This window comes from Phascolarctos cinereus, unplaced genomic scaffold (assembly GCF_003287225.1).
Source record: "Phascolarctos cinereus isolate Bilbo 61053 unplaced genomic scaffold, phaCin_HiC Scaffold_1;HRSCAF=81, whole genome shotgun sequence".
Classification (NCBI taxonomy): domain Eukaryota; kingdom Metazoa; phylum Chordata; class Mammalia; order Diprotodontia; family Phascolarctidae; genus Phascolarctos; species Phascolarctos cinereus.
The window spans coordinates 89,134,986-89,423,343 of NW_027555514.1; the positions used below are offsets into that span (position 1 = coordinate 89,134,986).

A 288,358-nucleotide genomic window follows, 5' to 3' on the forward strand; every position below is an offset into this window, starting at 1 on the left:
CAGTTACATAGGCAATCTAATACCTCTTCTCTCCCACACTTTCCTTCACAGCCTCCCAAACAATGCGCTAGCTGTGACAATGCATGTATCAACCTCATCATCTATGTGTATATCCCTGGAAAGTGAACTTAATCACAGTATTCAATATATCTTCTCTGGGTATTTTCTGGGGAACTGAGTGTTCACTCTAACAAAATGTCCAACCAAATGTTGATGCTCTTTCAACTTTCTGATGGAAATCTTTCCAAAGCATCTTAACTCCTTTTTCATATGTATAGGAATATTAATTTTTAATGTTTCAAGTATAATTTAAGCTGCTCTCATGAGTTAGGCTTATCACTAAATCATTTATAGATGCTTATCAATGGATTAAATCTTAATGACACCAAAAGGCTACATGGAGCCTGACTACTTATTTTCCTGTCATTTGCCACTTTCTCATGAACGCAAAGTACAAAATATGCACTATGTAACCTCCTCATACAAACCTATTAAACTCAGGAAGCTTAACTTGCCAGCCTTTGAGAGATGTAATTGCTGAATTAGAAAGGCTCAAGTAGCCTTTTCCTAAGTTGTTTTCTTGCCCACAATAGAGGCATCATCTTTCTTGTCTGTCTCAGTGACCTTTTATTTTTACAACTCTCAAGACAACTAATTATGTTGGCATCAAAATGCCCATCAACATCCTAGTCAGTTTCCAATCGCTCCCTAATCAGTTGAATTAAATCCATAAGAAAACATGGCCATTTCCTAGACTTAATTTAAGCCTTCATAACCAGCTTGTATTTTCACAATTGCAGGCATCTTCAACTGTTGTTTAATTTCCAAATTTGGATAGTTGAAGATATAGTGGGTAATCAAGGCTTTACCACAGCTCTTACCCTTTAACAGGACAGTAGCAAAAGCATCATTAATTCAGATCCACAAAACATACCTGTATTTGATAAAGCAACCTTATTACAGTCCCCTCTGCTAGTTAAGAACTCAAATTTCACCTATAATATGAATATAATGGTTTACACTTTCTTTTGAAAACCTGCTTCAAACTATATTTTCACAGAAAGACAATCCTCAAGGAAGACTTAACTAAGATCTTTCTTAAACCAAATAATGAGTACTCCACTATAGAAATTAATGAATTGCTAATACTTGTCCCCCACTTAGATGTATTAGTCCAAGCTATATGTAGCATATTACATGCTAGGGACAGCAATATGCAAAACTATGAAGTAGGCAGAGCTTAAGTCTAAGTAAATATTAGGAAAAGAGAAACAACCCCTGTCAATTGTTTCTTCTTTGCTTTGATATGTAAAAACCACCTCTAGCTATAACATTTCAGAAAGGCTGAAAAACTATTTATATTGCAGGTAACAAAGAGTAAGAGGACCCTGCTATTTTTTTCCCTGGGGAGTCAAGGGTCCAAAATTGGCTCATATAACTGAGTAAAGATATTTATTTAAGAGGTGATTAAGCTTAAATGTCTTTAATCACTCTTAAAACAATTCTCAAGTTCAGCCATTTTAAAGTGTCAAGGAATTCATCCCCCAAAATTTTTTTTCTTAAGCTCCAGTCATGAAACTTAAAAGGCTAGGAAATCCTAAATGTAAATAACATTCTTCACTCACTATGCAAACAGTATTTCCAGCTATGTTTAACAAAATTCCTGACAGACTTTACAAAGGCCATATTGTTTTGAACATAACTAATTTTTAATATTTATTTCAAATATGTTAGCTGCTTTAGATCTAGGCATGTCACAGGACAATTCTGGAGACTGGAACATTTAAAGTAGCTATCAATACACACACCTATAATGGGTTAGGATCTAGTACTTAGGGTAGGAAGGAACCTTAGAGATCATCTAAAATATTCCTCTCTTTACAAGGAAGAACAAATAAGTTTGAATTCAGTCAAAGGGCCCCACTTGAGGACCTAGAGAGCCACATGTGGCCTCAAAGCTGCAGGTTCCCCATCCCTGTATTCCTATTAGGATCCACTTTATCGTTGCCTTTAAAAAAAGGATTTTACTTTAAATTAAAAATAAAAACTGCAGTGAATTTATAGTGACCAAGCTTGGTTTCAAAGAAGAGATATAAGAAGAAAGCTCCTTTTCTCCTTTGATGAAGCAAATGATCATGGTTATGGAATACTGAATATAATGTCAGACTTATTTGATGTATTGTTTAGTTTTGCAGACTTTTTTTCTTTCTTCCTTTTCTCATGTTAGTCTTCCTTTCCTCATGTTATTTTAAAGTATGGCTCTTTGGGAGAGGGAAGAGGAAAGAATAAAATGGGAAATACAGGTGATATAAAAAAAAGTATCAAAAATTAGGATTGAAAGGTGTTTCAAACATTTAAAAATAAAGTTGAGAGAATGAGACTTGAAATTTCATTTCAATATTTAACTTTGAATTTTCACAATAAACCAAGTGGAGTTCATTGAATTGGTGTCCAAGTTCTCCTGAGAACTAGCTCTTCTCTATCACCTCCAGGATAATTAGAAAGTATACAGGGGCAGCTAGGTGGCACAGTGGATAGAGCTCTGAAGTCAGGAAGACCTGAGTTCAAATCTGGCCTCAGACCGAACACTTCACACTTACTAGCTGTTTGTGATCCTGGGCAAGTCACTAAACCCCAATTGCCTAAAAAGAAAAAAGTATACAGGCAGCAATTATTCTTGTAACTCATTCTGTTGCCCAGAGGAAAAAATATTTCATTATCAGAAATTTATCATTTTGGATATGGTCATTATTTTGAGACCTTAGATTATCACAAAATATATTCACAGAATATATTAGAATATATTCAATTTTATTTCCTTCAGAAAGAAAAAAAAATATTACCTTCAGATATTAGCATGACCACCAGGAAATATAGCATCTACCCTAAACCTCAATCTAGCTCTGAAATAACTCATAAAAACTCTGTAAAATTAAAAAAAAACACTTCAAATGTTCGACTGCCAAGAATTTTACATGTGTCATGAAAGCCTCTAGTGACAGACTCTTCTAATATAATTTTCAGACACATTTGAAAGAGGAAAATCAAATTCCCTCCTGATTACTACAAGACCACAAAGAAATACTTCCATCTGTCATATTTTCTAAATGTAGTCTCAAAATAACAGGGAAAAAGTACTATGAATGCATTGTCCCTATTGTCATGTTTTCACAGCACAGACATGCTTAAGAGATTAGGGAAGGATTCAAACAATGTTGTGTCTGTTGCTGTCACTGACCTTTTGACTTTTGACAAACCTTTTCATGTTGCATGTTTTCTGTGCCCAACATCTCAGGCAGCTTGCAGCACAGCACAATACATGAAACTGTCTGCAGGAATATACACAACAAAGGGACAAAAACAGACATAAGAGAAAAAAGTTACCCAGAAGCTGTACCATTCTGCCACAAGGCAGCAGCTGTCCGTCTGTCTGACTTTCTTACTCAGTCACCTATCCACATGTTCATCTCTGCCTCCACATTGAAAGAAACTTTAGGAATTTTAACCCATAAATTCTATGTCCAGACATTGATGTTCTAATTAAAGTTATTAGCAATAGTCATTGTCTTGTCACTCCTATAGCCCACCTGCCCTGCTTTCCTGATTGAACTAACATGCTAAATTCAAAATGCCTCAGAAAAAAATGGAAGATCAGTGTCAATGCTTGTGGACATTTTGTGAAAATCATCCCTTTTCTTTGCAAAAGCAACAATAAGCAGAGACAACATTCCTAGATTAGACATATCAAATACAGAGCATGCAGACAGCAATGCAGTAGGGGAACCAAATTAAAATGTAATGAGGAAGTATTTAACAAAATAAACAAAAATACAATGGAACATAGATAATGTGGTTTTCTAACTCAATATGCACACAGAAGGATCTGTGTATGGTTTAGTAGACTTTCTTTTTGAGTTTGACACTATTGTTCTAGCCAGTATAAATGAATAATCATTGTCAAATTATTGAAATCAAGTCCTAAAAACTGTACCTTAGAATAGCAAATAGAGAATAGCAGACTTATTTTCAAGTCAGCTCTTTCCCTGCCTTTCTCTGTATCTTAGTGTCCAACTTTCCATCTTTCTAGAGTAAGCAAGACTTCCTCTTCCTCCTTGCAAGGGTTAGAAGGCGTAATCTAGAAGGGTAGGTAAGTGAAATAATGGTCGGTGAAACAGGTAGTTGAATAATGAGGAGGAAGATACAGTTCTAGATGATTCAGGTCTTCTGCTCTCCTTATACTTTAATGACTTCACCACCACATACTGCTACTAGGGGACAGAGATGGACAATGTCTGCACAAACTCCTGGATGGTACAGATCATATCTGTTCACACTGTCCTATAGAATGCCTATCCAGGGTCAGAGTACACCAAATCAATCAAGCCAATAGGTTTATTTGCATTTTTAGAGGCTGGCTGGCTGGCTGGCTGGCTGGATGGATGGATGGATGGATGAGCATTTGTTAAATGCTTACTCTGTACTGGGCATGGTGCTAAGCACTTTTGGTGGTCTGATATGCTAGAAATTTTCTCAGTATACTTTATGAATTTAGTTTGACACTGCATTTAAAAAGAACAGTGAGCCAAAAAAAAAAAGGGAGGTAAGTAGCCCTGGGATTATTTTCCTTGTTTTACAGATGAGGAAACTAGATGATAAATGGATGGGTAGATAGCTAGATAGCTAGATAGAGCTATACAGATAGATTGATTGATAAGCATTTAAGTCCTTACTAAGCATCAGTCAAACTAAGGCTCAGAGAGGGGAAGTGACTTGACCATAGTCACAAAACCCCAAGCATAGTATGGCATAGGGAGATCACTGACCTTAGGGTCAGAAGAATGGGGTTCAGGTTCCAGCTGTGTCACTTACTTTGTGACTTTGGGCAAGTGTTTGAATCTCAGTTTCCTCATCTACGATATGAGACACATGCAACCTACCTCACAGGGTCAATGTAAGACAGTCATTCTGGAAACCATGAAATATAATAGAAATCAATTAATTCTATTATACCATGTGCCTTTTAAAGAGATAATCTTTTCAAATTATTCTTTTAGAGTTCTAAATTCTTCCCCCCCCCCCACCCCACCAAAATAAATCCATGCTTTAGAGAATCTTTCCTTCTGCCCTAAAGAAATGAAGAGCCTGAAAACAACACTATCGTTACTTGGCTCTCTGCATCCCTTTTTACTAATGAGTACCATTCTACAAACCCATCTGATGGTACTTGTGATGCTGAAGGTCTGGAAGGATAAGGAAATAAACAAAAAGATCTGGGCTTAATTTCAAGCTCCACTGGAAAATAGTCTGTGAAAGGGATATATATTTAATAGAGTGAGAAGGATGGAGCTACTAAGAAGCTATTAAAACCAAAGGGATGGGTACTTTAAATAAGCCACATGTGTAAGACACTAAAAGAATAATGTGAAATGAAGGAAAATAGTTAGTTGGGTTCACTGTGGACTATTTTAATTTCTGTATAGAGCTTAGTCCCAATCAGCACTAACTTAGCTGATGCTTTTTACTCCTCAAGGGGCTTTTACTCCTGGGTGCTTATCAATGAGTCAATTGCCCACAATGGTTACTTTGGTTTCTCTTTTCCAACCAATGAATTAGGGTGAAAAAGACATGAAGCCAAATATTTATTAATGCTTACCTTGTATAGATACAACCTCAGCTTGGGAATTTTCTACTTTATACATATTACCAACCCCCCTTCTCCCCCCCCAAACTCTTTCCATGTTCTCTGTTTTTTAAAGTCAGTCCTTTCTCTTAATCTCCATAATAATAGTAGGAGTAGGAGCAGCTGCAGCAGCAGCAGCTGACATTTATATGTTAAGGTTTGCAAAATGTTTTACATATACTGTCTCATTTGACCCTCATAACAACCCTGTGAAGCAGGTACTATTATTAACTTTATTTTAGGATGAGGAAACTGGGGCTGAGATAGGTTAAGTGAGTTCCCATGGGTCACACAGCTACTATTAAGTGCCTGAGGCAGGATTCAAACTGAGGTTTTCCTGAGTCCAAGTCCACCACGAGCAACTATGCCACCTAGCTCCTTCCACGGAATATCACTACAACTGTGTGGATTCTTTTTGGTTACATATACTACAACAGCAATCAACTATACAAAATACCATAGAAAACATGCAAGAAACCAGGATTCTTGCTGTATGAGCTTACAATCAATGTAATTTCTGCTAACTTTATTGCTCCCTTCTTAGCTCTGCCACTTTTCCATTTCTGAAACAACTGTCTTTTTATCCTCTTTTTCCCCAAGAATACACCTTTATGTTTTATCCCTCTAATAGAACGCCTACTCTTTCCCTAAAAAGATCTAGGGTCTGCTTAGCTTTTAAAATGTTATTTTGTTTTTATATGACCTAAATTCCCCCATTTTCCTCTCTTTAACCTCCATCCCAAAGATCTATACCACATGACAAAAGAATTTATTTAAAAGGGAAAAAAAGAGGAAGAAGAGGAAAAACAATCAGCAAAACCAATCAATATGTCCAAAAAAATCTGAAAATACACAGCTTGCTTTTAAGCCTTAACTCAAGTCCCATGTCCTCTATAAAAAAAAAAAATCAGTGGCAGGACCATAGTTATTCAGTCAATAAGTATTTGTTAAGCACCTGCTGTGTGCCAGGAACTACATTAGGTGCTGAGTTCACAAAGACAAAAAAATGAAACGTTTCTTGCCTTCAATGAGCCTATATTCATTAAGGGCTTTCTTTCTATTAAGGGAAACAATATGTACATAAATAAGTGGATACAAAATAAATACAAAGTAACTTTGAGAGGAAAGACACCAAGAGCTAGTAACAGTACAGATAAACAGAGAAGTCAGGACTGGGAGAGCCAGTGAATTAATGACAAGTTAGATTATCTCACAGGATTGTAGAATTGGAGGTGGAAGGCCCTTAAATGTTACTTTCCCCTTTTATAAAAAGGGAAACAGGCCTAGAGACTGACTTGCTCCAGGTCACACAGGCATAAGCCGAAGAGGAAGTCAGTTGATTCCAATTTCAATCCCCTTTCCAAAACATCTATATTGAACGATGGCAAGTAAGTGAAATACTGAAATGAATAACTTATAGAAGGTCACTCAAGAAGTCTGTGGTAGCCAGAACTTTATTGTGGCCATTTCCCCCACTGCCTAGCCCAAAGGTCAGAAGCCTGGCACTGAAGTATATAGATCACTTGAGTATACCCCACCAGTTACAATAGGGATTGTATCCTTTTGTGCTGGGGCTATGAGTCAGGGTAGAAGTAAAGACAGAATAAGAAGGCAGTGAGAGAAATGATTATTAATAACAAATGATTTGGGGAGATCCAGAGTTTCCCCCTTTTCTAAAATCCTTATTTTAAAAGTTCAGCCTCTTGAAGGACATTGATGATAATGAAATTAGACCCACCCTGGGGCCACCACTGTTTGCTGTTCAGGTTTGTGGAGCATACATTCTTTGAATAGATAACCCAAAGCTGGGGGTGGTCCAAGTATAGAGATAGTTTCTCTGTCCAAGTGTGATATGATGTCACTCTCAGCTCCTCATTTTAATATAGCTCACCTCTTATTGTGTTAACCAATCAGAATTGATTGCCACTCCTCTTCCAAAAGAACATATAAGCTCTGAGTCTGTCTCCATAATTGTCTTTGGTCTAAGAGAGACAGCCAAATGACCATCCTTTTATTAATAATGTGCTGGGTTTATTAATAAAATGATTAAATTATCCAGAAACTATATCTCTCAAACTTTTTAATCATCACAGCAGGCAGTCCAGACAGAGCCCAGAAAAAACTGGCAAGTAAAAAGTTAGGGCCAGTAACTTAAAAATTTTAAAAGATGGGTCTGGAATGCTGACAGTCAGAATAAAGCTGGAATCAAAAGCTAGTTAAGGAATTAGAACAGCAGATACAAGGAAATGGGGCAGGGTGGGGGGGGAAGATTGGAAACTACAGTAGTTCCTATCTTAATGATCTCTTACATCTGTATCAGACTTTAATAGCTTTCAGTGCATTTCTAAGTGTATCATCTCCATTGAGTCTCACTACCATTCGGCAAGGTAGATTGAAACAGGTACTTAACTTTCCATTCACAGATGAAAATACTTTTAGAAAGAGGAAATGTCTTAGGTCACCCAGCTAGCAAGACTTGAACCCATGTCTTCTGACTTAAAAACCAGCAATCTAGCTACTACATCTTCCTAAGTCAGGAAACTTCTTATATTTCTTTTGAGTTCAGTCCCAGATCTATAGGGCAGGAGTCCACAAGACATGGTAAGAAATGGAAAGTAGATTAACCTGGCTTTAGTGAATAGGGTGGGGTCAGAGAAATGATAATGTTCATTTGTCTCACCAGTGCTGGTTAGAGAACAAATTTTAAACTGGCCTAAGATCTTTGTATTTTAATTCTTGACCACATGCACTACAGAACGAAAGCACATACAGTGTGCAGAGCCCTTTATCAAGGAGAGAGAGAGAGAGAGAGAGAGAGAGAGAGAGAGAGAGAGAGAGAGAGAGAGCACACTCATCTCTTTCTTAAATTCCATTCCCATCTCGCTACCAATCTGTTAAATTTCACTATCTGGTTGTTTCTTAAGCATCTCAAATTCAACATACAAAAAAAATGAAAACTCTATCTTTTCATTTAAGTCTGCTCTTCCTCTTCACTTCTCCATGTTTGTAGAAGGCACCATGATTCTTCTTGTTACCCAAGCTCCTCGCCTAGAAGTCATCCTTGACCCTTCACTCTCCTTTGACTCCCATAACCAATCAGTTAACAAGTATTTGTTGATTCGACCTTCTCAACATCATCTCTTTACTTATACCATTACCATCTTATTCCAAGTCTTCCTCACTTCTCCTTTGGACTATTTCAATAGATCTTTAATTGATCTCCCTGAATCCAGCCTCCTCCTCTTCAATCCATGCCATCTGAAATTATCTTATTGCACAGTTCTGACCACATCACTCTCCTGCTCAAAAAGTGTTGGTGGCTCCCGACATTGCCTTTAAGATAAAACAGAAACTCCTCTGTTTGTCATTGTCCACCTTCATCTTAACAGACTGATTATATATTATTCCCCTCATACACACTACGCCCCAACCAGACTGCCCTTTTTGCTGTCTCCTGTACATGACACTCTATCTCCTATCCTTCATGCCTCTTCACAGGCCATGCTTACTCTTTCTTCTTTAGAACTCTTAGCTCCCTTCAAGGCTTAGCTCCAGTGGCCACCATCTTCAAAAGATCTTTCATGATTCATCCCATTCTTAGTGACTCCCCCCAACTACTTTGTATTTATTTTGCACATACTGTATATTTATATATAATAATTTCTATTATTAACATAGCACTAAAGTCTTACAAAATGTTTTACATATATGTTCTCATTTGATTGAGCCTCACAACAAACCTACAAAGTAGCTGCTGTTATTATCCCAATATTATATAGATGAGACAATTGAGGCTGACAGCGACTGACTTTGCCCACCAGGATCACACAGTTAGTCAGTGTCTGACTAGATTCAAACTCAGGTCTTCCTGATTCTATGCCCAGCATTCTAGCTGCTAACATCCTGTTCCCCATCCCCATCCCCATAGAAGGTAAGCTTCTTGATGGCAGGAACAATATCACTTTTAATTTGTGTCCCGATAGCATAGGACAATGCTTGGCATGTAGTAGGTACTTAATAGATGTTAATGGATTGAGATTAGTCAAAAATATTCCATTTATTTTGAAACCATATTTTGGCTAAGAAGCTGTATTAAATTGGAAAAGTACCACGGACACATTCCATTTACAGAGTCACAACATTTTGCAAGTCAAACCAGCAGTGGTCTCTTGCCTAGCTCCTGATTGAAAAAAAAAAAAAGTAAACTGCTGTCCCAAGCATTTTTTCTGCTCAGCCTTCTACATGGAAATAATTGATAAGATGTCAAGGTTTTCCTTGAAAACATTCATCTTTTCCATGTGCTTAATAGTAAGATATTCTCAGCTTACTCATCCAAAATCCCACAGCAAAGCAATTATTTATTTTAACATTTGCATTTAAACCCAATGATATTAAAATCCGTCAAGCTGGGATCAGTAAGTAACACCAGAGAGTGGGGGGGGGGGGCGGTAGAAGGGAGGAGTAATACAATCTCCAACAGGCTCTTTATAGCAATCCATCCTCCAAATAATCAGACAATACTTCGACCAAGACAAATTATAGCCAGCTTTACTGTATTTACCATTTGGATATGACTATAGCATCCATAATGGGGGAAAAAAAATCAGTATTTGGCTTTCAATCAAAGATGACCTCAACCTCAAGCTATACTTGGCCAAAAGTTCTCTCTGCACCAGTGATGCCTTGTCCATTTCATTAAGTCCTGTGTCCTCTGGGTTTTTTAAGAAATCACAAATGGGAGATTTTAGACAATGTTATTTATGATATGTACATCAGTGTCTTGCAGCATGGGAAAGCAACACTTATGCCTCCCTCTTCTCCCCACCTCCGAAAAAAATTTTTATTTTGCACATACTTTACAGCTACTTCCTGAATAAGCCCAGAGAGGTTGAAAGCTCTTTATATTCAAGGGAATACTCTCTGGGTGAACTTTAATTAGTGGTGAAATATAATCCCAGATAAGTCAAAGAGGACAACAATTCATTCTTGTAGGACTCAAATCAATATCCTGGGAGCTCCCAACGAGCCAGTAATTCCTATTTATTGTTTAATTGCATCTATTTCATTTTAACCATGGAAAGGATTTCAGAGGAAGGGGAGGCAGTGATGGCTGCTGCTGTTCAGAAGACAGTTTGGAAATGATTTGGCTGGGTGCATTACTGTGTCAAGTAATTGTACTCTCCGCTCCAGCTCTGGTGGGAGTCCCTCCATGACCCATAATGGAGCCTGTGGTGTGCACATTGTGTTAGCAGCAGGCATTAATTATTCCCCTTTAAACTGTGTACCACCATCAATATCTTTTTTCTTTTTTTTCTCTTCCTATCATACATAGCCACACCATGGAGCAGAAAGCAAAAACGATGCATTCAAGCTCATCGCAGTACTGTTTTCCACAGGCTACTCTGAGCGCTTCCAAGACTAGTAACAATATAGAACAACCTAAAGAAGAGACGTCATGGGTCCAACACATAGCTAGACTTGGGGGAGAAGGCTGTCATCTGCCTTTTTATAGAGGCAGCTAAGTGGTACAGGAGATAGAGAACCAGCTTGGAGTCAAGAAGATCTGAGTTCAAATCATACCTCAGACACTTACTAGCTGTGTGACCCTAAGCAAGTTACTTAACTTCTGTTTGCCTCAACTGCAAAATGGGGACAATAAGTTGTCAGGATCAAATGAGATAACATTTATAAAGCACTTAGCACAGTGCCTAACACAGAATAGGCACCAAATGTTTATTCCCTTCCCTTCCTCCCATCTGTTTAATCACTTATGTCCTACTCCTTCCTACTTACATCATAATCTACAGCTTAAGTGCTTTAACAAGAAATTCAGATTTCATTCACTCAATACCCATTCATTTGGACTTTGGGGTTGTTAATGTACAATTATTAGGTAAAGATTTGGTCAGTCCATAAATTGTACAAATGTTACAAGGAATACATTCAAACCTACCTAGTAGAACAAAGTGTTTACATCGGCCCAACCAAGTATTTATTTCAGTAGATCTGTAAGCTCATAGGCTTGGGTACTCCCTCTATAGGTGCTGATTGCATGCTGTATGAGTTTTTAAAATGTCTTTCCACAAATTCTCCATGGGGAATCCAATTAGAATGTTAGAGGTCTTTCTGTGGTTGTCTTACTATAACCACGTACACTAACGTTGTTTGTCTGTGATCTCTCGATCTTGCTATATGTCCATAGTGGTGTCTTTCACATCACTTCTCTTGGATAAGTCATCACACGTTGTTGCCTACTTATCACCAACCAACCATCTCACTAGCGATCTTTCTACTACTGTCATTTGAGTTACCAATAATCACATCTGAGACACTGATGTTCTATTATTCACAGCTACATAGCATCACCATGAGAATATCGATGTTAAAAATTAGAGCTTCTGTGCCAGCAAGTATCTCGAGATCATTGAAAGGATTACAATCAACCAGAATTCATTATAAATCATTCTAAATTATTCATTAAAGCAGGTCCAGGACCTGTTTTAATGAATAACACAGTGACCAAACCTTTGTTAAGCTTAATCAGGGCTTCTACATGTCTTTGAAAGTGTTTTTATGAAAGTATTCTATAATTAAGACCTGTTACAAATTCAGACCAACTTTTCTACAATTCTGTTTCTAGAACTTTCTATATGTAATTGTGCTTCGTATTTTTGTTGTATTTACTAACAAATTAATTTCCTCATGATCTCAAATGCAGCTAAAAAGCCTTCTCCAGCTTATTATCTACTGAATGAAATCCCAATTCCATAGCCCAAATTGGAAATGAGTCTTGAAGGCCAAGACCAGCAGTTTGTATTTTATTCAGTAGGCACATAGGTAGCAGTGCACAGAACCTAGATTCAGGGAGATTTGCGTTCAAATTTGGCCTGGGACACTTAGTAGCTATGTTACCTTGAACAAGTCACTTAACCTCTATTTGTCTTAACTTTAAATGGAGATAATAAGAGCACCTACCTCCCAGAGACATTATGAAGATCAAATGAGATAATCTGTAAAGTGTTTAATATAGCACTTGGCACATAGTAGCCACTTAATAAATGTTTGTTTCCTTCCCAGGCAAGAGTGAGCAACTAAAATTTTTCAGTCTAGAGGTAACATGATCTTGGCAGCACATAAGGAAGTATACTTAGGTGGTGGTATAAAAGGTGGATTAGAAAGAAGGTAAAATAGAATCAGGAGGTCCTCTTGGGAGACTAATACAATAGTCCAGGGAAGAAGAGGAAAAGGCCTAATCTAACATGTTTGCAAGGTAATCATAAAGGTGGGGAAGGGATTGAAACCAACAGCTATTGTAGAGGTAGAAGCAATAGGACCTGATGGGGAGGAGGAGGAAAATTACAAAAATGACACTGAGGTGAGGGTCCTGAGTGACTCGAAGAATAGTGACGCCATAAACATAAACAAAAAGGCTAGGAAGAGGGATGAATGAAGAGTTCCGTTTTGGATACACTGAGTTTGGGTGCTTGATAGGCAGCTGGGTCTTGATAGTGTGGGGTCACAAAGAGTCGGACACAACTAATCAACTCAACAACAACCACAATAAAAATCTGACTCACAGCAAGGCAACTAGATGGTGCAATGAATAGAGTGCTAGGCCTAAAGTCAGGAAGACTCATTTTCCTGAGTTCAAATATGGTCTCAGATACTTATTAGCTGTGTGACCCTGGGCAAGTCACTTAACCCTATTTGCCTCAATCTGCTCATCTATAAAATAAGCTAGAGAAAGAAAAATGCCAAGAAAACCCAAATGGGGTCACATAGTTGGACATAACTGAATAATAACAACATTTAACTCACAGTTGTAAACATGGGGCTCTAGGGGAAGGTTGGGGTAGAAATGTATATTTGAGAACCTTTTATATATAGGTAGTCAGTTCAAGCCTAAGAAGTGGATAATATCATCAAGTGAGAGAATAGAAAAAGAGAAGAAAACAAACCTTAACAGATACCCATGTTTTCCTAGGATCAAAGCTGGACGAGACCTCAATGAGCCTCTTAAGTCCAAATGCCACATTTCACAGAAGAGGAAACTCAGGTCAGAGAAGTTTAATGATTTGCCTCAAGTCACTTAGACAGTAGATTGAAGATCTAGCATTTGAACTCTAATCTTGTGATTCTAAATTCATTTCTCTTTCCACTGAACTGTGCTACGGTGTTTAGTCAATTCAAGTCAGCAAGCACTTAATAAGTACTTATTATGCATAAAGCACTGCACGAGGCACTGAGAATACAAAAAAGAAATAGCCTCTGTTCTTAATGAGCTTACATTCCACTGAGATGATAAGATATGTATTCAGAAAAATAAATACAAAATAATTCAGAGAGAGAGCATTAGCAGCTTTGGGAAGCAGGAAAAGTCTAATGCCTCCCAGATGTTCAATAAGCCTCTCCTCCAGTATGACCTACACTGGGGTAGTAGAGAAGATTGAAAAGAAGCACGGTGGTATAGTGACTAGAGCATTGGACTCGGAGCCAGGGAGACCTGGCTACTAATCCCGTCTCAGATACTTACCAGCTATATAACTCTGAGCATGGACAGTTCAATTCATTAAATGAGGTGCTGGCCTCAATGACCTCTTAGGCCTCATTAGCCCTAAATCTCTGCAATTCAGGACTTAATCCTGTCAATCTGACAATCTACCAAGACTTCTGTCTCCAAAAGCTTTTGATGGGTGCTCCCAGCAGCTACTCTCTGCTGAAGTCCTAAGCTGCTCTCATCTCCAGCTCCCAATAGATGCTTATGTCAGGGCTGGGTTTTGGCCACAGTGGTTCCCATTTGCAGCAAGCTCCTGGTGACTCCTTCCAGATAGTTTCCTGTCTTTCTACTCATATAGCTGTTTCTCTTGCAAATGGACAGCTCAACATAACTCTCAGCACCCCAACTAGAGGACAGCTCATGGACCTTTCCCTGCCTAGCTATAGGAAAGGGTAGCTCCTGCTACAAAACTCTAAAATTCTAAGTCTATGGCTCTATGAAGGTACCTGAGGGGAGTGAAAAATACTGATGACAAACTGACCTATCTTTATTTTTCACTAGAACTCATTCTACACTATAAACCTTTATGTTCATAGATGGTGCAGGCTTTTATCTTTGTACAGTGCTTTGCACGTAGTAGTTGCTCAATAAATGTATGTTGAATGAATCAATTGATGGCACACTAGAGCTTATGGATTTGAATCTCAACTCTGACATTTACTATGCCTGGGACCTTGGGCAAGTAATTTGAACTTTCTGGACTTCTCTTTTTTTCAAAGAAAGAGGTTGAACTAGTTGGCCTCTACGGTCCTTTCTAGTTATAGATTTAGGATCCCATAATTCACCAGCTGTGTGGCCCTGGGCAATTCAGCCCTGTTTGCCTCAGTTGCCTCATCTGTAGAATGAGCTAGAGATAGAAATGGCAAACCACTCCACTATTTCTGCCAAGAAAACCCTAAATGGCATCACAAAGAGAAATGGCTGAATAATAATCAATGGTATGCTTGCAAAGACAATGAAAGACCCACATATTACCAAAATATGTCTCTCCCTCGCCTGTCATGGAGATTACAACTGTGCCAAGGAAAATACTCCTGTGGTACCTAGAAAGTCCCCATAAAAAAGCAAACAATTTCTTCCTCCTTACAGATGTCAAATTGGTATTCCTAGGTGGAGGTCTGACCATGTGAAAAAAAATTCAAAAGTAAATTTCCCTAAGCATAGTAAATCTTGCTCTATCTATCTCATAAAGAAGTCTTTCCCTTTCAAATTTTGACTTCCCAAAGATATCAATCACATTCATTGGTTACACCGTTAAAAATACAGGGCCTTTGCTTTAAAAAACTGAAGAAGCTCTCTATTGCCTCTAGGTCAAATACAAAGTTATCTGTTTGATGTTTAAAACCTTTCACACACAAGCTAAAGCCTACCTCTATGGGCATATTATACATTACTCCCCTTCATTCACTTTATATTCCAGATAAAATGGCTTACTTGCTCACCCCTTCATACAACATTGCTCACAAACAGTATTCCATCTCTCTTCTTTGAAACTTTTCATACAGTATACTTTCATACCTAGAATGTACTCTCTCTCTCTCTTCATATCTACATCCTAGAATTTCTAGCCTTCTTCAATGCTTAGCTCAAGTGCTATTTCCTGATTTCTTGATCCCTCAAGTGGTTTGCGCGCGCGCACACACACACACACACACACACACACACACACACACACACACTTTGTATTTACTCTGTGTATATGTCATGTGTATGTGTATATATGGAATAAACATGCAAAATAAATATATGAAATAAATTAAATAAATGTAATCTAGTTAAGTACTATGTGCCTGGCACATAGGAGGAGCTATATAAATCCTTCTACCCTTCCTTTCTTTCCTCCAAATTGGGGCATTAGGAAAAGCATTATGTAGAAGGTGGTACTTGAGCTATATCTTGAAGGAAGTTAAAAATTCTGAGTCAAGAAATGAGAAAGGCATGCACTTCACACATGAGGGATGGCAAGTATAAAGTCACAGAGACAGGAGACTGAGCACCATGCATGAGGACCAGAAAGAAGTTCAGTTTGACTGGACTATAGAGTGCAGAAGATCTTGGCCAAGTCACTTAACTTCCCTAGGCCTGTTTTCTCCTTTGTTAGCTCATAAGTCACATCATTCTGCTTAACTATGGTTGTTTCTCATGGTTCTATCTTGTTAACCTCATCAGTTTCCAAAGATTTAACTATCATTTCTATGCAGATATCTCACAGATCTATATGTCTATCCCCAATCCTTTCCTCCAAGATCTAATCCTGAATCACTAAATGCCTATTGGACATATCAAACTGGATATCTCAGAAGTATCTTAAACTCAACCTTACTACAACTGAACTCATTATCTCTCCCCCAAACCCTCCCCTCTTCCAAATATCCCAATTTCTGTCAGGGGTACCACTATGTTTCCAGTGTCTCAGGTTCATAATATTAGCATTATCCTAGACTCCTCAGTCTTCTTCAAAACACAAAGCAAATCGGCTGCCAAATCTTTTGTTTCTACCTTCATGTCTCTCACAACTGATCCCTTCTGTCTACTTGTACAGCTTCCATCTTAGTTCAGGCCTGACCACCTCTTGCCTAGTTTATTGCAAAGACCTCCTAATAGATTTCCTTGCTTCTTGCTTCTCTGCATTCCTATCCATTCTATATACTAGTGTCAAATTAATTTTTCTAAAACACAGATCTGTCTATGAGATTCCTCTACTCAGTCAATTCCAGTGGCTTACTATTGCCTTTAGCACCAAATACAAATTCAACTATTTAGCTTTTAAAGCTTTATACAACCTGGCCCCAACCAATCATTCTAGCCTCATTGGATTTTCCCACCACTACCCTCTACCCTGCCTCCTGTAATCCATCCCGACTAACCTTTGTATTCCTCACACACAACACTTTTCTTACTATCTGTGTGACTTTTCACCAGCCATCCCCCAGGCCTAAAATTCAAACCTTACTTACCTCTACTTCATAGTCCCTTTCTTCCCTTAATGCTAGAAGGATAAGTCACATTATCTGACAAGGAAATGCATTTCATAATAAATACTTTCTTTCTCTTATCTGTACAAATGCATTTTAAATATAAATAATTAGAATCAAATATTATAATTTGACTTTGAATTTTTTCATCCTATCTTCAGTTGACGCAGCCTAGTCTTCAAGGTATTATTAAATTCTAGTTCTTCTAGTAAAGACTAAGCATCATCCTCTACATTAGAGATGTCAAATTCTTGGCCCAAAAATTCCCCAGTGTGATCTGAACCAGATTAAAATGTAATTGGTAAATGTGTAACACAAGAAATAAAAATATAGTACAACATAGATAATGTTAATTTGTGGTTTTCTAATGAAATACAGAGGAGTAGTAATGAAGTGGCCTGTACTTATGCCTGCAGTTAGAGACCAAAACCTTTCTAGCAATGGGCTTGACATTTGAGACCCTTATCCTATGCTAGGGAAGGTAACTGTCTTATGTTCTGTCTCACTCCCTTATAACATTAACAAAGGGACATGAGGAAATGTAAAGAAGGAGTCAATTACATGTATTTATGAGAAATAAAATTAGACCTCCAATCAAATGCAATCTTTAACAAAATCTTTTTTAAAAGGCATAATTATAATGGGTGCCAATCAGACCAGCTGAAGTAAAAGATGGGGTGGAGACAGGACCACCATTTCCTTCTGTCTGTCAGCACTCCATGTACCAAAACCAATGCCCAGGAGGAAAAAAAACTATCAGATGCCTCCCTGCTCAGATATCACTTCTAAACTGATTTCTCTTTCTGTTTAGAGGTCACCACTCATGATCTCCTGTAGAAGCTTGGACTCCTAGTGGAGAGGTGGAGAGCTCCCCTACACACACACACACATACACACACACACACACACACACACACACACACACACACACTCGCACCTCCCTCTTCCCCTCTTCCTCAAAAGATCCTCAAAACTAGCTGTCCAAGGAGAAACCTCACCTTCCAATGTTGCATTCTAGTGAGCTTTCTTCTACCTTCTTCCCAAGCTGGAAAGAAATACATGTTGCAAGGATATATATGTGTGCATGTGTGTGAGCATATACATATATACACATATATGCATATAAATACATACATACACATATATGTGGGTATATATAATTATATATACTTCATATTTGTGCTGTATATATTTTTGTATGGATTTGTCTCCTCCATTAGAACGTAAGCTTGTTGAGAGTAGAAATTGTTTCCCTTTTTTTCCTTTGTATCCCCAATATCTAGCAGTGGCTGGCACACAGTAAGCATTTTATAAATACTTATTGATTAAGTAATAGATGACCTTTTAGGTCCCTTCTAGCTCTAGAGCTGTATTTCTCTGATGTTTGACTGGCAGCATATTAGGATAGAGGGGATAGACCATTAATTCATTTCATCAGTATATAAAAGATGAGTGGGATGAGGGAACACAGGAGGGAGAAAGGAAATGAGAAGTGCTAAAAGTCAGCTTGAATGACTTCACAAAGATGCTTAATAGATATTGCCTGACTTCCTGCTTCCTTGACTCACTGACTGACTGACTGACTGACTGACTGATTTTGTTGGTTTCAAACTCCTTGGAAAGTCTTGTTAAGAAATGTTATTAAACTGGGAAAGAAAAGAAGAAGTTTAAGCCAGGCAGAGGACCTTGCCCACTCCCACCCAACCCCCGAGTAAACCAAGGATAAGAGAGATTCATTGGGAAAGCGACAGCATTTAAAGACGTAAAGTACAGACCAGGTAGAGAAGAGCAAGTTGATAGATGATGAATAAAAGTAAAATATAGGAATGAATGTAATTTCAGTGGAACAGGAAATTTTATGGGGAGTTATTGCCCAGAACCAAAGATTCAGAAGCAGTAAGGGAAAAGAAATCACACACCCCAATAAACCTGCAAGAGAGCAGTTTATTATTTTAAGGAGTTTGAGTTAAAGAACAACATCTTCAGTAGCTGGTTGGATGAGTGTTCCCTCCCAGTCTAGGTTGCCTCAGGAGCACCAACTAGGTTGTAAGTTCCTCAAGGGCAAAGTCTTTGTCTCCATTATGACAATGTGCAGCCACCTCCCCATACCTAGTACAGAGCTCTGCATACAGTGGGCATTGGACAAATGTCCCAGACTGATAGATTGACAAACTAGTTGATACCTGATTGCCAAACTGACTCCCTGCCTGCCAGCCAGTCTCATTCAATTCAATAAATATTAATTAAGTGCCTGCAATATGCAAGGCACTGTGCTAAGCAATACAAAGATAACAAATAATGTAGGTGCTGTCCCACAAAGGTTACAGTCTAATAGGTGGTATAGTAGATAGAGTGTTAGATTGAAAGTCAGGAAGGCCTAAGGTTAAATCCTGCCTCAGACACTTACTAGCTATGTGACTCTGAGTGTATCACCTAGCCTCTCTATGCCTCTGTATCCTCATCTGTGAAATGGGGATAACAATAGCACCTTCCTCAAGGCTTGTTGTCAGCCTCAAACAAGATAACACAGGTAAAGCATTTTTCATATTTTAAAGCTATAGGTAAATGAAAGGCATTATTATTATTAGGGAGGATTACACTTATACATAAATAACTATACTATCAATTAAAATATTATGGGACAATCTATGTTATCTCTTTGATCCCTGGTTTCCTCTTTGTAAAATTAAGGGGGTGGGTTAAAGTTCCTCAACGTTTATGATCCCATTATATTTTTCTAGACTGGACCTATGATTTCACAAGAACAGGGAACTTTCAGTGAGGAAGCTCCCTGTCTCAATGCAAACCAATAAGTGTTTTCAAATTCCAATCTTAGAGAGTTGCCTGGGACAAGGAGAGGTACAGAACTTGCCTAAAGTGGTACAGCTAATGAGCTGGGATTCAAAGCTAGGGCCTTCCTGACTACAAATGCAAGACTCTTTTCACTATATCCTGCTATCTCTGAAATGTAAAGTTCCAAAGTATTGCAACAGACTTGAGGAAGGAAAATTCCATCCTGGCTCTGGTGCTTGCTATCTATTTGACCTTGGGCAAGCCATTTCTCTTCTCTTGTCCTCTTTTTTTCCTTTTTATAAAATAAGGCAGACTCAGTGGTCTCAAGGGTCCCTTAGAGCACATTTGTTCATACACAGTCAGCAGTCCAGAACCACATTAAATTGTAACTGAGAAATATCTAACAAAATAAATAAAAATACAGCAAGACATAAATAATATCATGTTTTAAAACTTAGTCAATCTGCAGTAAGCAGGAATCTTTATGCACAAATTAATGGCTCCAGATTGTATTTGAGATTGACGCCACTGCCTTACAGCATTATGATCCTCTGAGCTCACCTCCAGCTAGTGGTGTTACAGAAGGTTTCACAGCCTAGGTAGCACCAAGTTAGATTTAAAACAGCCATCTCTTCATTTCCTACGCAACTATACTCCTTCAGATTTCTTCATCTGCCCCCAGGAATCTCATCATCCTGCAAGATCACTTCAGCCTTGGTACTCATGCCTCATAAATGCCCTCAGTTACTGGGATTCCTTAGTGGAAAATTCCTCCTAAAACCTCCATTTAAGGAGGGCACCTGGAAAGCCATGTCTTCACTTCTGTCCCAGTTTCAGACCTTTGGACTTTTTCATCATGGCCCTCATCTGGGTACCCTTCCCTTCTCCCCTCCCTCCTTTCAGTTTCTTTTTATGTGTTGCTTCCCCCACATTAGACTGTAGGCTCCTTGAGGGCAAGGACTGTCTTCCTTTATATATTGAATCCCTGGAACTTTAGCATAGTGCCTAGCACAAATGTTATTGACTGATTGACTCTGTTGAGATGATGGTTGAAGGATGGGATGATGAATCTATTCTTGGCATGGGAAAGAGTATGAGCAAAGGCACAGACATGGGGGAAAAAGAAGAGAGGAATGGGGAAGGGTAAATGGACTCATTTGGCTGCAATGTTGAACAGCTGAAAGGAAATATGGTGAGCTAAGACTCAAAAAGCAGAGTGGAATCAGATTATGGGGAGGGATCTTAAATGTCAGACTTTATACAGTAGGTGATAGGGAATCACTGAAGGTCTCACAGCAAAAGAGTTTGATCACACTATAAAAATAAAACAAAAACACTAGGAAGCAAACTCCAAATCTAAGGAAGGAATAAGTTTTAATTCTAGGGCAAATTTTCTAAAATAATCATAATCAACAGGTCTGCTGGTTCCTCAGACCTGGAGATAGAGACAGCAATGTCAAGAAATGAAATTTGCAGGGATGTCAGTTAGAAAGTTATTATCGTAGTTCAGGTCAGTGGTAATGAGGGTCTGAACTAGAGTGGTGAGACTGGGAGTGGAAGGATGAGATGGTAGTGAGATACTTTAGAAGACTCAACAGGATTTGGTCATTGATTATATGAGGGGGTGATCAAGAAAGGGGAAAAAATTAAAACTGGCAAAATCAAAAATAACTTAAAAGCTTTAAGGGTATATGGCTGATAGTACGGTGATACCAATAGAAATGGAAAAGTTAGAAAGAGGGAGACTTTTGAGGGGAAGAAATTAGTTTAGAACATGTTAAGTCTGAGATGTCAGCTTGAAGTGGAGGTGGAGATATTTAGTAGGCAGCTGGAAATGTGAGAGTGGAGCTTTGCAGAGAAGTTGGAGCCATAGATAAAGACTTGGGAGTCATCCTAATGGAGGGGATAAGTAAAACCATGAGAGTGCATGAGCTCATCAGGCAAGATGTGTACAGACAAGAGGATCAAAGACAACATTTATTTTAATTTTCTGATACTCTAAATACCAAGAATTTGACATTAAGTGAGTATTCTATTTTTAAAATATTTTTAAACAGAAAATCAAATACAAAACTATAGATCAGCAGTATCTTTCTCTTTCCCTGAATACAAGGCATCACAAAAGTTACAGGACACTTTTAAGCTTTTAACTCAACAGCTTAAAATTGCCTTCAGATTTTTGGGACACTCTGTACTTGGTGAAGTGGAGGGGAGATTTCAAAATACAAATTGTGAGGTGTCCTGCTTGTCCACTAAGAAACATCTTTTAGGGTACAGCAGGACGAAGAACCAGCAGAGTAAAAGACAGGCAATGAGGTCTTAAATAGAAATAGGAGCCCCTAATCCCTGTAGTAAAATCCCTGTGGGATGCATATGGACTTCATTTTAAAATGCAATATTATCTGTATTAAGGTTACCTATGTTAGGGGCAGCAAGGTGGCACAAGGGACAGAGGGCTGGGCCTGGAGTCAGGAAGACCTAAGTTGGAGAAGACCTAAATCTGGCCTCAGATACTTAATTAGCTGCATGAGCCTGGACAAGTCACTTATCTTCTATTCGCCTCAGTTTCCTCATCAGTAAAATAGAGATAATAATAGCACCCACCTCCCAGGGTTATTTCAAGGGTCAAATAGGATAATATTTATGAAATGCTTACTTAACACAATGCCTGGCACACATAATCAGCTCTATATGAGTGTCATTACTACTATTATCATGTTTTACTTTACTTTTATTTATTTTGTTAAATACTTCACAATTACATTTTAATCTGGCTTGGGCCAAACTGGAATGTTGGGAGCTGCACACAGCCCATCATGTGTTTGACACCTCTGTACTCTGTACAGGATATCAGAAAGCAGACACTGGTTGATAGCTGCTGCCAGGTGATGAAGAGGGGTCAAGGAGGATAAGAAATGAAAAAAAGACCAATGGATTTGGTGACAGAATGGTCATTAACGATCTGGGAAAGATATGGTAGGGAGAGAAACCAAATTTTCACAAGTTCCTGCATGAAAAGGTGATGAGGAAGTCATGGCAGCAAGTATAGGCAGGTCTTTCTAGAAATGTGATAGCCAAGGAGGAAAGAGGGATCAGTGGAATATGTTTACTATATATAAAATATATTGTATATTTGTCAGACCTGAGTATGTATGTGTGTGTATATATATGTATACATATACATATGTGTATGTGAGCATGTGTATATATGTATATATAGAATAGGCATTCTGTTCCATTGTTTTGTAATGAAGAAACTGAAGCTGGAGGATCAGAAAGGTTAAGCGACTTACCTATGGTCACACAGCTAATGAGTAGTATCTGAGGTGGGATTTGAACTCCAGCTTCCCCTTCACCAAGTCCAGAACTCTATCCACTACATCACCATGCCTCTCTCCATTCCCTTCTATCATCCCAATGTAGGTCACACTTGAAAGAAAGAAGGACTATCCTCATCATCGGTTGAACATCTGAGGCCAGGATAGAGATAACTGGTCATTCATTACACTCCTCCTGAGATAGAATACATTATTCGACCAGGAGCCCCGGAGGGATTGAAAAGCCAAAGGAAAAAAAATCATGGGCAGGGAACTTGGACGGCCATAGTCAGAAATATATGGAATTGGCCCACAGCTCCCTGATAGGTAAAAAGCATTACCACTGTAATTCATCAATTTTTAAACTGATTTGTATCTATGGGGATTGCCCATGTGGTTATTCTCTGGACCTGAGGAAGCCTGGAGAACCAAGTGTTACATATGCAGATCACACTCACACACGTGCACACACACACACACACACACACACACACACACACACACACACACACTTTCTATTTTAACCAAATGGCCTCATCATGTGTGCTTCTCCTAGAAGCCTGACCCTGCTGAGCGTCTCCACGCTGATGAATAGCTGTAACACATCACCACTACAGTGGCATTCTGATTATGAGTTGCTGTGATCGATGGCATACTCACATCACTCCCATTATGAGTTCCTGACAATCAATCATGGGAGAGACAGGTGGACAATAAAGGAATGTTATACATCAACCCCAGAATGCCCACTACTGGGACTGGGTGAAAATTTGTTAACCCAACGGAGTTGAGTTGGCCACAGAACAACGGGCTTTGAGAAGTGAAGGAAGCTTAGAGGTCGTCTAATATACCTTCTTCATTTTACAGATTAAGAAACTGAGGCCCAGAAAAATGAAGTATCAAGTCACATGGTACACAGAGCATACACACTGCAGATTTCTATGCCTGTGAGAGGTTTAGAACTATCCCTGTTGATAAGAGCTGGCAGTCTCCTACATGGTGTAAGTTCAGAATGCCAAGAATTCCCCCCTACTCGAAATATATCTCCCCTACTTCAGGACTGCCATTATCTTCTAAACTTGTCAATCAGTCAATACTTATCAGGTACTTAATGAGCACAGGCTACTTTGCAATAAGGAATAGTATAAGACATAGTACCTACCCTTAAAAGGACCCTACTTAACATAAACACAAAAAAATTTATTAAAAGTGAAATATGCAATATAAAACAAAATAATTATAAATGACCTGTACAACCAAGACAATGTTACCTTATAGCATGAAAATATAAGATTATCTCTATACACTTAAATTAAGCTGATTTTTCTGGATTGGGGCAGTGAGTAGGTAGTGGAAATGCACCAGAGTGGCATGAGCTGAAGTGGCTGGTTGTCCTGTCAGCACCTGGGATAAGCTCAGCTCCCCAGGCTTGTCAGGAAGGGGCCTTGTGGTTTGTCCGAGGGAGCTTCATTTGCTTCCCTCCACAGCTGGAGCTCCTGGAGGGGTGCAGGGGGAGAGAAAGGAAAACTCCCAATGAACCTTCTGGCCAGTCTGGACTACGCATGACCCCACTAGGCTTCCTGCTGGCCCTCCTCGTGCTCTGTGAGTGCTGTGCCCAAATGAAAAGGCCAAAAGGCCTATGGTGAGGGCAGGAGTGGCTTGTCAATGGCACACATCCACTCCAAGGTGCCTCTTTCCCTCCAACCCCCAAATGCCAGGGAATGGGACCAAGTACAGAGTGTAGACATAATCATAATAACAGCAGCCAGCACTGACATGGGCACTTTAAGGTTTAAATGTTATCTCCTGCAATCCTCAGACAACCTGGAAGTAGATGCTATCATTACCCCCATTTTATCAGTGAGAAAACTGAGGAGGAAAAAGTAAGTGTCAGAGGCAGAATCTAAACCTATCTTCCTATTTCCAAGTCCTGCAGGCTCTACACTGGCCCCCTTAGACCAGATATCTCAAGCATTGTTTTGGAAATCCCAGAAATAGTACATTTGGGTTTGGAAACATTTTTTTCATTCTCTGATGTTTGGGTAGGGAGGGGCTAGAAGCAAGAGGTATAATCTGCAAGGAGGCAGGTAAATGGCATAGTGGATAGAGTGCTGGGCCTGGAATTGAAAAGACCTGAGTTTAAATCCAGCCTCAGACACTTACCAGCTGGGTGAGCCTGGGCAAGTCACTTAACCCTGTTTGCCTCAGTTCCTCATCTGTAAAATGGGCTGGAGAAGGAAATGGCCAACCATTAGAGTATCTTTGCCAAGAAACCCCCAAATGGGGTCACGAAGAGTCAGACATGACTGAAAAAGGACTAGACAACAAATAAGGAGATATTGAGAGGCAGCCTGGCTTGGGCTGACCCCTGACATGCTAGCTGCATCACCGCAGACAAGTTGCTTCAATTCTCAGTGCCCTAGGCCCACATTCTCCAAAATATTGTCACAGTGTGCCAATATCAGAAAAAAAAATTATTTACAAGTTACACGAATGTACTACTGTATCAAATCAAATGAATTCATATTCATATTTAATACTCATTAAATCAAATGAGAGCATTGTTGCAAAGTGCCTAGCACATTGTAGGTACTACATAAATCCTTATTTCCTTTCCCTACCAATGTTATATTATGAAACATACATAAAAATGGATGTTAAAAAGGTGATAAAGGTAAAATAAACACTTTTATATATTTTTGTTGATGATAAAATCCTTTTTGTTCTCATTAAAACATTAATTTTTAATCTCAAATATTTATATTAGTAGCATATTCTGTATGCTGATAAATTAACTGCTTTTGATGTCCTATATTTGAGTCTTAGAATTTCTAATATGTACCACACTTACCTACTAAAAATTCTGGGTGCTTTACTAAATTCTTAGTAACTCACAAAATAAGTCACTATTTATTCAAATTTAATTCATTAGTATTATGGCTGTAACTACAATAATCATAAATTTTAAAATTTCCCTGTGTAAAGAAGGTGCAGGCAACTAGATGGCACAGGGTATAGAGCACTGAGCCTGGAATTAGGAAGGTCTGAGCCTCAGACACTTACTAGATGCATGATGCTGGGCAACTTAGCCCTGTTAGGCACAGTTTTCTCATCTATAAAAGGAGCTGGAGAAGGAAATGTCCAACCCCTCCAGTATCTTTGCCAAGAAAACCCCGAATGGGGTCACAAAGTGTTATATACACTTTGACTAAACAAACAAAGAAGATGTAGATGGCTGGTTGCCATTGAAGTGAGAATGCACGCTAGCTCAACATACTGTGTAGGACAGTGTCTTCTGTTATGTAATTTTATCCTAAAGGCTAGATAGTTTATGAATAGACTGGAATATTTTAATTTTGTACTTTTTTTAGATTTACATGGTATTAAATTGTCATAAACTATAGCGCAAAAAATCAAGGGGTAATACAATTTTAATATGAAAATATTGTTATAAGTTAGTATCAACAATTGGAGTGTAAGTTCCACTTGATTTAATTTTCTTACACTATAATCTTGAGATATATTGTATATATAGTGTATAAATACTTTAGTGTTAAGACACATCAAAAATTATTATTGAAATTATCTGATTCACGAAAATTAATAACATCATTCAGGGCTTTCTATCAAGGGCCTTTTTTCATGCAAAACATGACAAAACTATTCCAATCTATGATAAAGTTTTTATGCAGTTTTATTCTTTGACACCATTGCAAAAACGACAATATTTTCAGTTTTTCTTGGAATGTGTATTATTGGGGACTGACAGCAGACTGCTCAGTGTGTTCTAACTTCTGGATATCAGCCATTGAATGGTGTTGAAAATTCTATCTGAAAATGAAACTATGGATATCTGTGCCATGTTGAAGGCAGTAAAGCAGCTAGAAGGACTGGCCTGATATAAATTGTTTTCCTGGAACATCTGACAAATAGTGTTGTGAATAGCCAGGAGGATGAAGGGCTAGGGAGGGGGATGCAGTGAGGCAAAGGAAATTTACTTATTAATTGTCTGGAGTCTGCCACTCTGCATAGAATTGTAACATAAATGGGTTGACAAGTGAACTCTAATAGCAATCCAAATTTAGACAAGTCATCTTGGCTCTATACAGTTGAGTGTTTTAAATCACAATGCTTCTTAGTGAAAGATAAATACTATAAAATAATTATTCTTAATCTTCATCAATAAATCAGTAGACTTCAAGTGAACCAATGAATTTTGGATTACATTTCTAATCAAATTTTTGCATGTAGATGGGGTTCCTGCAAAAAAATATTCAACCAGGGCCCACACACCATAGGGGTGGCCTTGGCAGGGACCATTCCATTTTTTTGTCTTTGTAGCCCCAATGCCTGGCACAGTGCCTTGCACATAGTAAGTGATTAATAAATGCTTGTTAATCATGGTAGTGTTGCTAGTGGTGGAAACCAATTAGCATATGTGCGGCTCGGTGGTATAGTGGATAGAGTACTGAAACTGGAATCAGGAAATTTTAAATTTTGCATTCAAATTTGACCTCAGATACTTATTGATATATGACTTTGGGCTAGTCACTTAACCTGTCTGCTTCCATTTTCCCTTCAACAAAATGAGAATAAATATTAGCATCTTCACAGAATTGTTGTGAAGATGAGATCATTGTGAAACTCTTTGCAAGCCTTAAAGAGTTATATAAAAGCTATCATTATCATTATTATTATGTTTAAATTAATTTAGGGCTTGTTGCAGGATTTCTTATATCTAGCCGTTTGGGAAAATAGCTCTCCATCTCACAGGGCTTTTTCCTACAAGCCCTTTTATTTATTTAAAGTTCTAGATCTTTAGATCTAGAGAAGGAGAAAAGGGGCAGCAATGAGGAGACCTGGAACAGGGATGAATGCCAAAGGATACACAGTGCCAGGACATATCTTAGTCAATGAGAGTATTTGATTAATCAATTTCCCCAATTCTCCTAAGATGCTAGTTAATAAATATTTACTGCATGTGCTTGAATTGTTTTCTATTTCATATGTGTGTATATCTTAAAGCCTCAATTAGATTTCAGACCTCTTGATGAATCACCAGTTCAGAGCTCAGAGGGAACTTAGAAGTAATCTTTTCCAACCCCTTCATTTTAAAGATGAGAAAAAACTGAGACCGGGAGAGGTTGTGACTTGCCCAAGGTCACACAGGTTAACAATTAACTGAGCTATGTTTGAACCCGGGTCCTCTACCTCTGAATCCAATGCTTGTTTCACTGTAACACATGCCTCTGATGGAGAGTCATATTATCTATATCATTGCTGGATATTGAAATATATGATTTATTAAGGGATGATCCACATTTATTTGTATGTCTCAGGGCCTAATTTATATTCCCATGTCCAACCAACAGAAAGATAGCTTGGTCCAGAAGTGGCATAGATTAGAAAAAATCACATACTCTAAAAGGAACTATAAAGTAAATGGGGGAAAAGTTAGTGTAATGGAAAGAGCTCTGAACTTGGAGTCATAAAACCAAGGGTATACTCCAGGCTCTGTCACTAACTAGCTATTAGTAAGACATGACCGAACCACTTTGTCACAAACACTGCCCATATTTTCTCACCGATTCTACTACAGACAGAGAAGAATTTCTTGAGGACTTTTGTTCTACTTTCTCTACCAATTCTGTTAAAGGCACTCCTTTCTTTAAAACTCTATGTTCAAGTTCATTCACCAAGCCTCTTAAAAGCCAATGCTCTTTACTTATATGGAAGTAAATTTCTACAACAGGCAATAGAACCTTTAGCAGGGTGAAGCACATTGAATAAACAAATTATTTTGCTTGAGAGAGAGAAGTATTTAATGAAAAAGTATGGTGGATGACCGGAGTTGAAGTAAGGAAGACCTGAGTGTGAATCCTGACTCAGACACTTACTAGCTTCATGATCCTGGGCAAGTCATTTAACTTCTTAGCCTCAGTTTCCTTGTGTGCAAAATGGAGGCAATATAGCACAAACCTCACAGAGTTGCTGTGAGGATCAAAAGATTAAATTCTTTGCTAAACTTGGTTATCATCATCATCATCGTTGTCAATGAGTTAGTCATGGTGGTGGTAGTGGTGGAAATCAGTTGGAATATAGGCATCTAGGTAGTATAGTAGCAAGCATATGGAATCTGGATAGAATTCCTAGCTCAGTAACAAATATACAAATCCATCAAAATATGATTTCTATAAACTGAGACTATAATTGCTAACAGTAGCCCTGAATATTCAAGACTTTTGAACATTCCTGAAAAAGGATGGAAATGAACTTCCACTTAACACTTATTATGAGTCTAGTGGGACTTTCCTCGAAGCCACCAGAGAAGAGAAGAGGAGTCTTGCTATTCTCTGTCCATCTGCCTTCCAAAAAGGGTACCAAGGAAATGGATGAGGAAAAAGAGCATAAAATAATGGAAACCTGTTTCTTCTTTCCCTTCCCACTTAGGATCATTTATTTAGAGCCAGAAGGAAACTTATTTAACTATCATCTCCTTTTTAAAGAGTGGGAAGTTGAGACCCAGAAAATTGCCTGGGTGGCCTGCCCGAGATCACACAGGTAGTAAGTAACAGAGGTGCGGTTTGAGACCATTTGGATGACTTTGAATCCATCAATTTTTCCACTGTGCCACAGGTCATGCACAATTATTGTTCTTTCAAGAGGCCATGCCTTCTCTTCAGTAAGGTTTGGCAGTAATAACATACCTTCTCTAGTCTAAAATTTAAGCCAAATTTTAGGCTTAGTAGAGGTTAGTTAGTTAGAACACACCCCTACCCCTGCTCCTTTTTTTTTTTTAAAGAGAAAAATCAGTTTTAAAAGAAAGAGGGCCAGACCTGTTAACAATGGAAAGTAGCTTCCTTAATCCAGACGATTTATTTGAGCCCATTTTTCTGAGATCTACTGCTCTAACTGGAGTTCAGTGGGGAAAGGATATATTATAATGCTGCCCCTAATCCCTACTCTAAATAGCTAGAAAGTAACTCAGTTCAGTTCACAACTATGACATTGCCAAGGGTCGATAAGTTACATTTACAATAAAATGAACTAGATAATAAGCAATATATTTAGCTCAAACATTATGATTCTTAGATTCCGGTCAAGCTATCTCTAAAAGAATACAAAATAGATCGTGCCCATCTTTCTTCCGATCATACTTTCTCCTGAACATTTCAGGTCTATCAATTATATTCATGGAATCTTGTCTTCCTGTTTCCTACTAGTTCATTTCTAGGATTCATTCCCTTGTTTAGTTGGTTTAGTTCCATTTGATGGAATTAGATAAATGTATATCTACACCAAGATGTGGCCTCACATTATGTATTCTAACTCATTAATATAATTAGTGAAAAGGAAGCGCTGGGTGGTTAAGTAGTATGAATGAGCTTCTAATGTGAATGAGTTTAGATTTTGAACAGAGGCTTTGTTTCCTTGTCCTTCTGAGCATGCCAGGCTAGATGTCATCAAACTTTATGGGTGCTTAATCAATTTTATTAGCCATGGAATTTGATTGATCTTGTTAGACCTGACAAGAAATCAATTGTTAAAAAATATATGTACTTTCCCGGAATGGGCTTGGCACCTTGGAGAAAAAGAACAATCTAACAAACATGGGAGAAGTGCCAAAGAACAGCCTATTTACAATAACACAAACTCATACAACCATGGGAAAAGGTAGAAACCTGGCCATAAAGTGAATTGTTAAGAAATGAGGCAATGGTAGTAGGAGAGAGGTCAAGAGTTAGAAGCAAAACAGCCTGTAAAACTCCAGGGTCACCTCCAAGCTATGATGACAGGTCAGAGAAAATGTCAGCCTAAAATTAATATGGATATTCAATATTTAAAAGCAGTTCAAATGGCTTCTTTTGCATCATCAAAAGAGTCAGGTGATATGGTAAAAATCATGATGGTTGCTATTTATATAAATTTTTACATACATCATCTCATAGGGCTCAATAACTTTCTAAAATATGTACTACAATAATAACACAAGTATTATTATCTCTGTTTTGTAGAGAAGGTATTATCTATATTTATATATACATATTATATTTATATACCTATTTTATAGATAAGAATACTAAGACTTATTTTGACATCCTTTCCTCACACACTTTTCTCAACTCTTTGAAAGTCTGTCTTCTGGCCAAATTGTTCAACTGAGACTTTTTTCTCCAAAGTTGTCAATGATCTCATAAACATCAAATTTAATGATATTTTCTTGGTCCTAATTCCTACCTGACTTCTCTGTAGCATCTGACCCCACTGACCCTATCTCTTCCTAGATACTCTTTCCTCAAAAAGTTTTCATGACATTGCTCTGTCCTGGTTCTTTTCCTATATTCGTGATGGCTCCTTCCTAGCCTCCTTTGAAGTAGCAGGTCATGCCCACTAACCAGAAATGTTCCCCAAGGCTCTTTCTTGGGCCTTATTCTCTTCTCTCTCTTGGTAACCCCATCAGCTCACATCAGTTTAATTATCATCTGTATGCTTATGACTCTGAGATCTATATATTTAGCCCTTGTCTCTCTCCTTCTCTCCCTATACATATAGAGGATATGCACAGGTTCTATAGGATGTCCATTTAATTGAATGTCACAATTTGAGCAATAGGCATTCTTCTTTCACTTGTTTTTTCCCTTTATGGATAGTTAGGACAAACTTTCTGGAGTGGTTACAGATCTCTTCCAGTGGGCTCTGCAAACATTTACAAACAGGAGTACCTAGAGAGCATTGCCATCATAGGGAATCCTCCTTCAACTTGGACTATGAACTGAATGTTCTCCCTTTCAATAGCCAATGCTTTTGGTGAGTACATTTTGCTATAGATATAAATATAGATATTTCTAGGATAGACTGCTCAAATGGACAATGAGTTGGAACTAAAATGAAAGAGGAGGGAAAAGGGTTGGATTGCCTTCAGGCAACTAAAGTTCCTTTAATGATCCCAAACATCTCCTGGAAACAAAGGCCTAGCCATTAATACTAATATTCTACCAATGTTGTAGGTCTGTAATTCTTGGAAGAACACTATAGACTCTAAGAACTTTAAAATGAGAATCACATGGAGGTTACTGGAGAGGTACGTGGTAGGTGTGAGCAGGATGCAACATATGATAAGTGTGCAACCTTGAAGAAGACCTGGAGTGAAGAATGTCATCTGGGAAATACATGAGTGAAATGGATACATCGATCACATATTGAGAGAGAGGTCTAATAAATGGCCAGCCCTCATGCTCTATTCAAATCTTTGAAATGTCAGAAGAAGACAAGGAAGCTCCCCCAGAAAAACCCATTCTACAGGCTTTGTATGGCAAACTTATAGGAGGATATAGGCCAAGAGCCACAGAAGATGAACAGACATAGGTAAGATGGGATCTTAGTATCTGGAAAGGAAGATCCAAATAACTGAGCTCATAGATCTTTGTGAATATCTAAGCTGTACTGTACCACCTACATTGTTGAGGTGTGGTAGGGAAATAACTCTGTCAACTTTAAAGTGCTCTATAAACATGTTGACCAATTAATGGAGTTATTGTTATTATTAGTTAAACTCCTTCACTGAAATAAGCCCTCCCCTACCTGAGCAGATATGACCCCACTGGTGGATGGGATACTCTTTATGAGGGTGATAGCATGGGGAAGAAAATAGACTGATGGGAGCATAAAGATGGTATAGCATGTGCCCAACAGAGTAGAAAGATTCAGGCAAGCATAGTATCATAGCAAACAGGACAGCTCCCTCATATGACACACATATGAAAGCCAACTCAGAGCTAGAGATTAAGACAATGATAAATGAGAAAGCTTTTGGGGCCAAGCACACTCAAAGCTGTCAGCAAGATACATTCTGTTTAATTAGCAAAGTGTGACAAAACGCCTGTTCAAATTCCTGTATTTGACAGGAAGAAGGGGGAGGAACTCTGCAGCAGCACAATAAAATGGATGTGATAATGATTAAGATGCCTGCTGATGAAAGAGTCTGTAGATCACAATGCCAACTCATCTTCCATCAAACCAAAATGAAAACAAACATATACACAATCCCAACCAATAAAATAAATGGCCATCTTATTGAGCCTGACATGTTGGCTTCAAACCTTCTAGTGGACAGATGAACCAGATGCACTTTCTAGGGCTAGGACAGAGTAATATATCCTGCTCCTCATCTATATCTCAAATACAAAAGAGTACTGGATTTAAAGGCAAAGGTCCTGGGTCCATCCTATTCTGATACTACCCATAAGTCCTTGTGTAAGTCCTTGGCACACTACTAATCATCTCTGGATCTCCATTTTCTCATCCGCAAATTCAGAGAAATAAATTAGATATATTTTGAGGTCTTTACCAGCTATAAATCTATGATGGCAATGCAATTCTTAAATACTATCCTTAGAATTTGGTATATAAGGAGTAAGCAGACCTCATTATCGGGGAACCTGATTCTAACTATAAGGCAAAGCTATGGCATGGCATTCCTCCTACCTGTCAGTCTACTCCCTTTCAATCTTTTTCTAATTCATCAAATATATCATATCTCCTAACTACAAGAGAACCCCAAAGTTCTATCCTCATTTATGCCTCAATATCTATATCCTCATCTCTATCCCACTATCCTGAGCTCTATTTTCTTCTCTCATTCAGTGGTCCTATCAATTACCATGGGTTCAATTATTATCTCTGCCAATTATTTCCAGATCTAAATATGCAGCACTAGTCTTCATCTATAATTACTTTACTGAGCATTTGAAGCTGGATATCCCTGTGTCATCTCAAACTCAACATATACAAAACAGAACTCATTATCTTACACCCCAAAAACAATCCTCACCTCTTCCAAACTTTATTATTTCTATCAATAGCATCTCTATTCTTCCTTTCACATAAGTTTGCAAATTTGGCATTATCCCCTACTCCTCTCCTCACTCCCATTCACACCACATATCTAATCAATTGCCACATCTTATTACTTTTACCTACATAACATCTCCTGCACTATCTCCTCTCTCCATTCACACAGCCACCACCTTAGTTCACGACCTTATCCCCTCTCACCTAAATTACTGCAACAGCTTCTTAATTGGTCTCCCTACTTCAAATCTCTCTCTACTCCAATTCAGTGTCCATAAACCTGCAGTGATTTTCTTAAAGGCAAGTCTGACCATATCAGTTCTAACAATTCCTACTTTAGGATCAAATATAAATTCTATTTGGCTTTTAAAGCCCTTCAAAACCTAGCCCCAACCTACCTCTCTATTCTTGTCATACATTACATCCCTTCCTATATCCTGCAATTCAGTCAGAATGACCTTATTGTTCCTCCTACATGACACACTATCTCTTTTCTTTACATTTTTTTTTGGCAATTGGGGTTAAGTGACTTGCCCAGGGTCACACAGCTAGTAAGTGTTAAGTGTTTGGTCCAAGGCCGGATTTGAACTCAGGTCCTCCTGACTTCAGGGCTGGTGCTCTATCCACTGCGCCACCCAGCTGCCCCAACACGCTATCTCTGTCTCCATACCTTTGCAATGGCTCATCCACCTCTACAGAAGGCACTCTATTTTCATTTCTACCCCTAAAAATCCTGTGTGACCCTGGGCAAGTCACTTAACCCCAATTGCCTTGCCAAACAAAAAAAAAATTCCTGGTTGTCCTCAAAATTCAGGTTATGTATCACCTTCTAAAAGAAATCTTCCCTGATCCTTCTGGCTTTTAATGGCCCTGCCTCCCAAATTGCCTTCTATTTATTGTACATACATTTTGCATGTAGTTACATACATACATATATATATATATATATATGTGTATATATATATGTATGTATGTATATATATATATATATATATATATATATGTATGTATGTGTCTCCCCAGTAGAATGTAAGCTCTTTGGGGGCAGGAAGGGTTGCATTTTTGTTGTAAAATCTCCGTTTGCCCACCACAAGGTTGCAAGATATTAGGACATTTCTAAGGGATGCAGACACTTCCCATTCACACTGTCCCGCAACACTATTTTTATCCAGGTGAAATCACATTAAAATTACCATCAAGAATAGCCTTCAAAGGAAAAAAATTCAAAAAAGGGCAGTCTGAGGGGCTTTCTATGTGAAAAGGGAAAAGATGAGCCCTTTCATGTTACCGTAGTTAATGTAAGAGTTGAATGCTTATATACAAGCCTTGCCTCTTTTTAACACTGAGCTGATGAGTCGTCTCTTTCTCTGCATACTCTCTTCCCATCCCTGCCAACAAGCAACCCCTAGGGCCATTTCCAATTTCCCATACTCTAGGGACAGCTCTTCACAGGCTGCCAGATAATGTGTATGCTTGACCAGAATTGTTGATTATGACTGTGACAACTGTTTTCACCCACAGTGCTGGCCCCCCCAAAAGCTGCAGGAGCCTATCTGAATCCCTTGGTCTTCGAATCTCTAAATCAGCTGGGATGGCCAACATGACAAACTTGAGTTTCTCTCTGCCTGTTTCAACGATACTGATTTGCCTTTAACATACTGCACAGTATATTTCATTTTTCAGGTGATATATTCTGCCCTAACAATATTTTTCACAGAATGGTGATGTATTTCAGTCAGGGGGTGGTAACTGATTTAGTATATTAGTGCTTGGATCTAAATCAGTTGCAATGTGTCTCTGTGAGGAGGTGATATGTCAGATTCAATAGGTCCTATATATGGTTCAGTGGGTGATGTATTTGAGCCAAGTTGATGAATCTAGTTTAACAGGTGATCTATTTCTATTTCCAGTGAGTAATTATGTTTTAATGGGTGATATATCCTTTTCTGGATGAGTTGTATTAAATCCCCAATAACTGTGTATTTATTTCCCTGCATTATGTATGCACTTGGCCATTAATATACATTTCGACATTTAATGCACCCACTTTAACATGCCATATATAACTCCAGCTCTTTCTGAAGTTTGAGACTGAATGGCACCTCATAAAATGCCACTTCATTAGGAATCAACAGGAAGAACTCAACCAGAACAATTTTTATTGATAAAGGTTGAACAGAGAAATATCAAGTTCACTTATCACTTCTTACATGGGAGACAATGAAATCTTCATTGGAAAATTCTGTATGTCAGGAGGGCACTTAATCTTGTCAGTGATAACAGCAGTGGGGAAATATATGGTCTGATGTGAATCATCACCACAGGAGGTCATCCTCACCAAATATGCTGTGCCAGCAGTTTCTACAGCAGCTTCATTGACTTTATGTCAAAAATAGATTGGAAGGTTTCATTCCACTGGGGGCTTCTTCTGACCGGTCAAGTTGTACTTCACTGCCCCATTTCCAGGCTCCCTACTGGGGAATTGAGCCTCAGAACAGTTTGTCCCACCTCCAAAATGTCAGTGGGGGACTGTCAGCCACAAAATTTCCAGTGGCAGGGAGGAGTGCTTTGCCAGGAAGTTCCCAGAGCAAGCCATGGACCATTTCACCCCTAATTAAGTGTCCTTTGAATATAGATCTAATGGAGGGGGAAAGATCTGTCACCTGCACAGACTCAATCACTTTGCTAAGATGGTGTCATCCCAAGGGGATACAAAGGGAGATGATTCCAGGAGAATCATGAGGACCAGAACATCCACGCACATTCTGTAACTGGTTCCAGCTCACCTACCACATAGTTGAGAGGAGCCTTTTTCCATTGGCTCTGGAGCTAAAAATCCATGGCTTCAAAGGGACTGAGTCAGCACTGACAGTGGCTCTGTTGTCTTCATGTCTGAAAAAGTGTAGTACCTCCTTTGCCAACACCTTCTGGTGACAGGGAAAGGGCTGCAAATTCTTTCCCTGTGAAGCCATATGGCTTTCAAGAAAGTGTCCTGGGTCCATGGCCTTTTCATTTGTTCTTTTTCCGTTCCAGGTACAAATGGAGAAAGCAGAGAAGTCTGAGTGCAGGCAACAGAGTTTTCAATCTGAGCTGGGAGCTTGAGCCATTGAGATCCATGAGATCAGGAATCTAAAACCAGGTGTTACAACTCTCCCAGCATTGATGCCCTCAAGAGTATGTGTCTGGGACTACAATCCAGCAGAAGCCAGCCACAATGCTGCCTTGGGATCTTAATTGAGTGGAACCAATGTTATGGAGAAATTGAGCTAAATGTTGAGCCTAATCCCCGTACAAGCCAAGGTGGATATCCCCAGGGTGTTGGGGGAGGGGTGGGAAATGTATTTTTTCTTACTATATCTGTGAAGTAAATATTCCTTTGTAAAAGTCAATTAATGTTAAATGATTAAATGGAAGTGAGGTGTTAAACATCGGCCCCTTAAAAAGGATAATACAACCTGTGGGGGCTCAAACTAATGGCAGAGAAAAGAGGTACCCTTAGTACCCTCAGGTGAACCTTGAGGGAAGATGTAATGGCCCTGGCCCTGAGAGAAAGGGGCCAGAATCAGCCATGTTACATAAATGACTTTGCACAGGATGGCAGTCACAGACTGAGATCTAGAAGGGAGCTTAGCAGTCAACTCCAACCTCCTCATTTTACAAGTGAGGAACTGAGGCCAGGAGAAGTCAAGGGACTGGCCCAGGATCACATAGTTGCTAAGTATTTCAGACTATGACTAAGATGGCAAATTTGGGTCTTCACTATGGTTCAGTTTTCCATTTCCTCTACTGACAGGCACTCAGTATTTGCTCTCATTCTGCCCCAGGTCCTTGGGTTGTGAAAAAAGCAAGTTGAAAAACTCATTCAAGATAAAATGCCAATTATGATTCGGGAGTATTTGTTTTTTAAAAGAGGATAAGGTAGAAAGATATGATCTTCTAATGGTAAGACTTTAAGATTTTAGATAAGGGAGATTTTTGACCAAGGTAGAGTTCTATTAAAAGCTCCTCAAATCCTACCACAAAGACACCTTTGCTAAATCCCAGCACTGGCTTATGCTGCAATTAGGACCTGGAGAAGCTCCTTTCTCACCATTCTCTCCAACAGCCCAAGTTGCTATGCCTAGAAGTTCATGCCAATGGCTTTAATAAATTCAGAAGCAGCTGGGTGGCATGTTTTCTATTGAGTATTGGACCCAGAGATAGGAAAATCTGAATTCAAATCCAACCTCAGAAACCTTCTAGCTGGGTAATCCCAGGCAAGTCACTTCACTTCTGTCTCAGCTTCCTCATCTATAAAATGGGGATAATGATAGCACCTAATTCCCTGGGTTGTTGTTATGAGAATCAAATGAGACATTTGTAAAACACTTTGAAAGCATTAAAGCACTATAGAAATTATAGTTATTATTAGTAGTAGTGGTAGTAGTAGCATTACTGAATCCCACCTCCAAGTTGTAACAAAATAAGAATTGTTGTTATTGGTCATCCTTCATTTTCAAAGAAGACCAATGATATCCTGGGTGATGTCTTGACTCACGTATGAAATGCATTTAAGTGAGGCAGAGCTGGACAAAGTAGTCAGCCTCACTCTCTTTTCTAGAGTCCACTGGCAGGACAAAAGTCCAGGTGACTAGCAATGGCCCAGGAGGCAGTGCATGACCTTGGCATTGTTAACGTCTGACCAAGCTCTGAGCAATCCATGGCTCCTGCTTCAGACGCGTTCTTAACCTTTGGAACAAATTGTTCTCATCTATCAATTCTTCCAGGGGAAGACTTCACATGCTTTGGATAGACATCCCCCTGATTCACCAATGGGTTTGAAGCCTATCAGTTACCCTTAACCTGGGTTAGCAGCCTGCTGAAATGGCTTACCAGGGTGTGGCCACTGAACAAAATAGGAAAGTGCTTCCTAAATTCTGTTTCTAGGAAGAAAGTGATGCAGCTGGTACAATTCTATCCCCTTCTCTACTTCCTCTCCCCCCTCAACATTCTCAAAAAATTTCTGTGAAGCTGCTATGGCCTATAACTATGGAGAAGACAGAGAGACTCAGAAAAAGTGGTGATTTTCCATTTTGTTGAGCACCTAAAATTATAAAATCATAGGCTCTAGAACTGTAAAGAACTTTATAGGTAATTTAAGCTAACTCTCTCATTTTACAAATGAGAAAACTAAAACCCAGAAGGTCAAGAGACTTTTCCAACGATGGTCACAAAGGTAAGAGGCAGCAGAGCCAGGATTCAAAGGTATATACTCTGCAGTTCAGAAATTGTACTAATATTATCTCTTAGTTAATTAATATATAAAATTTTATGCTTTCTAGAAATATAGGCATATATCTGTATTGCTTCAATAGATCTCAGAATCCAAGTGATATGCATATTCCCTCCCTCAGTGCAGTTTACAATCCATCCATTCCTTTGTATCTTGGGTAACTTTTGTCCTAATACTTCTGTAAATCCTTCATAGCAATTCTATTCAACATTCTCAAGGCCCTCCAAAGGTCAAGGGTTCTTATCCTGGGATACAGAGGTAGATTTGAAAGGAGCTGTAAATTTGGATGGGAAAAAAATGCTTTCTTATTTTCACTAACCCCTAATTGAAATTTAGCATTTCCTTCAATTATTTAAAAACATTATTCTGAGAAGGGGTTTCATAGGATTCATTAGGCAGACAAAGGGGTCCATGATCAGGAAGAAAACAAAAGGTGAAGACCCCTGCTCTAAGTCCATGTGATAGCACCTTGATCCATGACTGGTCTGCTTCCACTTTTTGATTACTTGTATCCTTGATGATATATGCTATTGCCAATTCTGTTTTCATACATGTAAATTGTCATCGCTTCTGTGGCATACAACTTAAACGGTATTTGTTAAATACTTACTACATCCCAGGCACTCTGCTAGGTGCTGGGAGCATGAATACAAAAAATAAAACAGTCCCTGCTCTCAAGAAGCTTACAAATGGGGTGGTTGGTATAGCATGATCACAGATAAATACAAGATTTTACATAATTAAGTTATTTCAGGAAAGGGAGGGGCTTCACAATTGTGGGGAAGAAGAAAGGAGTGGTATGAGAACTGAACCTTGAGCATCCCAGCTATATCATCTCCTCTGGTATACTCCTCCAACTCCCATTGTCAAGTTAGATTCTCCAGGGGGTGCTGACTACTTCTTTTTTCAGGGATCTAGGTATAACCTTGAGTGGCTGTATTTTTAGGGTCTGAACCCCTTTCAGTGTACTCCCCATTAACAATCAATCAGGCAGACTTAAATTTTTAGAAAAAGCATTAACTAAGACAATATAGTAAGAACAGTTGATACAAAGCATTTCCCGGACTTCAGCTTCCGGAAGCCAAGATGGTGGAGTAAAAAGGTAGTCACTCTCACCCTCCCCTATCAACCTATGAAAACCCTGAAAATATCACCCCAGAAAAAAACCCTGGAACACCTGAACTAGAAGAAAGATGGGAGAGTAGCAGTGCAGCAGCCCAGCAAAGGTCTCCCAGTGCCTCAGCAAAAATAAGGGAAGCAGCACTACAAACCCCAGGCGATAAGACCCTGCAGCATTCATCTGAAAGGAGCTGAAGAAAGCAACCTAGAGTCTTCCTAAAGTCCCAGCCTTGCTGATTCCACCCAACACCAGGTAAGCTGTCAGAACTCCAACTGTCAACCAGGAGAGATCCTGAAGCCCAGGTGGTACAGCAGGCAAACACCAACACCTGGACCTCCAAGTGCCTCAGTGAGGGCAGGAGGAACCAGTGGAAACCAGCTCAGAAAATCACCAGGTGTCTCAGCACTCTACCACAAAGGAATCTCCCAGTGCATTAGCAGAAATGAGGAGCATTGCAAGGGCCCCAGGCAGATAAACCCTGCAGCACCCATCTAAAAGGAGCTGAAGAAAGCTAAAGGAAAGGAAAAGCAGGCAACCTAGAATTGCCTGAAAGTTCCAGCCTTGCTGATTCCAGCCCAACATGAGGTAAGCTGCCAAAACCCTACAGCCTCCAATTGCCAACATAAGAGGCCCCAGCACAACAAAGACCTAGCACAAGAAGCTTGGGTCAGTGCCCTCTGTTCCCCAGCAGGAGAGCTCAATCTCTTTAAAGGCCAGGGAATAAAAAACCATGAGTAAAAGAAACATACCATAGATTCATATTATGAGAAGAGTGAAGATCAAGACAGAAATTCTGAAGAGGACAACATTGTCAACAAACCCACATCTGCAGCATCAAAAGGGAATATGAACTGGTCTGAAGCCCAAAAAGCCTTCTTAGAAGAGCTCAAGAAGGATTTTAAAAGTCTAATGAGAGAGGTAGAAGAGTCCTTAAAAAATACAATTGGCCAATTGGAAAAAAAGTACACTGAAGAAAACAAGTCCCTAAAAAACACAATTGGCAAACTGGAAAAAAAGTACACTGAAGAAAACAAATCCCTTAAAAATACAATTGGCCAATTGAAGAAGGAAGTACAAAAACTAACAGAAGAAAACAATCTGTTGGACAAATGGAAACTAATGATCTATGAGAGAGCAAGAATCAGTCAAACAGAAACCAAAAAATGAAAAAAATGGATGAAAACATAAAATACCTCATCGGTAAAACAACCAACCTGGAAAATCGATCCAGGAGAGACAATTTAAAAATCATTGGACTACCTGAAAATCATGATAAAAAAAGAGCCTGGACAGTATCTTTCAGGAAATCATAAAGGAAAACTGCCCTGAAGTCCTAGAACCAGAAGGTAAAATAACCATAGAAAGAATACAGCCCTCACCACCTGAAAGAGATCCCAAATTGACAATGCCAAGGAATATAATAGCAAAATTCCAAAATTACCAGATGAAAGAGAAGGTGCTGCAAGCAGCCAGAAAGAAACAATTTAAATATCATGGAACCACAGTCAGGATTACACAGGACCTTGCAGCTTCTACATTAAAAGCACTGCAGGGCATGGAACATGATATTCCTTAAGGCAAAGGAGCTTGGATTGCAGCCAAGGATCAACTACCCTGCAAAAATGAGCATGATTCTTCAAGGGAGGAGATGGATATTCAATGAAATAGGAGACTTCCAAACCTTCCTCATAAAAAGACCAGAGCTCAACAAAAAATTTGATCTTCGAGTACAAGATTCAAAAAAGACATAAAAAGGTAAATGGGACAGAAAGATTAATAAGGGCAGACTGTTTACATTCCTACAAGGGGAGATGACACTTGCAACTCTTGAGAACTGTATTGTTATTACACCATGTTAAAGGAGTATACATAAAGGGGGTGGATATTAGTTGACTTTGATGTAATGATAAAAAAAAATCTAATCAAGTGGGTTAAATGGATCCAAGTAAGTGGATTAGTCTGATCTTAGAAAATGTACTGAGAAAGGAGGAGGCAGACAAGGGTAAATTACATTACAGGAAAAGACAGAAAATCCTAGTACAGCAGAGGGAAAGAAGAGGGAGAGGGGTGAGCATTGTTTGAACCTTACTCTCATCAGATTTGGCTCAAGAAGGGAATAACATAATCAGTTAGGTATGGAAATCTAACTTGCCCTATGGGCAGTAGGAGGGAAAAGGGGAAAGAAAAGGGAGGGGGATGGAAGGGAGGGAAGAAGCAGGGGAAAGGGGAAGAGGGAGGGGATAATAGAAGGGAGGAGAGACTGAAGGAGGGTGGTCAAAAGCAAAGTACTGGTGAGGGGGGAAGGGAGAGAGGAGAAGGAAAAGCATAAGCAGGGGGGAAAATGATGGAGAAAAAGACACAGATAGTAATCATAACTGTGAAAGTTGAATCACTATTTTTTTCTCGGTTGTTGAGTTTTGTTTCCTCTTTCTGATGGTTCCTTCTATTGGTTTTAATTTTTACTTACAACTTCACTAACGTGAAAATATGTTTAATAGGAATGTAAATGTATAGCCTACATCAGATTGTGCACCATCTTGGGGAGGGTGGTCGGCGGGAGGAAGGGGTAGAAAAATTTTGAACTCAAAAGCATGTGGAAGTTTATTGTTGATAAATCAAAGTAAATTAATAAAATATGCAAAAAAAAAGTATTTCCTCAAATTCTAGGGTGTACTCTCCCACAAAGACACACAGAATCTGTGCAGGGTAAGGAAAGAGTGAGGCAAAAAGGGTAACTCACAACTCTTCCTCTGAAAGTCTTTTTCTCCCTTTGTAGAGTCCTCACAAAGCCTCCCCTGACACATTTAGGTGTAGTTCTCTGTTGGGTTCTAAGAGTCAGTGCTTTTACACTTTTCTCTACCATAAAGTGGTCAGACCCTCTGAAGTAAGCTTTCCTCAGATGAACAAAGATGTTCATCCTTGTCTTACCACTCTCAATGCAAATGTTTCCCACTGCTTTGAGTTATTACTGCTCTAGTGGCTATTGCCACCACCAGCTCTGACCAGCAGTGAGTCTTCTAGTAGGACCTCTGGATCACCCCAACATACAAGGTCACCTAGAACTGTTCATCTCAGAACACATATTCACCTAAGATCAGGAAAAGGACAAACACAAAGAAACAGACACAGTCAGAAATAGGTGAAATACAGAACAGGTTTCTTTACCCATTACCTAGCTCTTGGAGACAACTCAAAATAGTCCTTGCTCCTCACAGCCCAAGGGAAAGAGAATAACAAAGGGGCAGGCTGCCCTTTTTGCCACTGAATTCCAGCTCAGATAACCCTTCTTTTTTCAGTTCTTCCATCTCAGCAACCAATTCATCATCAGCCAATGCAAACCCTTGTGTAATCATGGCCACAAGTAATCTCACCCCCAACTTCCACTTTGCTTAGACTGGAACCAGATTGGAAATACTTGTGAATACTCAAAAGAATGACCCCCATAGGCTGTTCCATGGACATATGGAAGAGCTCATCCAAAGACCTAAAAATGGAAGAAGAAATGCTTTATATAGAGATTACTAAATAGACCATTTTGGCTGGAGTATAGGATCTGTGAAAAGGAATCATATATAATCACCCTGGAAAGGTAGGCTGAAACAAAACTGTAAAAGGCTTCAATTTCCCAAAAAGAATAGTAGCCAATGAAGCTTCTTAATCAGTAAAATTACAAGGTCAGAATTGCACTTTAGGAAAATCATTTTGGAAGTTGTGTGTAGGATGAAATGGAGAGCAGAGTCTAGATTCAGAGACACCAATTAAGAGGGCATTTCAATAGTCCAGGCAAGAAGTGATAAGGCCCTGAGCCAGAGTATTGGTCATATAAGTGAATAAAAAGGTACAGAGATAAAAGATGTTTTGAAAGTAGAATCAATAAAACTTGCAATTGGTTGATTATTGTGGGGGCAAAGGGGTAAGAGAATTAAGAGCCAAGGATAACGTCTAGGTTATAAATGTAGGTAACTGGAAGAATGGTGGTACCTTTTACAGTTACAGGAAAGTTAGAAGGCAGATGTTTGAGAGAAGAAGATAATGAGTTTTATTTTGGACATATCTAATTTGCAATACACAGAGAACATCCGGGTGAAAATTTGGAACAGTTAGAGATGTGAGATTGGAGCTCAAGAGAAAGACGAAAGCAAGATATGGAGATCCAGGCATTATCTACATAGAGATAATGGAACATGGGGAGGGCAGGGAGGGGGAAAGAGAGAAACAGAAAGATAACCAATACACCAACCTGACAGGGAGAATAAGAATTCTGTTCTAAGTGACACATTTGAAGAATGACAAGCTGAAAAAATCTCTTGATCGGAATGGGGTGGGGGTAGGGAGCAAAAAGAGGAAAGAACCAGAAATCACATTCTAATGAGTGGTCAAAAGAACAAGGATTAGGGGCAGCTAGGTGGTGCAGTGGATATGGCCCTGAAGTCAGGAGGACCTGAGTTCAAATCCGACCTCAGACCAAACACTTGACACCTACTAGTTGTGTGACCTAGCAATTCACTTAACCCCAATTGTCTTTAAAAAAAAAAAAAACTAGGATTAAAGTCTGGATGAAGACTTAGGCAGGGGTGATTAACCCTTTCTATGTCATAAACCCCTTTGGTAATTTAGGAGAGCCCTTCTCAGAACAATGTTTTAGATGAATAAAATACGAAGACTTCAGATTACAAATACAGCCAATTATATTGAAATACAGCTAACAAAATCTTTTAAAAAAAATGTTCACAGACCCCCCCCAGTTAAGAACTTAAGGGATACATGATAGACATCTTCTAAAGACTATCACATGGAAGAGCTATTAGACTTGGTTTGTTTGGCCCCAAAGGGAGCCAAGGGCTTGGCCATAATCAGAATTTTCTGATAATCCCAGGGCTACTCAACATTGGAATGGGCTGTCTCTGATCACAGTAGCTACCACATCCCTGTTAGTCAGATAATTGCTTGTTAGTCCTTTACAGAAAGGTTTCCTGCTCAGCACAAGTTGACCTTCCAAAGATGAGTTTCTACAAGTCCCAATAGAAGTGAGAAAGAACATGCTGATGAAATTTCTGTGCAATCATGAATTTTAGTCTGTGTTTGCAAGGCTACATTAGGATCTCTCATCAAAGCCCTCTGAGAATTCTCCAAAGGACCTATGAAGTTGTCTCCATTAGAGCAACCCTGCTAGGCTCCCAGATGTAGGGAATTCACAGGCACCATGAAGTCCTCTGATGATGTAATTGCTCCCCAGAGACTCGAATGGCAGTGGCGTGATGTATGGAATAAGCAGCCAAGAAAACATAGATGATTTACTTTGTACACAGAGCTAGCCTTGGCACCAGATGCTCTGTGGCTGCTTCTATATAGTTTCAACTCAAAATAAATCATTCCCTCCAAACAGCTTAAAACCAAAAGCACACCTTCTGCAGTTCTAAACAATAAAATTTGGGCAGGTAATTTGATCTTTTAAAAACTGTCTGGCTCGTACTTCCAGATGGTTTCCAAACTGCAAAAAAAAAAAAATTATTTGCAAACATATTTCTGAAACATGGTTGGACTTGCTTTTTTGCTTTTTCCAAGAGTCCAGCTGTACTGTGCAGGGAACTCTCTAGACTCTTTCTTTCAATAGGCCATAGAGATAGCAAATCATTATTGAGCACCTGCTGTGTGCCTAGCACTGAGCTAAACACTTTTAAGGGGGTAGGGAAGATAACAAAACAGATTATATATTTTTTTTTAATTTGTTGAGTCTCATTTACGTGATCAAGAGCTTAACAAGGCCCCTTCTCTGAGAGAATCTTTAAAAAAAAAATAAAGGCCCAAAGTGAATGAGTGATCCTGAGAGCTGCAAAGGATTATTATCTCTTAGAAACCAAAGGATGGAACAAAGCCAATGTGTGGCTCACTTCCATACTCTGAGAGAAGCAAATGATCAAGACAAAACATTTTCCACAGGGAAAAATGAATACATGAGCAACAAATGAAGTAAGTTGTAAGGATAGCTAAAGAAAAATCCAGAGACAGCAAGCCAAACTGGGCTACAGAATACAAATCTGAGCTAAGAAGGTTAGAAAATGACCTGGTATCATTTGTGTGCAATCCGACTGCAAAGTAAGGAAACCAGATACTATACCTCATTTCAAAAAATACTAACTATTGTGTATAGACCCAATATATGCTTGGCATTGGGCTTAAATAGGGCCTAGAGCTTACAATCTGTTAGGATCTGTGCTCAAAGGAGCACAGGATTTGAACTCACAGCCATCCAGTACATTCTAAGTCCAATACTCTTTCCCTATACCAACCACACTTATATGATAGAGGCATGAAGAGAATCTAAACCTGTAATTTCTTAGTATAAGAAACTCCCTGGTGAGGAAATTCCCTCCACCAATGGAGTTCAGCACCTTTCCTCCCATTTATAATTTTACAGAGTTGCCTAGAGCACTGAGAGATGAAAAGACTTGCCCATGGTGGCTTTAGCCAATATGTGTCATGGCAGACTTAGACCTCATTCTTCCTGGTCAGCTAGCTCTCTGTCAATTACATCCTGCTGCCTCTACAGGATCACATACTCCTGTGTATGATAGAAATGGAGGTACAAGCATCGTGAAGTTCTAGAGAGGAAAAGTCATTTCTAATTAGGGTGACCAGTGTTTGATGTGAATATCTCATCTCCTCCCCTCCTCCACCAACTTAGATTTTAAGCTCCTTCAAGGAAGGGTCTGTTTCCTTTTGTCTTTGTAGCCCTGGTATTTAGCATAATGTTAGGAATACAGGAAGTACTTAATAACGCTTGTTGATTGATTGATATTTGATATATGAATTTGTACTTTGGGTGAAAATTCAAGAGGCCAGAGGAGGGCATCTCAAGCATAGAGACAGTGTCTGTGCAAAGGCATGGAGGTAGGAAAGTTATTGTTTTATAGTTATATTTTATGCTTTTGCTTCCTTTTTTTCCTCTGTATGTCATTACTTATATTGATTGTTTTACTTATGCATCAACTCTTTTAAACCTAATTCAAATGAAGAGTAGGATTTTGTTTTGTTTTTTCAACTTTCCATAAATGCCCGGTATGTCCTGCATCTGAAGCATAAAAAAAAAAAATCACAGAGAACAATAAAGAACAGTGAAACACTGAGGAAGAAATAAGCCCTACGTAATTCACTCACAACCACAACCAAAGTTGCACCTAGAGGTGTGCCAAAGCCAGCTCCTATGGGAGAGTCAATTGTTAAATGTTCAGCATGAGCATTTGACCTAAGTAATTGGCCAATACTGCAAATCAGGGCTTGCTTTATTGTTCTGTTGATTGTCTAGACTTAAAGTGATGGAAAAAATTTAATAATGCAGATTAAACTTCTAAGTATGTTGTGCTTATATACAGACAGATATGTCCATATATATTCTACTTTTATATCTATATACGCATATATAAATTTTGGGCAAGTTGGTTGTTAAACATTTAACAACACACCTATGGTTATAAAGGCTAGCGGCCACAATACTGGAATGGGAGACACTAAAACAGTGGTGGGGAACCTGCGGCCTTGAGGCCACATGTGGCCTCACAGTTCTGTGAAGTCTGGATTCAGTCAAACAGCCCACTTGAGGACCAAGAGGGCCACATGTGGCCTCAAGGCCACAGGTTCCCAATAGAGGTCATCTTATAGTCAAATAATGAATTATGTATTACAAAACAGTGTGAGTTAAGGTAATACAGCAAGGCTTTGTCAAGAGTGTAGGAATTAAGTGCTTACTCTGTGTTCAAGCAGTATGAAGGAAGAAGAAGGAGGCAGAGGGGGAAAAGAAAAGGGAGGAGAAAGAAGGAGAGGAAGGAGAAAAAGAAACAGCTGACAGATTGTGCTTTAAGACTTAAAGAGGGTTTTACATACATTATTTCATTTGAATCTCATAACTTTCCTGAAAAGTAAGTAATACAAGTAAAATTGTCTACATTTTACACATGAGGAATCTGAGAAGTTAAATGCCATGCAATTTCAGAGGCAGGATTTGAACCCAGGTCTTTTTGGAGTCTAAGCATAGCACTCTTTCCACTATCCCTTGTAGGACGTACCCTACTGTTACATCCCTGGACACCAACACACAACATTCCCAGTTTGAAAAACTTGGCAAATAGTTGTGATTAGAGTAAGCAGAGGAAGATGACAGGGTAGGAAGAGGAGGGCCAGTCCCAAGAGCTGGCACCAATGAAGCATGATGGAATTGGCAGCTCACGGTGCCCAACCAAGGACTCATTACTCATTATGAGGATTGCAGGAGAATTAAATCAGAAGAATAATTCAGCAGAGAGAATCTCAGGCTTCAGAAGCCCTCAAGCAGCTGGGCTTCTTGTCAAAAATTCCAGAAACTTGGCTGGGTTACCCATCACCCAGATTGATTTCCTGGCAAATTTCTTGAATTTCCTCACCATCAGGCTAGAGTTTCTACTGAGAGCCTCTTTTTAGAATCCTCTTCCACCTGCTCAGTTCATCTGGAGCAGATGAAAAGTTCCCAGTTGGTCTTCCAATGTTACACTTCAGTGTTACACTTGACATACAGGGCTGTTAACTCAGCCTGTCTGTGGTCTCCATACCAACCCCAGGAGAGAGTTATCATGGGCCTCTTGACATAGGTCGGAAATCTGATGAGTGGAACAATAATACTGTCTGTCTATGTTCTATGGGTATAATGACGAACACAATCCCAGACACCAGACCCCTGGGAATGGAATTCCCTTGAACCTCAGAGCTCTGAGGAAACAGCTTTCACTCTAGACTTATGCTAATAATTAACTAGACAGGAGTAACATAGGTTTAGAGCTGGAAGGGACCTTTTGAGCTCATCTAACCCAACCCATTCATTTTACAGATGAGTGGAGAGGCCCATCAACTGACCGTGACTTGCCTGAGGTCACACAGCTAGTAAATGACAGTCAGTATTTGAACTCAAGCCCTCTGATTCTAAATTTAAAGGTATGTTGATATACAAAATACATACCATTTCATTTATATTATATAACACCAATAACATATATATATATATAGCAACAGCATATTATATGTAGGGAAGCTAGGTGGCTCAGTGGTTAGAGCACTGGGCCTGGAGTCAGAAGACTTGAGTTCAAATTTGGCCTCAGACACTTACTAGCTGTGTGACCCTGGCCAAGCCAATTGACTCTATTTGCCTCAGTTTTCTCAACTGTATAATGAGCTGGAGAAGGAAATGGCAAACTATTGCAGTATCTTTGCCAAGAAAACCTCACATGGGGTCATGAGGAGTCAGACTTGACTGAAACAACTGAACAAAAACAAGCATATTATATATACATGTAAAACAATGAACTCAGCTTCAAGTTCTAAGATCTCACAGAAACTCTGTACCAGCCTTAAATTAAAATGATTTTTCTTATTCTTCTATCTACTATCCTCTTTCCCACCCCTCCTCTTTACCCTCCTACTCCCTCTCCTTCCCTTTTATTCCTTCTCTTCAATTTTCCCTTTTCTTCTCTTTTCTCTCATTCATTTATTCATTCATTCAAATTCATGATATGTACTCTAGTTTCTGGGACATAAATACAGCCCTGAACCCTGATAAATCAGCTTTCCCCCCAAATTATGAGAATAGCAAGAGACTCTTAAGGATTCAGCCATAGGCTCCATAAGAGACAAGCTGAGCAGGGCCATAACAAGAGGTGGCCACTGGAATGCTCCCAGGTAGAAAATTTAGAGGGCACTGACAACACTGGCCTGAAGTACACTTCCTCCCCTTCCTACCCCAGACTCTGGTGGCAGCAGGTCCCAGTTTATGCTTTTTCCCCTTTTAGCAACACAAAACAAATAACAAAATAAATGATAAAAATAAAATAAAGATCAGTGTCCTGAAACATTCTTTGCTCAAATGGCCTCACCAAAAGTGAGCCGTCCCTAACACAACCCCACTCCTTGCCACTTGCAAAAATCACTATCCAAATCAGAAGGGAAAGTCTTAGAATTCTGCTCCTCACATTCTTGATTTTCTACTGCAACCAGACACAAAGTCTATTCAGAGAGGTCCTCCACTCTCCTTAATGGCCAAGTGAGAGATAAAGATGCTAGGCAGAGCAATGGCAGAGTGAGAGGCTGATCCAATCAAAAGCAGACATCTCCAGGGGAAGCACTACCAAGACAGATTTATGCAGAACCTATGAAGGAAGAACAACTCAATCTGGGAATGTCAGAGATGCTTTGAAAGGCTTAGTGTGGGACTCAGAGTTGTTGTAATTCACTTCTTGTTAAGTAAAAGATGCTCACAGAGTTTTTCCTTTTAGAAAAACTTTAAATGTGAAACAGTAAAGGCAGAATCAGGAGACTTGAGTTTGAATCCTGGCTCTGAAACTTACCAATTATTTGAACTTGGATTCACATTTAGCTTGTGTAGATCTCGGTATTCCCATCTGAAAATGAGAGTCTAGGAAACTAGATGATTTCTAAGGTCCTTTCATTTCTGAAATGACATAGAACTAGTTTCTAACTTTGAAAGTCTCTTGTTAGGCTAATATCATTTAGTGACAATTAATTCTGTAATTATTTTTCATGCATAAAAAAATTCCAGTGGCCCCATCCTTGTTATGGCTCTACCTACAGCTCTCTCTCCTATAAAACTCATGGCTCAACCCAGGAATTTCTCCTTGCTGAGCTGAATAAAGAGGCTGAAAGACCCTTTGTTGCAGAGACAATTAATAAAGTAAGAATACCACATGGGAATGTTTTACTTAGGAAAAGATGACCTTTTCAACCCTATGAATCTGTAATACTATGGTGAGTATGCTTGCAAATGTCTGTCAGTGCCGATATATTGGGCTGTCCAAGGGGGAGATTTTCCCAGGTTTTTGAATTGGAGCTTAATCCAAGCATTCAAGTACACCCAGCCCTTCACACCAAGGGTAACTCAGACATAAAATTTGCAGCAAGATAACCTATGATGAGGTAAGTGATCTCAAGGAACTTACAAACTAGTATTACAAATAATACCCAATGAAATCATCACAAATAAATAGAGCAAACATTCAGCTTCAAATTACATAACCAAAATTCACATAAAGGTACTGTTTAGAAAAGGCATTTTTCTTTCCCTTTCTCTTCCCACTGTCCTCTTTGATCTTACATTCTCTCTCCTTCCCCCTCTCTCATCCTCCCTATTATGTATGTATGCCAGGGGGAACTATGGTGACCTGCAAGTGGTTTTATTTCCATTGAGACTTTGTAGTGTTTTATTCCTTTTGAGTTCCTGCAGATGTATGCTACAAGGATCTTGGTAATGGGTTTTTGCCCAGGGTACTTTTGCTGAAATAAAAAGATAGCCATGTGAAAGCCTACTAGTCCCTTGCCTATTTATGGATCCCCTTGAAATACTTGCCTTATACAACTTCCCAACCCCCATCCTTCCTCCCAGCCAATTTACTTTCCTTTCTTTCCTTCTCTCCTGCCTATGTTCAAGACATATCGCAACTAGGACGAATGGAGGTTGCTATTTCCCTTCTTGAACAAGGCAACCAGTCATGGGGCAAGCAGAGCGATCATTGTACTGGCCACTTCTGGCTGTGCCACTAACTACCTGCGTAATTTTAGACGGGTCCCCTCTGGAGTCTAGTTCTCTCACTTACTAAATAAAGGCATTGGACTAGATGATTTTAAGTTGTCTTCCAAATGTCAGATGACATGAAACTTGCTAATTTCTAACCAGCCACCTTACAAATCTCCTACCAATCTAACTACTTTCCAGGAGGTGATTGATTAGGTTATGCAGAAGCGTCTATCCCTGTAACTGAACAGTCAGTTCAAGGAAGAGGAACAAAAAGGCCTTCCTCTAGACCAAGTCTTTTTCCCACTGCCCTACAACAACAGGTTTGTGATTTAAAAGAGCCAGCACTAAATCCAAGGGCTCTCCTGTTTTCCCCTGAAACCTGAGAAAAACAAACTCAACCCAGACTCTCCTATGCTCAAAAGCAAGGGCAGAGCACCCTCTAGCTTCCTCTCTTACCCTCTGTTACCTGTAACAGCTTCAACAAGGGAACAATTGAAATGATGGGGCTGGTCCTCTGGAAAAGGGTCCCCAGTAAATCACAAAAGTGGATCAAGAAAATGCCCCACCCCGAACACATTCGTGGAATTATAGAATCACAAATGTTAAAGTTGGAAAGAATCTTGGGGATCATCTAGTTCAAGGCACGATTTTTTTTTATCTATTTATTTTTACAGATGAAAAGACTGAAGCCAAAAGCAGACTCATAGAGTTGGTGTGATATGTTTTCCCACAACAAAACACTTCTATTTTTTGTTCCCAATCCCAGTAGCCTCCATTTTGCATACAGAATCCTTACATCCTTAGACCCTATAAAAACCTACATTGACCCCATGAATATTTACCAAGGCTAACTGGCCACAACATACCAAGAGATCTGGGCCCTCCATAAGGTTGTAATATTGGTAGATACACATAGGTCATTCCATACAACATATTCCTTAGTGTCCCTGTGTGAAACAGTAGGAATACTAAGCAGGGAACATTGTGGTTTTAAACTAGAGCGACTAAGTCATAGGATTTGAAGGAAGCCATGAACCAAAGGGAAATGTTAAATATGAAAAAATCACCAAGTATATGGGGAGGCACAGTGTCCAGAGGGGAAAGAAATCCATTTTTGTGGGGCCAAGAGGGGAACGATGTTCCTCAGTCTCCACACAGTACAGCTGAGTAAACCAAGGCAGAAAGAGATGAAATGACTGGCCTGAGATCCTACAGGCAATATCAAGATGCAAGTCCAGATCTTCTGACTTCAGATCCAGCATTCTTCCCTTTTCTGCAATTCCAATGTGTGTATTTTATTTCTGTTCTTGAGCACTACTAAAGATTAGTGGTGCCGTATTTTCTTTCTGTGCACATTCCCTGGCATGTTTCAGAAATGACTGCTTGGGTTCAATAAGTGCATGAGCCAATTCCCTTAATGCTTCAAATGTATGTATCTGGTCCTGCTGATATACAGCGCTTCAGACCTAGCAAGAATTCCCTTATCTGCCTTTGGCAATAAGCTCTTCTTGCTGGGTCTTCATTACTTCCTAATTGTCCAAATTTATTTGCTTCATTTTTCTTGTTATAAGACACTTAAAGAATGAATTCCCCATCGTGGGCATTTTAGGGCTGCCATTAATTTTAAAGACCCTCCTCATTTATTAATCACCCTAATTGTTCATCTTAATATGGCTCCTCCACAGCATGTCACCCCTGGTTCTCCCAAACCTCTGTGGATATTTTCCAAGTCCTTCATGTGTTCCTTTTCCCCAAGGAATTATTGGGACAGTCACCACTAAGATATATGGGGATGACTACAAGAATAAGTTCTCCAACCAAACAGGGGTGGGGACATAAAAAGCATAGGAAGTACTTTTAAAACACCTATTCAGGGGTGGAGAATCTGCGGCCTGGAGGCCCCGTGGCCCTCTAGATCCTCAAGTGTGGCCCTTTGACTGAATCCAAACTTCATAGAACAAATCTTTGTTTCAGTCAAAGAGTCAAAGGTCCCCCACTCTTGATATGCGATTGAGGGGGGGGCAACATGTCCCCATTGGGAGGGCATTGTGTAGTGAGGCAGTTAGATCATTACCAAAGCATCAAGAGAACTGCTCATAGCTCCACCCCCCCACCCTCCTCTCCACTAACCTCTCTGGATAGCTTCAAGGTCATTGCTAATTTTTTTCCTTTTTTGGTTAGGGGGCTATCCCCTCTATTTTAACTCTCCTCTCTATTTTAGTGGCCACTGTCACTGTAATAACTAGTTACCTTGAATAACTTACTTTTTTTAACATAAGCAGTGAAAAAAATGAATGAAGAGCCCTTACCTTTGCTATGATCCTTAGGCTACTCTGAAATGAGTCTACAGAAACTCATAATTACCCCTAATGGAACTTTCTAGCCTTATAATAAGCAATTCGTTCAATAAACATCTATTAAGCATTTCCTATTCAGTGGCAGGGATTCAAAGACAAATCAAACAGTCCTGCCATCAAGGAACTTATATTCTGCCAAGAGAGAACATGTATACATGTTCTACAACATGTATACAAGTAAATGCAAAACATATTCAAAGTGATATAAAGTTATTTCAAGAATTAGAGCAAGTGCCAACACTTGGGAAGGATCAATAAAGGACTCAGGTAGAAGGTGGTATCCAAGTTCTATTTTGAGGAAAAGTAGGGATTTTTTGAGGTGGAGGTGAAGCTGGAGTGCACTCCAGACATATGGGACCACCTGTACAAAGGCACAGAGGTGGGAGATGGCAAGTTGTGTACAAGGAAATGGCTCACTGGCCAATTTGACTGGAACAGAGAGTACAGGAAGAGGAATAACACAAAATAATACTGGAAAGGTAGGTAGGAGACAGACAACAGAGTATTTTACATACAAGTTGAAGTTTGCATTCTATCCAAAGACAATAGGAAATAATAATGACATAGTCATATATATATTTTAGAAATATCTATTGGGCAGCTGAGTGGAGGATTGCTTAGAGGGGTGAAACAATGGAGGCAAGGAAATTAATTAGGAGGTGATTTCAACAGACCAAGCAATAAGTGATGAGAGACATGGCTGGAGCAGAAACTAATATGGACAGCATAAAAAGGGATGAATGTGGGAGATGTAGTAATGTCAACAAGGCTTGGCAATTGATGGGATACATGAGGAGAAGAAAAGGGAAGAGTCAATGATGATTCCAAAGTTGTGACTGGAAGGATAGCGGTAGTATGAACAAATAGGGAAGTATGAAAAGGGAATAGGTTTGGGGGGAAATATGACTTCTATTCTGGAAATGTAGCATTTAAGATGCCTATAGGACATCAGAGCAAAGTGTTCAATAGTATTGGTAAGCAGTGTCAAATGTTCCCTTGAGTTGTGTTGATCCCACAGTAGGCACAGCTGCAGAAAATGTTTAGGAATTACCTTACCCTGAAGTATATCAATTTATTCCTGAGAGCAATACAAAATAAACAGTGGCTTCTACAGCAGGTGTGCTACAATGCCATAGCTTAGGAGAACTGGAATTAATTTTTTTTATATATTGACCTTGGCCGTGGAACTGACTTAGAATACTCAGGGGGCCTAAGGGACTTCTGAAGTATATTTAATCCATCCATCTGCCTATTGGCAGCCTTCATTTTAACATTTCTAAAGTCAGGAGATGCTTTCCTTCCCTTGTTGTTGGGGGGGGGGGAGGACAGGAAAAAAAGAGAGAGAATTAAGGTTGGTATCCTATATGCACTAATAGTTTAATAAGCTGAAACGAATTGATTTTCCATGAAAGGCCAAAAGGCAAGTTAGAATGGAAATGGCTTCTCTCACTTATAGCCTGTATGCACAATAATGTATAGATGCAATAAGGAAGTTAATTGGTTTTGTGTTGCTGTTGTTGGGACTGCACAGGGGGAAAAAATTACAGAATCCAATTGCTGCCACTGATTAGAATTTCTCAGGAACACCATTGTTAAAATGGATTGCTCATTTCCCCAGTCATTTTCCAGTATTCCTGGTCAAATTTATATACCTCACCTTTCTCCTGTTAGTCTCCTAATATACCCTTCCATCAAGTCTACATAATACATTCAGCCCTGGCGCTATCTGCAGATAGCCAGTCCAGGGTGACTAATGGTGGTGAGCAGGAATGTATTTCTTAGTGTACTGGCTCCCCTTTTGAGCCCTACATTTTTTTTTCAAAGCACAAGTAAAGTTCCATCGTTATCAGAGATCTTTTGCAAGACACTCAGTAACCTGTCTCTATCCCCTGAACTCTGAAAGCACAGGATCCCTTGATTGATTTAAAAAAAAAAATTTAGCTACTTACTATATACAGCCTGAAATGATTATTTAACTGTTTTGTTCTGTTTTGTCTCCATGTCTAGACTATCATATATCAATTAATCAACAAGTATCTATTAAATACCTGACATTTGCTTGGTACTATGCTAGAGACACAAATGAAAGAGTCAGTCCCTTCCGTCAAGAGTCTTGCATTCTAATACCAAATTTTATATATGCAAAGGAGATGCCTTTATATAGACAGAGAAGACACAGCTTTGCCATTATACTATTAGGACCACTAGACATTGCCCTCTTCCCTTCTGCAGCACTCCTGGAAACCCAGACCTTGACATCCACATTGCTGCTGCACTCTCTGATAGGTGTTTTCTCCACCCAATTAAATTGCAAGTTTCTTGAGGTCAAGGAATATATTTCTTTTCTATCTGTAGCCCCAGCATTTAGCATAGTATGTCACAGTAAGACCTTATTAAATGTGTTTTTATTCATTAATTTATCAGAGCATGCAAATTGACTTGGGTTGGGGAATTATAGTCCCTGTCCTTATGGCTCCTATCAGGCTTTTAACATGCACAGCTATGCAGGATTAAAATGCTTTCATCAACATCTTCTATTTTTCCACATGCTGTTGGAGGTAACCAGGGCTAGCCCTCTACAAGAGGGTGAAATGGGCAAAGCTAGTCTCCAGTGTCCTACACATCCCTACCTCCCACTTAGCAGTAGATACACCTCTTATTTCAAGTGATGTGTCTTCCTGCTGTTTGGCTGACTTCCACCATCAAAATTAATAGTAACAATAACATTTCTATATTACTCTGATGTTTGCAAAATGCTTTACATTTGTCACCTCGTCTGATCCTCACAACAACCCAGAAAATTAAGTACTATTACTATCGACATTTTACAGATGAAGAAAGTGAGGGAGTCATTTATACTTGTCAATCAATAGATTCCACTTTACTACGAAGGTGTTGCATTTGCATTTTAAACATTTCATCTCTAACTCTGAATGAAAGGTTTTGTACCTTTTTAAAGGAATTCTAAGTATCAGCAAGAAACTAAGAAGAAATGAGGAGGGCATCTAAAATCATATCATCTTAATCCAAAAAATAAGACTAAACTAGAAGATTATTGAGGTTCCTTTCAATTCTCTGCAAACCTATGATCTCCATTCTAATGGTTAAACAGGGTTCAGATTTTGCTTAAAAAAAATATCTTTAGTCTGGCATTGAGTCAGAATCACCTCCTTATTTGGGACCTATTAACTCCACTTGTGGAAAATCAAGTTATTTCTTCCCTTTCTCCTCCTCCTCCTTCTCCTGTCCCTCTTCTTCCTTCTCCTTCTTTCTCTTCCTTCCTCTTCCTTCCTCTTTCCTCTTCCTCCTCCTCCTCCTTCTCTTCCCCTCCCTCTTAGCATATCACAACACATTGGTACTTGAAATAAGTGTTAGGCAGGGGAAATAAAAGGAGATGAAGCTCAGATTAGTCCTTCTGCTCTTTATTGACAGACCTAGTAAACAGCTTATGGGAGCAGTAGTTCAAACTGAAAATGAGAGGATTTTTCCAGTTATCCATGGGTTTTTTTTTCTATTCCCATCCCTTCATGGATAACCAGGAGCTGGCTGAACTGGGGAGAATTTGAATGTTGGTAACAAATAGGGAAACATTCTAATTCTGCCAGATGAGATCAGGGGAAAAGAACAACAAAAGCTCCATCAGTGAAGCTAAGGGCCTTACCCCTTTAAGCTAACCGGGCTAGCACATGTGAAATGAAGTTTTATGTAGAGGCATGTAGCAGGGGTAAGTCATAAAAGGAAATAGGGAGTGCACGTTAAACCGAACAACCCTGCAGCACACAGGCCAAGAAAGGGAACCAGCCTTCATCACAGACAAATTCTTGAAGTTACTGATGCATAGAATGACTGCAATGAAACAGGAAAGGAAAGGAAAAAGGGAAGAAAGGAAGATGAGAAAAAAAAGGATGATATTCTGTTATACTATACATTCAGCCATACCAGGCAATGCTTCTAATGCCCCCAGGGTAGATTTATTTATCAGACTTGGGCAGAGAAGCAAAGAGGGCCCTAGACAAAACGGCACAATTAAATGTTAGTAAAGCTTGCAGAGTATCCAAGATAAGATGTTTCCTAGTGAGGATATTACTGCCCTTGTAACTCAATTCAAATATCACCTCCTCCATGAAGCCTACCCTGAAAGCATACCACAATTCTCTCAAGAGCATCCTTTTTCTGTGATACATTCATTACTTGTTCTGGTCATTGCTCCCCATCAATCTCCCATTGCTCTACTATAGTCCTCATCTGCCCTGCTTCTTTCCCCCAGCTAGCATGAGTCTCCTTGCCCTAGCTACTGTCTCTGTCCCCACAGTGTGGTCCTCCACAATTCAACTCTCTAGCAAATGATATTTATCTCTTCTTGAAGGATCCAGTTCTTGAGCAAGTGACCCATAGAACTCTTTCTTGCCTAAAGACCAGAGTGCCTCCAAACTTCTGAATGGTTTTCATACCATTTTTCCAGAGCTCCACACAAATTATCTCTTCAGGTTGCCCTGGAAAGCTCAAATGAATCCATTTTCTACCAGATTAACTCAGGGTAAGGTCAATTCCATTTGCCTCCTAATTCTCCTAGCTTGAGGTGATTGTGGAAGCACCTTCCACAGAATTTTGAGGCTCAGAAGGTTGCTCTTACTCTTTCTCCATTTGCCTTTGTGTCTCCATCTTCCCTTGGGTCAGCTGTGACATATTATGCAAATCATTCCAGGCTGGTTCTTGAAGAGAGGAGGGGGAGAGCCAGAGGCTCCTGGGAGTTGTTCCTTAAGCAGGCTACCTGTGACTCATAAAGGAGAAAGATTACTCCTAACCAAAGATTTTTATCTGGAAAATTATCAACAAGAGCAGAGACTCTAGTTGTTGAAAATGTTATAAGCGAACTTAAAAAAAAACCTTTAAATTTGTAGAGGATGTAAACTTAAAGCAAAAACATAGTAACATGTTACAACTTCAAATGCAGCCTAATTAATCATATTCTGTCTCCAACAATGCACTGAGTGAAGCTTTGGAGTTAAATACAATTCAGCAAACATTTACTAAATAACTGCTACTTGTCAGCACTGTGTTAGTTGCTGATGATACAAAAGCAGAAATGAAACAATTCCCTGCCCTCAAGAAGTTTATATTCTATGGGAAATCACCCATTCTAAGTAAGTCATAGCTATGAGATTGACAACAGATAGGAAAGAGGACTTTCAAAATAACAATAAAAATGATTAAAGATTACCTTTAAAAACAGAAGTTTATTGGACAGATTAAGGGAAAATGAGCACAAGCCTCCCCACCCCCAGTTTCTTTTTTATTATTATTATTTTTTAACCAGTCCAATCTATCCTTAGAAAGCATTTACAAATTAGGATTGCAATTTAAAATTACTCACTAAAATGTATATTAAATGAGTAATTACCCCCCCCCTTCAGTTATTTCTCTTACTCCTCTTGGCAGAAATCTTACTTGCTCTGGAAGAGACCTTGGGGTTACTAGCCAAAGTGGCTTTATTTGTAAGTGTCCAACACATAGCACATGGGCCACTGAAACCACCTTCAACTGTAATTGGGAATTATTTAACAAAAATAAATACAATAAATAGATAATATCACATATTACATTCCATAGATAATATTACATTTTAAATCTAAGCTAATATTCCAATGATGAAAATCTTTTGTTTTGTTTAGTGGTGCCCAGTTCTGTTCAAGCAACACCATTGGTATAAATAATTTCAGTGGACTTTTCACTACTCTAATTCTATTATACTCTCTACACTGTCCCTTGAATAATGAGATGACACTACTAAATTCTATTGCCCTTGGCAGTTTTGGCTCCTGATTCTCCATCCCTAGCACCCCAGAGTTGTATCCACAAATGAAGGAGGGAATGATAACATTTTGATTGTCTAAAAATACCACAAGAATTTAGAGTTCTATTTTTTAAAATTTCACTTTAAATTTGGGACCAGAGTGCATCACCACATTCCTTTATAAAGGAGACAGGTGGGCCCAGCTCCTTCTTTCCCACACAATTTATTTTTTCCCTCAGCTCTTTTGTCCTTCTATAAAATATTCAGACTATTCTTGGCTTTATGACTAATTCCTTAAAATTCCCAGCTGAGTACTGTGACAACCTCACTCAGTGCATAAGATGAAGTCAAGGACTTTGTTTGCTTTAATTACAAGCATGCCCCAAATAACAGTCCCTCAATTAAGTGATTCTGCCATAAATTCCTCAACACTGCTATAATATTATTATACTTCCCTGTTCCTATAACATTAACTCCCCCTGTCTATGATAGGAGGTAGCCAGGTAAAGTAGGGGATAGACAGAGGGACTTGGTGCCAGGAAGACTTGAGTTAAAATCCTGCCCAATATACTCGATAGCTATGTGACTCTGGGCAAGTCATTTAACCTTGTCTCAGCCATAACTTGTCTGTAAAATGGAGATAATCATAGCACTTACCTCGCAGGGTTGTTGTGGGAATCAAATAAGATAACACATGTAAGGTACTTTCAAACTTTATGTTGCTATATAGATATTAGCTATTATTATTTTTATTATTATGTTGCTTTGCCTAACATTTTCCTGAAATGAATGAAAGATGTTAGGCTGTATACACCCATATTTTAAAGACAGAGTCCTATAGGGACAAACCTGAAAATGTCAAAAGTAGCATAAGTGTTTGGGGGATTAATACAGCAAAACATTACAGAAAGAAATCCAATCTGAAACAGCCTGAAGGGGAAAGGTAAACAGCTGCAGAATAGATCTGTCAGTTGCTTTCTCAAAACAAGAACCCTGTGATGGAACAGAAGAAGGCTTTTTTTGTTTGGCAATTGGGGTTAAGTGACTTGCCCAGGGTCACACAGCTGGTAAGTATTATATATCTGAGGTCAGATTTGAACTCAGGTCCTCCTGACTCCAGGGCCAGTGCTCAATCCACTGAACCACCTCGCTGCCCCCAGAAGAAGTATTTTTATAGTAGATTTTTAGGTCCCTAGTCTGTCCCTACAGATATCAAAGTTGCAGCTGAGATTCACTTTTTTGGCAGGCAGGCAGAAAGACTACTACATTATTTCAACATTTTTTAGTGAGGAAAAGAGAGGGGTTCAAGAAAACATCATCCCTTTGATATAACTTTCTACTGTAAAAAAAAGTGAAGGGAGATGAGTTCAGTGTTAATGCACTAAGAGTCAGAGGTCTTAATGCACTCACCAATAATGTTCTTTTGAAAGTATAAACCATCTCAGCTTCAAAAGTGGACAGAAAAGTGTCCAGATTTATTATAATAAGACAAAAACAAAAAATTAAACAGCTTCCATCTTTGAGAAGTTTATATTCAATTGGATATTACTGTTCGATGTAAGTGATAGCTTTGGGGTTGAGAACATGTGGAAAGGAAGACTTTAAAAATAACAATTTAAAAACTTACAGATTACCTTTTAAAAAATTCATGGCCCTTGGTTCCCTAAAATTTGGGGTTCAAATGGACCATGTGCAATCCTGGTGGCCTGCATAAGAAGATAAATATCTCTCTTTGGCTCACTGACACCATCCAGAGTCCTCCAAAACTCTAAATATATTCATGTTATTTGAATGTCTTGACTTCCCCCAAATGTAGTAAAGTCTCTAAGGCTCTCGAGGTACCCTAAATAAAAGCTGGGTATGGGACAGCCTTAATTTCACAGAGAGAGAGAGACAGACAGAGACAGACAGACACACAGACAGAATTAGAGAATGCATAAGAAGCAAAAACTCAAAGACGCCCAAGAGTAGATAAAGAAACATGTAAAGTACTTAATCAATCAGATTCCCCAAGAAAGTAAAAATCCATGGAGGGTGGGGAGGCTGCCTATGACTTTGAATTGTTTGAGTAACTTATAGCAATAACAGGGTTTTCAAGGTCCATATCTCTTGTCGCCTTCACCCCTCATGGCATGGCTTTATTCTTAGACTGCAGAGTGAGCCTGCATTGGTGATACTCTTCCCTCTCCCAGAAACATCCTTCTTGGAGGCTAGGATGGTGATCAAAATATTCAAACCCAAGGTCTCTCCATCTTGAGAATTTTCATCTCGAAATCAGTTACCTACAACGTAATCAATCCTCCCTCCCCTGCCATTCCCAGTCCATCCAAAGCTAGGAAAGTACTTTCTCAGTATCTTTACTCTAAGGATCTCTACTTCTGTAATGTGCTTCTGTAGGAATTCTGTTGATGCCCTAACTGCCACCACATGTTAGGGAAGGAAAGTTCATTCTCAGGAAAGGTAGTCTTTGGAAAATGAAACAGAAAGGCAGAGCATAACTAAGAATCCAAGACCTGTAATCTTCCCTTTCAAGCCACCTGGGCAAGTACATGTAGTTCTCCTGCCAGTAGCCATCAAATGTTGGCGAAGGAGGGGAATAGAGAGAGTCCACAAACAAAGAAATTCCTTCATCCCCTTTCTGCACCACAGAATAAGATACAGAGGGAAAAGGCAAATGATAAGTCTTAAAGAGAAAGAAAGCACCCACCATACTGCCTTAAATAAACCACAAGAGGAGGTGTAGCTCTTCCAACAACTGTTATCTTGGCTCTTAGATGGCAGCCATCTTGAAGACAGCTTCAGGCTCTTGGAGCCAGTCAGGGGAGTTTTCTTTTAGTAAGGGACCAGTGTGTGTGGGGGGAGGGGGCATACATATACACAGGTATATGCATGTATATACTGTGTATATTATATATGTACACACATGTGTGTATATGCATGTATGTGTGTGTGTGTGTGTGTATATACATATCTTCCATGGAGAGTTAGTTGCCCAGAGATCAGGCTGAAGAATGAAACTGAAAGAAAGAACCATTCCTTCTTTCTCTCTCCCACACCCTTCAAATAAAAAGGGGCAAAATTTAGCTCAGTTGTTGCAAGTTTATTCTTCCAAGGGAAAAGAAAGTCAATGTGTGACTTCTAGTTTAAAGGTTCTGATAGCTTTGAAAGTTCTAGAATCACTGGAATCAGGAACTTCCCGCCTTGTATGCACTGTGAGCTATGCCACCAACCTATGTCTTCTGAACTCTCAAACACTAGGGAAAGTATACATGCAAATACATAACTCAAACAACTAAACTTTTAGAGAGAGAAAGGGCCCACATTAGTATGCTGAAGAGGCAGTTAGGTAGCACAATAGATAGGGTGCTAAATGTGGAGGCAGGAAAGACTGACTGACTCTGAGCAAGTCACTTAACCTCTTTTAGCCTCAGTTCCCTTACCTGTAAAATGGGGATAATAACAATACCTGCCTTAAAAGACTGTTGTGAGGATCAAATAAGATAATACATGTACAGTGTTTTGAAAACCATAAAACTCTATATAAATGTGAGCTATTATTATTATGCAGAAAACAGCTTAGCATAAAACAAGAAAACAAATTCAAAACAAATCATTGTTAACAAACAAGGAAGTAGAGGGGGAAGGGAAGGGGATAGAAACAGTTCAATTCCTCCCCATTTCTGACAAGGCATCTGTGACGTGAACTGAAGCTGCCAAGGTGGAGGAAGGTCTCTAGAGGTCTCTGATAATCACCATCATCTTCTCTTCTCCCCACTGGCCTCAGAAGGGAAATGTCTGTGCATTCTAGTGCCCCTGCAGCTGTTTTGCCACTTCACCATCTCAGCTGCCACCCTCTGCAGCTGCTTCACTCATGAACTTCACAGCATTACCAAACCTCACACTGTCTAGTCCATCAATTGTGGGTGTTTCCAACAAAATAATAATAACAATAGATAACATTTATATAGCACTTACGTGCCAGGCACTGTGCAAAGCACCTTACAAATATTATCACATTTGATCCTTACAACAATCCTGGGAGAGAGAATTTTTTAATCCCCATTTTCCAGTTGAGAAAACTGAGGAAGATAGAGAGCTTGTGACTTGCCCGGGGTCACACACCTAGTAAGTACCTCAGGCCACATTTGAACTCAGGACTTCCTGACTATAGACCCAGGGAGTTTATCCACTTATACCACCTAGCTGCCCCTAATTCCAAACTACATTTCCCAGAAAGCTATGCAGTTAGTCCTTGAAACTTTCCCTGCCTAAAGATCTGTCTGTGGGATGCCACGCAAGTTATAGGAGAGTATGTTACATTTTTCTCAAAGATCAAAACAGTCAGCTTTGCCTTGAAGTGTAAGAGGCACTAGACAACATGATCCTGCCTCATCTTCCTCCTTCCTCCAGCACCTTCATATTAGAGCTAGCTACTCTTCTTCACTGAAATAGCTCAGGGAAGGGGGAGCTTTGGTTGACTGTTCCAGGTAACTCAGAGTTAAAACAAAAAATTCTTTATTCCAACCCTTGTTATTTCAGTGCCTTAGTCAACAGAGTCTAGTGAACATAACTGAACCTCTATTTGATGATGGCTGAAGATTTTGTAGGGCCTCAGGGTCACTGTTGTGTGAACACCATTTCATTTCACAATATTATAGATGTACATGATGTTAAAGGTTGGCCTGACTCCAAGACATGATCAGAAAAAAAATGGGTTTTTTTCTTACAAATATAACATTAGTTTCTTTTGTTGTGCTGCACTCTTTCTCTCCCCACCCCACCCCAAAACAGAATATGAGAAAACTGGCTAATCAGAGTGAAATAATATACTGATTAGCAAACATTCCGGGGTAGGGAGGAATGCCTTTTGACAAATTCAGTCTAAGCGTGAAGGAAGCATTGGGGAAATTCTCGCATACTCCACCCTGAGTCAGAAAAATGGGAATTCAGGAGAAGAGAGTGGTGCCCTTTTGGATCCAGGTGGGTTTCAGTGAAGAGCTTCACTGAAGGCCACATGGCCCAAGTCATCTGAGAATGAATAAGGTGCCACCTAAACCATAGGTCACTGGGTGAGAGATTATCCCATGATTTAAGGGGGACCCCCTATCCTGGCCAAAAGGTCCAGGGAATAACAGCCCATTTTGCTTAAAAGGAACAGAAGAAAGAAGAAATGCCCCACCAAGTTACAGTGAGGAAGGACTCTGTATCCTGGGTCACATCTTTATGCCATTTACATGATTCCAATCTCTGATAAACAAAACTTCTGATACAGTTATGATGTTTCAATGACTTCTCTTCAATATAACAGGGCTATTACTGTAGTTTATTCCAACTTCTTCTTTCTTTGGCTTTTCCCTCCTTTACTCTAAAGGATTCAGATTCAGATCTTTGTTTCAAGTTTGTCATTCAATGTTAAAGAATTTTTCACCACAGCACAATGCCTTAGAGCATCCCAACCACTTCCAATTGCAAAGCAATCACCACCCACCCTAGGCCATCGCAGAAAATTTCATTTAGAAAAATGGTTTTCATTTGAAGCCATAATCTGATTAGTCTCATCTTGGTGCAAATGATTGTAAGTACTCTCACTGTGGCAATTAGCTTAACCACAAATGGATTTTTGCTTCTTTCTAGACAACTAGACTTTCACAGCAGTTCCTATGATCTCTATTTTGTCACTGAAACACGACCTTCCCTGGAATACAGGGCACTAATCTTGTGAGGAGAAGCATTGTCTCAAATTAAACTCCTTTTTCATAGGAAATATAAAGAACAGAAAATATTGACCACATACACTCCCCAAAAGAAGGAAGTATTTTAAGTCTTAAGTCTTATGTTACAACATACTGGACCTCAGCTCTGCTCATAGCCAAATCAAATCTTTAATTTCTATAATAATTCCTACAATGTCTGGTCTCTGCAGCTCTATACCTCTTTCTCATTTTGCATATAAGGATATGGTTTCCCTTTTTAGAATTTTGTAACTCCAATTACTACCTTCTTCATTCTGAGGATTGTAAATGAATTATCAATGCTTCCTATTGAAGATATGCATGCATATACACATTTATGCAAAGCTAAATTAATAAATAAGACCTTGATTGTATGTTTGAGCATGAGAAGTTTATTACCTTACCCTACTTTTCCCATGAAATCCAAACAACATTTTCATATGTTTTCCCAGAAAAGGGGGAAAAAACACAAGCACCTCTCTCAACAGAACAATCCAGGGCAATTCTCCTGGCACTTGCCAGATCATTGGCATTTATCCCTCAAGTCTTAATAGTCCCTTGCTTTTGGAAAGTTGAGGTCTCCCCTTCTTTGCCCAGTAACAACTTCATAGACAAAGTGAACATCTGAGCTCATAGCATCATAACTAAGGCCCTCCATGTCCCTCTTTTTAGCTAATGTCATGTAAAGCAGAATATTCCTCTCTCTCATACTCTCATCACCTTCAACCAGTTACCGCCCTCCAGCTTGGATCTGGAAGTGGGGGCTAGAAAATAGCACCTTAATCCCCTCTAATCACTGCGTTGGAGCCATTGAAAAGGAGGGAGCATTTCTAACACATGTTAGACACGGTACCACATCCTAAATCTATATGCAGATTTAGAGGTTCATAGTATCCCAGTCTTGTCTCTAGTTGGCTGTAAAGAATATCCTTCACCTGCATAATTCCTACTTATCTAACTGCCACTTATGGAAAGTCAACCCAGCTTAAGTATATTCCATGAGCAGCTTACAAAAAGGTATACAAATAAGTACATATGAAATATATAGAAAGCAATTTTAAGAGGAAAAAAGTACTAATAACTAGGGAGATCAACAAAGGTCTCATGTAGGGGATTCAATTCAGTTCAGTAAACATTTATTAAATGATGACTGTATACCAGGCATTGTGCGGAGGACTGGGGATGTAAACAAGGAAATAAAAGACAGTGTCTGCCTTCAAGGAGTTTGCACTCTAATGAGAGAAGACAAAACACAAAAGGAAACTGAAAGGGAGTTGGGAAGAGTCAACAGGGGTTACCCAGAATACAGGCATAATATGTTCATGGAGTCCTAGTCAAGTAGACCAGCTGATAAACAATGGAGAGTTACCAAGGGAAATGGCACCTGAGCTGTGCATTGAAAGAAGCTAGGATCTCTGAAGTGTAGTTGAAGAGATACTGTGTTCCAGATATGGGTTCCCACTTGTGCAAAGGTGTGGAAGCAGGAGATGGGTCAGGAATAGCCACCAGGCTGATGGGAAAGTGGAGGCAGACTGTGGAAGGCTTCTAATGTCAGACTGAGGATTTTATATTTTATTTTAAAAATAATAAGGAATCACCCATGCAACAAATCTACCAACAGCATGGTACAATGCTAAAGAACACTGTTCCTGAGATTTAATCTGGTGCTTATTATCTGAGTGTTCTTGGGTAACATATTTAACCACCCTGATTGAAATCTTTTCTTCTGTTGGGGGTAGCTAGGTGGCGCAGTGGCTACAGCACCGGCCCTGAAGTCAGGAGAACCTGAGTTCAAATCCAGCCTCAGACCAAATACTTGACACTAGCTGTGTGACCCAATTGCCTAAAAAAAATCTTTTCACCTGTTCAGAACCTTTGGGAATACATGATGGAGAGCTTTTGCATAAACACTCTCCACACTCCAGAACTGGCCCACATATGCTCTTCCTGCTTCCTACCTGACGTGAAGGCACTTTTAATTGGCTGCTGGTTGGGAACTTCATACATCTACTAATGCAGCAATCCCCACTCCTCAGGTATCCCTTTCCTGTTGGCCTCAAGTTCTAAAGATATAAGGCTATAAGGATCTGAGCTCTGGAAGACTGGCTTGCTCTTCCCCGCACCAGGTGAATGGGAGCACACAGTCGCCTAAGCAAGCCTGTGTCTGAGATGAGGTCACCTCTTGCTTGTCCCTTTCTTCCTTTGTTCCCTGAGAGATCCTGAAAAGCAACTGGCATCTTCTCCCTTCCTGGGCACCTGAACAAGGAGGTACTGGCTACCACAGCAGTTTGGAGGTAACAGCAAAAGTGAAATCAGCAGAACAAGCAGCCAACTGGATGAGAAGAAAAGAGTCATCCACCAAGAGAGAAACCAGTGGAAAGAAAAGAACCCCCTTGAAACTAAGTTGGCTATTCTCAATGGAGGTAAAATGGAAACTAGCTCATGAGCAGCCCTGCTGCAGATCCAGCCAGGCTCCTGAACTAGCTTCTCACCTGAGTGTGATTATTCTATGACTTTTTCTTGCTGAGCACTCTTTTCCTATATGAGATTAAAATTATCTGTTCCCTACCTAATTTACATTTGTATTCTGAGTACTTTTTTTTATTCCCTCTTCTTCACCTCTATTGGAGAAGATCCCTTAGATCAGAGCCAAACAGATTTGTTCCTCAAAAATCTGAGTGGGGGGGAGTTGAATTGAAGCCCTGAAAACCTAGTTATTATCCTATTGAGGAGACAGGCAACTCTAAAGGAATGAACCTAGGACAAGCCAAAAGAATTTGTAAGGGATAGGGATCGGCAAAAGTTACCACCTTCTGTGGCTTCAACCTGGTGATCCCTGGCTAGCCACAGTGCTTGATGTAAAACAAGGGGGTTAGATAAGATGGCCTCTGAGGTCCCATCCAACTTTAGAGCTATAATTCTATATAGCCTTCCACATGAGGACTGACTAAAACTTAACTGTGAAAATATCAACCTGAATATTCTGAATTTTGTAGTCTTGCCCCCACGAGTGACAGTAACATGTTAACTTTAACAGGTACAAAGTGAGTGTTTTGCCATTTTCTAGGAAACCTAACCTGGGACTAAGGGCTATTGATCACCTCTAACTCCAATGCCTAGAATTAGTAATAACCCTAGTATTGCACGTAAATATTATTTTAGCATATTCAAAGTGCTTTCATATACATTATCCCAATTTATTTAACTATTCAATGAGTAAGCAAGATTGGTGCCACTAACTCCATATTACATAAGAATTAAAGGTCAGTGAGCTTAAGTGATTAGGCAGTTAGGTGGCACAGTAGGTCAGAATTCCAGACCTGCAGTCTTGAAGACCTGAATACAAATCCTGCCTCAGATACTTATTATATGACTCCAAGGGCAAGTCATGTAATTTCTCCCAGCCTCAGTTTTCTCATCTGTAAATTGGATATAATAATAGCACCTACCTCACAGGATTGTGGTGGGGATCAAATGAGATATCCTAAAAAAAATTGGTAAATGTTAAAGAGCTACATGAATATTATCATCATCATCATCATCATCATCATCATCCAAAGTCACAGAGCTATCACATGGACTAGGCTTTCTGACTCCTAGTACAACACACTTTCCACTGGACTACATAACCTCTTAATTTATGAATGAGAGACTGAAATGCTGCCAATTATACAAGAATTATAGATTCAGTCCTTTCTCAACAGCCTACAAACATAAGATTCTCCTTCCCATATAATGGGGAGCCTCTATGAGCTGATCCCGCCCACTGCAGATTTTTGTCATAGGATAGGAGGAAGAGAGCATGAGAAGGCTCTTAACTGACCCCAAATGAGGAGCACCCAGAGATGACAAGCCATGATTGAACTTCAGTGCGTAGTAGGTAAAAAGAAAAATCCCTCCAGGCAGTCCCACTTCATTCTAATTTATTATTCAAGTGTTAAAGTTTAATGAGTCCATTAAAAAAATTACAATGTGTTTTTCAGCACATAATTGTTTTCTCCCTTCTGAGAAGACTCGTGAATCAATAAATACTGTGGCCCAGATGCCCCTCTGAGAATTTATCCATAGGCTTTCTGTCTTACTGCTAGCCTCTGTAGAAGGAACATGGGATTTTAATAATAGGTATAATTAAGAAAAGATCATAAAGAAATCAGGAAAGTTACAGAAAAAAAACATTTTATTCCTAGGATGAATTCCCATAGAGATGGTGGACTTATTTCATTATTTTCTTCCTCTTGTGGTGAGTAAAATGCAATAAAGGAAAACTGAGGTAGTTCTCTGAGCAATATCAGTCTAATAACAGAGACAAGTATAACTGTTAACAAAGTGGGTCACTTTGAGAATCTCAGTAAAGCCAGCAACCCCCAGGAGAAGGCGGAAATCCTTCTTATTGATATGCAGGAAAGTACAGGGTCTAGGTGGTTGGCTACTGCTGGGGAAACTGAGTTGCCCTTCCAGTGAGGCTGATCACAATCCTCTCGGACAATTAAGGAATATTGATTGTTTTATGGGACTTCTCTGGCTTGTAATCTTGGCTAGGAGACCAGAACTACCCAGTTTGATCTCCACCAAGGGGGAAACCAAAACTTCCCTAATTTCACAAAGAGAAATAAGGATAGAAAAATTATCCTTGGGGGGAAAGGGGTGGTGACGCTCCAGCTTAAGCAGGTCAGTTCTTACAGACAACAAACAGATGTCACAGGGCCTAATTCTTGAATTTAACTAAGAAATGGGGCTTGAAAAAATGGGGAATAGGGTCAATTACAGAATAGAATCAATTATTAAATGATACAGCATAATTTTAATTTTGTCACACTTTTTTTCTTTTTTATGGTATTAATTTATTTTTAGTTTTCAACATTCACTTCCACAAGATTTTAAGTTCCAAATTTTCTCCCCATCTCTCCCCTCTCCCCACCCAAAGAGAGTGTGCATTCTGAAAACCCCTTCACCTGATCGGCTCTGCCCTCTATCATGCCCCCACAATCCCCTTCCCATTCTATTTTCCTGTAGGGCAGGATAGATTTCTATATCCCATTGCCTGTATATCTTATTTGTTTTTAAAACTTTGGGTTCCAAATTCTCTCCCTTCCTCCCTGCCTACCCACCTTCATTGAGAAGGTAACCAACTCAATACAAGTTATACATGTGTAGTCATACAAAACACTTCCATAATAGCCATGTGGTAAAAAACTAACCATATTTCCCTTCATCCTATCCTACCACCCATTTATTCTATTCTCTCCTTTGTCCCTGGCCCGCCTCAAAAATATTTGTTTCTGATTACCCCCTCCCCAAATCTGCCTTCCCCTCTATCATTCTCCCTTCTCTTATCCCCTTCCCCCCTATTTTACTGTAGGGTAAGATAGACTTCCATACCCAATTGAGTGTGTATGTTATTCCCTCCTTAAGCCAAATCCAATGAGAGTAAGATTCATTCATTCTCTCTTACTTCCACCCTCTTATCCTCCATGGTAAAAGCCTTTTCTTGTCTGGTTTATGTGAGATAACTTACCCCATTCTACCTCTCCCTTTCATCCTTCTCCAAGTATAATCCTCTCTCACTCCTTAATTTTATTCCCCAGATATCACCCCTTCATCTTCAACTCACCCTGTGCCCTCTATCTTTCTATCTATCTATACACTCACACACATATATATACACACATACACATACACATACATATAATTTTTACCCTCCAGCTACCCTAATACTGACAAAGGTCTCATGTGTTACAGATATCATCTTTCCAGGCAGGAATGTAAACAGTTCAACCTTAATAAGTCTCTTATGATTTCTCTTTCCTGTTTACCTCTTCATGTTTCACTTGAGTTTTGTATTTGAAAGTCAAAATTTCTATTCAGGTCTTTTCACCAAGAATGCTTGAAAGTCCCCTATTTCACTGAATGACTATTTTTTTCCTCTGAAGGATTATACTCAGTTTTGCTGGGTAGGGGATTCTTGGTTGTAATCCTATCTCCTTTTCCCTCTGGAATATTATATTCCATGCCCTGCGGTCCATTAATGTAGAAGCTGCTAAATCTTGTGTTATCCTGATTGTGTTTCTACAATACTTGAATTGTTTCTTTCTGGCTGCTTGCAATATTTTCTCCTTGACCTGGGAACTCTGGAATTTGGCTACAATATTCCTAGGAGTTTTCCTTTGGGGATCTCTTTCAGGAGGTAATGGGTGGATTCTTTCAATTTCTATTTTGCTCTCTGGTTCTAAAATATCTGGGCATTTTTCCCTGATAATTTCTTGAAAGATGATGTCTAGGCTCTTTTTTTGATCATGGCTTTCAGATAATCCAATAATTTTTAAATTCTCTCTCCTGGATCTATTTTCCAGGTCAGTTGTTTTTCCAATGAGATATTTTACATTGTCTTCTATTATTTCATTCATTTGGTTTTGTTTTATATTTTCTTGACTTCTCATAAAATCATTAGCTTCCATTTTCTCCATTCTAATTTTTAAGGAATTATTTTCTTCAGTGAGCTTTTGAACTTCCTTTTCCATTTGGCCATTTTTTTTTTTGGCTAGGCAATGGGGTTAAGCAACTTGCCCGGGGTCACGCAGCTAGTAAGTGTTATGTGTCGGAGGCTGGATTTGAACTCAGGTCCTCCTGACTCCAGGGCCAGTGCTCTATCCACTGCACCACCTAGCTGCCCCCAATTCTGCTTTTTAAGGCATTCTTCTCCTCATCAGCTTTTTGGATCTCTTTTGACATTTGGGTTAGTCTGTTTTTTAAGGTGTTATTTTCTTCAGTATTTTTGGGGGGTCTCCTTCAGCAAGCTGTTGACTTGTTTTTCTTTCTTTGGGCAGGGGGGGTGAGGCAACTGGGGTTAAGTGACTTGCCCAGGGTCACACAGCTAGTGTGTATCATGTATCTGAGACTGGATTTGAATTCAGGTCTTCCTGACTCCAGGGTGGTACTCTGTCCACTGCACCATCTAGCTGTCCCTGTTGACTTGTTTTTCATGATTCTCTTGCATCACTCTCATTTCTCTTCCCAGTTTTTCCTCTACTTTTATTATTTGCTTCTCAAAATCCTTTTTGAGCTCTTCCATGACCTGGGACTGATTCACATTTTTCTTGGAGGCTTTGGATGTAGGAGCTTTGACTTTGTTGTCTTCTTCTGGTTGTAGTTTCTGATCTTCTTTGTCACCAAAGTAAGATTCTATGACTGCCTTTTTTTTCACTGTTTGCTCATGTTCTCAGCCAATTACTTGACTATTAAACTCTTTGTTAAGGTAGGGGCCTGCTTCCAGTGTGGAGAATGTATTGTCCCAAGCTTCAGGGGTTTTGTGCAGCTGTTTTCAGAGACACTTTTAGTGACCTATAAGTTTTCAGTTCTTCCAAAGTGGTATGATCAAAGGCAAGGTGTTTACTCCTTTCCTGGCCTGTGCTCTGGTCTATGGGTGACCACAAGCACTCTTTTCTGCCTTGGAAATATGAGGAGGGTTCCCTTTTTACTGCCACTACAAGCTCCACCACACCAGCACTCCTCCTTGCCCCAGGATTGCCACCTAGGGACTGTGACCCAGATCCAAGCACAGGCAAAGCAAGAGAATCCTGCCTCAGCACCAGCAAAGAGATCCCTGCAATCCCCCTCTGATCGGCTATTTGATCCTCCCTCCATCTGTGGGCCAAGAGCTCTGGAAGTAGCTGCCACCCCAGGGCTGTGCCAGGACTGGGGCCTGACCAACCTCCTCTCTCACTGAGGTCTGACAGACCTTTCCTACTGACCTTCTAAGTTGTCTTTGGCGTTTGTAGGGTGAGAAGTCTGGAAACCACTACAGCTGCTTGTGATTCAGTCCCCTGAGGCCTATTCCAGGTTAGCTGAGGTCTGGTCTTTGCCTGCAAAGCCCCACGCTGAACTGCACTACTTTCCCAACTTAGTGCAACAGACCTTTCCTGTGGACCATCTAGATTGTCTTGGGCTTAAAATTTGTTTCACTCTGTCTTTTTGTGGGTTCTGCTGCTCTAGAATTTGTATAGAGCCATTTTTTACAGGTATTTGGAGGGGTTTGGGGGAGAGCTCAAGCAAGTCACTGCTTTTACTCTACCATCTAGCTCCATTCTCTTTCTTCACACTTTAAACAGTATTTCTGCAACTTGAGACACCAATGACATTTGTCTCTAGAAGATTCTAGTTTCCAGTGATAAACCAATCAACTGATATCTAATGAAACTTTACTAGGCAAGGTATCATGATGATCTTAAAGACAATTTGATATGAAGAATTAGGGAAAAGACGGTAAGATTTATATGAACTGAAAAAGGTAAACAGAACATAAAAATAATATATACAACAACTATAACAGAAACAGAACAATAAAGTTCTTGAATTTGGTGCAATTATATTACATTTGAATGAAGTAAATTTTCATTGACCAAGTTTGGCCCTAGAGAAGACATGAAAAAATGTACCCCATCCTTTAATTGAAGAGTTGAGGGACTATAAGTGTGAAATATTGCATATGTTATCAGACATGGTTATGTGTTAGGTTGGTTTTGCTAAACAGTTTGGTCTTTGGTTTTTGTTGTTGCTTTTTTTTTAAGATTTTTACAAGGAAAGGCTCACTAGATGGTGAGAAGGAGATGGTTATTCAGCAATGGATGTAATGTAAAAACAAAAAGGACAAATTAAACTAAGTTAAAAATAAAGAACATTCAAAAGTCAGGTCCTTACTCTACATGGCGGCCTCAGCTTAATGATCTTGGATTACCACAGGTCTAGATGTTAGTTCATAGGATGAGGAAAGATAAGAAGTATCACCTAGATGGTAGAATCATTCCTCAGACATTCATGAAAACTAACTGGGGAAAAAATAAATAGATCAAGGGCAATAGAACTTTCAGGGGCTGAAGCCATCATGATTTCCAGGTCTTTGCAAAAGAGTCTAAAGTTCAGAAGAGGACACTGTGGAGAGACGAGCCTCCACCAGCCTCTCCCTAAAAGCCAGAACATAGGGATCTATGGACATTGAGAAATCCAAGAAGAGTAAAGAGGGTTTCTATAAGATCCTTCTAAGACAACATGATGATGCCAGTGGAAGAAATCTTTGGAGGACCAGCCAATGAAAATATGCCTTCTGGAAGCTGGAAGCCTAGGATACTAATAAATAGATTATTTTAAAAAAAAAAGATTAAGAATACCCACATCCTTTCCAAACCAAGTTTAACTCAGTAGGAATAGCTAGACATCAGATATTTTGGGGAAAAAATTATTCTAGGAACAAGACATGAAAGAACAGATATTGTTCGGATATAAAGGAGTAATCTTATAAAGACTTAAGCCTAGCTTCCTTTACATAAAAAAAATTAGCAGAATTAGCTTTTAATGCTTTGTTATTTTCTACTTTCCCTTCTCTATTTTAAAACTTTGTCCTTTCCCAAATGGTTTTTGCAATGCAGTTTTGGAAATTTTTATAAGTATGCTCTTTTCTCCATCTGGAGTTGCATTAATAGTCTTGTAAAAGAAAGTATTCTCTCTAGACGTTGTTTTACTCTGCACTATTACCATTTTGTAGATTAACCCTTGACTTGCCCAAGGTGAATGGCTCCTTGCAAATTTGTTAAGAATTACCCAACGATAAGAAAACACACACTGAATGGAAAACACTATGTTGTAATTACAAAATATTACCTGGAGAAACAAGTTTCTGAGCAATAAAGGTGAATGTGACTAATTGGTATTTTTCTCCAACATGTTTCACCTTAATTAGGATGGAGGACTGATGTTGCATTTCTGATTGTGCTATCATTTTTCCTAGCCCAGTTAGAGAGTATTTAATATATTTGTTCATTAGGTCTTATGTCCTCAATAAATTAAGTGTTATGGGCAATCAAGGCATCATTGCCTGATATAATTACAGTGCTCTGGATGAGAGTTTTAAAATGTTTTTGCTATGGTATACATAACTTAAACTTCCCCTAATGGCAAAGATTAATAGCGTTATAAACTTTTTGGTTATGTACCACTCCTGTCTAGGTTGATTTCTAATTTGGTGACTTTAAAGAGCTGACAGCACTTATAAGGAGATTCTTATGAACAGCATTATTTCCAAGAGGGGGTGTCTTCTGTAGCATGGAGGTAGCCATGAAACTACTCACAATGATACATGCTATAAATTTGGTGTGAAATTGTTAGATTTGTGATATAGCTAACTGTAACAGTACATGATTCTCCTGGAGAGTTTAGTAAGTTAATTGCATGGAAATTGCCTCTTAACCTCTGTGGGATGTTCCCACTCCATTTTTCTTTTCATTTTAAAATAACACTGATGCATCTAATTCAATTCAACAAACATTTGTTACATACCTACTAAACACAAAGTACTATGTGCTGAGCATATGTAAGGGGCAAAAGGTCTTCAATCTCTTTTATTCTTGAGCCTTTAAAGGGGATATTCTACTCTGTAGACAACAGTTATTTGCCTGGGGAAATCTCTATGAAGTGAAGAATAGGACTATACCTAGTCGGATCCTTCAGAAATAACACTTTAGCTCATACCATGATACTAAGAATTATATGCTACAATTAGAAATTATACAAATAATGTGATTAAAACATCCAAACCCTTTGAACAAGAGATTCCGTTACTGAGCTTATACCCCAAGGAAGCCATCAGTAAAAAGAAATTCCCAATATGCTCCAAAATATTTATAGCAGCACATTTTGTGATAGCAAAGAATTGAAAACAAAGTAGATGCCTGTCAAGTGGGGAGTGACTAAACAAACTGTAGTACATTAATATAACAGAATATTGCTGTGCTGTAAGAAATTATATGTGTGATGAATACAAAGAAGCATGGAAAGATCTACATGAACTGATGCAGAGTGAAGTAAGCAGAGGCAAGAAAACAACATACACAGCAATTACAGCAATGTAAATGGAAAGAACAACTACAAGCCAAAACAAAAAATAAACAGAACAAAATCATAAAGACCACTACAACTCAAGTGAAGAGGTATGAGAGGACGCTCCTACTCACCTCTTTGTGGAGGTCCAAAGGTGTTACACATTGCATATGTTTTCAGACTTCTTCAATGCATTGATCAGTTGAGCTGATTTTTTCCCTCTCTAAGTAATACTATTTGTTTTAGGGAATGGCTCTCTGGGAGAAAAAAGGGGAGAGATACTTAGGACAGCTATAATGATGTTAGAAACAAAATACCAATAAAATTTATTTTAAAAAGAAAGAATGATGTGATAACTGAACATGAAGTTGGTACTACTGACTCACTGTTATTGGAGCATGGGTTTACTCCAGCCTTCTCTGAAAATCACAGGTACATAGCACTTAATCATGAAGTCACAGAATCTAAGAGTTAGAAGAGACCTCTTCAGAGACCAGTTAGTCTAACCCATATCTGCACAAGAATCCCCAATAAATGATCATTTAGACTTTTCTTGAAGACCTCCAGAGAGGGGAATAGTTGCTGCCTCTTGAGGTAGCCCCTGACACTTTTGCGGTCTTAATTATTAGTTTTTTATTATTATTAGAAAAGTTATTCTCTGTGGAGCTGAAATCTTCCTCTGTATGACATGTATGCATTATGGCTCCTTGTTCAGTTCTCTGGAACCAGGTAGAATAAATTTATTTCCTCTTCTATATGACAATCTCAAAAGGAGCTCTGTTTTTAAAAAAAGTTCCATTTTGATGAATTATCCATCAGGATTTTTGGAGAAAAAAAAAAACAATAAATTAAAGAATCAAAATGTTCCAGTAGATGGAACTACGTTTCCCTTGAAAAGAACTGACCAGCAGAAACTTTGTATAGTTGAAGGAAGTATGGATTTTCTTTGACAGGAATTTCTAATCTTTTTGTGTTATGGACTCCTCTAAAAGTCTGATAAAGCTATAGACCCCTTTTCAGAATCTTTTTAAATGCATAAAATAAAATATGTAGGATTTAAAAGGAAAGCAATTACATTGAAATACAGTAATAAAAATTATTGTTAAGTTCATCAATCCTAGGTTAAGAACTTCATTTCCTGCTTAATCACACATTAAATTTTGTGACCTTGGGTAAGTCATTCAATGATTGAAAGCCTCAATTTCCTCATCTGTAAAGCTTTAGAACTGAATGATCCAGCGGCAAAGTCTCCTGTGTAATCACTGGCATGAACTGAGAAGTGGCCAGCTGGTATAAGGAGATTAATGCTGACTGGCATGTCATTCCACACAAATGAAGCAACTAGGGAAGACCTCCTTTTTAAAATGTGGATTTTTAAAATTACTCCTATGGCTACTGCACCTGTACATTTAAAGAACTGTCAGTAAAAGACCTAGGTAGGGTTGATGAGAGGAGATGCTTCATAGACTCATTTTTATTCCCAACCATGAAATGATGAGTTAAAGGAGAGAAGTTGAAGTTTCCAAAACAGAATTATTCTTTGACTTTTTGATATTATTTTCTACTGCGAAAGAAAAGAAATGATAATGATTCTTCTTTGGACCTCAGTGATAAATAATTAATGAAAATTTGGAGTTATAGATGGTGTTTTGGTACTTTGTAGAAAGATGATAATGAGTATAATGGACATTCATTGCAGTTGCTGTGCTTTTCTTTTCGCAATTTTTCATTACTTTTCTGGGCTCATTATCTAAGATAATGGGAAAATCTACTCTATGTCACTATTCACATCACATTTTTAGGGCATCTTTTTTCATGATAGAATTCCAATGTATTGAAACTTTATTGCATTTACAAATAAAATTCTAAAAAGATAGAAATTAGAAATGCTAGTGGCATGTATGGTGCTAATTGGATGCATATTTGTATTGTGCTAATCACTATGGTATCTAGTTGCTATTTTTAAAGGAAAACAGAATACTTCATGGAGCTAACAAAAACAAGAACAGCATGTGATATTGTGCTAAACTCTCTTCCTTTTTTTTAAAACAGAAACCATCATTTTCTGTATTGTGATCCCAAGTCTGGTAAATTACATGCCTTTGAAATTTCTCAGTAGAAGCAATGGATTGCTGTCTTTTATGTTGGCAGTTTGAGAGGCTGTCATATTTGGATAACAGCAGGGTAAAAAGTTACTTAACGTCATCCAGTTTAAATGTATTTTTGGACCTTTCCATGCCTTTCTATGTCAGAATTTTGAAGAATACAGTGAATTATCAATTATTCAGGCTCTTTGGATTATTCAGAGACTATTTTCTTGCCTGCTTGCCCTTTGATTATTGCATTACCCATTAGTGTTTTACTAAAGGATGATAAGAAAAAGTAAAAGGAGATGACCTTTTAAATGTTCTGGTTTTTTTTTTCTCCTCTTAGGCTCTGAAAAAAAAAATAAGAGATTGACTATAGTTTCATCAACCTCATGATCATTGTTTTTCTTCCCTGAGCTGCACCTTGAGTCAGAAAGAACTAAATTCAAATCTGACTCAAGACACTAGCTGTACGAACCTGAGCAAGTCAATTAACCTGCCTTGACCTCAGTTTCCTCTTCTGTAAACTGGGAATGAGAAGAACACCTACCTCACAGGATTATTGTGAAAATAAAAGGAGATAATATTTGCAAAGTGCTTTGCAGACCTCAAAGCACTATATAAATGCTAGCTATTATCAGCTGTTATTGCTTCAGTGACTCCCCCTCCTTTTTGTGGGCTCTTACAAGCTTTTCTGTTGCCCTGAGTTCCTTTTTCACCCGAAGTACTATTGAAAATCGGGAATTTGGGATCACGAAACCAAGAGTTCGTGGCACAGGAGTCCTCTTAATGTGATGACAGGACCAATTAATGTTGCCTGACCTTTTTTCCAGGGTGTTTGGAATCACTGATTTTGAATGAAGAAGTGTAGTGAGGGTAAATGAGGGAGAATGAGGGAAAGGACACCTGTTTCCACCCCCAGTTGGAGTATGTGAATATTTACCTTCTATTTCTCCTCAATATCTTTCATATTACCTCAGCTCAAAGCCTACCTTCTGCAGGAGGCCTTCTGTGGTCCCTCCACAGTGTGTGTGTGTGTGTGTGTGTGTGTGTGTGTGTGTGTGTGTGTGTGTGTGTGTGTGTGTGTGTCTATCTGTCTTGTGGTAATTAACTAATTTACATGTCCTCTTACCAATTACAATGTAAGTTTCTCATAGGCAGGGACAGCTTTGGCTTTTTTTGTTATCCCAAGTGACTAGTAGAATACCTAACAAATGTTGTTGTTGTTCAGTCATTTTCAGTCATGTCCAACTCTTCGTGACCCCATTTGGGGTTTTCTTGGCAAAGATACTGGAATGTTTTGCCATTTCCTTCTCTAGCTCATTTTACAGATGAGGAAACTGTGGTAAACAGGGTTAAATAACTTGCCCAGGGTCACATAGCTAGTGAGGCCAGATTTGAACTCAGGAAAATGAGTCTTCCTGACTCTATAGCCAACACTCTATCCACTGTGTCTCCTAGCTGCCCACCTGCAAATACTGATCACATACTAAATACTTGTTGACAGAATGACTATGAGGCTGGTGAGGTGGGAATGGGGGTGCTATTAACTTCTTTTGGCTTCCAGGTATGTGCACACATGCACACACACACACTGGAAATTAGTACTGAATGAACCATGGGAGGTTAGAGAATGTAAGGGGAATAATAGCTCAAGAACATTGTTAAAGATTTAATCTCTATCAACAGGGATAGAGTCTACCAGCAGTATGGTTGGGACTCAGTGCTGGTCAGCTTCAATAATCTGAAGGTGCCTGGCTGGTGGCAGAGGGGTGGTGATGAGGGAAAGCATTTGAGGCAGGGGAAATAGCCGATGCAAAGACACTGAACTGGCAGGTAAAGTGTTACAGGTGATGGTAGCAGTATAGCTGGGTCATAGAATGTAATAGTTCAGGCAAAAGTTGATGAGAGCCTCATCTAAGGTAGTGGGCTATGTGAGAAAAGGGGACAAGTAGGAGAGATTTTATGAAGGTAGAAATGATGAGATTTTGCAAATGATTGGATATATGGGGTACATAAGGGTGAGGAGTCAATGATAACATCAAGTTCAAAAATTAGAAACTTGGGTGACTGGAAAAATGGTGGTATCCCTGGCAGTTCAGGAGAGGGGAGTAGGGTAAGAATATAAGTTCTGTTTTAGATGAGTTTGGGATGCCTGTGGGACATTAACTTCAACATATCTAGAGAGTTGGTGATATTGGACTAGAGCTCAAGGCAAAGAAAATTTATCTGGGAATCATCTGCATAGAGATGATACCTAAAACCATAAGAACACCTATTATGTGAAAGACATGGTACTGGGCACTGAGGACACAAAACGGAGCAAAAGACAGTCCCTGCCCTCAAGAAGGTCACAATCTAATGGGGGGAAGGGATAATGAGCAAACAAAACTGTGCAAATATATTCAGAATAAATTTTGTTTATCCTTCATTCTGGAAGAGGACCAATGATGCCTTGACTTGCACGTGAATTGGATTTAAGCAAGGCAGAGTTGCACAAAGTTGTCAGCCTCACTCCCTCTTCCAGAGTCATCAAAGTCCAGTGGCACAGGAAATAGTTAAAAGAGGAAAGGCACCAGAATTGAGAGGGGTTGAGAAAGGCTTCCTGTAAAAGATAAGATTTTAGATGGCACTTAAAGGAAGCCAGAGAAGCCAGTAGGTGGAGATTAAGAGAAAGAACATTCCAGGAATGGGGGACAGCCAGAGAAAGTGCCTAGAACTGAGAGATGGATTATCTTGATCATGGAACAGCCAGGAGATCAGTGTTTGCTGGATCAAAGAGTACATGTCTGAGACTAAGTTATAAAAAGACTGAACAGGTAGGAGGGGGCTAGGTTATGAAGGGATTTGAACACCAAACAAGAGGACTTTTGTATTTGATTCTGGAGGTAATAGGAGCCAGTAGAGTTTTTAAGGAGGGTGTTGATATGGTCAAATCTACACTTTAGGAAAATCACTTTAGTGGCTGTGGAGTGGAGTGGGAAGAGACTGGAGGCCAGTAGAATCCACCAGCAGGCTATGGCAATAGTCCAGGCATGAGGTGAGGAGGGCCTGCACTAGAATGGTGGTAAAATTGGAGGAAAGAAGGGGCTATATATAAGAGATGTTGCAAAGGTGGAATAGATAGGCTTTGGCAAAAGATCAGATATGGGGGGGCGAGACATACAGGTTGCGAATCCTAAAGGACTAAGAGGATGGTGTTGTCCTCAACAGTAATAGGAAAGTTTGAAGTGGAGTTGGGTTTAGGGAGAAAGATGGCAAGTTCAGTTAATGCCTACAGAGTACTTTTATGTGGCTGACAACTGTGTTCTAAAGAGAGCTCTTGGAAGTGGAGAGAAAGAGAGAGACAAGAGACAGAGACAGACAGAGACAGACAGACAGACACAGAGAGATAGACACAGAGAAAGACAGAGAGAAAGAGACAGAAAGAGACAGAGATCTTTAGCAGTTGAGACTGGTTTTGGAGAGAGGAGAGACCTTAGAGCTCATCTAGGGCATTAGATGATAGTGCATAGAATGCAGGCTGTGGAGTAAGGAAAATCTGATGACTTCAAATCTTGCCTCAAATACTTATCATCTGTGACCCTGGGCAAGTCACTTAATTTGCCTCAGTTTCCTCAACCACAAAATCGGGATAATAGCACCTACCTCAAAGGGTTGTTGTTAGGATCAAATGAGATAATGTTTGTAAAGTGCTTGGTACAATGCCTGGCATATAGTAGGCACTATATAAATGTTAATTCCCTTCCCCCTTTCCTTCCTTTCCCTGCTGCTGTCCTTAGGACATAATCAGGAGAAAACATGTATGTGACTAACTCTTACAAGAGAGAATTCTGGGCAAAATGCTATGAAAAATTGGAAGAGGAAGAGCTCACTTTCACTTGGAAACAGGGATGGGAAGAGGTGTTTAGGGAAGGTTTAGTAGAGGAGGTGGCACCAGAGTTGAGCCCTGCTAGAGATATGGCAGTAGTCCAGATACAGGAACATTTGGAACAAAGGCATAGAGATGACACAGGATAAGATATGAAGGGAAAATAGAGAGTATTCTAGTTTGGCCATAGATTATGTGAAAGGGAATAGTATGGGATAAGCTACGGAGGTAGGTGAGATTGCAGAGAGACTTAAGCAATAATAACGACTAGCATTTGTATAACATTTTAAGTTTATAAAACATCTTATTTACATCATCTCACTTGATTCTCACAAATACCTGGTCAGGTAGACCCTACATAGTATTCACTGTTTTCATGAACTATTGCATGCCATTGAAGAAAGTCACATAACACTGGCCAAAGGTTCTACTAAAAATTTATATCTTCAAGCATACACAAAACAAAGAAAAATCTCACCTGAACCACAACTACATCACCACAATCCTTTTATTCTTCTCTGATCAACTATCACAGCTGTTCCAAAACTTCCATTCTCTCCTCAAGCACCTCTATACCACTCCTCCTCTCAACCACGGATCTCACCTTCTACCTTGTTGGAAAAAAATCGAAGGCGTTTTCCTTGCCTTTCCTCTTTTCTCCAACCCACAATCAAATTTCCTCTCTCTCATTCCCCATTCTGCCCAATGCTCCCGTCTCAGAGGAGGCAGTGGTCCTTTCCCCCAAAGCTAGCCCTTCTACCTGTGCCTTTGATGCTTCCCTCTTTCATATTCTCTAGATGCTGTCTTCTTTGATCATTTCCGTCATCTCTCTCATTTTCAATGTTTTTTTTTTTATCAATTTCTCCTTTCCTATTGCCTGCAACATACCTAGGTCTCTTCCATCCTTAAAAATATTCACTTCTCCCTGCCATCCCCTCTGGCTATTACCTTGTACCTTCTCTTCTTCTCATAGCCAGACTCCTACAAAAAAAAATAATAATTTATATTTGATGCTTCCACTTCTTTATTTCTTACTGATATTCAAGCTATCTGGTTTTTTACTCCACCATTCAAGTGAAACTGCTCTTAACAACATAATTCATAATCTTGCTAAAGTTAGTCTTTCTCTCAGATCTCATTCTACCTGACCTCCATGTAGTTTTCATACTGTAGACTATACACTACAGTCAAATAGAAACAGGGGCCACTAAGCCATACAGGATTCCTGTAGCCACATATTAACATAGTTTTTTTGTTGTTGTTTTTTTTGCTTGTGGTTTGTTGTTGGTTTTTTTAGACAATTGGGGTTAAGTGACTTGCCCAGGGTCACACAGTTAAGTATCAAGTGTTTGGTCTGAGGCGGAATTTGAACTCAGGCCCTCCTGGCTTCAGGGCCGGTGCTCTATCCACTGCACCACCTAGCTGCCAAACATAGTTTTAAAATGTACCGTTATCATCTGTTGTATTTTTATTTGTCAAATATTTCCCAATTACATTTTCATCTGGTTCCACAAGCCAGGATTTGACAACTGTGCTGTACTGTACCCCAACCTCTCTAACATTCTTTAACCCCTTGGCTTCCATCCTACCACTTTCTCCTGATTCTCTTCCTGATTACTCCTCCGTCTTTGCCAGATTTTCATTCATCCCCAACACCCTAAATGTAGGTGTCCCACAAGGTTCTATCCTAGAATGCCTCTTTACATCGTCTCCCTTTGATAATCTCATCTTCTCCCATGGATTTAATTTCCACCTCTATATAGGTAACACACACATACACACATAGTATGGACGTATACATGAATGTATGTAGGTATTATGTATTATGTAATCTCTCTCCAGAACTCCAGCCCTTCTCCACTAATTTCTTGTTGGTCATCTCCATCTAGGTAGCTTATCACCATCTCAAACTCCACGTGACCAAAATGAAACTCATCATCTGAGGCAGTTAAGTGAAGCAATGGGTAAAGCACTGGGCCTACTATCAGAAAGATGAGATCAAATGCAGCCTCAGACACTTACTACGCAACCCTAGGAAACTCATTTATCCTCTGCCTCAGTTTCCTCAACTGCAAAATGGGGATAATAATAGCACCTACCAACAAGTTATTATGAAGATCAAATGTGATATTTGTAAAGCACTTAGCCCAGTGCTTTATAAACACAGTAGGATCTTTTTTTTTGCTTCTTTCTCCTCCCTTCTCCCTTAAATCCATCCATTCTCCACACATCCCTATTTCTATTGATGATACTATTATCTTTCCACTGACTCAGATTTACAGTCATGGAGTCATCCTAAAATCTTCCTAAACTCATCCTAAAATCATCCACCATAACCAATCAATTGCTAGGTCTCATTCACAATATTTCTCCTAACCATTCCTTTCTCTCAACTCACATAGCAACTACCCTAGTTCAGGTATTTACCACCTCTTACTTGGACAATTATAATAGCTATCTTATTGGTTTCTCTACTGCTCTGATTCTCCACACTGCTACCAAAATAACATTCCTTAAGCAGCAATATTACTGTTGTTCCTCTGCTAAAAATACCAGGTTCCCTATTATCTCTAGAAAAAGAGAAATATAAATTTCTCAGCATGGCATTTAGAGCCCTCAAGAATCTAGCTCCAATATGTCTCTCCAGGCTTATTTCACATTGTTGTTACTGTTGTTCAGTCATTTTCAGTTGTGTCCAACTCTTCATGGCACCATTTTGGAATTTTCTTGCAAAATACTGGAGTGATTTGATATTTCCTCTCCAGCTCATTTTACAGATGAAGAAACTGAGACATATGGGATTAAATGATTTGCCCAGGGTCACAGAGCTAGTAAGTATCTAAAGCCAGAATTCAGAAAGATGAGTCTTCCTGACTCCAGGCCCAGCAACTCGTATCTACTGCAACACCTCGCTGCCCTATTTCACATCACTCCCATTAAAGTATGCTATATTTCAACCAGAATAGCTAGCCCATGAATTTGACATTCCATCTCCATAGGCTTAATAAATGGTTGTCAGACCGGAGAGGCTGTTTCCCATGCCTGGAACACACTCAATTCCTCCTCTTCAAATAGCTTCTTTTAAGACTCAGCTCAGATGCCATCTTCTCCTTCAAGTTTTTCGCGATTCCATAGTTTATATTCTTTCCCTCCTCAAAATTATGTTGTATTGACTTACTTCTGTACTAGCTGCATCCCATCAATACAAGTTCTTTGGGGAAGGGTAATTTCTGTTTTGTTTTGTTTTTTTGTCTTTGTATCCCTAATGCGTGATGTTGTGCCTTGCAAATAAAACAAGAGATGTCTTTGAAAGCCTTAATAAAAAGGCTGGTATTCTGGAAAAAGCACTGTACTTGTCTCCAAAGATCTGTATTTCAAATAAGGGTTCTGATTTACTATTTCAATGACCTCTGTCAAACCATTTAACTTTTCCGGACTTCAGTTTCTCCATCTGTAAAATGCAGGTGTTATGTTAAGTGATTAACAAGGTACCTTCCAGTACTTAATTTTATGATCATATCAAATTGAACAAGTGAGATTGGCATCATTGTCAGTTATGGTACTGCATAATTATTTTTCCCCTTTAATTTTCATCTTCTAACTAAAAAGCATTGCAGATAAAATTTAGCATTATAAAATATTCTTCAATTAAGTGGAGAGTTATTTAATAGATAAATATTCTTAATGGGGCTTTCTAGTGGTTTTAAATAAGATGTGCAATCACTCTCACATGTCTCTTTGGCACAACCATATATTTTATAAATGAGTTAAGACAGAGTGATCATAAAGAATGAATTAATCAGGAGGAGCCAATATGGCAGAGGAGCATGACAAAGTATAGCTGAAATCCCTGCAACTAAACTCTGGCACAAAGAGTGAGAAAATGTACCAGATCTAGTCTTGATCAGGTAATCTAAGAAAACAAAATACAGTAAATCATATTTCCAGTCCAGGTCAGCATAAACAGATAAACAAGAGCTCTATGGCCACAAGGGTTGAGGTCTGGACAATGGTACAGAGCAATGGAGCACTGCAGCTTAGAGGAACTGAAAGACATCTTGGGCTGTACATCAGGGCAAGATGAGATCTAGACCCACAGAGACTGAAAAAATAGAAGATGTAAGGTATCACATAGCAAAACCAAACGACCTGGAAAATAAATTGAGAAGAGAGAATTATATCTCTAAACACTATCAGGAATTAGTCTAATTTGGATGGAGGATCTGAAAGGACAAGTGAATCATGTCCAGTTTGTTATTTTTCTGGTCAGCTAAAAGAATAGGAAGGTTTGAAATGGTTATCCCCAAATAGGGCATTGTTTTTTCAGTTTAACCAAATGCTAGAAAACACAGAGCAAGTCAAGCATCTGCGATTAGCTAGGTAGTCTTATCAATGACATTTTTATCAGCAAGTTGAATAAAGACATAACTGGCAAGTTAATCAAATTTATCGATGGCATGAAGTTGACACTGGAATGCTAAAAATAACAGCTCATTTTTATATAGTGCTTTCAAAATGATCTTCTGGAATATAGCGCAGGTCTGACCATGTCACAAACACACACACACAATCCTCATCTGGTGTTCAGAGGGCATCATAACCTGCCCTCCTCCCCACTTTTCTAGTCTTCTTACATCTTACATCCCCCCATCACATGCTCTGTGACCCAGCAACACTGACTTCCTTGCTACTCCTTAGATAAAAGTGTCCAGACTCTGGGCATTTTAACTGGCTTGTCCTCCATATCTGGAACATTCTCCCTCATTATCTCCTCCTCCACCTCCTGGCTCCTCTAGATTCCCTCAAGTTCCAGCTAAAATTCAACCTCTACAGGAAGCCTTTTCCAATCCCCACTAATTCTAGTGCTTTCCCTCTGTTGATTAACTCAAATTTATCCTGGATATAGCTTGTTTATACTTGGCTTTTTGCATGTTGCATCCCCCATTAGGCTGTAAGCTATTTGAGAGGAGGGACTTTTTGAGAGTCTTTCATCTTTTTTTTGGTGGGGGCAGGGAGGGGGTGCAGGTATATCCCTAGCATGCACAGTGCCTGGCACGTTGTTGTTGTTGTTGTTCTTGTTCTTCAGTTATGTCCAACTCTTCATGACATCATTTGGGGTTTTCTTGGCAGAGATACTGGAGTGATTTTCCATTTCCTTCTCCAGCTCATTTTACAGATGAGGAAACTGAGGCAAATAGGGTTAAGTGAATTTCTCAGGGTCACAAAGCTAGTAAGTGTCTGAGGCCAGATTTGAACTCAGAAAAATGAGTCTTCCTGACTCCCGGCCCAGCACTCTATCCACTGTGCCACCTAGCTGCCCCTCTCCACTACCACCCCTTGCCCCTGCCAACTGCCTGGTACACAAAAGGAATTAATTAAATATTTATTGAATGACTACAAAGTGCTTTGCAAACTTCATTTCACTTGATCCTCACAACTATCCTATAGTGTAAGAAACCAATTCTATTAAAATACTTTAAAAAAATTTTTTAAGCCAAGCACACAGATCCCAGGCTAAGAACCCCCAGTCTAGAACTAGGGAGGTGATATTTCTGCAGTACTGACTTGGTCAGAATACATCTGAAGTATAACATGTGATTCTGAACACCACATCTGACAAAGGATGTTGACAGGCTGAAACACATCCAGAACAGGAAGGTGTAGGGCTGTGAAATCATGACAGAGGAGCATCAGTTGAAGGAACTAGTGATGATTACGGTGAATCGGAGCAGATTTGGAAGAACCATGAGAGCTGTGCTCAAGTATCTGAAGGAAAGTCATGCGGAAGTGAGATTAGAGTTATTCTGCTTGATCCCAGAGAGCATTACTAGGAGCAATGGGTGGAAGCTACAAAGAGACAAATTTAACCTTGAGGTCAAGAAAAACTTCATAATAATTAAAGCAGTCCAAAATTGGAATGGGCTGCCTGGAGTGGTAATGGACTCTCTCTCATTGGAGGCTGTCAAGCAAAGATTGGATGACTACTTATTACATCTATTGTAGATGAGGAATGACTAGAACTTCAGACACTATGAGAATCCTTTCAACTCAGATTGTGATTCATTACTCCATTTCAGCCAGAACTTAAGTGTGTAGATCTACTATACTGTAAAAAAGAAACAAGTTAGATGCCTCATTTACAGCAATGGGTAAAGTGAGAAAGGTCAGCTGTTGAAGGGGAAAATTATGAGCTAAGTTTTTAACCTCTCTGTTTCTGATGTTGTTGGGATATCTTTATTGTTTCCAAAAAGTCTATGCTCTATTTTTCACACTCAAAAAACAAGACCAAATATTTCATAAGGAGAGAAATAGCTACCCAATGTGGTATTAACATGACGTCTATTATAGCAAAACAAAACTGAATATAAATTGTATAGGAAAAATTAAATAAAACCCAAATCCATAAAGTTATCAAAAACCTCACAAATTAAAAAGTATAAGTTTCACATGAGCAGATAATTTTTGAAGTTAGCACTCCATTTTAAGAAAATTATAAAATAGTTACTAAAATATATGTAATCAAAATCTTGGGGACAGAAGAGAACTGAAAGGTCATCTAGTCCAAAATTCCACTGAGTGTGGGAATTTCCTCAACAAGCCACTGGATAAGTGATCAACTACTCCTCACCTACACAATTCCAGTGATGCAAAGGTCATCACTTAACAAAGAAGCCTATTTCATTTTCAGAAAGCTCCTTCTACAACTCAGTAAATGTCATACAGATCTCCACACATACGAATGTACCTCTAAACAAGAAGCATAAGTGGACATACACACACACACATACACACCGCATTTGTAAAGATGTTAACAGCTTTTATTACAACAGGGCAAGGTAGTATTCATCCACCACTGACCAACACCAAAATGTTGTCTTCTATAAAACAGCTTCAGAAATTTCAAACAAGAAAACTAAAATAAATATCAGTTGTAATAACTCTTATACAACACTGATAGGCATTTCAATTTCATGTTACTCCAAACAAATCAATACATTCTGTAGCAGATGTGTGGCAAACATTTTTGTCCAATTTTGTCTTTTTGCCCACAAACACACTGGCACATGCCTTACAATGAAAAATTCTTTAGAATAGAACTTCATGACAGCAATATGGATTCGTGCTTATAACTCATCATTCAGTTGTACCAAATACCATAAAATACAAAATGATATGAAATATAAACATCAATTTGTACTGTAATTTTTATTTACAAAAATAGGGTGGGGGAGAAAAGGTTTACATCCCCATTTCCTTTCTAGGGGAGACAAGACTGCCAGTATCTCATTTCTTCTAACAATTATTTTAAACGATGTTTATATTTTCTCAGAAACTGAGATATGCCTTTTAACTATAAGCCCACATTTAGGAAGGAAGGAATGGGTAGGCTTAAAACAGTCAAGACATAAATGGCTTTCCTTGAAATGATTCTGAATTGTATGTAGACTTAGTGCCTTATCAGCTTTGTGATCCAAGCACTCCCAAAGCTTATGGACATAAACATCTGATCATATCACTATTTACAGCAACTTATATCTTCTCTGGTTTCAAAGGACACTTCTTGACCTACAAGAGACTACCTGAATTACTTTTTTCAAAAGGCAAACACTATGACATAACTCCAAAGACAGGATTGTGACGACAAATGCTAGGGCCATATTCTTCATAGTCCTTCTTGGTGTGGCAAACTTGAAAGAATTCCGGCTAAAAACAAAAACAAAAAAAAGTTAAGACTACAGACGTGTTTCAATAAATAAATAAATAAATAAATGAAGTGAATTACTAAACGAATTAGAAATCCAAACAATTTATTCAGTAACAATTTATTCATATCCTTCTGTTTCTCCTTACTATTGTTGTTTTTAAGAGCTTTTACTTATATAGAGTTTACACATATTATATCACTTGAGCCTCACAACAAACCTGTTTGATACATAATGTCAAAATTATTCCCATTTTATAGTTGAGGAAACTAAGGCTAAGACAGGAGAAACTACTTGCCTGAGGTCACACAATTTATTAAGTGGCAGAGCTGGTAGAATCCAGCTCCTATAACTCCAAGTAAAAATCTACCACATTGCTTCTTTAGAATTTTTCACTTTGTTACTTTTTAGTCGCTTCACTATATGATGGCTAAAGGGAATAGAAAGGGAATCTATTCTGCTTGATGCTTGCAGCTTTTAGTAAAAGAAATGATTCATAAAGTGACTAAAACTAATGCCTAACATGAGATTTTTTTATATCATTAATGGATTTCACCTGTGCTTTCCCTGTTGTCTAATTAACAAGTAGATCAAAAGCTGACTAAGCTGAGATCATTAATGATGCAACTCATTTTTATGGAGTACAAAGTCAATTGTATAAATATACAATATGAACATTTTCAGCAGTATACTGACAAAATATATTTAAAATCATAAAAGTTAGCACAGAATTTTTTAAAGTGTCTTTCAAATATACTTACAGTTGATGCAAGCATGGAGCCTCCAAACCATACAGCATAGCGCTGCATATGGTGTGTTATAACTTGAACTTCTACAGGCTTAGGCTAGAAAATAAAATGTTTTACATTTAGTTCAAGCACTAGCAATCATTTTTATTCCAATGCTCTGTTGAGAACAAAAAAGTCTGGTCCCTAATCTCTGTTTCCTTTTCCCTACTGCAGGAAACAATTCTTACCTTTATAAAGTAGTATTTCTCTGTCATATCTGTTTTCAAAACCTTCTTCCTAGTCTCTAACATTCAATAAATCTAGAGGAACTAAGTACATCTTCCTTCAGGTTGTAAAGTGAGGCTTTCTCTCTAAAAATCTAACCAATTGAAAATGTAAAAAATCTAATCAACCTCTAACTGAATTGACTGGCAGTATTAAAATTACAAAGAAGATCACTAAGTAATATTGCCCCAAAAGGCCAGATAAAATTAAATTCTAAGTGTTAGTACGGTCTCCTTCCTATAAGCATCAGAAGAGTTTTTAATTACAGACAGCATGTTTTATTGATAAGATGGACAGCATCTAGAAGAGGGCAACCAAAATGGTTGAAAAGCATCGAGATCACGCCATATAAAAGTAATTAAAGGAAGGAAATGGAAATGTTTAGTTTAGAGAAGAGAAGACTTAGTGAGACCATGATAGCTGTCTTCAGATATATGAAGGGATGTCATTGAGAGAGGGATAAGAGCTGTTCTGTTTGGCCTCTGAGGGTAGAATTAGGAAAAATGGATGGAAGCTGCAGAGAGGCAGCTCAATGTTAGAAAATTCCGGAATGATATCAAGAAAAACTCCCTAAGAATTAGAGGTATCCAAAAGTGGAGTGGGTTGCCTCAGGACTTCTGCAGAGGTCTTTGAAGGAAGGCTGGATAAACTTGCTCAGTATGCTATGAAAAGAATTCTTGTTCAGGTATGGGTGGAAGTGGATGGCCTCTGAGGTCTCTTCTGAGTTGAGGATGGATCCTGCAACATTACCTCTACATGTTCCTTCATAAGACCAGTAGCTCTAGTCAAAATCTGAAAGAAAGATACTAGAAAGTTAAGAAGCCTATCTTTGGGAAACACATTGTAACTCCCTGGTTATTCTAATTTAAGAGAGTACTTTTAAAGGATATTAAAGAACTGTATACCAAGCGAATCTCCTGAAGATACTGGTCATTATCACTACATGCCTGTTCTCCTTCAATATAAAAAGAAAACTACCTTCAAATATGGGTCAGTGACAGCATAAAATTGTTGTTGCCGCATCACTTGGTATATCACTCTTAACTGCATACTTGGAATATGTTCAGACAACAAAATTCTGAATGCAATTTCACAGAGTGGGTAGGAAAATGATAAAGACTTGTTTTTATTTCACGCTACTAAGCCAAGATTTTTTAGCTTCGTGTTGTAAGGTAAGAACCACTTCGTTTCCAGTGTAGAGGCCACGTAAAAACCACTTCATTTCCAGTGTAGAGGCCACATTCCATTTATCCCACATACAGTTCTCATTTTGGATTACCTTTATCCTTCCACCACTGAGCTCCTCACTAAGCTTCAATCTGGCATCTACCACTCTTTTCAAATCTCTCTGCAGTCGACGTCCAAAGTCTCTGAACATTGTGGATCCTCCTGAAAGAACAACATTCTAAAAAGACAAAAAGAAAAGAGTAGAAAAGTCTTACTTTAGAGTAAAATGAATGTTTATTGGGACAAATATAAATTGCTTTAAAACAGATATTGCTATGTGCCCCCCCCAAAAAAAATACAATGACCTACTTCATTGCACAGCGTACCTTAAAATTCTATAAAAGAATGATCACTGGATTCACAGTTAATGTTAGCAAACTAATTTAAGCTAATTTTACACCCCACAAATGTAAATCTAGTTTATCTTCAGAAGCAGCAAGGGTATAGTGATTAGAAAGCTGGCCTCAGAGCCAGGAAGACTAAAATTCTGGTCTACCTCTGACACATACTGGTTCTTTGACCCTGAGTAAGTCACTTAACTCCTCAGTTAACTGTGTAACTGGGCAACTCTCTAAAACTAGTAATTGCAAATCAGCCGCCAACCTGTACTAGTAGAGAGAATTTCCTCACCTGGGAGCTCCTATACCAACAAAATCAGAGGTGCAGTCCTATCTTTAATTTACTTGTAATTTCATGGCATTTAAATTAGATAAAAATTCCAAGCTGCTATTCTGGGCACACCTGCAATATCTTTGCACTATAAACCAAAACAAATGACAGAAATGAGTACACAAATCCTTGCAGTCATTAAAAAATACATGGTCAAATCTATATTGGTACTTAAGATATGTTATTTTACATAATCACAAATTATCCTCCTATAGGAAGCAAGAATTATAATCCCAGAAATAATAACACTAAAGTTCATATCAGATTTATATAAGTGTTCTCACCAAATCCCATGATAGCATATCATGGGATTCTCCAATTCTCTACCATTTCTCATTTCATCAGACTTTTAAGTTCACTGTTCTCCTGAAACTGGAACTTGCTATCACATTTTATTAGATTTGGAAAGCTAACAAGCTAATAGTGTTAACCATGGAAAAGTATAGTATATGCAACAGAGTTGCTCTGGTGATAATGGAGTCTTCTGAAACAAAAACAAAATAAAAAGTAATAATCCTATACATTAAATGGAATTTAACGTAGAAAAGTTATGTGACCTCTCTCTTTCGCTGAACTATGTGTTTATCTTGAATGTAGTTTTCCTTTAAATGGAGATGAGTGCTGAAAAAGATTTTATTCTTAACATATCTTTGTGCCTGTGCCTATGTGTGCAGTTTTTAAAGCATGTTTATAAAAAGGAAGCACTGACATTTGAAAAGGAAAAATTCTACAACTATATGATGGCTCTTCAACTTAAAACTAAATCATCGGTAGTTCATGATGTTCCAGGCTTTTACTGGCAGTTGTCATGGGCTTCCTGAGTTTTTGCAATGTTTCATATTACAATGGAAATTTTAAAAATCAATGGCAAAGTACTCTTTTGTCAAAAGATAGAAAACAAATGGAATTAAATCAATTTTAGAGAAAAATAAATATGAAATAAACACATTTGAAACTTTTAAATGTTTTAGATATTTCTAAAAATGTACTTTAATCTTTCTCAAATACAAATTACTAGAGGGAGGTCAAAAAAATTTTCAAGTAAATCTATATAGTGATGAATATGTGTTATCAGAGATACTATCACTTGAGGTTGTTTTTTTTAATGACATTTCTTGTTCTTACATCCCTTTTATTTTCCAAACATACCCTTCCACTCTCCCCTTTCCAAAAAGCAATCTCTTGAAACAAAGAATTTTTAAAATGGTGGGGGGGGATGGGAGAAGAGCAGTTTAACAAAACTAACCAATACATTTACTCAATCTAATAGGATATGCAATGTTCTACACCTACAATGTTTTACACCACTTCTGCAAAGAAGAAAACTAAGTGCATTTTGGTCATTACAATTTCAAAGTGTTGTTTCCTTTTGTTGTTTCCATTTACATTGTTGTAGTATAGATGACAGAGAGGCAGAGATAGCTACATAGTGTATTCCTGGTCTGCTTATTTTACTTTGTATCAATTTATATGTCTTCCTACATTTCTCTGTTTTGTTTACATTCAAAGGACAATAATTTTCCACTCCATTCATGTACCACAATTTGTTAAGACATTCCTCAATCAATGGGCATCTATTTTTCTTTACAGTTCTTTGCTATTATAAAACATTCTGCTGTGAAATTTTGGTGTATTGGGGACCTTATGTCTATCTCTGACATCCTTAGTCAACAAGACTAGCCAAAGGACATGGACATTTTAGTTACTTTCTCATTATAATTCAAAACTGATTTCCAGAATGCTTAGAGCAATTCGACATTCCACACTGTCTTTTCACAACTCCTCCATTGCTGCTATAGAGCTTTTGATTAATGACAGGAAAATTTAGACTGAGAGTAAAAAAAAATTACGACTAAGAATTTTTCTATAAGCATTTAATTCTAGTTGGCTTGCAACAGTACCTCTTGTGAAGACAGCAACCCATTCCTCAACTTACATTCCCCATTGTTCCCCACTGCCTTAAAGGGAGATGGTAGGAAAACTAAAGTTCTGCAGACCTTTGTTTGGAGCTACTCTAATTACCATCTTCCTTTGACTCCCTAAATTAAGGAACATTTTCATAAAATGATTGCTTTCTATGGGAAAATTAAATCAGTACATAGCTACTCTTAGAATAAAAGCAGTAGCTTACATTTTAGAACTTTATAGTTACAAAACACTTTATATACAATACTTCATTTGACTTTCATAATAATTATGTAAATAGAGCTTTATATCATCTCCATTCTATACATTAGTAAAGTAAGGTTCAGAGGAGTTGGGTGACAGGTAAAGGAAGGAGCTTATGTTTGAACCCTTGCCTTCTGCTACCAAATCTAGGAGTGTTTATTCCATTGTAGCGCTGTAGCATACTAAATGGTACCCTACTAATCTAAAAGATTTAAATGCACCTTCAAAAAGCATATCGTTTTCTCATGGGAAAATTCAAGATGGTGTTAATCATTAAGAATATCCTGGGGAAACTAGATGTTAGTATAATGAGATCAATTCTAGGCATGTTTAATTTTAGGCACTGACAATACATGTTAGTGAAGGTGTCTTACAAATAACAAAAAATAATTGCCCGGAGAGAAGGGAGAAGGTCAGGACTGAAGATCTTTATACTTAAATTCTTTATTATGACAAAAAGAAAGTCTCTTTGGAAATAAAATGAACCTTTATATGAACTTTATTTCACTAATGAGGCAAAATGATGCCGTATTCACAAAGCAATCAGCTTCTTCATTAGTAGGAAAAAACAATGTCATTTGTCTCAAAGAAAAACTAAAGTTTTGAGATTTTAAAAAAATAACTAGAAAGCTAAGAAGTGGGAAAGTGGTAGAGATTATCAGATACACACATTTTCAAACACCACAAATGTCATTCAAAACATCAAATTAAAAGCATTAGCAAAACAGGTACTAAAATTTGCATGAAAGGGTGCTGAGGAGGCAGCTACATGGCTGAGTGGACAAAAAAATATAGACCTAAAGTCAAGAAGTGAGTTCAAAACCAGCCTTAGACCTTTACTAGCTGTGTGACCCTGAGTAAGTCACTTAACTTTTGTTTCAGTTTCTTCATCTGTAAAATGGTACCTACCTTCCAGGGTTGTTATAAGAACATATTTGTAAAATGCTTTGCAAACCTTAAAGCTATATAAATGCTATATACCATATAAATACTAGCAATTATTATTCTCACTTCCAGGAGGTAAACACACAAGGTAGATCTTGTTTGTAACAGGTCACTAAGTATTTCCTAATGAGGACTGGTGCTTATGTACTATTACCCACCACTAATTCACCATAACACTCTCAGAACTGAGACAATGAAACTGCTAACATGTAATTGGCTAACATCACAAGCTTTTCCTGTTGAGTGTAGTAACAGATCAAACATTTAAATAAGCCTTGGTTAAGTATGATTATGTTCACTTTGCGTTCTTGGCACATTTCTCAAACAACAGCAATTCGGTGCTCCTGAAGAGGGCATACACAAACGTCCTTGTGTATAGTGCCAAAAAAATCTGGAGAGGGAAGGGAGGGCAAAAGGAAAAAAAAAAAGGAGGCGATAGAGGGAGAGATGGAAGTAGGAAGGTAGGGATGAAAGGAAGGAGAACACTCTCTGACACTAACTCTACTTATTGGGCCTAGATAAAAAGCAGGCAGGACTTTATCCTAGTCCATTCCAGCTCCCTACTTCCTTTTTGTAAAGGGGGTGGAGGAAGCCTCTGGGACCAGCACTCATGCTCTCAGAGGCAACAATCAGCTCATAATTCTAAGAGAAATCTTAAGTAAGCCCTGATTTCAAGTTTCAAGGTTCTGCATGGAAGAGTTACTAGGATCATTCATAAAATTAAACTGCCTAAGTGCCCCCCCTTTTAATTTTCTATGACAGACCTGCAGAGAGTCCTAGCCAAGTAGTGAAATAAAAAGTCCTTCATAGCCATCGCCCACTCCCCATACATATTCCAACCTCATGTCTCCCAAGACAATGGGAACAATAGATCACGTGTGGGTTTTTTCAGTTACATCTAAATGGAGAAAGGAAGGAGAGAGGGGGAAGAGAAAAAAGAGGCACCCCAACTGCTTGGATTTATGGGCAAAGAAGGGGAAGTAAGAAAGTGGATAAATTTACCAGACCCCAGCAGTACTGCAAGGAAAGAGTGTTGAAGCAAACAGCAAGTTCTGTTCAGGCAGATGACTTTTTAAGGAGATCATCAAGTCAGAGAAGGTTCTACCACCCATACCTACATTCATTCCTACAGTCCACTTGCAAACAACTCCCCCAGTGTACACATCTATGCCCTTAGTTTTCTTCCCCTCTGTGAAGCTCCAAAGTTCTAGGGTTTCCCCACCATGAATCATTCCCACTTTTCATGAGAAGCTATGCTTCTCAGCAGCCCCTACTGCTGAAGGGGGGCTATAACATCAAACCCTTATTAAAGAAAGCCCAGCTTATAAAATTCAGTATTGTATTACAGAACCTAGCATAACAATAGAACTTTGGGAAGGAATATAAAATACAAACCAAACTGAAGGTTTTCAGCAAATTATCTAATTACCTTCCCCAAACCCCAGATCCAGTAAATGATCTGATTTGAAAAGTGACTAGCATACGTTAAAATTCTAACTATGCATTTATGTGAAATCTAACCTACTAATAAGTTCAAATAACTTCAGGTTATTCAAATAACTGCTAGTTTTTACAAATTCTGTGCTCTGTTTTCATGAAAGGAAGGCAAATCATAAGCTGATATTAAAGCACTGGGGGGGGCATAAACCACAGACTCAAAAGATTCAACTCAAATTTCCTATATTTCCTACATTGCATTTCTATATAATAATAAAGAATGTTCATAATGATAATGTTAGGGTACCTATAACATAAGATCTTGACTTGTCATCAAAAACTGTAATGTTCAATATATCATTAGATTTCTTTTACTACATTTTTATTCCTTTGAAAACATAATCTGCATATAATAAAAACAACCGCTCTCATTCAAATCTTTATGTATTTCTTCACTATTACATTTGCTATCAGACTGGGTCTCAGTAACTTCCTTTAGCACTTAACTGTATTTCAGTATTCATTTTAACTTCTACTGTTATGTTCTGATCTCTCATCATTCATCATTAATATCCCTTTAGCTTCACCTAAGAGTACCCCACACCTTAAAAGCATAGTTGGCCAGGTGAGATTTATACCAGGAATACAGGGCTGGTTCACTATCTAAAACCAAGAACAAACATTATCTGTAATAGGGATAAACCACAAGCATTTCCAGTAGGATCAGGTATGAAACAAGGACATCCATGACCACCACTATTATTCAATATTGTATAAGAAATGCTAGCTATAGCAGTAAGACAAAAAAAAGAAATTAAAGAAATTAAAATATGTAATGAGGAAACAAAACTACCACTCTTTGCAGACAATGTGATGATATACTCAGAGAACTGGATACAATCAACTGAAAAACTAGATGATATTAGATGAAACAATTAGCAACATTAGGAAAGTTGCAGGTTATAAAATAAGTCCACATAAACCATCATCTTTTCTATATATTACCAACAAAACCCAACAGGAAAAGATAGAAAGAGAAATTCCATTTAACATAACTGCAGACAACATAAAATGCTGCCAAGACAAACCCAGGGACCATATGAACACAATTACAAAACATTTTTCAAGTACAGATCTAAATATAGATCTGAACAACTAGAAAAATATTAATTACTCATAAGCAAGCCAAGCCAATATGGTTAAATTATAATTCTACCTAAATTAATTCACTTATTCAGCCCCATGCCAATCTAACTACCAAAGAATTATTTTTATAGAGTTAAAAAAAATTTAAAAATTCATCTGGAAGAATAAAAAAGGTCAAGAAGATTAAGGGAATCAATGAAAAAAATGTGAAGGAAGGCAGCCTAGCAGTACCAGATTTCAAAGAATATTACAAAGTGGAAATCATCAAAAACAATCTAGTATTGGCTACAAAATAGAGTAGTGAATCAATGGAACAGATTAGATATATAATACATAGCAGTTAATGACCATAGCAATCTACTGTTTGACAAACCCAAAGATTCAAACTTTGAAAGCAAGAACTTGTCATTTGAGAAAAACTACTGGGAAAACTTCAAAGTGGTTTGATAGAAATTAGGCACAAATACCTCAAACCCCAAACCAAGCAAGATAAGGTCAAAATGGGTAAATGATTAAGACAAAAAGGGTGATATCATAAGTAAATTAGGGGAGCATGGAAAAAATGTACCAGTTATATCTGTGGATTAGAGAAGAGTTTCTGACCAAAGAAGAAAAAGAAAGATTCAAAAGAAATAAGATGTACAATTTGAATTACATGAAATTTAAAAGGTTTTGCACAAACAAAACCAATGCAGCCAAGATTACAAGGAAAGCAAGAAACTGAAGGGAGGTGGTAATTTTACAACAAGTTTCTCTTTTTTATATATATATTTATTTATTTTTAGTTTTCAACATTTACTTCCACAAGATTTTGAATTCTAAATTTTCACCCCATCTTGCCCCTCCCCCACCCCAAGATGGCATGCATTCTGAATACCCCTTCCCCTAGTCTGCCCTCCCTTCTATCTCTCTGCCCCCTTCTCTTATCTCCTTCCCCTTCTATTTTCCTGTAGGGCAGGACAGATTTCTGTACCTCATTTCCTGTATTTATTTCCCAGTTACATGTGGAAACATTTTTTTTAAGCATGTGTTTTTAAAACTTTGAGTTCCAAATTTTCTCCTTTCCTCCCACCCCACCCACCCTCACTGAAAAGGCAAGTAAGTCAATACAGGCCATACATGTGCAGTTACGCAAGACACTTCCATAGTAGACATGTTGTGAAAAACCAACTCTGTTTCCCTTAATCCTATCATGCCCCCCCATTTATTCTATTCTTTCTCTTGACCCTGTCCCTTTTCAGAAGTACTTCCTTCTGATTACCTCTTTCCCAATCTGCCCTCCTCTCTATCATCCCCCTACTCTCTTGTCCCCTTCCTCCCCTATTTTCCTGTAGGGTAAGACAGATTTCCATACCCAATTGAGTGTATATGTTATTCCCTCCTTAAGCCAAGTCCTAGGAGAATAAGATTCCTTCATTTCCTCTCACCTTCCCCTGTTTCCCCTCCACTGTAAAAATGTTTTCTTGTCTGTTTTGTGTGAGATAATGCGCCCCATTCTACCTCTCTTTCTCCTTCTCCTAGTACAATCCCTCTTTCACCCCTTAATTATATTCTCCAGATATTACCCCTTCATCTTCAACTCACCCTGTGCCCTGTATCCATCTATCTATCTATCTATCTATCTATCTATCTATCTATCTATCTATCTATCTATCTATCTATCTTCCTATACATACATATAATTTTTCCCCTCCCACTACCCTAATACTGACAAAGGTCTCATGAGTTATAAATATCATCTTTCCATGCAGGAATGTAAACAGTTCAGCCTTAATAAGTCTCTTATGATTTCTCTTTCCTGTTTACCTCTTCATGTTCCACTTGAGTCTGTATTTGAAAGTCAAATTTTCTATTCAGCTCTGGTCTTTTCATCAAGAATGCTTGAAAGTCCTCTATTTCACTGAATGACCATTTTTTCCCCTGAAGGATTATACTCAGTTTTGCTGGGTAGGTGATTCTTGGTTGTAATCCTATCTCCTTTGCCCTCCGGAATATTATATTCCATGCCCCGTGGTCCGTTAATGTAGAAGCTGCTAAATCTTGTGTTATCCTGATTGTGTTTCCACAATACTTGAATTGTTTCTTTCTGGCTGCCTGCAATATTTTCTCCTTGATCTGGGAACTCTGGAATTTGGCTACAATATTCCTAGGAGTTTTCCTTTGGGGATCTCTTTCAGGGGAGATCAGTGGATTCTTTCAATTTCTATTTTGCCCTCTGGTTCTAAAATATCAGGGCAGTTTTCCTTGATAATTTCTTGAAAGATGATGTCTAGGCTCTTTTTTTGACCATGGCTTTCAGATAGTCCAATAATTTTTAAATTCTCTCTCCTGGATCTATTTTCCAGGTCAGTTGTTTTTCCAATGAGATATTTCACATTGTTTTCTAATTTTTCATTCTTTTGGATTTGTTCTACTGTGTCGTGATTTCTCATAAAGTCACTAGCTTCCAATTGCTCTATTCTAATTTTTAAGGAAGTATTTTCTTCAGTAATCTTTTGGACTTCCTTTTCCATTTGGCCAATTTTGCTTTTTAGGGCATTCTTCTCCTCATTGGCTTTTTGGACCTCTTTTGCCATTTGGGTTAGGCTATTTTTTAAGGTGTTATTTTCTTCAGTATTTTTTTGGGTCTCCTTTAGCAAGCTGTTGATTTCTTTTCCATGATTTTCTTGTATCACTTTCATTTCTCTTCCCAGTTTTTCCTCTACTTCTCTTACTTGCTTCTCAAAATCCCTTCTGAGCTCTTCCAAGGCCTGGAACGGATTCATATTTTTCTTGGAGGCTTGGGATGTGGAAGCTTTGACTTTGTTGTCTTCTTCTGGTTGTATGTTTTGATCTTCTCTGTCACCAAAGTAAGATAATATAGTCTGACTCTTTTTGTGAGGCTTGCTCATGATCCCAGACAACTTCTTGAGTTTTAAACTCTTTGTTAAGGTAAAAGTCTGCTTCCAATGTGGAGAATGTACTGTCCCAAGCTTTGGGGGTTTGTATAGCTGTTTTCAGAGATACTTGTAGGGATCTGTAAATTTTCAGTTCTTGCAAGGTGGTATGATAAGGGTCGAGGTGTTTACTCTTTTCCTGGCCTGTGCTCTGGTCTTTGAGTGACCGGCCACAAGCAGTCTTTTCTCTCTTGGAACTGTGAGGAGGGTTTCCTCTCTACTGCCACTACAAGCTCCACCGTGCCAGCGCTCCTCCTCACCCCAGGACAGCCACCCAGAACTATTACCCAGATCCAAGCACAGGAAAAGCAAGAGATTCCTGCCTCAGCACTGGCAAAGAGATCCCTGCAGTCCCCCTCTGATCAGCTACTTGATTCCCCCTCAGTCGGTGGGCTGGAAGCTCAGGATGCAGCCACCACCTTGGCACCCGCGCTCTGTACTCTGGAACTGGCTCTGACCTAGCTCTTCTCTCACTGAAAAAACAGACTTTTCCCACTGACCTTCTAAGTTTCCTTTGGCGTTCATGGATTGAGGAGTCTGGAAACCACCACAGCTGCCTGTGATTTGTTCCTCTGAGGCCTGTTCCAGGTTTGCTGAGGCCTGCGTGCCCATACTGAACTGAGCTCCTCTTCCTGCCTGGAGTGAGATGCCTTTCCAATCAACCATCCAGGCTGTCTTGGGCTGGAAATTTGTTTTACTCTGTCTTTTTGTGGGTTCTGCTGCTTTAGAATTTGTTTAGAGCCATTTTTTATGGGTATTTGGAGGGGTTTGGGGGAAAGCTCAAGAAAGTCACTGCTTTCACTCCACCATCTTGGCTTAGCTCCCCCCCCCAAGTTTCTCTAATAAAGGCCTCATTTCTCAAATATATAAGTAACTGAACTAAATCTATAAAAATAAGAGCTATTCCCCAATTGATAAATGGTCAAAAGATCTGAACAGGTAATTTTCTGAAGAAGAAATCAAAGCTATTATAGTCACATGAAAAAAGATGCTTCCATTATTATTAATTAGAGAAATGCAAATTAATACAACTCTGTGGTATCTCATCACATCTAACAGATTGGCTAAAATGACAGAAAGGGAAAATGACAAATCTTGGAGGGAATGTGGGAAAATAGGTATACCAATGCATTGCTGGTGGAGTTGTGAACTTGTCCAACCACTTTGGAGAACAATTTGGAATTATGTCTAAAGGGCTATAAAATTATGTATACTCTTTGACCCAGCAATACCACTACTAGGTCTGTGTCCCAAAGAGATCAAAGAAAAGAGAAAAGCACCTATATGTACAAAAATATTGATAGCAGTTCTTTTTGTGGCAGCAAAGAATTTAATACTGAGGGGATGCCCATTAATTATGGAATGGATGAACAAGATGTGGTATATGATTGTGACAGAATACTACTGTGCTATAAGAAATGATGAGCAGGATGGTTACAGAAAAACCTGGGAAGATTTATATGAAGTGAAGTAAATAGAACCAGGAGAATATTGTACACAGTAACATCAATATTTTAATGCTGATCAACTGTGAAAGACTTAGCTACTGTGATCAATATGATGACCCAAGACAATTCCAAGAGACTCATGCTTAAAAATACTATCCATCTCTGGAAAGAGAACTGATGAACTCTGAGGGCAGACTGAAGCATACTTTTTCACGTGGCTAATATGGAAATATATTTTGCTTGCTTTCTCAATGGGCAGAGAAGGGGCAGGATGGAAAAGAAAATTTGGAGCTCAAAATTTTAAAAAATGAACACTATAAATAAATAAATGGAATTTATTTGAAAAGCATGTATTAATTACTTTTGAAGTCAGTACACATCATTCATTTAATTCATAACTGCATATGAATAAAAAACCAGGAACTGCTAAAATAGGATCAAATGTTTCCCATGTTTTGAATTCTCAGTAATTATGATGAGAATATTCCTATTCTCAATTTTTAAATACCATTAAGACACCAAAAACAGTAATCAAAAATTACAAAATCAAGGTATTAATTCTTAACATAATTTTTCATTTCACGTGAAGTGTAAAAATAATGTATTTTTTAAATGTAAAAGTGACATAAATTCAGTTTTTAAAGACTTAATCAAAACCTAAAAATCATTTGTTATTAATCATCAATAAAAATAATTGTAACTAACCTCCACAAAAAGAAGATAGGTGAAGCTACTGAGATAAATTATGGTAGTGGTGATAAAAGGCTCATCAGGGCATAAGGCAATTAGAAAATTCAAATCCACATCTAAATCAAACTCAGGTTGGTATGGTTATAAACATCATGGACTAAACAACTCTTCTAGACTTAACCTGGGTCTTAAGCATCTGGGAGAGAAAGAGAGAAGAGGAGATAATACTCCCTACTTTAAGTAGCTCCCAGTCTGATAAAGGTGACATTGTTCCTTACCTTGGGGAATTCTCTAAACTAACAGACTAAGGGTGGAGGAGGTGGTTAGTGTATCAGAGTATAAGGCAGTGTCATAACACATTTGTACAAATGTAACTCATCCTACATCTAAAGTAGAAAATTCTAGATGTTTCAAAATAAAGAGATTTCTTCATTGTGGAAAAAATTCATAATTCAGATAGTAATATAGAAGATAGATTAAAATGGTGAGACTAGAAGCTGTGATCCTATATATGTGCCATATACACAATAGGCAATCAATCAACAATTGTTAATGGTAATGACTTTGTGGTGGTTTCTCTTCCTCTATTTAGAATGAGACATTCTTCAATATCTTCTTTATGAATTCCCTGTACAGTAATATCTGCTAGAATTACAGATCTCAGTGATTTGAATGTGAATAAATATAGAAATCAAAGGAAATTTTTTGTGATTATATTCTATCTTTTTTTGTATAATGAGTATTCCATTATTTTTTGTGCATTTAAAAATATAAAATATTAGGTAAATACTAAATCTGATTGTCTACTTCTCGGTCCTCAGTTTTCATACGTAACTTCTTAGGTTTTCAAATTCTATAGTGCATTCGTCTTCTTTCTTCTCTCTTCCTGAACCCTCCCTTCTATACCCTTCTTCTGTCTATAATCCTTACTTCTCCTCCCTAGGTGTATACCCTCCTCCTTCTTGTAACTTCCCCCACACCATGTGGGCAGGGGGGTAATATACAGAGAGATAAGGTATCTGATCTGAAGTCTGACCTAAGAAAATGTTTACTTATTTTTCTTTATAGAAATAGTTCAAGATTAATCATATGCAGCTTTAGACTAATAATTTATATTCTACAGATACAGATTCATCTTAACAAGTAAAACTACTGCTTTATCTTGAAATACTATTAGTTCCTCTCAAACTTGGGAAAAAGATTTAGGGAAAATATATTTGTATTTAATTCCATATCTTTCTTTTTAGTTATTTTCTTTCCTAAAGAAGAAATGTATTTTAAGATGCCTAAGTAAATAAGAAAAAAATAGAAACAAAGCCTGTGAGTAAAAATTTTATAATTATGAAAATAACTTTTCCAATAATCACTGGGTATCATAAAATAATAATTTTAGGCAGCATTTAAAATATCTTCCCAGTAGTATATCTAGGTGACAGTCAATCTTCCTGAAAGTCACTTTCAGGAAGTAGGATGGAGGGGAGGGGATTACAAATAAATAGACCAAGTAGATTCTTCCCTTCCTTCCTTCACTCCTCCTTACACCTGGTTTCTCTTATGATATTTTCTATTATTTAATCTATACATCAAGAATACAGTAAATAAATTTTCAGAATGAAAGGCATTCTCTCAACCATGTCATTTTCTCATATGAAATTTGATTATGTAATGACAATAACACAACTTCTCATACTGAAAAATTGTTTGGAGTAGGCGAAGTTGGGAGCCTGATAACTGATGTTGTAGATGGCCACCTCATTTGTTCCTTATGTTTTAACATATCAGGAATAGGATTCTGGCCTTGAGGAATAGGACTGGAGCCTACAGTATTATGTCCCTTTCTTCTATGTAAAACTCTATTTTGGTTTGAATTTAAGAGAAAAGAGAAAATTCAGGGAAGCTATTTTTAATATTTCAAGTAGCAGGCAGTCTGAATGCCAAATCAATAAATTAAAAAGCATTTACTAAGTACTTACTATGTTCTAGGTACCAGAGATACAAAAACTAAAGTCAAACATTCTCTATTCTTAAGGACTTCACATTTCAAAATAGAAATAACATGTGCATACAGAAGTATAAGCAGAATAAATTTCATAAAAATACAAAATAGTTAGAGAGGGAGGACATGCAGCTTGTAGGATCAGTTAGGATTTTATGTGATGGTACTTGAGCTGAATCTTCAGAGAAGTGAGTGATTCTATGAGGTAGAAGTGAAGAGTGAATGTATTCCAGGCATTGGAGATAGCCAGTGCAAAGGTACAGAGACACTAGATGAAGTGCCATGTATGAGAAGCAGAAATAATGCCAGCTTGGCTAGAACTTGAAGTGTGGATACGGGCATATAAGGCTAGAAAGACAGGTTGGGGCTAATTTGAATAGCACTATGAAAGTTAGAGAAGTTTACATTTTATACTAGAGGCAATATGGAACCAATATAGTTTAACGGAATAGGGAAGAGATATGGTCAAATCAGTATTTAAGGGAAATCACTTTGGCAGCTGTGTGAAGGATGGATTGGAGGGGGAAAGACTTGAGGCAGGAAGAACAATTTATCGAAATTTTTGTAAAATAAAAAATTGTATTTCATGTTTATGATTTCTAATATGGTTAGCAGTAGCAGGGGTCCAATCTTCCCAAGTGTCTTTTTGATTAGCAAATCATTTCATATCTATCATATACTCAAAGAAGAGTTGTGATTTTATGTTTGTAAAGAGGAGGGGAGAGAGGAAAGGAAGGAACAGAAGGAGAATGACAGAGAGAGAGAGAGAGAGACAGACAGACAATGAGAATATCTGTTGGTGGTATATCAGTTTAGTTCAGAGTAAATTTCCAGGATCCAAGCCTAAAGAATGCAGTGGCTCATTGTAATATGAACTGGTTAGATGACATTAGGAATATTTGTTTTCATTTGAAGTGTCACAATTTTAAGAGGGATACTGGTGAACTGAAGTGAATTGAGAGAATGTAAAGGATGAAGAGGATGGGCAGGGAGTAATAAGGGAACAAAACTGCTAACTTGAAATATGTGAAGGCCTGCCATGTGGGAAAGGGATTAAAGTTATTCTATATAGCTCCAAAAGACAGAAACAAAAAACAATAAATAGAAGCTCTGGCCATATCATTCCACTACTTAAAAACTATCACTGACTCCTAATTACCTACATCAAATGAAGTTAAAACCCTTTAGCTTCATATAAAGTTATCAGGAGTATCACTCTTTTACTTATTTTTTGTTTGTTTGTTTTGGTTTTAGGCAATTGGGGTTAAGTGACTTGCCTAGGGTCACACAGCTAGTTAAGTGTCAAGTGTTTGGTCTGAGGCTGGATTTGAACTCAGGTCCTCCTGACTTCAGGGCCAGTGCTCTATCCACTGCGCCACCTAGCTGCCCCTAGTATCACTCTTTCTAGCCTTATCTCACTCTACTCATTTTCACATACTTTACACTACAATCAAATTGTTTACAGTACAATCATCATACTCAAAATATATCCTGCAGTTTCTCATTCCACTTAAATCCAATGCTTTTTTTTTAACCCCACTAAGCTATTTCCATACTAGATCTACTCTCACTGCTATTTTTCTTTCCTATAGCAAAGAGCTTTTAGTAAATAATAAGCCACAGGAGCATATGAAGCCTACAAGCAAAATTATACATGGTGTCCCAAAAGCTTTAGTGCATTTTTAAGCTATTAAGACTTAAAACTTTAGCTATTAAAGCTTAAAATTGTACTAAGACTTTTAGGACATCCTGTGTAATTATCAAAATAACTCTTCCAACAATCATTGGTCACAATAAAATAATAATTTCAGGAAGCATTCAAAATGCCCCCAATGATATATTTAGAAGACAAAATCTATTTTCTTGCAAGATAATATTACAAATAAGTAGGCAAAGTGGCTTTTTCCCTTCTTTCCTTTAGTCTTTCTTATACTCCATCATTTCTCCTGTAATATTGCCTAGTGTTTAATCTACTTGATCCATGCCTGAAATGTCCTTCCCTTTAAGAAGTGCTTATGTTATTGAGTTATTTTAAAAATTACAACCTCCATCAATTCACTTGCAAATACCTTAAAAACATAATTTCAACACCCTGTTTGGAAAAACACAGTCAAGATCAATGGAAAATAGCTCACACATTTTGCTTTTTGTGTTTTAATATTTTATCTACAAATGCTGTTCTGGAATTTCAAGAAAAGCTACAGCAATTACAAAGATTATTTTTACTAACCAATTTATAAACTAACCTTCATAAAATAAAATATATAAGCAATAGCAATGTTCAGAAGATGCAATACATGCAGATAGCTTGGAGATCAAGGAAATATTAGAATGTGTAACTTGGTCACCAACTTCAATAGGATTTGGAGTTGGGGGGAGAGGAAGGACAACTTTGAAAGCCACCTAATTCAATCTCTTCATTTTACAGATGAAGAAACTGAAGTCCTGCAAAGGGAAATAGTTTACTCAAGGGCGTATAGGTTGTAAGTGGTGAACTCAGAAACAGACCCAGGTTCTCTGATTCCACCTCCAGCTCTCTTTCCACTGTACCATACTGACTCTCTAGAATGGACCAAGAGATGCAAAATGACCTGCATTAGTTTTAGCCACATGCAACGGTGAAATTTATTCACTGGAATCTCTTGTTACTTGACGTAAGATTATTGATCTTACAAAACATCAGTACTGATGGCTAGACAAATGATGAGGTACCAATGAAATACAGGGCAGACATGTTCGACTCCACAGTGCTGCCAGGCTAATTTACAAATCAAAATTGTTATTCCGAAACCAAACTGGAAAGAATTATGTGCAGAAATCTTACTATACAAATCATGGTGAAGAGCTATGAAGAAAGGCAGGCATAGAAGACACAGTGAGGATAGCTTACTTCATGAAGAGATCCATCAGTAAGTCACACAGACCATTACATGTGTAGACTAGAATCCACAGGACCACAAATGGCTAAATGAGACTGAAAATTCAATGGGATAAGTCAATGGTCCAACTGTTCTGACAGTAATATAAATACTGAGGACAAGATTATCAATCATAGAATTTGGTGAAATTTGTGTTCTAATTATGTCAGGTAGTAACAGATTTACATAAACGTACAAACTCTTAACATGACACTATTCCAATAATATATATGAGCTTTCAGTTGCTCATTAGTAAGGGGACAAATTCTCTAGCCTCATATTCAGGGCCTTCTGTCTTATCTATACAAACTCTTATCTCATGATTACCATAACTCTTGTATTCTACCCCAGTTGTTCTCATTACTAATCATATGGAATGCTCCTTCCTGCATCCCTGCCTTTGACCACTCTGTATTGATTGTCTTTTTAAGGGAAAGAAAAAAACAAGCAATTCAGCAGAATGCTTCTTTTTAAGGCCTGGCTCAAAACCAACTTTGCCATAAAGTCTTCCCAGCTACACTGGCCTTTTCCAGCTCTCAAAACCTACCAAATCTATAGTTTGTATTAGCACCTTGAACTGTAAATCAATAACAAAAACAGAGAGAAAAAGTCACTGAGAACTGAATCAAATCTAAAGAGTGCTAGATTTGGAGTCAGAAGATCTGCATTCAAATACTACTAGCTCTGTCACTCACTACATAGATGATCTTGGGCAAATCACCTTAGATTCTCTGGGCTTCGATTTCTTCATCTGTAAAATGATGTTGAACTAGATGATCTTTAAACTTCCTTTTCCTTCTAAATCACAGATTTAGATCATTTTACTAATTGGGAAAAGGATGCCTACCCTAACCAACTTACGCCCCCCTTCCAAATCATCTACAATCCCAGTTCTAAAAAAGAAACAAATTTATTTCCTAAGACCACTGAATCAGGATTAAAACAATATAGTAGAACCTCCTATAAATGGAACCCCACCAATACTGATTTCATTCACAATGAAATGATCCTGAAGAATGGGACCTATCTGTTCTATTTCTTTTATATCCCTTTCTGCAATAAGTATCTACTTAACTGATTATTTTCAAGCATGAAGAAGACAAAGCTCCTTTATTTCTGTTTGAAAACAGTCAAAACATCTATCATTAAAAAATGGGGAAAAAATCCCAATGTACTTTATTCTAAAAGTAATTTAATTTCAACAGTAAGTAAAGTGATTTGCCATCATGTAAAATTGGTACAATCAGTAAATTTTTCAAATCATAGTACTGAAGTCCATTAATAGTCCTATTAAAAAATATTTTCTCAATACCTAATGTTAATCCCTCTAACAAATCTACTGAAGATTCTGATTTGAAATCTAGTAACATTCAAATAACTATTTAATCAGTAAAATATTTGGCCAGAAAGCATTTATTTTACAAGTCAGCAAGTTACATAATCAGAGGCTCATCCAATTCATTAAAAACAGTCTCATTTGCCACATCAAGTTAAAAGCAAATACAAACCCTGAAAATAAAAAAACAATTTTTCACTTAAACCAGAAGATTATCAAAAAGTAAGCAAACACTTAAACTGAAATGATATACTACTCAAAAACATGAATTGTATTTAAACCACTAGGAAATTTTAAAATAATACATATGAAAGTGCTTTAAAATTATAAAGGATTAAAGTAGTATTATTACTGAAGTGATCATAGATAACGAATATGAGCATTACTATTTCATGTATGGGTATTTTATTTTCAATTTTGATCTTATAACCATGAATGAAGTTTTAATAACCACTCTCAGATTGTCATAACAGGAAATCTCTACACAATTTGACATCATTGACATCTCTGAAAAGTGCAGGGATGAAATAAAAAGGCTATTAAAATCAACTTTGAGATTTGCTGCTACAAAAATTGTTCAAACAGGTCCATCTGGCAATGGATATTTCAGTAGGGTATGATTATACTGTTCAACACTTTGATGAAAAATATTGGCTATTTTTCATAAAAGTGATAATACTAATGACACCATCAACACAACTTACATTTTACAACTGTTTGATTTGCATTGATTTATGCAATCTGAAACCTGTTTCCAGTCCCCCTTGTGACCAAAAGTACATATATGTAAGAGCACTGGTCCAAGCAAAGAAAGTAACTAGTAATTACAGAACACAGGAAAACTTTATAGCTCCCATATGAAGCAATTATTAGTTTATAACCTAATAAGCTCAATTTTATAATTACTTAAGCAGGCCAGCCAGAGAAATTATAAGCATGTGATGTTTCTCAAAGATTCACAGAAATTTAACAACAGTCAACAACATTTCCAAATTGCTCAATGGAGACAGACAAAACCCAAAAGCCTGGGGGAACAGCAGTGTTCCCCAGACCACTAGCCCTGCTTCCAGTTCATTCCCCACAGTCAGAGGGGCAAACTCTATGGAGATGTGACCTGGTAGCTACATCTGTTCCCACCTCCTCAAGCAACTACAGCTACTGAACACACACACACACACACACACACACACACACACACTCTCTCTCTCTCTCTCTCTCTCTCTCTCTCTCTCTCTCTCTCCCCCCCAAAAAAAGAAAATCTTGACACCAAAGCACTGTGAAATAATTCAACATCAGAAACAGATAGGATTTTACCAGTGGAAACAATTTTAAAGAAGACGCATTACCATCTGCTTTGCTGCTGCCCTTTATGGGCCACAGGAGCTTTCCATTTAACTTGTATCCGGGACCTCTTCTACAGTGTGCTTCCCATTACAGTGTGAGCTCTTTGATAGTCAGGACCTTCACCATATTTCTATTCATATCCACAGTTCTTTGCCCATAGTAAATGCTTAATTAAATGTTCTTTCATTCATTCTCTCTGTCATAGAAAGCACTTCTCTGTAGAGACTTACAAACACCACTCCCTTGTTTTTGAACACGTGAGAAACCAGAAGAGGAACAGAGTAAGGAGTTTATTATGGCTTCCACACTATTAGTAGTAATATTACTACACTCCTTGCACAATTCAGATTCAGAAGCCTCCACTTATTAGCCCAGAGTACAGAGGAAGAGCACTATAGAAAAGAAGTAAAAGTTAGCTGAACTGTAAAACTAAATACAGTTATCTCTCCCACATCACAGCTTTCCCCATCATGGTTTTGATATATCTCAAGTTGGCATAAGAAATTAAATAAGAATTTTTGAGGAGTTTTGCATGGACATGAATACGGATGACACAGAGCCTATAACCAAATACTTAACCCAAATTTTACAATAAGGTATTATAAACACCTCATTTTAAAAAAAAGAAAGAAAGAAAGAAAGAAAAAATTCAGAATTCTTCTCTGATACAAAGGGAGGGCCAAAAAATTTTACATGGATTTTCTAGACTGTGAGGATGCCGTACCCTTTACCCCCACCATGTGGAAGGGATACATGTAAATACTTCTTAAATGGACCTAAATCCATCAAGGAAAAAGAAGTATCTTTAATAGACAACGGTTTCATTATATGATTCAAAATGAACTTTTCATCAGGCCAAGTGCCATTTCCAGTATCCAAGTTACCCGAGGATCTGTTAACTTGAACCAAACCCTAGAAGCAATCTTTTTTTGGGAATAAGAAATACAACAAGAATCGGGATCCTTTTATTTAGTGATCCTACTACTAAAACTATATAAACTCTAAAGATATTAGTAAAAAGTGGGGGGAAGACTTATCTGTACAAAAATATACATGGCAGCCTAATTCTGTACTGACAAAACAAATGTAATCCAAATGTCTAATGATTGAGGAATGGCTAAATAAATGCTGATATATCAACCAAATGGTATATTTTATTATAACAAATTTAAAATATTTAGAATATAAAAAAACAGAGAAAGAATTACATGAAGTAATGTAGACTGAAGGCAAAAATCAAAACAAATATTATGAGTATATAAAATAATACCAACAACAAATTTCAAAAAAGTATGCAAGAAAATATTTTTTAAAAGAGAAATTTATGCTATTGTTTTAATAAAACTAATATGCTCTTTAAAAATAAACTATATAAAAAGACCTGGAATCTGTTTCTTGGGCAAGTCACAACCTCTCTGTGTCTTATTTTCTTTATTTGCCAAATTAAGAGCAAACTTCTTCCAAACCACACAGGATTATTTTATAAAATGAGATAATACATGTGAAAGCACCTTTTAAAAAAAAAAGGTTTTATGGATGCCTTTTGTCTTTACATCACAGTTACTTCCCAACCCACCAATTCAGAAAGAAAGAAGCCATAAAGCATAACGGACAGTAAGCTGGTCTCAGAGTCAAGAAGACCTGGGCTCAAGTTTTGCCTTAAACAAATACTACCTATGTGAACAGAGGCAGAACACTTAACTGATCAGTGCTCTAGGCCAGAGCTTCTTAAACTTTTTCTACTCACAACCCCTTTTTGCCTGAGAAATTTTTATACAACACCGGGTATATAGGTATATAAAAAAGTATACAAATCAAACATTTACTGATAATAACTCATAAAGAAATTTATTTTAAAACAATTCTTTGTTATACATATAATTTCACCATTTATTAAAGACAAAAGCAAATATGCATACTAATGAGATGGATGTGCTTGTTTACTTTTACATAAAGATTAAATCTTGGCGGAATATTTGATACTGCAGGACGTAGAGCATCATCAACGTTTTTCAAAGCTGACTGATATTTTAATTTTGTAAATGTCAATGCTGAGGTACTGCTTCCCATAAATATGTAGTACAAAATGGCAGAACTATGTTTAGCGCCATTTCAGAAATTGTTCGAAATTCTATCCTAATCCCAAGCCAAAACTGATTTAATGATTTTGTACATACAGTAAAAACATTGCAATTCACAACAATAGTGTTGAATCTAAGCCGAGGTATTTCTGGCAGCATTTGTTGGTGTTGAATGGAGTGACGGCAAGCGCAGTGCAAAGTGCACACACTGTGTGTTCAGAACCAAGGCTGCAGTGAAGGTGCATGATGCAACACAGGCAAGCACTGCCAGAAACACCTCAGATTCATTACATGTTTGGTTTTGAATTAATTTTTGGTCATTGCATGTTCAGAAACCTTTTATTGTTGCCAAATTTTTCACGACCCCCACCAGTTTTGCAATGGGGTCACAACCCACAGTTTAAGAAGCACTGCTCTAAGCAACTGCTGACCTACATTGGTAAAGAGAGTTTCTAACTCCAGGCGTTCTCTGTATCAATGAAACCACAGGTCCTGTCCTTATCTTAACCTTTTCCTACAAACTGACACCTTCCTTGTGACAAAGAAAAACCATTAAGCAAAAATATCTAACATAGAAACTATATCTGAAAAGATATAAAATATTCTATCCTATTGGTCTTCTTACCTTCCAGCTATAAGTAGGGAGGTATATTTCCTTATTTGGGCTCTCTTTTCTTCTCTCTCTTATCAGCTTCCTTAGATTCAATTATCTATGCTGATGATTCTCAAATCTATTTAACCAGCCCTAATCTCTCCGCTGGCCTCCAATATCCCTTCTTCAACTGCCTACAGGATATATCAAAGTGGATATCACAGATATCTTAATCTCGAACTGTATAAAACCGAATTCTTTATTCTTTGTCCCAAAACTCTCCTCTCTTCCTAGTACTGCTGTGGGTACCACCAAATTCTCCCAGCCACCCAGTCTCATAATTGCCGTGTCATCTTCAACTCCTCATTCTCTCAACCTCAATATCCAATCTGTTGCCAAGGCCTGACAATCTTACTTTTATTACATCTCTCAAATACTCCCATTTCTCTTCTCTGAGAGAAGTGCCACCACCCTGGTGCAGGCTCTCTTCACCTCATGTCTGGACTACTACAATTACCTGTTGGTTCATCTCCCTACTAGAATTTCTACTCCAGTCTATCCTCCATTCAACTATCAAAGAGATTCCCCTAAAGTACAGGTTTGACCATATCACCCCTTTTTCTGGCATTCAAAATCATTCACTACCTGTCCCCTCCTTCCACCTTTCCAATTTTCTTATACTTTATTCACTTCTACATACTCTGTGATCCAGTGACACTGATCTCCTTGATGCTCCTCAAGCAAGATACCCCATCTTCCCACTCCATGCCTTTTCACTGGCTGGCCCCTATGCACCTTATCACACAGGGAGAATGCTCTCCCTCCTTATATAATAACAACAAAGCATTTATATAGCTCCTACTGTGCACCAGGCAATGTGCTAAGCACTTTACAAATATTATCTCATTTGAGACTCACCACAACCCTGGGAGGCAGATGCTATTATTCTTACCATATTACAGATGAAGAAACTGAGACAAACAGAGGTTAAGTGATTTGTCCAAGGTCATATAGCTACTAAGTGTCTAAGGTCATATTTGAATTGAGGTCTTCCTAATTCCAGACCCAGAGTTCTACCTACTGTGTCACCTAGCTGCTCCTAGACATCTTTGCCTCCTGGCTTCCCTCAAGTCTTAGCTAAAATCTACAGGAAGCCTTTAGTAAGCCTTCTTAATTCTAGTGCCTTACCTCTTTTGATTCCTTCCCGTTTATCCTGTACATATACTGTTCGTACATGCTGTGTGCATGCTGCCTCTCTCATTAGACTGTGAAAGGGACTCTGCCTTTTTTTGTATCCCTAGCGCTTTGCACAGTTCTTGGAACATAGAAAATATGCAAATGCTTGCTGACTCATTGTTTTCTACAAGCTTAATTGATTTTTCCAATTTCCTCTTAACAATCTTTTCACTTACACTGTTGTTATTGTGTATGTACTGTTTCATTGGTTCTGATTATTTCATTCTTCAGCAGTTCATACAAATACTGTCACATTTCCCTGAATTCCTCACATGTATCATTTCTTACTGCCCAATACCACACTATTACATTCAAAGGTTTTTCATTGTTCCCTCAAATGATGGATACTCACTTTGCTTACAGAAAATATCATGGTTTTGTCCTGGGTCTTGTTTTCTGTTTTTGACTGCTTTAGCATCTATGCCTAATAAGGGAATCATGGCTCTCCCCTAATGAATGGGAAGCTTCATGGGGGCATGTCTTACTTATGTTATATACCACAGCTTCTAGCATAGAGTTCTGCATATAGCAGGAGCTCAAGAAATGCTTATTAAAGTTAACTACATTTCAAAATTAAAAGGGTGATAATGATACCATGTGGCATATCACCTTCACAGCAGACACACAAGCTAGTCTCTTCTTACTTCTTCATGATTCTCACACTTTGCTCCCCTCCACGGACTCTATAATCCAATGAAACCAGTCTACTTGCTGTTCCTCAAACACAAAACGCCATTTCTCCTTTCTCCTGCCTTTGTCTTGCCTGTCCATTGTTCCTGGAACGCTCTCCTCCTCATCTCTGCTTCAGGACTCTCTCACTACTCACTTAAATTGCAAGAGGCCCTCCCAATACCCCCAGCCACTGATGCATTCCCCCTCTCAGATTACCTTCTATCTACTCTAACTACTGTATGTGCTCCTACTTATTTACATGTTATCTCCCCTATTAGTATGTAAGTTCCTGGAGGACAGGGATTGTTTTTGCCTTTCTTTGTATCCCAGGGTATCACAGTACCAGCCTCCTGGCTTCCTTGGCTTTTTTCAAGTCCCAGCTAAAATTCTACATTCCACATGGTCTTTCCTAGTCCTCCTCTTAATACCTTCCCATTTTTGATTATTTCCAATTTATCTTACATATAACTTGTTTGTACATAGTTATGTCCATGTAGTCTCCCACATTAGAATGAGGGCTCCTTGAAAGCAAGGACTGTCTTCTGCCTTTCTTTTTATCTCCAGTGCTTAGCACAGTTCCAGTCAAGTAAGAGACACTAAATAAATGTTTTACTGACTGACTTCATAAATGTTTGTTGATTAACTGATTTAATGAACTGAAAACTATGGAATGCCAGAAACATAAGCCCCTTTGATCTCTTCTCAGTTATCTGACATATACGGATCACAAATAGGATTCTAAATAGGAAAAATAGGACAGAAAAAAATTTGATCAGTTATTGAATATGCCTAACTAGAACTCAAGAGAACAAGGTTCTTTTACCAACTTTAAAAGTATATGTATGGTACTAAATAGTACCAAAATACATTTCATTTAAAGAGTATAATTCCTAAATTCTAAGGGTTATTGTCTAACACAGGAAGATCACAAAGTACAGCTGTCACTGATCCCTTATGTTGCCTTCTCCCCACCAAAAAGAAATCCAAAGTGAAAACTCACGGCCAGGAATGAAATGACACAGAAAGACAAGAAACCGGCTTCTTGATTTTGGCTAAATCCACAAATATTTCTGCACAGAGCCTTTATAATTAACCAGAAGCAGCTTGGTAATGCTTGTAGAGAATTTGATTTGGAGTCAAAAAAAAGCTGGTTTCAAACTCTAGTTCTTCCACTCACTACCTATATGACCGATGATCTCCAAGGTCCACTCAAGCTCTAAAGGGTAGGAACTAGGAAAATATTCTTAGAAGAGAAGATGGTTAAAATGGGTTGAGAAGGATAAAACAACTTAAACTTTGTTCAGGAAAATACAGAAATTAGCATTAAGTAAACACAGGACCTAATGTGGGAAACAGACACTCTCTTAGCTGGACTAAAGAAACTAAGGGGAAAAAAAAGGAAAACAAAAGAAAGCACAAGCTGAGGCAGATTAATAGGTGACTAAAATAAGAGGAAGATGCTTATTGATGAAGTAAGCAATGACATACCTTTTATAGACTGGGTCTCCTTATCTTGCCCAGGCAATTAATGGGCTTGATTCCACTCCTGATAAGCAAAAGAAGCTTTAACTTGCCCCATTTACAATCTGGGTCAATTCACCCCTACTCATACAGCCTAGTGGCCCCCTATTCCCACAGCTCACACTATTGGTGCCAGATTTAGTACAGACACTTAGCACACTACAGTTCAGAATTCCCAAGCTCAAACTACCCATCAGATTTAGCCTCCTCAGAAGCTGAAATTACAAGTGTGTTCCCCACCACTGCTGTTCACACCACTGTTTTAAGAACAAAACTTAAAAGGATAGGTGAAAAAAATTATTTGAACATTTCAATTTGGTTCAAGAGTTTGCAAACAGTAGAAAATAGAAAAGCTACAGGAATCCAAACTCTGTGTTATATGGCTAGAATGCTAGCTCAGGTACAAGTCCAAAATGTAATTCATTCTTTCTAGCTTCCTAGTGTGACCCTGGATAAGTCACTTAACCTCTCTAAGAGGTTAAGCTAGGCAGCATTATGGACAGAGTGCAGGTCCTGTAAGACCTGAGTTCAAATCCAGTCAAAGATATTTATGAGCTCTGTAACCCTGGGCAAGTCATTTGGCCTCAGTTTCCTCATCTGTAAAATGGGGATCATACTAACGACTACCTCCAAGGGTTGTTGTGAGCATAAAATGAGATAATATTTGTAAAGTACTTAGCACAGTACCTGGCACATAATAGATACTTAATAAATGCTTGTCTACTGCTTCCATCTCAATTTGCTCATCTATTTAAAAAAAAAATAGTACCTACCTCACAGGGTTGTTATGAGGATAAAATGAATTAACTTTTGTAAAAGAAATATGCAAACTTTAAAGAACATATGAGTTATTGTAGAGGAGAAAATATTAGATTAGAAGTTAAAAGGCTTCAACTTAAATCCTGGCTTTTCAATTTACTCTCTATGTATCCTTAAAAGCTATAAGATGTCATTGTTATCAATTAGCTGGTCTATTACTGAAATCTTAGGATATGACAGGTGAAAGGGTGTTCTTTGAGTACTTTTGTTAATACAGGCCATTAAACAGGGTGAAAGTTTAAATCTTCCTAATATTAACTTCTATGAATTAGTAGAAAGCATTAGAGAGGATAAATTATAATTTACACAAGATTAATTTGATTTACTAAAAAGTAATCTCACGCAAGCCAATAATCCAGTAATGAATAATTAAAATACTCTAATGCTTTACACACAGAAGGCACATAACATACATTTGTTGAAACAGATATTCCATGTGATATACTAAGTCCTTAGAGGTAATATTAAGGTAATTTAAGAGCCTGAGACTCAGAACAATAACAATGTTATTATTGTTCTAAATAGTGTACTTTAAGGTTTATAAAGTACCTTACACATATTATCTCTTTCAATTCTCATAAAAAGCCTATGGGATGGGTACCAGACATATTATTTATCCATTTTTTAAAGATGAGAAAACTCAAGCTCAGAGACGTTATACAATCTCTTCAAGCTGATAAGTATCAGAGACAGAATTCAAACTCAGATCTCCTATGAAACCTGTATTCTTTCCATTACACCAATGCTACCCAGTCATGCTTAAGACTCAGAAGCTTGATTTACTGTGTGAATATACTCCATGTCAATTTCTCTATTTGTAAAAATGGAAATAGATATTCCAATAATAGCTACTTTGAATAGGAAATTGAAAGACAAAGTGAAATAATTTTTGTACCATAAGGATCATTTCCAATAAAAGCACTACACCGGAGATCTTATATTCAACAGATATAATAAAATGCAAACTATACTTAACACTATTATTGAGTTTAGTTTTTAAAAGCATTTGATCAGTATGATAGAAATTAATATCTAATAAGATACAAACGCTTAAAGATAAAAAGAATTCCAATAATCAGTACAATATTAAATATCAGTTAAACATTAATGATTCCAATCTTACTTTCATTCTAACGGACTCAAATCATCTTAGTTTGGCAGATACATAGTGCCATCTACCTTCCATTCAGTATAATTATAACTACTCTACAATTACTTATAAGATCAAGGATTCACAGAAACAAAGTTCCTCTTCTTCCCTAGCTTTCCAGATTCCATGGTCACCATAAATTGAAATGTTTCTGTTAGAACCTTGAGCCAATAAAATGCACAGAGTTGGGAAATGGAACATTAAGAAGGCTAGTACCATTGGAGCAATAAGGTATTCACACATCTTAAAGTACAATTAAAATGAACTTTACTAAAAATTAAGGAAACAAATATGAGAAATACTGCAGAGGTACAGTAAATGAGATTTAGCAATTCATTAGACATGAGAGTCAGGGAAGAGTCAAAAATGACACAAAGGTTTCAAGCTTGGGTGGCAGAGGGGACAATGGTGTCACTGAGAGACATAAGAACAAGATTTAGAAGATCATGAGTTTAATATGTTGACTCTGAGGTGTTGAGGCATTTCAGTTGGAAGTACATAACATAGAGTTGGAAGCTCAGAAAAGACATCAAGACTACAGAAAAATGTTGGTGATGTTTGAAGCAATGGGAGTGGGTCAGGTGACCAAAGAACAGTGTAGAGAGAGAAGTTTGAGAACAGAATAATAGGAGGAGAAAAAAGAAATACATGCAGAGGTGATGAAGGAGCAGTCAGAGAAGTAAGTGGAGATCTAGGAGAGTACAGCATCACAAAAGTCCAATGGAGAAACTTTGAAGAAGGGGGGAAATCAATAATACTAAATGTAAAAGAAAGTTCACAAAGAATTAGGCCTAAAACAAGATCCCTGGATTTAGCGAGTAAGAGATCCCCAGTAGTTTCTACAGTCTGTAGACAACAAAGTATCATCACTACCACTATAATGAAACAGTTGAGAGAGCAATTTCAAACTCTGCTCTAAGTAGATTTCTACAACTTATCTATGGTAATATAAGTATAGAGGGTACCCTGCCCCCTTTACTCTTTACGTCTCTCAGTGCTTCCTCATTTCCCCAACTTGCATTCATACCAGAAAGGAGGACTTCCTGGAGGGGTGGGTGCTACAACTACCCTCAGGGATCTAGGGGTAACCCTTGTAAATGGCATAGCTCCTGAACCCCCACCACTGTGTTTACCACTAACAAATCCCCCAGATGACTCATAAACTCTTAACAAAAGCATTAATTCAAAAGGCAAAGCAAAAACAATAATTATACAACATTCCACTTATATGCCCAGGGTGTACTTATCTACCAAAGAATACGCTATGAGGGAAAGTGAATACAAAGCAAGCATCACGGCAATAGGGTACAAGAAATACACGTAGCTAAGGCTCCTCAGGACCTCAGCACTGCCAGTCTCAATGTTCTTAAAGACAACGCTCACCAAGTTCCCTGACAGGTATGGGTCTGCACTGGACCAGTCACTTTGCTGTAGTGGCTGCTTTGTAGTGGAGTCAGACTGTTCTGGTGCTGCAGGGCCATGCCACTCTACTGCTGAAGTGAGCCTCTCTGCTGCCAGGCTAATGCTGTGCTCTTCCACAAAAGGCATAGCCTTGGATTTTTTAACAGTTCCTCTGGTTCTGCTGCCTTGGCGAGACTCTTAAGGGTCTCTACTTCCCAGGCATCATGTGGCAGTGCAGAGAGTTACAGTCTTTCTTTTACTAGGCTCTAAAGTCTCCTTTGACCCACCTTCCTTGGTTCATGATGGAGTCCCCTCAGTAAAAGAACTCACCCTAGCTTATGGTGCTTAATCAGAATATTACCAAGTTTTCCTGTTGGTCATGAACAAATGAGGAGCTGGGAAACAAAGTAATGACTCAGTCTTTGCCTTGGATGAGTGTATTATCTCTGGGGACTGCTTTCTTAAGTGTTCTTCACATGCAAGTCACAAACGTTTTTGTCTTTCCCCCTTTCAATCAGCAAAACTGAGTTTGAAAGAAGCATTCCCCTGGTATTCCATTAATAAGTAAAAGGAGTTTTTTACTAATAGCCCATATTTACCCAAAACACCAAAATTTTTAAAAGCTTTTACTCTCTTTGCATTAATTTTTTTCATCTGTCTTAAGAATCATCAAATCAATCAACAAGTATTTATTAAGTACCTACTGTGTTGTCAAGCACTGGAGATACAAATGCAAAAGCTGAAACAATCTCACACTACAATATATTTCAATTATGAGTTACTACTGTTGTATCAAATCTAAATTCAGTCATATGTTTCAAGACTCTCTACTAAATGACTCTTCATTAGCTACCTGTTATTTCCTATTATACCAAGATCAATCTGCTCTACACAAGGCAAATGGTCTACCATCACATGTACACCTCTGGCTCAAAATCTGTTCCAATCCTTTCTGCCAAATTACAACCCTACTTTCAAATCCCCGCTTAAAGTTTACCTTTTTCATGAAGTTTCCTAAGACTTTGTCCACTTAGCTCCATTTATTCCATCATGCCAGAACAGTTCTTAAGTATTTCTTTCTGTACGATGTAAATGAATTTTATGTATGTTTATATTCCTATGATATGTTACAGGTTAGAACTGTGTTAGATGACTGTTCTATCACTTTCATTACTGCAAAGTCCTCAAGGGAAGGGACAGTGTCTACTATAGCCACTATAATTATGCATTAAGTTAATCAGATGTTCAATAACATTAATTAAAATTATGACTCTGGGGCAGCTAGGTAGCACAGTGTATAGAGTACCGTCCCTGAAGTCCGGAGGACCTGAGTTCAAATCCGGCCTCAGACCAAACACTTGACACTCACTAGCTGTGTGACCCTGGGAAAATCACTTAACTCCAATTGCCTAGGGGAGGGAAAAACTTATGACTCTGCTAGCTGTATGACTCTGAACAAATTACTTCACCTCTCTGGCTTCAGTTTCCTCAACAATAAAATAAGGAGGCTGAACTAGATAATCTAGGTAAAATCCTTTCCAGCTCCAAATCTATGATTTTATGACATACTGTCACATTGTGGAGTAAAGGAACAATATTATAAATAACACAAGGCATTTTCTAGTGAATAAAGTGAAAGTTCTAAGGGGAAAAGGCATATCTTTATGACCAATATTTAACCATTGATAGGCAACTTCATTTCTTTTGGAATACTACTGAAAAAAAATTTTAATGCTATATGCTTCAACCTCATGACACAAATTCTGTCTATTGCCTTTGTCACCTAGTTGGAAAGCATAGTTAAAATTAAGTGCTGAACAAAAGAATTATAGGATCTGACATGTAATTTTAGTATGGAGTGAACAACTCATATTATTTGTTATCTTTATTACCTCTGTTTAAATTAGGCAGCTATGAGAACAACCCCAGTAAACATTAAACATGAAATATGGCTAGAACTACTTATCTACTAATACACTTTCTTCCGACTCTCAACCTTTGACTGTCAGGACTTACTCATTTCACTTGACTATTACACTGACTTATTTTCTTATTATAATTTTTAAAAGAATTTCTACACTGAAAGAAATTTAGGAAATAAAAACACTGCAAGGACATGACTTACTCAAGAAGTTCAAATTAGGAACACAGGAACTAATAATTACAGTCTAGTTCTAATGTAAGCAAAAGCTTATAAAGCCATAAAAAAAATACACAAGTTCAAAAAGTCAATGATATTTAGAATATACATGGATATTATAGAAAACATAATTATTACTTTTACCTTTTAGTTACATGTTGTACAGGTATAATCCATCCAATTTAAAATGCAACTTTTCAGACAAAACAATAATAGAAATAAATGTTCCTTACTTACTGTAGGAGACAGTTTCCAAATACTAAAGTCCTTCTCATTTTGACTACATTTAATGTAACAGACAGTGAAGTGGATAGAGAGCTGGACTTGAGTCAGAAACATTCAAATTCTTCCTAAGGAGTATTTCTAGCTATATAGTGGAAATGAATTTTATATATATTTATATTTCCAAGATATGTGATAGGTTAGAACTGTGTTAGGTGATTGTTCTATTGTTCTGATTACTACAAATTCCTATGGGAAGGGTCAGTATCTACTATATCCACTACAATTATGAATTAAGATGATTGGGTACCCTTAGGCAAGTCCCTTAACTTCTACTAGCCATTTTTCTCATCTATAAAACAAGGATAATAGCACTCAAAAAAGTTCTTGTGATATATTTGTAAAATGCTTAAAGTACTATATAAACATTAGCTATCATTATTATTACATCACTCCCCCCCAAAAAATAATCACACTCTTTAATTATAAGGGTTGTGACTCCACTGATAATCAATATACTTAAAAAGTAAGTGATTACCTTTGTCAGGTAAAAACACTTCTTGACTAAATCAGTCAAGTAAGATAGATTATAAACAGGGCCTGTACAGCAATCAAATCAAATCAAAGCCCCTGTATAAGAGATGTGGTGATATCTTGAGAACTTTATATAAAAGAAAGAAGCTATCTCAGGAGAACCAGATATGGAGATTCTATGCGTGTGAATTCCAGAGGACAGAGCAGGCATGACATTCCAGCACATCTCTAAAGAGCAAAGGTAGGACTAAGCTATGGCAGATAATAGATCTGTCAAGGAGAGTCATCATACTAAAGGTGTGTCAGAACAGAAGATCTAGGATAAGAAAAATCCTCTGAAAAAGTTGGCTTTTTACTCAACTTCCCCTACCAGTACATATTTATTCACAGACACTGTAATAGAATCTGCTGTTTTGTTTCTCAAACATTTCCAGTAAAGTCAACCTCAAAAAGGCCAAGGCTTAACTAGAAATAGATATAAAGTTAGGTGGAGAGCCCAACATCTGCCTAACCATTTGGAATTTTCCTACCTAGAGTTCAGAATAATAGTGGCTGAACTTAGAACTTTCTACTTAAAATAAACTCCATAAACTAAAGAACAAGGAAATATGTGGATCTCAGGGGCAATTAAATCACCTCCTGGGCTTAAAACAAGCTAATTATTGTAACTAGGTAGTATATAAGTTTAACAGTCCTAATGATATGCAGCATTTATGTATGTAAACATTCTAATAACTTGTGCCTTTAAATTTCCTACTGAAACCAAAACACCTTACCCAAGTAGGTTTTACCTTATACAGAGGACGTCGAACATCAATGGGACAATTCTGAATAACTTCATCAACTACATCTGAAATGGACTCCATGAAATCTGGATTAGCAAACTAAAAAGGAACATAAGAAAGATTACACATTGCTTCAGAAAAGAGAAAAGAACAAAAAAATTTTCAAGGAAAGTACTGCACAATAATTTATATTAGGAAGCTGTAATGGATGAAACATCAAAGTAAGCCTAATTATATGTGAACAGCATAAATAAAAAGCTGTCTTCCTCAAAGGATAAAATGTGTGATTTTAGTAAAGAAATAAGAGAGACAGACCAACAATGAATAATGAATAAGTAATGAGTCACCTTAACAAGAGAAATTAAAACATGTAACTAACTTGAATGGTTAACATTTGTGGAATATTAATATTATGAAACAATCACTAAAACTGTGTCCAATGAAAGACCAGTGCAAAACTAGGCTAAGAGGCTAAGGATTTTTTTTCTTTTTAGAGCGAAGCATTTTTAAATAGAAAAGCATTAGTATTATCAAGACAGGCAGTGTGTAGCAAAGAATAGAGTGCCGGAAATGGAATCAAGAAGATTTAAGTTCAAAATATTATCTTAGAAATGTCGTAGCTTTCTATCCCTGGATAAGTCACAACCTCTCCCAGCCCCTGCTTCCTCATCTGTAAAATGCAAATCAATGAATCAACAAGCTTGAGCCATTTCCCAATTGATAAATGGTCAAGGAACATGAATAGGAAGTTTTCAGAGGAAGAAATCAAAGCCATCAATAGTATTATGAAAAAATTATCTAAAACACACATCCTAATTAGAGAAATGTACATTAAAACAACTATGAAGTACCTCCTCATGCCTATCAAATTGGTTAAGATGACAGGGAAGGAAAATGACAAACACTGGAGAGGATTCGAAAATACAGGTATGCTAATGCACCGTTATTGACGGAGCTGTGAACTGGTCCAACCATTCTGAAAAGCAATTTGGAACTACATAGAAAAAGCTATAAAACTATGCATACCTTTCGATCCAGTAATACCACTACTATATCTATAACCTAAAGAGATCAAAGACAAAGGAAAAGGACTCATATATACAAAAATATTTATAATAGCTCATTTTGACGGGTGGCAAAGAATTAGAAACTGAGAAGACACCCATCAACTGGGGAATGGCTGAACAAGTTATGGTATATGAATGTGATGGAATACTATTATGCTATAAGAAATACTATTATGCTATTATACTATTATGCTATAAGAAATGATGAAAATTATTTTTCCCTGAAAAATCAGGGAAGATTTATATGAATTGATGCAAAATGAAATAAGCAGAACTAAAAGAACAATCTATACAATAACAGCATTATTGTAAGGATAATCCACTATGTAAACTTAGTAACTATTTTCAATACAATAATCCACCACAATTCCAAAGAGACTCATGATAAAAAATGCTATATAGCTCCAGATAGAAAACTGATAGATTCAGAGTGCAAACTGAAACATTTTTTCTCTTTTTTTTCTTGTCCTCCAATACCCCTCCCCTGTTCCCAAACATAGCTAACGCAGAAATGTTTTGCATGACTTCATATATGTGATGGGTGTTGTATTTCCTGCCTTCTCAATGAGTGGGAGAGGAGATGGAGGGTGGGAGAGACTTTGGAACTGAAAATAAAAATTAATTTAAAAAATCAATCAACAAGCTTTATTAAATGCCTATTATATTTGAAGCACTGTGTTAGGTTTAGAGAACGGATCCTAGGGACACAAAGACAAAAACAAAAAACTGTACTCCAGGATACTAGCCTGGTTCCTGTTCTCTTCCCTCTTTACCCTCTGTTGGTGATTTTATCAGCTCTCATGATTTCAATTATCATCTTCAAGCAGATAACTCCCAAACCTACATATCCAACCTTTATCTTTTTCCTTATTTACATTCCTGAATATCCAATTGCCTTCTGAACATGTCCAACTAGATGCCTTATAAGTAGCTCAAACTCAATACATTCAAAACCAAATTTGTCATCTTTTCCCCTAAACCAAATCCTCCTCCAAACTTTCCTATTTCTGCCAACATTACTATTTTTCTAGTCAACCAGGCTCCAACCAAGAGTGATCTTCAACTCTTCTCTAAACCTCAAGACTCTATCATCATACTCACTACCAAGTCTTGCCAATCTCACCTCCCCACAGTGTTTCAAATCTCTCTACTCACATTATAACCAAACTAGGTTTTTCCTAAACTATTACAATAGTCGCCTAATTGGCCCCCAGCTTCCAATCTCTCCATAAACTAATCCATTTTCCACACAGCTGCCAAAATGATAGTCAGAGGATGTTACAACATGAAGAGACTAGCTTAAAGGTCATCTAGTCTAACCCCTTCATTTTACAGATGAGGAAACTGAAGCCCAGAGAGGTAAAGCAATTTGCTCAAGGTCACATAGGTAGTCAGTGACAGAGCTCGGATTCAAACTCAGGTCTCCCTCTAATTCCATGTTCTTTACACTATACCACAGATCTGATCATACCATTATCCTACTCAAGAAGCTTTAGTGGCTCCCCACTACTTCTGGATTAAATACAAACTCTTGTCATTTAAGGCCCTTCACAATCTGGCTCCAGACTATTTTTTCACATAGTATTCTCTAATAAGAATTCTATATTCTAGCTAAACTGGCCAGAACTGCTATTCTCTTTACACAACATTCCATCTTCAGCTTTCATGCCTTTACATAAGCTGTTTCCCCACGGCTGGAATGTTCTATCATGCCCTGGAGGAATTTCTGCTCTGCTGCCTTCTGTCCTGACTTGCAACTCACTCTCCTGAACCACTAGTTGAGGCAAACCTCATCCACGGTTCACTTCACATCTTACTCACTGGTTATCTCCTCCACAACCTTGCCTACTCACCTTACTACTGCATCTCTTTTCCTCTGCCTTTCCCCATACACTACCCTCTTATAGAAGCATGAACCAAAATCAAATTAACCTTGCCTTTGTTCTTAGATGGGGTATGTAAATCTAATCTCCAATAGTCCTACTCACCATCCTTATGTTTCTCAGAACCAAAGTGCTCCTCCCTGATTACAATTATCTTATGTGTGTAATCTCCCCTATTAGAATGTAAAGCTGCTTGAGAGCAGAGGCTGTCTCTTCTTTTTGGATTTATATTCCCACTGATTAAACAATTAGGGAATCCAGGAAGAACTTACCAGTCAGATATCTGAACAGGGGAAGAGTTCAGGACCGAACAAGGAATAGAGAGGATCACAAAAGGTAAAATGGACAATTTTGATTCTATAAAACATTAAAGTTTTTAAACAAACAAAACCAATGCCAACTCTCCTTCTAGTTAAAACTAGAAGAAAAACAAGTAAATGAGAAAAATCTTTGTAGCAAATTTCTGTGACAAAAGTCTCATTTCTAAGATATGTAGGGAACTGAGTCAAGTTTATAAAAGTCATAGATAAATGTTCAAAGTATATGATTAGGCACTCTACTCTTTAGTAATGCTGGCCTAATTGCAGTTCCTTGAACATATCACTACATCTCCCATCCCCATTGTACTTGGAAGTCCTCTATGCCTCAAATTCTCTACCCATCACCTTCACCTTCTAGCTTCCCTGAGGTCCCTCAAGATTCAACTCAAACCTTACTTTCTACAGAAGTCAGCCCAGCTTCTGGTATCTTGCCCTCTCAGAGTGTCTTCTATTCAGTCTGTATCTATCTTACATGTATCTAGTTATTTTCATGTAGTTTCCCCCATTAGAATCTTTGAAGGCAGGAATTGTTTTTTGCCTTTCTTTGTATCTAGCATACTAGACACAAAAACTAGCATAGTTTTTGGTATATGGTAAGCACTTAATAATTACTGATTAGCAGACTGACTTACTGGGAGGTCCAGGAAAGACCGCAAGCAGAATGTGGTGTTTTAGTTGAATCTTAAAAGAAACCAGTGATTCCAAGGGGCAGCTGTGAGGAGGGAAAGCATTCCAGGCATTGAGGACAACCCATGCCAAGGCACAGAAACAGGAAATGTAATGTCATACATGAGTAACAGCAAGAAAACTAGTTTAGATGGATTGTAGAGTACATCAAAATAATAATATATAATAAACTACAAAAGGTAGGATGAGGCCAGGTTTTCATAACCTGGCTCTAAGTGCCAAACAGAGGAATTTATATTTGATTCTGGAAGTAACAGGGAGCCACTGGCATTTGAGGAAGAGGGTGATGACATGATCACAACTTCGCTCCAGGAAAATTACTTTGTTGGTGACACCTGAACTGCCTATCTCACAAGGCTGTTAAGGATCACACAAAATAATCTATGTAAAAGCATTCTGTAAATCGTAAACTATGACACATGTGTAACATATTCTTTAAAAAACATAACATTTCTAGAGCCTTTTTTAGGTTTATTCAGCATGTTCTTCCCAGCAATTCTATAAGGTAAGTACTATTGTCCTTTTGCAGATGAAGAGACAAAGGCTCAGAATGGTAAAGTGACTTGCCTAAGAAAATACATTTAAGTGTTGGTCAGAACTTGAATGCAGATTTCCTGGTTCCTAGCCTGGTGTTCCCTTTACTATGGTAGTTGTGTGTGAGTTCTTAGAGATTTTTTTAATATGTAAGTATAACAAGCTATCACCAGATACCCAACTTTCTCCATTTGACACCTTTGTTGAAAACTTGTCTTTTCACAGTAGGTGGTGCTATTGCTCCAAAAAACACAATCTACAGCTCATACATACATACACACACACACACACACACACACACACACACACACACACACACACACACACACACACACACAAAATTTTCTTACCTCTGGATGAAAGAAAATTTCAGGTCCAAGGAACCTTTCATAACCAACATCTATAATGAATTTCTTCTGGTTGATTGCATTGATGCCTGTGTATTGTTTGATCCATTTACGTGAGTCTATATCATACTTGGCAAATTCTTTAACTATGTCAGGACAGATATAACAGTACTTCTCCTGCACAAAATATGAAGATCACCAGACATTAAGGACTAACTAAAATGTATTCTCTCAATCAAAAAATACAGCAGCATTATGCAGCAGCCAGACCTCTAACATGCAACCTGTCTATGACTCAAAAAAATAAAAATAAAAGGCTATATTTATTACCATCTATTGCATTTAAAGATATTCCTTACAGTAATTTACCCAGAGTATAGGAACAACTAACAGTCTGATGAATTCAACTAGCAAACTTTTTGATACTACAAAGTATCCTTTAATTTGTGACTTGATCCTACTGCTATTTGTAACCTAGTTATCTCAATTTTAGCTTAATGCCTTTGCCCATCTCAGAATTCTGCCAATATAATTTGATACTTCATTTCAAAGTACTGTTTTCAGCGATTCACCCTACTGTTGTTTCACTTTAGCTTCCCACACATCAAATGTTTAGATATCCTACTGTCATCGATTTTTCATGCAGCAGTAAGCATTTCTTCCATGGTGTAGACGGGCTGGAATCCAGTGCTTCGTTGTTAGTGGTCTTGTCTGTCCATTGTAGTTCACAGAGGGCACTGATCAAACTATAAGAGGTGTAACATCTCTAGAGCATGGGTATATCTGAACATCACTACACTCAGCTTGATGTGGATTATGATCACACACTGCCTTCCAAACTCTCTCAGTCTTCTGAAAGACATGCTGTCTTCTTGAGTATGTTTTTCAATTACTTGTCAATCAGTATCTTTGCAATTAGACAGCAAATTGCTTCAGTAACAGAATTCGGTGACAGGTTAAAACTCTACATTCTCATCAAAAGGAATTGGCCATAAACAGCGTTTCCTAGGAACAGGCTTACATAAGAATCTGATCATCTTCAGATTTAGAATTAGTCTACTGTCATCTGTAAGCTCTATAGAGAAGTAAGTATAGTGTTTACCATGGCTTCTTCAGTTACATAACAGAGCATGAGAAAAAGAAAATTTTGAGGAATCTTAGCCTACTGAATTTAAGACTTTTTAGAGCTTCCAAATTACCAACTAGTAAAATATAAGCATCCTGAAGGCAGGGACTATTTTCATGTTTACCTTTATATCTCCAGTGTCTGGATCAAGGTTGGTGTTTATTAAATGCCTGCTGATTGTACTGAACTGGATCCTAGTGAGTTTCTCATGACATCTCAACCACCAAAAGGCCAGGACAAAAATGGTACTATACTAAGATGGTGCTAAAAATTTTACAAAAGTTTATCAACTGCCTACAAACACATACATTTGTGAGGTATGTGGTAGTGGAGATTCTTTTTTTAGTACAAGTTAAACTAGATGATCATTGAAATCTTTTGCAACTCAAAATTGTGTGATTCTGATTTTTAGTTTGATGTGACTAGGACAGTTACATGAATAAATTTTGGTGATAGCAGTATTTTCCCTCTAAAATATGAAATCTGAAATCATGTTTTTAAACACTTATTATGTGGCGGGGGGGGGATGAAAATTGGCTTAATTTCCATTATTTTGCTTCAAAATTTCCCTAATTCCAATGTTGCATACACTATCAGTCATAATCAATATGTGTTACTTTTAAAGGTTTTTTTTCCCTTCTTTTCTTACAAGGGAAGACTCAGAAGGCATAAACAAAACTTTAACTAAAAAGCAAAACAAAATGTATGTGACACCACTCCAGATACACATCCTAAGAGTATTCCATATACCCAGATGCCCCTCCATCTCCCCCCACAAAAAAACCCTCCCAAACTCCAACTTTTATAGGCTCTATCAATTCATTCAAATCTGAACATGTTCCCATGGCTAAATTGATTTGTGAAACACAATATGAGGGCAGATGTGGGAGGTTCAAAATAAAACACAACGAAGCATAACTGCAGACTGTTTCCTTTAAGCTAGAATATTTTCTATAGCTTTCTTTTACCCTACTCCTCCAAGTTAAAAATTAAGGGAAATTAATATTTGATCCACATTTTAAAACAACTGTGAAAATGAAATTCAAATTAAGCTTTATGTAATTAATTTTCAAGAGTAAATATGGTGAATTTTCTGTTCAATTAAACCTGCTGAATGCAACTGATTTTGTGACTGAGAGGAACATGCTAAATAAACCATTGAGGATAAGGACTATCTCACTTTCCTATTTGTATCTCCAGCACCTAAATGCAATGCCTGCCACTTAACAGGAGCTAAAAAGTCAGTTAACAACAATTTATTAAGTAACTTTCTCTATGGCAAGCATTGTGGTAAGAGCTAAGGATATAAAGGCAAAAGACAGTCTCTGCCCTCAAGGTGTTCACAGTCTAATGAGGGGGACGACACGAAAACAACTATGTACAAATAAGATATATACTTGGAGATAATCAACAGAAGGGAGTGCTCTTAAGGGGAATCAGAAAAACGTTCCTGAATGTGGGATTTTAGCTGGGACTTGAAGAGGGGGAAGAAGGGGGAGGGGGGGTCCAGGCATGTGAGATAGCCAGTGAAAAAGCAGAGTCAAGAGATGGAGTGTCTAGTTCAGAGAATATTAAGGAGGCCAGTGTCACTAGACCTCAGGGTCTGAATGAGAGGGAAGAATATGGGGAAGGAGTGAAGTGTAAGATAAGTAAGTCATTTTTTAACCCTGTTTGCCTCAATTTCCTCATCTGTAAAATGGGCTGGAAAAGGAAATGGAAGGAATCAATTGGTATTCCTGGAACCCCAAGAAAAATTTCAAGTGCCCTATAGGGACCAAGAACAATTTTCATTCCTCTAAAGTTAAACCAAATTCTTACATAAGGGTTGAGAGAAGAGGAGCCTCTTAGTGAGAGAGGAAGAGGATGAATGCCCCACCCTGTAAGGGTCTAAGCCAATTTGAAACAATTAGTATCCAAATGAGCTCAGAGCAGGGGGTATCCCTAATGGGAGAGGAAGAGGGTAAAGATTCTCAAGAGAAAAAATGGTGACAATAAGAGAACATCGAATGGCCTTTGACACACTCAGATATCTTGTCCCAGATAAATTATGTCTTCTGATACTGAAAGATCACAGATTATAAAATTTAGAGCTGGAAGGGATATTAACAGGTCATCTAGTTCAATTGATTCATTGTACAGATAAGGAAATGAAGGCCTCAGAGAGATTAAGTGACTTTTAATTTTTTTCTTTGATTTTTTTTAATTTAAGTATTTATATTCTCTCCCTCTCACCTTTCTCCAACTGAGGAAAAACAAACAAGGCAAATAAAAGTAAAGCAAAACAAAATAAAATTATAACAGATATGCTGCAATGAAAATATCTTACAGCTCTTGGGAGCATTATGCAACAGTTTTTCAGAAGGGCTCTGCTGAGGTTTGGTTTTGGTTTTTTTGTTGTTTTTTTTCTTAAGTAACAAAGAAATAAGAAAAGAGAGGAATAATAATAATGGACAGTAGTGACACAACCAGCTACTGATCTGAGGGGCACAGAGAGCAAATGCCACTCCTGACTGCCCAAACTTATTGTGGACTTCTGGGCCAGCACTGAAACATATCTATCACTACATTTTCTACCTAGTAGCCAAAACTTTTCAGATTATGCAGCCAAAAATCACTCAAGAAAGCAGTCTCTTGCCTTTAGAGTGTGGGGGGGTGGGGAAAGTCTTTCCATCAACTCCCTCTTATTTGTCCCTTTCATCTGAGCTGCTTGATGCTGAGAGGACTCTACCCAAAGACCAAACCTCTAGGGATATTGATAACCTACATGAACTTATTACTCAATGATTACCAAACTTCCACCTGGTCATATTCTCCCCACCCTAGTGATTTGAATCCCCAGCTGTCACTATTCAAATTCATCCCTCATTGCCTGCTCTGTTATTACAATTCCTCACAAAGAGCCCCTTCTCCCCCTCCAGTGTCCTACTCAAAAGCTATCCACCCTTTTTCACTGTGCTCTCCAAAATGAGCATGCTCCATGGGTTTTATCTTAAATGGTTTTATCTTAAATCTTTACCTTTCCTACTCCTTATATCTTCAGGCTCACACTGGCTTCATCCTAATAACACAGTTTCTTTGGTGACCCTTAAAAGTACTGGCTGCTCCAGTACTTCCTCTCATTCCTCTCCAACTCACTGGCTGAGGTGGAGTTGGAATGTTCCTTGCTCCCTACTGCCACTTCCAGGCTCTCCTGACACCATCACTCAGTAATCTCTCATTTGAGGTTCACTGAATCCACAGCCATCACCCAATCAAAATTTTGGCAGCTGTTGTCTACTAACCCCCAGGATATTCCCACCCCACCCCCTTTTTTTTTTCCTCAATGAGTTCAGTGCCTGGCTCATAATCTTCCTCTCTTCCTTAACTCCTGCTCTCATACTAACAGATTTCAATATAGATATTAACAGTCCCTCAAACACCCTAACCTCTGAGTTCCTTAATTATTCATTTCCCATATCCTACTTTTCCACCCTACCTTAGATACACACAGAAATGATCTTGCCATCATCCACAAAAGCACTATTTCCATGTTTATGAACTCTGAAATTTCCTTATCTGATCACACACTTATCATTCTACCTTTCCTTCTGCCTTTCAGCATTAAACTGTTTTTTTTCCTCACCGTAACTTCAGTCTTGACCCCTCAGTTTTTTCTGGGGTCCTTACTGATTGCTTGTCGAACCAGTTAAATTCTATACACATGGTAGTCTTCTCTTGCGTCATGTGCCCCTTGTTCTGTGGCTAATCTTTCCCTGACAAGCCTCTGCCTTGGATTACTCCTACCATCTGCTCTCCTCACTTCCATTTGTGCTGTTGAATGAAGCTACAGAAAATCATGAAAGCCTCACTTACTGGTTCTGCTACTAGTCATGTTATGTAATCTTAACTGAGACCTCATTGAAGCAAAGCAGTCCTTTTACACCTCCCATTTTGACTTTTGGTCCCACTTACCACAGCAATTTTTACAAACTTTTTTATTCCTCCTCCAACCTCCAATCGAATTGGAGGGCTGACTTTACCTCTCCCTTAGACAAAACAGCCAACTTAAAAAGGAAAACAAAGGGGCTGCTAGGTGGCACAATGGACAAAGCACCAGCCCTGAAGTCAGGAGGACCTGAGTTCAAATTCGACCTCAGACCAAACACTTGACACTTACTAGTTGCGTGACCCTGGGCAAGTCACTTAACCCCAACTGCCTTGCCAAAAAAAAAAAAAAAAGGAAAACAAACTTGAAAAAGTCCAAAAGAAGTATACAGTTCCCCTAGCAAAAAAAGGAACTGAGCAGTTGGAGCTGGTTACTCAGGGTTTCTAGGCAAATAGGAAAACATTATGCTATGGACCAACAGCACACAAGGCTCTTAGACAAATTGTCTAAACTCATGCCACACAGTAAGAGAAGTAGTCTAGATCCACTCAACAATTTTTTTTAATAAGTTCCCTTAGTGTATTCTAGGCAAAATTTCCAGTCACCAGTAATCTATTTTTTAAATTCAATTTTTTGTTATTTTTATTTTCAAATTCTCTCCCACCTACTGAGAACTAGATAAACAAAACCCATTAAAAAAATAAGACCAAGCAAAACAAATTTCTCCATTAGCCATGTTCAAAATATACATATACTTATATGCATATATATACACTCTATCACATGTATACACATATGTGTATGCATGTGTGTGCATGCTTCAATCTGTACCCCAAGTCTATCACCCATCTGTAGGTGGATAGCATGTTTCATAAGGAGTCCTCTGGAACTGTGGTTAGTTACACTGTGTTTAGTTCCTAAATTTTTCATAGTTGTTTTTCTTTAAGAGTATTTTTGTTACTGTATAAACTGTTTTCCTGGTTCTGCTCACTTCACTTTGTATCAGTTTATAGTCTTCCCCGGTTTTTCTAAAACCATCCCCTTCATCATTTCTTATGCATAATAGTATTCCATCACATATATATACCATAACTTGTTCAGCCTTTTGTTCAGTTTCTAATTCTTTGCCACACAAAAAAGCCAGGTACCAATGTTCTAGAGATAAAACATCCATACTTTTTATATCAGCTTTCATATTCCTAGTGCATACAATAATAAATAGGCAATTCATACTTAAGAATTCAACAATGCAAAAGTTATGACTCGTAAAGGAAATACACTGGAAAGCTAATTATCCAATTGTAAAATTGTAAAATTCTTATAAATGCTAATTTTTCTTTAATACATCCCTGCTAGGCCATCCAAGGAGAATTTCTCCAGTGGCCACCGAAATATATTCCCCATAGTATAACACATCCTCTGGGCTCTCTCCCCAAGGGTGTCTGTTATTCCCAGGTTTTTTGGAGCAGTCTGTGGTTCTGTAACACAATAATTCATTGACCCCTCATCTGTGTGCATTCATTAGCAAAGTCAGTAGATGTAATTAGCAACAGAATTTACTAAAATGGCATAGTAAAAATAGTAGTTACAAAATATTCCCTCCATACAACTGGGCACACTGTTCCACTCATATACACACTGTCCATGGGAAAAGTAGCTACAGAGTACAAGGGCAGTGAAGCACAAATGCAGAAATAACTGTGCAAAAGCAATTCACGACTCCAGAACTGCAGGGCCTGGAACTCCTTTCTCTCTTCAGGGAATCCTGTCCACAGCCCAACTCTGGATCGCCAAGGCTGGCATTCTCTTAACTCCACAGCCAGCTCCCTTCTCTGCTGCCAAAGGATCCACTCCTGGCGACTGTTTCTTGTCTCTCATTCTTGTCTCCTGTCATTCATTTGTCTGTCTAGAGTGTGTGTTTCTGCTCCCCAGTGCATAAAGTCTCTCCTACTGGTCAAGTAGTTCCCCTTAAAAGCTACACAGCTAATGGAGGGAGAGAGAGAAGAAAGAAGGCTCCTCATACCACCCTGCCCTGCAGGGGGCTCCTCCACAAGTAGCTCCTTACATTCACTCCCCCAAAACTGCTGGATTCATCCAGAGCTTAGCTATTCAAAGTCCGTAGCTATTTTTGCTTGTCCAATGAGGTTGCTCCCTTTAATTATATCAAAGAAAGGTTGCACTTTATAAAGAAAATCTTCAGGTGTCAGCACACTGATGCCTCATTATCTCTATTAACTAATCTTTAGTTGCTGTGACTTCATAAACTTAGGAGGAATTAGGAAGGAGATTTAAACCTCTCCTGACACTCCTCTTCATGGAATGTGTCACACATCTGTATTCATCTGTATTCATCTGATTGTCTTTGCTTTCATTTTCTGTGCATTTCTTTTTAAAATCCAAGTTACTTGGTAAATTCTCTGTGCATCCACATCAGTTCCTTCAGACAACCACTGTTCCTCCACATCTCTGGAACTTCTTCTCTGTGACTTTACCATTTCATTCTTAATAATATCCCTTCTCTCTTGGTCTGGCTAACTCCATAAAATTTTAGTCACTAGATCCCACCTATGAACACTTTCAGACCTGCTCTCTTAAAATTCTGGGTTTATATCAAGACCATATTCAACTTTCTTCCTTTTTCTCTATCACAAATTCTAAAGAAAAATAATCAATTTCCACCCCCATCCCCAGGTTTCCATCATCTCCACACAAGCAGTCATGGAACTCTCCCATTCACATAAAATTTCAAGGAACACAGTTTGAGAAATTTAGGAAATGTTAGATTATATTTACCCTTCTTCACTTATTACATTCCCAGTGCTATCCCATGCTTTTTTTACCCACGGATAACCCACTTTTGCTAAGGGTTATCAACAGCTGTTAATACCAATTCACAGCTAGGGATTGATTGTTGTAATAACCACCTATGTCTGAATAATTTCCTTTTTGGATTTTTTTTGAGAAGCCAAGACAAAAGAAATAAAAATAAAAGACTAGGGTACGCCAGTGTCTAAACTCCTTTCATAGCTTGAGTTTCTTTTATTGGGCCCAACCACTGCTCCTCCACCTTTGTTATAAGTACTAAAAGTCTTTAAAGGACTTCCTGTATTTTTAAATAAGAGAAATTGGGAACTGGACAAATTTGTTCTTTAACACTATTTTTACCTTTTCTTAAACTGCCTAAAAAGATGACACCTTTAAAAAGTTAACTTCTTCGAGGCAGCTAGGTGGCTCAGTGGAGAGAGCGCTGGCCCTGGAGTCAGGAAGACCCAAGTTCAAATCTGGCCTCACATACATAACACTCACTAGTTGTGTGACTCTTAACCCCAACTGCTTCACAAAAAAAAAAAAAGTTAACTTCTCAAATTTAACAATATAGAAGATTATCACACGCTGGAATGCCAGCCTTCCAGTTAACTAGGTATTTTGTTTAACTGAGAGTTGACCAAAATAACTCTTTGCTTCAAAACCTGATTATGAAAAGACTTTCTATAATGTCTTAGGTCCATATTCCTGACTTAAGTACTTAAAGTACTATGAACAGAATTAATTCTTGTTTTTAATCTTACAATGAATGCCAACATTGATTATTTTTGTAGAAGACTGGAAATGCAGCAGATATGCAACATGGTGGAATATGTACTGACTCCAGAACTATCCTGAAAGTAACAATACACTAAATCCATGATGTTAGCTTTTTTTTTAATTTGCCTCTTTCCAAAAAAAGTAAAGTGCTGAAAAAAATCCCAGTAAATTGAAGGTCATTACTTCATTAGGACTCATGTAGGTTATGTTCCAATATGTGTATTCTTATGCATATTAATGATAAAAATGTCCTGCTTCAGACTTACAATACTAATTTTAGATTCTAAATTTGATTATTATTTAACACTCCAAAAGAATTCTTCTTAACTTCACTTTAACCTTGAGAGGCAGCATGATATAGTATAGAAAGCTAGCCTTCATGGCAAGAAGACCTGAATTCAAGTCCTGTCTCTTAAACTATCAAGTCTGTGATTCTCAGAAAATCACTTGAGCTCTCTTTAACTCTTTTACCTCTCTTTAAAGCTTTAACCTTTAAGTGTACTTCAGTCAGGTGATAAGTTCAGTGCATTTACATATTATTTTCAGGAGATTCTTCCCCTCCCCACTCTAGTTACTATCCCCATTAATCTTCCCTTACAACGTTGACAACATTTGTTGAGCATACTTGCTTCCCCCACCCATTTCTCTCTTAGGACTAAGGGGCAATGGGGGACAGGGAAGACAGACAGACAAGGATAAAGCTTAGGATTCACAACTCAGACACAGTTTAGAGAAGTTTAAGGCTACTAACTGTCCTATTTCTACTTCACAGAGGCTACTAATAGTATTATTTCTGCTTCACAGTGATTTAAACAATTTTTTGTGGTATAGCCTGGAACCCTAATCATCATTTAAAAATTGTTTCTATGGGAAAATACATTCTAAATTCCAAACAATGGACTGAGAAATAAACTTTTGGAATATAAGCCACTCCTATATTTACTAATATATACATATAAATATATATACACACACACATATGTATATATGTATATATATATATATGAGAGGCATTATTTAAAAGGAAAAATTATAAGCCCCCCAAAAACCCAAAACCCATCTTTCTCATCCCCAAACTAACCAATTTTACATTAATTTTACCTTAATGGCTTTTGCTGTCTCCAGTGATTGCTCAGGAGGAATTCCCACCTCCCTCTCCCTTAGGAGCTGTTGAATGAAATATGTAATATCTCTACCTGCAATAGGGATGTGTTTGATGCAGCTTCCAATTACATAACCTTCTGCCTACAAGGAAAGAAAAAGAGCTTGGTAAGAAAAAGTCCTTTTAAAGTTCTTCAACTCAGTATATACTTTTAGTTTACTTAGTCATCAATCATTTGCTAAATTCCCACTGTGTGCAAAGCACTATACTGGGTGACTATAAAAATTGCTTTAAAACTTAAACCTCAATAACCTGAGAAACTATAAACAATAATTTCACTATGGGTACTTAAGCAAAAACTATGTGGGAAATTCCATTACTTACAAGATATGATATCCAGAAAATACAAGTTTTCTGTTCACTAAAAGAAAAACTATTCTATTTATAAAATGTTAATTCAACTGATTACACATCTACTATTGACTATACCTCTAAAAAATGTGGCTTGATGCAGTTGAGAAGCCATTGGATTTAGGAAAAAACCTAGGTTCAAGTCCTAATTAAAATTCTTACAACTGACTCTACTTCTCTGAAACTCAGTTTCTTCTTGTTATAAAAATGGCATAGTAATACTTATATTACCTAGTTCACAAGGTTGTTTCAGGAATCAAATGAGATATGGTATGCATAAAGCTTTGTAAACTACAAATTACTATATAAATGTGAACAGTTGTTGTTAATAATAACAAAACTGATTATTGTTATCATTCAAAAATAAACAACCCCAAACACTAAAGAACAATATGTTTTCTATTTAAAGCAATATAACTCAATACTACCTTTGTCTTTTTTTTTTCAATAGTGTCTGACTCTTCATGACATCATTTGGGGTTTTCTTGGCAAAGATACCAGAGTGGTTTGCCATTTCCTTCTCCAGCTCATTTTACAGATGAGGAAACTGAGGCAAACAGGATAAAGTGACTTTCCCAGAGTCACATAGCTAGTAAGTGTCTGATGCCACATTTGAACTCAGGTCCTCCTGAGTCCAGGCCCAGCACTCTTTCTACTGCGCCCTCTCACTGCCTAATGTTACCTTAACCAAAAGCTGACTGGTCTCATATGTAAACAGATTCTCTCCTTCTGCCACTACATTGTGCCATCCATATAGGGGAACTATTATCTATAAAGCATGAGAAAACAGGAAATACCAAACATCACGATGCATCAATAAAAATTCCTCAATTTTTGACCACTACTGCTCAAAGGAATCCTAGCAGTAGACAGTGCTGACTCCAGAAGAACACTAGCACTAGCAGTAATACAAAACGAATCCCAGAAAACTCAGAAAATGGAAAGGTATCTCTCTAATCAGCCTTCAGGATAAATAATCTGAGGTGGAGAACTATTTAAATCAACTCCACATCACTCTAAACCAGACGAACTTAACTTGGGATCCACCAACAATAGGTATCAGGAAGAATCTACGAATTTGGATTGGAAAAAACACATCTTTATTGTCACTAACTTCTGATTTCCTTTGCAATGCTGTGTATTTTAGTTTATACATTTAAAAACATTATTCTAGGGGGCAAAGCCAAGATGGCAGAGTATAGGCCAGGACCCAGCTGAACTCTCCCAATATTCCCCTCCAAACAACTTTAATATAATGCCTAAAATCAAATGTTGGGTAGCAAAGCCAACAAAAGGTCAGAAGGAGACATTTATCCAGCCTAAGACAATTTAGGAGGTCCATAGAAGAGGTAGGTACAGGCCTGGAGTGCAGCAGGAGCATCGGTAGTGGCCACCATAGCAGCATCAGTAGCAGCTTCAGGAACTCTCAGACCAGAGTAGATAAAGGGGTTGGACAACTAGTCAGAAAAAGATTAAAGAGGACCCTTTGCTGGCAGTGGATGCAGCTGGTGCTGACTGCCAACTCTATTGGCCATAAGCAGTTCTGGGTCTCAGTTGCAGGTGGAGAGGAACACTAAAACTTGCAGCTACAGGGGAGCAGGGTAAAGACCAGGGTACAGACCTGAAGTGCAGTGATGACATCTCTTCGCGGATCACATCACCTTGGAAGCACTGAAAACTTGCAGACCCCAGAACTAACTCTGAAAACAGCAGCATGAAAAAGCCTGAAGCTTAACACAGTGCTTCCCCACCCCCAGGGTGAACACAGCCCAACTTTAACATAAAGTTCAAAGTCAAGAAACAGGCTAAGAAAATGAACAAACAGCAAAAAAAGAACTTGACCATAAAAAATTACTAACGTGGCAGGGAAGATCAAGACATAAACTTAGAAGACAACAATGTGACAACACCTACAAGCAAACTCTCATAGCAAAAAGCTAATCGGACCCAAGCCCAAGAATTCCTGGAAGAGTTAAAGAAAGTAATAAGAGTGAGAGAAGAAAAATTGGAAAAAGAAATTAAGGTGATGTAAGAAAATTATTAAAAGAGAATTAAGAGCTTAGTAAAAGAGGCACACAAAAAGAAAATACTGAAGAAAATAATTCATTAAAAAAACAGAATTGGTCAAATAGTAAAAGAGGCACAAAAATTTACTGAAGAAAAGAACTTCTTAAAAATTAGAATTGGCCAAATGGAAAAAGAGGTACAAAAGCTCACTAAAGAAAATAATTTCTTAAAAATTAGAATTGGCCAAATAGAAGCCAATGATTCCACAAGACTTCAGAAAACAATAAAACAAAGTAAAAGAATGAAAAAATTGAAGATAAATGTGAACTACCTCATTGGAAAAACAACAGACCTGGAATATTGATTGAGGAGTAATAAATTAAGAATTACTAAACTAGCTGAAAACCATGATCAAAAAAAGAGCCTAGATATCATATATTTCAAGAAATTATGAAGGAAAACTGACCCTGTATTTTAAATCCAGAGGGTAAAATAGAAATTGAAAGAATCTGCCAATCAGTTCCTAAAAGACACCCCAAAATGAAAATTCATAGGAATATTACAGCCAGATTCCAAAGCTCCCGGGTCAAGGAGAAAATACTGCAAACATCTAGACAGAAACAATTCAAATATCATGGAGCCACAGTCAGGATCATACAAGATATAGCAGCTCCTACATAAAAGGAGCAGAAGGATTCTGAAAGGCAAAGGAGCTAAGATTATAAGAATAGTCTATCTCACAAAGCTGAATATAATCCTTCAGGAGAAAAATGGATATTTAATGAAATAGAGAAATTTCAAAGGTTCTTGATGAAAAGATCATAGCTGAGTAAAAAATCTGACATTCAAATAGAAGGCTCAAGAGAAGAATAAAAAGGTAAATATGAAAGAGTAATTATAAAGGACTCAATAAACTATTAACATTCCTATATGGGAAGATGACGCACATAACTTCTAAGAACTTTAATATTATTAGGAGTTAGAAGAAGTCTACATAGAGGGCACAGGTGTGAGTTGATTATGTTGGGATGACCTCAAAAAAATACAGGGGTGAGAAAGAGGGATGCACTGGAAGAAGGGGGAAGGGAAAGATAGAACGGGAAATTTTTTTCATATAAAAGAGGCACAAAAGGAAGAGCTTTCATTGTGAAGAAGAAAATGGATGGGGGGAATGGGCAAGCAATGTTTGAATCACTCTCATTAAAATTGGTTTACAGAGGGAAGAATATACACACAGATACATACACACATATGTATACATTTATATTTATATATTTGCACACACCAAGTTGGCTACAGAAATCTATCTTACCCAATAGAGAAATAGGAGGGGAAGGGGATAAGCGATATGAAATGGGCTGGAGGGGTACAGGGAGGTAGAGCTGAGGATGATAAAAGAGAGGGTGGATTGAAGGAGACAGTGGTCAGAAGCAAAAAAGACTACTGAAGAGGGACAGGACAAAAAGCGAGATGGAGGGAAATACAGTTAGTAATCATAACTGTGAGAGTGAATGGGGTGAGCTAACTCATAAAATAGCAGATAGCTGAATGGATTTAGAAACTAGAATCCAACAATATGTTATGTACAAGAGACACACGTGAAACACAAAGACACACAAAGAGTTAAAATAAAGAGCTGAAGGAGACTCTACTATGCTTCAGCTGAAGTTACAAAAAGGGAACAGGTAGCAATCATGATCTCAGACAAAACAAAAGCAAAAATAAATCTAACTAAAAGAGATAATCAAGGACACTACATTTTGCCAAAAGGTACCATAGACAATGAAGTAATATAAAAAAATTGTACAGCAAGTTTCTCTAACAAAGGCTTTATTTCTCAAATATATAGGTAACTGAGTCAAATTTGTAAAAATAAAAGCCATTTCCCAATTGATATATGAACAAATGATATGAAAAAGCAGTTTTCAGAAGAAGAAATCAAAGTTATCTGCAGACATATAAAAAATTCTCTAAATTACTATTAATTAGAAAAAGTAAAACTACTCTGAGGTACCACCTCACATGTATCAGAAATGACAAATGCTGAGGAGATGAAGGAAAATAGTTCCATTAATGAACTGATGGTGGAGTAATGAACTGGTCCAACCATTCTGGAGAACAATCTGGAACTATACCCAAAAGGCTATAAAATTGTACATATTCTTTAATCCAGGAATAGTACTATTAGGTCAAAACCCCAAAGAGATCAAAGAAAAAGGAAAAGGACCTATATGTACAAAAATATTTATAGCAGCTCTTTTTGTGATGGCAAAGAATTGGAAATTGAGGGGACGCTCATCAATTGGGAATGGGCTGAACAAGTTGTGCCACATGACTGTGATGGAATACTATTGTGCTAAGAAATGATAAAGAGGGATAGTTTCAGAAAAACACAGCAAGACTTATGTGAACTTATATAAAGAGACATGAGAAGAACTGGGAAATTACAGTGCACAATAAGAGCAATGTTGTAATGATGATCAACTGTGAAAGACTTGGCTACTCTGATCAATACAATAATCCAAGACCATTCCAAAGGACTCATGATGAAAAATGCTATCCTTCTCCAGAGAGAACTGATGAATTCTGAATGCAAACTGAAGTATAATTTTCTCACTTTCTTAATTTGTTTGCTTTGTTTGTGATGTGGTTAATATGGAAATACATTTTGCATGATTTCACAGGTATTGATAAATAATTTGCCTTCTCAGTGGGTGGGGAAGGGATGAGAGGGAGGGAGAGAATATGGAACTCCAAATTTAGAAAGAAAAAAATGTTAAAAATAAATGATAAATTTTAAAATTAAAAACAAAACAAAACAAAAACACTTTATTTGGGGAAGGGGTCTATAGCCCTCACCACACTGCCACAGAGGTTCACGACACAGAAAAGGTAAAGAACCTCTCCACTAGACACTATGAAGACTTGCCACTATCAGGTAAATACTAAATGTAAATGACAACAAACTGTTAAAGGATCCAAAATGTTGGCAACTTTCTAATCTTAAAATTGTTAGTTGTAATGTCTATACTTTAACACATTAACAAATATATACTTCATAAGTACCAATATTAATACTTATTTATATAAGTATTAAATACCACAGTGACCACAGAACAAAATAAACATTAAAAAGATTTTTAATTAGTATAATTTTTTAGATTTCAGAGCTTGGGAGAAAAAAAAGTGCTATAACACATTAGATAAAATTCACATTCTTTGAAAAAAAGGTGAATTTTTCACTGCTTATAAGGAAACCAGGGAAAGGAGAGGAGGCCCAAGTGTCCAACACCAGCACCTGCCCCTCTTTTGGCTTCAAGAATTTTTTGTGAGAAACAAAGGTCAAGAAATCAGAAAAACAGCCCAAATCTTGAATTGGCAGAAAGAAAAAAAAAAGCTACATTTGGTCACAACCACGTGGTATTAATAAAGGTCTATAAAAAGGTCTGAGAGGATTTTTGACAGATTTTGAAATTTTCACATCCCATGTCTACCTCCTTAAAGGGATAGATGGCAAAAATCAAAGCAAATCTAACAATTTTATAATACCCACCTTGGACTAATTACACAACCTTGAGTCCTTAAACCAACCTTTAGGGATCCCTGTTCTAGTATTTAGGGAAAAAATATTTATCAAAACCACTAGTGATTTTATGTACAGTGCTCTATAGCTAGCAAAATTTTTAGTTCTCTTTTATGCTGCTCTCTGTATCTTAAGATATTTGGATAAACTGAAAGAAACAATATTTATATGAAGCAAACATGTTTAAAACTTCTCTATTTTTTGAGCAGACAAAAAAAAAAAGAAAAACATCATAAACTGATCAAAACCTACTTTTGCTCCCAAATCTTTATTCAGAGTGGATACCTTAATACTTTGAAATGACATGTGAAACAATAGTTTTCCTTAGTGAAAACACTAGGAGTTCAAGGTTTGGGACCTAAATATCCTAAACCACCATTTACCACCAAAAAACTGCCAAGATGACAGAGCATCATCCTCTCTTCATCACAAACCAGTTTTTTTTTCTTTTTTGCATAGGGAGAGCAAAGGGGATGACAGGGTAGTAGACAGGTGGGCCACAGAAGAAGACTGGGTCTGGTGATATTCACATTTAATTTCATTGGTTTAGGACACTACCAGCACTGAAACTCCTTCAAACAAAGCAGATCAAAAATTCCTATGCAACTTAAAGTCTCTTAAGATTGCTAACTGGAATCACTGAAAGGCTGTGACTTGCCCAAGGTCACAAAACTAATGTGAGTCACAGGCTATACTTGAACTTAGGTCTTCCTGACTCCAAAGCTAGCTGTCTAACCACTACACCATGCTGCCTCCCTGTTAGAGTAATAGTATTTTAGGATTAAAGGAGTGGGAAAAAAGTAATGAACTAGTATCTAAGGAGTGTCCATCAATTAGGGAATGGATGAACAAATTCCACACAAGAATGTAATTACTAACCTGTATGAAATCACAAAAGAGATCATTTTGGAGAATCCTGGATAGCATGTACTGACAAATAAAGTGAAAAGAACTAGGAGAACAATAAGTACAAGAACAACAACATTTTAAAGGAAAAAAAACTGAAAGATCTTAAGAACTTTGCCCAATACAAAAATCATCCAGGTCTCTAGAAGATCTACAATTAAACATATTATCCTTCTTATGACAAAACAGTGATAGACTGACGGTACAGGAAAAGAGACATACATTTTAGGACACGGCTACTCTAGATTCATTTTTCTTAACTATGCTTATGAATTACAATGGTTTAGGTTTTTCTTTTTTCTCACTTGAAGGGAGAGAAGAACAGAAAGAAGCTCATAAAGAAACACACAGATAACCAAGGTCAGGTTTTAAAGTAATATGTACTTTTTTTAAAATACGCAAGTGGTATGAAATGTAAATTCAAAATTTTATATACCATCTTCTTTTGGTGTTCTGTTGTCTATGTGAAAATGCTCTTTCTTTGGTGTTTGAGTTCAGAATTTTTTTAAAGAGTGCTATTATAAATTTTTAAAGAAAGATATCTAAAAAAATTTCTTTCATTTTAAGGAAAATTTAGTGGGTTTTTTCCCAAAATTCTCCTCCTACCCAATCAAAGAGCCTACTTACCAAGAAACTAAATATTAGAATAATATACCTACCACTGGGATGACATGGGTTACTCCATCCCCACTGTCAATGACTATTCCTGTCAAGGTGCGTTCACCAACTTGACGAGATGTCCAAGATGCTGCTAAAGCTAACACTGCCTAAAATGATGAAAGGAAAATTAGCAGATTATGAGGAGGGAGGAAAAAACATATTTATCTTGCTTATTCCCAAGATTAATCAACAAGTAGTTTCTCCTGTAATAGCAATGCTATCAAAGTCTCTTTCCTTTCCTTGCCCCTCTATTCTTCAGAATTTCAGTTCAAATTTAGTCAATCACATTCTGATCAACTGCATAACAATGTTAAGTCTATCATGGATCCAGCTTTCAATAAACTGTTACAAGCTTAAGAATTCTATAATTTGTACAACATCCTTCACCACATTCTTTTACAAGATAAAATTCACACACCAAAATATCCAAGAGGCAACAGAGAGAAAAATCTTTTCCTTTTGCTTTACTACAGAATGAGAGGACATCAAGTGTCATTTAGTCTAATGCCCTAAATTTGAATCAGTATATCTAAAATACATCCAAAAATATATACAAATTAGGAAAATGGACTAGAAGACCCCCCAAAATAAACATGGGTTTCCTAGGTTCTAGGATCTCCGGGAAATAACAAAAGAAAAAAATAGAAGCTATAGAGGGTAAACCAACATGGAAAAAAAAATTTTATCAGCATTTTACAGCTCTTGTGGTGGTACTGTTTCGGGGGGGCAGAAGGGGGGGCAGAGAAGGAAGGAGTACCTTTGTCTTGGTGCACATAAATACATACTATACTTCACAGCACTCTCCAAGATAAAGTTGGACAAAGAAAGACACAATGCCATCAAAAGGCACATCAGCAAAATGAAATGTTCCAATAAGTATAGTTTATGGGACATGTTTACAAAGAGAGTCCATATCATACTTTAGTACTTTTCTTCAACCCTGACGACAGACAGAAAATAAACCTTCTAATGATGACCCTTTGAAATTCACCTCACTTTACCAATCTGTTAGAGAGCTAAGAAGATTTAAGACAATGAAGAATACATTTTTTTACCTGAACTGCAATGTAGAGTCCTGGCACATTAAATGATTCAAACATGATTTCTGCAAGGTACTCTCTATTTTCTGGTGTGTTCAATGGAGGTTCTGTCTGTAAAAGAATCACTTTAATAAGCAGTCTCTCTACTGTCTCCCAAATCTCATACAATTAAAATAATAAAATTTTAGAGCTCTAAGCTTTAAAGTGAGTCTAACACCTTCTCAATACAAATGAGGAAACTGGAGCCCAGGGATGTTAAAAGGCTTAAGGAATTTAGTTATGAGCTGGCCTCCTGCTTAGCTACTCTAGGGATTCCTATACAGAAACTAGATTGACATCCTGTAGAATACCCCCAGTAAGTAAGGTTACTCATTATAAATAGAATTCATTTATTTTCTGGTCACAAGAGAAATAGCCAACCTTTAAATTTATAAAGATTACTAAAGCTACATTTTAAAAAGCTAATACAAAGTGGTGGCCAAAAGTTCTTAACCAAACATTGTTTAACTTTTAAGATTAATTTCACGTAATGAATATATGTGTGTGTTTATGTGTGTGTGGGTGTGGGTGTGTATGTGTGTGTGGGGGTGTGCTGTATGTATATATACATATATATGTATATATGAAACAGGTTCTGATTATGTCTATAACACAATAGGTGAAAGTAAGCTTCATATCAAAAAATTTAAAATACTCTATACTAAGTAGAGACATTAGAATTCATTGACAAAAGCCTTTCTCATCTTAAATATAAATGATAAAAATTAGAATTCATTACAAGAAGGTAACCAAAGCTAATAACAAAAGACAAATTCTATAATAATTTATTTTAACTAGATACTTACACTGTGTCAGCAAAATAGCAAAAGGAAAGTATCTTTTATGGACATTTAATCCTTTTAGAAGAGGTATAGCAGACAATAAGATTAGAAAAGCTATAGATATTGCGCAAGAAAATTTTCCTACAAGCCAAAAGCTAACAAATTCTTAATTTAGTTTGGGCCTCTAATTTAAAGTTCAGTAAACAACTACTGCTCAAGTGTATGGTAGAAAAAAAGTAACAAGTAAAGGTTAGAAGGAATTAGATAGAATTAAATTTTTCCTAAGTCTCTTGGCTCTTTTAGAGTTCAAAATCAACGTCAAATTACATGTTCTTCCAGCAGCCTTGTACCTTCTGCTTCCCAATAATCACTCTCCAAGTTTAGATGCCTTAAATAAAAATTTCCCCCAGCCTACACTCAGGCCATCAGGAAGCTTCAGACCAGACAAGAAGAGAGGAGCAACAGCAGACAGCCAAATCTTGTGAGTAGGAGGCCAGGTTATTATAGCATATAGTTTGTTTGCACCATAAAACAGCTGCCTAAAACTTGCAGCTCTAGCTCTAAGAGCGGTAGCATAAAGTACAGAGTACTTGCCTCAGAGTTCTAGTCCTGTCTCTGACATTATGTAACTCTGGGCAAATGCCCTCAGGCAACTCTTTAAATTGGCCGACAGTTACTAATCTACACTTGCAGAGGGAGTTTTCTCACTAGGTGCTCCCCTGTACCTATGAAATCTCAAATCTAAACCTTCCCCCACCCCTCCAAAATAAAAGTCAGATGGACATATTTATAAGAATGATAATGAGAAAAAGGGGACAACAATAATAACTAGAATCCACAAATAACCCCAAATTTTTATTCTAAGCCCTGTTATAGCTTCAGGCACTTCCCCAACAAACTTATACAGCAATGATTATGCTGACTGCTTTTTTCTTGTTCTTGCTTCTGCTGTTTAGCATTCATATAAGCAGCAAAAGAGAAGTGAATTGAACAAATGAAGAAATAAGAAGAAAACAAAGCAAGGAATCTATGAAGTGGCCGGAAAAAACTGCATAAATCAGCCTGTGAGACTCCAAGAGCAGGTTCTATTATAATGCCCCAGGTACAACTATTTGACAGATGTGACAACAGCTCTGAGACTTGGTGGTTCTGCAGGGCTTCCAGCTTCAATGCAGATGGCAGCAGATGGCAAGAAGAAATCATCAAACCTTGACAGATTTAAGTCTTACCCTTGGGTTCAAAAAAATCACTTCACTGCTATAGAAAAGTGAGGTGTATGCAGTTCACTTGAAAAATATCTATCTCTTAGTGGACTGAAGGCTCCAAAAGAGTCAACAGTTTGATATGCCATAGTATCCAGAAATAGGAAGGTGAGTGTTCCACATTGTACCCTAATATTCTAAGCCCCATATTTTATGAAGGAATAAAAAGCTAAAGAGCATGTAGAAGAAAGTGGCCAGAAGGTTGAAGGATCTCCACACCTCATGTCATATGAGGATCAGCTGGCAGAACTCAAGATGTTCGCCTAGAAAACACTTAAGAAATGATCAAATGGATTTGTTTTGTTTTCTAAAGATCTGTCAAAAGAAGAACGGCCTTAGACTTTGTTCTACTTGGCACAAAAGGGAAAACTAATTGCAATGAGTAGAAGTTGCAGAGAGATACCTTTTAGATCAATGTAATGAAAAACTTCCTAACAATCAGAGTATTTCTGATATCTAATAAAGGAACTGAGGATACTCAGAAGGTAGAGGGTTCCACCTCATAGGAAATCTTCAATAAAGGCTGGATGACCCCTTCTCAGACATGTAGTATAGGTTCAGATACTGACAGGACTGAGGTCCCTTCCAACTCTTAGATTTTTTGATTCTATAACCACATATGACTTGGGATAGGAACAAAAGAACAACTAGCAGATATGAAAGCAAACTTCCTGCTACCTATTTCTCTCTATTACATACATACATCGTGGCTATGAGAGAATAAAAGACAGATTTTGGCCCAAAAAGCACAGTAAGTATTTAGCTTGTACATAGTTAGTACACATAGTAGACAGCTTAAAAATCTTTGTATTGTAAGAAAGATAGCTTAAAAATCAAATTATCCTCATAGAAAAATCACTGAAAGTAACAATAAGTATAAAGATTTATTAGCTATGGCAATATCACTATAAACATTCTAAAGCTAGAGAACAATAAAGAATGTTACAAATTCTAACATTAGAAAATAAAAATTAAAAATTCAAACTTGAAATGTTTGACAATGCACCTACACGAAAAAAATACAATAATACATTATAGATGGAGCTAGACTCTGAGTCAGAAGACTTGGGTTCAGATTCTAGCTCCACTACTTAATGTCTTTGGGCAGATCACTTGCCTGTTCTGGCTCTGAGTCTTCTCATATAAAGAAATAAAGAGATGAATCTAGATGGATTATAAGCCCATTCTAGCTCTAAATCTCTAATTTTATCATCATGTCTCATTTTAAATATTTGGATCCTGTTGCATAAACTTACTCTCTATAACATAAGCATTTTTCATTATGAAGTTAATTTTGTCCTCAAAAAGATATTCCAGGGTAATACATAATTTTGTATATGATGGCTAGATCTTCTGTTATCTAACTAAAATCCTCTCATTTCTCTGTAATGTTTTATTTTGCTTAAGCAAAAGTAGTCAGGAATGTATAGATACCTTATCTTAACAAACAGTGCATATTCTGAATAAAAGTCATTTTTAAACAATTATTTTCAAGCATACAGTAATGTATTTGGTTCTAATTGCTAAAATAAATAGCATTCTAATTGTAAATAAATTACAAAAACAAGATTTTAAATGTTATTCTATAAAACCTCTCTTTTGCAATTTTCTGGGGAAAATACATTGGGAAAGTATAAACTGAGGAAAAACTGCAACCAAGCAGTTAAGACAATGCTTGTCCTAACAAGTATAAAGCGGACTGCCAATTCTAACAGAGAAATGATTATTAAGGATCTCACTCATTTCAAAAAACCAAAAGAGCCTTCTGGAAAGGAATATGATGACAACTTTCCTTTCTGTGTTGGCTCAGGCATGAATCCAGGAAGCATCTCCAAAGGCGAGGAATACCTGACACAGGGATGCCATCCTGTGAGATTGCTACAAAGAAGCTACGATATCTTAATGAACTGCCAAGCACTCATTAGCAGCTTGCATATAAAGTGCTGTATGCTCACTGGGACTAGTTTCAAAAAAATATAAAAGAAAGAACTGCTTCATAAATCTTTTAACCACTAAGACCAAATAAAGTAAAGATTTTTTTTAAACTATGCACAGTCCAAGAAGATGTCTCAGGACCTTCTGCCAATATATTTCAATATAATGTGGTGGTAGGGGTGGGGAACCTGGGGCCTCAAAGCCACATGTGGTCCTCTAGGTCCTCAAGTGTGGGCTTTTGACTAAATCTAAACTTCATAGAACAAATCCCCTTAATCCTTTTATTAAACTTGGACTGTTATGTAAAACTTGGACTCAGTCAAAAGGCCACATCCGAGGACCTAGAAGGCCACATGCATCCTAGGCCACAGGTTCCCTACCCCGTGTGCATCTCCCTGCACAAGAAGACATTAAAGACCCTTCCAAGGGGCAGCTAGGTGGTGCAGTGGATAAGGCACTGGCCCTGGAGTCTGGAGGATCTGAGTTCAAATCCCGGCTCAGACACATAACACTCACTAGCTATGTGTCTCTGGGCAAGTCACTTAACACCAACTGCCTCACAAAAAAAAAAAAGTCCCTTCCTACAACTTTCCATACAATGTACCATGGGAAAGATAAAGAGGAGATTTTGTACACATGTAAACAGAGGCTCTAGAAAAATTCCTAATAAATAAGAGGTCTGCACAGGCAAATGAATAGCAGTGATCAGACAAGTAAATGGGGGCACCAAGGAACTTTCACAAATATTATGAGGAATAAAATGCAAAAAAATACATTAATAATACAGAAGATTTGATGGGTTTGAGGAAAATGTGCAAATTACAGAAAGTATAAACTTCTATTAGTTAAGAGGGGTTGCAGGTAATAGAAAACTTTACAGAAAGTGTTAAAAAAAAATAAGCAAATTCCTAAATAACTAAATGACTCTCTGTTATAACATGGGAAAGTTTTGTTAAAAGGGATAGGTATAATTTTTTTTAATATAAAAAAGGATAATTTTCTGAGTAGGGAAGGGGTATATTTAGAAATTAGGATAATGTAAAAACAAAGCTATCACTTTTTTAAGATTTAGGAAAAGGTGAAAATGACATCTTGCCTCATCCTCTAGCATAAAAATGACATCTTCCTCTACCATAAAAAGGGAAAAAATTCCTGTCATCCCCATTAGGATGCCCTTAAGAGGAGTTTAACATGTCCTTAAAATTTTTCTAAAGAATGCCAGCTTTTCAAAATTTCACATCATTTTTAAATTTGTACAGTTTAGCATTCATAAAAAAGTATTTCATTCCCCTTAGTTCAAAACGCTCACCATTAAAAAATAGTGATCTTCAGGTTCAGCTCGAAGATATTTAAAAATTACTTGTTCCATGAATCTTTCCATGAGATCCCAATCTTCAATTATACCATGTCTTATAGGCCACTGATGAAAGATAAAGCAAAAATACGCAAAATTTTAGTTCATATCATTGAACAATTGCCAACAATAATTAATAGCATAAAAAGTAGTTTATGAAAAAAATGTCTATTTTGTGGGAGTTAAATTTATATATGAAAATATGTAAAAGCTAACAAAAATAATTTAGCTATGTAACCAGACTTATGCTACCTACCTCTATGTTCTTCCTCATCCTCCAGTAAGAAGTACCATATTTATCTAATACACTGTGTTGACAAGAGACTACTATATTAATCATTAAAAAAAATCTGTCATTTCTTCATGTTCAGCCAATATTTAAATCTATGAAGCCAATTCTACCTACAACCAAAAATAAACTCCTCAAAGGTAAGAGAAATTGAGTTTAAATAATTCTCATAACACCTAGCAGAGGTCTCTCTCATATAACAGTGACACTCAAATGTTTACTAGCTAATTAAACTGGCTAAGGACCATAATGGCACATTAAATAACAGAACAGAAGGCTGAAATAACATACTAAAAAGATACCTAAAATAACACAACTCATCTTCCCCCAAAATACCAAAACCTTTTTCTAACTTCCCTATTTCTGTTGAGGGTACCACCATTTATCCAATGACCCAGGCTCAGAACCTCAGAGTAACCTCTTCATTCTTCCTCCTTTCCTACCCCCACCCAATCTATTACCAAATCCTGTTCTTCTTCATAAGAAACCCTTGTTTCCATCCCCTTCTCTTCACTCACATAGACTGAACTCAACCTTCACCACCTCTCGCTTCTAGGATAAAATATAAATTTCTCCATTAGTCATTTAAGGTCCTTCCTAATATGGTTCCAACCTATTTTTCCAGCTTTATTTAACATTATTTCCCCTCATGTACCCTATATTCCTGCCAAACTAGTCTATTTTTTGTTTCCTGTATATGAAATTCTCTCTTGAACTTCCTTGCCTTTCCACATGTCTAAAATTCTCTCCCTCTGGAAATGCCCAGCTCCCTTCAAGACTCAGGTCAAACGTCATTTCTTAACACAAGGCCTTTTCTGACTACCTACCTCCTCAGACATCAGTGCTCTCCCCTAATGCCAAGATTACTTTGTATATATTTTAAATTTATTTATATATAAGCTTTCTTCCCCATAGAATGTAAGTTTCTTTAAATTGGGGGCTGTTTGGCCTGTTTTTGATTTTCCAAAAACCTAGTTCTTGGTATACAATAGGCACTTAATAAATGCTCGTTACACTGAATTGCCTAGAAAATGTGAGGCCCCTCCAAGTTTTTTTTAAATTTCTGATTATACGGATTCTTCTTTTATTTTCTTTTTCATTACCATGAATTTAAACATCCACAAACATAAACATTTCCTTATACAAAGAACAGAAAAAGAATTATGCGACAATCTCTGTGATGTACAGCTTCAGTCTTTTCTAGGTAAATTTAACAGAGTAGTTACAACAGTACTCTATTTGATTATATATGCTTCTGAACTTCCCTCTGCACTTTTCTGTGTAATCTTTTAATGTTTCATTGATGCTCCTCTTCCTATGAATTAAAGACTAATTTGTAAAGTAATCAAGAAAAACTAAGCCTTACTGTTTTAATGAAACAACAAACCATACACATGTACCTAGAACATGAACCAATAATGGCACTGCCTACTAGACATCTCCTTTCCTTGACTCCTATAAGTAAACTCCCTTTGCAAGAAACCCACAAGCAAGTCTGGTAACCTTTGAAAAGAAATGGCTATAACAATACTATGGTAGAATATATCTGAATTATCTATAGAAAGAACTAATCAAGATCTCCTCAACCTTTATCATCTCTGAAAAATTCCCAAAGAAACTTTACTAAACAAGAAAGCAAGAGATGGTACCTTTTGATAACTGAGGTTACAGAACAAAACTTCATGATATCCCATACTTTGGGGGTCAGTTATTTACTTACATTCACCTTAAAAATAATTACTTTAACCCTATTCTGAACAAAACATATAAGCTGGTGTTAATTAAGGTTAGAACAAACATAAGGCTATGTTATACTGTGTTAAACCAACTCTTAGAAACAGTGAAATCTTTCTCCCAAAAAAAATCACAATTGGCACATGTAATTTGTCCTTCTTATACCCTTCAAACTCCAAAGTCAATACCTTGGAGAACATAGTTCTTCAGCTGAACAATCCCAAGCAATACACAAAAAATAAGTAGCCCATATGTTGGGCATCAAAGGAGCTAAATCTGGGGTAGGGAAGCTGCAGCCTCATGGCCTTCTAGGTCCTTGGGTATGGTCTTTTGACTGAGTCCAAGTTTTACAGAACAAATTCTTTTATTAAGAGGATTTGTTCTGTGAAGTATGGATTCAGTAAAAGGGCTGCACTTGAGGACCTACAGGACCACATGTGGCCTCAAGGCTGCAGATTCCCCACTCCTGAGCTACCCTGACATGAAGTTATCAGGAGAAGTTAAATGAGAGTGAGACAGCTTTGGATAAAGCAGGAACAAAAATTAATCATTATTTTGTTTCCACTGCTGATGGCATATCTTGTTAAATTTTTCTTATTGTGTAGTTGTTTTCAGTCATGTCTCATACTTCATGACCCTATTTGGGATTTTCTTGGCAAAGATACTGAAGTGGTTTGCCATTTCCTTCTTCAGCTCATTTTACCGATGAGGAAACTGAGGCAGACAGGGGTAAGTGATTTGCCCAGGGTCACACTGCTAGAAAGTGTCTCAGGACAGATTTGAACTCACAAAGATGAGTCTTCCTGACTCCAGACCAAGCACTCTATCCACTGGTCCACTTAGCTGCCCTTTATGTTAAACAGTACTTTAAATTCATTCCTAATAACTTTCAGTATTAACAAACTAAGAAAACATGATGGCTTAACATTAGATGAATATACATTTGGTTGGAAAGTCTTACTCAAAAAAGTTTCAACAGTTTAACATGAGTTGGTAAAGGCAGGCAGAATGTAGACTAAGGAATGTTCCATAGGGGATGGTCTTAGGTTCCCATACTACTAATATTTTAACCAATTATGTATGATGGAGATTGTTGCTAATGATACCAAACTAAAAGAAGTGGCTGAGAACCTCTGAGATAAGATTAGAATTGAAAATTACTTTGACAAACATTAGAAGTAAAAGGATAAATAGAATGATATTTAACAGAGAAATTCAAGGTAATTCACTTAGAATAAAGCAAAACAAACAAACAAAAAACCCCACAAGTTTGGGGAAATGATTAATGAGTATTCCAAAGCATGACACAAAAATATAAGAACACGTTTTTAAATAATATAACAATAATAACAATAACTAGCACTTATGTAGCAGTACTTACTACATACCAGACACTGTGCTAAGTGCTTTATAATTATTATCTCATTTGATCCTCTCAATAACCCCAGGAGATAGGTGCTATTATTATCCTCACTTTATGAGCCTCAGTTTCCTCATTTGTAAACTAGGGAAACTGAGCAAAACAGAGATTAAGTGACTTGCCCAGGGTCAAGCAAATATTAAGTTCTGAGACCACATTTGCATTCAGGTCTTCTTGATTCCAAGCCCAGCATTCTATCCACTCTGGCAAACTCGCTGTCTTACATTAGACATATACAAGTACACCATATAATAACATGGTCACTGGTCATACGGTGGCCATTGCAGATTCATTTATAAGAATCATTAATCATATGTCCTCAAACTATATGCACATCTTTACATACACACATACATCTGGTAAAAGAGTAATGTAACATACCTGGCTAAAATACAAGTGCTATTTCTGCCTCCTAATATTATTGTTACTGTTTTAAAAAACTAAGAATGATATCAGGCTGAATAAAGAATAGAATACATATCATTAAATAATCAACAAGCATATATTAAGCACTTATCATGTACTAACTACTAAGGAAAAAAGGAAATGCAAAAAACAAATATACAAAAACAGTCCCTAACCTCAAGGAGGTTATTTACTAATAGGAGAGAGAATATGTAAATAAATAATATAAGATACATAATAAATAGAAAGGTAACTCACTCCACTAAATACTTGTCAGGCATTTTAGAGTTTTCCAGAACCCACAATCTGAGTGAGATACAGGAAACTTCAAGATGAAACACAGAAAAATAAATAACATTAAAGGGCTACAAGATAACGCTTATGAAAAATACAAAAGAAATCAGGATTATTGATCTCACAGAGAAATAAAATAAAAACTGTTTTAAAATAATCTCAAATACATAAAATGATAATGAATAGATGTTGATCAAAATATCCTAGTTCCCCACTGTAGCACTGTCATAGAATTCCAAATAAAGTAGTGCATTTTGAACCCTATTCAAAAAGGCTTGATTCCTGATGACTCCATCAAAAGGAATTAGGTAGAGTAAGTTTCACAGAATCTTAAATGTCACAGATTGCAAAAATAACCTTAGGGAACATCCAGGATTTGCCATTTTCAAAAAGGGGAAAAAAATGGAATCAGGAGAGTATTTAGATATCACGTAGAAATTCTAGACTAGAAGAACTATTTGTCACTGAAATGTTTTGGCAAGAGAGGCTTCCTTCTCTGGAGTTACTAAAAAAAGTCTAGGGATTTAGGTAAAGCAATGACTAGAAGTAGAGTTAAGATCACTTGCAATCCTTTTCAAACCTCTGATACTCTGTCACTTTACAATGATTACCCAACTCAACAAGCATATTGATCAAACTTCAGGTCAAAGAGTATGAATACACAAAACACTATCTACTTCATTTCTGTCAAGAATCCTGGGGTGGTGGAGAGTGGGGGGAGGAATGTTACCCAGACAAATTTTAGTAGGGTACCAACAGTTTATAGAAGACAACTTTGAAACAAATACAAGATTTTTCTGAGAGGCAATTTTGGTTGTTTAACTAAGGCATGAGCATATACATGCGATATTTCTTCAAAGCATAAGAATTATGAATTATTTATACACATATAAAAGTAAATGTGTATTACTATATCAGCAAAGAAGCCTTCCAGAAGATGCTACTATAATTCAACCATACAGAGATGTAATGTGATATGGTGGGAAAAGTCCTGGATTTGGAAACAGGATTTGTAATCAAATCAGTCTGTCTAGATCAGAAAGTGAGGGAGATTTTGCAGAAGTCACTTAACTTCTCTGAGCCTCAGTTTCCTCATCTGTAAAAAGAGACACCTGGACTAGATGACCTCTAAGGCCTCTTCCCCTCTAAAGCTATAAGCTGGTCTATGAAAAAAAAAAAAGAAAAATGTACCTACTAGAAATCCTAGAAGCTTACAGACAGATCCATCTTGTATAAAATTTAAATTATATCTAATGTGTTTTTTCAAATAAAAGAAGTTTCTTTTTATTTATATTTATTGTTGAAATGGTTAGTTTTAAACTAACCACATAAGTGGGATAACATGTAGAGTACTGCTTCATTATGTCATCTTTAGTGTTATTTCCCAGATGAGATAAACATATTTTGAAAAATAATTACAAAAACATACCAAATTCCCCCCCAAAAATTGGCAGATTATCTACCACCTTGCATCAATCACTCTACGTCTCCCTTCCATTAATGCAGTCAAGAATCAACTCTAAGCTTCTGTTTCAATTTTACCTTTGTAGCATATGTAGGTTTATCTATGGCTTCATCTCCTATGAAAAAGTCAAGGTCATCAACTCCCCTCAGTACTCTCCTTTGGGCCTGGTCAACTACTTTTGCTGATTCTCTGATAGCAATACCTTAAAACAAAAGCACAAAAATGTCCAGCATGAACATCAATCACTTAAATGAACAAGGTTAATGCAATGTAATTCTTAAATACAATGTGCAATTTCAATCACTACTCCTTTTCCTTTCCCTTACAACCACCCCCTCCGAAAAATCATTCAGGAAACATGCTACAAGAGATTCATGAAAAACATCTGTTATTTTCAGTATAGTTCAAAGAGACTAATCCATTCAGCTGCTATTAATGTCGACAGAAGATGCATAGTTGAATCTCCCATTATTATTCTGAAAACTTCTTTAGGACAAGTAAATGAAAAGTTCCTGGGTTAAAACATATCAAGAATGCTAGAAAATAAAAATACAGACTGAGTCACAGGATGTAAATGGTAAGTAAAAAGGAAAAAATGCTTAAAAATCATCATCAATTAAGTATGATTCTGAGCAAGACTAAATCAATATAGGTTTTTAGTATCCTTTTTGAAGAACCTCCACTTTAAAGAGGAGGCCCAGGCCAGCCCCATCCTTTCTCTCCAGGCTTCACTCCAGCCTCCCAGGCTTTCTTTACAATGTACTACTTCAGGTACCTTCACCTCCCCTACCCAACCCTTTTCATCTCCTTTTCATGTGTTATCTTCCCCCTTTAGAATGTAAGTGCCTTATAAATAAAGAATGTAAGCTCCTTGAGAACAGGGACTGTCTTTCTTTCTGCTCATATTTGTACTCCCAGCCCCTGGAAGCAGTGATTGGCACGTAGTATGCAGTGCTTAATAAATCTGCTTGCTGACTTGACTTGAACCTATAGATATGTAGAAGTTTCCCATTAAAAGGAAATAGTAACATCAACCAGTTAAAGGACAACACTGCCTAGAGGGTTTTAAGCCACCAGTGACCAAGATAAACAACAACCTAAAGCACAGCACTACATAAAAAGCACATTATTTTAAATAAACTATTAACCCCACGCATATGACAGTGTATAACAAAACTAAGCTTCACCTCTGGTGTAAAACATATTTATTTATCCAGAGTTCAATTTCCTCAAAAATGTTGTTCAAGTCTTCCCTAAAACTATATATTTCCCTGTAAATTCATGAGCATTATGCTTGAAGTGCCTTTATCTGGTAACTCTTTATCTAAAGTCACAAATGTGATTATTACATGTTTAAATATTCTTCTCTATACCTACACTGTTCTTATTTAAATGCGATCCTAAAATATATTAATAGAATTATACTGCCCTTACAGTATTTATGATAGAATGAAAATGCACAAACCTGACCATATCACTCTGCTACTCAAAAACCTTCAGAAGCTCCCTGTTGTCTATCACATAAAATATAAAACCCTTACTCCAGCATTTAAAACATGCCAATCTCCTCCACTCTTTCATTCCTCTCCAGGCTCAACTCCTGACTCTCCAGTCAGATAGAAAGTTCGTTCTCTACCATGTCCCAGCAGCCTTCTCAACGAGGAAAATCCCTGGTCCCCTGAAGTAATTTCCTGTTTGGTAGGTGACTACTGGAACCTCCATTATAAGGAAGTACCCAGGCCAGCCATGTTCACTCGTTCATTCCTCTCCAAGCTTAGCTCTTGACTCCATGAATTTTATCCCCACTCTATACTCCAAATCCATTTCAGTGTTCTTTTCATGCCTTGTCTTTCCCCATTTGAATGTAAGCTCCTTGAGGGCAGGGATTATCTTTTTGCTTGGACAGCAATTATCTTTTTGCTTGGACAGCTTCTGTATATTTAATGCCTAGCACAGCGCCTTGAACATAATAAGCATTTAATAAATATTTACTGACTTGACACTACCTAATTTCATGGCCTTGTTTCACACTACGTTCCTTCATACACTAAATATCTCAAACAGTATTACCTCTGCCTTGATTTTACCTTATACTTCTCTCCCTCCACACAGCTGTGCAGATGGTTCTCCTATCCCTGGAATGTACTTCCTCTTCATCTCTGCCTGTTTCAATCCTCTCCTTTTGAGGCTCAGTTTGAGTATCATATGCTCCATGATACCTCTTCTCATGCCCCAAACTCCCAGATGAAAAAAGCTCTCTACTAAAATTGTTCAAGAGCACTCAGTCTTTACAACATTCTAACTTGTATCAAACTTATTTGTCTACATGTCCTGTTCCAAACATTCCCTCCCCATCTTTCCAATTTGGTTGGTCAGGGAAAGTAAGGGTTTAAAAGAAAATCCTTAACTCTCAAAATGTAGCAAACTATATGGATATTTAATGTTTTAAATTAAACCACCGAATGGGAATTCATTTAATTGGTTCCACACAAAAGATGTCAGATGATTTCGTAAAATCAAAACACTCTAACTGACTGGAAAATTGTGCAATGTTATTTAATTTTAGTTCATCACCACTTTAACACAGTCAGGCCAGTTTTGGTTTCCCATATTCCTGGGAGATTTGGTTTGTGGTTGTTTGTTTGTTTGTTTGTTTTTATATTGTCTACTATTTATTCAGAGCTAAAGATCAAGATCAAAGAGAGCACTGGCTGAACACTAAAGATACTATCACAGAGACAGAATTATTAAGTCGTATTTCTGTTTATGTTCTCTGCTAGCACAAAGTACATCTAAAATTTACTCATCCCTGCAGAATCATCCTTCTGGTGGAAAGCTTTTAATGCAGACTTCAGAATTGCCTGACACACAGTAAGTGCTATACAAATGTTCACTATTATTAGCTATTATTAATTGAGCCAAATAAGATGCTGATGGGATAGTACTTTGAAATAACTGTTCACAAAACATTCTTTAAAAAAATTTCAAAAAACTAAAAAACTGTTGAAATAAATAAGTTATCTTAAATTTCTGTAAGTGCCCACTTCATCAAAGCTAACTATTCACTTATAAGGGGGAAAATTAAGGGGAAACTAAAGACTTCTTGACCAAAAATACTGTTTCTTCAGGTGACTAAGAGAAGGAGGATAGGAAAGATGAAAAAGAATAAAAGTTCCCCAGTCTAGCACCCTCTTCACTACAGACTCTCAATGTACTACTAGTTCCATATCCTTTCAGGTTTAGATTTGAAAGACCATGGAGACAACAAATACAGAAGGGCTAAGAATATACTAGGTGGCACAGTGAAGAGAGTACCTAAATTAAGAAGCCCCACAGACCTTTCTAGCCAGTTAGGTGGTGGAATGGATACAGTGCCAGGCCTAGAGTGAGGAAGACTCAGTTACATGAGTTCAAATATAGCCCCAGACACTTACTAGCTTTGTGAACCTGGGCAAGTCACTTAACCCTGTCTGCCTCAGTTTCCTCATCTGTACATAAGCCAGTGAAGGAAAGAGGCAAACCACTCCAGTATCTTTGCTAAGAAAACCCCAAATGGGGTCACAAAAAGTCAACAGGACAAGAAATGACTGAACAACAACAACAATGGATATACTAGTGAGAGTGATGGAAGGAGTCAGTGCTGGAAATTAGTCTAGAAAACTGGGCTGAAAAATAAGATTAAGTCAGAAATTCATCTGAGGGTACAGAAAACAAGAGCTATGAATGGAGACAGAAGAATGCTCAGAGTTACAGGTAAATTATTGGCTAAAGTTGTCTACTGAATAAAAATCAAAAGATCCATCTACACTGGTTGTTCCATTCAGTGACACAAAAAAACTTGTGACAGACACTAAGCAAACAGAACATAAGTTCAAATTAAATCTCTCAGCTATTGCAGTGGTTTTATACAGCAGTTATTTCCAAATGTTTTTGGAGACCTATCTCCACTCCAATTTAAAACAAATTTTTCAATACACAATTCCGATTATGAATATTTATTTGTAAATTATATATGTACTACTGTACTATGAATTAAAGATTATAAAATATATACAAAGCATACATTTAGAAAAGATGAGATAAAATTAAATAAGTAATATTTTAAATCTGAATGTGCTTAATTTAAATTTTAAAAGTTAACATATTCTGTTTTGGATATAATAAATTTGAAATGCCTATGGGACATCCAGTTCAAAATGCAGTTTTGATTTTTGGGTTTTTGGGGGGTTTTTTTGGCTAGGCAATTGGGGTTAAGTGACTTGCCCAGGGTCACACAGCTATTGAGTATCAAGTGTCTGAGGCCGAATTTGACTCAGGTCCTCCTGACTCAAGGGCCAGTGCTCTATTCACTGAGCCATCTAGCTGTCCCCAAAATGCAGTTTTTGACATATGATTATAGCACACAAAAGAAACTAGCACTAGATATAAAGATCTAGGAATCATCTGCATAAGAATATTAATCTGACCCACTGGAGTTGAGAAGATCACTGAGTAAGATAGTATAGCTCAACAAGAACCCAAGAGAGCTTGAAGAACACGCATAATCAGCTGGGATGACACAGAAGAAGAACTGGAAAGGGAACAAAAGGAATAGTCAGAAAGACAGGAAGAAAACAAGCAGAGAGCAGCATCATAAAAATCAAGAGGAATCAGTAGCAAGAATAAAGTGATCAACAACTCTCAAAGCTATACCAAGGTCAAAAAAATTGGAAAATGCCCTCTAAGGTGCCTTCTAAAACTAAGGTTCTATACTTCTAAATCCCATAAAATAAGAAGCCAGAAAGAACAAGAGCGCAGAACTACAAATTTCATTAAAATACTAAAATATATGGAATTCAATTAAAATTTTTACTCAAGTTCATAAAAATGGTTCTCGGGGCAGCTAGGTGGCACAGCGAATAGAGCTCTGGCCTTGGAGTCAGGAGGACCCAAGTTCAAATCTAGCCTCAGATACTTGACACTTACTAGCTGTGTGACCCTGGGCAAGTCACTTAACCCCAACTGCCTGGGGGGGGGAGAAATATACATATATATGTGTGTGTGTGTGTGTGTGTGTGTGTGTGTATGCACATAAATGGTTCTCTATCACATATCTGATGTGACAACAAAAAATAAAGTTTCATCTAAAAGCCAATATATTTATCCATTAGGACACTTGCCTCTCTCTCCAGAAATGTTAGACTAATTTCACCAAAAGATAAATTGTCACTTCCCCAAAATGACAACTGTTGGAGGGGCTATGAGAAAGCAAGCACATTAATAAAATGTTGGTAGAGATGGGAATTGATCCAACTATTCTGGAAAGCAATTTGAAACTATACCCTCCAAAGTCACTAACCAGTGACCCAAATATATCACTACTGGGCTTATACCCCAAAATGATCAAGGAAAAAGGAAAAAGGACCCTTATGTACAAAAACATTTGTAACAGCATTTTTTTATAGCAAAGAGCTGAAACCTAAGCGGAAGGAGGTCTAACTAGAGAATGACTGAACAAATTATGGTAAATGACTATTGGAACGTTATTGTGCTGTAAGAAACTATGATAAGGTATGGTTTCAAACATACCTGGCAAGGCTTATAGGAACTGGTAAATAACCAGGAGAACAACTAAAAAGACAAACAACGTTGAAACACTTAATAACTGATTAATTTAATGACCATAATTCCAGAGGACCAATGAGGTGAGAGACTCAAGATGTAAGCTTCAACAGCATAAAACTACACTGGCTTTTGGAATGTCCTGTATCTCAGGACATGGTCAATGTGGGAATTTTCCTTTTTTTTGCTTGAGTATGCTTATTTGTTACAAGGGTTTTGATTTTCTTTTTCCTTTTCCAATGGAGAGGGAGAGGGGAAACAGAAAAATACAAATTTGTTCATCAAAAAAATAATAACAAGGGTGTTTTTTTTCAATTTAGAGGCAGTGGAGTGGTTAGGATAGCGTAGTCAAAAAAAAAAAGAAAGAAAAGACCACCACAAAAACATTTTTTAAATACATAAAAGAGAACAGAAGGAAGGGCAGAAATAAAGTCAAGCAGGACAATTTTAAAAGTTATATGTTGAATTTATTATATATTTAAAATGAAAAAACAAACTGTACACAATAGAGATTTGCAGTTTCAAGTACAATCTTTTTGGGGGGGAGTTCTATCCTCTATTTCCAAACATAAATGCCCATTTTATTTGGTGTTTGTAGTCAGAATTTTTTAAAAATAAATTTAAGTTTAAGAAAATAAAAATGACAGCAACAAAATAAAACAAGTTAGGCTTCACAAGGTAACTCAGTCTGGAGGATTTGGTATGGTCATGGATCTCTCACACTCTGATGTGCAGAAAATCAGAAATTCAATTTGATCAGCTTAAAATGGATACCAGTCATCAGGTAAATGATATTGATATTGTGACAGCCAACCTCACAAGAAATTGATTCATAAACTAAAATGCCAATTTATTCATTTACAATGAGGATATATATATCTTTCTAGTTATCAAAACACTAATATCTACTATACAGGGCACACTCTCCAAGTATCCAAGTAACTATAAAACCAAATTACTAATCAGATGGTATAGAATCAGAATAAAAAGAATTAAATGATCATACGGGATATTTCATCTCCATACAGTATCAGAGTCCATTGAACTATATTTGGCTTCAGTATGGAGCATGTTTTTTACTGACCAGATTATTCAGGTCTGCCAGATGAGATGTCTTTTCCCTAAATAAGCCCTAAGAAATTTTGTTCTTTAACTTTTCTATTTTTTCATAATCCACATGTCAAAAACAATTTGCAGACCCATTTCTCCCCTGATATACAAATCTCCCCTGAGATACAATCTTGAGGGCCTCCAGATGTGAGTCTATACCTATCATTAAGTACTAGCTTTTCAATAGCTAAGCAACAATGATGGCCACTCACCCCACAACATACAATTTGTACGATGCTCCCTCGGGTCACAAGTGTTTGTAAGAAAGTGGCCTGACTTGTACTGGTAGCCTAGACTCAAAAAATAAAATCAGTAAACCTGGTCAAGTCCTCAAAATGTAACCCTTGTGTCATTTGGAGGTCGCAGACTCTTCTCTTTTGATAGATGTGCCAGGTTAAATCCTAAGGATTTTCCTCTAATAAAACTTCCACAGCTCATATTTGATCTGCATATTCATTCATTCATGTCACAGAAAGATAGGCAAACATCTCATCTAAATCCACTGGGCCTTCCCACTTGTCCTCCCAATGAGTCCTCTGGACCACCATTCTTTGCCATCTAGACTGCTGACACACTCTCAAAAAAACAAGACCTCATTATTCATCTGCCTATACACCCCTCCAGATGACTAGATTCAGTCATTCACCCTGCTGCTCTGTCATCTAGAGTCTAAACTCTAGACCACCAGGCCAGCACCTGAAAGATCTCCAGGCATCACTATTTGTCGTTGAGTTGCACCCTACTACATCCCCCTTATTAAAACGTAAGCTCCTTGAGGAGAAAGACCATCTGACTTTTGTACTTCTGCTTCCAGCACTCAACACAGAACTTGGCATATAGTGAGTGCTTAATAATTTTTTTTTCATTAATTCATTCATTTAGTTCATTCATTATTTTCTTTGCTCCCACTTAGTCCCTGTGAACATCTGAATTTGACTCATTTCTAGTTCTCCCCTAGTAATGATCAGTCTTCTTGCAATCAATAATCCTCCAAACAGCATCTGGATATAGTTTGATGCTATCAGGCCCACCCACTGCCCCACCCTCCAAAAGCTCACCTTTGGCAAAAGGCAAGGGAGGAGAAGAAAGAAGGGCGGCCCTTCTCTCACCAGGAAGATCAAGACAACTTCTGTCCCTCATCCCAAGCCATACTGTCAACTATGCCAAAATTACAGTATATTTTATGTTACTTACATTTTGAGTACCTCTACTTTTACATTTATCTCTAAATAATCCATCACTAAGGCTCTCCACTGTAAAAATGGTTGTTTATTTTCATTCAATCCAATTGAATAAACATTTATTAAGTACCAACTATGTGCCAGGCACTGTACTAAGTGCTGGAGGCACTATGCTAACTACAGAGACCTGCAGATTCTATCCCTGTTGCTGTTGTTCAGCAGTCTCAATTGTGTTTGACTTTTTGCGATCTCATTTGCGGTTTTCTTGGCAGAGATACTAGAGTAATTCGCTACTTTCCTTCTCCAGCTCATTTTACAGATGAGGAAACTGAGGCAAACTGGGTTAAGTGACTTGCCCAGGGTTACACACTAGTAAATGTCTGAGGCCAGATTTGAACTCATGAAGATAAGTCTTTCTGACTCCAGGACTAGCACTCTATTGTACCACCTAACTGTCCAGAAAGGTCTATGGGCCCTCTTAATTTAGGCCAATAGCCCTCCATTTACTGACTAAAAATGATTATAAATATACAGAAAAAGAGAGACAGAGAAAGAGAGAGAGTACTCCTTCAACAAAGAGAGTAATGCAAACTAATTTGGCCCAAAAAATTATTACTAAAAATGAAAACTATTCTTTTATTTGAAGTTGCCAGTTCATTTCAAGGATAGATAGGCACATTTCCCAGGTCACATAGGTATTTCTAAATGAAATTATAGGTATCTCTAAGCAAAACACTAGCTAAATTTAGTTACAAGTTGAAATCCCAGGAACCATGATTAAGGGCAACTGAAATAGAAGTAAAGAAAAAACTAGGAAACTCTAACAAATACTTATAAGAACCTAAGAGTAAATTCAGGATGACAAAGAGTCAGGGAAAATACCACTTTCTAGCTAGCTACCAAAGTAACATGAAGGAAAATGCAGAATCAATTCATTTACTTGAAAACCAGTGTATTCAAAACATTTTCAGATAACATAATCTTCACGAACATAAAACTTATGTTTCTACTTACATGACGGTATAATGAACTGAGGCTCAGTGTTTCCTGCATAGCCAAGCTTGGTATACCTATAAGAACAAAATCATTGAAAAATGTTTAGATGACAATAATTTTTATATTTCCAAAGCCCTGAAATTGCAAGATTTAACTTAACTACAGTGAAATAAGTAAAATATTTAATCCAAATTTTTAGAAATTAAAGTGTTTATAAAAACCAAAAACACTATTTTGCTAATTTTTAAATTATATCCTAACTGGAATTTTCTTTTCTATTTCACAAACTTCATTATTTTGTGAATCTTCTATTAAATTATTTTAGAACAGTGTACCTAGTCTATTGGGGCAGGTAGCTAGACAGTGAATAGAATACCAGGCCCAGAGTCAGAAAGACTATTCCTCTTGAGTTCAAATGTGGCCTCAGACACTTATGAGCTGTGTGACCCTGAACAAGTCGCTTAATCGTGTTTGCCTCAATCTCCTCATCTGTAAAATGAGTTGGAGAAAGAAATGGCAAATCAAGCCAGTATCTTTACCAAGAAAACCAAAAATAGGGTCACAAAGAGTTGGCCATGACTAAAAACGAATGAACAAAACCTAATCTATTAAATGAGTTTAGAACAGTCTAGAAACATTTCTTTCTTACCTCCCTCATTTCAGAACACATCCAAGTTTCTATTCAGAAACTCCGTAAAACAAACTACAGAAGTCTAATTTAAAATAAGATGTTAATTTACTACATCCTGTTCCACAAACATTTGTTAAACTCAAAAGTGTGTGTGTGTGTGTGTGTGTGTGTGTGTGTGCGCGTGTGTACACGCACACATGCATCTTTTTAAACAGAACCATCTACTAGATACAAGAAGCTGGAAAACAAGAAGTAAATTGGAAAGTCTCATCAGCTGTTCTCTTCTTATTAGGACCTCTGCAATTCATAACAATACTTAGGAGTTCTGGGCAACAATCTATCATTCTGTACTAATGTCTGGAATGAATAAAAATTTGTCACAGGAGCCATACATGCAGCAAACTATAATTAATTCCATTTTGCAAGTTATTTCAAGATATGTTCCACTAAATTCTTATATATGGCAACATTATAACCTACCCTATACACATGATTCTTTGGAAAATAATATAGGCATTCAGAGCCAAGATAGCAGAGTAGAGGGAACATAATAGCTGAGTCCTCCCAACATTCCCCTCCAAACAACTTTAACATAACATGTCAAATCAAATTCTGCAGCAGCGTAGCCAACAAAAGGCCAGAGGGAGACGTTTTTCCAGCCCAAGACAACTTAGGAGGTCAGTAGAAGAGGTCTTTGATGCGGGGGCCAGCTAAGAGTCCACATATTGGCAACACCAGTGGTGGGCCCTGAAGGAAGCTGCTCAGCCGAGAGACAGTAAGGGGATGGGACAACTAGTCGGAAAGAGATTACAAGAGACCCTAAGCTGACAATGGGTACAGGACTATGCACTGGTTGGCAACTCCACTGCCCATGTGTAGTTCTGGATCACACTTAGGACCAAGAGGACCACCAACACTCGTGGTCATTCACAAGAGGAACACTAGCACTTGTGGCTGCAGGAGAGCAGAGGCTCTTACTGGGGAAAGCCAGAGCACAAACCAGAATAATTCCACCTTCTCTCAAGAAAATACCACCCAGGAAGCACCAAAAACTTGCAGACCCCCAGAACTGGCTCTGAAAAAAGCAGCATGAAAAAACCGGAAGCCTGGTACAATGCTTCCCCCCCTACAGGTGAACACAGTCCAACCTTAACATAAAGCTCAAAGTCAAGAAACAGCAAACACACAAAAAGAACTTGACTATCAGAAGCTATTCTGGTGGCTGGGAAGATCAAAACGCAAACTCAGAAAACCCAACAATGTGAAAACAGCCACAAGCAAAAATGCAAATTGGGCACAAACCCAACAAAAATTCCTAGGGGAATTAGAGAAAGACATAAGAGAGGAAGGGGAAAAATTAGGAAAAGAACTGAGTGATGCAAGAAAATTAGGAAAAGAGGCACAAAAAATACTAAAGAAAACACTACCTTAAAAACCAGAGTTGGCCAAATACAAAAAGAGGTACAAAATCTCCCTAAAAAAATTCCTTAAAAATTGGAATTGGGAAAGTGGAAGCTAGTGATTTCATGGGACATCAAAAAACAATAAAAGAATGAAAAAATAGAAGAAAATGTGAAATACCACATTGGAAAAACAACAGACTTGCAATTAAAGATAAAGTTAAATAAAATTAGAATGAAATAGGATTGAGGAGAGATCATTTAAGAATTATTGGACTATTTGAAAGCTATGATCAAAAAAAGAGCCTAGACATATTTCAAGAAATTACAAAGGAAAACTGCCCTGATATCTTAGATCCAAAGAGTAAAAAAGAAATTGAAAGAATCCACCAATCAACTCCAGAAAGAGATCCCTAAATGAACACTCTCAGGAATATTAAAGTCAAATTCCAGAGTTCCCAGCTCAAGGAAAAAATACTGCAAGCAGACAGAACGAAATCATTCAAATATGATGGAACCACACAAGATTTAGCAGCTTCCACATTAAAACACAGAGTTTGGAATATAATATTCTGGAAGGCAAAGGAGGCTAGGATTACAACCATGAATAACTTACCCAGCAAAAGTATAATCCTTCAATGGGGGAAATGGACATTTAAAAAAATTGAGGATTTTCAAGCCCTCCTGATGAAAAAAATGGAGCTCAATATAAAATGTGACATTACAGTACAAGATTCAAGAGAAGCACAAAATGGTAAACACAAAAGGGATTCAATAAGGTTAAGTTGTTCACATTTCTACATGGGAAAATTGTATTTGTACCACCTAAGAATTTTATCATTATTGGGTAGTTAGAAGGACTCTACGTGGACATGGGAGCAAGTTAAGTATGTTGGGATGATCTTTAAAAAAAAAAAAGATGAGCAAGAAAGAGCAATGCACTCAATGAAGGGAGAAGAGAGAAAGAATGGGGGAAATTATCTCACATAAAAGAAGCATGCAAGGAAGGACTTTTACAGAGTAGGGGGAAAAGCAGAGGGAGTAGGCAATGTTTGAGCTTCACTCATCTGAATTAGTTCAAAAAGAGAAGAATATACATACACATTCCCAAACAGGGAATTAGGAAAGGAAGGGAATAAGGGGTGGGGCGTGTTAAAAAGGAAGGAATACTAAGTGGCCAGAAGTAAAACAGACTTTTGAGGAGGAACAGGGTAAAAAGAGAGAGAAGGATAAACAGAAGAAAATGGGATGGAGGAAAATACACAAAAAAAAACTGTGAATGTGAATGGATGAACTTACCCATAAAACAAAAGCAGAGAACAGAACGGATTAGAAATCAAAATCTAACAATATGCTGTTCACAAGAAACACACTTGAAACAGAAAGACATACAGAAAGTTAAAATAAGGGGCTGGAACACAATCTATTATGCTTCAGCTGAAGTAAAAAAAGGCAGAGGTAGCAAGCATGATGTCAGACAAGGCAAAATTAAAAATAGACCTAACTAAAAGAGAAAATCAGGGAAACTACATTTTGCTAAAAAGTACCAGAGATAAAGGGCAGCTAGGTGGTACAGTTTAGATAGAAAAACAGTATAGATAAAGTACTGGTCCTACAGTCAGGAAGACTTTCTTCCTGAGTTGAAATCTGCTCTCAGACACTTCCTAGCTATATGATCCTGGGCAAGTCACTTAACCTTGTTTGCCTCAGTTTCCTCATCTGTAAAATTAGCTGGAGAAGGAAATGACAAACGACTCCAGTATCTTTGCCAAGAAAATCCCAAATGGGGTCACAGATAGTCAAATATGAATGAAACAAGTGAACAACAAAAACCATAGACAATGAAGTAGTATCAAAAATTTTAATAGCAAGTTTCTTGATAAAGGCCTCATTTCTCAAACAGGGAACTAAGTCAATTTTTTTTTAAAAAGAGCCATTCTCCAAATGATAAATGGTCAAAGGATATGAACAAGTCATTTTCAGAAGAAGAAATAAAAGCTATCCATAGTCACGTGAAAAAAATGCTCTAAATAGCTATTGAATAGAGAAATGCAAACTTAAACAACTCTGATGTACCACCTCACAGCTATCAGATTAGCTAACATGACAGAAAAGGAAAATGACAAATGCTGGAGGGGATGTGGGCAAACAAGGACACTAATCCACTGTTGGTGGAGTTGTGAACTGGTCCAACCATTCTGGACAATGATTTGGAACTATACCTAAAGGGCTATAAAACTGTGTACATACCCTTTAACCCAGCAATATCACTACTAGCTCTATATCCCAAAGAGATCAAAGAAAGAGGAAAAGCACTTTTACAAACAAAAAATATTTATAGTAGCTCTTTTTGTGATAATGAATAATTGGAAATTGAGGGGATGCCCATCAATTGGAGAATGGCTGAACAAGTTGCAGTATATAATTGTGATGGAATACTATTGTGCTATATGAAATGATGAGAAGAATGGTTTCAGAAAAACTGTAAGTCTTATATGAACTGATGCAAAGTGAAGTGAACAAAACTAGGAGATCATTGTACAAAGTAATAGCAATATTGTAATGATGACCATTAAAAGACTCAGCTACTTTGAGCAATACAATGATCCAAGACAATGCCAAATGACAATGAAAAATGCCATCTACCTCCAGAAAACTGATTAACTCTGAGTGCAAACCGAAGTATAATTTTTTTTTACTGTCTTTATTTTTCTTGCTTTTTCGCAACATGGCTAATATGGAAGTGTGTTTTGCATGATTTCAAATGTATAATTTATATCATATTTTTACCTTCCCAGTGGATGGGGAAGGGGCATGAGGGAAAAAATTTAGAGCTTAAAATGTTTTAAAAGAATGTTAAAAATAAATAAATAACATTTTCTGGAAAAATAATGGAGGATTTTAAATTCACTTAGTCATATGTTGTTAACACTAATTTTAAGAAACATTTTTAAATTAAGGTGCATAAAGGGAGAAAAGCAGATTAATTCTAGTTATGAATTTAGTCATCATCCCACAATATGCAGTGACAGATCTTAAAGTACTCTCATTTAGCACTCTAAGGTCTAGATTAATGTCAAGGCAGTCACACTCATTCCAAGACTTCTATTTTTGACCTGGTCCATATAGGTATATTGAAGGATATTAAGGAGGACAATTCAATTCTGCACCCATTCTAACCAACTTCTAAAAACATCCTACAGTTAAAAAAAAAAAAAGAAAAAGAGAACTTTGTCTCAGGTAAAAGTGAATCATAGCTTGGCTTAAGCAACCAGAATTGCCAGACTTTTTAAAACTACAAAGGCTCAGCTAGGATAGAATTTCAAGTAAAAGCTTCAGATCATGTGACCCAACTCTGATTCTCTGTGTATCCTATGTGTCAAACACTTCCCGAAAATAAAGGAACATCACTTTACCAGGCACCACTTCAAAAAGATCAAAATGATGTATTTTTATCAGTCAATCAACAGGCATTTAAGTGCTTACTATGTGCCAGGCACTGAGATATGTATTTTAAATGGGCTATTCCGGCCACAGAAATGTAATTTCTTTGCTCAGTCACCAATTCCAAAACTAGACTATCCACTACTCCAAAAGTTTTCTCACCAATTTCAGAAATGAGACAATCATCACTGAAGAGCTTAGAGAAAGGAGATCATCTGAGAGCAGAGGGCTTGCTAGTATTCCTGCAAGGAGCAAGTGGATAAAGGGGAATGAAAGAAAACATGAAAACACCTGCTGACTTAGGAGACCCAATTATTCAACACAATTCAAATGTTTCCCAGAATCACTTTACATATATACACACCTTGCTCCAGAGCAGAAGCTCTAATAAGACATAAGTATTTGACTATTTTTACTCATATATCAGTAACATTTTAAAAATGATAACAATATTTGTGACAAAGGTTTTGTTTTTCTTTTTTTATAGGAGGGGAGAAGTGGGAATGAGAAAAAATAAGATTTTTGTTAAGTGAAATAAATTTTTAATTGATGACAACATAAAAACATACTATTCAGGAACAGTTGCTGCAAATTCTAGCCTCTAGAACCAAAATGATCATCCAAAGTGATCATCCAACTGGCCACTGAGTCCCATAGTTGCTCTATATTTAAACACCCACAGGACTAATATGTTCCATGACTGCACTACAACAACATTGAAAATAAAAATTCTTACAGTATTGTCAATTTATACAAATTAAAATATCTTTATTTACCCTTCCTTTCAAGGCAAAAGTAAAAATGACCTTGCTTAAAAGAGATAAACTGGGAAATTAAATTGTGCCAAAAGATATCATAGACACTTAATTAATATCAATACTTAACATATATGCACCAAACAGCATAGTATCTAAATACTAAAAATTAAACAAGGTACAGGAAGAAATAAACAATAAAACTATAACAGTGGTGAACCTCAATATGCCAATTTCTTATGCAGACAATTCTTTTAAAAAAATAACAAACAAAAATAAGTGAAGGATCTGAACAGAATTTTAGAAAAGTTGAACATACCAGATCTCTTGTAGTCACTAAATGGGAAAAGAAAGAAGTGTATTTCCCAGCTCTGTAAGGCACATTTATAAAAACTGTACAAATACCAAAGCATAAAAACCTCAAAATGTAGACCAACAAAAACATCAAATATCCATTACAAGCCACAATGCAACAAAAATTATGTTCAATAGGGAAGGAAATGTTGAAGAAAGTATTAAAAATTAATCAGAGACTAAATAATTTAATCTTAAGGAATTTGTGGGTCAAAGAAATGAGAAAATCGTCAGATAACTTCATCAAAGAAAATGACAATAGTGAAGCATCACATCAAAATGTGTAGGAAAAAGTAAAAGCACTCATTAGGGCAAACTATATTTCTAAACATTTTCATCAAGAAAAGAAAGAACAATGAGTTGGACAAGCAGCTAAAGATATAAGAAAACCAACAAATGTCAAAACCCCAATTAAACACTAAAATAGAAATTCTAAAAATCAAAAAATATTATCAAAAATTTAGTTTTTTAAGTAACAATGTACTGGGGAAGGGGAGTAGCTGGTACTCAAAAAGATAAACCATAGGTTAATTTGATTTTTTAATTTAAAAAAACTACACTATGAGCATCAAAAAATGAAAAAGGAGAATTCACAATTTTAAAAAATGATTAGAAACTACTTTGCACAGGTATATGTCAATAAAACTGACAATTTAAATGAAATAGATGACTATTTACAGAAACATAAAATGTCCAGATTACCAGGACAAGAAATAAATAATCTACTTAATTCAATCTCAGAATCAGAAATTGAACAAGCTATCAGTGAATTTCTAAAGAAAAACCCCAGGTCCAGATGGCTTTCTAAAAAAAATTCTATCTAACATTCAAAGAATAATTAACTCTAATATTACATAAACTACAAAAACAGGAAAAGGAGGGATCCTACCTATAGTCTTGATACCTAAACAACGGAGTCAAACTAGAGAAAGAAAACTAGTGATCAATATCCCTAATGAAGACTAATGTGAAAAAAATTATAAATAAACTATTAGCAAAGAGACTGCAGCAACAAATCAAAAAGATCATATATTTCCATGTTGGATTTATACCAGGAACGTAGGACTGATTCACTATTAAGAACATCATGAACATAACAGATTATATTAATAACAAAACCAACAAAAACATATGAATACAGCAATTGAAGCAGAAAAAAATTTTGAAAAAGTATATCCATTTGTTTTTAAACAGAAACTAGAATACATAGGAATAACAAAAATAATAATAATAATAGCTAAAATTTATAAAATTTAAAGATTACAAAGTGCTTTATAAATGTTATCTCATTTGATTCTCAAAATACCCCCTGGCAGGTAGTTGGTATTATTCTCCCCCTTTCACAAAAGAAGAATCTGAGGCACAAAGAAGTTAAATAGCTTATCCTGGATCACACAACTAGTAAATGTCTGAAGCTGCATTTGAACTCGACTTCCTTATTCTAAGTCCAACATTCCATCCATTTTATCATCTAGCTACCTTTTTCTTAACATTATAAGTAGTATTTATCTAAAATCAAAAATTAGCATGATATATAACAGATACCCTTCCAGTAAGATCAAAGGGAAAGTAAGGATATCTACTATCACCACTATCTATAGTGACAGAAATGCTAGCAAGAGAAATACAAGAAAAAAGAAATTGAAGGAATAAGCATAGTCAAAGAAGAATCACTTTTTGCAAATAACAGAACACTAGAGAGTCAACTAAAAATTAACTGAAACAACATCAGCAAAGCTGCAAGATATGAAATATATCCACAAAAATCATCACCATTTCTGTATGTTACCAATAAAACTCTGCAGGAAGAGATACAGAAATTCCATTTGAAATAACCATAGAATGTAGAATTTAGGAGTCTACCTACCAAAACACAAACTATATAAATACAACTTAAAAATGCCCTTCAAAAATGAAGGTAGACCTAAACCACTAAAGAACTATTCATTATTTACAGGTAGGCTAAGCCAATAGAAACATGAAAATACACCTAAATCCAGATGGCTCCAGAGGGGAAAGTGAGTCTGGTGACTTTGCACAGTCCTCCCTCACTTAAATCCAATTCACTTGCACATCATAGCATCACCTCCCTGATGTCATAGTCCTCTTCAAGAATGAAGGACAAACGACAACAACAACTTTACCTATTCAGTGCCATATCAATCAAACTACCAAAAGATTACTTTATAGAAACTGGAAAAATAATAACAAAATTCAACTGGAGGAACAAAAGGTCAAAAATTTCTAATGAAATAATGAAAAAAAGTGAGAGGGGAGCCTAGTAGTACCAGATCTCAAACTGTATTACAAAATAATAATCAATAAAATGCTTTGGAACTGTTTAAGATACAGAGCTGTTTATCAGTAGAACAGATTAGGTACACAACATACAGAACCATACAAGCACAGATAAACTCAAAAACCCCAGGTAATGAAGAGATATTTTCAACACTCACTATTTGTCAAAATCTTCTCAGAAAACCGGAAGGCAGTCTAGCAGAAACTGAGTATAGATCATCATTTCACACTATACAACAAGAAAGCTTCCAAATGCATACATGACTCAGACATAAACAATGACACCATAAATTAGAGAAGTAAGGAAGAAATTACCTTTCAGATCTATGGATAGAAGAAGTATTCAAGACCAAACGAGGACAGAAAAAGATTATGCAACATAAAGCAAGCAATTATGATTATATAAAATTTAAAAGGCGTTGCACAAACAAAAGAATCAATAAAAATTAAAAAGGAAAGATTTCACTGAAGAAAAACTATTTGCAACATTTCTCTTAAAAGTCTCATTTCCAAGACTGAATAACTGATTCAATTGTATGAGAATGAGTGTCATTCTCCAACTGATAAATGGACAAAAGCTATGAACAGGTGGTTCTCAAAAGTGGTTTTCAAAGGAAGAAATCAAAACTAATAAAGGACCATATGAAAAAATGGTACAAATCACTAATAATTAGGTAAATGCAAATTAAAGTCATTCTGAGATCCTATTCTCACACCCATCAGATTGACAAAGATGACCAAAAAAGAGAATGCCTAATGTTGGAAGAGATGACCAAAAAAAAAAAAAAAAAGACACATTAATACATTGTTGGTGAAGCTATGAATTAATCTAACCATTCTGGAAAGCAATTTGAAACTGTGTCCCAAAAGTTACTAAACTATGCATACACTTTGACACAATAAAATCACTACCAATTATAGCCATTTATTTCTTTTATATTGCCTTGTAAAATTCCCTTCCTCTTTTAAGTGAGTACTTTGCCCCTGTCATTCGTTTGGCTTACACTACTTCAATCTACTTATTCCCACAGGCTCTTTTCCTCTCTCTCCTTCTCTTGCCTCTTCTATCCCAGATTATTTTAATATAAGTTGTCAACTAAATAAAAAGTATCTATTTCTCCCATTCTCTTGTCCCTTCTCTTTCTCCACCTCTGGAATCTTCATCCCTTTCTCCCATAGCCCACTTTCCTTCTTCTACTTGCTGAAAAACTATAGGAATTATAATCCCTTTAAAAATCACCAACAGACTTGGTAGGGGTGCATCACCAATTCCCCACTCCCCCTCCACCTCTTTCCATACTCATACATCTCACTCCACTATTCTCTCTAACAAAAGATACTAATTCACCTCTTTGGTACCAAGGATTCAGTTTAAAGTGCATCAATTCAACTATTACATCTCCCTCTCCAAACTCTTTAAGATTCCTTTCAGTCTTCAGCTCCTTAGGTTCTTTTTATCCTTTGATGATCACTGTTCCTCCACTTTTCCCCCAATCAACCTTGAAACAATAACCTATAAACATGAATGGATCTCATTAGTCTTTCTTTAATAATTGTACTTATAAACCATACCCAGAGTAAGGGGGGAACAAAAGAGAACTGACCCTACCTGACTTTCCTGTCTCCTTTCCATTAGGCCCAGTACTCTGTTCCCTCTTAGACTATGGCTCTAAAGTACCATATGAACAAGCAGTCTTGCTCAATCCTCCATTCCTCCCCTTCTCCTTTCCTTCAAGTGGCTGAGCAGAATCAGCATTTGTAGTTTCTTGGAGGAGAAAGTGTAATAAGGGTTAGGCAGTCACTTGGCCTGGGGTATCCTATGCCAGGCCTTCAGGCCCAAGCTTTGAAGTCTATTTGTGTTCACTGAAGCAGAGGCAAAGAATCAGTTGGAGTTATAGGTAAAAACACTGAATGAGAGCTCTAAGTATAAAAGTTAAAGTCAATAGGGCTTCGCTTTGTGATGGGGCAGGAGAGAGGGTTTCCTATCTTCTTATCTTGTAGAACCAGTTGTAATTACTCACTGGAGATAGAAACTGGATTAGAAATTTCAGTATTATAATTGCCTAAAGCATTAGGAGGTTAAGTGACTCATCCAAGGTCATACAGCTAGCACGTGTCAGACATGGAACTTGAACGTAAGTCTTCCTGGTTCTGAAGATAGCTCTATAGCATTACTCCACACTTCTTCTCTAGTGCATAATTACTCTATATTCTGAGCATAATTAATTTGTGTTTCTACGTTGAAAACATTTATAAAAGTGACTATTTCAACACCCTACTCATCATATTTCTGTCACTGAATTCTTGAGACTTTGCGGTGACCTCAATTTACTGAATAAAGTTTAATTAGGTTACTGGTTCAATACTGCTCCTGTGTATTACCTTTTCTCCACTCCCACTGCAACCACCGTAACTCCAGCCTTCCCCTTTCTTGCCTCCTAGACAATAATAGCTTCCTGCATAACCTTCCTGCTTCCAATCTATCCCCATTGCAAATGATCCTTGCCATCACTTATACTTGGTTCCATCGATCCTTCCCAAAGAAAGAGGGTGTCAAGGTTGTTTATAGTACAAATTCTCTCAGACAGTAATCATAGAAGTAATTCCTAATAGGAAAAATGAAAAAGTGACATAAGCAATAAGGCACAGAAAGTCTAGACACTATTTTTTAATATAAATTTATTTATTTTTAGTTTCCAATATTTACTTCCACAAGATTTTGAATTCCGTATTTTCACCCCATCTTGCCCCTCCCCCCACCCCAAGATGGCATGCATTCTGAATACCCCTTCCCCTAGTCTGCCCTCCCTTCTATCTCTCCCCCCCACTTCTCTTATCCCCTTCCCCTTCTATTTTCCTGTAGGACAGGATAGATTTCTGTACCTCATTTCCTGTATTTCTTATTTCCCAGTTGCATGTGGAAACTTTTTTTTTTAAACATGTGTTTTTAAAACTTTGGGTTCCAAATTTTCTCCCTTCCTCCCTCCCCACCCACCCTCAGCAAGCAAGTCAATACAGGCCATACATGTGCAGTTATGCAAAACACTTCCATAGTAGACATGTTGTGAAAAACTAACTCTATTTCCCTTAATCCTATCCTGCCCCCCCATTTATTCTATTCTTTCTTTTGACCCTTAGACACTATTTTAAACACCTTATTACAAGTCCAGGGTGGAAAAATATGAGCTAGATGTTTTTCAAGTATCACTTCACTCCTTTCATAGATAAGTGATTTCAAAATGTGGGTACTCCCTTCAATGATGCAGATTACAACCCATCTATGCTCTCTTATTCTGTAACCTATTGTCCTGGTCTTCTCATAAACCCTCCATGTAAGCTGGGATCCTTCCTTTAGATGGCTTGACATTGGATGGCTACCAATAGAATGTTGACTATGTTATGTTATATTGACTGTTATCCCATGTTCTTATATGCTGAGACCACCTTCTTTTCCATTCATATAAGACACAATCTTTAAAGCAAACTTCTTAAATAAAGGTTTCATTTCTAAAACATATATGGAATTGAGTCAAATTTACAAGAATGAGAGCCATTCCACCCACCAATGATCAAAGGATATGAATAGGCAGTTTTCAGAGAAGAAATACAAGTTATGAATAGTCATCTGAAAAATGTTTTAAATCATTAATAATTAGAGAAATATAAGTTAAAACACTAATACCCATTAGGTTGGCTAAGATGACAAAAAAGGAAAATGAAAAATGCTAGAGTACATGGGGAAAATAGATATACTAAATGCACTGCTGGTACAGCTATGAATTGCTTCAACCATTCTGGAAAACAATTTGGAACTATGCACAAAAACTATAAAACTGTGCATAACATTTGACCAAGCTACTAGGCCTATATCCCTAAAGAAATCAATGAACGACAAAAAGGACCCATATGTACAAAAATATTTATAGCAGCTCTTTTTGTAATGGCAAAGACCCGGAAACAGAGGGTATGTCCATCACCTGGGAAATGGCTGAACAAGTTATGGTATATGAATGTGAGGAAACACTATCAGACACCGTAAGAAATGATGAAGGGGATGGTTTCAGTTAAACCAGGGAAGACTTGCATGAACTGATGCAAAGTAAAATGAACAGAACTAGGAGAATAATTTATACAATAACAGCAACATTGTAAAGATAATCAACTATGAAAGACTTAATAATTCTGACCAACCACAGTTCCAAAGGACTCATAATGAAACATGCTATCTACCTCCAAATGGAGGGCTGATAGACTCAGATTGCAGACTGAAGCATATTTTCTTCTCTGTCTTTTCCTTTATTTTTTGTTTTAGACATAGCTAATGCAAGAAGTTATTTTGCATAATTATACATATATGGAAAGGATTTTGTTTTTCTTGCCTTCTCAATGGGAGGGGGGAGAGAAGATAAATAATTCAGAATGGAAAATAAAAGTTTTTTTTAAAAAAGATGTGTTACAACCCACTTACTCTCAGTATTCAAAAGAAAATGGATTCAAAAGAAAAAAGAAAAAAGACTTTGTTAAGGAGAGAAGGAAGGAGACAGTACTCTTTCAAATGACAGCTCAAGTAAGAAGAGGAAAGCTCCAAAACTATATAACAGGTCAGGTACAAAGCAGAAATTTGGCAGGCTAAACAAAAATAACAATTCTTATAAAAGACACAAAAATTGTAAGTAGTTACTTAAATATATTAAGAGAATGAAAGCTAGTAAAAGAAGCAGTGGTAAGCAGTGGTACCCATGTAATAATCACAGTATGAGATTGTTAGGAGATTAAAAGACAGTTTGCAATGAGTGGGTGACTTGTAACTAAAGCTGTTAAAACTAAAAAGTCCTGGGTCATGAGGTATTTAAGGAGTCATAGACCTTAAGTTTGTTGTGTAACAGGTCATACAGATCAGGGTCAGGGTGGGTAAAGATTTTGGAAGGAAAGAGAAAATTCAGGAAAAGAAAATAAACTGCTTTCAATAATGGTTCCTAGTCAAAATTGCCTGTAAGCCTCAGACAGATTACAAGTTTCTTAAAGACAGAGCTCACGTCTAGTTTCATCTTTGTATATTCCAGCGCCTAACACAAAGTATTGTACATATTAAGCAACTGTCTGTATAATTTAATTTTAAAACTTTTGCTTTTGTAGTCCCCATATCTTAAAATGCAAGTTTTTCAAAAAGATAAATTTGATGTGACTATGTGCTTTACAAAAAAATTCAGATACAAGATTACTTTCAATGACAAAATCCTCTTAGTACATTTAGAATTATTCCCTTTATTTAAAAAAAAATCCACTCAAGAACTTGTTAGGGACAAAGCAACTGTGTAAGCAGGATTCACTATGGAACTTACTTGCTACTAATCATTATTTTTTTCACAGCTGTAGGAATGAAAGATTTTTTGGAGTTGCATTAAAATTAAGTATGTAGCCACGTGTTATACACTTGTAAATAATCATGTCTGCCACAGAAAAACTGCTAAAACATTACAATTCTAAGCCAAAGAGAAGTTAAGGAACCATTTACTGCCTTAGATTACACAGAAAGCTCTCATTAGATAGTCCAAAATACTAAGCGTGAAGTTTTCAAGGTGGTTTTTTTTTTCAAAAAGACTGTTTCCTTACTAAGCCTTTGTTATGAATATTTGAGTGGTTTTTTTCCTACAAAATCTTTAAATATGTTTGAACTAAACTCCTCTGTAGCTATTATATTTCAAAGAATAAAAGTAACAGCTAAAATAGTCAATTTTTAATTATGTTTCAGTTACTACATAGAGGATGGAAGCTTCCATTTTGATACATTAATATATTTGCAAAATTTTCCAGTGTTCTGATTATAGGACTACAAAACTGATTCTTTCAAGAAACTGACTCACTGTGATCAAAATCATAAAAATACTAAAAATGTATGATGAAGTACCATACAGGAATGTGGCAAAACTCACTGAGAAACTGTTCAAGCAATGCTTTCAAGACTTTCAAAAAGGAGTCATGTATACTAAATGGATTTTCAAGGTTAATTTTATTTCTCAGATAGCTATTCACAAACTTAAAAGTATTATTTGCAACAGTTTTGTCGGACTAATTAAAATAGTCAAAACAAGATTAGTTTTGTTTCTCACAAATCAAACCTTACAAACTTTTAAAAAGCATTATTTACAACAGTTTTGTTAGACCAAGGAAAGTAAGGAAATTGACAGAACAAGCAAGAAGGGAATTGTGGGCCACACAAGAAAACTAACATATTATAATCATATTTATTAACTGAAAACTAAAACCACTAATGAGAAACCCAATGCAGAGAGAACTTCATTTTGATACTCAGATATATGTGTGACATCACTGGTATTAGGTAATTCTACCAGCACAGACTAAAATTCCTCCTCAAAAGAAGTTCTCCTTGTCTGGGTCATTAATAAATTTTCAAAAGAGGATCTACTCAGATGCTCTCAAGTAAATTAGGGATTGCTGAGGAGGTTTTGTCTCGTTTTTTTAAATCTGAGTGGCACCAGTATAGCAATGGGGCTGTCTACACAATTTGCTACACAAATTGGTCTGCCTCCTTTTCCTGTTATACTTGTCTTTGATACATCCTTTTTATCCTTTCTTAACAAAAATCTTCATTAGTAATATGCCACAGCTTACTTAGAGCCATCATTCATTACATCTTTCTCTTGCACTTCAGGTCAATCTGAAACATTTTTTTTAATTTAATAAAATTAATACCATCAACTAACAAACATTTGATCTTTTTGCATTTAACAAGGTAGAACCAAATGAATTAATAAGTAAACAAAACATTTTGTGTGTCCCCCTTCTGGGTATATCTGAAGTTTAACTACCTCCAGCATTTTCATTATTCCATAAAATACATAGTTATAGATAATGTGTATAGAATTCTGGTTCTGCTGATCTCATTTTTTATTTCCTTCTACCCATCATGTTTTATCACTCTTCATGACACTGTAATATTCTATTGCATTATTATACCACAATTTATTCAACCTTTGTCTAAATGCTGGATATTTAGACTGTTTCCTTTTTCACCATTATAAATAGGACAGTCATGAACAATTTTGTCTACATAGATCCTGTGGCGGAAGAAATATCCTAACCCCTCTCTCCCATGAAATCTAGGCTAGTTTTTTTTTCTTAATAAGCATTAAATCTATCCTTGAGGCTAAACTGGCTCAGGGGACTATAGGCCTGGGCTGTTGATCTCACTTCCTGGTCATCTGAATAAAAAAAATGTCACAAGGACTCCAGGTCCTTTTTTAGTGCTTAGCTGGCAGATCACCATGGTAAACTCATAAGCAGGTAACCTTCATTCAGCTGAATCAGCTGGGGTCTCCTTGATGCATACATATCCTTTTTGAATATCTTTTTGCTACAGTTAATTGTTGAATGAATTATTAGTGTCTTAATCTGTTCCAATATTGAACATAAACTACCAGGGAGCTGACCTGAATCAGGTTCAGACCAGAACATGTTCTTCTTTCCTTTTTATGGTACTTTAAACAACAGAATCATTGGATCAAAAAGGATTACCGGACTTTTAACTTACTGCAAATATTCATGCCTATGTAAAATCCTGACAACAAAGAAATCTTTGGACTTTTTACATTTATCATGTCTAACACCACCTAACATGGATTTTTGCTTTAGAAAGCAGCCATATTTTATTCTGCCCTTCTTCAGATTTTGGACATATAGGTTGTTTTTAATATTTTGCTATTACAAATAATGAAGCCATGAACATTTGTATACAGATAAGTGTTTGTCTTGCCCTTTTTTTGTTTTTAGATAAAGTCCTAGAAATGGAATCAACAGGCCAAAGGTTAAAATGTTTTGTGGCACTATCTATTGCTTTACAAAATTTGTAGCAGTCTATAGTTACATGAACAATTTATTAAAGTACCTGTTTCCCTGCAGCCCCCACAACAATGGGTTTTATAATTCTTTCTTTATAATTTTGGCAATTTTAGTATTAAGGCACCATCTTAAGGCTGTATCGAATTGCATACATCAGATTAGAAAGTTTGCACATCTTTTTATATAGTTACTAGTAGTCTGTATGTCTTTCATCATAAATTGTTTGTGTCCTTCAATCACTGCTCCACCAAGGAACATGTATTACTAGTCTCACAGATCACTATCATGATATAGGAGAAAAGGCATGGTACTTGAGTTCATATCCCAGCTCTTCTACTCACTACACCTGTGTGACCTTACCTGTGTAAGTCACTTAACTTCTCTGGTCCTCAGTTTCCTCATCTGTAAGATGAGGGGTTTGGAATTGATGACTTCCAAAGGCCCTTCTAGTTTTAAATCTATAAGTCTATGCAACATGCATTAGTTATTTATGGATACTAGCTATCTGATATATTTATTCCAAATATTTTTCCCAGAAAATTTCTTTTCTTTCAATTTTAAACACATGATTTTTGTTTATACGATCAAAATTAAATATTGTCTCCAATGATTTCTACTTTTGATTGATAAAAACACTTTGTCTTTTCATAGTTGAGAAAAAATATATTATTTCACTTTCCATTTTTATGATTTAAAAATACTTAGATTATTCATATGGTCATCTATGACTCATCTACTATTTCAACCATTATTTAAAATGTTCTGTGAAATATAATAGTGTAGAATATGGTAGAAGATGTGAATCCAAACCCATTTTTTCCAATCCAGCTATCCAGTTTTCCCCGAAGTTTTTATTAATGATTTTATTGCCAGGTTTCTGAGCATGGGTCACTATACTAATCCTATATGTTGATTGAATTCTATCTCTAACAAGAGATTAGGATACAGATTTTTGTTTAGGATTTTTGCTTAGAAAGCACTACATAGGTTCCTAAATGTGATCTAGCACAATTTCCTCCTAACTTTATCCAACTCTAGATCCAGCAGACTGTTTATCTGCAGCACCAGTATAAGATATATGGAGGCAGCAACAAGTAGTGGTAGAAAAAATAATGAATTTGGAGACAGAAAACTCAGTTCAAACTCTAACTCTGTTACTACTTGGGGAAAAATATGAGACCTCAGGGAAAATCATTTAGGACCTCAGGGCCTTACCTTTCTCATCCATAAAATAAGAAAGTTAGATGAGGTAATTTTTAAGGTTTCTACTAGTTCTAAATCCTACAATCATTACCCTAAAATTATATCTCATTTTATCTAGTCACAGAGCAACTCAGTACACTATCTTACCACATTTCATGGTCTAGAAAAATGTGGTTTTATTCACGTTGTTTTCTCCAGTTTGAAATATTAAACCAGTTTCTTCTGAATAATTATGGATATTATTGAAGAAGAACTTGGTGGTTATTTCAAGGGCTTAAAGCAATTAACACAAAGTCATCTGTGAACAGGATTATTCGGAGAACTTTCACAGTGATAAGAAATTCTTTATTTGGACTCTACACAGGACATCTTCAATAACATCAATGAATAACTTTGGTAAGCATAATGAATCCTATAAACCTCACTTTATGCTACTGTTCAGGGACTCAATGAAGAAAAATAATTATCTCTATGGCACAGGAGATAATTTGCTGCACATAAGGCTTTAGAGCTCTACTTAGTTTTACCTTAAATTTTTTTAAAGCAACTAAAAACAGACAATATGGTCTGCTACAGAAAATCATCTTCAAAAACCTACCTATTATTTTCTCATGTTTTGAAGAATACCCTCATGCAGAGACCATTTCCATATAAAGATCTCAACAAGGCAAGACGTAGGTAGGTGGGTCAGTAATGACAGTAGAACACCTTTCTACCATCCAGGTATTCAGAATGAAGTTGTCTTTACATACACACACACACACACACACACACACACACACACACACACACACACACACACACACACACACACACACACAGGAAAAATCCTAACTGGCATCAGAAAGATTGAGTGTGATATGAAATCAAACAAAGGGGAAAGAGAAGGGAAAAAAAAGGACTCTGGGACATTTGAGGCTAAAAAATGGATATAAGATTACCCTCAAAGAGCTCTGGAGCAAGTTCCAGTGAAAAGAAGATACTTGTTCTCTAAGGAATGATGATGTGGGTCCATAGAACTGTCCAGTATGAAATTATACAATAAGAGCCAAATGAAGACATTTGTAGTGATAGTTGATGACTCCCAATTTAGGGGGACTGAGGTAACTATGTGTCAACAAGATAACAAAATAGAAGTCTGTTGCCTTCTTGGGGGGAAATAAATCCATAAGTTAACAGGGAACTCCTCAAGGTATGTCAAAGCAAATTACTACTATATATTTCTAATAATTCATATGGCACAACTGATTCTGCCAGAAAGAATTCAGAAAGTATTGCTAAAAATTATAGTGTTGGGTAAGAAACATGGGTACATAAAGCGGATTTTCATCATTGCTGTCCATCAAAAAAGCAAGAGCTTCAGAAGCAAAAGGATGATCTCAAAGTTAACATCTCCTTAGGAAGATGGGGTATGAGAATGGGATATGGATTTCAGGACCATAGCTAAAAAAAAAAAGGAATGACTAACTCCTATCCTGGGACAGCATGCATCTAATAAAGGCCAGTATGATAGCACTGACTTTTAAATCTAATCAAAAGAGTTTTAACCAGGAGGGGGGTGGGCAGTTAGAGACACAGAGAGAGGAGAGACAGAAAACTATTTATAGCCAACAATCTAAATCCATAAACCAGGGGTTCTAAACCTGGGATCTAAGAACTTTAAAAAAAAATTTTAATAACTATTTTAATATAATTTTGATGTCATTTCTAATTCTACATATTTTATTTTATGAATTTTAAAACATTATTCTGAGAAAGGGTCCATCAACCTTGCCAGAAAGGGGTTCATAATACAAAAAAGGTTAAGAACCCCTACCATAAACTGTAACTACCATGTAGAAACAAAATTGTACAAACACCCAAAAGTTCAGAACCAGCAAAATTAAGGAAAAGAAGCAGGAAAAAAAAATCCGTGGCTTCCAGTGTCTACATAAAAATGTGCAAAATATGGATAACATGAAAAATGAACTAAAGATCCATATTTGTATGCCAGGAAGGTGCCAAAAAACTACCATTTAGGACTGCTACATTCCATGCATTCTCCTCTTTAATCCACTTCCAGAATTAAGGAAGGTAAAAGCAACAGATATGCAAACATGTCAACATGTTGTAACAAAACTATATTAGGCCCCCACTCAGTCTGGCACTGGTTTGAAAGGTGCTGACAGTAACCTCTAATTCATTCTCTCCAACATTTTAACAGCCTTTTTCTACAGCAGTAACATGTTGATTCTTTAACTCTGCAATGTCAGGTGGATTATTCTGACTGCTGTCAACTCGACATTTATACAGAACTAGAATGCCTCCCACAACCATGTGCTTTAAGCAGAAGGTAACTTAAAGTGGGCTCAAATAATTACTGTTCAGAAACTAAAGTATAACTTCTTTAATATGGTTTCAATGACATGTACCAATCAAGGTCAATAAAAGAAAACTTTCCTTGTTTTATTGAAAGATTCAAAAAATAAATTAATCACCCAATATTTCAGGGGAAATGAATCAAGAAACAACTAGCCATTCTGATGTAGTCATTAACACTAGAAGCATCAAAAGAGTCAAGTGAAATAAAAATGTAATTATAATTTTACTTTGAAATAAAAAAATTTTCATTCTATCTCTATTTTCTTTGCCTTATGGATAAAAAAAAATGCACTGCATCAACTGACATGGACTGGTCCTTCAGGCAGTCTTAAATTCCTTTTAGTGTTAAATAAGAATTTACATATTATATAAAAAACATTTATACCATATTCTTTTACAGGGGTCTTTGACATTAATGGTGGGCTGAAAAGAAAATTGAGAAACATCTGAACTCTAATACATATATTCATATACCCATAGCTCGTATTTATCATTGCTCTCATTCAATTAATTGTCCTCTATACAAACTATGTAAGGTACAGGAAAACAATATTTTATTCTTGAACTCAAAGGCTGGGAAAAGGTAAAGTTGCCATACCAAATAAAGTGAAACAAATGCAAGGTTCAAATAAAACTCATTCATCCTAGAAAAGTTATAAAAAGTTTTAGTCACTTGGGAAATATAATGCTAGATGGGAATTCATAAAACCCCACACTGCTTACCAGAGCAGTGTATCTATTTCAAACCTTCTGGGAAAACTCTGACATTATTACTTTTGGGCACTGGAATAATAACTACACCAGAAATGGCTTTATTTATTCATTGAAACAGTACAGATCACATCTTCTTAATTCTTTTTTCCTAAAAGAAGCCAGAAGTGAGCAGCACAGTTTTGGGAATATGAAGCAATTAAACAGAAACTATTTCTCTGATGGTAACATGCATTTCCCCTCCCCCCCCCCAATAAAATTCAAATGTTGATAATTTACTTTATCTCTCCTAAAAAAATTGGAATGGATACTCAAGTTATCAAGAAATTAAGACATGAAAGGTCTAGCAACAGACTTTACTGTTACCTTTCAGAAATCATTTCTGATAAAACAAGTATTACAAATCTAAAAATAAAATCAAAATTCTCAAAAACAGATGCTTAATTATTATTTTAAGGACCTTTTTCTACACTCTTCACTCTTTCACTCTGATCTCCACTAAAGAAAACAAGATTCCAAGGGAAAGTAAAAGAAAGAGGAAGCCAATAATTTCTTCCCAGGAGTTTTAACAATACTGACCCATGCTTGTGTTTTGCATACCAAATTAACTTCTGAATAGAAACCTACAAAAATTCCCAATACGCTGTATTTCAGGGATAACTGTTAGCACAGAAAGTATAAACACAAGCACTAGTTTCTAAATCTAAAGGAAAGTATGATCAGACTGAAATAAACTGTTGAAAATTTTATAAAAGACATATCCCCACAAAGTTGAAAGATAATCAAAAGCAAAAGGAATCAAGGCTGTGAAAACTATACTAAGATATTTTGTGACAAAAATTATTAAAAAGTCTTTTAAATGTTTAATACCAGGCTATTTTGTTACATGCCTCATTCATATGTAAGAATATAAGCTAGAATTTTCAAATTACCAAGCTTGGTAATTTGAATATATTTATATTTGAATATGTGTATGTATGCATATATAATATATATCTATACATAAATATATATATATATATAAAATCAAGAGGATAAGAATTTACTTTTAGCACCTCATCACCATCATCATCTGTCTAAAGCAGACTAGCTTAGGCAACTGAAAGTACATGAATTCCTCAGAATTCAAATGAGTTGAGTTCTTATGAACTCAAATATAGAATCGCCTTACCAGTACTATTTTAGGAGAAGTAATCACACTGAAAGTTTAAAAAAAATAATAATAAAAAAAGAGGTTTCACAAATGTAGACTTTCCCAAAAATGGAGTATGTCATTTTCACCCACTATATTTTAAGGTCTCCAAGAGTGCTTTAAATAAACCTAAGATAGGAGCTCTGTCATAACTAACTGTTTAGAGTGTGTGGTTTTAGTATTGGACCAGAATAAGTTAGAATATGTTGTTTTAATACTGGAACAGAATAATGAGGTATTGGGGGGGAAGGGGAGCAAGGGAAAGAAGAGTAAGGAATAGCTTGATATATTTATCACTGGAAGAGTAGTGGACAGAAATCATCAGGGAAGGGGGCAGCTAGGTGGCACAGTGGATAGAGCATGGACCCTGAAGTCAGGAGAACCTGAGTTCAAATCCGGCCTCAGACCAAACACTTGACACTTATTAGCTGTGTGACACTGGGCAAGTCACTTAACCCCAACTGCCTAAAGAAAAAATTTGTTTAAATCATCAGGAAAAATGTGTGGTACAGTGGAAAGAATGCTGAATTTGAAGTCAAAATCTGAATTCATATCCCAACTCTGCCACTATTAGTTGTGTGACCCTAACTAAGTCACTTCACCTTCAGTTTCTTCACCTGCAAAAGGAAGGACTGAATTAGATGACCTCCAAGAACCCTTCCAGCACTAAATCTATTTAGGGTCCTGGAGTTAGAGTAGGTTTAGATGATCATTCTACCCAAGATGCCTTTAGTGATATGGAAGAAGGAGAAACTGCAACTTGGTACATAAGAGAAGGGGAAGATAAGGGACAGAAGTAACACAAACAATAGTGATTCACACTGCCTAATGAAGACTAAGGCCAGTAAACGGAAAACAACACAATTATAATGGGAACATCTTTCCTACCCAATGAATGAATAGCACTAGTGACAGATCATTTGATTTGGCCGTTGGAAAGAACTTGGGAGCTGTAGTACAACACCCCCATATTTGCAGATGAAGAAACTGAGGTCTAGGAAGAATAATGACTTTCCAAGGTCAAAGAGGCAGTAAGTACCAGAGCTAGAATTCTAACTCAGGTTCATTGATTACAAATCCAGCACCTTCTCACCATGCACCAAGATGAGAAAAGAATGAGGCTAAAAGACAAGGTCTCTTTATTCCAGAGGCTCTTAATTTTTTTTGTGTCATGGACCACTTTAGCAGTTTAGTGAAATCCATGGATCACTTCTCAGAATAATGTTTTTAAATGCATAAAATAAATACATAAGATTACAAAGGAATCCAATTTTATTGAAAAACAGTCATCAAAACATTAAGAAAAAAACAAGCTCACAGATTCCAGGTTAAAAATCCCCTCTTTAATCCTACTATTTGATCCATTAAGAGGTGGGAGACGGGATGCAATCCAGGCATGGTTGGTTAAATTGGGTACTATCTCACTACATTTCTGACCTGATACATTTTTTTCTCTCCATGTGGTCCAGTGAATGCCCATTTTCAGCGGCCACATGAATAAAGCCTTGAATGGCATATGTAAGTACTGGCTTTTGAGGGGTAGGGGAGAAATAATTTAAGTTCCTGGGTGAAAGGGAGGAAGATACAAAATTGTGAGAGAAAGAAAAGGTACTCTTATCCTTCCTCAAGTGTTTAGGTAACTGGAAGGTATAAGACTAGTCTGGATGTAAATGGGAATGGGAATGGAGATGGAGATGAGCCCTGGGATGGAGACGGGGACAGGGATAAAGTTTGGGGGTGAGGGGAGGAGTGGATGAGGATGAGGGTAGAAGATCAAAGAGAGGAAGATGATGAGGAAGACAGGGAGGTGAGGGTGAGGATGAGGGTAGAGAAAAGGTGGAAATGAAATGGGGATGTGACGGAGGTGGGGATGAAGATGGAAATACTGATGAAGATGGGATAGGGATGGGAGGGAGCTGGGCATGGGGATGGAATGGGGGATTACGTATAGGGACTAGCTAGAGAGTGGGAGATGAGGATGAGGCATGGGAGAGAGGTGGGGAAGAGGATGGAAAGAGAGTTGGGGATGGGAATGGAGATTAAGGGTGAGGGAAATGGGGGACGAGGGTGGAGCATGGGAGAGAGGTGGGGATGAGGAGGGGGATGAGGACGGGGATGAAAATGAAAAGGGAATGGAGACAGGGATGGGACAGGATGGTGGGGACGAGGGGGAACGCGGGGAGGTGAGGGTCCTTCCCACTCACCTGACGCCTCAGGCTGTGGAGCTGGGGCGAAGGGCAAGGGAAAGGTGGCGCCCGACGAAGACAGAACGGCAAGGTGAGGGACATGGAGAGCGCAGGGAAGGCCGGGGGAGAGGCGGGGGCGAGGGTGGCGAGGACGAGCGGCTCTTACCCGGTGCCACAGTCCACCACGCAGGGAGGCAGGTAGCTCGCCATGCTCGGCAGGCGCTGTCACCGCACGCACCTCGCCCCGCAACCGGGGAGCCGACCGCAGGCGCCGCTCCTACCTCTGCGGGGATCCCCGGCACGCTCCGGCCGCAAGCAGAGCCTCCCCTCGGCCGACAGCCTTCCCCGCCAGCCGCCGGCCTCGGCTCGCTCCTTTCCTCTGCCCGCCCCCTTCTCTCCCTTCCCCCCAGGGCCGAGCACCCCGAGCCGCCTCGCGCAGCCACAGGCGAGGCCGTACGGGAGCCCGGATGCATGCGGCTCGCGCCGGCACCACGTGACGCCCTGCTTCGCCCCTCCCCCAGCCGCCTGGAGGTGGGACCTCGCGTGAAGCCACCACAGCCATCTTAGTTGAGGGCATGGAAGGCTCTTTGCCCATACCTTTCCTCTACTGATTTCTTTCTTGGGAAAGATGGGTGTTTATAGTAATAAAGATAGCTTTTGTTTCAGGGTCGATGTTTCAATCATCAAAAAACATTGAATTTACCCCCAAAATATACCCACCAAAGCCTCATATGTATTGCCATCCTTAATACCTTTTTGACGTAAGATGATGTAAGAAGAGGCTCTGCCTTGAAATCAGAGATACCTGAGTTCAAACCCTGCCTGTAACACGTGCTAGTTTTGTGACCTCCCATTTACACTGTATATATCTTGTATGGACATAGGTGTTTACATGTTGTCCCCCCAATTCGAATCTGAGGTCAAGAGGGGACCCTTGTTATTGCCTTTTCTATCTCCAGGGCTTAGCCCAGTGCCTGGCACATAGTAAGTAATCACTTAATAAAAAAGTGTGTTGACTGACCACAGGCAAGTCACCTCGTTTCTCAGTGAATCTGTGCAGGGAGTTTCTACACTGAGAATTCACTTATGAAATCACGGGTCCTAACCCCACCCCCACTTCCCCCCCAAAAAAAAGATTATTTTTAAAGTCTTTCTGAAGGAAAAGCAGTGTAGCAAAAAAAGAACTGGACACGGGAAAGATCTGGCTGAGCATGAATATGTCCTACCACTCATTGGCTAAGTGACTTCTAAGTCACCAACTCAATATGCTTAGGTTTCCTCAACTGTGAAATGAGGGGCTTAGACTAGCTAGATGATGTCTAAGATTCCTGACAGTTTCGATGGTGAATTGAAATTAATGCATGATGCTACCTAGGAAAACGGTACATAAAATACTGGGCTTAGAGTCAGGAAGACATAGCATCAAATTCCACCCTGTACAATAGTCAAGTGGCCCTTAGCAAGTCATTTAACTGCTACATACTTTGGAAAATTCTCACACTGAGAGTTAATCATAACAGCACATTTCCTTTGCATATCTATGTTATATGTAAGGCCGCTTAGTTCATCAGGAAAGGCTCAGAGAGTTGCCAAAAACCAACCTTGCACACTTCAAATTTGTTCCAAGTACCATGAAGGAATATGTAGATTATTCCTATAAGAGTACTGCCACATCACATGAGTATTCAGCAGAGAATGAGTACTAAATTAATATTACAACAATATTAATCATGAATGGCTCTCTGATCTCATCCGTTTCTGTACTCCCTCCAAAAGTGCAGATCATAACTCATTCATGCCTTCTCATTTTGTGCAACTTTTGTTGAAGTCACATAGTAGTTTTCTACAGAGGTCCACCTAATATGCTAGAGGCTGGTTCCTTAGCATATGTTCAAGTACATCAGTCTTACTGTATTAACCACTGACCTCCTTTCTCAGTCATACATTTATTTGATGTATTTTATGACAATTTTGCACACAGTCATTTAGTCATTTGAATCCTTAGAAATCATAATGTTCCATGATTCACATGCATATACATGTGTGTACATATGTATATGTGTGAGTTGCATGTGCGTACCTATGTTTGCATGCTATGTATAGATACACATGCATACATGTATTTAGCCCCTAGGTGTCACCATAGTGTCTGACTATCTCTGTCCTCACTCCTGTCCCTCCCAACTAGAAAGGGGCAGAGTCAAAAACCTTCTGCATCATCTGGGGCAGGACTCTGCCCTCCAGTTCCCTCCTCTCACCCCTCACCCTCTTGACTACGTTCTCCACCTCTCTCTCTCTCTTTCTCTCTCTCTCTCTCTCTCTCTCTCTCTCTCTCTCTCTCTCTCTCTCTCTCTCTCTCTCTCTCTCTCTCTCTCTCGGAGATGGAGAGGAGTAAGATATTTTTCCCCACAAACCCAGCAATCTCTCTTACAGTGAGCCATACCTGGTAGTTACAACCAATAGAAATGAAGACAAACTTGTTTGAGGGACAGACAGAAAAAAGAAGCCCCAGTTTCCACTTAACTCTGCTTTTAGGAGTATAACTATGAAACATACAGAATAAAATCAGTCAAAAATATGCCTTCAGGTGGTGTCCTTGACCAATAAGTGAGGAACAGGGTCTTAGCTGATGTATTAAGGGAAATATAAAGCCACTTCAGAGCTGCTTCCCAGTCACATTATCATACTAGGATTACATTTACTGTATACTCAGCAAAACAATGAACAAACCAATTCTTCAATTGAATGAATCAAGATTAAGGGGGTAAAAAGCATTATCACACACTGAAAAATCTGTGTAAAGGAAGTAAAAAGGTCTAAGTGGAAAAACATGTCTTGAAAGAAGATAGAGGCAAGTAAAAAATAGAAAAATGCCTTCAAACATTTGCCTTTGCAGCCAAGGGAGTAAAACCACTCCTATTACTGCTCCACTCTGGTTGCCAGTGACCTACCTGCCTGACAGGGAAGGCTGAACTCATTTTAACAATCTCTGATCTGCCTTCTCCACTGATGGCTTGGTTCTTCCAAATCTCACATACTGGCAAGATCTCATACTCTCTTGCTCAAACCCTGCACAGTTCCAATTGTAAACTCTCTTCTTTCAGGGTACTATCTCATTAGTCCCTATAAGATCTTAGGAGGGGCAAAATATAAGTGTATAAGTGTCATGGAAGAATACTATTTTTAAAAAATCATGGCTTTTTGTTTTAAAAATAAGTTTGGGATAAGAGAAAATGTTATTCAATTCCCCAAATGCAAGACAGATCATTTTCTTTCTACTATTCAAATCTAGGTCTAGTTTATGGACCATCTGCAATTTCTGTTCAAGACATGTATACTGAAAGATCAGTTTTATGCACTATCAATCCAACTGCCTATAGTAGTCCATACAATAGGCATTCTTCATCTACTTGTTTTTCTTTTTTTTTATCTACTTGTTTTTTCCTATATAGATAGTTAGATTGAATTCTTCTGGTTATGAATCTCACTTAGGAGCTTCGATAGCAGGGGATCTCAACCTAGGGTCCATGAAAAGATTTCAGGGTTAGAATTTGGATGAGAAAAATATTATTGCCACTGATCTTTAAGATTTAACATCTCCTTCAATTATTTAAAAACCTTATTTTGAGATAAGGCTCCATAGACTTCAACAAACTACCAAAATGAAATGGTCCATGACCTAAAAAAAAAAAGGTTTAAAACTCCTGACAGTGTCCTGGGGCTTAATCAGCACAATGTTATTTACAACAGGAGCATCTATGGAGGGCCTCACCATGTGAATCAGACATCTTCCATGATAACTGTAAATGCTTTCATGAACATATGTCTCCCTGTTTTGGGCTTCACTGGTTACCATCACTGACTATAATAATTCTCTAATAATAACTTAGTATGTTGCTTTATAGTTTTCCAAATATTCTAAAGTCATAAAATGATAAAAAAAAAAAGACCTCAGGGATCACATATTCCAACCCCATAGTTTCACAGATGAGGACGCTGAAGCCTAAAGCTATATAGTTCATTAGTGACAGAAATAGGACTAGCTTTCACATATGTTATCTCATGTGATCCTCCCAACAACCCTGTGAAGCAAGCATTATTAATCCTGTGTTACAGAATAGGAAGTTGAAACTCAGAAAATCTAAGTGACTTGTCCAAGATTACATGGCTATTAATAATGATGGAAGTGAAAATAAAAACTAGACTTGCTATTCTACTCTGCTACTCTACCGTGATGCTTCTTAATTATAATGCAATACTGCTCTTTTTGTGGTGGCAAAGAATTAGAAATTGAGAGGATGCCCATCAATTGGGGAATGGCTGAGCAAGTTGTGGTACATGAATGTAATGGAATACTATTGTGCTGTAAGAAATGATGAACAGGCTGACTTCAGAAAAACCTGGAAAGACTTATATGATCTGATGCTGAGTGAAGTGAGCAGAACCAAGAGGACTTTGTAGACAATAACAGCCACGTTATGCAATGACTAAGATTGTTAAACTGAACCCTTCTCAGCATTCCGAGGATCTAAGACATCTCCAGAGGCCTCGGGATGGAAAATGCCGTCCACACCCAAAGAAAGAACTATGGAAGTCGAATCGCTATTACTTATTTTTACCTCCTGTTGAGTTTTGTTTCATCTTTCTGATGGTTCCTCCTATTAGTTTTAATTTTTACTTACAACTTCACTAATGTGAAAATATGTTTAATGGGTATGTAAATGTAAAGCCTATATCAAACTGTGTGCCGTCTTGGGGAGGGGGGGGGAGGAAGGGGGAGAAAAACTTTCAACTCAAAAGCATTTGGAAGTGATTGTTGATAAATCAAAATAAATTAATAAAATTTAAAAAAAAATAAAAAAATTATAATGCAATACTGTTCTTATTTCTAAATAATACTGCTTCCCCTCTCTTCCCAGTCATAACCATTCCTTTTTTGCACTGACCCTCTATTTGCTCCTACAAGTGATAGTCAGCTTCTTGTACTGGCTAGAGAAACTAAATGAGTTTAAGGATACTCTGATGATGTGCTTGGAGTATTCTATTATTAATATGACTAATGGGAGAATCCCAGACAATCATTTTCATTTTTAATTGGCAGTAGCTTAGGACCAGGAATCCACTGAGCTGCCTGGCTAGCATGGCCTTAATAAAGATCTTCTACAAATATGGCAAGAATTATGTCAACAAATGGGAAGAGTATTGTTTTTCAAATGACCAATCATAGTCCCAGAAAAGGACCTTTTCTTTGAAAAATATAAGAACCAAAGAATTCAGCCTTGATCCCAGGCTGACCATGTCTCCAAAGATAAGCAAACTGAAGTCTAGGCTGGCTGTAAATTCATTCCAGCTGACTCCTGTCCAAGAGAACATCATCTTTGAGAGCACCTATATGTTGTTACATAAGTGTACTTGACACAATTCCATAGCTTTATGATACTATGTGAGAGATTAGTGGTTTTTCAGCCTCCCTATGGCTTTTCATGCTTCTATTAAATGTTGGTGTTTTGGGGGTTTTTTTGGGAGGGAGGAGGATTCAAAAGCTAATATGCTCATTCTTTCTGTATCAGGAAGCTAACAAATCAGTACACTATGCACAGTATACTATATAGTATACCGGGCAGCTAGGTGGCACAGTGGATAGAGTGCCAAGCCCAAAGTCTAGAAGACTCATCTTCTTGAGTTCAATCAAGTTCAGTTCTGGCCTCTGACACTTCCTGCCTGTGTGACCCTGGCCAAGTCACTTAACCCTGTTTGCCTCAGGTCTTCATCTATAAAATGAGCTGGAGAAGGAAATGGCAAACCATTCCAGTATCTTTGCCAAGAAAACTCCAGTTGAGGTCATGAAGAATCGAACACAACTGAAATGACTGAACAACAAATGTAGTATACTACATAGTATATTCCACCTAAGTAGGCATTTAACAAATTTTTTCTCTTCCTCCTCAGATTTTCCTAGGACACTTTGTCTGGAACTCTCATTTCCTCCTCTCATACTCTACCTTCTATTATACTTATCTGCAAATATAATATCCTTCCTAGGAGAATGTAAGCTCCTTGTGGGCAGGGATTGGTTCATTTTAATTTTTGTATTTCCAGTGAATTGAATACAGAAGGTACCTAGTAAATGTTTGTTGTGCGTTAAGATTTTGGTTATAAATATATATATATATATATATATATATATATATATATATATATATATATATATATATATATACCCACATACAAAATTGAAAAGTAAAAACTTGGCCTTAGAGTTCCTCCTTCTAATCTTATTCAGCACATGAAAAGCCAGGCAACTTCCCTATGTCTAACTAAGCTGGGCCAAGAAGGAAGGAGAAATCAAAAGCCAAAGTCCCCCTTCAAAAGAAGGCTGAGCCACCAACACTGTGAATCTTAAATCTCAGAGCTGTCAGCAGTAGCATTTTGTCTGTTCTCAGTTGCCATGAGAATGCATACAAAGCTAAGTGATCTCTAAGGCAACCAAGGTCTACTCATCTAAGAAGTGGCCCTGAGCACCCCATTCTTTTCAAAGCAGTTGGCATCTACTACTGTCAAAGGAGGGCGGAACTGTCACAGGCCACAATGAGCTGTGCCAATAGCTCTCAGCAACAGTGAGGGGCAAGGATCCAATGTGCAGGATATTGTCCCATTCAGTAACTCCTGAACCTTATTTAGCGTTGGTTGAAAATCAGAGAGATAATCTAGGCCAAGAGCTACAAGGCAATGAATTGCTGAGAAAAACAAGACTTTGTCTATGTTACTTGGCCCTCAGGAACATCCTTCATTAAGCTCAAAACAATTCCTTGGGTCCAAGAGTTCCTATAAGTACAATTTCCACCAAAACTTGGATCAACTACTAAGAAATTAATTCAATGATAATTTCTCAAGCACCTCCAGTGTGCTGAGTGCTATGCCACAGAAAATTCAAAGTATAGATAAATAGATCACATTGTAGAGCACCTTAAGGTTTACAAGTGCTTTCCTTCCCAACAAACCTGAGAAGTAATTTAAGTACTATTTTCTACTTTTTGATAGAAGAGAGAGCTGAGATACCTAAAAGTAAAGTCACTTACCCAAAATTACACAGCTAAGCAACACACAAGCTAGAATTCAAAACTACGTTTCCCTGGCTGGAAATACAGCATTCTTTCTACTATACTGTGATTCACCTTGTGGAGCTTATTACATAAAATGAGGATGTCATATATACAAATATCAATAATGTACAATATAATATAGGGAAAGTATATTAAATATTTTCCAAGAATGTGGTAGAATGAGAGGTTGAGGCCAAATGAAGTTCTTTCCACCTCTGTCCTACAAAAAGTAAGAAATAAGCCAAGTGAGATAAAAGAACCACAAACAAAAGGAAAGAATAGGAAGAAATTCCAGCATAGTAATCCCTGAAGGAAATTAAAAGAAAAAAAAAGATATTATAGGATTAGTCCCATACTTTGCCAGATAGCATTCTTGTATCTTCCCTGGCCTTCAACCCAGATTCTGGCTCCTGGCTGGCTATGGTGGCTGCTGGATCAAAGAGAGTTTGAAACTAACTACAGATGATAGGGACAATCACCAAGAACCCCTGAGTCAGTGTGGCAAAGTTGTTTAGAGTGCATAGAGATACAATTGAAGAATTATCAAGCTTCTAGGACAGCATAAATTTTTAAAACCGTAAATATTTCCAAAAAATCGTAAAGGAAAATTGCCCAGAAGTAAGAAATCAAAGACAAAATGTGGATTGGTAAAAATCCTCCAATTACTTCAGACAAATATCCTTGCCAAGTATCATCTAGAGCATCCAGTTCAAAGAAAAAAGTTTTTGTAGCATCTGGAAGAGATAGAAAATATAGCACTTATCCCTGGTCAGCATGATATAAAATTGCATATGAACTGTGAGAAAGGAAAGGCAATATTGGAATATTATGTTGTGAAAGACAAAGGAAATTGATTTCCAACCAGTAATAGATTATCCTACAAAGCCTAATATAAACCTATGGGGGGCCAGCTAGGTGGCGCAGTAGATAGAGCACCGGCCCTGGATTCAGGAGGACCTGAGTTCAAATCTGGCCTCAAACACATAACACTTACTAGCTGTGTGACCCTGGGCAGGTCACTTAACCCCATTGCCTAGCAAATAAATAAATAAATGAATGAATAAATGAATAAATAAATAAATAGATAGATAGATAGATGAATAAATAAATGAATGAATGAATGAATGAATAGATAGATAAGTGAATGAATAAATAAATAAAAAACCTATGGGGAAAAAGTGAACTTGGAACAGAATCAATTACTTCCAAGTAGTTAATGAGGAAACAAAGAGAACATATATAGGCAATGATGTCAAATTCAAATAGAAACTAGGGCCACTAAACCATATATAAACATCCCTTTAGACCACATATTGATTTAGAAAACTATATATTAACATTATCTATTGTCAACCAGACAAAACTGGCCTCTAACCCTGCAGAGGGCTGGAGCCAAACAGGGCAGGACAGAGACAAGAGAGTCAGGAATCAAACAGAAGTTTAATTTCAAAGTGAGAGAAATGGCTTTCAAGCAAGGAAACATGTGCCAGAGGGGCTCCCCCACCCCGGAGGGACCCAGAGCAGTCTGGGGAGATCTCAATATTTATACCAATGGTTATTCAGTAAGCTGTAGCCTTGATAATGAGAAGTAAAAGCAAAAATGAGACAACTTTGATTCGTACCAGGGCTTCATGACTCTAAAATGGGTAATTGTCCATCACTTGTTCAAGCTCAGAGAACACCTGGTGCTGGTCAAAGCAATTCAATAATCATATGAAACAATTCCGGGATTTTGTTATGGATGAGATCATCCAGAGGGTGAGTGCAAAGGATTGTTGTTATGCCAAGCTCAAGGCACAGATTGTTTCCTGGACCTTAACTCTTGAAAACAGGGTGTCTCCTAATATCTTAACCCTATATTCTGTTATGTTTTTATTTATCGTTAAACATTTCCCAATTGTATTTAACATGGTTCAGTGGCATGCAGCCAGTACCACCTCTAGGATAGGGCATTCAGAATAAGAAACAGTAGAAAGAAATATCATTTTTTTATCACTAGGGTGATACAGTATATTTTTCAAACCTAGAGGTGAGGTGGGATAGAGGAGTGAAAAGAAAGTCTTAATTTTTAAATTATATAAATTAAAAGGATGTAAATAGCCAAAATAAAATTAAGTAAGGGGAGAAGTAGGCTGCAACAGTTAAGAAGAGGAGAGGCATTAGAGAGAAAACCCAAAGAAGACTTCAGCAAGAGGTGAGGGAGAAGAAATATTTTCACAGGATTTGAAGGAGGTAAAAATAAATTTAACAGAAATAACTGTGTTACCAGGCATGATGGCCCACGCTTGTAATTGCTGCCACTGAGGTTGGTGGATCACTTGAGTGCAGGAGTTCTGAGCTACAGTAGCAATAAAGCCAATCAAGTATCAGCACTAAGTCCAGCACAAATATGGTATGCCCCAGGATGTGGGAGAAGGGGCGAGGTTGGGAAGGGGAGTCAATAGATTGCCTAAGGAAGAGTAAACAGGCCCAGGTAGAAAAATTAAAAAAGCACGGTAAAGCCTCTATGACAATCCATATTAGGATCAGGCAAGTGAGTATCCACTATACTTCTAGCCTGAGCAAGAAATCAAAATCCAGTCTCAAAAAAGAAAAGGGAAAAAAAAAGCACAACTGTGAACATGAATGGGATAAACTTACCAGATAAATGAAGCACAATGTTGAAATGGGTCAGAAAATAATAATTTGTCATTTATAAGGAAAATATTTAAAGCATAAAAATTTATACTATGCTGACATGAGGGATTGGTAGAGAATTTATTATACCTCAGTATCTGAAAAAGCAAGTGCAGCAGTCTTGATGTCAGACAAGTCAACAGTAAAAATCAATAAAGTTAATAGAGACAAGAAATGAAAATACATTATAGCTAAGGGCTACATGAAAGATGAAACAACATGGATATTAAATATGTGTGTGTGAGTCAGAAAGACCTAGGTTCAAATCCAATTTCAAACACTTTGTAGCTATGTGATCCTAAGAAAGTTATTCTAAGTGACTCAATTTCTTCATCTGTAAAATGGGGATAATAATAGCATCTATCTCCCAGGGTTGCTGCAAGGATAAAATTAGATAATATTTGAAAAGTGCTTTTTAAACCTTAAAATGTTATATAAATGCTAGCTATTATTACTTAAAGGAGAAGCTAACTGAATTCTTGGGAGACTTAGATAATGTAAAAAATTATCAGGAACTCCAAAGCACCTCTTTTAGACTTAGAAAAATCTAACACATAAGTAGGAAAGACGTTAAAGATTAAAACAGAGAATCAGAAAAAATTAGATAAGATAGGACTTTGGTAATTGCAGAATGGGAATATTTTTTTTAAAAAAAGCCTAAGTGCATGGTACCTTTACAAAAACTGACTATATCCTAGGTCATGAAGAACTAATGAATAAATGTAGAAAAGCAAAAATATTAAACATATCCATAAAGGATAGGGACCATATGGACCATATGCAATAAAAAATTACAATTGTAAACCACATTTTAGGTCCCCTTGGAGACTCCAGGTCCACAATACTAGATCCAATCCTTAGGACCTCTCAATAAAAGGTCATTTTTCTTTTGCTAATTGCCTTCACTTAGAGGGGTGCTTATGTCTAGGTTTGCAAAAATTTGGTTAAAAGAGGTAGAAGACAATCTTTATTTTACCATACAGAAAATGTAGATGTCACAATGGACTAACAGGAATCCATGAACAAATGCAGAAAATTCATTAAGCATTCTCATTTGGTCCTTTTGGAAGGAATAGAACTCAAGGTTGTTATAGGGGCACCACTCCAACATTTTGATGAATCACTTCTTCTCCCACATAGTTCTGCACAGCCCCTCCCAAACTCATAATGCCCCTGGGGCTTAGACTCCTCCCAAAAAGGCCTTTTGGCAGTGCTGGACAAGCAAACTCTTTTTGATTGGGTCCACACTATATGAATCATTCACTGTAATGGTGGGCAGAAGCTTCCCAATAAAATTCCTCTCCCGTTCTCCCTAGTCATGGCTTTAACCCCTAACACTCTTATTGCTGCAGTGGCCTCATGGGCAAGACTTTTCTTTCTTAGAGGAGCGCTGTTCAGGAAATCTCTCTTCTCTCTCTAGAAAGTCTAATCCCCAAGCTCTCTAACTTAGAGTCAGCCCAAAACGGTAGATAGCATTCCTGCATATGTGAAGGAAAATGTGACTCTTGATTTTCTGAGAACCTGATATTTCAAGCCTGCATGATTAGAGAAGGTATTTCTTCAGTCAAGAAGACTTTCAGAGAAGCAGGTTCAGACTTTTGAATGGTGGATAAGAGATCTTCTAGCAACTGCAGATAAATGGGGAGCCAGCCTCCAACCTGTTCATTGACTTCCAGCATTTGCAACCCCTGAGAAAGCTCCTCACCTCCCATTCCCCTTTGAAACTCTTCTCTCCTTAGTTGAGCTGAGATGTTTTATCTTCCTCCCAAACTAAAGAGTTCATTTACTCTGGTGTATTATATTGTGCACCTTAATTTGTCTGATTTACCTCATTTCTTTTTATTATTTACTTTGTTAAGAAATTTACTAGTTATTTGTGATGGTCATTTGTTTAACCAGCATTTGGTGGGACAAGGTTAAGTTGATGATGGAGATCCATTTATACTGAGCTACCAAAGTATGTTACCCCTAGAATATAATACCAATATTTGAGGTTGTGATAGATAGATATAATTCTTGCCTAGCACTCCTCTTAGAAATAGGCAATCCCCCTAATAAATACCAGTTGACTGCTATGCTCTGATTTGTCTTCTGAGCAAAAAAAAAAAAAAAAGACAAATTAAGGAGAAAGAAGAAAGGAGAATGGTTTGTTAGTTGTCTTTATAGGTTAGAACAGCGGGACAGATTCTAACAAGAATTTTCTTCCCTACAGTCAAAGAGAGACAGATCATCATAGAGGCAGCCTTAGGCCCTAGTAGATCATTCAAGACATACCTAATGGTGCTTTCAAAAAAAGCACCAGTGGACATGTACACCCTCTCCATGGTATAGCCATTAGATGCCTACAAACAAAGGTTTATAATTTATCAAAGAGCTCATGAAATTGATTATCCTGCTCAAACATTTATCTATAATCAAGTAAGAACAAAAGACTTAGAATTAGCTGCTCAAAAAAAATCATAGAAATAACAAACAGTTATATTAAGGAACAATGTAACAAGATAAAATATTTAAAATTTCTAGGATGTAGCTAATGAATAAAAATAATATGGAAAGGAGAAGGGGATAAAGGAAAGGAAAGAAGTTGCACTCAATAGCAACAAAAGTGAGAAAGTACTTCCTAATGAATTGAATACACAACTAAAAAAAATAGAAAAGAAATATTTCCACCAAAAACAAAAGTAGAAATCCTAATAATCAAAGAGATAACTAAAATTTAAAACAAAAGACTATTGAGATGATAAATAAAACTAGAAGCTGTTTTTTTTAAAGTTTACTCAAATAGCAAGACACCAGTTAACTTGGTCCAAAAAAATGAAAAAAGAAAACCAAATTAGCAATTTTTTAAAAAAATAAAAGTGGAAATTCTCAATAAATGGAAATGAAATTTTTTGAAATTATCACAGTTATGCTTAATTATTTGTCAATCTAAAAGAAATGGAGAAATATTTAGAGAAATATAAAATATCCAGATTAAAAAAAAACATGTAAGAGAAAATCTAAACAACCAGTGTCAGAAGAAGAAATTGAACAAGCTATAAATGAACCTCAGAAAAGGGGAAAAATCCCTGTTCCAGATGGATTAGCATCTGGAAGACCCAGATCATCAAATATTAACAAAATAGTTAACCCATAGGCTACAAAAATCATCTGCAAAATTTAAGAAAGAAGCCACTTTAACAAACTATAATAAGAAAAATATGGATATGATACTCAACTTAGGGATAGATAAAACAGAAAGAAAACTATAGATCAATATCATTAGAGAATGTTGATACAAAAGTATTTTTTAAAAGTAGAATAGAGGCTAATGCAATATATGTGAAAAGTATTCACTGGAAGCAGTTTTGATTGATTTTTATCATTAATGCAAGAAAATTATAAACATAATAAATCATATCAATAATGAAAAATATAGCACCATAAATAATTCTGTGAATAAATATATAATGCCTTTGATCACTTATAGCATGCATTTATATTAACAATTATAAAATACATAGAAATAAAAAGATAATCAAGATTTTTAACACTAAATGTTTTCCCAATAAAATCAGGGATAAAGCAAGAATATCCACTGTCTACACTATTCTCTGATATAACTCTAGAAATGTTATCCATAACAATAAGACAGGAAAAAGAAATTTAGGTCATAAGTGCAGATAAAGAGGAGGCAAAAATATCCCTATTCACATATGATATGATGAATTATACAGAGAGCACCAAAGAGTCAATGAAAAAAATAAAATGAAATAATATTGCCTTAGCAAAGTAGCAAGATACAAAATAAATAATCAGTTTTTCTTTATTTTACTAACAAAATCCAGGAGGAAGAGACAAAGGAGCTCCATTCAAAATAACCAAAAAAAAATTCATAAAATAAACCTACCAAAGATACACGTAAGACCTAGACAAATAAAACACTATTTATGAAATTAAATTAATGCTTAAACAACTAAAAACATGTGTACTGTTCCAAACTGGACCATGCCAGTATAATACAAATAACTATATTAATTAATTTATAGATTTAGCATTATATCAAGAGCTGAACAAAATAATAATAGCAAACTTCATATGGAGGAATAAAAGACTCAGACTCACAAGTGAAATAATGAAAAAAAAAAGTAGGAATGAAGAAAGCCTTGAAGACCCAGATCTCAAATTATATATCATAAACCAGTAATTATTGACATTTTATGGTACTAATAAAAATACAGAAAACAACATGAGTGGAACAGACATGATAAGCAAGACCTAGAAGCAATCAAACATATTAGCTTAATATTGCATGAATCCAGGGGAAGGAAGTCCCTGTTCAACAAAGACTGCTAGAAAAATTGGAAGATAGATTGGTATACATTAGATTTAAATCAATATTTTATTCTATCTAGCCTAATAAAGTCTCAATGGATATGTAAACTAAATATATGAGATCACATTATTTTTAATAGTATTTTATTTTTCCAATTAATGTAAAGGCAATATTTAACATTCATTTTTTAAGTTTTTTTTAGTTCATTCATTTTTGAGTTCCAAATATTTCTCCCTCCTTTCCTTCTGTCCTGCTCCCTAAAACAGTAAACAATTTGAAGTAGGTTATATATGCGCGATCATGTAAAATATATTTCCATATTAGTCCCATTGTGAAAGAAGAAACAGACCAAAAGGAAAAAAACAAAACACAAAAAAAGTAAAGAAAGTGAAAATAGTATCCTTTGATCTACATTCAGTCTCCATCACTTTTTTTTCTGGATGTGGATATAATTTTCCATCATGAGTCCTTTGGAATTGTTTTGGATCACTGTTTTGCTGAGAAGAGCTAAGTCATTCATAGTTGATCACCATACGATGTTGCTGTTACTGTGTATAATTTTCCCCTGCTTCTCCTCATTTCACTTTGCATCAGTTTATGTAAATCTTTCCAAGTTTTTCTGAAATCTATCTGTTCTTCATTTCTTATAGTATAAAAGTATTCCATTACATTAATACATCACAACTTGTTCAGCCATTGTCTAATGGATTGATAGGCATCCCCTCAATTTCTAATTCTTTGCCATCACAAAAAGAGCTGCTATAAATATTTTTGATCATGCATGTCTTTTTCCTTTTAATATGATCTCTTTGGGATACAGACCTAGTAGTGGTATTGCTGGATCAAAGGGTATGCAAAGTTTGATTGCCCTTTGGGCATAGTTGCAAATTGCTCTCCAGAATGGTTGAATCAGTTCACAACTCCACCAGCAGTACATTGGTGTCCCAATTTTCCCACATCCTCTCCAACATTTATCATTTTCCTTTTTTTCATGTTAGCCAATCTGATAGGTGTGATCTGGTACCTCAGAGCTGTTTTAATTTCCATTTCTCTAATCAATAGTGATTTAGGGCATTTTTTCATATAACCATAGATAGCTTTGATTTCTTCATCTGAAAACTGCCTGTTCACATCCTTTGACCATTTATCAATTAGGGAAGGAAGGTCACACTATTTTTTTTAATTTAAATTAGAAGAATATAAAATCTTTGGTTGGGGAGAATTCTTAAATGAGGGCTAATAACAACCCTAGAAGATAAAACCAAAATTTTTAAATACAGAAAAATTTAAACATTTTTACACAAATAAAACCAGTGTTGTGAAAATGAGAGGTAGAATTGTCCCTTGGAGGAAAAAAAGCTTTGCATAAAATCTCCGATAAAAGTTTGATATGTAAGATGTATAGGTAATTGACATAAATATATAAACCTCAAAGCCATTCATTCCACAGTAGATTAATGATCAAAGGGAATCAACAATTAGTTTTCTGAAGAAGAAAAAATTATCAGTAACTATATTCTAAATGTTTCAAATCCCTAATAATAACAGAAATGCAGATTAAAATAAATCTGAGACTTCACTTTGCCATCAACAACTTTGACAAAGATCATAAAAACTGGAAATAGTCCATGCTGGAGGGGTTATGCTGCTAGTAGGGCTGCAAATTGGTCTAATAATTCTGGAAAACAATTAGCAACTATAAAAGAAGAAAAGGTAGGGAGTGCTAAAGATGTGGCATGTTCTTCCATGCACTTTCAGATGAGGTCACTATAGTGTTAGTTTTACCCAACTGCTTTACTTTGTTACAAGAGACCTCTCATGAGTAAACTATAAATGTTTGTCATTTAAAAAATGAAACACTGAATAAAACCTTTTTAAAAAAGAAAAAAATCAATAAACTCTTTGTGCCCTTTTCCCAGTATCTCACTACTCAACACATATCCCCAAGGAATCAATGACAGAAAAAAAAAGTTTCCACAAGTGAAAACATATATATATTCATAACAACATTTTTTGTGGGAGGAAAAACCTGAAAACAAAGTCAATGACCATGCATTGATTGGGGATTAATTCAACAATTCAATACATATTGCTGTATATGAATGTTATTGTATTATAGAAAAAGATGAAGGAGGAATTCAGAAAAGCACAGGAAGACGTCTATGAATTAATACAGAGCAAAGAAAGGAAAGACAAATATATATATTATGTATACATATATGTATATGTGTGTGTATACTGATATAAATGAAAATAAGACTAAAAAGGAGAGGAATGCAAATTAGCTTCAAAGAATAATTCTGGCTGTGTGACCCTGGGCAAGTCTCTTAACCCCAATAGCCTAAAAAATAAAGAATACTTCTGGTTCTAGAGTACAAAGGATGTAATACACATCCCTCTTTCAGTATGCAGAGTATTATATAAGTTGTCAGACTTGATTGCTTTGTCAGTAAGTAATTACTTTTCTTTGTTACAAAGGAAAGCTCAGTGCTGGTTGGGAGGTGGTAAGAATTATATCTAGAAATGATTGACATGTTTAAAAAAAAGACATCAATAGAATTAAACAAGTGTACTAGAGAGATACCCAAAAAAGTGGCATATGAGGTCTGAAATGGAAAGTTGTTACCAATCCAGATCAGAGGGATGAGAAATATGGTAAAGTTATAATAGGGATAAAGTAGCAAAAAGAAATAGAGAAAGAAAGAAAGAAAGAAATAGAGAAAGAAAGAAAGAAAGAAAGAAAGAAAGAAAGAAAGAGAGAGAGAGAGAGAGAGAGAGAGAGAGAAAGAAGAAAGAAAGAAAGAAAGAAAGAAAGAAAGAAAGAAGAAAGAAAGAAAGAAAGAAAGAAAGAAGAAAGAAAGAAAGAAAGAAAGAAAGAAGAAAGAAAGAAGAAAGAAGAGAGAGAGAGAGAGAGAGAAGGAAGGAGTGAAGAAAAGAAGGAAAATGGGTCACCAAAACAGCTTTTTTTTAAAAAAATGTGGAGATGAGAACAGAAGGAAAGTCAGAAAAAAATACAAACAGGATCTCTTTGAAATCCATAGCTCGAACATACATACTTAAAAACAAAAGTGACTGTATATGATAGAGATCTGCAGTTTCATATGCAATCCTCTTTCTCTGTTCTATTATGTAGATAGAAATGCCCGTTTTATTTGGAATTTGCTGTTTACAATAAAAGAAAAAAATTGTTGAGCTAAGATGGCAGAGTAAAAGCAGTAACTTGCTTGAACTCTCCCACAAACCCCTCCAAATACCTGCAAAAATGGCTCTAAACAAATTCTAGAGCAACAGAACCCACAAAAAAGACAAAGTGAAACAAATTTCCAGCCCAAGACAACCTAGATGGTTGATGGAAAAGGTCTGTTGTGTCAGGCTGGGAGAGGAGCACAGTTCAGCGAGGGCCACGCAGGGAACTAAATCAAGGGGAACTGTGGTGGTTTCCAGATTTCTCAACCGACAAACGCCAAAGACAACTTAGGAAGCTAGTAGGAAAGATCTGTTGGACCTCAGTGAAAGAGGAGCACAATCTGGCCCCAGGTGTGGCCCCATTCCCAGCGCAGCTCCAAGGCAGGGGCTGCTTCCAGAGCTCTTGGCCCACAGACAGTAGGGGGAGCAAGTGGCTGATCAGAGGAGGATTGCAGCAATCTCTTTGCTGGTGCTGCAGTGGGATTCTCTTGCTTTGTCCATGCTTGGATCTAGTCGCAGTCCTGGGTGGCAGTACTGGGGCAAGGAGGAACATTGGCATGGTGCAGCTTGGAGGTGGTAAAGAGAGAATCCTCCTCACAGTTTCAAGGCAGAAAAGAATGCTTGTGGTCACTCATAGACCAGAGCACAAGCTAGGAAAGAAGTAAACACCTTGCCTTTGATCATACCACCTTGGGAGAACTGGAAATTTATAAGTCCCTAGAAGTATTTCTGAAAACAGCTGCACAAAACTCCTGAAGCTTGTGACAGTACATCCTCCACACTGGAAGCAGACCCCTACCTTAACAAAGAGTTTAAAACTCAAGTAATTGGCTGGGAATATGAACAAACAGCACAAAAAAAAAATCAGACCATAGAATCTTTGGTGACAAAGAAGATCAAAACATACAACCAGAAGACAACAAAGTCAAAGCTCCTACATTCAAAGCCTCCAAGAAAAATATGAATCAATATCTGGGGCAGCTAGGTAGCACAGTGGATAGAGCACCGGCCCTGAAGTCAGGAGGACCTGAGTTCAAATCCAGCCTCAGACCAAACACTTGACACTTACTAGCTGTGTGACTCTGGGCAAGTCACTTAACCCCAATTACCTAAAAAAAAAAAAAAAATCAATCCCAGGCCATGGAAGAGCTCAAAAGGGATTTTGAGAAGCAAGTAAGAGAAGCAGAGGAGAAACTGGGAAGAGAAATGACAGTGATGCAAGAAAATCATGAAAAACAAGTCAACAGCTTGCTAAAGGAGACCCAAAAAATACTGAAGAAAATAACACCTTAAAAAATAGCCTAACCCAAATGGCAAAGAGGTCCAAACAGGCAATGAGGAGAAGAATGCCTTCAAAAGCAGAATTGGACAAATGGAAAAGTCCAAAAGCTCACTGAAGAAAATACTTCCTTAGTGGCAGCTAGGTGGCACAGTGGATAGAGCACTAGCCCTTATTGCAAGCAGCCAGAAAGAAACAATGCAAGTATTGTGGAAACACAATCAGGATAACACAAGATTTAGCAGCTTCTACATTAAGGGACTGGAGGGCTTAAAATATAATATTCCAGAGGGCAAAGGAGATAGGATGACAACCAAGAATCACCTACCCAGCAAAACTAGTACAATCCTTCAGGGGAAAAAAATAGACATTCAGTGAAATAGAGGACTTTCAAGTATTCTTGATGAAAAGACCAGAGCTGAATAGAAAAATTGACTTTCAAATACAGGACTCAAGAGAAGTATGAAGAGGTAAACAGGAAAGAGAAATCATAAGGGACTTATTAAACTTGAACTGTTTACATTCCTGCATGGAAAGATGATATTTGTAACTCATGAGACCTTTGCCAGTATTAGGATAGTTGGAGAGAAAAAAAAAAGATAGATAGATAGATGATAGATGAAAGAAAGAAAGAAAGAAAGAAAGAAAGAAAGAAAGAAAGAAAGAAAGAAAGAAAGAAAGAAAGAAAGAAAGAAAGAAAGAAAGAAAGAAAGAAAGAAAGAAAGAAAGAAAGAAAGAAAGAAAGAAAGAAAGGAAGAAAGGAAGGAAGGAAGGAAGGAAGGAAGGAAGGAAGGAAGGAAGGAAGGAAGGAAGAAAGAAGAAAGAAAGAAAGAAAGAAAGAAAGAAAGAAAGAAAGAAAGAAAGAAAGAAAGAAAGAAAGAAAGAAAGAAAGAAAGAAAGAAAGAAAGAAAGAAAGAAAGAGAAGGCTCAGGGTGAGTTGAATATGAAGGGATGACATCTAAAAAAATAAAATTAAGGGGTGAGAGAGGACTGTACTGGGAGAAGGAGAAATGGAGAGGTAGAATGGGGTAAATTATCTCATAAAAAAAGAAAAATTATTATAAGTCTTCATTGTAGGATTTGGCATGTCAATTTTTTAAAGGATGGAGAAGAATTCATAAGTGAATCAAAGTGGTTAACAAGCATTTATTATGTGCCAGGCTGTGCTAAATGTACTATGTTAGATGAAGGGGGAGCGAGTGGTAATAGGTCATTACAGTTACAAAGAATGGCATGATCAAAGACAATGACAAGAAAAAGTAGACCATGTTCAGGTTACATGGGGTTGAAAGACTTTTCTCAATTTCCATTGTTAATTACACTTCATTTTGTTTTTGACAGAGCTTCAGTATGGTCTAGTGGATAGAATGATAGAAATGTCATCAGGAAGACCTGGGTTCATATGCCATCTCTTACTTTTAATAGCTATGGTAACATGGCAAGTGACTTAACCTCTTTGAAGATCAGACAACTGTCTAAGACTTACACACTAGGTTTTAATCTGTGTTTATAACGGAGGTCTCACACTAACAAAATTAGTTACTTGGTAAATTGACATATTTTCGCTGCTGCATAATATTTTGCGAATGACTGCTACATAATATTCAGCTGAACTGAATTCTTATTTCAATTATACCAAAGGCTATGCACTTGGTTGAGAGAGGCCACTAATCTTTATGGTTAGGAGAGTATTTCTTTCAGTATTCCATAGCACTGTTACCACAGGCTTTTAACAATAATAGCTTGGTTCTATCTATCACCTGCCCTGTGTTCTTTGTCCCCCTTCATTCTTATTTTGTTTATGGGGCAGTGGATATCAAAAAATAAGAAAAGAATTCACTTTTTTCCCAACTACGCTTCTTTATCTGGCCCAGTGAATTTTAACTTTTCTGAAATTGTGACAGCCTATTGCAGCTAAATTTTGTAATACCCTTCCTTTCAGTACTACAAGGCATTGCACTGAATTTCTTTTAAGGACTATAATGAGCTTATTTTAATTCTGAAAACTGATGGAGAATTTTTTAACATTGGACCAGGGGTGTGCTAGAACCAACTTGCACCAGTTCTTGAGCAAACTGTTAAATTTTCAATGTTTTTCAGTTTGAGCTTTTATGACTTAGGAATCAGCAAACACTACCAATCAGAGCTTGATTTATTGTTTTATTGATTGTCTAGACTTAAGTAAGCGATGGAGAAAATGTTAATAGTGCAGATTCCTTTTGTACTTTTTTTTTCTGCAGAGCTAGTTGTTAAACATTTGTAAGCACACCTGTAACATTCCTGTGAGATAACTAGAGACACCCAGGAGTGCTGCAATAACAAGAGTTATTAATGTAATGTGAGTATCCCAGAATTTTAGAGATGAAAAGAGACATAGATATTGTGTGTTGTTGCATCCAGTCCTTTTACAAATTCAAAGATGCTTTTCTGCTTTTGAGGTATTCACAATGATTTTTCTATTTCCACTAGCATGTACTCACACAATTAAATCTGGAGATTGCTATATGTTTTGGACACTGAGTTGTACCCAATAAAAATCAAATTCTGCTGCTGACAAGGAATGCTGTTGCTGAGTAATATAATTAGACTCCTTGCAACGTGGACAGAGATTACTGCCCAAAACTAATTCTCAATATTTCTTGTCATTGTGTAATCTCAAAAACAATAGATTTCAAAGGCTAGAGCTTCCCTGGGGAACCTTTCTGTCTTTCCTTATATTAATTCCAGAACACTTTTAGAAGCGATAACAGCAAGAGCTATCACATGATTCTCATTGAGTGAATGAAGCAAAACTTTACTATTATAGAACATCTTTACTAGATAGCAGCAATTCACTCTTTTCATCCAATAAAAGAAAATAAGTTGAAGGTAACTAAAGAGGTTAGCCAGGTATGGCCTATTTACTGAAATTGAATCAGCAGTTAAAAAATCTCTGTAGATAAGCAAAGAAGACATTATGAAATGCTTGATACAAACAAATATCAGATTCAGATTTTGTGAAACAAGGGAAAAATAACTAATGAGAGATATAGATAAGAATAACCAGGAGTCAACTATACCCTAAAACTGTTAGTGCTGTCTTTTAAATACCCCTCTGACTTATTGACATTAATATATAATATAGAATAGTTTCACATTAAATATATAATGTTACAGTTCTCATCTCAGTACCTTGTACATAGAAGGCATGTATAAAATATTCTTTTATTTGATGCATTTTATTTTATACAAAATGCCATCATTTTTATAACAATCACTGAAACAGCATAGATTGAATATGTCCAAAGAATGGGTGATCATAGGATTCTAACACAAGATAGCACAGGAAAAACTGCAGTGAGGAGATACTGACCTTGAGACACTGAACAAATGATACACTGAAGTTCAGTATCAAATTATTTTGATAATAGCTGGAATATCAAAGATCAACAAAAAACTGTTCTGCTATCAAAGTATTAGGTCTTTTCAAGAGAAGACAACCAGTAGACTATAAGACCAAGGGACACAGTCTCCAAGAATCAATATCTACTAAAATAGTAGCCAGTCTCAAACCAAAGGACAATTGTTCACGAGTACTTAATGTAACTCCTGGTCTCACTTTGGTCTTTTCAATTCCATAGGCATATTTGAACAATCAACATCAGTGGCATACAGTGACTCACACATTATCGTAATAATCATCCCGATCTATACAGTATTTACAATTTAGGAAGCACTTTCATCACAGCCCTCTAAGGTAGGTAGTTACCTACCTTATTATAATAATCATAAAAATGAGGATTATGATCCTCATTTTTCTGATGAGGAAACTGAGGCCCAGAAAACTTCTGGAGCTAAAGGTTGTAACTCAGATGTCCTCACATGTCGTGGCTCCAAGTTCATTGATCTTGCCATTCATTGTATTACCCTGTATAGGGAGCCTGTCTAGTATAGTGGAAAGTGTAATGATCTCAGTGTTCAGTTCCCAGCTCTGACATTTTGAGGTATATCACCCTGATTATCTCACTCAACTTTTGTTTGCTTCATTTTCCTATTTTATAAAATGGGAATAATAATAACAATAGCAATAGTGATGCTGATACAATTAAAGAGGGCAATTTCGGGGAAAGCACTATATAAATATAACCTTTTATATTATTGCCATACAGGACAGTTTAGATACTTGGACCAACCTCCAAATAGCCCAAATTCTGAGAAAATTTTAATGTCCTTCAAAATCATTAGGGCTATTAGCACAAACTTGAATCAAATAAAGTAAACAATCCCTTCCCCCTAATCCAGGATTGTTGCTTTTAGAAACTCATTACAGTTTAAAGTGTGAATATCTTAAGTACCTACTAATGAGGTAATTGCCTAGTTTAGTGGTAGTCAGAGACAACTTGAAATTTGTTTAACCAATGGCTCTCTTTCAAAGTGTGTTGACACTTCATTTTGTTTTAAATGGTCCTAAATCAGCAATGAATGGAAATGTCAAGAGGCATCCTTCTGAGAAAGAGAGAATGTTTACCTGGGAAAAGAAAGGATTCTGGAGAAAGAGAGTTGCTGGCTGAGGAGAAAGACAATGGAAATGAAGTTGGTCAACAAGTTGGAGGAGTAACTGAGTATTATGATTAAAATTTGGAATTACTTTAAAACGTATGTGATTCTAATAAAGCCAATACAACCAAGATTAGAAGGGCAGCAGAAAGCTGGGAAACAAATTTTACAGGCAGTGTCTCTGATAAAGGCCTCATTTCTGAAATATATAGAAAACTGAGTCAAATTTATAAGAATACAAGTCATTCCCCAATTGATAAGTGATCAAAGGATATGAACAGGCAGCTTTCAGATGAAGAAATTAAAGCTATCTATAGTCATATGAAAAAATGCTCTAAATCACTATTGATTAGAGAAATGCAAATTAAAACAACTCTGAGGTACCACATCACATGTATCAGATTGGCTAACATGAAAAAAAGGAAAATGATAATGTTGGAGAAGATGTGGGAAAATTGGAACACTAATGCATGGTTGGTGGAGTTTTGAACTGATCCAACCATTCTGGAAAGCAATTTGGAACTGTGCCCAAAGGGCAATCAAGCTTTGCATACCCTTTGATCCATCAATACCACTTCTAGGTCTGTATCCCAAAGAGATCATAAAAAAGAACCCACACTTGCAAAAATATTTATTGCAGCTCTCTGTGGCACAAAGAATTAGAAATTGAGGGGAGGCTCACCAATTGGGGAATGGCTGAACAAATTGTAGTATATGAATGTAATGGAATACTATTGTTCCATAAGAAATGATGAGCAGGCAGACTTCAAAAAAAACCGAGAAAGACTTACATGAACTGATGCTGTGTGAAATGAGCAGAACCAAGAGAACATTGTACATAATAACAGCAACATTGTGCAATGACTAACTTTGACAGACTTAGCTCTTTTCAATAATGCAAGGATCTAAGCCAATTCCAAAAGACTCATGATGGAAAATGATATCCACGTCCAGAGAAAGAACTATGGAATCTGAGTGCAGTTCAAAGCATACTATTTTCTCTTTTTTTTTCTTTCTTATGATTTTCCCCTTTTGTTCTGATTCTTCTTCCACAACATGACTAGTGTGGAAATGTGTAATATAGTTGTACATGTATAGCCTATATCAGATTGCACACTGTGTTGAGGAGGGGGGAAGGAAGGGAAGAGGAAAAATTTAGAACTCAAAATCTTATAAAAGTGAATATTGAAAATTAAAAATTAATTAATTAATTTTAGAAAGCAAAAAAAATGTGACTTCTGTGCTCTGGGAAGAGAAATACTGCATGTGCTATCAAACATGGCCACTGTGCTGGATGATTTTGTTTAACTGATTTTGTTTGTTTTAAGGGATGGTTTTATGGGAGTGGGAAAATTAAATCCAAAAGTGACTAGTATAAAAAAAGGTGTCAATAAAATTTAAAGAAATAAAAAACCTTTGTGTCTTCACTCCAAAGTTCTGTCCTAAGGCCTCTTCTCCTTCTACACCCTTTCCCTTGATGATCTTTTTGAGCTCCCAAGGATTCAATTGTGATCTCTCTACATATGGGTCCCAGATTAATACATTCAAACCTAGTCTTTCTATTGAGTTTTACTCCTAAATCACCAGCTACCTATGGGACATTTCAAAATGGCTATCCATAGAAATTTCAAGCTCAACATGTCTAAAAGAGAACCTATTATCTTTCCTCCCAAAACCCTAAACTTTTTTCTGTCATATAGCAATTTCCTGATTTAATTGTAGAGTACATGCTAGTGGAAATAGAAAAATCATTGTAAATATCTTAAAAGCAGAAAAGCATATTTGAGTTTGTAAAGGGACTGGATGCAACAACACACATTTTCTATGTCCCTTTTCATCTCTAAAATTCTGGGACACTCACATTACATTAATAACTCTTATTACTGCAGTACTCCTGGGTATCTCTAGTTATTTAAAGGGAATGTTACAATGGTGTGTTTGCAAATGTTTAACAACTAGCTCTGCGGGAAAAAAAAACTGTAAGAGTGAAACACTTTCAAGTTTAATCTGTATTAGTAACCACCATTCTTCCAGTCACCTAGCTTTGCAACCTGATTTCTCTCCCTTCTCTCCACTCAAATGGCCACCATCTTAGACTTTTACTATCACTTCTCTTACTATTATAATAGCCTCTTAATTGGTCTCTTCCCTCTCTAATCCATTCTGGACACAGCTGCCAAAGTAATTTTTCTTAGTCACAGATAAGGCCATGTCACCCTCTATTCAATAAACTCCAATGGCTTCCTATTGCCCCTAGAATAAAATATAAAGTCCTCTGTTTGGCCTTTAAAGCCTTTCACTTCCTGGACCCAACCTACCTTTTCAACCATATTATTTACTCTCCTTCCCCCCCCACCCCGACTCTATGGCCTAGAAGCTGGAACTTTTGTTGTTCCTCACACAAGTTATTCCATCTCCCATATCTGTAACTTGGTACTGATTGTCTCCTATGCCTGGTATTTACTCTTTCCTCATCTCTGCCTCTTAGAATCCTTTACTGCAGAATCTCTCTCCAACTCTGATCAAGCATCACCTTCTATCTGAAGCCTTTTCTGATTCCCCCCCGCCCCAGATATCTGCTAATACCCTCCTCACAAAAAATTATCTTGTATCAATTTTATACATATTCAATATACACTTTTATGTGTACAAGTTTTCCTCAAAAGAATATAAGCCGCTTGAGGGCAGAAATGGTTTTATTTTTGTCTCTGCATACCTGACACCCAAGACAGCTCCTAACACATAGTAGGTGCTTAATATCTTAGATGCATGTTAATTGACAGATCCTTGGCTCCTCTTTTAAAATAAAAGTTCTTGGACAGCTAGGTGACACAGTGGATAGAGCTCCAGCCTTGGAGTCAGGAGGACCTGAGTTCAAATGTGGCCTCAGACATTTAACACTTACTAGTTGTGTGACCTTGGGCAAGTCACTTAACCCCGATTGTCTCACACACACAAAAATAAATAAATAAATGAAATAAAAGTTCTTGGCTTTCCTACTTGTGCCAATAATGCCACCTTTTACCCTCTGTTCTGTGACTTACCTCATCAATCATTCTCTATCTATCTTGTGTCTTCAATCTTTTCTTCCCTACAAGCTCTCCTCTGCCTATAAATATGGTCGTGTCCTCTATCCTGAAAAAAGTCTTTTGGTACAAAGTGGGTGCCTGTCAACTAGGGAATGACTGAACAAAATGTGGTAAATTAATGTCAAGGAATGCAACCACACCATAAGAACTAATGAATAGAAGGACACACAGAAATATGAAAAGATTTGTATGAACTAACACAGAGCAAAATTAGTAGAGCTAGAACAATGTACACAGTAACCACAATGATGTAAATGAAAATAACACTAAAATGCAGGAAGTATCAAAGTCAAATATTCAGCAGCACAGATCCAGAGCTAAGAGACCTCAGAGGCCCATTCTTTTATAGATGAAGAAACCAAGATCTAACAAGGGGGTTAAGTGATTTGCCTAAGGTAACACAGGTAATTAGAGGAGGTTGAATTTGAACTGAGGTCCTCTGATTCCACAGTGAGTAGTCTTTCCACTGTACCAAAGGATGTGCTAGTAAATGTTTAAGGGGGGGGGGATTGAATTTTAATTTTAATTTGTAATTTGTAATTTAATTTGCATGATTAACAATCATGTGTAGACAATCAACAAAACAATAAATCAAGCCCTGATTTGTATCATTTGCCTACTTCCGAAGTACAAATTCTCACTATGAAAACTTAACAATTATGGCCAAAAAAATTATTATTTATTAATATTGTTTGAACCCAGCTTTATGTGGCTAGAAATTATCCAATTCAAAGCTTACAGCAGAGGTCTGGCTGAATTCAAAGATATTCTAGGGAAGTTGGAAACTGCCTCAAGAAGTGCTTGGGTCTAAGGCATCGAGGTGGCACAGTGGATAGAGCACTGGTCCTGAAGTCAAGAGGACCTGAGTTCTAAAGTTCAAATCCGGCCTCAGACCAAAACACTTGACACTTGCTAGCTGTGTGATCCTGGGCAAGTCACTTAACCCCCCCACCCAGTTGCCTAAAAAAAAAGTGCTTGGGTCCACCCAAAACATAGTTGGGTTGGCTCACCTAGGTCTTGTTTTCCATTCAAGTAAAGCTTGTATTTTGGCTTTGCTCAAACTATACTGAACATTTATACTTACCTACTGATATATATTTCAAACTGAACTTTTCTGGAAACTACCTAACTGGGGCCAATCAGCACTTGTCCTTCTGCCCTTGCTTGAATTCTATATAATATAAATCTCTCAGAGACTTGAAGAGACCCACACATGTTTCTCACATCTTTCTTTTGCCAAATGGACAATAAAATATTTTCTATAAACTTTTCTGGGTTTTAGAGTTTGTTCTCCACCAACACAACTGGTTCTCATGACCTGTTAAAGCTTGTTCCTGCACTCCCCTTATTACATCACACTCTCTCCTTTAACTGCAATGATCAATAACTTAGTTCAGGAGAATAGATGATGGAATGATGGAACACCCTCCTCTCTTCTCAGCAGAAAGGCTGGGGAATACAGGCTTGTTAATGCTGTGTATGCTGTCAAATGAGTATTTTGTTTGTTCATTTTTGCTTAACTGTTCTTTGTTATAATGAGAGGGTTGAGGGAAGGAAGAAGTGATACTAGGTAATGATTATAGTATAAAAAAACCCAAAAGGTGCAAAAGAAAGCCCTTCCTTGAACCTGCTACCTCTTTGAACTATTCTCCCATGTATCTTTTCTCTCCCACCAAAGTTCTGAAAGAATGATCTGTATTGGCTACCTCTTGGTATTTTCCAAACCAGGAATATCCTCATTCCTCCCTCATTTTTGCCTGTTAAAATTCTACCCATGCTCTAAAAAATGCAACTTATTTGCCATTTCTACCATAAAGCTTTCTCTGATCCATTAGTGGAAAGTAATCTCTTCCTCTTCTGACCTCTCAGCACTTTCTTTTTGCCTTTCTTAACTGTTCATTCCATTTTATTTTGTATTATGTTTATAGTTATAGGTGCAACACCAGGTTGCTCACCAGGCGATGAATTTTTCACCCACATGGACTCTCAAAAAACCATTTCTGGTCTTTAGACCATAAATTTAGGTCATTAGAAGGATGTGCAGTCTTCATTGGTGGAGAGAATACTTATACAGATAAAATTAGAGGTCTTTGGAGTATTATAGTTAATAGAATAATAAATATAAAGCTGGAAGGTATCTTAGTTTTAAAGATAAAGAAACTAAGGCCTAGAAGGATAATATAACTGACCCAATATTACACAAGTCAGGATTTAAGTTCAGGCTCCCTAGATTCCAGATTCAGAATTCTTTTCACTCTACTGTGTGCCTCTAATATCAGATATCTTCTCTCTATTCCTAGATTATACATTCTTTGAGAAATGAGTTATATCTTAGCATCTACCCTAACACTCAATTTGGTACCTTGCTTGTAGATGTTTGTGGTCACTTAACCTCTTTTTGTGTCACTTCTCTCAAAAGTAAAATGGGGGTAATAATAGCATTTACTTTACCAGGCTGTTGCGGGGATCACATAAGCAAATTCACAGAGGTGGGAGATTTTATGTCAAAAGAGAACAATAGAAAAGGTCAGCTGAGGGTAGATTGTATAGTCAGTCAGTTAATAAACATTTATTAAGTGTCTACTATATGCTAAGCACTTGTGATAAACCTATTCAGGGCCTTAAGTACAAGAGGTTTTTTGTTTGTTTGTTTTTTATTGCATTTATCTTATAGGAGAACCACTGAAGGTTATTGAACAGCAAAGGTTACATAGTCAGAACTGTGTCTTAGGAGAAAGGAGAAGGGAATAAGCATTTTGTAAGTACCATTTTCCAGGCACTGTATGAAGTGCTTTATAAATATTATCTTATATTTGATCCTCACAACAACCTTTAGAAGTAAATGCTGTTATTATCCTCATTTAGTCCATACTCCTCAATTTCAAAGGTAAAGAAACCATTTTGCAGTTATCTTTTTATCTCTAATACCTTCCACAGTGTTTGGCACATGGTAGGAACTTAACAAATATTTAATTAATGGAGCCATTTTCAAAATGAAATAGAGCCATGTTAATGGCTTATTTCTAGGTCTCAGTCTTAAAATATATATTAAAATAACTTTTGAATCATCTGTGAAAGTACTCCTCTGAAGCTGCATTGTTCCAGAATTGACCGTGGGTTCTAGAATGCAAAATTCTACCGTACTGAAGAAGCTTCAAGTAATGACGGACAGTGGCTATCCATTAGGTGATGAATTCTTTGGTTGTTGTAACCTAAGCAAACAAAATAATATAACGATATACTCAATTTCCATTTTAAAAATTTAATTGTTTCAAGAGACATTTTTTTAGGGAAGTTTTAGTCAACAAAACAAACCATTCATAACATTTCCTGTTGGAGGCAACTTTAATACCAGCATTCTCCTAGTTCACAGTTGATATTGGGATGAAATGAGGCACACAGAAGTAATTGGTCAGTTTACAAAAAGGGTGTTTAGTTTGTTCTAACACAGACTGTGCAACCAAGATATAATGGCACTTAGCTTCTCTGAATGGGGCCCCTTTGTCTCTGTGTGGAAATGTATCTGGTCACAAGGGCAGGATATAATGAAGGAAATGGTGACTCATGAGGTTCTCAGAAATCCACCAAGTTGAAGAGACCCAAATTGCACATTGTGTGGGACTTTTTATTCCCTTAGGTGACCAGGAAGATGCATCAGGTAAACAGGACAACCAGGTGCTGGGACATCTTTGTCTTCTTTTTTAGAAAAGACTAATCCCTCTCATTGGAGGGAAGGAGGAGTAGGTGAGCTCAATCCATGCTATAGGGAGATGCTGGTAGGTATTAGTCCTATTACAACCTATGAAATTGTGGTGCTGGGGCCCTAGAAGGTTTTAATCCACCATCGGTTCTAAGTACAAGCCTGTGTCCAAATAGTCAGCTATCAGTTATGGTGAAATAAATACAGACAGCTTTCATAGCCCAAATATATTTGAAGTCAGCAATTTGCAATAATAGGAGATAAAAATGTATGTTTCTTTCCCCTGATAATTTCCCTGAATATGGAACTTGAATGAATCTATGGCATATATCCCAGTTCACTGGCTCCTTTTCTGACTAAATACTACACATATAAAAAAGAAGGAATGGATCGTCCAAAGATGGTGCTATAGATCTTGGGTACAGATACCCACCCTCAATAGGGCATAAGATGCAAGTTATTAGTAGTGGGGTTAGCTTATGCCAAGCCATCCATACTCTCTTGTCAGGTCTATCTTGTGACTAGCAATGCTCATTTGCCAGCTTGAGCTATGTATGATTACATGTTGTAACCATGAAACAGAAGTTTTCTCAAACTATACAACAATAAATTGACAGCCTTTGCCTGTCTTCTAAACTACTGGACTAATTAAGCCAGACAACATAAATAAACAACACTGACAACCGGATATTTTTCTAGACTGCCCTTTCCAAGAGAGTTGCAACACTGTTGGCTTTTTAAAAAAAGAAAGGAAAAAAGAAAGAAAGAAAGAAAGAAAGAAAGAAAGAAAGAAAGAAAGAAAGAAAGAAAGAAAGAAAGAAAGAAAGGAAGGAAGGAAGGAAGGAAGGAAGGAAGGAAGGAAGGAAGGAAGGAAGGAAGGGAAAAAAAACAAGGCAAAACTTGTTTTTTTTTTTAAGATTAAGAAACACAGAGAGTTGTTTGTTCCTTTTGCATTTCTCAAATCAGTTCCTTCCTGGCACAGGTTTAGTTCCCACTGTGAGGGGATGTCATGAATACAGTCTCACAATTTCAAGTTGGCCAAAACTTCCAGATATGATTCAATCTGTCAAATCCCTAGGAAGTCTGTGAGTTTTCAGGTAGGTGAATGTTCTTGTGTGTACACACACACACTCTATTCAATACCATGATCCTTTAAAAAACTCAATAAAATTAGTAAAAGGATAGTTACTGACTAAGTTTATTGCTAAACAGTTAAATAAAATATAATTTTTGCTAGATTTTAGCAGAAGAGGATTGTAAACAATGCTGTGCTGGAGCTGGCTCAAGAGAGCCAATTGTTAAATTTTCAACGTGAGCCTTTACAACTCAGAAATCAGCAAATGCTATAAATCAGGGTTGATTCACTGTTTTGTTGATTGATTAAATTTAAGAAAGTGATTAAGAAAGTGCTAATGATGCAGATTAAACTTTAGAATTTATCCAGTATACACCTCCTCCCCCAGAGAGCCAGTTGTTAAACATTTGGCAGCATAAGCTATCTGTAGACCATCATGTCTCTACCTTTGAGTTTGACAAGGTATGGTATTAGGAGGAAAAAGGTGTCTTTTCTTTTTTTTAATTACCTTACCCTTGTAGAAAACTACTAGACATTCATTTCTGCAAGAATACTTCACTTCCATAAAGGAAGATTTCATAGAACTGGAGAAGTTCTAGGGAAGGGCACAAGATATGAATAAGGCATGATAGAAGCATTGTCTAGGATCACAGACTAAAGAGGTCAGTCTTCCATCCGGAAAAATGAAGGATGACAGGAGATAAGATCAAAGTCTACAAACACAGGAAGGATTTGGATCGTGTGACTACCAAATCCTAGAACACTAAATGAGTAAGAACCTTCAAGGAACTATAAAATAAGAGATTTGGACTATATGATCTTTTTGCTCTATTCTAGTTTTGGTAATCAGAGATAAATTATGGTTCAAAACAGGGAAGAACTTTGTAACAAATGGACATGACAACATTGGAATGGTCTGCCTCAGGAAGCAAAGAGTTCCTTCTCAGTGGATTTGTTCAAGCAGGGACTAGATCACTGCTTATCAGGAAGTTGTGGAGGAGATTTAGGCTTTGATATATGAACATAATGGAGTACAACTGAACTGTAAGAAATGAGTAAAAAAAAAATTTCAAAAAGTCTTAAATGAACTGATGCAAAGTGAAGTGAGGAGAACCAGAAGCACAATTTATATTATAACATTAATATTTTTAAAATAGACAATTTTGAAGGTCTTTATGCTGATGAAGAATGAAATTAAAAGAATCAGGACAAATATATGGATATATACATACATTCATACACATACACACACACACACACACACACACACACACACACACACACACTAACAACACTGTAAGGTAGTATAATGGATAGAGCACTAGACTTGGAATCAGGAAGATGAGTCTTCCTGATTTCAAATCCAGTCTCATACACTTCCTAGCTGTGTGACCCTATGCAAGTCATTTAACCCTGTTTGCCACTGTTTCTTCATCTAAAAACGAACTGAATCAGGAAATGGCAAACCACTCAAGTATCTTTGCCAAGAAAACCCCAGATAGGGTCATGAAGAGTTGGACATGACTGAAATGATTGAAAAAAGATAAACAATTTTGAAGGCCCTAAGAATTATGATCAATAAAAAGAGCATTCATGATTCCAGGAGACCAATGATAAAACAGGCTATGCGTGACAGTTGATAGATTCAGGGTGCAGAATGAGATATATACTTTTGTATATAGCTATTGAGGGAATTTGTTTTGCTTGACTGTGCATATTTGTTACATGAAATTTGTTTTTCTTTTCTTTCTTTTTTCACTGGGGTAAAGGCTAAGAGAGAGAAGAGATTTCTGTTAATTTAAAAAAGAGAGGTGAACGGTGCTACACATGTGAAATGTTATAGGCACTTTCAGATGAGGTAACTATTATTAATTGTATTCAATTGTTTTACTTTGTTAAAAGAAACCTCTCTTAAAGTGAGAATAATCTGTAACTGTTTATAATATGAAAATGAAACAAATTGATAAAACATTTTTTTAAGATTAAGATTTATGCTTTGGGAAGAGTTATACTAGATGATTACTAAAGTCCTTTTAACTTTGAGATTTCATGATTCTAAGTAATTTTAGAAAAAAATACAGAGTGAACACAAACATGGCACAGATAACACTCAACTTTGGATTCACATGAACTATTGGTTCAACATGCACCATGTTGGATAAGTGGGGGCAGCATTTGATTCATGTTCCCAACCTAGCTCAGCTAGGAACCTCTAAAATCATACAAACTCAATTTGAATCAGGCTAGCAGACCAGATAAGTCATATATTTTTAAATAAAACATTTAATTAAAAATTAAATAATTAGCAAAGGAAAGTAGTATTTATATTTATAATACAAAGATTAGGGTCATATTTTCTGGCCAATAGTGGAGGAGACAACCTACTAAGAGATTTATGTTCTCTCCTCTCTCAAACTGAAATGAGTTGGGCAGACTTGTTTGAAGACTATCTGAAGGTTAAGGGCACTTCAAGATTTTATTTCTCTTTGTTCTGTGGGATCTCTAGAACATGCTAGGACTTCTAGGATTCTGGACAAAATCATGACAATCTATACACCACATGGCTCCTCATTCTTCTCAAAAATCTCTTTGTCCCATTGGCACAATCAGCCTATGCCAAGAGCACACGTCCATAGGAACTGAAGTCCTAGGAACTTCAATCAGGTCCATCCTTGAGGCCTGAAGCCTCAAAGGAAATGTAGTTCTTCCCTCAGATATGTCCCTATTACAGTAAACAGAATAATGTTATATAATTTGTTTTGTAACTAATTTGTAATTATTATTTTTATCATTAAAAACAATAAAACTCATTAACCATCTTCTCCTCTTGAGTTTCTATGATACCTCCAGCAGCTCAGCAGTCATTCACACAGAGAAGCAGCTTGATAACCAATGATTGTGTATGTCAGCACAGCATGGTTACTTCATAAGGTAACATTCCAAATAACATGGACTACCTCTTCTTCTGACATAGAAACAAGAAAGGGTTTTCTTACTTTCTGTGGGGGAGGCAGAGAGAGAAGTTTGCCATTAGAAAGTACAAAGCAATGAAAAGAACACTAAACTAATATTCAGAAGTCACACTTCAAACACTGTGACTGTCACCTCTCTAAGCCTCAGTTTCCTATTTTGTAAAATGGGAACAATATCCATTCTACCTCACAGAGATCTCAAAGAAAATATTTAATTGTTTTAATTTTGGATCCTTAAATAAACCTTTTATTTTGAGTGGAATGTTTCATTTAAAGCAAAATAAAATGTAATATATAGTCAGGTAGCACCATCTAAAATTGTGATGTCCTCCAGATGCTGAGAAAGGAGAATGAAAGAGGAAGGGGAAATCCCACTAACTTGTTTTTGTGACAGTTGTTAATATCATGAACCAAGTATGTGTGTCTCACACACACACACACACACACACACACACACACAAACACACACACATACACACACGTATATGAAAGGAAAAGAAATAAGCATTTGTTAAGTGCCTACCATGTGCCAGGAACTGTGCTAAGAACTTTATAATATTATCTCAATTTGATCCTCACAACAACCTTTGGAGGTAGGTGCTATTATTATCTTCATTTTACAGATGAGGAAACTGAGGCAGACAGAGGTGAAGTGGCTTGCCCAGCATCACACAGCTACTAAGAATCTGAGTCAGGGCTTGATCTCTGGTCTTCCTGACTCCAGGCCCAATGCCCTATTCACTTCCTTACCTAGCTGCCTCTAGGTCTTTCTTCGGTATGAGCTGAGTCACCTTCTCCCCAATATGGCTGCTTCCCAGGGTCATGGGCAAGCTACCAGGGCCTGATTAATGCATTAGGAAAGGCTCAGAACTCTCGCCCTATTTCACCCCTAGTGATTTCTCTTGTCAGAGGACATGTGAAACTTAGGCAGAGGGAAGTGCTGGAGATTTGTAATCTTGACATGGAGCATCATTTGGGCTGTGTTCCAAAGCAGTGTAAAATGAGAGCCTCTTCTTCTCCTGTGGCTCATTGTGGGTAGTAAATGCCCACATGATAACAGGCTGTATAAAAGGGTACAGAAACCAGCCCCTCTTCAAGGGATCCAGAATGCAAACTGGGCTATTTGTGCAGAAGTCTCTTTCCAGTGTCATGGGGTGAGCTCTTCATTTCATTTCAACATACAACATTGCTTTTCTTTTCAGTTTATTATAGATGACCAGTTTATACCCACAGGCTTGCTGCTACAGTGTGATTGAAGGTAGCTTTACACAGCAGTATAATAAGTAGTCACATCAATTGCATGATTTGAAGGGTACCAGGAAGGGCACCCTCCCCCATCCTCCAAACTTTTCTGTCTCTGAGCTGACATGGTGCTTCCTTTGGGTTAAGGCAGTGTTTTCCAATCAGGTTGCCTCACCTTCACAGTATCTCTCATATGTGCATTTCCTTCTCTCTATTCACATAGCCACCACTTTACTGTAGGCCATCATCACCTCTTATCTGGACTATTACAATAATTTTCTAATTGATCTCCTGGCCTTGAGTCTTTCCTAACTCCAATCTGTCTTTCACTCAGGTGTCAAAGTGATTTCCTAAAGCATAGGTCTGTCCTTATCATTCCCTATACTTTAAAAAATATAGCAGTTCCCTATCAGCTCCAGGATAAAATTTAGTCCTTTGACACTTAAAGGCCTCCATACCTTCCCTCTACTATCCCACCAGACTTTTCTGGTCTATTTATACTTCACTCTTCTTCATTCACTCTATGATTAAGCTCACTGGCCTATTTGCCATTACTCACAAAGGTTATTCCATTTCCCAACCCTGTACTTGTACTAACTATCCCTTAGACCTGGAATACTTGATTTTCTTGGTTCCCTTCAAGACTCAACTCAAATCCAACCACTTACAAGAGGCCTTTCCTAGTCCCCTCAGGTGGTAGTGCCTTCCTCTCCAAGATTTATACAGTATTTATACTGTATATCCTTTGTGAACATAGTCAATTGCATGTTTTCTCCCCAATTAAAATGTGAGCTCATAGAGAACAGGGACTACCATTTTTTTGCATTTCTTTTATTCCCCACACTTAGTGCATTGCCTGGCACACATTATGCACTTAACAAATGCTTGCTTACTGACTGTGTTCTCTGATGCTCTAGTGTTCTATGTGTCATAAGAGGAAATCAATTTATTAATTGGGCTAGCAAATAATCAATAAATCGAGGCTAGTGGTCTCTCTTGGTGATCAAAGACAAAAAGGGAGTCTCTGGGCTACCTTAAATCTGGTATTTTCCCTCTGACAGGACTTCCACTGACAAATGAAAGGCAACCCTGATTATTGGACATTTAATGAAAAGGTAGGTTAAGAGTTCTCAACTCCTCCTGCTGGGGGAGAGGGGAGGAGTGAAAGCTGAGAACTTCAGCTAAGTTATGAGAACAGAACCACCTCTAGCAATCTGGGCAAGGAAAGCCAACCCAATCAGGATGTCCCTGGCGAAGTTTTTCCTTTAAGACCAGGCTGTCCCCAAATCTGATGAAGGAAAGAAGGACACAGTAGCTCTTGGTAAGGCTTACTAGCTCAGTTTGGTTTCTGTTTACAGGGTAAACAGAAAGGCCCAGATTAGGCTTTAGGAGAGGCAAGATTGTGATGACATTCCTCAGCTAGAATGGTCTAACCGGGTTTTCTCTGTAAGCTAGTATGGTCTTTTGAACCAAGAAAGGAATATTACAAATTAATATTAATAATCAAATGATACAGAATTAAAATTAATTTTCCTCATTCCCTCCTTTGATTCACTGAGACAGCTGATTCCTCAATGAATCAGTAACTGGTATGACAATTATAAATCTCAGGTTTGACTTGCCTGCGTACATCAAGATCTGAAGGTATTAAACACTTCATCAAGGGTTTTTAACTATGAGATTTACCATGATGGGAATAGCATGAGGAAAAGAGGAAGAGAGATTGACCGACATATTGATAGGAATTACTGGGGGCAGTACCCTTAGGCAAGCAGGCCTTACAAAGAAGGAATGAGAGGGAAGAATAAACAGTCTTTTTCTCAGTAATCCATTTGCATTGTCCATTCCATCAGTTTATCATCTCTTAGGGCTCAGACATCCGATGCAGCTCTCTGGTTTCTGGGAACATCTCCTGCTGCAGTTGTCTGGTCTTCTGGAAATCTCCCCTCTTAGGCATTGTGGAATAGGCTGGTTCTCAGAGCAGCTTCTTCTAGCATATCTGTTTCTCCAGTTCAGGTCACTTGTAGAGATCCCCTTTCTGTTAAAATCTCTTGCAAAATAGTTCTTAATACAATTTAATTTGCTTTGCCAATAACTAGGTCATGAGGTGAAAACCTAGTTTGAATCTTGCGGTTCTAATGAGAATAAATCAAATTGGGAACCTCTACACTAGAGAATTTGCATTTTTCCATACTCTTTGCTGTGCCTACCTTTATTTAAACCAGGTATTTGATTTAAACACTACCAACAACAGGCTAAAGGAAGAAATTATGAAGGTCTGACTTGTAGAATGAGCCCTTCTAGTAAAAACAAAAATTATGTTCACCAATGTTTCACTCTAGCTATTTACTTCACATGGGTTGGGAATATGAGGAAATGTTAAAGCTAACACTATTTTCCCTCTAAAATATCGTATATGGAATTATATATGTATAACAGGGCCTTCCCTTCCCCATGACTCTATTTCCTCCCTTCCATGGAGCATGATTATTTGACATTTCTGATGAACATACAAAAATTTGAAGTGAGCTACTTTCCAGCCCTGCATGACTCATCAACATCTCCTAATTGGCTACTGAGACAGAAGAGCTGATGACTCAGGAAACTTGTTTAAAAAAAAAAAAAGCACACACACAAACAAAAAAAAAATCCTTTAACTGAGGTCTCTTGACTGAAGCTCTCCAAGTGGCAATATGTGATTGCAGTAAGGGTTACAGTTCTTCTCTACCACAATATAATTATTACCTTACATGAGTGTGTACTTACTCAGCTAGGTAATCTTGCGTCAGTGGCAGCCTTTGTCCTTTTCTGTTTGTTCTCTTGATTGTAGGTCACTAAGCAGCATCCTCAAAATGAATATACCGAGGCAGCAGTCTTGTAAGTTCCAAAAGATCAGGAGGTCCTGAGAAGTTTGCAAGGCATTGACAACAGCACATATTAAAGCAATAGTGGCATCTACTGCAGTGGCAGTGGATGGCAGCAGGAGAAGTGCCTACATCTGAGAGCTTGGCCCTTACCAGAAGAGAAACCAGGGGAAAAAATCAAGTGTGGCTGTCACATAGAGAAGAGAAAGCAAAATCTAAAAGTGGCTATTTAGCATCCCTGCCAAAAAACAACTGTTTTATATCTTGATAAATCTTAACTACCAGCCTCCTAGCAAACTATACCAGTATTCTAAGTTGTTACTTAATTCTGCCCTAATCATTCTGTTCATTCACTCTAATATTAATTTATGGTTGTCATTTTCCATTTACAAATAAACTTCCTGTCCCATACTGGATTCATATTTTGCACTGGATATTTTATTTTCTCCTCTTTTAGGGGAACCCCAGATTTTCTTTTCTTTTTTTTTTAAAGACAAGTTTTATTAGAACATTCATCACATTGGTTTGTTTGGGTTTTTTTGTTTTGTTGGTTAGGCAATTGGGGTAAGTGACTTACCCAGAGTCACACAGCTAGTGAGCATTATGTGTCTGAGGCAGGATTTGAACTCAGCTCCTCCTGTCTTCAGGGCCAGTGCTCTATACACTGCACCATCTAGCTGCCCTGGAACCTCAGATTTTCAAGAGAAAAAGGAACATGGAATAGTGGCATGGTGGTCTGATGTGTGTGAGAATGGAAAGATTACTTTCCTGAATCAGAGGTCAGGCTTCCACGTGAATGAACACAGGGCAAATGACAGGGAGTGGTGCAAGTCATCAGTCCCAATAGGTTTCAGCCAAGTAATATTTCTATGTCAATATGTAATAAAAATAGAGGAAGGGGCAGCTAGGTGGTGCAGTGCATAGAGCACCAGCCTTGAAGTCAGGCAGAGCTGAGTTCAAGTCTGGCCTCAGACTAAACACTTGACACTAATCTAGGCAAGTCACTTAACCCTAGTTGCCTAAAAAAAAATAAGATTAAATTAAAAAATGAAAGTAGAGGAAGACGATGAACCTTGGATTTGTGTTATCTGATGTTATGGGAATGGACCATCCTGGACCTTGCTTGACAGAGAAGAAGGAAAATCATAGAATCACAGATTTAAAACTGGATGATTAGAGGTCATCTAGTCCAATCCTCACATTTTGCATTTGAGGAAATTGAGATCCAGGAATGCCAGGTAAATTGCCTAAGGTCACATAGGCAGCAAATGGCAGATTACAGTCTAGATCCTCTGAATAAATATCTAGCAAACTTTTCATTGTACCATTTAGGAGAATAAGTAAGATGACTCTTCTATATGAGTAAATGCCTGAAGACCCTGACCCTGGGGAACAATGAAAAATAGTGTTGGTGAGAAAATGAGACAGTGAGAAAGTCTCATACGTAGGTATCTCATACATAAGAATGGTATAGGGGAAAGTAAAGGAATAAGAATTCACTTTTTTCTAGTTCTAAATTTAATTTAATTTTCAGTTCCAAATTCTTTCCCTTCTCCTTTCCCCTACCACTTTGATCCAGCAATTCTTCTATGAGATCCATACCCTAAACAGATCAAAGAAAGAGGGAAAAGACCCATATGTACAAAAACATTTGTAGCAGCTCTTTTTATGGTGGCATAGAACTGGGAATTGAGAGGATGTCTATTAATTAAGGAATAGTTGAACAAGTTGTGGTATATGAATGTGGAACACTACTAGAAGAAATGATTTCAGGGATGATTTCATAGAAACCTGGGAAAAATTGTATGAACTAAAAATGCAAAGTGAAATAAGAAGGACCAGGAGAACAATTTATATAGTTACAGCAATATTGTAAAGATGTTCAACTTTGAAAGACTTAGAAACTAATCCACACAATGACCTACTACATCTCTAAAGGATTCAAGATAAAACATGCTATCCACCTTTAAATAGAGAACTGACAGATTCAGAGTGAATGAAAAGAATAATATGAAATCCATAAAGGAAAATAGATTGAAACCATATCACGAAGGGTCCTTTTCTTCTTTGATCTCTTCAGGGTGTGGACCTCATGACAGAATTGCTGGGTCAAAGGGATGTACAGTCTAATAACTTCAAGGGAATAGTTTCAAGCCATTTGCCAGACTAGTTGAATAAGTTCACAACTTTACCAACAGTGTATTAATATACACATTTTCTCATATCTGTATTTGTCATTTTCCTTTTTGTCTTTGTGTCAGGCACTGTGCTAAGAGCTTTACAGATATTATCTCAGATCCTCACAACAACCATGGCAGGTAGGTATTATTATTAACCCCATTTCACAGTTGAGAAAACTGGGGTAGACAGAGGTTAAGGATTTCCCCAAGGTCACACATTTGAGAGTGTCTGAGGCCTGATTTGAACTCAGGTCTTCCTGACTTTAGGCCCAGTACTCTATCCACTATAACACCTAGCTGCCTACTAGTATAGTGGAAAGAGTACTGGACTTGGAATTAGAAGCCCTAGATTTGAGTCCTAACTCTACCATTTTCTAGCTATGTGACCTTGAGAAGTCACTTCACTTTGTTAGGCCTCAGTTTCCTTATTTGTAAAATGAAGGAGCAGAATGAAAGACCTCTAAGGTCTATTCCAGTTCGAATATTCTATAATGGTGAATGGGTAGCTGGTTTATAAATCTAGAGAAGGAAGGGACTTTAGAAAGCACCAATGCAATCCCCTCATTTTACAGATGAGCACACAGAGACTCAGAGAATTAAGTGGCCTTTGCTTCCTCCCTTCTGAGCACCTGCCACAGTCATTCCAGGTTAGTTCTGCAGAAGGAAAGATGGTTGCCATCTTAATAGTTGACCCTGCCTTCACTCAGTTTTATCCCTCTATTTCTTTCCCATCCTATGCACTTGCTCACTTACCCACAACTGCCTGCCAAACAGCAGGAAATATTCTAGAACATTTTAGAGGCAAAGTGAAAGAGGCTAGCAGTGGCAACTTCCTCCCCTTTACTTGTAAGTCACACTCCTGATAAAGAGTCACAGACCAGTCAACAAGGAGTTCCTTTCTCATATGTTTACAATTCAGCAGACGGACCAAATTGGTAAAGCTTTCCCTGTCTGCCAAGCTAACTTATCAGAAAGGTGTCTCCCTTCACCCCTACCCCTATAATATAAACATATTTAAACATATTTAAATTTAAATCTAAACAAATGTAAACATATAAACACTATACACATATATATTATATGTATATATTTATATATTATATGTGTATATTTTGTATATACATATTATATATAGTGTTTATAGAGTATATACACACATATCTGTATATATGTATATATGTGTATGTGTTTATGCACATATATGTATGTATATATGTTATGAAAAGCAAAAAGAACTTAGAAGATCTGATGCCCAATCTGGACTTGCCTGCCTATAGGCAACCCCATTGCCCTCACATATCTCACACCACAACGCCTGAATTTTTTTCACCTTGCTTTTTTGCATTTACTGAAATTCCACCAGTTGGAGATTTGCTCTTTTAAAAAGTGTTAATACCTTAAGGATTATTGGTAGAGACCTAACTAAGACTGGCAGGTAGAGTATTTCCCTTAGATATCATCAAACTGAACCTTCCAAGGTCTGAGGGGCACAGGGGCAGGGTGGGGAAAGGGGGGAAATAACCATAGGCAGAAAAGGAGAAATTGCCAACATCTAGGGTTTCTTTGCCAAACCAAAAAAGAAGACTCATCCAGCACCATCAGTAGCCCATGGGAATACGTGGGATTCTAAGCCAGAAATCTACTCTTCCCCAGCCTCCCATAAAAGCTTAGGCTAGAAGGAGTCATGAGAATGGGAATGGACAGTGGCCTCCAATTTTCAAACCTCCTATTCATACAGGGAGAGTTCCTATCTGGACCAAGGAAGTAAGGTGTAGAAGTTGAAAGGCCCAAAAATATGTCATTGTCTCCCTTCCAACTCACAGACACCAGCAGGATTTCTAGCTTGGTTCCTTTCTGGAAATGGAAGAAAGGTCTGAACCAAGCAGTGTGCCAGAATCTTAGAATCCCCAAAGAATTAGGCCTCCTGCCATGAGTGAATGTGATATGAGAGAGTATCTTATTAGCACTGGAGGAAGTGGCTATTTGTTCCCACCCACTCTGTCCCCAAGATGGCCTTGGCCCTTTCCTCCAATGCAGGTCCTCCTTCAAGAGTAGAGAAGGAAGGGGGCAGAGCCAAGATGGTGGAGCAAAAGCAGTGACCTCCTTGAGCTCTCCCACAAACCCCTCCAAACACCTGTAAAAATGGCTCTAAACAAATTCTAGAGCAGCAGGACCCACAAAAAGACAGAGTGAAACAAATTTCCAGCCCAAGACAATCTGGATGGTTCATGGGAAAGGTTTGTTGCACCAGGCCGGGAGAGGAAAATAGTTCAGCATGGGCTGCGCAGGCAAAGACAAGGCCTCAGCGAAACTGAAGCGGGCCTCAGGGGACTGAATCAAGGGGAGCTGTGGCAATTTCCAGACTTCTCAACCCACAAATGCCAAAGACAACTTAGAAGATCAGTAGGACAGGTCTGTCAGATCTCAGCGAGAGAGGAGCTTGGTCTGACCCCAGGTCCAGCCCCAGTCCCAGCACAGAGGCTGCTTCTAGAGCTCCTGGCCCACAGTCAATGGGCTTGATCAGCTGCTGTTTTGCATGACTACACATGTATTACCTGTATCTAGTTGCTTGCCTTCTCAATGAGGGTAGGTCAGGAGAGAGGAAGGGAGAGAATTTGGAACCCAAAGTTTTAAAAACAAATGTTAAAAATTCTTTTACATGCAACTGGGAAATAAGATATACAGGTAATGGGGTACAGAAATCTATCCTTCCCTACAGGAAAATAGAAGGATAAGGGGATAAGAGAAAGGGGGGTGGGTGATGGAAGGGCAGATTGGGGGAAGGGGTATTCATAATGCACACTGTCTTGGGGTGGGGGCTAGGGAGAGATGGGGAAAAAATTTGGAACTCAAAATCTTGTGGAAGTGAATGTTGAAAACTAAAAATAAATTAATTAATTAAAAGAAAAATGAAAGTGTGGAGAAGGAGATAACCACTAGGACTATTCCTGTGCATATGGAAGGGAAAGGAGTCCCTCATGAAACACCAACAATTTATTACCACTTCACCAAGACAGATCACATTTATACATAAGGTGGAGGTGAGGTGGGGAGTACTACCACTCAGGCATGCTTCCATTTGTCTTGGGTCATTCTGTCAATAAGACAGACTGACCATCCCCCATCATCAGCACCTTTGTGAAAGGTGCTTGCCCTTTGCCATACTTCCGGGCTGGGACCTTATCTCCCTGCCCAAGTTCAAGTCTGCCCAAGTGGTGGTGTTAATAAAGTCCCTAGACTAGCCACACAGTCAAATTAGTACCTAGTTACCAAGAATAACTGGTTAAAATAGAAAATCATTATCCTTTATCCATCTTCTCTAACACAACCAAACTGTGGGACTACAATTCTTTTCCCCTACTCAATTCTTAACTCTTGATTATTGTCTTCCAACTTTACCACTCAGTATAAACTATTGATTTCAAAGTTACCAACAATCTCTTAATTGTTAAATCTGATCACCTTTTTTCCATTACCATCCTTCTTAACCTCTCCATAGTTTTTAACACTATTGACTGTTTTTTTCTCTCTCTACCCTCTGCTTCTGTGACACTGATCTCTCTTGGTTCTACTCCTACCTAGTTAACTACTCCTCAGCTTGCTTTGCTAGATTATTGTCCATGATCTACCATGGCTGCATCCTAAAGTTCTTTCTTGGACTCTTGTGTTGTCACCTTCTCATCAACTATCATAGATTCAATTATCTCTTTGTAGATGATTCCCAGATCTGTATCCTGTGCTATTATCTCTCTCCTAGCTCAAGTCCCACAAGGCCAGCTGCCTTTTGGACATCTCCCCATGTATGTCCCATAGGTCTCTGAAACTCAAATTGTCCAAATGAAATTCATTTTCTCTCCCCACAAACCTAGCTTTTTTGTTTGTTTGTTTTAGCTTTTTGGTGAGGCAATCAGGGTTAAGTGACTTGCCCAGGGTCACACAGCTAGTAAGTGCCAGGGGCCTGAGGCCAGATTTGAACTCAGGTCCTCATGATTCCAAGCCCGGAGCTCTATCCACTTCACCACCCAGCTGCCCCTAGACCTAGCTCTTCTTCAAACCATTCTTCTTGTCGATATTTATTTGTCCTATTTCACCTGCTGGACATCTCCACCTGGATGTCCCATAGACATCTCAAACTCAACATGATGGGGTGCTTGGGTGCTTGTGTTTGGGTGCTTGTACTTGGACCCCAATTTCTCCCTAGCCTCAGAAACACTATCCCTGACAGTTTCTCCCCAGCCCAAGGACACTGTGCCTAGTAGCAGTTATTCATGAGTGGGCCCCAGCAAGACCCTTATCTCTTTCCCTGGTGCAGTGACAAACAGCACCTGAAGGATTTATTAGTTTGAACTGGCTTTGCACTGGATCATAAAGACATACTACCACCCTACCTCATCATCTACATCCTGGGCTCCTCATTAACTGTATTCTAGACTTAAAACATATGTATACTCCCTACATCTATCTTGTCAAACAAGACATTGATTGGTGGCAGACTGGACAACTCTCAGTTACCCTGAACTCTAGTTAACTTAGTGACATAGCAGGCCTAAAACCACACCTCCATGTGGCCCCCCTTGTGGGCTTTTCCCAGTGAACTCTGGGTAAAACGCCTGCTCAGTGGGTACAAGAAGTGCATGTTCTTTTAAGAACTGACCACTCCTTAACCACTCCCTAATCCTACCCTGAACACCTAGTTAGCATATTTGGCACATGTTTTATTGTATTTTATCCTATATGAACTTTAACTGTACCACTCTAAGATTGAAGGAATCCTTAAGAATCCTTGCCCGGCTGAAAAGCGTAACAATAAACTTTGCCACCTTGACTTAAAGAATGCTTGAGTCTGTGAATTCATTCCAGATGACCCATCGTGTACTTCAGTCTTTGAGGGATCACAACCTCTCAAACTTTCATACTGCAACAATAACTTCCTTGAAGACATAGGAAATACAGACCTGTTTTGCATAAAGGCACAGAAAATGTTTTCACTCTTTGAATCCCTTCCATATTTCAAGTTTTAATTGAACCTTTTACTATTGGATTTATGTGCATTTGGTATGCCAAGCAAGAGGAGCAACACAATAGATGGGGGCTTGGGACCTTTGGTTAGTTATCATCCCTAAAATAATCTCGGTAAAACCTGAGAGTAGCTAAGAGATGATACCTAGGGTTCTCTGAGCAGGTTTACCCTTCCTCCACCTCTATCAAAAAAGTTTCAGAAATGATATTCTCCTTCTTGGGATAATACTTTATGTGGTTTTTTTAATGGTTATTATCATATACTTAATATAGAAAATCAATATAATAAAATAAATCTATTTAGAAACTATTTAAATTATAAAGAATTATTATCAATTTACGAAATATCATCATAGCTTTTCATCTAGTACTTCTAGGTCTCCATTAGGAAAGTTTGTCTGTTCTCATTCATTTTCCTTTCATCTGGTTACAATTGATTTAGGACTTTGTTTTTCATTCAATTTCATTTGACCAAAAGCTTAAAGTGCTTTGAGTCTTACATTCCTTAGCCACTGAGGATATAAAGACAAAAGTGAAACAGTTTGTAACCTCAAAGGAGCTTACATTATATTGGGGGAAGATAAACCATGTACACATCTAAGTAAATGTAGTTAATTTGAGGAGAAAACACATTAATAAATAACTGGGGGGGGAGGGGCAGCATCATAAAAGGTTTTATGGAAGAGATGGCACCTGGACTGGAAGCTGGAGCTGGGTGATAAAGATTCCAACAAATAGAGATAAGCAGGAATGCATTTAATATATGGGGGATATAGTTTATACAAAGGCATAAGGCTGGGAAATGGAATGTCAAGTGCCAGGAACAATTTGATTGGAACACAAAGTTTGGGAAAGGAGTAATATGAGTAATGCTGGAAAGTTAGACTGAGACCACATTGTGGAAAGTTTTAAATACCAGACTCTGAAATTTGCATTTTATCCTAGAGATAGGGAGTCAATGAAGGCTTTGAAGTAGGGGAATAACACTATTAACACTCTAAGAAGACTATTCTTTCCAACTGCATGGAAAATTCATACAACTTCTATCCAGTTTACCAATTAAGAAGCTATTACACTAGAAGAAGCTATTACACTAGTCTAAAGAAGAGGTAATGAAATATTGAATTAGGGTGTTGACTATGTGAGTTAGGAAGAGGCAAGGATGATTCAGAGGTTATGAAATGGAGTAACTGGGAGGATTATAGTGTTTTTGAGAAAAACAGTGAAGTTTGGAGGAGAGGTAGGTTTAGGAGAAGAAGGAGGTTGGGGAGAAATATAATATATTTTGGGTATGTTTGTTGTGGTATGAGAGGTTGAGAGGTTGTGATCCCTCAAAGACTGAAGTACACGATGGGTCATCTGGAATGAATTCACAGACTCAAGCATTCTTTAAGTCAAGGTGGCAAAGTTTATTGTTACGCTTTTCAGCCGGGCAAGGATTCTTAAGGATTCCTTCAATCTTAGAGTGGTACAGTTAAAGTTCATATAGGATAAAATACAATAAAACATGTGCCAAATATGCTAACTAGGTGATTCAGGGTGGGATTAGGGAGTGGTTAAGGAGTGGTCAGTTCTTAAAAGAACATGCACTTCTTGTACCCACTGAGCAGGCGTTTTACCCAGAGTTCACTGGGAAAAGCCCACAAGGGGGGCCACATGGAGGTGTGGTTTTAGGCCTGCTATGTCACTAAGTTAACTAGAGTTCAGGGTAACTGAGAGTTGTCCAGTCTGCCACCAATCAATGTCTTGTTTGACAAGATAGATGTAGGGAGTATACATATGTTTTAAGTCTAGAATACAGTTAATGAGGAGCCCAGGATGTAGATGATGAGGTAGGGTGGTAGTATGTCTTTATGATCCAGTGCAAAGCCAGTTCAAACTAATAAATCCTTCAGGTGCTGTTTGTCACTGCACCAGGGAAAGAGATAAGGGTCTTGCTGGGGCCCACTCATGAATAACTGCTACTAGGCACAGTGTCCTTGGGCTGGGGAGAAACTGTCAGGGATAGTGTTTCTGAGGCTAGGGAGAAATTGGGGTCCAAGTACAAGCACCCAAACACAAGCACCCAAGCACCCCATCATTATGATTTAATTCCCTTCTTATTCCTCTTATTCCCCAGGGTAGTATAGTCACTTCTTTGCAATTCTTACTCTCTCTGGTGGAATCTTAGGACAATTGTAACAGATGGGAGAATGGCTGAAAGCTCTTGCTTCTCTATACACATCATCAAGACCCAGACAGGATTCTAGGGTTCAGGACATCATGACTGTTTTCTTACATGGTGATTGTTTCTTTGTCTACCCCAAACACTTTTCTGCATCTTATTGGGCCTGTCTGCTTGTCTCTACAGTTCTTGTAGTACCACTTTCTAAACCTGCCATCTTGTATAGTATCCTCACCAATCAGAGTCCTTGCCCGGTGAGACTTGGTAGATGATCCTTGTAGGAAACGAGGTGCTACACATATAAATTTTATGCATTTAACACCTCACATTCCTTCTTTGGTATTTGAGGAGTTTTGTCTTAAGGCATTAAATAGTTTAGTTTATCACCTAGAGCAGTACTGCAGGCAGAGGAATCATCAAAAGTCAATTCATATAGCCTACAGCAATAGAATACCTCACAGAATTTAGATATAACTAAAACATTCATTATGATTCTTTTTACTCGAAGAAAGAGAAACAAGAATTCAAGCCCTCATGCTATATCTGTTACCTGGATGGGATCACACATTCAGATACATTGCCTTTTAAAATTTATATCTGATACTTTTTTTGGATATAGGGGAAAGAGATTGAATGGAATGAAGAAAGAAAGAAGCAAATTTTTGGAAATTTTCTGAAACTGACAGGGAGAGAGCAGAGTCTATTAAAACCAGTTTATTATAGAACTGAAAGTACAGTGACATTTTAAAAAGTTTTATCACTGCCTTTTGTTTTTACACAAGTTATTTACTCTTTATTCACCTTCTTCCTCCCCCATTAAGCCCCATCTCATAACAAAGAAAAACTTTCAAACAGCAAACTGATACAGTGACCACATCTGGCAGTATATGTCACAACACACATGAATAGTCTCTACCTCTCTACCAGAGGGGGAAGGTATGTTTCCTTACCAACGCCCAAAGAGAGAGATTGGCCATTGCAGTTCATCAGAATTTAATTGGTTTTTAGTGTTGTTGTCCTTTACATTAATGTAGTCATTGCAGATAAGATAGGGATAATAATGCTTACCTCAGAACTGGAAAGTTCAAATGAGATAAGAATGCAAAGCTAGTTGCAAACCTTAAAGCTTATATAAATGTCAGCTGCTGTCGTTAACTATTGCTGCTAAAGATAGTCAAGAAAGAAGTAATACCAGCTTTTCAAAGGAGATTGAGCAAAAAACAACAATTATTAAAAATTGTTTTACATGTAATTGGGGGAAATATTTTAAAAATAAAATCAAAAGATAAAGAAGGCTAAGCTATATCTATATCTATATTATATATAGATTTACATATTATATATTATATATAGATATCTTATATTTATATCTACACAGAGAAATATATACACACATATATCTATATCTACATAGATAGATAGATAGATAGATAGATAGATAGATAGATAGATAGATAGATAGATATACACATATATATGCCAGACAGCTCCACCTGGATGTCCCATAGATATCTCAAACTCAACATGCCCAAAACGTGTCATTATATTTCTCCCCAACCTCATTCAAATATCCCTGGTTTTGTTGATAGAACCACCACTTTCCAGGAACCCAGATTTTCAAACCTGATGTCATCTTTGACTCTTTCCTTTCCCTTGACTCTGATAGTCAATCAATTGTCCAGTTTTGCTAATACTCTCCCCAGCAATGTTTCACAGCTTTCTTCTCTCTATTCATATAATCTCTATCCTCATTTAGCTTCATCATCTCCCACCTAGATTATGTCAGTAGCTAATCGGTCTTCCTGCTTCAAATCTCTCATAACCCCAATCCGTCCTCCACATAGCTGCTTCCATACAAATACCCTAAAACACTTCACCCGGTCAAAAATTTTTAATACATCTTTATTGCCTCTAAGATAAAATTCAAACTCAGCCTGGCATTTAAAGACCTTGACAATGCGGCTCCCTTCTACCTTGTTTTGTTTCTTGCTACTATCGTTCCCATATAGTGTGCTGCAGTTAAACTGCCTGCTAGCTATTCTATATATAGAATGTTCTAGTTCTTGCCATCATGCCTTGGAACAAGTGGTCCCTCTTTGTCTCATGTAGTTTTCATTTGTGGTTTCTTGAAATATATTCTCGAAATACAGTTTCTTGAAATAAAGCTCTGAAAAAACAGGCTTTGAAAAAGCCTGTTATGATTCAGATGAGAGTACATGAATATGCCTTTAAACCCAAATCACTCTGGCTTTCACTGATTGGCCACCAATAGGTTCCAGCCCAGGCCTCTCTTGCTCATTGTTTGGGTTTTGATGGCTCAGAATGAGTGTAAATAGCAATTGTTTTCTGTTGGGACCAGAAATTCCTCATGAGGGTCTTCCCCTTCCAGATTGATTCTTGTGATGGCAAACTGGGCCATCTTTTGTCTCAATTCTTACCTAGCCTTTAATCACTGAATGGGTGTAGCCTCAGAAAAACTGAGGAAAAGACTTTAATTTAAAAAGGCCAACGTCTCCCACTGCATCCTGGGCTGTCCCAGTTGTTTTGATTTATGTCTTGCCACTGACCTGCAATGACTCTGGAGGAGAAAGTGAGGCAGATGACTTTGCACTTCTCTGCCTCACTTTAATCGAATTCACTTACAAGTCAAGATATCACCCTCATGATGTCATTGTTCCTCTTTGAGAACAAAGGACAAACAATAACAACAATCCCTGTGAATAAGTTGCATAAACTCTAAGTCAAGAAGAGAGTCAACCCTGGTCTTCCAGAATTGAACTACAGAGAGGAACAGGCCCAGGAGTGAAGCAAAGCAAAAATAGTATGTTCAAGGGGAGATAGCATGAAGAAAAGATATTGAGATAGCTAGGGCTATCTATGCATGTTCCCTAAATGTGTACAATTTTACTAGTATACTCTAGTACACTCTAGTACCCACTCTTCTCACTAATTCAGGGTATATTTGTGTGAGTAAAAACTCCATGTTCAGGTGGTGGATAATTTTTGTTTTTATTCTTATCATGCCATCTCAGTAAATGCCTTTGCTTTGAGCTCACTGTGTCAACTGGTTGACTACTAAAGGGAAATACACCACTGGGGACTAGTGAGTTATAACTGTATGAGTGAGGACCCACAAAGTACCTTGAACCTTATCATAATGGGTATGATCCCCCAGGAATCCAACCTGCAACCAGCAAATGCCAACTTGGGGTGGCTCCAGAAAAGGTGGTGCATATATGTGTTGTCTTCCTGGGTAAAATATACATTTCTTAAGGTCAGGGATTGTTTCACTTTTTTTTATCCCCAGCACCTAGCACAATGCTTGGCACATAGTAGGCATTTAGCAAATGCTTGTTAATTGACGAAGTGATTGATTGATTCAATTTGTACCAGATGGGAAAATGTACTCCTAGGTAAGATATTTTATATTTTATCAGGTAACTATGGAGAAAGTAGATTACTCCCCCCAAACACTAAGTTTTTAATGATGAGAATTTTTTTTTTCAAATTTATTTATTTTTAGTTTTCAATATTCACTTCTATAAGATTTTGAGTTCTAAATTTCCCCCCTCCTTCACCTTCCCCCTCCCCAAGATGTCATGCAAGCTGATATAAACTACACATGCACAATCACATTGTGAAAGAAAGATCAGAACAAAAGGGAAAAACCACAAGAAAGAAAAAACAAACAAAAAGAGAAAATAGTACGCTTCAATCTGCTTTCAGATGCTATAGTTCTTTCTCTAGAGGTGGATAGCATTTTCATACATGAGTCTTTTGGAATTGTCTTAGATCATTATATTGCTGAGAAGTGCTAAGTCTAACAAAGTCGGTCATCACACAATATTGCTGTTACTATGTACAGTGTTCTCCTGGCTCTGATCACTTCACTCAGCATCAGTTCACGTAAGCCTTTCTAGATTTTTCTGAGGTCTGCTTACTCATCACTTCTTATAGCACAATAGTATCCCATTACATTCATATACCAAAACTTGTTCAGCCATTACCCAATTGATGGGCATCCCCTCAATTTCCAATTCTTTGCTGCCACAAAAAAGAGCTGCTATAAATATTTTTGTACATGTGGGTCTGTTGAGGTCTAGAGGTGGGGGGAACCCCAAAATCCAAGGGCAAGCGACACAGGTCCTGCCTCAAATATATTCAACCCAAGCCTTCTTTCAGCCAAAGACAAAGTTAATTAGAACACTGGTCAGGGTGGACAAGGTTCTAAAATCTACCCTATTGGCCAGATTTTAAGAATCTGAGCCTTTGTAATGAGAATATAACTGGGCCAGACACTCAAGGAATCTGAGCAATTTAACAGAGGCAAAAGGGACACTTACTTGCATTGGTCAAGGAGTGGCCAATAGCTTGGGTGACTGGAAGGTAAGAGAAGGACCAGGAAGGGCCAGGTGCTCCAGACAAATGCCAGTTACCTGGGCCACGTTGAAGGGGTCTAGATGGAATTAAGGATGGGATGTGGCCTGGTCCATCAGGACATAACTCACAATGAAGGGGTGGACTAGGTTAGAGGTAACAGAGAATTGGAGATTGTAGCAGGGTCAAAGCTACAATACAAGGAAAATTTGAAAGGATTATAGCCTCAGGTGAATTCCAGGGACCTGGGCCACATGGGAAAGTCCAGGGCCTTTTAGGGGTCCTTTATTAGCACTCCATCATTCCCCCCCTCAAACAAATGAGACCAAAATTCTCTTGGGATAAGGGCAAAGGTATTAGCTTCTGAAAGTGCTTCCTGCTGGAAAGGGGTGTAGAGCTGACCCTGCCTCAAGGGAATCCCAGAGAGGAGGTTGACTGGGACTGAGCACAGGCTATATGCAAGGAATGATGAGAGGACACAGGCTGATTCCCTTTGTTTGCTACCAACTGTAGGTGAATGGCCTGTAGTCTGGAAGACACAAATCTGACAAGCAAGTCTGCAGGGCCCAGATACAGGGACCTGCAGGATCTTGTTACTGCCCCAAGCTTCCACTTGGATTTCAAATTTATTTCTTCCCCAAACCAAACCAAAGATGTTTCTGATTTAATTTCAATTGTTTTGGGTATGGAATGACTACACATTCAGGTCAAAATAGAAAGATCTCACACACTTGTATTGTACTTATATCTTTTACTGACCATTTGCTCTGATTATAGAAATCTGCTATAAAAGGATAAAGCAGGGATAAGATTTATACCAAGCACGACAGGATAAAAAATCCTTAGAATTCAGATAATTCGGTTTTCCAACCATGCAGTATCAATTCCACCTCATAACCAGACTCAGGAATAGGCAGGTAGGTATTATTTCTTTTCAAAGGAATGCAATGGGGAAACTGAGCCAGGAGGATCCCATCTGAGGCTAAAATTGTCCTCTCAGCTTTTCCCTATGCAGACCTCCTAACTGTATCACATTCTCTCTGTGTAGCTTGTGGCATTTCTCTCAGATGATGGATTGATAACTGTTGATTATTGATGGATTATTACGATCCATCAGACAACTCAAAATAAAATCAGTTACTATCCTGAGAGCTTTTACTTCAAACAGCAAGTTTCAGTAATCACAGCTTAAGAAAAAATTTTCCAGGATTTACATCTCAAATTTAAATTTGTCTTGGTGTAAAAGCTAACCATTGACTCAAAGCCACAATGCAAGGACAGCTGAAAGAACAATAGCCTCAGGTGAACACCAGGGACCTGGGCCATGTGGGAAAGTCCCGGTTCTTTTAGGGGGCCATCATTAATGCCCCATCAGCTCCTTTTCCCTTTTTTAGGATCTCTTTGGGATACAGACCTAGTAGAGTATTGCTGGATCAAAGGGTATACACAGTTTTATAGCCCTTTGGGCACAGTTACAAATTGCTCTCCAGAATGGTTGGATCAGTCCACAACTCCATTAACAATGCATTAGTGTTCCAATTTTCCCACATCTTCTCCAACATTTATCATTTTCCTGTTTTGTCATGTTGGCCAATCTGATAGGTATGATGCAGTACCTCAGAGTTATTTTAATTTTCATTTCTCTAAACAATAGTGATTTAGAGCATTTTTTTCATATGACTATAGATAGCTTTAATTTCTTCATCTGACAACTGCCTGTTCATATTCTTTGATCATTTATCAATTAGGGAATGACTTGTATTCCTATAAATTTGACTCAGTTCTCTATATGTTTTAGAAATGAGGGCTTTATCAGAGACATTAACTGTAAAAATTGTTTCCCAGCTTTCTGCTTCCCTTCTAATCTTGGTTGCATTGGCTTTGTTTGTACAAAAACTTTGTAATTTAATGCAAATGTTGAGAATTTTAGACACCATGAAAGGCCAGTGAAGGAAATATTTTGGAGGAGGCCAAACTGTTGGGATGATTCTAATCATATTACATAGTCAGCCATCCCAAGCCAAACCCTACTTGGTCACTATTTGGGCCCTGATTGACTCAGAGTAAATATAAATAGGAATTGTCTCTTTTTTGGCTAGAAACCCTGAGGGTCTTCCTCTCCCAGTTCGAGGGTTTTTTTTTCTGAACTAGATTAAAGAGTCCATTCTTTGCCTCACTTTTTTTTAACCTAGCCTTAATCACTGAATGAGCATTGTCTCAAACTGAGACTTGCTAAAGACCTTAGCTTTAAAAGGCCAAGGTCTCCCACCATATCTGGGGCCATATCCAGTCATCCTGATGTTTATCTGGCCATGGGACCCAGATGGCTCCAGAGGAGAAAGTAAGGCTGTTGACGTTGCACAGCTCTCCCTCACTTAAATCCAATTCATTTGCATGTCATGGCATCACCTCCATGAAGTCATAATTTTAACAACAATATAGTCATCTACCTGATCTGTGAAATAAGTCCTGGATTGGAGAGTCAAAAGATCTACGTACTAGTTCTGCCACAAACTAACTGTATAACCTTGGGTGAGGCACATAACATCTCTGTGACTCAGTTTCCTTACATGTAGAATGAGGGGGGTGATTTAAATTATCTCTAAGTTCCATTTCAATTATAAAATTCTGTTTTTTCTGATTCTATGATATAGATAAGATTTGTCCAACAAATGTCAGCCATCAGTAAAAATGTAGTCATCCACAAATTTATTGAGTGTATTTATATTATTCCTTCATAGAAGGCAAAGAGGTAGATGGTAAATAGCATATTGGTCTGAATTAGGTAATACTTTTCCTGAAAATCTGGCTAATATAAAACCTGAGTTTGGAAAATAACAATTACTCTTATTTTCACACAAACATATACACATACACACATATATGCATGACATTTAAATACAAATATATAGCACATATATATGCACATGTAGGGAGATACAGACACATGTATTTAGATGTATAGATGTGTATGAATACATCTATACATCCATATATATGTATATGTGTATATAAAGTGTTATAATTTGTTTTCTGGGTTTTTTTTAAAGACTTTGGAGTCAAAGAACTTGGATTCAAATATTGCCTCTGATGTTATCTGTGTGATGTTGGGTAAATCAGTTCATTTCCCTGGCTTAAATTTCCTCACCTGTAAAATGATAAAGTTGAAATAGATGGTCTCTGAGGCCCCTTCCAATTTTAGATCTGTATATTTATACATATATAAAGGTTAAGGTCCATTGAAACCATCTATCATCCCCACCCCACTAAAAGTTAACTACTTTAAGCAAGTAAGAACATCTCTATCTAATCAAATAGACCAAATTACATTTACTCTGAGTCAGTCAGGGCCCAAACAATGACCAAGTGGGGTTTGGTTTGGGACAGCTGACTATGTAATATGATTTGAATTACCCCAACAGTTTGGCCTCCTCCAAAATATTTCCTTTACTGGCTTTTCATGGTGTCTAAATTTTCAACATTTACATTAAACTAGGTGAAAAGGCACTTAATCAATTTGGAGAGGATGAAAGCTATTGAATGAAATGAGATGATACCTCACAGGAAACACAGTGAAATTAGCTGAAGAGACTTAGTCACACCCTTTCGGTTTAAAATAGCAAGGTATTAGCAGCTCAGGCATTAGAGTGATGGGCCAGGCCTAGGAGAAACAGATGTCCAGTGATGTCCTTAAGAAGGAATCATTTAGAGGTAGAGAAGAACCTCTGTCTCCTTAGCTATTAATGATCTTGTGAACTTAGAAAGGTCAGAAGTTTTTGGACCTCCCATAGGCATCCTAGTAGTGTCCCTGGAATAGCAGTAGCTGATAACAATATCTGCATTAGGACAAGCAAAATACATTGAGGAAAGGCAGTTTCAGAGTTCTACAAGTAGCCCAGCAGAAAACCACATTACAGTTAAAGTGAACTTCATTAAAGAAAGGACTTATAGCAACTCAGCTATGAGTTACCCCGTTATGTTACCTTCTTAGAGAACAGTTACCCTTCTCTCTAAGTTTATGCCTGCTGTCTCCTGGACTCTATATATGTTTGTGGGAATGTGTATTCCAGACTTTGAGAAGGAATGTTTTGTACCAACTATCCTTATGTCTTAGTAAATAATGCTAACTAAAATCTAATTAAATCTGACTGTTTAATTGATATCAACTAATAATCAATGGAGGAAACACACCAGTGGTATAGAAAGATACTCCCAAATCTTCAGGGTTATTTCTAGAAGAAGGAGGGAAAAGATAACTGTGCCAGGGCAAGGTAGCAAAGTCTAGAGAATCAAAAGCACAGCCAAGAAGGAAATAAAACATGACTTACGTGCATCCAATCTCAAAATGGAGTTCCTCCAAAGGAACTCACCAGGGAGAGAAAGGGGCCAGCTTGGCAGAGGGATGTGCCAGGGTGAGAAGGCCCACATGCTGAGGGAATTTCAACGGTAATTCATGGTGGTAAAGTCCAGAGAGTCAGAAGCATAGCTGAAAGGGAAAAGGAGAGTAGCTTGAATTCAGCTTAATGTGATAAGTCCAAATATTTGGGGCTTATTATAGTTCTGTACCAATCCAACTACCCTCACCCTTATCAACCCTAAGTCATGGATAAGTTTGCACAATTTGCTAAAGGATAGGCTATTAAGAATATTAAGGATAAAGTTAGTGGAAATCAAGAGATATCTGCCTATTGTCTACCTTCATTGAATGTAGAATGATTCAGAATAGTTCCTCTGTTATAAATTTGATTGTTTTGAAGAGACGGGATCTCCAAAAACTGATTTTCAGGGAGGGGTTTTTTTAATACATTTTTTAATGATTTGTTATAATATATTTTTTAGAAACTAAAATTAAATGCATGCAGATCTTTAGTGTTGTCCTTATTCTAGAATCCCTCTTTGATTTTTAACTGCAGGCACTACATTCATCTTTTTTTGCACCTACCTCTATTTTGCAGGAGTTCTTAAAAATAATAGCTAGTGCCCTTCAATCATGTCAGTCACTTAAGTCCTCAGCATGGTATTTCCATGGCAATTCATAGCTGCCCCCAGGAATCCAATATGCCAGCAGGAAATATACCCTCCCACAATAAGACTTCTGTAATTCATTTTTACCAGGCCTCTTACGGTGTCAACAAAAATCCAACCAACTGAAGGACCATACAAAGGCTCTTAAGAAGCAAATTTTATCCCTTCCTCTTAAAGGACCATTCACAAACTTCTTAGTTTCCTATGCTGCACAATAGCAATGAGTAGGGATGCTACAGTTTATGTAGGCTTGTGTGATGCTACCTGGCTCATTGCATCCCTTCTTCCTAAAATGCCCTCCTCTAGATGTTCCCTTCTGCATCTTTGCCTACTAAAAATTCTACCCATCTCCAAAACCTACCTTAAATTCTTTTCTTCCATGAAGCTCTCCCTGATTACCCAGTCAAATGTAGCTGCTAACTCCTCTGAACTTCTACAGCCCTTCTGTGGACCTTTTTTATGGCATTTGTCATATATTGGCTTGTATTGGTTAACTATGTACAGGACTGCTTCTCCTCCTATTTCTCTGGCTGCTCTTTCTCAGTCTACATTGTTAGACTTTCAGCTATCACATGCCTACCTAATCTTGGTGACCACTAAAACTTTGTCTTCTTACTTGTTCTTTTTTTTCCTCTATATTCTCTCACTTCATGGGTTCAGTTGTTATCTCTTTGACAATAATTTCCATCTCTATCCAGCCCCTATGTTACCAATTACCTAATAGACATCTTGAATTGGATGTCCTAAGACCTAAAGACATCTTGAAATCAGCATATTCTAAACAGAAATTATCTTCACCCTCCTCCACTGCCCCCAAACCCTCCCTTCTTCTAAATTTTGCAATCACTGTCCAGAGAAAGCATGATTCATGGGGACCAAAGGAGAAGACTGTTACCTACCTCCTAATAATACCTTCTCTTGTAAGATTAACCTTCCATTCAATCTGAATATATCCCATATATCCCTGTTTGTGTACACATTATCCCCCTACATTCCTATATAAAACAAGGGCAGGGACTGCTTTTGTTTTTCTTTTGGCTTTAGATTCCTAGCACTTAGCACAGTACTTGGTACATAGTAAGTACTTAAATGATTCATTAACTGGTTGATACCCTTCTTTATTAAATTACAAACTAAACAAGGGCAAGCATTGTGTCTAATTTATTTTTAATCTCTCCTTTAGTGACATGAGACATAAATTATAATAATAGCTTAGAAGGAATGCAGAAAACTGGGGGGGAAAACTTCATAGTAAGTTTCTCTGTAAAGGTATCATTTCTCAAATATCTAGGGAACTGAACCAAATTTATAAAAAATAGAAGCAATTGCCCAACTGATAAATGGTCAAAACATATAACAGGCAGTTTTCAGAAGAAGAAATCAAAGCCATCAATAGTCACAAGAATTACTAATAATTGGACATAAGTAAATTAAAACAACTCTGACATGTCACCTCACACCATTCAGATTGGTGTTTAGTAAATGCTTGTAGTCTGTATGAAATACCTGGAAGTATACCTACCAAGACAAACCCAGAAACTACATGAACATAATTATAAAATTCTTTTTATAAAAATGAAGTTAAATTTAAATAATTGGAGAGATATTAATTGTTCATGGGTAGGCAGAGCCAATATAATAAAAATTATTATTCTACCTAGAGTAATCTACTTATTCAACGCCTTCTCAATTAAATTACCAAAAAAAGTTTATTGAGCTAGAAAAAATAATAATAAAATTCATTTGGAAGAACAAAAGATCAAGAATATCAAAGGAATTAATGAAAAAAAAAGTAAAGGAAGGAGGTTTAGCAGTACCAGATCTTAAACTATATTATAAGGTTGTAATTATTGAAAGTATCCAGTACTGGCTAAGAAATAGAAAGGGTGGATTAGTGGAAAGGAGTAGACATACAGTACACAGTTGTAAATGATTATAGTAACCATGTGTTTGATAGATGTAAAGATTTACCATGTGGTAAAAAAAAAATTACTGAGAAAACTAGAAAGCAGTATGGCAGAAATTGGGTATAGACCAATATCTTACATAATTTACCAAGATAAGGTCAAAATGGATACATGACCTAGATATAAAAGGAGATATCATAAGAAAATTAGAAAAACATGAAGAATATTACCTATCATACATATAGATAGGAGAAGAATTTATGAATAAATAAGAGAGAACACTGTGAGATATAAAATGGATAATTTTGATTACATTAGATTGAAAAGGTTTTGTGCAAATAAAACTAATGGAGCCAAAACTAGAAGGAAAGCAGAAAATTGAGGGGGAAATTGTCTGGAAAGTTTCTTGGACAAAAGTCTCATATCTTAAATACATAGGGAATTTTGTCAAATTGATAAGAATATGAATCATTTCCCCATTGACAAATGGTCAAAGGATATGAACAAGCAGTTTTTTGATGAAGAAATCAAGATTATATTAAGTCATATAAAAATGCTATAAATCATTATTGATTAGAGAAATGCAAATTAAAACAACTTTGAGATATGATCTCACACCTATCAGATTGGCTAAAATGATAGAAGGGGAAAATAACAAATTTTGGAGGGAATGTGGAAATATTGGGACACTAATATACTGTTGGTAGAATTGTAAACTGATCCAATGCCCAAAGAATTATAAAACTGTGTATACCCAGCAGCACCACTATTAAGTCTGTTTCCCAAGGTAATCAAGGAAAAAAAAAAGGAACTTATATGTTGAGGGGATGCCTATCAGTCGGGGAATGGCTAAACAAGATGTGGTACATGATTGTGATGGAATACTACTGTGCTGTAAGAAATGGTGAGCTGACTGATTTCAGAAAAACATAGAAAGACTTGCATGACATAATGAAAAGTGAAATGAGCAGAACCAAGTGAACATTGTATACATAATAGTAATATTGTTTGAAGAATAATTGCGAACAACCAAGTTATTCTAAGAGTTATAAATACTCAAATCAACTACAAAGGACCTATGCAGGAAGATAGTATCCACCTCTAGAGAAAGATAAATAGATAGTATAAGATAAATAGAAGTATACACAGTACAATTTTACATATATTTATAAGTCTATGTCAAATAATGGCCTTCTTTAGTACAGGGTGCAGAAGGAGGCAGGGAGATAGTTTGGAACTTAAAATGTATTAAAAATTAATTAACTAATTAAAAAAAGAAGAAGTGATGAGTGGGATGGTTTCATAGAAACCTTGGAAGACTTATAGAAGCCAATGCAAAGTGATTTGAGCAAAACCAGGAGAACATTGTATACAGTAACAGCAATAATGTAGAGATGATCAACTATAAAAGATTTGGCTATTCTGTTCAATACAAAGATCTATGACAATTCCAAAGGACTAATGTTGAAAAATGCTATCTACCTCCAGAGAAAGAACTAATCAACTCTGAGTACATACTGAAGTATATATTTTTTGCTTTCTTTATTTTTCTTGGTTTTTTTTTTTTTGGCAACATGACTAATGTGGAAGTATGTTTTACATGACTCCTCATGTCCAATGGGTATTGTATTTCTTGCCTTCTCAATGGGTGGAGGAGAAATAAGAGAAGAGGAGAGAATTTGGAACTGAAAATCAAAATAAATAAATAGTAGCTAGCATTCATATAGCACTTTAAGGCCTGCAAAGCACTTTATACATATTATCTCAACAAAAAATAAATGATAAATAAATAAATGTTATCTCATTGTATCCTAACAACCCTCCCAGGAGTCAGGTGTTGTTATCATCCTCCTTCTATAAAAGTAAATTGAGTAACCTGAGGCATTCAGAGGTTAAGTGACTTGCCCAGGATTACACAGGAGGTAAGTGTCTGAGGCCAGATTTGAACTCTGATCTTTCTGGCTACAAGTCCACTGTGCCATGTAGTCACCCTGATTCCTAATGTAACTTTATGAACTTTAAAACTTGACTTGCCTTCCTTCTACATCCAAACTATGGTGATTACATTTGTGAGTGTTCTCTCTCTGTGCCTTGGTAGTGGTTGTTAGATGTTTAAAAAAAAAATAAACTCAATAAACATTTATTAAGGTACTGTATTTTTAGTGCTTGGGTTACAAAGGTGAAAACCAACAGAATCCTGGTTGTCATCGAATTTAAAATCTTGTGGAAGGGATGAAACATGTACACAAATAACTCTACCTTTATATACATAAAATGTATGTATACACATATATATGACATGTTATATATAATAGATTTATATAGTAATCAAATTATATAGCAGTTACATGTAGGGTGGTCCGATATCTGTGTGTGTGTTTATATATGACCAACTAGTATGTGTGTGTGTGTGTGTGTATGTGTATACATGGAGAGAGAGAGAGAGAGAGAAAATCAACTGTAACCAGGTGATATACAGATAATTACAAGATGTTTATATGGTCCCATGCACACATATACATATGTTCTCACATATACTATATGTGCATATTTTATACATATGTAACATATATTTTAAAATATATAAACACATATAGTATATATAGTTAACTATATGGTATTTTATATACATACATACATACACACATATACATGTATATATATATATATATATATATATATATATATATATATATCTTATAGGCATAGGACTTTTAACACATCTTTTAATTATACATGGTGATGGAAATAGAGCTCCCAATAAGGTGTTTGTCGAGCACTATCTCTGCATCTTGTAGGCTTATAGTTGCTTGGGGCACTAAGAGGCTAGATGACATGCAAAGGTCTAGGACATATCAGAAACAGAACTTGAACCTAGCTCTTCTTGACCTTGAGGCTAGTTCTCTATCCACTATGTTAGTTTTTAATCATGGCCCCCCAAAAAAGGTCCACAGATAGGTTTCAGGGGGTCCCTGATGGATAAAAACTCATCTTAGTTTCTGCTAACTTCAAACAGAAATTTACCATTTTCTTCAATTGTGAATGTAGGCAACAAAATATTATTCTGAGAAAGAGTCCATAGGCTTCACCAGAATGCCAAAAGGGTCCACGACACATAAAAATTAAGAATGTCTGTATTATGCTGTGCTGTCTCTTAGAGTGAGAGAAGTAATGCAAATAATTAATACTTACTTTAACTGACCCCCTGGGTCAACCAGTCAGGCACCTTTGACATAACAGAGCAAGATACAGTTTTGAGTTGTTGGGGTTTTTATTTGTTTGTTTGTCTTGGACAGGGCGGGTGTGCAATCTCTCACAAAATCTATTTGTTTTATGCCAAGGGTACTTTTTAATCAGTACCTGATTCATTTTACTCTCTAAAAAGTGGGCTTTGCTCCCCTGCAACCACTCAAGCTAACTTCAATATTCTCAAAAAACATAAGTCATTAATTTTTCCACTAAATCTACCTCTCCTCCTAACTTCCCCATACGGGTCTCATCCATCACCAGTATTTAATTTATACAAGTTTGCAATACAAAAGCCATGCTCAACTCTTCCTTCTCTCTCACCACTACCAGGGAAGAAAGTGAGTCTGGTGACTTCGCACAGCTCTCCCTCGCTTAAATCTAATTCACTTTCATGTAGTGGCATCACCGCCCTCGTGTCAAGGTCCTCTTCGAGAATGAAGGACAAAATAACAACAACAGCAGCAGCAACAACAACCCCATAGCCAAACAATTGCCAAATGTTGTTGATTTCACCTTCTAGTAATCTACCATATCCAACCCTTAATCTTTATTTTCACTGCTAACACACTAGTCTAGGCACTCATTACTTCTTACCTGAATTGCCCTCCTCAGCCAGTGTTGTTACATGTCAGTCTAAACTAGTCAGTCTTGAAGATGAAAATTAGAAAGATCTGACAAGATTTGTTCTCAAACTGTGTTTTGTGATTGATTGATTGATTGATTGATTGTCAGCTGGTGATAATACTCTAGGCCAATGTCTTAGCTGAATAAGTGGAAAATTACATGTAATTTTTAGAGGATCATTTGAATTTCAGGCAAAGTATATTACATTTATATTTCAATATTTCAAAAGAGCTATGATTTCATTAGTAGAGGGTACTCCCTCCATTAATAAAGATCACCCCTTTCCCCCATGCCTTAGTGAATAACTTCATGAATTGTTATGGCTAAAAAGAAAAATCACCCAGTGACCAACTCTTTGGTGTTGAATCAAACTTAGGCTGGTCTTTGGATTCCTGGTTCTGTATTCAAAACCTTTGGTAGGAGATGCCAGACCTTGTGTTCCCCTATGATGGCTTAAAGACACCAAGGCCACCTCCAATCCATGATGAAACAGCAGAGAAAGACTTTGGGAAAGAATATTGTGTGCATAGCTATATAGTACATAATGATTCATACTTAGCCTTTTTTTTCCATGGAGTAGGAATGAAGAAGAATTGTATTTCACAGTAGTTCAGCTGTGATTGGTGGATACAAAGAGTGGAATGACCGGACTAAAAGTACTGTATCAATGGGAACATTCCTTTTCCCCAATTTGAATGCAAGAAGCATGACCCCAGAGGCATAACTAAACCCTCAAGTCTTACCACAACCAGAGATGATCTAGAAGCAGCTAATGTACTAAGCTATTTGACTAGTCTTATTCCATACAGGAATGTTTCACTATTTTCCAAAACTAAACCAAAGTGGGGACCAAGGATGGAAGTTTTATGGGGGCACACTTATCTTTTCCACATAAGTGTTCCATTAATAGTTTTTATATTCAAATGGGTCTCTGATCTCATCAATTCAGGAGTTTCCTCCAATAATGCAAATCACAACCCATCCAGTGTAACTCCTGTCATGTTCTCTAAAAAATTTGCCACCAGGGATCCACCTGATGTATTAGAGGCCTTCTTTATGTTCTCCCAACATTGCAAGAGTACCAATGGAGCACACCTTGGAGTCACCCCTCAATCTTGCTGCATGCTAGCTACCTTTTCTTCCTGTCATAAAATTCCTTGATGACATTCTTTGCTTTTGTCTTTTAAGGTACCACATTGGTGACATGTTGTAGCTCACTCAGAAACACCAAGCACCTCTCCATTGCCTCAGGTGTGATACTCATCTGTAGCTACTCTGAGGCAGTGGTACTCCATACCTAAATAGCAACACCAGCAAAACGTTAGTATTGAAAACATGGGCCTTTGCTTTTGCGTGAAGCTGAGGGTTAGTAAAAGAGCTTTGAAATTTTCCAAAAGTAATCCAGTCTGCTCTCTTCCTTTCCAGTCTGGGCCCACTCATTGTCTACCTGTACTATCTGTCTCACATATACACACTGTTGAATAAATTCTGTAGGGTTCTCATCCAAATGCATTTTGAAATCTGGAAAGATCAATTGGACTTTCCTCTTTGGATAGACAAACCAAACTCCTTTGAGTGATTGATTACAAATCTCTTCTAGCAGGCTCTGCAATTACCTTAGGGCTTGTTTGAGATCAGTACAATATCATCTACAAACAGAAACATCTGGAAGACCTCACCGTCCAAAAAGCATTCCTCTTCTCCATCAGAGTGATGACTATCTTTGGCAAACATCTGTCTTCCTGGTTTATATCTTGCCAGATGCATCAGGTCATTGAATAGAGTTATTTCTATTATGTGCACCTTCCAAGGAATCCTGAATGATCTTAATGTCTGAAGAAGAGACACTTTTAGTAAAAGGGCCTGACTCTTGCATCTGTTTTTGCATTTGATACTTTTTTGTAATCAACAAACAATAAGCACAATAGGATTTTATAATCTCCACATCTTTCAGTTAGTTGTGAGATGGCAAAGATGTAATCTCTTCTTGAATATACCTTTTATCAAAAGTATGTGTCAACTTGGGTTCAAATCCTATCTCTGACACATACTGGCTGTGTGACTCTGGGCAAGTCACTTAACCTTTCAGTGCTCTAGGCAATTCTCTAAGATTAAAAGTTGCAGAGGAGGTGCCAGGCTGCATTAGTAGAAGTAGTTTTCTCATCAACTGTAATATCAGTGCAATCCCAGATCCAGTCCCTATCCCTATATACATACAGTATAAAGTGTATGTGTGTGCACATGTGTGTGTACATGTGCATGTGTATATTTGTGCAAGCATAGATAGGCTTAAGCTGCTAATATTCAAGTGCAATAAAAATGTGGACTTTTAAAGTGCAATCCCCCAAATAATTGTTCAAAATAATTCTTATTTTACATGACCAAAACCCAGTAAAAATTACAGGTACACCAAAAAAGCCCCTGTCATTATCATTCTGTTCCTCCACTTGTCTGACTGTATGTATTTATGTGACACTGGTGCACAGTGTCACATATTCTAGGCCTACAGAACTTAAGATGGTTGCTTTAGAACCCTGAAGTCCTTCTTCTCTTTAGTTTGGCTGCATCTGAAGTGATAGCTGGACTGACCTTAGGCAAAACTGTGAATCCCAGAATTGTCAAATTTTACATTAGTGAGGGATTTCAGAGATCATATGTGCTCATGCCCTTATTTGGAAGGTGAGGAAATTCACATCCAGAGCAAGGAGATACAACAAGTTATTGGCACAATCAATAATAGAGCCCAGTTGTCTTGCTTCCTAGCCCTATGCTTTTTCTTCTACATCGTACAAACGTATCAATAACAGATACTTACTGACCCCTCTTAGGTTTGAAAATGATGAAGGAGATTGATTGAAGGAGAGAAGTGATTATAACAGTCAGGCTGAGGCACCTTGTAACATGTAACATGTAACATGCTTCAACATCCATGACAGCACACTCATGGTTGGCCAGTCAATCTCATGCTGATGAGATGTGTTTATCCAAATCAAAGATAAGTCTCTGCTAGTTAGAGTTCCAGATCAGGTAAGAGTGCGAGCATCATGGTGGCCAACTGAGCATAAGCTACAAGTGATCCCAGGAATATCTATTATATTTGTTAAGTGGTAATGAGGGAATCCTAGGCAACACAGAATATCATCTGGTTCAGGATTTTCTAATTAGTTCGGAGAAGAGTTGCAAAGTATCCTGGGAAGAATTCTGGACTCAGCATGAGAAGGCCCAGGTTTAAATCATGACTTTGCTAGAGATTTTCTACATGAGCTTGGACAAATAATTTCACTTTTCTGGGTCTCAGCCTCCCCATCTGTAAAACTAAGGGATTGGCACTAGGTGATTTCTAATGTTCCTTTTAGCGCTGAACCCTGTGGTTCAGCTGGAGTTTTGCAGCATGTTTTTTTAAGTGAAGTGTGGCTATGTTTTTGTGAAATTACTCTGATCATTCATTCTTTAAAGGTGGGTAAGCCGGAGCGGAGAGACTAGTTTCAATACCTCTCTCTAGGAACTTTGACATGCTGTATTCTAACTTAAACCAATTTGTCCCTCCGTGGACTTCCTGGCAGCCTCTCCTCCCACCCCCACCCCCACCCCACACTCCACTCACAAGAGTAACCTTCTTAGTATAGACACTAAATAAGCTTAACCCTATGGTAGCTCTGAACTCCCAAGCTCAAGAGATCTAACAGCCTCAGCCTCCCCCAACAGTAGGGATTACAAGCATACACAACCACACTGCATCAATCTTTCATTCTTTCAGCTTGCTGGAGAATGTTATTTTGGAATTTAATTTCTCTCCTAAATCTAAATTACACACTCAGATGCACCTTGTAGAGGCACAAAAGTCCAACTCTTAAAATGAGGCCAAAATGCAAAAAGTACCAGACATTAGACAGAAATGTTATTTGTTCCACTCTAGACAGGGATAAGGAACATCTTAGCAAAGAAAAAAAATTTATTGTAAAACCATATTCCCAACTTTCTCTGCTAATATTTGCATATTATCATTTTGAGCCCTACCCTCTTTACTTCAATGTGCATATTTGACTACAACTAGCACAAGTTTGGACTTTCTTAATATTTACCTTATACATATCTCTAATACCTAGGAACTCCTGCTGGCCCCATAGGGGCTAAAGTACAATATCCACTTCTGTATTAAGTGGGCCTTCTGCTCTGGTTCTTGGCCAGAGATCCAGTTGGATTCCGTTTGAGGGGGAGCCTAGCCCTCCCTGCCATTCCAGGGACAAATTATTTAAAGTTTAGGTTTAGGGTCACATCTATGGTTTCCCTAAAAAGGAAACAATCTATAATATGAATCAGGTATTGAACAATTAATTTCCTACACTCAAAAGAAATACACAAAAAAAAACCCCTCTCATAAACACATTGACATTAAGACTGATACTTAAACTTCAACAGAATATGCAATATTGGGTATTGCTGATTAGGCATTTTACATATTACCTTGGCTCTGCACTAGTCAATAGTGAAATAGCCAGTGACGTATCCCAAAGAGCTCATAAAAATGGGAAAAAGACCCACATGTAGAAAAATATTTGTAGCAGCTCTTTTTGTGGTGGCCAAGATTTGGAAATTGAGGGGATTCCTATCAATTGGGGAATGGCTGAACAAGTTGTGGTATACAAATGTAATGGAATACCATTGTGCTATAAGAAATGATGAGCAGGCAGACTTCAGAAAAACCTGAAACTTATATTAACTGATGCTGAGTGAAGTGAGCAGAACTGGGAGAACACTGTACACAGTAATAGCCACATTGTGTGATGACTGACTTTGACAGACTTAGCTCTCCTCAGCAATACAAGGATCTAAAACAACTCCAAAAGACTCATGGAAAATGCTATCCACATCCAGAGAAAGAGTCTGAATGCAGATCACAGCATACTATCTGCTCTCTCTTTTTTGTTTTGTTTTGTTTCTTCTTTCTTGTGGTTCCTCCCATTTTTTCTAATTCTTCTTTACAACATGACTAATGTGAAAATATATTTAATAAGAATGTATACGCAGAGCCTATATCAGATCTTGGGGAAGGGGAAGGGGAAGAATTGGGGGAGGTGGGGAAGGGGAAGGGGAAGAAGTGGGGGAGGTGGAAAAAAATTAAGACTCAAAAGCTTATGTAAGTGAATGTTGAAAACTAAAAATAAATTAACTAATTTTTTAAAAATATTGAAACTGTCAAGTTTGACCCCATCCTTTTGTCAGTGACCGTCCTTTCCAACTATGAAGCTTCTCCTACAGTCAGCCAGCTCCGTTCATTGGACCCAGGACCTCTGGAATTCACAAGTTCATCTCCAAGTCTGGACTTGTCCACCTCAAGGCTAATGTTGGACTCAGAAAAGGAAACCCAGATTGAAAAAGGCAGTTGAAGCCCAGGTACAAATTCACCTAGTTAAGTCAATGTTCTATGTGGGAGAAGGTGAAGAAAAAACATAATCCATTCCCCTACTCCTCTACAAGTAGTCTGAAAACAGAGCACACAATTTGCTACACAGGAGAGATGAGGAAAAGTGCCAAGTGGAAACCGCCTCTTCTTTTAGGAGGCAAAGCTCTACAGCACTCTACCACTATCACTGGATGGGAAGGTACTGACCACATAGAGTTTGCTACATCATACATTTCAGCATTGTATTACCACATGGCCAGAAGCAACCAGGAAGTTCAATCATCTCTGACATGTTCAATTGCCAAGTCACATATATGGTTGGCCAGAAGTAGGCAGAGAATATTTGTACGTGCACTATACAACCCTCATTATGTATCATTCATTTAAGCAATGAATTTTACAAAAATTTACAAATTAGTAGCAGTATTACTAGTAGTGGTGGTGGAGATGGTAGTAGTAGTAGTAGTAATAGAAGTAGTAGTAGCAGCAGCAGCAGCAGCAGCAGTAGTAGTAGTTTAACAAGAGACTGGCCAATGAGCTTAGTCCTTAGTGGTGGTGGTGGTGGTGGTTTAATAACTGGTAGTGGTAGCAGTAGTGGTTGTGGTGGTGGTGGTGATGGTGATTTAAGAAGAGACTGGCCAATGAGCCCAGTCTTTCGTAGTAGTGGTGGTGGTAGTAGTAGTAGTAGTAATAGTAATAGTAGTAGTTAGTAGAAGCAGCAGCAGCAGAGTAGTAGTAATAGTAGTAGTAGTAGTAGTGGTGGTGGCGGTGGTGGTGGTGATTTAAGAAGAGACTGGCCAATGAGCCCAGTCTTTCGTAGTAGTGGTGGTGGTAGTAGTAGTAGTAGTAATAGTAATAGTAGTAGTTAGTAGAAGCAGCAGCAGCAGAGTAGTAGTAATAGTAGTAGTAGTAGTAGTGGTGGTGGCGGTGGTGGTGGTGATTTAACAAGAGACTAGCCAATGAGCAGTCTTTGTTAGCATACACAGTGTGTATTTGGCTGCTACAGTACTTCGTTCTTCAGAACATATGCAAACATTCTATTATGGTTCTCATCCATTAGATAAGTGGTAAAGAGAAGCCTCTTTGATTGGCTACATAACTGGGGCTAGAGTGTAATCAAAAGGCACTAGTTTACCAGAGCCTGAGTCTTTTAGTCTGACTCCATCTGGACTGGTGGCCTTCCATGAAAGACAGTGTTGAAAGGGGAAAGGCCTTTTGCGTTCTCCATCCAAGACCAAGAGCAATATAGGCATTTACTTCTTTGTGCTTATTTTTCCTGCTTTTAGGGGAAGGAGATTAGAGGCTCAAACTTTGCAAATTTCAAAATGTCAAGATAGCAAGACTTCAGGAAGTCCAGGAATAGAATCCATGTCTGGGTCTGTAGCCAGCCAGTAGAGCTCCAAGGATGCATGGGATAAGGATCAACCCTGAGGACCCAGCCCACTTTATGGGTGAGACAACTCATTCAGCAGGGATGCTAAACTTGGTGAGACCACTGCTGTGCAGAAAGTCAAGTCTGATTTCACTCTCCACAGAGACAGAGGTGGTATGGGGAGATTGTGCCCCAAGAACTGAGAAGGAAGGGTCTATACTTCTTTCCACATCTTTGAAGTAAATAGCCCTTTGTAAAAGCTGATGTTTATTGGTTTGATAGGGAATTAACCACTGGCAGCAAAGGGAAGGAGGGAGGGGTGAAATGTACCAGAAAGTGGTTTGAGCTCATGGCAGCAAAGAAAGACACGTGCAACCTCTCAGGGGTACCCTTAGAATCCTAAGGGAGACATGTAGCCTGTCTTGCCCTGAGAGAATGAAGTCAGAGCACTCCCTATATTATTATTTAATATAAGAGCTCTGGTCTTGATTTTTATCATTATTGTGCTGCAGAAATATCCATTTTTCTCAGTCTACCTCGGTTTCCTCATTTGTCAAATAAGCAGACCAATATATTTCCTGCCCTGCCTTGCTTATCTACTTTATATCACTGTTGTAAGGCTCTAGTTAGAAAATAAATGTGAAAGTTCTTTGATAAACAACGGAGGGCTCTCCAAATGCAAGCTGTTATTATCAGTGCCCAACCCAGCACTCAGCACATGGAAGGACTTTATGAACGCTTGTTGAGTGACTGATAATTACTGGGCCAGCCAAGCACTCTAGGGAACCCTATAAGGGAGCATATCAGTACAAAGTGTTATAAAACATACCCATGCTCCTTCCCCCCACCAATGACACTGGTATCATATTTCCATTCCTGTTAGATTCTGAAATGAACCTTTGCATGGTTTTGAATTGAATATAATGTTAAAACACACATGATCGATTTATTTGCCTGGGTAATGAGCCAGAATGGGCATGATTAAGTCGGGGTAAAATAAGACAGCAGCTGAAGAGTGGGTGGAAGGTTATTCTGACTTAACTGGCAGCCCTTTGACTAGCTGACAGAGTAGCATGCTAACCATATGCAGAGGAACATGTCAATACAGATATGTACAGAGTGAAGGGTAGGAGCAGCCAAATTGTTGAGAATATCATGGTGGGAACTCAGAGGGTAAGAAGCACTCTGTTCCAAAAGTTCTTTCTGATTTTCACAAAGATATATTTTTTAAATTCTCATTTCTATATCTCATACTAGACATTTAATAATACATTTGCTAAATTTGAACTTAAATTTCTTTTGATTGTATATGTTTTCTATTACTATGTGCTTCTATGATTTCACACTTCTTAATTATTCTAATTTCATATACTTTTTAAAACTGAACCAACCTGATGTCTGTATTAGCTTAAGAGATCTTCTGAATATTTGGTATACATTAGAACTGGGGAGAAATAGAAAAAAGAAGACAAGCTGCTTCTTTTGGAGTGAGGTTAGAATACTCCTTGTATCTACCAGAACATTTGGCTAGTTGAGACTGGATGTCTGTTTCTAAAAATCTTTTTTTCTTTAAGAAATTAAACATAAAAGGGAATAAAGTAAATTGAAGGTACCAGGCACTTTCTAATACCTGTGGGCTAGGGTAGATGCTATAAAGGATAGTGTAGGCCTCGGAGTCAGGAAGACCTAAGTTTAAACCCTGCCTCAGACACCTCCTATCTATATGAGCCTGGACCAGGGTTGGGGGAACCTGTGGCCTCAAGGCCACATGTGGCCCTCTAGGTCCTCAAGTGTGGCCCTTTGACTGAATCCAAATTTCACAGAACAAATCCCTTTAATAAAAGGATTTGTTCTGTAAAACTTGGACTCAGTCAAAAAGCCCCACTCAAGGACTTACAAGGTCACAGTTTTCCCACCTCTGACCTGGGCAAACCAGTTAACCTCTCTCTGTCTCAGTTTCTTCTTCTGAATAATGGGGATAGTAATGGCACTTACCTCCCAAGGTTGTGGTGAAAATCAAACAAGATAATATTTGTGCTTTTCAACCCTTAAAGCGCTATATAAATGCTAACTATTGTTGTTATTACATGGCCTACAGAACCTATCTTGGGTAGAGTAAAGCCAGGTGATGTAAAGAAAAATGGGTGGGAGTCAGGAGATTTTAATCCTAGTTGTTCCCCATAACTAGCCATGTAACTTTGGGCAAATCCTTTATCTGTTATCTGTGGGGGAGGAGGGGAATAATACTTGACCTACTACAATGTGTAAGCTCCTTGAAGACCACAACTGTCAAAATTTTCTCTTAGTACAGCAGATAGTGCCTGACCTCTAGTAAGTTCATACTACATGTCTGCTGAACTGATCTTTCTGATTCACAACCTTATCCATGAGTATCCCAACCTCAGACACTTATTAGCTGTGTGACCTTGGGCAAGTCACTTAATCTCTGCCTCAGTTTCCTCATCTGTAAAATGAGGATAATAATAGTACCTACCTCCCAGGGTTGTTGTGAGGATCAACTGAAGTAATATTCGTAAAGTACTTTGTGCAGTGCCTATCACATAGTAGGTATTATAAAATGTTAGCTATTATCATTATTCTTATTGTTAATGGATGTTAAAATACTCTAATAAAAAGACTTATAACCTGTCAGGTGTTACTAATGATCCATCAGTCTAATCACTTATTTCACCTCCTTACTGACAGACATTTTAAACTCAGTAAATTCTCATCGGAATTTGAACTTCTTGTTCCATTAGTCTTGGTTTTATGAAAGGATAGCCTCTTATTAGGAACTGGAAATGAAGGAGTGGATCATTAATTTCTAACAAGTTGTTTGTATGCAGGCCACTTAAAATCAGAGACTTAATATGTCAACAGAGACTTCATTAACTCAAGGCTGAAGCCCATTGTACAACAACCAAAAAAGGAGGGGTTAGAACAAAAGCCTTTTTAGAGTCTCCTCCAGCTGAAGCATTTGCAGGGGTGCTGATTGCCAGCAGGAGTAATGGTCATTTCACTGGATGTGATGACATCAGCTTGAGTCACACTGGTATGCAAAACAGGTGAGATCATTTGAAGCTAATCAGTTGGGTGGCTGAAGAAAGGTACCATTCACTATTTATTATCTCAATCCTCAATAAAAAGGACTGGCTTTAGTAAGGAGAGGCTAGGGGCACAAAAGAAAGTTGAAACCAAATGAGACTGGAATTTGGACAAAAAGGTCTTACTGGTGAGCAATCTGTCTCCTTCATGTGCTGGCCTAAGGGCAGTTTTTCTAGGGGTCATCTTGTGGGACCAAATAAAACAAAGCTTCCAGGTTCAAATTAGGGGAATTTGCCTATAAATGTGGCTAATGCTGGTCTAGGGCCTGGGAATGTTGCTTGAGCAACAAGAAAATTCTGTTAAAAGGTACTAAATTTTTTGCACCAGGGACAAATGCCTGGTCAGGTAGTGGTGAGACTAAAATAAGATTATTTTCTTGTGGACTCATAGAATGAGTCTCATTTATAATCAGACTACGTGTATATGAAGCTTCATTTGGCATCATTAAATATCTGTTTATGGGGCTCAATGGCTTGCCTAGACATCCATTTTAAGTTAGGTAAACTGGTCCTAGGATTTTAATAATACTTATGAACTGCTTAACAAAATGCTTTTATATGTACACACTCATTTTTGAGCCTCAGAACAGACCTATGAGATGGGTACTACGCAGTGTTATACTAGCCTTGTTTTTATAGGTGAGGAAGGTCAGGCCCAGAAAAGTTGCTTGTTGTCACACTGTTAGTGGGCCCTGCAGGTGAGACTAAAACCAGGTCTCTCCTATCTCCAAAACCTGCACCCTTTCTTCAATATACCACACTAACTTGCATAAAGGCCATCACTAGAATCTTTTAGGGAGCTAACTCCTGATTTCTTTTTCTAGGGCTCCAAGATGGATTCCCTTGGTCAACCTACATAAGCCTTCTACCTTTGAGTACTTAGAGAATGCAGATTAATGTTAGTATCAGCCTAATTAGGAAAACAAACTAGTTGGGGGGAAAAACCCTCTTATCCACTGGAGCCTTCCAAGTCCAATAGACATGATTTTAAAGATGCGTTTTTATAGATTATCTATAATGTTCTTCCCGTATGTAAATAATTAAGAGTTGACCATATTAGCATTCAAACATGTATTGTGAGAAGAGCAATGAACTGGCCAATGTGAGAAGTATATGTAATGGGGATTTCTTTCTCTGTGTAAGAACACCTGAAACTGTTTAGCTCTCCCATCTCATCATCCTAGATCATGTGGGAAGCAGCCCCAGGTATATATATATATATGAGAGAGAGAGAGAGAGAGAGAGAGAGAGAGAGAGAGAGAGTTGAAAAAAAAAGGTGGGAAAGAAGACACAAACTTTTGAATGACTAATAGGAATCTATGAGTTGCACAAGTATAAAAAAAGCTAGACCTCCAATACATCTATTGACTTCTAGTGTTTGCATTCCCAGAAACTGCTTTTTAAAAAGTAGTGAAAGCCTTCTCCTTGATTGAGTTGAGATTTCATCTCGCTTTTCAGTAAAAGAGACCATTTACTCTTGTGTATTCTCTTATGTACCACAATCTGTGGAACTTCTAGATTACTATTTTATTGCTTGTTTGGAAATATGTCTTTAGTTTTTGTATAATAAGGATAGAAGAAAGCTAAACTGTTTGACAGTAAGCTATTGCATTCCTACCCTGAGGCAGGACCATTTCTCATCTAGAGTGACCAAGGAAAATGGTTTTTATTAGGATCCCCAAAAGAATATCCATTGTACCCCTAGACTAGAGACATCAGAATCCTAAGTGACGGACATCATTCTAGCCCAGTGCCTCTCCTGGAGGTAGAAAAGTAAGAGAGTGAAAGAGTGAGCCACAGCCCTCTTCCTGTTGCACCCCCAAGGTGGAAATCTGAAGGCTTTCTTAGAGACTTGGAATGTGGTTTTCCAGATACCAGATCTTATCTAGCTAAATATATCCCTACAACAAGGGCTCTGCCAGGTGCCTGTACTCAAGAGATAAACTTTTACATGAACCAATAAACCATCACACAAGTAATTTGAATAATTCTACACAATTGCTCCTATGCAGATTCCAGGAGCCTGAAAGACAGTTGAGAAGGAATAAAAATGCTTTGGGAAGCCTTCACATTCATGAGCAGCATTGTCACTCTTAGGAAACATACTACCCCAGGGATGGGGAAAAGAGGACACCAGACCAGAGTGAAGTCACCCTGTCTCATTCCAGCTTCCAGAGTATGTTCCTGACTCTTAGATAAACTTTATTGTAGAAGTAGATAGAGGTCAGTGGGGACCAGAGGTCAAAGGAAAGGTTTTAGAGTAGAGACATCATGGTAGACATTGTGGATGAGGCTCAGAAATACTGTTGTCCACAGCAAGACCTATGACAGGTTTTTTTGTTTTTGTTTTATTTTTGCCTGAAAAAGAGGGTCAGCAATTCCAATCAGGAGCTGTGGAGAACCACAATCATTGAGGAGCTACAATGGGCAGAATGCTAGAGCAGTGATGACTGACATTACATGTGAGGAAAATGCCAACACTGGTCAGAAGATCTGTCTCCTGAGGGCCTTGAGACTGCTGGAGACATGCTGGGGAACAACATGCTAAGACACAATGACTCCCAGAAGCCCTATCTACCTACCTTGGCGGCAGCTAGGTAGTATAGTAAACAGAGGCCTGGGCCTGGAGTCAAGAAGACCAGAATTCAAATCTAGCCTCCACTTATTAGCTGTGTGATCTTGGACAAATCACTTAACCTCTGTGTGCCTCAATTTCCTCAACTGTAGAATAAGCATAATAATAGCACCCACCTCAAAGGACTGTTGTGAGGATCAGATAATATTTGTAAAGTGCTTAGCCCAGCACGTGGCACATGGTAAGTGCTATATAAACACATTCCTTTCCCTGCTGTATTTTCCATAATTATAAGTGACTAAGGCTATATGGAGTGAACTTTGATTACTGTGCACAGCAATCAGATCAATATTACCACTGTTCTTGGATAGGGTGTGTCATTTGGCTGCTGTACAGATCAACTCGCCCTCACTGTGACCCCCTAGACTCTTGTATCCCTATCCACCATGCCCCTAAATGTGTTGTCTCCCTCTATTAGAATTTAGCCTCTTGAGAGCAGGAAGTGTCTCATTTTTATATTTCTATACCTAGTGCTTAGCACAGTGCCTGGACACATAAGTGCTTAGTAAGTAAGACAAATGCTTCTTTTGGCAATTCATTCGTTCATAATTCTCCTGCTTGACACATAGCAAGCACTTAATAAATACATGTTGACTGATTCTCTGGTCATCTCTACCAGGCTGCCACATATCTGGGGAATGGTTTTTATTTTTATTCTTTAATTTTTACTTTTTACCATTACTAGCAATTGACCTTAACCATACCACAACCACCACCCAACATTGCTGAGCCTCAGATGTCTCATCTGTATAATGGGGATAGCAATACTTTACCTGCCTAAAAGTAGGGGATTAGAATAGGTAACATTGTCAGGCAGAGTGGTACAATTTAAAACGTTTAGGATTTAGGGTCAGAGGACCTAGAGCTCTGATTTCTTGGTTCAAATCCCACTACTAATCTAGGGCTACCAATATGACCTTGAGCAAGTCACTTATTCTGTCATCCATAATATGAGAGGCTGTAGTAGAAGGTTTTGGAAGATCCTTACCAGATCTAAGTCTATGATGTAATAAGCTATGATTACATGAAAAATGCATGCATATATGGTATACTCCTTTAATTGTGTGGCACTGACAACAAAAACATGAACAACTATGCTACAATATATAAGTGATGCTTCCTTAGTAGTGCCAGCTGTACATATGACACATTTCAGACTATGTGATACCCACTGAGAGTATATTCCTTAAAAGGATTTAAACTTGGAGCTATAGATATGGACACAGACACAGATATACATATGTTACAAGAGATAGAAAAAAAGGGTCAAGGTGTAAGTAACCTCTTTTGACTTTTCACTGCTGCATATATGAAAGGCAGAAGGGCAAAGTAGCAGAATGGACCGAGGTTGTCACTAGCACCCTCCTAGTGTTTGCTAAAGAGAGAAGTTACGAGGCAGCTTGTTAGTTATGGCCAAGGTGAAAGAAGAGAGAGAGAACATAAGAAATTATCCCTGGCTGGGGAGGGGGAAGGAGAGAGATGGGAAGAAAATTTAAAACTCAAAATCTTACAGAAGTGAATGCTGAAAACTAAAATTTAATTAATTATTATTTTTTTAAATGGTCATTCAGAAAAAAAAAGAAAAGAAATTATCCCTGGCATAAGGCCATATAATCACTTTTGAGCATTTTAACACTTGCAGCATAAAAATCAAAAGACCAATGATTTTAGAAACTCCTTGAACTGAAAGAGGATGCAAAGAGGGGGAAGAGCCCCTCTTTTCCTGAGGTATTAGATTACTCCTATTTCACAGCTTTCAAATCTTGGTTATAAGGAAAATGGGCCTGAGGTAACAAATAGCTCGGGCAAGGCTGAAGTTGGTGGCTTAGTTATGGAACCTAAAACACGTATGCTACCCAGAAAGAACACATACCAAAGAATTGTACCGTTGTATACATAACCTGGATCTGGCTGCACATCAATACAGTTTCTCCAGAGTGACTCTGACCTTCCTCCCTGTTAATTATGGTTGCACCACAAAAGAACAGATTAAAGGGAATCTCTATGGCAGACACAAGGAGGCAGTGTTGCCTAATGGTCTGCTCTCAAACCCACAATTCAGGTATTTTTCCTTTTTTCATCTCAGCCTTACCTGCTAAGTAACCTGAAACGATTTACCAACTCCATGTGTCCTTTTTAATTTGCTTTACATAATTGAGGAAGGTAAGTTTTTGTTTACTTGAGGTAAACAAAAAGCAGGACTTACCTGGATGAATGTACCTATTATACCTATTCAGTCTTTAAAGATTCAGGATTATCAACCTGAAAACCACAAGATCAAATTCTGGCTTCTGCATTCAGGAAGAGAAAGAACACCAGGGCCCTGCTACACCAGAACTGTGAATTGCCTTGGCCACATGTGTCATCTGCATATTTGCTTCTCTACTTGTGTTCTTTTGTGCTTACTTTTCTTATCAACACTGTGTGTATTCCTCACAGAGTGTGTGTTTGTGTTTTCCCAGACTTTGGGGGGTTGGGGTGTTTCATTCATGCTATACCTACTTTATGGATTATGCACTAATCACAATCTCACAGTATTGCAGGTTTTAGATATTTTTTCTTAGACCCCAGACTGGATTTGATAAGCATGGTGTAAAATGGAGCCTGAGGCACTAATGTTGACCCTGGTAAGGAGAAAATGCATGGATGAGACTTGATTTCTTTGGTCTGGGGCTTTTGCCTTCCCCTCGTAGCTAATATAGAGTAAGAAATCAGTAATGAGACCTCTGTGGATAAGGGTCACTGGCCACACTCTGAGGAACTGAAAATTCCTTCTTTCAAAAAATATTTGAGTGCCTCATATGAACATAAAGGGAGTACAAGTTGGGAATTGGAGGCAACTACAAAGACGTGAAAGATGTGGTTAAGTGCTCTCTAACAGTTAATAATCTAATAGGAGAAATTCAAATCAATTTAACAGATATCTATTGACTACCTCCTATATGCAAAATACCATACAAAGCAGCACATGTTAAATGCCTTTTAAGTAATACAGATATTAAGTGTTAAAGAAGTTTAGAAAAGAGAAAAATTGTTTCCAGCTGAAGGTGGTTAGTGAAGACTTCAGGTAAGTCAGGAAAGTCCTGGGTATCCCAGTAAAGCTTCTGATAAAGTCTTTCAAACCATCCTTGGTATGAAGGCTATAAACTAGTTAGGTGTGTTCAGAGCTGAGTGAATGAGTAAGTCATTAATGAGATATTGACAAAATGGAAGGAGTTTTCTAGTAGAATTCCTCAGAGACCTGGCCTTTGCCATCTACCGTTCAACAGTTTCATCAATCACTGTGATAAAGACATACATGACATCTTTACCAAATTTTTGTATGACATAAATCTGGGAAGGATAGCTAACCCATTGGATGACAGTTAAGATCCAAAAAGGTCTCGACAGGCTAGAGCAAGTGGCTTAATTGAAAAATATGAAATTTAAGAGATTTTATGTTCCCTCCAGGACTACTTCCCAGCTTATATGCTTAGGTGTCTCCTGAGAATGACCAGATTGAAGGAATTCTGTGGATATGCACTCCCTAAATTATAGCTTATGAGCCCCCACCAATGTGTTTACCTTTAATAGTCAGCAGGTTGGCACAATTAACCCAAAGCAAAGGCACTTACTGAAATGACAGCACACACAAAGCATTCTCCCCATAAACCTAAGACATAAATGCAGTGTCGGTGGGAAGAGTGAATAACCACATAGAGTTTAACAGTAGAGAGGCACATATGTAGGCCACACATATGGCCAAGGCAAGTCATGCCACTGACATTGCAAGGGCCCTAGGCAGTTAGGTTGCACAATGGATATATATCCCTTGGCTTGGAGTCAGAAAGATACAAGTTCAAATTCTGCCTCAGATACTTACTAGCCAAGAGACTCTGGGCAAGTCACTTAAGTTCTGTCTGCCTCAGTTTCCTCAAATATAAAATGGGTATAATAACACCTGCTAAGGTTATTGTAAGGATCAAATAAGATAATGTAAAGTACTTGGCACAGCGCCTGATACATAGTAGGCATTTAATAAATGCTTGTTCCCATTCTCCTTTCCCTTAATATCCTTTCTCTTCTCATGGTAACTAACAATGCTCCTCCTGGGCCAAGCATTTCTGCTGGTTAAATTGTTCCATTAAGTTCCTTGGACTTATTCCTTTCCACAACTCAATTCAGCTCTGGCTAGGTAAATCTGAGACTGGATTTGGGAATGGCTCTTTTGTATTTATTACTTCCTGATCTTGGGTAAATCATTATCTACTCATGATACTATCTATTCTGCAGCTGGAATCTTTAAGTCTTTGCTGAGCATAATATCTCCTACTGTGCAAGTTGGTCCACTAAAAGATTACATTGCCAGTTGGAGGAAAGGGAAAATTCCCTCCTCTGCTGCTGTATTCCAGAAAAGGTGCATAGGGATCATAGATTTGGAAGCAGAAGGAAACTTAGAAACCTTCTAGTCAGATCCCCTCATTTTACAGATCAGAAAATTGAGACTCAGAAGTTACCACCTTGCCATACAGGTAGTAAACATAAGAAACAGAATTTAAACCCAGGTCTTTCTGTCTGCAAGTCTAACACTCTGTCAAATATATGAAAAATGATTCCCTCTTGTACCTATTGGGGGGGGCAATGGGGTTAAGTGACTTGCCCAGGGTCACACAGCTAGTAAGTGATATGTGTCTGAGGCCGGTTTTGAACCCAGGAATTCCTGAATCCAGGGCTGGTGCTCTATTCACTGCACCACTTAGCTGCCCCTTAAAATGATTCCCTCTTAAGAGGTGATTTCTACCTCCCCAAATGGTTTTCTTTTTAGACTGACAGAGAAAATATCTCTTAACTGATTGTATGCCTGGCTTTTCATACTTGCCCAACATATGTGGCTGATTCTCTCGGCCAATTACTTTTCCAAAGGCAATCCAGACTGCTTTCTTTCCCTTATTCAATTCTGAACCCAACTTATTATCTATGTGCAATGTCTATCCAAGGTATACAAACTAATAGACAAGCCCTACAGGTTACTCAACCCATTGCATATTCTAGTCTGAACCAGAGGTATCAAACTGAAACAGAAATGGAGGCCACCAAATTACTGAGTGTATGTTGACTTAGAAAACATTATCTATGTTAACATTACCTATGTTTGATTGTATTTTTTATTTATTTTGTTAAATATTTTCCAATTACATTTTAATCTAATTTGAGCCACTACTGAGTGGCATGTGGGCCACATGCAGCCCTCGTGTTTCATACCTCTGGACTGGACAATTGACAGGCACAATTTTTTCCAATTGTTTTTTCCTGCATTGATAGACAGGACAAATTCTTTTGATTAATCATAGATCTCATTTAAAAGTCTCCACAGTGTTATAGGGCTTGATGCAATCAGCCCAATAGACCTCATCATTTACCGTTCTTACCAGGATTCTTATCCTTTTTTTCATTATAAACCCTTTGACAGTCTAATGAAGCTTATATATCCTTTCTCAGAAAATGTTTTTCAATGGACAAAATAAAAAAATAGATTAAAAATAAAATAGGATGATAAGGAGACCAATTACAATGAAATACAATTATTAATTTTTTTTTAAAAGTTCATAGGTCTCAGGTTAAAAACCTCTAATCAAGTAGGAACCTCTCTTTTACTTGGACTCTATTGTTTGAGAATCTTTGCCAAGCATCATGGGTCTTCTTCTTTTATTACTTGCCTGATATTATCACAGATTATACACACACACATATGTATGTATGTGTATATATGTATATATATATATGTGTGTGTGTGTGTATATATATATATACAATCACACATATACATACATATGTGTGTATACACACATGAAACCTATATGAGTATATATAAACTATATATGTATATATAACCCATATATGTGTGTGTATATATGTATATAAGCATATTGCATACTTTATCACTCTTACTATATCTTCCAAGGAGTTTTATATAATTTTCCTTTTCCTTCCAGGGCCTACATGACTGCTCTGAATTGTCTATATAATCAGAGTTACAGGGTATGTGCAGATTCCCTTTCTGCCTTTGACCACATGTACATAATTCAATGATGTTGGAACTTGGCACTTGGAGATGATGGGGTAATTCTCTTGTTGGTCTTTGAGCAGAAAGAACTTATGGCTCAGGCTAACTTCACTTATGGCTATGAATCATGTCAGAATTATATCAAGTTGCTTCTCATGAATAGTGATAGTGGGACAGCTTTCTCTATTCCCTCCCTTCTTGTCCCTGCCTTGCAGCCATAAGCTCATGGCATCTAAAGTACGTACATATCCTGCCTAGGTAAATCTGAGGCTGGATTTGGGAATGACTCTTGTGTTTATTCTTTCCTTATCTTAGGCAAATGATTATCTATCCTGAAATGGACATGTCCAGGTTTGGAGGCAAACTCTTTGAGTTTGAGAGGTTCAGAAGTCCTGGATCCTTTTGGTTAGAGCTGACTGGTGGTCCTGGGAGGACAACCTGGCAACTACTCCTGTGCTCTAGGAAAATGTGACCACCAACAAGAGAATTAGTCCAAGACTGGCCTACTTTACCAGATAATATGGACCAGGGTTTCTTTGGTTAGTGCAAAGCTAAAGACAAATGTAAGTTATTTAATCAGGAATCCTATAAACTGCTTTATATTTTGATGAGGTTTAAGTATCAGCCTCTGGAGAGATTGTAACAGAAGCTATAACTTAGTAACTTAATCCCGCTTTGTCATTCTGTAAATGAATGTTATGAGTCTCTTGTAACATTTCTTTTATGTATAAGAAATAAATATCTGTCCCATATCTAATTTACATTATACATTGAGTACTTCTCTACTTCCTCCTTTGGGGAGACTCCAGATATTAGTCACAAAATAAGTTTTAAATAATTAGTCTCCGGGGACAGGGGTTTAACGAGACTGAGCAAGAGAAAAAGAATTCTAGCCCCCTTCTCATTATAATCTGGGCTCTCCTAGGACTGAACTCTATCCAGGCTGTGTAAATGGGTCCAGAGTAAAGGGTGCCCTTAGTAAAGAAATAAATGAGTACAGTGCCCTAGCCCCATGGGCTCAGTTGCAATTTCTCAGTATTAGAGCTACGTCCCTTATTCCTCCAGCCCAGCTGCCCATAACTTCCTGCTCAGTTCAGTTGAGTCACTCACCCTCCCCTGCCTAGCTCTAGACCTCCCAAGGCTCTTATGCCTAGGTCTACTCAAATGCTTCTGATCGCCTTCAGTGCTAGCCCAGCTAAGCTCCAGGGATCCTTGTCCAGGCTCTGCCGGCAGCCACACACACACACACACATCCTGCATGGTTGCCTCTATTGCTCCACTCTGACCCACATGGCCATTCAGCATTCCTGCAAGACTTAGTTCCACTAAGCTAAACTCTACACCCCCTTGTCTTGGGTCCAGGTATGATATGGCCATGTCATGTGTCCATGGCAGTACTATGGAGCAAAATGCTCCATTCCCTGTGCTCAGCACCAGCCTCTCTTTTGGTCTTATCTCCATTCTCCCATCTCCTATTTTTAATACTATTTCTATGCATATCTGGCTAATACTTTGCCTTTAAAAACAATGATATTAGGTAGGAATTTAAATTTTATACAATCCATCCTTTCATACACTTGCCTTACAAGCTTCACTAACAGTTTGGTAAACTACTACCATAGAAACCTTGCATTTTCACCCTTGGGTTTACTGGCTCTGTCTGATATGTGGAGTTGGACTTATCTTGCAGGAGACCAGGCCACCACAATACCACTTCCTGGCTGTCTCCACATCAAGCACTCTGTCCTCCAGCCATCAACCTCATTTCCTTACTACTTGAACCTTGGACTCTATCCTGGATCTCCCAGCTCTGGTGAGCTTTAATCTCATATTAGCAGCCCTAGCCCTTCCCTGCAATTCTGCTTTATGTGTCTTTCTCCATTAAAATGTAAGTTCTTTGAGGGCATATATATGTGTGTATATGTGTGTGTATGTATATATGTATATTATGTGTGTGTATATCACAATACCTAGTACATTAAGTGCTCAATAATATGTCTGTCTGTCTGTCTATCTATCTATCTACTTACTACCTACCTACCTATCGACTCATCAGTATGAAAATCCTAGGGCTTGTTAGGAAACAAACTGAACAGCCAAAAAAGAAGAAAACCTAGATTCTCCTAATTTAGATTACTTCTTCACAGTAATATCATAAGGACAATGACAACTTGCTCTTCATTTCCAACAAGGTGAGAAAACAAAGGACAATGGGCTGTAAATTCTGGGTAGCAGATAGTAGAGGGAGGTAGAAATGGGCATTTGAGGATGGTTATGTCCTATCCCATCCGGTCAGAGGCTCTGGGTTTCAGGAAGTCCTCCATCATACCAGCCAACTGTGAGCTGCCCAATAAGAACATGAGCTGAAGTAGCTTAGTTTCCTGCTGCACTCTAAACTCTCATTACCATGCCTTTCAGAAACCTTTTCATCCTAGAAGTTCACTATAGTCCTGGAATTTATACATTGAAAATATGCTCAGTGTGGATGCCCACCAGTTGGGGAAAGGCTGAACAAGTTGTGGTTTATGATTGTGATGGAATACTACTGTGCTGTAAGAAATGATAAAATGGATAGTTGTGGAAAACCTAGGAAGACATGAAATAATGCAAAGTGAAGTGAGCAGTACCAGGAGAAATTGTGCACAATAACGGCATTACTGTAATGATAATCAACTGTGAAAGACAAATACTCTGATCAATACAGTAATCCATGACAGTTCCAAAGGACTAATGATCAAAAATGCTATTCATTTCCAAGAGACAGAACCAATAAAGTGAGTGCAGGATGAAGCATATTTTTTTACTTCATTTTTCTCACTTTTTAAAATATTGTAACATGGTTAATATGAAAATATGTTTTGTATGTCTTCACATTTATAATAGCTATCATATTGCTCACTTTCTCAATGGGTAGGGGAGGGGCTGAACAGAGGGAGAGAATTTGGAACTCAAAATTTCAAAAATGAAAGTTAAAAAAAACAAAACAAAACGGAAAATAGTGATAGCCCCTGTGACCTCTCCCTCAGACTGGATGGATCCTCTCAGAACCTCCATGTAAGGAGAAGGCACAGGCCAGCTATTTTTTTCATTCTTCTAAAAGTTGCCCTTTTAGAGGCCTCCTTAGCTACCTTTTATGTGTTGTTTTACCCCATTAAAATGAGGGCTTCTTGAGGGTAGAGACTGTCTTTCTGCTTGTATTTGTATTCCCTGGCATAGAGTAAACACTCAATAAATATTTGTTGACTTGTTAACTGAACCAGATAAGTAATAGTTTTCCATAACAGGGACAAAGAGGCTAATTTCTAGTGAAGAAGTCAGGACTGGGTTAACCAACAGTCAGAAAAGGGCCAGACTCTGTCCTTTTATAAAGAAGCATGGAGTTTGCTTCTCCATCTACCTCACTTTCCTATCAAGGGTGGTGCAGGCTTGTCTCTTTGCTTTCCAAATAGTAGCAGCTGGGTTAAGTTTACTTGCAGACAGGTTAAATTAGTGAAAACCTGGCATATAAAATCACAGTGACTTTGCCTTTCATTTTCTGGGTGAACTGGCTTTGTGAAGGTAGGGCTGACTTAATATATACATGGATACATGACCTCATATATTTACCTCTATAGTACAATTTTAAGTCTCCTTTATCTTCCATACAGAGACATAACTTGGTACCCACAGCAAGTATGATAACTACTTCTGGGGCAAGCAGCATGAAGCAAGCCCTCAGTTGGGGAGGGTTACCAGCTATGGGGAGACAGTGATACACTAAAACTCTAGTTTGAAGTAGTACAGTGATGAGAGCGGAGAATAGGGAAAGATGAAGGAGGAATTTACTGTAGTTCACCATCTGTCATCTTCCTAGATTAACAAATTTTTCTTGGTAGTTAGATGCTAGGCTCTGTTGTTTCTTTGCTGCTGAAGGGCTGCAACTTCTGTCAATACCCTCTAAATTTGGCACCCTGGGGCAAAGTCCTGGTTGATCCACCCTACTTAGAGCCATATGTCTTTCTAAAAATGTCTTCCTCATTCAAATGCTACAATATAGTATAATAAAAGAATTGTTGATGGAATATCAACCTAGATCATTGTGCTGGCTCTCCCACTAACTGGTTCTAAACCCAAAACAAAGCAAACAGAATTCGCCAAAAGCTTGTTAGTTTCCTGCCATCTTTTGGGACTGTCTTTTGTCTCTTTTTGTATCCCCAGCCCTTAGTGGAGTACCTGGCACATAGTAGGTGCTTAATAAATGTTTCTTGATTACTTAATGTATGAGGCACTATGTGTGCTTGGGGACACAAAGGAGAAATAAGAGTGAGTCTTTGCTCTCTGGCCTCTTACAACCTAATGGGGGGGGGAAGTGCTGGAGGAAGATGTACATAAATACCTGAAATATAAGGCAAAATATGATCAGTACAAAGGAAAGGTGCAGATAACATACACTATGAGAGATAAAAGAGAAGATACAGTCTTTTCTTACGAAGAGCCTATGATCTTTTTAGAGAGACTCCAAAATGAATTAAACATTTAGAGAACATATATGTAATACTTGCAAAGGGGGAAACTCCTGCCAGTGCAGGATGACATCTTCTCTGCAATTTACAGTCATAAACGGGCTGCCTAGAGCACCAAGAGGCACAGTGGATAAAAGCTGTATTGGACTTGAAGTCAGGAGAACCTGAGTTCACATCCTGCCTCAGACACTTCCGAGCTGTGTCACTATGGGCAAGTCACTTAACCTTTTTTAGCCTGTTTTCTCATCTATAAACCAGGGATAATAACAGCACCTTGCTCCCAGAGGTGTTAGAAGGATCAAATGACATAAGATATGTAAAGCACTTTGCAAACCTTAAAAAAAATGTAAATATAGCTATTATTATCATAATAAACAATGGCTGAATTTGAACTCTGGTCTTTTTGAATTTGCAGGCAGATCTTTATCCCCTATATCATGTTGCACTTTCCAATGCCAAAGAATTCACAAGTCTAATCCTTACCCTTATTTTAAATACACAAGCATACATGAAATACAAAATGATAATTTTTCATATAGCAAGGAAAACTATTTAATTAATAATGAATCTAGTAACTACAGTACTGTCCCCCTAGATGCAGTTTATATTTCTTAATTCTAATCCACAATAGCACTTCCCTTTCCAATTTTCAGTTGACATTCTTTTGATATATATTCCGGGCTGCTGTCTAAGTACATTTGAAAACAGTTTAGTGCTCTATGTAAGCAGAATATATTCCCAGATTTCCTATGCTAATCAATTATTTATTCCTTACAAATGTTAAGATCAAAAAGAAAAAAAAAAGACATATTTCTTTTTGACAGGTGGTCTAAGGAGACTAGCAGAAACAAAAAAAAAACATTTAGCATCTAGATTGAATAAAATGGGTAAATTTGAGTTTCCCATTTCAGTTTTATTTCATTTAAAGGCAGCAATGACTTGCCTCTTTGTCACCAGGGGTTGGAAATGAATTCGTAACTTTGTTATTCTTTTTCATTCCTTCAGAAGTCAGTCATCAGGGCCTATTACCAGGTTTATTATCATATTGGGTGCTTATGTCACACTTCAATGGAGGGCAGAAAAGCAACAAATGAGTGGCGATGTATTCTGATGCTCTGTGAAATGGGTCAAGAGGCAGGACAACAGAATTTGAGCTCTAGAGTGACCACTGGCTCTAGTGTAAGCTTCTTCTGAATCACTCTCCTCTCTAGCTTGAAGTTCCTCCACATATAAAGTCAAAAAGCTATGGTCTAAAAAGGACCTTGAGAGGTCATAGAATCCAATCCTCAGCCTTCAGGCAAAAGGTCACTAAAAGATCAAGGAAACATAAGAGCATATCCTAAGGGGTGTGTGTGTGTATGTATGTATGTATGTATACGTGTGTGTGAGAGATCTTAACATTTGTAAGTATATATACATACACACACATATATATGTAAAATTTTAAATAAAAAAGTACAGAGATATTTCCATCTTCGTGTCTACCTGTGCCCTGATCCTCTGTCAGCTAAAGAATAAGATTTATTGTGAAGGGTCATGATTGGGAGCTAGGTTTCTGGGACCAGGCTAAGGACCACGGATGCTGGGGAAATGATTTACTGCATAGCCTTCAGAACACTGATTCCAGTTTTTCAAACCTTATCAATATATTAAGACCTAGACGGACTCTATGATAAATAGTGTTTTGTTTTATTTTAACCAATTTCTCTTTGGAGTCCATGGAGGAAATTGGATGGAATTGTAGTAGGGAGGAGGGAGGTGTCTAAATTGAGGTCTGAATCTAGAAATTTAGCTGGATGAGTAACAAAGCTGCTAAGGGTCTTCATGTAGCAGGAGAAGGACAGTGAAGGGAGTTATATAAAAGGAAATCCAGGAAGAGAAGGGGAAAGGTGTTAGTGAAAGGAATGTCAAAGAACAATGATAGAGAAAACTTTTTTCATCCTACCTTGCCCCTGGATGTTTTAGCTGAGAAGCACCCTGAAAAGATGAGAAAGCATTTTTTTATAGTTGTGGGGTCACTGGCAAGAAATTCACCAAGAGTCCATTTGAAAACTATGGAAATATGATGTAACTAGTGTTTGGGGCCAAACTAGATGACTAGCCCAAAAGCAACACACTATATCAAACCTCTGTGTATTCACATATGTACTTTGTGGCCCAGCATCCCAAGTTCAGCTCTTATAGGGACTTATAGAGAACAATACTGGGGGGAATCTCCAAATCATGCTCTTTGGATTACCTTGTCACCACTCACATAAAGCTCATGTCTATGTGTCCACAGATGTAAATTAGAATTCTCCTGCAAGAATTTAAGTTAACAATACACATCAGATACCTGACAGAAAGAATGGCAAGAAAAAAAGGACTCCCAGAAGCCCAGAACAATCAAGATACTCTGTCTTCTTCTGCTGAGTCCTACTTGGGATCTCCAGAGGCTCCCAGTCTTATCCCATTACCCTAAGGATTTGGGCATTCTCCAGAAGGGAAATGAACTTGGGGCTCCTAGAGAGGTAATCCTCATCTTTCCACTGGACCTGCAGGGCCTGAATAACTGGTGGTCATAGCAGTAGATTTGATATTCAAATTCTGTGTAGATCTAGCTTCTCCTCCAGCTACAGGGCTACATGCTCATCTTCACTTTTTACTCCTACAGAAGGCTAGGGTTCAAGAATGAAATTCCCAGATGATCATGCAGTTGCTCAATACACCTTTGTCATCTTGTGGGTCAAGAAGCTTTTCTACTATTTCCATATGACTGCCATCTCTAAGATGAGTGAGAGGACAGTGAGTAGAGCTATCTGGAAGAGCTTTCTTAAGACCCACTGTCCCAGGGCTGTTCCCATATCTCTGGTCTGTGTTCAGCTCTCTATAACTCACCTCCTTGGCTCTGGCAGATCTGCCTGTCCCATTTTATAAGTGTCACGATGGAGACAATCACTCCATGGGGATGTTAATAGTACCATGGAGCAACCATCAGAGTTCTTCCTGCTAATCAAAATCCCAAACAATGGTCTCAACCCTTTAAAGTTACCAAGTTGAGAAGATCAACTCTACACACAAAAGGCAGCGCCCAAACCTGGCATGTACTCTCTCTTCACAGAATCTTTGCCTTCCTTCAAAATGTTATGCTCAAGGCTCAAAGCTTAGTTTATGGGGGAAGCCTGCACACCCCTTCCCCCATTTCAGTGCTCTCTTCCTCCTCCATTTTCCCTCTACTATACTTATTCACGTATGTATTGTATCACCCTTATTACCAACTCCCTCTTTGGCTCCAGTTTTTCCTGGTCTTGTTTCTTGAGTTTTCCTCATTGCATTTGGTCTTTGGTTCCCCAAGTAGATTTCCCTTTTATAGCCTGGCATTCAGTGTGACTCCTCCTTTGCTTGAACAATAAGTGCCTTCTAAGGCTGGCAACGATTGGTATGACTGTGGCATACCTCTGCTTTTCTATGAACACTACTCTTACTCAACATTTATGAAGCCAGCTATTCACCTTCCACATTCTTTTTTCTCATATGTGTGAAAGCACTTTGGAATTGTATAATGTTAAAAATTGTTTTTAAATGTAATTGAGGGAAAAAATAAAATACTAAATAAATACAAAATAAAAATGCACAATCATTACAGAAATGTATGAAAATAATAAAGTTACAACCTTCAATTAGTAGGAAAAAAACTCTACTTGTGTCCTCAGGTTCCCTGCTCAGGACTGCAAAATCACTAATGATACATTCTATTTTTTTGGTCACATCATTTGTTCCTATACAAATCAGCAGAACTTAGGTTGATGGATTTGAAACATCTTGACTTGATGTCATATTGAAGACATGGAGCTCTAATAAGATGATCTGCTTTCTTAATAATCACGTCAAGTTCACTCTGCTGCCTCAATACCCTTTAACATGAAGTCTTGAATATGACTATGTCTCTAAGATAAGACTTATTCTGCTGACCCTACAGAACCGGGAACAGCAGGTAGAAGCTGCAAAGAGGCAAATCTAGGATTCATGTAAGAAAAATGTTACTAACAATAGTAATACTAAAAATAGGGAAAGGACCTGTGATTTCATTAACATAGGAAACTCCCAGGTAAAAAACTCCCTCTTCCAATGCAGGTCAGCAATTTGTTTTTAACTTATAGCCTTAGAGGGATGCATTGAGAGTTTAGGTGCCTTGTCCAAGGTCACACGGCTAGTATACCTCAGAGGGAGGAGTTGAACCAGGCTAGGTCCTTCTGACTTCAAAGTCAGTTTTCCATCCATCCTGCCATAAATAGAAATTTTGAGCAACCCCAAGATCCGAACAGTCTGCTTTTAGAAATAGCAGATTCCCCACCACCACCACTGGACTTCTTTAGAGCAAAATCTACATGACCATTCATTAGGTATGTTTGTGAAGACATTCTTATTTAAATATGGATTGAACTAGTTGTGATGTGATGTCCCTTCCAACACTGAAATCCTGAAATTCTTTCTCCTGGGATCAATGACAACCAGTAAAAGGGTTCCATGAATGTGCTACCATTTGCAAATAGTTCTTACTCTGTGGGGCCTGATAATCTATTCCTTCAATAGAAGGCCAATATTTAATCTTGATGAGAAGAGTTCTACAGCATGATGTTCTTGGAGTCAAGAAGACTTGGATTCAAATTCTGCCTCAGTTACTTCTATGATAAGATCTTGGGCAAAAAAACCAATGTCTCTGAGTCTCTATTTGTTCATTGTAAAAGGGGGCTACTAATAGCACCTATTTCAGAGGGTTGTTGTAAGAAATGAATGATATAATATGTATATGTATATATACACATATATATATATAAAGCATTTTACAAGCCTTAAAGCCTTATTTAAATGTCAGTTATTATTATTATTGTTATTATTATTATTATTATTATATAGTGCCTGCATTAGGTGGCAAACTTCTTATGGAATCACTGAAAGGGAATCTAGAGATCACCTAGTATAAATCCATCATTTTACAGATGAAGAAACTGAGGCCTAAAAAGGTTAAGTGACTTACAAAAGATAACCAAAATAGGTAGTAGGAAGCAGAACTAGGAAAAGAAGTTCATGATTGAAGAAAAAATTGCAGAAATATCTCTAATAAAAGTCTGATATCCAAGATGTATAAGTAATGGTGCAAATATATTAAAACAAGACATTCTTCAAAATATAAGTGGACAAAGAAGATTGAATAAGCAATTTTCAAAAGAAGAAATATAATCAACAACCATTGGGAAGAATGCTCCAAATAACTACTAACAAAAGAAATGCAAATTAAAACAACTCAAGTTTCCTCTCCCACCCAACAGATTGGCAAAGATAAAAATAATAAATGCTGGAAGGGGTGTGGAAATATAGGCATTGTTGGTAGAGCTATGAATTGATCCAATGGTTTTAGAAAATGATTTAGAATTATACTAGAATACTCTTCAAACTGTACATACTCTTTGACTCAGTGTTACCTTGACTGGGCATATGCACTTAAGAGGTAAAAAATAGAGGGTAAAATCTCATTTACTATTCATTCATTCATTTTTTTTTTTATTTATACCAGCAGTTATTTGTGAGTAAAGAACTGGGATCCAGGTGGGTACTCATCAACTTGGGAACAAATCATGGCATAGGAATATAATGGAATATTATTATACCATAGAACAGTGGACAGAACACTGAACCTGGAGTCAGGAAGACCTGAGTTGAAATCTGGCCTGTGCCTGTTACTAGCTGTATGACCCTGGGCAAGTCACACAACCTCTGTCTGCCTCAGTTTCCTCATCTATAAAATGGGCATCATATTAATACCTACCTTCCAAGGTTGTTGTGAAGATCAAATGAAATAAAAATTGTAAAGTGCCTAGCACAATGCTTGGCACAAAGTAGGCTCTTAATGAATGCCTACTATGTTCTCCTTCATGAGGATTGACAAATATAAGTGCAATGGGGGACTTATCAATAAGGGCCCAGTTTTGGGAGCATTCACAGAAGGTTCTGTCTGGGTCCCCACTTACTGGTTATCCCCACTTACATGGAAAAAATCAGAGAAATTTAGGAAAAATTGAATGAACTGATGCAGAAAAAAGTTAAAACTATGAGAACCATCTAAAAATTACTATGATAATTTAAGAAAATCAATAATGAAAAATATCAGAACTTTGATCAAGGCAATAACCAATCTTGACCCAAGAGAACTGATGGTGAAGCATATCTTCATCTTTTTAACAGGGAGGTGGTGTGCTATACCTGCAAAACTGGGCATTCATTACCAGATATGTGACTTTATTTAGTCGTGCTTTTTGTTGTTGTTGTTGTAATTGGGGATGGGGTGGGGGGAAGTCATTGAAAAGTGAAGTTTCTTTCCAGCTTCCCAATCATCTCTCTCAAGATTAGAATTGGAGGGCAAAATTTTTTTCCTCAACTACAGAAGGAGTTGAATCTTCTGGAGAGGGAAAAATGTTAATCACCAGATTTGATTATGAACTGTATCACACAGGCTTTTCCCAAGACTCTTTAGCAAAAGGCAATGGGGAATTCAAGATGGAAAATATCACCAAATAGCTATCCAGGTTATAGAACTAATCTGTTGTTTTTCAGCCATTTCTGACTCTCTGTGCCCATGAACCCATTTGGGGTTTTCTTGGCAAAGATACTGGGCTTGACGCGTTTCAGTGCCTTTGGGCTTGGAATCAGAAAGACTCATCTTTCTGAGTTCAAATCTGGCCTCAGACATTTACTAGCTGTGTATTACTTAACCCCGTTTGTGTCAGTTTCCTCATCTGTAAAATGAGCTGAAGAAGGAAATAGCAAACCACTCCAATATCTTTGCCAAGAAAACCCCAAAATGGAGTCTCAAAGAGTGGAACATGACTGAAACAATCGCCTTAAATGATCCCCTTAAAATAAATGACAAGATGCCAATTGATCAATCTCATATCATAGGCCTTTGAATTAGTATGGAAAAGTCTTTTGAACTGTAGCGATAATTGCAGAAAATTTGCCACGCCTCAGGGCTCATCTATAAATCAAATTATTAAACTAAACTAAAATAAGTTAAACAATTTAAACAAACACATTGAATAAAGAACTAAAGCACAAAAATAGTTAGAACTGCATTTATTTGAGAGTTGGGGAAAGTGTGGCATTTCATCATACCCCTGAGGAACAAACGTAAGATTAAGCAGTGACAGAGAAAGGATGTTCATTGGCCCTGCAGGCATCTTGGAGCAGAAAACTCAAACTGAGGGAGATCCCCCTGAAAAGGCCAGCTCTTTCCCCAACTTTCCCTCCCAATGCCAATTGACCCACAAATACATAATATAGTCTTCTGTTTCATTATCCAAACATTTCTAGTAAACTGAATTTTCCCTCAACCATAAAGCGGTCAGTGATTAACTAGAGATAAATATAAATTTAAAGTAAAGCAGGGAGCCCAATTTCTGCTGGAATTTTCCTAACTGGGGGCTCAGAGTGATTGCAACTAAACTCATAACTTTTCATTGAAAACTAACTCCCCTGAGGTTGAATAAAGGAGAACCATGTGAACCTTAGAGGCCATCATACCACACACTTCCTCTGGATCTTGCCCCATTTTAAAATAATATTTATTAAATACTAAATAATTAAATAATTAAAAATATATAAGAAAGAAAACAATTCCGTGAAATATTTGGTTTTTGTTTTTTCAATTTTTTTTTTTAGGCAGTTGGGGTGAAGTGACTTGCCCAGGGTCACACAGCTAGTAAGTGTCAAGTGTTTGGTCTGAGGCCACATTTGAACTCAGCTCCCCCTGACTCCAGGGCCGGTGCTCTATCCACTGTGCCACCTAGCTGCCTCCAAAATAATTTTTTTAAACAAACAAACAAATCCAAAGTCAAGAATAAGACCCAAACCCTCTGATTCCAAATCTAGGATTCTTCAAGTCGCTACCTTGATCGTTTTTCTCTTTCTTCTGTGTCACATCCCTCCACTAGCCAAACTATTGACATTGGTTTTGATTTTTCTCTTCGAAAACTTTTTCTCTCACCTTCTTCTTTAAAATATAATCAAAATAGAAACATTTATATTACAGTTATTAAAAAAAAGATCGACTTTTAAAACAAAATCAAGTAGAATGCATTAAACAAGAATTCTTTCTGTTTGTTTTTATACAGGGGGAAATGTTCCGTCTGAACTAATACCTCTCTTATGTGTATACCATTCATTTGGCAACTATCATTCCCTTACAAGGGGCAGCTAAGTGGTAAAGTAGATAGAGTTCCAGGCCTGGAGGCAGGAAGACTCCTCTTCCCAAGGTCAAATCTGGCCTCAGATACTTACTAGTTGTATGACCCTGGGCAAGTCACTTAATCCTGTTTGTCTCAGTTTCCTCACCGGCAAAACGAGCTGGAGAAGGAAATGGCAAACCACTTTAGTATCTCTCCCAAGAAAACTCCAAATGAGGTCATCGAGAATTGGACATGACTGAAAAATGTCTTAAGGACAACAAATTCCCTTACAACATATCTTACATTATTGTATTATTGTTATTAACTTTTTTTGTGTATGTTTTATCCCATTAAGTAGATTAGATACTCAAATATTTTATAGAATAGAATGCTGGAGCTGGAAGATACCTAGTCCAATCCAGTTATGCAGAGAATATTGGAGATGACACCAGCACTCAGAAGCTCTAGCTGTAAGAGAAAACACTAATTTGTTACTCTGTGGATGGAATTGTTAGAAATATATCTGTTAGGGTCAGAGATTTAGGTCTGGAAGAGACATTACAGCCCACTAAGTCTAACTCCTTCATTTTACAAGTGAGGAAACCAATGTCCAGAGAAGTTTAGTGACTCGCTAAGGGTCACTCAGCTAGTAAGAGTCTGAGGTAGCATTTGAACCCAGGTCTGGCCGAAAATCTCTTCCTTATGCATGTCTCAAATGAAGAGGTGTCCCTTCTTTCTAAACGTGCAAGTGATCTCATTCCATCTTAACTTCTCCAGAAGATGGCCCCTTCTATTATCTCTACTTTCTCACTAATCTTTACTCTCTCCCTGAATACCGGCCCTCACTTGATCAGTATATCTCTTCTTGAGAGTAATTGACAGGCCTCAAACATGTTGGTGAGTTGGTGGGATGTCTACCCCAAGCATTTGAAGACTACCACTAGCAGAATGGGTGGAGAAAAATTTGTTCCCATAGTCATGAAGGCTGCTGAAGCAGGTGCCATGGAGCACTAAGAGCTTGGTTAGACATTGAAGACACCAAGGTTATCTGCCATTGCCAGTCATCTTGACTTTTGTCTTACCACTGGTCTATGATGACTCTGGAAGAGAGAGTGAGGCTGACAACTTCATGCAACTCTGCCTCACCTAAATCCAAATCAAGAATGAATCAAGACATACCTGTGAGGTCATTGGTCCTCTTTGAAAATGAAGGATGAACAACAACAATAATAGTATCCCTTCTAGTTACAGTCCTATATCTCTCTCCTTTTCATGGTTAAACTCTTCAGAAAGGCTATCTCCAATCAACTTTCTTTCCTATCATTCTCCTCTTAACTCTGTAGTGTGGCTTCTGACCTCATCATTCAGCTGAAACTACTCTCTCCAAAGTTACCAATGATTTCTTAATTGTCAAATCTGATGTCCTTTTCTCAGTCCTCATCCTTTTTAACCACTCCACAGCCTTTGACACTGCTGATTGCCCTCTTCTCCTTAATACCCTCTGCTCTATCCTGGTTCTCTTCCTATCATTCTCAGTCAGTCTCCTTTGCTGGATCCTAATCACATCCACTAACCATGGACATCCCTCTAGCTTCTGTCCTGGTTTCTCTTCTCTTCTCTCTCTACATTTTTTTCAGTTGGTGATTTCATCAGCTAACATGGATTTAATTATCATATCTATGCAGATAATTCTCAGGTTTATTTATCCAGACCTAACCCTTCTGTTGATTTCTATCTAGCCTCACATCTCAAACTGGATGTCTTGTAGACATCTTAAACTCAAAATGTATAAAACTGAACTCACCATCTTTCTTTCACAAATGCTCTCTCCCAACTTCCATATATTGTAGAGGACATCACCATCTTCCTACTGACCCAGGCTGCAACCTACAAGTCAACTCTTCAATCTTTCTTTCATCCCCCATAACTAATCTGTTCCCAAAGCCTGTCAATTTTAGCCTCAAAACATCTCTCAGATATGCCACTTTCTCTCCTCTGACACTGCTACCACCCTGCTTTAGGCCCTTATCACCTCTTACCCATTTTTTTTTCTTATCTAGACTTCTGCAATTTCCTACTGGTTGGTCTCCTTGCCTAAAATCTCTTCCCCACTCCAGTCTATCCTCCACTCAGACATCAAACTGATCTTCCTAAAGTAAGGACCTGATCATTTCAAC

The 288,358-nt window shown here is 37.5% G+C and overlaps 1 protein-coding gene across 4 annotated transcripts; it reads right to left on the minus strand.

Moving 5' to 3' along the window:
• Nucleotides 1-89,619: 89,619 nt before the first annotated feature.
• Nucleotides 89,620-192,795, minus strand: ACTR3B (actin related protein 3B). 4 transcript variants are annotated; one of them, XM_021009616.2, is made up of 12 exons: nt 192,505-192,792; nt 167,962-168,017; nt 159,133-159,257; nt 153,404-153,514; nt 148,092-148,187; nt 147,036-147,143; nt 139,469-139,612; nt 129,795-129,968; nt 124,960-125,052; nt 92,819-92,944; nt 91,288-91,371; nt 89,620-90,527 (listed from the first exon to the last, which is right to left on the minus strand). In XM_021009616.2, exons 1-12 carry the CDS (start codon nt 192,546-192,548, stop codon nt 90,432-90,434), a joined length of 1,257 nt encoding a protein of 418 aa, XP_020865275.1. In that variant the 5' UTR covers nt 192,549-192,792; the 3' UTR covers nt 89,620-90,431. The 4 variants fall into 4 exon arrangements, with proteins under 4 accessions (XP_020865275.1, XP_020865276.1, XP_020865277.1 ...); XM_021009617.2 differs by lacking the exon at nt 129,795-129,968 and having other exon boundaries at nt 192,505-192,795; XM_021009618.2 differs by lacking the exon at nt 159,133-159,257.
• Between the last annotated feature and the right edge of the window lie 95,563 nt (nt 192,796-288,358).

Bases quoted from the DNA above. Each gene is read 5' to 3' on its own strand.
- ACTR3B (XM_021009616.2), bottom strand. From the start codon at position 192,548: ATGGCGAGCTACCTGCCTCCCTGCGTGGTGGACTGTGGCACCGG. The intron at 147,144-148,091 runs GTAAAAAAATGT...TCATCATTTTAG, and splicing joins GACTCTACATTGCAGTTCAG to GCAGTGTTAGCTTTAGCAGC. The intron at 125,053-129,794 runs GTAAGAAAATTT...GTTCCTTTTTAG, and splicing joins AAATTTTCTTTCATCCAGAG to TTTGCTAATCCAGATTTCAT.